The 288,358-nt window shown below is 38.7% G+C and overlaps 2 protein-coding genes, 1 non-coding gene and 2 pseudogenes across 5 annotated transcripts; 2 read left to right on the forward strand and 3 right to left on the reverse strand.

The window, feature by feature from the left end:
• Positions 1-11,152: 11,152 nt before the first annotated feature.
• On the forward strand, positions 11,153-221,497 carry SYN2 (synapsin II). 3 transcript variants are annotated; one of them, XM_013052398.2, is made up of 13 exons: positions 11,153-11,712; positions 171,610-171,667; positions 172,951-173,042; positions 175,298-175,454; positions 179,820-179,909; positions 190,764-190,826; positions 191,207-191,349; positions 195,310-195,384; positions 195,866-195,968; positions 197,963-198,112; positions 213,628-213,688; positions 217,753-217,972; positions 220,572-221,497. In XM_013052398.2, exons 1-13 carry the CDS (start codon positions 11,327-11,329, stop codon positions 220,705-220,707), a joined length of 1,734 nt encoding a protein of 577 aa, XP_012907852.2. In that variant the 5' UTR covers positions 11,153-11,326; the 3' UTR covers positions 220,708-221,497. The 3 variants fall into 3 exon arrangements, with proteins under 3 accessions (XP_012907852.2, XP_044919260.1, XP_044919259.1); XM_045063325.1 differs by lacking the exon at positions 217,753-217,972 and having other exon boundaries at positions 11,211-11,712; XM_045063324.1 differs by lacking the exon at positions 195,310-195,384 and having other exon boundaries at positions 11,211-11,712.
• On the reverse strand, positions 17,944-18,410 carry LOC123387227 (annotated as a pseudogene).
• LOC101688687 lies at positions 21,592-22,558 on the reverse strand (annotated as a pseudogene).
• Positions 179,586-188,180, reverse strand: TIMP4 (TIMP metallopeptidase inhibitor 4). Its single transcript, XM_004738547.3, has 5 exons — positions 187,508-188,180; positions 186,195-186,292; positions 185,671-185,785; positions 182,919-183,043; positions 179,586-182,304 (listed from the first exon to the last, which is right to left on the reverse strand). Exons 1-5 carry the CDS (start codon positions 187,644-187,646, stop codon positions 182,107-182,109), a joined length of 675 nt encoding a protein of 224 aa, XP_004738604.1. The 5' UTR covers positions 187,647-188,180; the 3' UTR covers positions 179,586-182,106.
• A 43,378-nt stretch (positions 221,498-264,875) lies between the features above and the next one.
• Positions 264,876-265,023, forward strand: LOC123387244. Its single transcript, XR_006601580.1, has one exon. It is a non-coding gene; the product is annotated as a U4 spliceosomal RNA (small nuclear RNA).
• Positions 265,024-288,358: the final 23,335 nt, after the last annotated feature.

A 288,358-nucleotide genomic window follows, 5' to 3' on the forward strand; every position in this document is an offset into this window, starting at 1 on the left:
CTCCTGGGAAACTAACCCAACAGAGCAAAGCATAGGCAGAGGACATTCCTGGACGAGGGAAGAACATCAGTAAAGGCACAGAAATATGACAGCATGCCTTCTTTTGGTCCCAGAAAGCAGTTGCAGATGATTGCAAATCTGTGCAAGGAAGGCTAGGAGATGAGCAATTTGAAGGAAGGATGGTGGGATTAGAATGGGATTTTTTTTTCTAAGTAGACTCCACACCCAGTGTGGAGCCCAATGTGGGCCTTGAACTCATGATCCTGAGATCAAGACCTGAGCCGAGATCAAGAGTCAGACGCTTTTTTATTTTTTTGAGTACTTGAATATTTTATTGCATATTACATTGAACATTTCAGTAAGAATCTTTCTAATACTTCTTCACTTCAAGGAGGATCAAGTTGGTTGATTTAACACTGAAAGTGTTTTCCAGAGTAGGGTTCACATTATGAAATAGGATCTTGTGTTATATGACATTGATTACAATTGCAGAAATAATCCCAAACAAGTCTCACACAACCAAACTATTCTTATATTCCTTCCCTTGCTCACCTCATTATTGTGTTATTCTAATTTGAGCACTGATTCTATCTTCTAATAGAAGTCATTTTTATATGCTCCTAGTCAAATATCAGAAGATGAAAGTATGCTCGTAGAAGTAACAATAGGAAGTCTAAATTCGTAAATGTAACACACCAAGAGTCGATGCTTAACAGACTGAGCCACCCCGGCGCCCCTAGAATGGGATTTTATAAAAGGCCCTCAGAAGATATGGTAGTGGGCAGGGGCATTGTTTGGGAGCAGGGAGAAAAAAGATCTTCATTTTCTCCTTCCTGGTATTTTTGTCCAAGGACTGGGGCTCCAAGCTCCAGCTCTGTAGAGCTGTAGGGCTCACGCCCTCACCTGGTCGATCCTCACGCCTTTCTCCTGATTCCGCAGCTGCCTTCATCACCTGCCAGACGAAGCCAAGCCGTTGCCGGGATGCAGCCGCGCTTGCTGGAGGTGGGCGGAGCTTGGTCAACAGCCGGCGCTGTTGCCAGGCCCTGGCGGCTGTCATCCCCAGCGGCTGTACAAACGGAATTTTCCTTCCTGCAGCTGCGCCTTAGCACTCACCACTTGCCTGTCTCCGCTCTCCATGCGGGGCTCATCTGAGGCTTTCTATTCAGACAGTCATTGATATTCCCATCCTGTTGTTGGCTCCTGTCAATGGCGGAATGGGGAGACTTTCGCAGAATAGGCTGGGGAAGGACCAGGTGCTTTTCCTGTTTGCCTGGATAGTGAGAGGTGGTATTTTTTAAAAGCAGGTTTCTTAAGCAGTCTCTGGCCTTTTTTTCTTTTGCTTCTGCCTTTTATTCTTCAATCTTCCTATCTTCTGCCGGTCCTCCCTCCTGCCAGACCCTGGATGAGGCATTCTGGATTCAGAGATGACTTAGTTGAGATCTCAGTTTAGTGAAGGAAACAGAACATGACCCAATAACTTCAATACTGTGTGCTGAGTGCTACAATTGACTTATTTATGTATATTAAGTATTTGTTAAATGAAAAAAAGAAAAGAATGAATGTTAGGGCGTAGAGGAGGGAGGCATAGTCAGGAAGGGCTTCACAGAAGTGGTGGTGCCTGAGCTGCATTAGGAAAGACTGGTTAAAGTCATGAGTACCTGCTAATAATCAAGTACCAGGATTGGCCCTTTTACTCGAATACTCATGACAATGTGATGAGGTAGATAGTCCCATGTTACAGAAGAAGAAGAAAAACCTCAGGGAGATTAGATAAATGATCAGACATCATAGATCTGCAAACGGGACCATCAGGATTCTAAACTAGCTCTGTGTGCTGCAAAGCTTGTTCCACTGCACGATGCTGCAAGGCATGGGGAAGGGTACCCCAAGTAGAGGGAATAGCTTGGCAAAGGCTTGGAGGCACACCAGAGATGACATATAGGTTAATTTTCTGGAGCTGTTGGCTGCCGTGTTCTCTAGTTTCTAGTACTTTCCAATGTGCTCACTGTGTCTTGTAGGAAAAGCAAGTGGCAAGTGAGTGTTCAAGTTTTTCCCCTAAATTGTCTAGCAGAGTTTGAATCTCAGCTCTTCTGGGACAGGCTGTAGAGCCTCTGTTTCCTCATTTCTTTAAGTGAGAGCATGATTCTTACCTTGTAGAGTTGTTGGAATTCAAAGCAATGTGTGAAACAATCATTACAATTGATTTGTTCAAGGTGACTTTAGGATACCCAGGACTAGCTCATGATGGAGGAGTTGGTTGAATCATCAGGCAAAGGGAATTTTAGATAATTGGTTGGGGGAATGCCTTCCATCCTTCAAGAAATGAGAACGCTGGCAGAAAGCCTACTGCTAGCCTGTTTCAAATTGGCCAGATGCTATTTTGGAGATGAGAAAAGACATTCTATTGACAGTGTAGGGAGAAGATAAAAACCAAGGAATAGGAAAACTGACCCCACTCCTGATCAGGAACAGGGGACAGGCAAGCCAGCCAGGTGTCTGCAGCTCTCCAGAGAGCCTCCAGCCCTGGCAGAGTCCTACAGATTCTGGGACTCAGGGGGGGGGATGGAGAGAAAGTGCTGATGGGCTTTCAGGCTGAATCACACTCATTAAAACAACAGTCAAGTGTTTGACCTTGGATTATGACTCTGTTTTTCTCAGGTCCCTGGAGCTGGCTGTTTTCAAGAGAAGAAATGGGGTCATCTGCTCAGAGTTGGTCCTGATATTAAGAAACCTTCCCCTGTGGACAGCTGTGCAGGAACTCATATAATGTGCTGTCAAGGGTGGGAGTGGGGGAAAGATTCTTCTCAATGTATAGATATATTAAGTAGTTATGCTATTGATTCCTTATGGCCTTTCAGCAATAAAGAAGTGGATGGCTTTTTCACAGAAATCCTCAGATATTATAAACATATCTTCAAAATAAATCTTCACTTAGAAATCATAGGTTTTGGCAAGCTCCTGATGCCCCACTCTGCTCTGCTAGCTCAGCCTGCCCACCTGCACCCACCATAGCCACCATTCAGCAGCTAGTAGGAAGATGGTGCTTTAGTGCTTAGTGGAGAGCAAAGGTTTTGATGAATATATGTAGGAAGTGGGAGTGAGATTGGCTCTGCAAAAAGTGGGTGCAATGGCCAAACCAGATTGTATCCTCTTTTCTGACAGCAAAACCTCACCATAAAAACTGAGAGCACTCTGGAAACAACAGAGTTTTCATGTAACCTGGGAGAGAAGTTTGAAGAAACTAAAGCTGATGGCAGAAAAACTCAGACTGTCTGCAACTTCACAGCGCATTGGTTCAACATCAGGAATGGGATGCGAAGGAAAGCACAATCACAAGAAAATTGGAAAATAGGAGACTGGTGGTGAAATGTGTCATGAATTCGAGTCTATGAAAAAGTAGAGTAAAAAATTCCATCACCATTTTAGACAGAAATTAGCTGTGAGGATGAACAAGCTCAGTTCAGTGAGCAAATCTCTATACTGCCTTTTTTTTTTCCTTCCGTTACTGTGTTCAATTATCTTTATCACATTTTACATCCAACTGTTTCAAGGTGTTGCTTTAATTAGGATCATCTCTTTGGTTAGTAAATAAATGTGTTTGTGTTAAAAAAAAAAGAAGAAGAAAGAAATCATAGGTTTTGAGCTTATGAATCTATAGAACCTCTTCATTTTACACCTGAGGAAACCGAGGCCCAAAATGAAATTGACTTGGGGTGCCTGGGTGGCTCAGTGGGTTAAAGCCTCTGCCTTCAGCTCACCTCATGATCCCAGTGTCCTGCTATTGAGCCCCACACTGGGCTCTCTGCTCTACAGGGAGCCTGCTTCCCCCTCTCTCTGTCTCTGCCTGCCTCTCTGCCCACTTGTGATCTGTCTGTCAAATAAATAAATAAAATCTTAAAAAAAAATGAAATTGACTTCAGGATATTGCATAGATAGGGGCGCCTGGGTGGCTTAGTCTGTTAAGCATCTGCCTTTGGCTTGGCTCATGATTCTGAGGTCCTGAGATCAGCCCCGCATAGGTGAAGGGGAGGTCCCTGCTCTCCCTGCTCAGCAAGGAGTCTGCTTCTCCCTCTCCCTCTGCCCCTCACTCCCTGCTCCTGCACTCTCTCTCTCTCTCAAGTAAATAAATAAAATCTTTTAAAAAATATTACATAGCTATGAAGATATTAAGTGGTGAACCAGGGGTTCAAATTATTTGTTTCTAAATCAGAACATCTGCTTAATTATATTTCTTTCTTTAAAATAATTGGTGTCATGAGAATGTTCCAGACATTGTATTGAGGACTGTTTATAAATGATCTCACTTAATTTTCTTCAAAAACTCTGCAAAGAATGATTAACCCCACTTTACTGATAAATAAACTGAGTCTCATTAAAGAAATTGCATGAGATTGTTTTGCTAAAAAGCAGCTGAGGCAGAAGATAAACCCTTATGGGTCTAAGAATCTAATTGGTTCACAATTTAAGCATAGCTGAGCACAGCACATTCACTAGCATCTTTTTAATATCTCTTCCTATCACCTGGCAGGAGGCTCCTTGAAGAGGAACTGTAACAGAATTAGAGGGAGGGGGTTGCCTTCTACACCCAATCAGTACAGAAAGCTCAGTGTTGTCCCTGGGGTGGGTTGAATGCTAAGTGGAAAGGATGCTCTTTCACTTATCCATGAAGTGGTGTGAGGAAGCATCAGAGGTTGCATCAGAAGCAATCTCTGATGAATCCTCTGAGTTTCCCAGGCGGGGGAGACCCACTCTGTGCTGCTCCTGTGTGTGTGTGACAGTAATGTTCCTCTATCACCATGGCAACAACCAATACACCCGCATCCCACAAGAGGCCAGAGCTGCTTTGTGGGGAGCTGTGGTCCAAGCTGGGTGGGAGGAGGTGTGGGGTGTATGGGGGAAGGGGTGTCTCATTGGCTTGATTCTTTTCGCTTCAAACTAGCTTGTTCCTGGGAGGCAGGAATGTTTATATAGGATGCCAAGCCTCCTAAGTCTGCAGGGTTTGGGGCAAAAGGAGATGATAGGGAAGCTGAGGAGAGGCCAGGGGGGCACATTATTTCTTGTATGGTTTCCAATGAAATGCATTTATTAGGCAAGCTGCTGCTGAATGGCATCTTTCTAAGGGGCCTGCCAATATACTCTAATGGGGAATCTCATGGGTTTTGTAAGCAACCAAACCTGCCTTATAGCTCTTCAATATTTCAGTTCTAAGATGTTAGTTAGTATAATGTCTTTGAAGTTCAATTGCTTTAATGGTAAAAAGGGGACATTTAACACCTCCCTTGGGGGAGATTTAATGAGATAACACACGGGCAGTTTCTGGCATGTGGTCGGCATCTCATCAGTTGTAGACATTATTATGTCCCTAATATTGCCAGAGAAATGGGGACTTGGCAAGGGGACCATCTCTGACTCCTTTAAGTCAGGGGAAGACTTGGAATTAGAATTCATTCCATCCATTTCTCCTGGGTGCCTCTGCTTCTCTCTCTTTATCTCTCTCTCTTCCTAAAGCCATGCTCAGTGTTGGCTCCCCAGACTCATCCCCTGTATTCCCTTGCTCAGCCTGGTGACATCAGGTGCTTATTTTCCTCTGTGGGTCTCCACTCACAGAATCTCACAACACTAGACCTTGGGGATCACTCGGCTCATTTTCCAGGCCAGGAAATGAAAGCTCGGAGAGAGAAGTGCATTGTTCAAGGTCACCCAGGAAGGTAGAAGCAATTAGCTGAAATGATTGTTGCATATATTTTAGCAGGTATGACTAAGCCTGGGAGTGACTGCAGAAGATCTACCTCATGCTTTCCATGAATTCTCCTGGGTGTGTAACTTTAGGATAAGTATGTGTGGGGAGAGTCCTTTTTTATATTTCACTTGTGGTGCTGGCGAGTTCTGTGATTCCCCTGGCGTCAGAAATATTAATAGCTAACATTTGCACAGGGCTTTACTGCTTATAAAATACACTCATAGACTTGATCTTATTTAGTCTTCACAATAGCCCTTCAAGGTCATTATGATCATCATGACTTTCTTTTACAGATGAGAAAACTGAGGCTAGAAGTGATTTGTTCAAAGTTACACAGTTACCATGAGGTTGATTTAGGAATTAAACTTATATTTGTGTGATTCCTAATCATAGCAAACCGGCCCAGCTGACATGGCCATCTTTGGAGAATTCAACATCAGGGACAAAGCTGTCCTCTATCCAGAGGCAAATGAGGAAGGTTATCCATAGGGCTGATTATCAAGAAGGGTCACCTGAATGGTGACAAACTCAACTCAATTGTATTCTCCGAATTGCTTTGTGGAAAGCAATATTGATGCTTTTTCTGGTTAACCTTTTCACTTTCAAAGTGTTCCCATATTATCTCCTGAGAGGCCCAAGGCACACCTGTCCCTCCCTGTTTACGTAAGAGGCCTAGAGAGCTGAGCAAATTTTTGAAAATCACAAAGCCAAGAAGAGATGGAACTTAACAGTTTCTGGAATTCCAAATTCCTTCTACATCTCTTTAGGGCAGGTGGGCCTGAATGGGGTCCCCCAATCCTGAGAAGTGAGCAAAGGCCAAAGGAGGCATGTTCTAGCATACTTCCTTGTTTGAGAGGACACCTGGGCAACAAGTGTTTGGTCAGGTGGCTTGGTATGCCAGCTTTTCCTTTAAGCTGTTTTTGATCTCTGCCTGCCTTTCTCCCTGTGAGCATTCTCTGCTGCATTGTTGTTCAGGGGAAGAGAGAAATCAGAGAGGTGATAAAGCATTTAAATTAGTTCCTGATTTTAGCAGGATTCTTTTATCTGTAGTCGCCAGATGTGTGCCTGTGTTTACAATTCAGTGGGAAGATAAAGATTATGCAAGGAAGGGGCTTACAGAATCCAGGGCTTCTAAAACTGGTAGAGACTCCTGAAATTCTGATATTTGGCTTAGTTGGACCCTGAGTGATTCAGAAAAGCGAGGGAGACCCTTCCACCAATTGCTTTGGGAGAAATGCCTTCTACCTAGAGATGGGAATGACTGGTTGGTCTCAGAGAAAGACAGAAAAGGCCTGAACAGTGCCAGAATTGTATATTTTATAGAATTTCCAAGCCCTGTTTCTCCTTCAATTCCAGAAAAAAGGCAGGACATAAGATAGAATGAAAGTGCTATATTCTTCCTGCATCTGGAACCTGGATTCGCAGGTAGGGATAAAGGAAAGATTTTCATTATGGCTCATTAAAAACACAAGCCCAGGGGCGCCTGGGTGGCTCAGTGGTTTGGGCTGCTGCCTTCGGCTCGGGTCATGATCTCAGGGTCTTGGGATTGAGCCCGGCATCGGGCTCCCTGCTCCGCGGGAAGCCTGCTTCCCTCTCTCTCTCTCTCTCTCTCTGCCTGCCTCTCTGCCTACTTGTGATCTCTGTCTGTCAAATAAATAAATAAAATCTTTAAAAAAAATAAAAATAAACAAAACAAAACAAAAAAAACACAAACCCACTTATAAGTGTGTCTTTGCATGCTGCACCGACACTTCTTGGCAAGAACTTAGCATATAGAAAATACTAGTTTAAGCAGTTGTGATTTACAGTTATGCCAACTAATCAAAATCTTCTGCTCATATACAACTGATTAATGACAATACATTCCCAATTATAAGAAAATGGTCTATTTTCCCATAAGAATAATATTCTTTTTAAAACCTACCAGAAAGTAACAATAAATCCATGGAGTATTTGATAGATATTTTTCAATGGTCTTGTAGGCTTCCATTGTATCAATGAGGGAATCTACACCAAAGGAGTTCTTTGGGCATATTTTGGTCTAGCACCCAAGACTGGGATACCAAGTGTGTGTTAGATGTTGTATCAGGCTTTGTAGAACATTTTGAGAGGAGAAGAAGAAGAATCCCTCACCTTGAGGTACTTGTTACCTAAAAAGAAACCTGGATAGACACTAGCAACATAAACAAACAAGTACAACCTGCAGAGCCTTCTTACAAATATGTAAGGGCATGCTTCAGACCCGGAACTCTTCTAAGGTTCAAAAACTATAGTGATAACACAGGTGAGGTCTTTGCCTTCAAGGAATAGATCAATACATTCTCACTACTTACCCAGTTTAGCTTCCCTGTCTTTGCTTTTCCTAGCCTTTCTGTCTTGATTGTTTTCTCCACCCTGTCCTGGGTATCCGAATTCCATCATTTCATAAGGACTGAGTCCTACCTCCCCTGTGAAATCCTCTCATCCCTCAGATCCTTTCTTCCTCTGACTCTCTCTCTCTCTCTTTTTTTAAAGATTTTATTTATTTATTTGACAGAGAGAGAAAGATCACAAGTACGCAGAACAGAAGGCAGACGTAGAGGGGGAAGCAGGTTCCCTGTGGAGCAGAGAGCCGGATGCGGGGCTCGATCCCAGGACCCTCAATCCCAGGACCCTGAGATCATGACCTGAACTGAAGGCAGAGTCTCAACCCACTGAGCCACCCAGGTGCCCCCTCCTCTGGCTCTTTTAACACTCACTGCCTGCTCCACTTTCTGGTCATTCACCAACTGCTCTGCTATTGCTGGTTATGTGTTCACATGTTTACAAGTTGTCTTCTTAAGGGTGTAACTTGGGTTTTATTTATTCTTGAGTATTCTTTATCCATGAGTGCTTAGCATAATAACCTGCATGTATTAGATACTCACAACATGTTTTTTAACTGGTTGATTTAAAAATACAATACATTCACTACTAGCTTCATGATTAAGGGGAATTACTTAGTGAAATATGAAAAAAAAAAGATAACCCAAACATCTGAAAAATTGAAGTGATAAAAGTATATGAAGTCCCATCAAGAGATTTATCCTTTGGAAAAGATTCATCTGATACTCTAAAAAATACTTATAGGAAGGGCAGTACATTAAACTAAGTTTATTTAGTTATTAGTGAAGTTATCAGTTTTATTCTCCAATAGACAGACACAAGAGCTGAGTTGGATAAGAGTACAGTTCGTCTCTCAAACAGCTGAGTCCTTAATGCAGGCCAAGGACCATGCTTCATGCTGAAGTCCAAGATGGCTCAAACATAATCCTCTCCTTGAAAAGCATATATTCAAGCCACCAGAATATTTTATTATAAATTTTTTAAGGGGCTATGACAAAACCAGACACAGGTTTTGTCTACTGTGAAGCACTTTGTCTATCTGAAACACTTAGTCTACCGTGGAGGATTGAGGGAAGGCTTCCTGGAGGAGTCATCAACTAGCATTCCTCAAGTCCTTCTCTGCCAGAGTGCCTTCCCTACTTCTCTGTTGGTAGTCTTTTAGCTGCTTTAAGACCCACTTCAAATGTCACCTTCTCTGAGAAGCCATTCCTAAACCTCATAGGCAGAATGCATCCCTCACTCCTTGGTGTCCCTAAACCACTTAGCCCAACAATATTACAGCATTTCTCACATATTATTGTAGTAAATCGTTCCTGTGCCTATCTTCCCTGCTCTCTGCTCTCATAGATTGTGAACTTCCCACAGACAGGATCTACTTTGCGTTTATATCAGTCTATCAAGCACTTACCACTGCCTGGCACGAGGTGGATGGGAAGACCACTGTATTATTATAGCTGGCTGGAGACCTCTTGAACATCACTGGGTCTCTGGCTCAGAGCCCAGTTGTGCATCTATAGGTCCCAAGTTTGTGCCAGCTGGGAGGCAGGACTCAAGAACTGCCTGTCAGTATTAGTGACAAGATGTTCACTGATTCTGTTTAGTCCAACAGATACATACTGAGAACTAGTTCACATAAGAATAAGAATCTAGCCACTGCTACTAGAATATCTACTGTGTGCCAGGTGCTTTATATACACAATCTCATTTATTCTGTGTAACAACTTTGAAAAGTTTTATCTCCGTATAGCATAATGTATAAACTCCTTGAATCACTATAATCACCTGAAATTAATGTAACATTGTGTGTCAATTATACTAAAATAAAAAAATTTTAAAAGCATTATCTCCTTTTATCAGATAGGGAAAAGAGGCTCAGAGGCTAATTTGCCTGAGGTCACACATCACCCAGAGTGGGCTGAATGTAAAGTACTATATCTGCTGTGTCCTCTTCCCATACAACACATGGATTAAGTATATATCTCATGAGAGGTGAAAACAAAGATCCAGAAGTCAAAACAGATTTAGGGAGTGCACATGGAAAGGTGATAATCAGGTCTTCATGGAGGTGGAAACAGATCTAGCCAATTAATGAACTGGAAAAAACATTTAGAAAGATTTTTGAAGAGATAAACTTCTTGATACAATAAAGGACGCATCACTGCCTATCAGGGAGGCAAGCACAGAAAGGGTGGGGGACCCTTAGATACCCCACTTGGGGGGAGGGGTCTCCAGCCTTACGCACGGTTTTGCCTCTCTGGTCCATGAGGATGGGAAGAGAAGGTGCTCGTAAGTGAGCCATCCCTAAAGGGCAGGCACCAAAAATGCGCCCACAGACCCAGTGGAAGATCTGTCAAATCTCTGTCACCAAAAGGATGAAGGGGTGGGGGTGGGGGTGGGGGGTGGGGGGTGAGGATGTCTTTCTCACCTAATATTGAGGAGGGAGTAGTTCTTCTTTTGTCTCATCATATGAGTGTGTGTTGTGTATGTGTGTGTGAACGCGCGCGCGCGCGCGAGTGTGTGGGCAGATTATTCTTTCCTCCATCACCTGGAGGTTGAGGAGATGGCACCTTTCTCCCAGCTTTGGGAAAAGAGGTGGTTCTTTACTTTCCCATTACAGGGAGTATGTGAGTGTGTGTGTGTGTGTGTGTGTGTGTGTGTGTATGAGTGCGCGCACCAGGGGAATGGGTCCATTCTCACCTCAGGCTGGGGAGGCTGACACCTCTCTTCCTTCGAAAGGCAGTGGGGACAGTTTTCTTCGCCTCCATCTCTGGGTGGGACAGTGCTATTTTATCCCCAACCAAAAAGGTTGTTGGTGTCTCGGCTCCTTTTTTCCTGTTCTCGGGGAGCAAGGCTGGCTCCCACACTCTCTCCACAGAACTCCGCTCAGGTTGCAGGAGACCTGGCAACCCCCCTGCCCCCAAATCTCCAGAGTAGGGACCCCACCGCTAAGTGCGGGGCGCTCAGGCAGCGAATAGGGGGCGGTGCCGGCTCTGCGGCGAGAGGCGGGGCGAAAAGTGGCTCCGCCTCCGGCCCCCGCCCGCTCCCTGGCGCGCTGCCCCGCCAGCCCGGCCCAGTGCACCGCGGCTGTCTGCTGGGATCGCGCGCCGCGAACCCGGTCGCAGCCGCCTCAGCTGCCTCAGTCCCCCAGCCACCGCCGCCTCAGTCTCGCCCTCCTCGCCGTCCGGCCCCGCCGCCCCGCGCGCCCCCAGCCCCTCAAGCCAGATGATGAACTTCCTGAGGCGCCGGCTGTCGGACAGCAGCTTCATCGCCAACCTGCCCAATGGCTACATGACCGACCTGCAGCGGCCCGAGCCCCAGCAGCCGCCGCCGCCGCCCCCCGGTCCGGGCGCGGCCTCGGCCTCCTCGGCGCCCCCGGCCGTCTCGCCGGGCCCCGAGCGGAGGCCGCCGCCGGCCCCGGCCCCGGCGCCCGCGTCGCATCCCGCGCCGCAGGCGACCGCGGCGCCATCGGTGGGCAGCAGTTTCTTCAGCTCGCTGTCCCAAGCCGTGAAGCAGACGGCAGCCTCGGCCGGCCTGGTGGACGCGCCCGCGCCCGCCGCCGCCAGGAAGGCCAAGGTGCTGCTGGTCGTCGACGAGCCGCACACCGACTGGTAGGTACCCGGCCGCCGCCGCCGCGCGGTGTTCCCGGGGCCTGCCGGGCAGCTGGAGGCCGCGGGGAAGGTGGTCCCGGGCGCCAAGGAATCGTTCCTGACACCTGAGAGGGAGGGTCTGCATGGTCCCCCTGTGGGGAGATGTTGTTGGTGGTGGGGGTTTCAACGTTGTGTCTGTTGAGGGGGGTGGTCTGGAAAGGTGATTCCTGAGGTGAAATATTGCCTCGATTCTCTCAAATCCCTCACGACACGTAAAAGAAGGAGCTACTTTATGCAACACGGAAGAATCCTAAAAAAAAAAAAAAATGAGTTTTGTTTGTTTGTTTGTTCTTGAAGGGAGGGGGCAGAAAGAACAGACTTTCAGCCTAGACACGTAGAAGCTCAGGTGAGACATTTAAAGCCAATACAAAAGATTGTACAATGTTAGGCACGGAGTGAATTTGCGGTGGAAATGAGTGTTTTGAGGGAGAGGGTGATGGGGGTAGTTTTCACCTGGCTGGATGAAGGCTTGTATCAGTATTGACATCTACGTTGGTCAAAGCACGGATATGAGAGCCCAGGTGTATGTACTTGAGCTTGCTGCAGAGGAGCATGGCTGAGGTCCGTTTAAGAATAATAAAATGCTTGTGTTTTTTGAAGCAGGAAGGGGATTTGTGGTTTTTAAAATTTGTTTTTGTTTTAGTGTAAAAAAAAAAAGTGTGTGTGTGTGTGTGTGTGTGTGTGTGGCGGTGGGGTGGGAGGACGGGGAGAGTTGTGAAAGTGAAGGTGGTTTTTTCCAGCTGGAAAGATGATGACTGAGGTAAAATATTCTGGATCATTAAAGGGGTACAAACAAATAAAAGGATCTACCTTAATGCAGTAGACAGCAACTTGGAGAATTTCTTTCTCTCTCTCTCTTTCTTTCTTCTTTCTTGGGATATTGCAACTTAGAATGGTGAGGGCTTCTGGAAAATGTTACCTCTAGTTAGTAAAAGCATGAATGGGGTTCATTCAAGACAGATCAGGTTAAAGAGGTTCTATGTCATGTAGCAGGAAGTTGGCCCAGGGGATGGTTGGGGTTGGTGGTGATGGAAGAATTGACTGGTGAAGGGCTTGAAGAAGTGAAGAGGCAAGAAGTCTGGGTTGCTTCTTCTTCAGGAATATGGGAAGGATTTTATTTTTTACTTTCTCAGAAAGGTTGAGGTAAAGAGCCTGGACCCAAGTGCTTCCTCCTGAGAGTGAGGCACAGAGGGACCACAGAATTGTTTTTCTCCATTTCCTCTTTTGGCTGCTTTACTGCTTTTTCTCTTTCATTTTCTCACAGGGAGACTTGGAGGGAGGGAGTACTGGCGTGGGTGTAATGGAAGTGAGATGTAGATACGGAGATGCACTCCTGCTGGCTCCTAATATGACCATTCTGAATAGTCATTTGGGTGACTTGTGTAGTTGCCTTTTCTCAGAAAAATGGAGTAGAAAATCTTAAGGGACCTTTGTTAGGAAATGACAGAGGCACTGGCAAGAGTGTATGAGGAAAATATAAGAGTATATGATGGTACCATTGGTAGTCCCATAGGAAGATTATTCTTAGTTTAAATTACAAGTGCTTATTAAATGGGAAAGGTAGGTAACTAAGTTTCATTGAGCAACTGTTATATGTCAGACCCTTACTAGGTGCTCTTATATATGTCTCATTAAATTCTAAACACAAAACTGAGGCTTACAAAAAGTGAGTAACGTGTTCCCAGTCATACAGCCAGCAAATAGTTGACCTAAGATATGAATTAGGCCCATTTGACTCCAGTATTGCCATTCCACTATGCTGTATTGCCTCACAGTATATATAATAATAATAATATATTATTATTATTGCCAATAATGTTTGCCTTATTATTATATTATTGGCAATATTAATAATAGGCTCCCTCTACAGGGTAGGCAGAGTAGGGGCCTTACCAAGAACTCACATTGAAATTTAGAGACAAAATGGAGACATGAACAGTTAAAAAAAATTATTCTACAATTATTATTTCAGACCAGTGTTTTAGGCATTCAGTAAATAGAGTGATTGTGAGAGCCAGAGTTATTGGAGAAAGCTTTATAAAAGATGAGTTTTTTTTTTTTTTAAGATTTTATTTATTTATTTGACACACAGAAATCACAAGTAGGCAGAGTGGCAGGGGGAAGCTGGCTTCCTGCTGAGCAGGGAGCCCAATGCAGGGCTCAATCCAAGGACCTTGAGATCATGATCTGAGCCGAAGACAGACACTTAACCAACTGAGCCACCTAGGTGCCCCTAAAAGATGAGTCTTGAAGAAAGGCCAGGAAAAGGAGGAGAGAAATGGGAATATTGGTGCTTCGTTTTTTATGCAAGAATCTGACACTCATGTACCTTGCTTGTCCTGATCTGTTCTGATGAAGACATTTGTTTTGGGTTTAATTACCAGTTAGGTACCAACAGGTAGGAAGATATTCATTTGTATGGGCATGATGTAGCTGCTGAGATTTGTGTTTAGCACTAACTGCTTCTTTTGCTTAGGATTCAAAACTCTTTTTGGATAGTGTTTTTCTCTAGGAAAACTGCCTGCCTGGCATGAACCAGAAAATTTGCCTTGCCCTGGGGACTAAACTTCTGATGGAAGTAATAGAAGCCATTTTCCTTTGGGCTGACTCCCAACTGTTTTCTGATTTTCTTTGTAGTAATAACATTGATTTATTAAAACTCATAAACCCAGTTTGAGTCTAGTGCTTGACGGCATTTGATGGCTTCTCTGTTTCTATGTTTAATAGCATCTCTCAGGATTGCAGATTTTGTTTTCTTTCTTGCCTGAATTTGCTAAAAGCATCTCAGATAAATATTTTTGAATGGTTTTATTGAAAGTTCTCTATAAGTTAAGGAGCAGGTGTCTGCTTATGACAAGCACAGTGACTTGAAAAGGTGCTTTTTCCTCTAATGGCAAATTTTAGCAAATTTGTCTCACTGTTTAAGCTATCTATCTAGATAGCATTCAGTGAACAGGTGTCATATATGCCCAATATTATTTTCCTGATGCTTGAATAGGAAGTCAGAGTGTAGCTTCCTGGTAGAATTTAAGAATATTGGTCCCATTTGAACTATAGATTGCTAAAATAAAGAGGGTTTTGAGAAGCATTTAAGTAATTGGAGATTTAAAAGAGGGGCTTAAAGTTGGCAGCTTCTCAGAGCAACCTTAATATATAGCAGATTCCTTCAAATTTTTATCAGTGTAATTGTGGACAATGGAATTTGGGGACTTTTCCACAGACTAAGTTGATGGGAAAATTGGAGGTTGTCTGTCTCTTGTTTAAAATGTGTTTTCATTGGTTGCTTGAGATCTTTAGATTAATTGCATGGTAAAGAATCATTGAAAAAATGTATCTGCTCCACTAAAAAATGAAATCCCTTATTAGTAATTGTTACTAGTATTTTAAATATATATACGTTTTGCCTGAAATGCGTGTCTTCTTTTAAGGTTCATACCTAAAGTGCAGTTAATATTGAACTCTAATTATCTTTGTGCTTAAACAAGGAACAAATGTCTATTTGTATGTTGTTTTTTTTCTGCATCTTACACTCTCACTGGTGAAGAGGTAAGTTTTCTCTCAGATTTTCCCCTGCCTCCATTTTCAGCAAATCAATTCCACTGACCAAGTGATCTTTTCCATCTCAATAGCATGTCTCAATGTTTGATTTGAAAATCAGCATAGCACAGACATTCTAGAGATTATCTGATGTTCTGGGGACTGTAGATATGGTAAGTCCACAGGTGTTTTATTGAGCACCTTCTTATTATGGGGTGTATATGCTAAGAAAAAGGAGTTGTAGTATGTCTTTGAAGATTTTTCTGTTCAAGTGGACAAATAAGATAACACACTTTTTTAAAAAAATTAACATATAATGTATTATTTGTTTCAGGGGTACAGGTCTGCGATTCATTAGTCATATTTATATAATACCCTTGCTCCTTATAACACATACCTTCTTCAATGTCTATCACCCAGTTACCCCATCCCTCCACCCTCCTCCCCCGAGCAATCCTCAGTTTGTTTCCTATGATTAAGAGTCTCTTGGGGTGCCTGGGTGGCTCAGTGTGTTAAAGTCTTTGCCTTTGGCTTGGGTCATGATCCCGGGGTCCTGGGATCGAGCCCCGCATCAGGCTCTCTGCTCAGTGGGGAGCCTGCTTCCTCCTCTCTCTCTCTCTCTCTCTCTGCCTGCCTCTCTGCCTACTTGTGATCTCTATCTGTCAAATAAATAAATAAAAAATCTTAAAAAAAAAAAAAGGAGTCTCTTATGGTTTGTCTTCCTCTCTGGGTTTCATCGTTTTTCATTTTTTCCTCTCTTCCTCTATGATCCTCTGCCTTGTTTCTTAAATTCCATATCACGTATCAGTGACATCATATAATTGTCTTTCTCTGTGACTTATTTTGCTTAGCATAATACCGTCTAGCTCCATCCACGTTGTTGTAAATGGCAAGATTTCATTTTTAATGGCTGCATAATATTGCATTGCATATATATATACACAACATCTTATTTATCCATTCATCTGTTGTTGGATATCTGGGCTCTTTACATAGTTTGGCTATTGTGGACATTGCTGCTATAAACATTGGGGTGCAGGTGCCCCTTTGGATCAGTACATTTGTTTCTTTGGGGTAAATACCCAGTAGTGCAATTGCTGAGTCTATTTTCAACTTTTTGAGGAATCTCCACACTGTTTTCCAGAGTGGCTGCACCAGTTTGCTTTCCCACCAACAGTGTAGAAGGGTTCCCTCATACTTTTTTTTTTTTTTAAGTTTACAAAAACTACCCCTTTTATTCAAAGAATATAGTCCTTGGATCAACAGTATTGGGATCAAACAGGAACTTTTCTTTTTTTTTTTTATGGATTTATTTATTTATTTTCGGTAGAGAGCATAAGTGGGAGGGGCAGAAGGACAGGGAGAGAGAATCTCAAGCAGACTGTACACTGATTGCTGAGCATAACCTGGGGCTTGATCCTGAGACCCTGAGATAACCACCTGAGGGGAAACCAAGAATGGGACACTCAACTACTCAACCCACTGTACCACCCAAGTGCCCCAGGCAGCTTTTTGAACTACAGCTTATCAGGTCGTCATACCTACTGAGTCAATTTGCATTTGAATAAAATGTCCAGGTGATTTACATGCACATTAAATTTCAGATGCACTGAACTAAAGGATATGTGATTAGTGCTAAAGGTGTGGCAACCACACTACTATGATTTATTGAGCCTTTGCTATAGGGGAAGCGTAATAAGCTCTTTACTAATATTGAATCTCTGCCACAGCACTGTAGTACTTTAGAAGTTCAAAAGAGTGAAAAATGGATGTGGGCTACAGTGAGAAGGGAGTGCTTCATGCAAGTATCAAGATTTGAATTGAACTTTGAAGATTTTGTATCAAAAGAGATAGGTTTGACTCAGTCCAGAGAGTGGATAGTAAAAGGAAAGTACAGTGGTAGAAAAGAGAGAGACCATGAAGAAACTGGACTGATGCATTATCTAGGCAGCACCTATTTTCCATGCTTTTATGGTCTGTCTTTGGACATATCATTAAGAATAGGGGATTTCAAAGTATAGTAGTCTGGACCAGTGCTTGTGAGAGACTCTAGAACAGTATTTGAATTAGAACTTGGGGGGAAAACTCAAGTGGAATTTGAGGCTTCTGTCTATTAAATATTTTATCTGTATGCCCTGTTTCTGACTTGTGAACACAAACATACTGATTCTACAAAATTGCATTGTTCTTAATAGCCATAGGCTATAGCTTAGAATTTTAGATTAGTAGAGCTGGAAGATCTGGGTGCTTTACAAATGGAAGAAATATAATCTGAAGAGGGAACATGACTTGTTCAGGGTTACTCAGCTAGTTAATGACAAAACCAGAACTACAATCTAGAACTTCAGTCTCTCTACTAAGCTTTTTACCCCAATTTACCCTCTATTTTACTATCTTTCTACCTTCCTTTTATCTTTCTCCATTTCAAGGATTGATAGGGACTTTTTACTTTTATAATTATAACATTTGAACTTGAAAGAACCTGAAAGAGCAGTAGTAGTGCAGAGAAATGGAATGATTTGGCCAAGCTCAAATAAGAAGTTGGAGAATGAGGACTAGAATTTATATCTTCTGACTCCAACTCAAGTTTCTTTCTATTCTCTCTCTCTTTTATTATTTTTTTTAAACAACTGATAATTTATTTAAAAGATTGATTTAGGCATCTGCAATGGTGACTTCAGCCTTGACTCCTGCCTCCATACTGATGGAAGTAATTTGCTTAACAATCTCAGAAGGACTGTGCAGATCAATGAGTTGCTTGTGGATCTTCATCTGAGAACAATCCCAAGTCTTAGAACCTTAACCACAAGCAATTTTTCTTGTAGTAGTGATTCTCAGAATCTTGGTAGGTATCAGAACTAGTCCTTTCACTTTGAGATTCTTTTCCTTTGCGCCTGTGATCAGGTTAGTATACACTGTTTCCTAAGATTTTAGGTTGCAGCTGAGTAGAGTATTTCTAAATTGGTGAATCGCCATCTCTGGTTCCAGGGTGTCTTCCCAGTGCCTTTAAAAAATATGACTGTGGAGCGGCTTCCTGACTGACTTGTTTCTGGAGGAGAGCAAACAAGGGTGAGTCGGGAGCAAGAGCAGGGCATCCAGGACTCCACTGCAGCTGCGACCATGTCTTTCTCAAAGATGTTTTTTTACTCTTAAGTCACTCTTTAGACAGGTCCCTCAAATATAAGCCTTTTCTCCTTAAAAATACTGTTTTTATCTATTTCTTTTAAAGATTCATTGTGGAATGCTTAATAAATATTTTAAAAAGAGCCACATGAACACCACACTAGAGTCACACGGACCATTGCCTTATCTTATATGTTACTGTTTCAGCCAAGGTCATTGTAAAATGGTTGAAGGAAAGACTGTTCGAGAGTCTGGTAATCAAAATCCAACAATATAATAAAGTTAGTAGGACAGTGGTACAATGATGACCTTCTTTCCAGGGGCACATTTTTACTGTAGTGTTCCTGTCTACCTGAGATTGCTTCCTGTCTTTCTATACCCAAGTTCAGATCTATAATTATGTTAGCAAAAAGTAGTGGAGGTCTAAACAGTAAGTGTTCCAGAATTATATACCTTCCCTCACATTGGTAAGACAGTTTTTTTTTTTTTTAAAAGATTTTATTTATTTATTTGTCAGAGAGTGAGCGAGTGAGAGCTAGCACAGGCAGACAGAGTGGAAGGCAGAGTCAGAGGAAGAAGCAGGCTCCCTGTGGAGCAAGGAGCCCGATGTGGGACTCGATCCCGGGACGCTGGGATCATGACCTGAGCCAAAGGCAGCTGCTTAACCAACTGAGCCACCCAGGTGTCCCTGGTAAGACAGTTTTAACTGGGACATGTTTAGTGCAGTTGAATATCTAACACAAGCCAAGTGCTGGGGATATAAGGATAAGTTTGGCATAGGCCTTGTTTACTAGAATCTTCCCACCCAGTAGGGGAGAGGACAGACATTTAAGTAAGATTTATTATAGGATGGTAATTAATGGGCATTAAGTACTATGGGAACAAAGAGGTGGGCTGTCCTAGGAAATGAAGATATGTTAGAAATGTTGTACTGTTAAAAATGAGCCATTGTATATCCTTAGGTAAACCACTTTGCCTCTTTGGATTTTGATTTTCTAAAATCTGTCAGTTGATAGGATTGAAAAAGACACTAAGATCCTTTACAGCACTACTTATTTCCATGTTACAGTTTATGTGCTATTTTCTTTAAAAAGCTTTATAATTTACTCTATGGCATAAGGCTTGTAAATCTTTGGAAAAAGAGGCCTACGTCAATAAATGACTAAACATGTTTTTGATGAAAAGCTCATCTTTGAGTACGCTCCATTTAGTACCTCTTTCTTACCTCCTCATGATGGGAACTGGGGACTTGTGGTTAAATTCCTGTCTTCCTGATAGATCTAAGAACTTTTGTAAACATATGTTGAAGTATTGGCTGACAGAGTTCATCTCTTGATCCCTGCCATGTACACTGTGCTGCTGATCAGTTTATACAACATATGTATACACATTGTCTCATTTTATCCTCACAGTGATCCTGAAAAGTAGAAATAATATTTCATAGACGAATAAACAAACTCATGAAAGTAATCATTTGCCCAGTAATTAATAGCTGTTAAGCTGAAATGTCAGGTTCTTAACCTAAATTGGTAGAGTCCTGCACACATAAGACAAATTTGCCAGCAGAAAAATTAGATTACTTTTTGTTATAAAAAAGGTTTCTTTTGCAAAAGGATTTACTGCATGATTCACTTAAATAGTAAGCACCCTACTGCTTTTGAAATTGCTCACTTTATAAAAATTTTATATATACACATGTATATATGTATATATATACATATAAATTTATGTATATATACACATAAAAATTTTATATATACATATGTATATACATATATATGTATATATACATATAAATTTATGTATATATACACATAAAAATTTTATATATACATGTATATATATGTATATACATATGTATATACATATATATACATGTATATATACATATGTATATACATATATATGTATATATACATGTATATATAAAATTTTTATGAAGTGAGCAATACATATATACATATGTATGTATATATACATATACATATATACATATATATATGAAAAATATATTTTTCAGGATCATATTCATTACAGGGAGTGACATAGTTAAACATGGTTAAACATAGTGGCCTCAGTATGGAGAGTTGCATCCTGTTTTTGGTTTTTAATGGTACTCACACTGTGTTTGCCCTTCTGAATCCTGTGAATAAGATCTTCTACATACTTCTTGGTGGCATTGTCATCCTTTGTTTTAGCTTTCTACGTAGAAGCAATTGAATACCAGAAGGCTACATATAGCTTTCTAGAGAGAAGAGAAGATGACGTAAAGGGCATTTCTGTCCTGCAGATACTACTTCTGTGCAGCAGAAGGAAGTAACTTATAATAGGGCAGGTGACCTTCGGAAAGAATAAAGTGTACAAATACCATAGATTTCTGAACTCAAAAGATGCCCATGCAACATAAATAAGAATTACAGAAAGTATACTGGCTTTGGTGTTTGTTGCTCAGTAGTAGGCATTTCTGAAGTTTAATCAGTTTACATAAAATTGTAAAGCAGATTATGATTATATTCAATCACTGCACCCTTTTCTTCTCTTTTCAGGACCATGAAACAATGTGAACATACAGGATTGAGGCCCAGCCCCACCCTTAACTATATGACCCTATCAGAGTTACAAAACCTCTCTGAGCCCCTTTTCCCTCTATTTGACACATTTTTCATTGGGGAATTACCATATGCCAGACACTGTTCTAGGTTCCAGAATAACACAGACAAAAATTAGTTCCCATATGTGTGAAATGGAAGTGAAAACATGTATATCCCATAGTGATGTTGTGAGAATTGAATAAAATAAGGTTTTGGAAAAGCACTTTGTAGAGGGTAAAGAGCCTTATCTTTGTTCCTTTTTTTGATTTCCCTTATGGTGTAATTTTATTGTCTATTTTGCACACTTCGAGGATGAAGAATATTTTTATTCTTTTTTAAATTGAAGGCTACTTCTTTAAAGCAAAATTTTTGAAGACTTTTTTTTTTTTAAGATTTTATTTATTTATTTGACAGAGAGAGACACAGTGAGAGAGGAACACAAGCAGGGGGTAGTGGGAGAGGGAGAAGTAGGCTTCAGTCTGAGCAGGGAATCTGATGCGGGGCTTGATGCTTAATGACGGAGCCAGCCAGATGCCCCTTCCTTTGGTATATTTTGAAGGGAAATATAATTTTAGCTTTTTTTTTTTTTTAAATAAATGTCTATTTTAATGTTTTTCACAATAGAATAAATGCTTCTCTTGATGACTGCAGATACATAAGGCTGTTTGGTAGTATCCAGAACCACCACAGGAATGGTTGTTTTCCTGATTGGTGTGTAGTCTTCAGTAATTATAAGGAATTACTTGTCTCGAACTGCTGTCAAACCAGCAGGACTGCATTTATGCATCCATCATTTTCAGGATTGTTGGTAACCTGGGCATATTTTCCCCAAATAACTTTGCCTCCTTGTGTCACAAGGCCCAACTCGCTCACGTTCACCTCAATTACAGTACCTTTGGTAATAACACCCAAAGTTGTATATAGTGGGGATGAAGGATTTTTTTTTACACCAAGTACTGGCAGGCAAAAGGTGGCTTTCAATTCAGGATGTGTTACATGGGCCTTTTGAAACGTAAGCCCATTGGTCTAATGAATCTTTCATATTTAGGTGGTTTTCAAGTAAAGCCATCTCCAACAAAGCAGACTTTAGTGACCATTCTTTTCCATGCTTTCTTCTTTCTCTTTCTTGTTCGAATAACTTTTAATACTTCTGTTTCTCCCTGGGCTCGAACTTTGGGTAAAGGAACTTCCCATTTTCCCGCTTTCTCTTTTCGTTTTTGTTTAATCATATTAGAAAGTACTTTAGCTCGAGACTGTCCCTCCCTGTCCAGTAGATATGCAGGTACTGCTCCTTGTGGAGTCTTTTCATCATTCTTTTGTTTGGTGTTTCTCTTTTCATGCATCTTGATAGTCTTTTTCATCTGTATTTTCTCAGCATGGTGCTGTTTATGGTAGAGCTTAGCTTTCAGACCAGTCATCTTTTTTGCCTTCTTTGAAGGTTCATGAGCCTCTCGACCTTCTTTCTTTCTCTTTTTCTCATGGTAATCCAAACGATAGCCATAGCACTTCCAGTGTAACTCAATATATTCATTTTGTGGCATGGTGATGGCTGCAGAGCTGTGGGGTGCAGCTGTTGGGGCTCAAAGAAGATCTCAGTTTTCGGATCTCCCAGACCCACGAACTAACTCCACGCAAACCACGATGGGAAAGAGAGATTTTTTTTTTTTTTAAATAAGAGAGATATTACCTATTAGACTCAGCTGATTAACAGTTATGGACAGGACCACATAAATCCTTATTTTGTTTAATAAATAAATTCTAAAATAGCAGTGCTTCAGTTTCACTTGTGACTAATTAGGGAAGGGGGAAATGAAGGAAGAGAGAATCAGAATGGCTTTAAAAGTTATGTTTGGGGATGCCTGAGTGGCTCAGTGGGTTAAGCAGCTGCCTTCGGCTCAGGTCATGATCCCAGCGTCCTGGGATCGAGTCCCACATCGGGCTCCTTGCTCAGCAGGGAGCCTGCTTCTCCCTCTGCCTCTGCCTGCCATTCTGTCTGCCTATGCTCGCTCTCTCCCCATCTCTCTCTCTAATAAATAAATAAAATCTTAAAAAAAAAAAAAGTTATGTTTGTGCAGGGCATCTGGGTGGCTCAGTTGGTCAAGCCATTGCCTTCGACTCAGGTCATGATCCCAGATTCCTGGGATCAAGTCCTGAATTGGGCTCTCTGCTCGGTAGGGAGCCTGCTTCCCCCCCTCTTTCTCTGTTTGCCTCTCTGCCTACTTGTGATCTCTCTGTCAAATAAATAAAATATTTTTCTTAAAAAAAAAGTTATGTCTGTGTTCTTTTCTCCTATTCAGTCTATCTTTCACATTGCATTCAAAGTATTAAACAAAAGCATCCACAAATCTTGTAATTTCTTTTAATGTTCTTCTCTAACACATTTTTGCTCATGAAGCTTATTTACAACATGCTCCAGTTTATCTTTTCAGACTCATTTGTCACTACTCTCTCTTTTTTAAAAAGATTTTTTTATTTATTTACATGACAGACAAAGATCACAAGTAGGCAGAGAGGCAGGCAGAGAGAGAGGGAGAAGCAGGCTCCCTGCTGAGCAGAGAGCCCAATGTGGGGCTGGATCCCAGGACCCTGGGATCATGAGGTGAGCTGAAGGCAGATGCTTTAACCCACTGAGCCACCCAGGTGCCCCTGTCACTACTCTCTTAATCCTAAACTTTTGCTATATCCTGGGTTACACTCTTCTAAACACATACTTAGCTTTTAGGATTCCATGTGATTATTTCACAGTTCCTTTAGAATGTTCCTATTGTTCTCTGTCTTACCTCAATGATCATTTTCTTTATTCCATTCTTGAGGATACTGTCTTGTTTTAAAAAAGACCCATTCCCTCCTCCATGTCTTTGCTCTAAATTCTACCTCTTCTTTTCCCTTCTGTTCATTCTTTCATTTTCTGCTGGTTGTTCTGTCACTGCAAATAAAGAAACAAGCAAAATCTGTTCTCCACCTTAGTCACTCTTCCAGATGTGAAATAGAAGTCTCACTCTTATCTCTACTCCCTTATCCTATATTTCCCCCTCTGCACTAATGGCTTCTACTCTATAATACTGATTGTTCTTGCTAAATCCAAAGGAAGGTGTCAGTCTATACTTTCATGGATTGGTTTGACACTTTATCCTCCATTTGGAAGTCCCTTCACTTCTGAATATGGCAATCTTTGTTCATATCTTTTTAAAGTTCCTTCTCACTCTTTTTGTTCTTTTTCTTTTCTTTTTTTAAAAGATTTATTTATTTATTTGTCAGAGGGAAAAAGAGAGAGAGAGAGAGAGATCACAAGCAGGCAAAGAGGCAAACAGAGGCAGAGAGAGAAGCAGGCTCCCCGCTGAGAAAGTTGCCTGATGCGGGACTCCATCCCAGGACCCTGGGATCATGACCTGAGCTGAAGGCAGCCGCTCAACCAACTTGAGCAACCCAGGTATCCCTGTTCTTTTTCTTTGATTACCTCATTAAATATAAGTGTTCCTAAGGGCCCCATCTTCTGCCCACTTCTTTGTTCACTCTACACACATTCCCTGATCCATCTCCTCTCAAGATGTCATTTATCTTCTAAATGCAATCAGTTCCCACACCTCAGCCTTCAGAGAAGAACATTGTCCTGATCTTTACGTACATGTTTAGTTGCCTGCTGTATTTCTCCATTTGGGTGGTTACAGGCAACTCAAGGTCATTTGTTCCAGTATTGAATTCCTTATCTCCTCTATTCTCTGTCTCAACTGAGGACACTGACTGTTGCCTATTTCAAGTTCTCATTAATTTCACCTAGAACTCTTATAAGTTTCATAATGATTTCTACTTAATAGCTTGAATGAACTATTTAAAATACAAGTCTGACTCATTCACTCCTTTGCTTAAAGCTTTTCATGTCTATCCCGTGTCTGATTAGTAAAGTTCATCACCTTCCCATGATTTGACCTGTGCTTTCTTCTTCAGTCTCCTAACCATTTCCATTCCTAAACTTCAATTTACAGCAATATTGAACTATTGAACTAACACACATTATGGCATTCCTTCCCCTTGTCTTTGTTTATGCTGTTCACTCCACATGCAATTGTTGTTCTCTTTTCTTCCTTTTCTTGACTGAACTCATATGTACCTTTTGAGACTGAGATGAATATTTCTCTTTCAGAAATTCTTCTATTACCCCTGGATATATTGGGCATTTCTGTCCCCTTCATGCCCTCCTTCAGTCATATGGCTATCTTTATCACCGGACTCAAAACAATGATCTATTTGTGTGATGAAGAATTCTTTGTGGCAGGCTTAATGTTTTATTCATTTTTATATCCTTAGCATCCAGCAATGTCTGACACATAGTTTAAGTTCAATAAATCTTTGCCAAATTGAGCTAAGGAGAGAGAGATCCAGAGAATGACAAAAGGGGTAGAAGGGAACAATGGTGAGAAAAAGTATTCGAGGATAAGAGGTATATGTTGGAAAACATCTTTATTCACTGCAAATACAAGCACTAGGATGCTTTTGCTCTTACTTATGCTCTATGAAATGCAAATTGACTTTATTAGTTTTCAACCAGTCCAAATCATAACTCTTTAGAGATTTAGCTCTGAATGAGATCCAATAGCAGCCTACAAATACCGGAAAGTATTATCTGGCTCATGGTAGCTTTGAGCAGAATAAAGGCAAATGGAATAAAATTATGGACCGAAGCTCTCCTTTGTGGCCTATATTGACACTCAGCTCTCCTGGAGCTCATTTTTCTGAAGTTAATCCTGCTTTTGTTTTTTTTTTTTTTTTCCCTGTCCAGCAAACACTCCAATCTTGGGCCACCCAAGCTGCCTTTTTTTTTTTTTTCTCCCCTCTTTCGTGAGAAATTCCTTTGGGTTAGCCTAAGGATAATTCTGGAGAACTAAACAGCATTGTGACTGATGGGAATGTGTTGAAAGGAGATACACAGTAAGCTTTTCATGATCTGACTCTGCCTACCTCTTCAGTTCTACCTTTGATTTCTCCATCCACTTTGATAACCATGACAAACTACTTAAGTTTAACTGAATTTGCCATGTCTCTATGTCTTTATACTACTCCTGCTACCTGAAAGTCTTCTTCTGTGTTTTTGCCTGGATCATCTTTAAGACTCAATTCAGTTGTTGATTATTTTAGAGTCAGGACTAGACTTACTCCTTTATTATCTTCTAGTTTGTGTTAGAATCTATAATATGTTTGTTTATCTCATAGTGATTAACTTATAATCAAATTTTATTTGTCTGTCTTCTCATCTCCTCATCTTCAACGCTGAGATCTCCTTGAGGCCAATGACTGTAACTTTTTTTTTTAAGATTTTTTTTATTTATTAGAGAGAGAGAGAGAGCCCACAAGTAGGCAGATTGACAGGGAGAGGAAGAGGGAGAAGGAGGATCCCTGCTGAGCAGAGAGCCTGAGACAGGGCCTGGGATTATTACCTGAGCTGAAGGCAGATGCCCCAATGACTATAACTTTAACCTTGATGTCCCCAGCATTTGGTATGAGAGAGAAGGTTTTCAGTAATTATTTATTGGATCATTCAATGACTTATGAAAAAAATTATGAAAATACAAATGATGAGGAAAAGCAACTATTCAGCTCCCTATAAATATAAACAAGAGTTATGTTAACAAAAGTGATTATTCATTAAGAAATGATATGCATATATATGCATGCCTGGGTGGCTCAGATGGTTAAGTGTCTGACTTCGGCTCAGGTCGTGATTTCTAGGTCCTGGGATCAAGCCTTGAGATGGGGCCCTGGCTTACCAGGGAGTCTGCTTTTCCCTCTGCCTCTGTCTCTCCCCCTGCTCATGTTCTCTTTCTGTATCCTTCTGTCTCAAATAAGTAAAATCTTTTAAAAAGTGATACATATAAAAATCTTTTTATAAGCTGTAAAATGCTATAAACGCATTAATTATTTTTACTGGCCTCCCTTATAAGAGGCTGATGATGTACCTGTTCTTCCCCTCTCTAACACCTCTTCTGATGGGCATAAACACTCCATGCTTGTTTTCTGGAGAAGAGCCATGTGCTCTCTCTTTCTTTCCCTGTTTCAGCTTAGGCACTAGGATGTCTTTGTTTACTTGAGCCTTTCTCAAATTTTAGAGTCTGTTCTTTCTTTTTCCTTCTGTCTAGGACCATTCTTCCATTCCAGTCCTCCTAAGTGCAGCTATAATACCTTTCTAGGATAAATACCTCTTATTTATTTGTTCAAGGGACCTAGCAACTTTATGCAGTAACTTTAGCCTGAGGTAATCCTGCAAAAAGAGACTTGGGCTTTATGGAAGGAAATTGAGGTCTCTTTTCTGTTATAGACTCAAATCTTTGAAGGGCCCTAATATTAATAATGAAAAAGTAACTGAAGATTGTTTCTTTTATACTTCCGGATTCCAGTAATAATCCAGAGAGGGAGCTGTGTGTGTTGAGGGGGGCGCAGGGGGACATGCTGGAGTGTGCTGTGCTCCAAGTCTCATGGTGCAGGGCTCCAAATTTGAGGGTGTGCAGTGGAATGTGATGGACCCTGTGATGCAAATGCAGGGATATGGATATGTTTCCCTCTTTGGCCCCTATCACTCCCTGATGGTGAGAATTTAAGTTCCATTGCATCCTGTGTTGCAGAGTGTTAACGTATTAACACTTCAACCATTGGACCAAAGGGCATCAGGAAAGATTGATCTGCTAGTTAATTGGCAAACGTTCACTAACTTCAGTGTGTTAGTTGCCATGAAGGCCACAAGACCAGTTAATACTTTGAATCAGATAATTATAGAATATAAGCTTCAAGGAAGATAGAAGTTAGGAGAGTAGAGTAGAAGGAGCTTTGCAAACATTTAAAATATCCAGATTTAGGTGTTTACTCTGCCAGTTAACTTTTTGTGTCACCATAGGCAATTTAGCTCTTTAAGCTTCAATTTCTATTTCAAAATTTAGGGATTTGGGTTAAATCACCTACAGAAGCCCTTAGAAATCAAGTGATTTCTTTTTTTTTTACTTATTTTTTTTATCATGTTATGATAGTCACCATACAGTACATTATTAGTTTTTGATGTAGTGTTCCATGATTCATTGTTTGCGTATAACACCCAGTGCTCCATGCTATCCATGCCCTCCTTAATACCCATCACCAGGCTCTCCTATCCCCCCATCCCCTCCTTTCTAAAATCCTCAGTTTGTTTCCCAGAGTCCAGTCTCTCATGGTTTGTCTCCCGCTCCAATTCCTCACCACCCCCCCCTTCGTTTTTCCCTTCCTTCTCCTAATGTCCTCCATGCTATTCCTTATGTTTCACAAATAAGTAAAACCATATGATAATTGACTTTCTCTGCTTGTCATATTTCACTTAGCATAATCTCTTCCAGTTCCATCCATGTTGATGCAAATGTTGGGTATTCATCCTTTTGGATGGCTAAGTAATATTCTATTGTATATATGGACCACATCTTCTTTATCCATTCATTTGTTGAAAAGCATCTCAGCTCTTTCCACAGTTTGGCTCTTTTGGACATTGCTGCTATGAACATTGGGGTGCATATGGCCCTTCTTTTCGCTACATATATTTCTTTGGGATAAATACCCAGTAATGCAATAGCTGGGTTAAAGGGTGGCTCTATTTTTAATTTATTGAGGAACCTCCGCACTCTTTTTTCCAAAGTGGCTGCACTAACATGCATTCCCACCCACTGAAATCAAGTGATTAAAAAAAAAAAAGAAAGAAAGAAAGAAAGAAAGAAAGAAAAAGAAAGAAAGAAACCAAGTGATTTCTACAGGTTAGATTGACATTATGAAGAGTTTTTCAGAGAAGGAAGAAATTACTGTGGGCTAATGAAATCAGAAAATGTTTCATATAAGGGGTAGATCTGAGCTAGCCTTTGAAGGCTGAGTGAGATTTAGATTAATGAGGAAAGAAAGAGGCATTTCACTTAAAAGGAAAAGAAAGAGCAAAAGCATAATAACAGTAATGAGTAATGTGTATGTAGAGGAGATTTAGGCTAGGTAGCATACAGGTTTCAGGGCAGTGAAAAGAGAGAAGTTTGGGTATGCAGTGTGGGAGAAATGATGATAATAATACCTAATGTATTGGATATACCATGTGACAAGTGGTGCTCTAAGTAGATGTTATTAACTTATTTATTAGGTTATGAAATAGGTTATTATTATTATGAACTTAATTTTACAAATGAGGAAGCTAAAGCTCATAGTGAATCCAGGTTTGAACCCAGGTTGTCCAACTTTGAGTCCATGCTCTTAACCAACATTCTGTGTGATCACTGAATAACAGTGTTTGTTTCAAATTTCTTGCCACTAAACACCTTGCTGTTTCTTATCCTCAATGACATAAACACACATTTGACTTTGGACAGTTTCTTGTTCTCTCTGAACTTCAGTTTCTTCAGCTATAAGGAGGAAATAAATATATATCTCAAAGGGTTCTTACGAGAATCAGTCAAACTGAAAATGTCTAATGCAGTGTCTGGGACATGGAGAGATTCAGTAAATGTTCCACCATGACGAGCAGATTTTCACAGCAGCTTTAAGACAACAGTTTACCATATGAGTATTTATAGAAGACTTCAAGTCAAGTAAAATAATTTGTAGACAGATTTCCATGACACCAAAAATAATTCTGAAAAATAGGACAAACTTAAATGAATATTTCTTCATTTTAGTTACAGTGGTTTGTTGCATATAGTTTAGAAAACACTGATTACTAGTGTTTTGAAACAGTCTCTCGGGAAGAAGTTTTTGAGATGGCTTATTAGTAGAAACTTTATTCTTTGAGTGCTGTCACATCCGTTGTCTCAGTCCTCCACACAGTAATATTTGTGGGGCATAATTAATGTTATTCTCATTTTATGTATAAAGGAATTAAGATGGAGAGGTTACTCAAGCTCGCATAGCCAGGAAGTGATAGAATCAAGACTAGAACTCAGGTCTTTGACTTTGGGTCTTGTATATTTTTCTATGGACTTACTATACTTTCTATGGAGATGCAGGAGCCATAGAACTAGGTGGATGGCTAATCTAGTTGGAAAATGGATAAAAATATCAGTTCTTCCAGCCATTTAACAAACTTCTTTGTTTTCAAGGATATTTATATTTAGCTTAATGATTTCCCTTTAATGCTGCCTCAAGTATCTCTTGCAGAAACTGCTGCGTTCTTACACAAAAAGCCAGTGAACATTGCCATGGAAAGTGATGACAGGAAGGTTGAGACTGGTATTCTTTGGAAAGAATGGAGCCAAAAGCCCTCAAGAAGCATCATGGTGTTCTGAAAAGCATAGATTTGGAATCAGATGGCCCAGGTGAATTCAGGCATGGCAAGTTTCTGAATCTTAATGTCCTTATCCTTAAAGCTGTAGTAATAATACCTGCCCTTTTTTCTTCATAGGATTGTTGTGAGGTCAAATTGCAAACTGTACCACACAGATTTAAATATATATGGATTGAAACGATTGTAACAAGTGGGATTGAGAGTTGATATGAGGAAGAATTTCCCACTTAATTTCCTCTTAAGTATTGTCATGCACAGTTTATCTAGTTATGAGAAGTAGGAATTTAGGGGAGCAAATATATTTTTTCTAGAATCAAGGCTGTTGATTATAATCAACTGTGGAGGTGGTGAATTTTTTCCCCCCACTTTTCTGTGCCTTCTCTCCTTGTCGATGCCTTTCCATGGACACATGTCCTATGAATGACCTAGGTCCCATTCCAGAGGTGAACAAATTTTCTGAAACAAAACTGGGACATGAGGTCTTATTTTTCAGTGCAGGAACTAGTCTGGATGATTTTTATGTGCTGAAATGTGGGAATTGGGAAATTTTGGTGGTTGGAGACATTGGGGGTTGGAACCTCCTTGAAGTCAGGTGGTTCTTGGCAATTGGAGGCCAAATTATTGTTGGCTTCCCTATTTCCTGGCCTTTAATATATTTTCAGCAGACTGAGTTAATCTTTGCTTAGCTAGGAGTTGTTAATGGTTATTGGCAATAACTTTTCATAGGTTTTTGCCTTTTTGTAAAAAGAGCTGGAAAATAGAAAAACATCTCTAATCCTACCTAATGAATAGTGGAATTTCAGCACCAATGTGGGGGGTGGGGAAAGAGAAGCATTCTTTATTACACTTGCCCTCATGAAAAGTCTACTCTTTGAAAGAATAAACTGTGAGTTAACTTGGTAAAGTGGGATAAGACTGATTTTCCTGTAGCTTTCAGATAGCATATGCATTCACATTTGGTTGAAAAAAATGCACTCAACTTAACTTTGACCCTGGAAAGAAATTGTAGCATTTAGGATTTTGTAATAAGGTCACACATTTAAGTAAATCTTGGTAATTTATTATATGCTTTGACTTGCGTGTGTCCCTTCACTTGTTATCTTAATCTTATAAGTTGGTATAACTTCCTGTTTTGATTAGGAAACCAAGGCTCAGGTAGATAGATGGTGATTCACTTATAGTTACAACGTGAAATAGGTAGAGCTACATCTAAAAATCTAGATTCTTCTTTGTGCTCTTTTCTCCTTACTCAGTGCCCCTTTTCTGAGCTCTGCATTAGTCAATTATGATGCTTTTGCCTGAAAGCACTAAGGATGGATAAAAAAATTGCTTAAGCTGGAAAGAGCCTGTATGGTCTATAACAGGTACCATGTAGGTTGGTTGAAAAACAACTTAAAGATTAGCTCCTTTCCCTATGTGTTTTTGTTAATGCTTATAATATTTTTATGATTTAGAATCCTTCTGGTTTCCTTGGTATATTTCAGACTGATTTTAAGTTGTTAGGAAAGGGGATTTTTCTCTCCAGAGCTCAATTCCTTTAAAGCTTCTTATTTTCCTTTATACCTGGGAATTTATTTCTTAGCCAAAATTCAGAGTGCTATCAGACTTAAGTTCCTACCAAAAAGACTGTTCCCTGCTGATCTGTTTTTTTTTCTGCCTGCTTTTTGCCTACATAACCTGTCCCTTTTGCTACATTCCACCCCTTAATTCCAGCTTTAATTATGTGCAAGTTTCTGAGAATTAAAGGACAGTGAATTTGGGGGTAGGAAAAGGATATGAAGCTCCTGTCCCTTTTGATTCCGTATGTCCCCCGACCCACCAAATCCTGGGAATACCTTGCTATTCTGTCTACTTCCCAGCATCCTGTGTCTTTCTCCAGACCTTTTAGGAGCATCTCTGCAGTGGTCTTGAAATAAAGACTTCCCAGAGATTTTTTAGTGGTTGGTTTGGTTTTCCCCATATTAAGAGCTTAAAAAAAAAGAGGCACATAGAGATCAACCTTTTGTTTACTTCTAGCGGTCCACTTCCTCTCCGCTCTTGAGGACATTTATTGTGAGGTTTCCCATGTATTTCATTAATTCTTTCATGAATTATTCTGTAGGAACTTGTGCTAGAATACTGAGCACAAGAGATGTTGACCCATCTTTGCAAAGCTTATAATTTTGGGGGGGGAAGATAGTCAATTAAACAAGCAGTGTAGTAAAGTGGGATTTATTATTCTATCAACATAATTAAAGAAAGTTTTAAATAAAACATATTTTTCTCATAATACCACCATAGTAATAGTGTAGCTGCTTCACATTTTTCCATATTCTCTTCCAGTATTTGTCCATATGCAAACATATTTTTTATATATTTGTGGTGGTTGTCTAGCTATAATTTTTTTTCTGCTTACAAATAATTTTTATATGTTGTTACTTACATATTTTTTCATAGCTATTGTACCATGATTTATCCAATCATATTTCCTTTTTTTAAAAAAAAGATTTTATTTATTTATTTGAGAGAGAGGCAGTGAGAGAGCATGAAAGGGGAGAAGTCAGAGGGAGAAGCAGACTACTTGAGCTGGGAGCCCGATGGGGGACTCGATCGCAGGACTTGATCCTGGGACTCCAGGATCATGACATGAGCCTAAGGCAGTTGCTTAACCAACTGAACCACCCAAGTGCCCCTATCCAATTATATTTCTATTAGAGAAGTGTGTTGACTTATGTTTTTCATGATTAGTACATAGTAAGGCTATAGGCATTCTCAATTTTTGGGAAAAGAACTATTTGATCAAAAATTACAATGTATTTGGGCTCCTGGGTGGCTCAGTGGGTTAAAGCCTCTGCCTTCGGCTCGGGGCATGGTCTCAAGGTCCTGGGATCAAGCCCCACATCAGGCTCTCCGCTCAGTGGGGAGCCTCCTTTCATCCTCACCCCCCCTCCCGCCTGCCTCTCTGCCTACTTGTGATTTCTGTCTGTCAAATAAATAAAATCTTTTAAAAAATTATAATATATTTAACATTGATAGAAGCTATACTGCTTCCTATAAAAAGTTTTTACAGTTTGTAGTCCATCAACCTTTTTACCACTCTTCAGGACATTTATTATTTTTTTAAGTGTTAATAGGTATAAAAGCTATATTTGAGTGTTTTAATATGTATTTCTATGAGTACAGGTAAGATTGAACGTTTTCCCTAATGTTTGTTTATAAATATGTGAAATGATTGCTCTGGACTTTAGCGGTTTACTTGTTGATTTTGCTTACTTGGTGGTTTGATTTTAAATGGGGCATTCATTGTTGATGTAGAGGAATGGATGACAGTGGCTAGAAGGTCTTTTTGGGTATTTGATCTAACTTAGCAAAAACTTCTGTGATTGTGGAGCCAAGAGTTAGATTCTTTGAGCTAAAGTCAGTACTCCAGGGCTGCCTGGGTGGCTTAGTTGGTTAAGTGTCTGCCTTCAGCTCAGGTCATGATCCCAGAGTCCTGGGATCAAGCCTCATATTGGGCTTGTTGCTCAGCGGGGAACCTGTTCTCTCTCTGCCTGCAGCTCCCCCTGCTTGTGCTCTTTTGCTCTCTCTCTCTCTAATAAATAAATAAAGTCTTTAAAAAAAAAATAAAGTCAGCATTACATGTAGGGCTGACACATATGGGGTCTATACTAGGTTGAGAGTTTTTTCAGAGCAAGGGCCTTGTTTCATTCTTTGCCTCAGCTTTTAGCACACTGGCCTATATAGGCCTCAAAAAATTGTTGCAGAAATACAAATTTCTTGGGGGTAGCAGATAAACTCCTCTAAATATTATTCTTACCTCTTCTTAAATTGCTTAAACTTTTCACATTTTAGATTTGTTCTTTGGATCTTAACAATTTTCTAATCTTGGAGGCCTCTGGGAATTTATTAATATCTATAAGAGGATGACTATGGTGCTCTCAGGCAGCATATTGAGGATTATAACCACACTATGAAAGCAATACTCTGTTGAGAAAGAATATAGAATAGACACCTGGTGGTGGAGGAGTAGAGATGGGGTGAGAGAGATGCTCAGAAGAATAGTAGGAAGTTGTCAGAAATAAATCTCATCTATTGCAGAGAATCCCAAGAGTATGAGAACTGGATAGTAATCTTAGTGTTCACCTGAGCCTTGGTGTCATTATGCATAAATGTCAGTGAGAATGCCTGCATTCTAGGGTTGTCGTGAGACTTCATTGAAATAAAGTAGATTATGAAAGTGCTATGTGAAAAGAAATAATTTTTGCCATTACTATCTCATGTAAGAAACCAAGAATAGAGAGATAAAGTTACTTTTATTTTTTTCCCAGAAGCTGGATTTATTCTTTATATTTTGCTGCCAATCTTTATCATTTGAAGATGAAATAGAACTTTCTTTCTTTCTTTTTTTTTTTTTTAAAGACTTTATTTATTTATGACAGATAGTGAGAGAGGGAACACAAAAAGCACAGGGGAGCTAGAGAGGGAGAATCAGACTCCCCACCAAGCAGGGAGCCCAATGTGGGGCTTGATCCTGGGATACTGGGACCATGACCTGAGCTGAAGAGAGATGCTTAACAACTGAGCCTCCCAGGTACCCTGAAATAGAACTTTCTAAAGTACTATTTTCCCCCAAGGAAATAGTGAGGAAGGATGGAGGATGGAATGGGGGTAACCTTGGGAAGTGAATAGACTTTGTTAGCTTTTTATCACTTTTGCAAATGGTGAGTTATCTTATAGTTAGTGGGAATAGTGAAGGTTTTGGTCCAAGGGAGTATTCGATCATGATAAGTGCCTTCCTAAGGGAGGTGTATCTGGAGACAGTATTGAAAATTGGGAGGAGGTAGAACTTGTGTCAGCCTGGAGACTTTAGGAGCATGTTTTGGTTGTTCATCTCTGAGATACTGGAGGCTTGGAATAGTGGGACCACGACAGTGAAGAAGGAATGGATACAAGGAAGTCAGAGGGTGTAGTCCTAGGCTAAAGGACCTCTGTGACCTTATGACCTTCAATCTGTTATCTCTTCCAGAGGTTTATTTTCCCTGAAAAATTTTTAAACATTGAAGTATAAAGGTGTATAGCCCAAAGAGTTTTTGCAAAGTACAAAGTACAACCCAAGTCAAGATATATAATATGACTAGTACCTGCTAAGCTTCTTTGGTACCCTCTCAGTCATTACGTCTCCTCCCCCAACAGGTTACAACTATTTTTACTACCTTCACCATATATTAATTTTGCCTGACTTGAGCTTATATAAATGGAACCATGCAATATAAACAGTATTGGGTCTAACTTCTTTTGTTTGACATTATGTTCATGAGAGTCATCTGTATTCTTTTTTTTTTATATTTTATTTATTTATTTGTCAGAGAGCAAGAGCGTGCACAAGCAAGTAGAGTGGCAGGCAGAGGCAAAGAGAGAAGTAGGCTCTGCACTGAGCAAGGAGCCTGATGCAGGACTCGATCCCAGGACCATAGGATCATGACCTGAGCCGAAGGCAGCAGCCCAACCCACTGAGCCACTCAGGCATCCCAAGAGTCATCTGTATTCTTATATGGAGCATTACTTCATTCTTTTTCATTGCTCACTTATATTCTATGGTTTGAATATATCATAATTTATTTATTTATTCTGCCGTTTGTAGATTCTTAAGTTATTTCCAGTTTGGGAATGTTATGAAAAATGCTGCTGTGAACAATTTTTGTATATGTCTTTTGGTGAATATAGTCTTTTTCCCTATCCAGGAGTGGAATTTACTGGGTAAGGGCATAATCACATTCTCATGAATGTCCTCTTCTTGGTTTATAGATGTTGCCTTCTTGCTATACCCTCATATGGTGGAGAGAGAGTTCTGGACTCTTCAAACTCTTAAAAGGGCACAAATCCCATTATGGGGGGCTTTACCCTTACAACCTCATTTAAATCTAATTGCTTCTCAAAGGCCCTACCTCTAAATACCATCACACTGGGGACTAGGGTTTCAGCATATGGATTTTGGGGGTTGAGGGCAGTCATAGCTTTCAGTTCATAATGAGTTGTATAATTACTCAGTATTGCAGTATTTTAAATATCAAAGGCTTTTATGTTTTAAGAAACTTGAACAGAAAGGGCTCTATTTAACATAGGCGGAGAAAAGAAATACTGGTTATTGAATGCCTGCTATATACCAGGTACTGCCTAAATGCTTTTACTTATATTATCTTGTTTAATCAAGATAATACTCATTTGAAATCAGTGTTTTTGTGTTGATTTTATAAGCCATAAAACTGATGATCACAGGTTAGTCAGGCAACTCATAATTGCCGACAAGAATTTAACCTAGATCTTGAATCCAAATCAGTCACATCACATAGAAATTACATTTTGTCAGTGAGGTGCCTTTTGCTTTTTTTTTTTTCTTTCCTCCTTTCTTTTTTGTGGGTGGAAGGGGGTCTTCTTGAAGACCCTGAAAGCTTGTAGTATAGGTGGCCCCCTTCTAAGAATTAGTTCTTAGCTGGCCCTGCAAACAGTAGCCTCCTAACCAGGCAACCCCCTCTCCCCACTCTCCACTCCCACCCAGTCCCTTAGGCCCTTTCTGCCTCCCCAATGAATCTCTTAGCAGCCAGTCATTAAGACTGTCTCAAGGTAGATATTATACTGGCATATCCTCTGCTCCAGCTGGCAGGCTAATGGAAGAAGCTCCCATAGAATTTTTAAGGCTAGTTAAGCCTCTTATTTCTCTCTCATACCACTTTTCTTCATGTAGCTTTTTACCCCCAAGAGTAGGAGATCAAGAATGACATGTAATAGAGGTAGAAGGCAGGAGACCTGGGTCGTGGCCCTAATACTAAATTGTTATATATTCTTAATCTTCTCTTTTTTTTTTTTTTTAAAGATTTTATTTATTTATTTGACTGACAGAGATCACAAGTAGGCAGAGAGGCAGGCAGAGAGAGAGAGGAGGAAGCAGGCTCCCTGCCGAGCAGAGAGCCCGATGCGGGACTCGATCCCAGGACCCTGAGATCGTGACCTGAGCCGAAGGCAGCGGCTTAACCCACTGAGCCACCCAGGTGCCCCTTAATCTTCTCTTGATCAAAGTTTTATAATTTATAAAAAGAGGGAGTTGGATTGGAGTTAGTGGTTCCATTGATCATCCTCAGGGCCTACTGTGGGAAGACCCAAGTAGGAGATACTTTGGATACTGTTTATTATTACAACCAGAACAGCTCTGGTTCTATTTGTTGTGTATGTATTGAGCTTCCACCTGAGATTTTAGTTAAAGCAAAGGATTATGTAACAAATATATGCTTGAAATCCATTAGACTTAGAAGATCTCTTATAAGTGTAAGTATTACTTTGTGAAAGATTATGAATGGCATAACTAGGATGAGCAAAATTTCACCTTTAATATTTTCTTTTGTTAAAGATTTATTTATTTACTTATTTGGGAGAGACAGCACGGGGAGAGGCAGAGGGAGAGAAAGAATCTCAAGCAGACTCCTCACTGAACATGGAGCCTGATGCAGGACTCGATCCCACGATCCTGAGATCATGACCTGAGCCGAGCTCAAGAGTCCAACGCTTAACCAATTGAGTCACACAGGCACCCCTCACCTTTAACATTTTCTTGGTGTATGCAAGGCCTTCACACTATCCTCTGACCACCATGAGGGAATGGAGGAAGTATAAATAATTTTGTCTAGAGTAGGAGAATGGGAAAGATTAATTAAAGAGGAGTCATCTGACCTAGAGTTATAGGAAGAATACAAATTCACTGGGTGGATTAGGAGATTGGAGGGGATAAGGCATTTCAGGTAGAGGAATGCGGCAGGAAAGCATGAAAAGACACTATTATTTTGGTAATACTATGTTCTTAGTTTAGATATTCTGTATGATGAAAACAGGAAGAAAGAGGAATGCTAGATGATATGAGTTGAGAGGTGAGGGCTCCTTTGTAAAGGGACTTGAACATCATATTTATAGTGATGAGGACTAATGAAGAATTATAAATATCACTTGGATTAGTACTGCTTAATGAATTTTGGGTTCCTCTAGACTCTGCATCCTTGACTGACACAGCAGTGTTTGGATGGTAGCTATGGCAATTGTGAAGCCCATACACTTAGAAGTAATTTTGTTTAGAGAGAGCCTTGGTGACACTATTTTTTTCTTTTTACTTGGCTTAGAGTATTGGATATATGTGTAATGCTTGTGTGAAACAAAAGGGTAAGGGAGTGGAAGAGGCCCTGTTGTTGGGCAGCAAGTCTCCACACTGTAATAAACTCAGTGGTGTCCTTACCATTAGAACTGTCATCACAGGTAGAAGTGGCAAGGTTGTAATTTTACCTCCTTTGTGAAAAATTAGAGTCAGACTTGTGGCTCATGCTTCTTCCTAGCTCTTCTCCATAACAGATCTCTTCAATTCTGTCACTGGAAACATATGTTTATTTGTAATGCATTGCATTCATGGTAATTGGAGCAGTGTGCCTTTTCATTCTTCTAACAACCATTTCCCTGCCTAGAGAGGCCCAGAGTATAATGTAATGAGCCTGTGAATTGCATTAGGTTGGGAATCAGTTTCCCAATTAAACACATATAAAGATGTCCCACCCATTTGCCCCCTTTTTAATCATCTATACCCTTGAAATGTCCCTAGATCCCATGAGTTCTATACTGGTTGAGGACAGCTTTTACATTGAGGCATAGTATCTGCCCAGTTGGGGCCAATGTCAGCTTCCATTTTACAAAACTGAGGAGTGAACTGACATTGAAAAGTTAAAATGACCAGGCACTTTACATACATTTTCTAATTGAATTCTTACACTTACAAAGAAGTGTTATTGCCATTTTACATATAAGCAGATGGTAAAGTAACTTCCCCAGAGTTGCGTACAGATAGAAAGTGGTAAGTGAGGATTTGAATGTTTGTCTAAATTGAAAATCTGTGGGTTTTTTTTTTCCTACTTCTTGACTCTGAAAGCAGAATAATTGTGCTATTAGAGTCATAGAAATTTCATCTCTGGTTGGGAAGAAGCTTAGGGGAAGAACTTTGGCATAAAGGTCAGGAAAGAGGTCATACAAAGTAATGAGTTATAAGCAGTTCTACTATTTATGCCATTTGGGAATTAAACAGGTTATGCTGGGACCAGTAGTGAGTTTAGATAATTTCCAGGTATGAGTCAGAATAGGGAGCAAGAGATTGATATGATATGTATTTAGCTGGGGCTTAAATTAAAATGTAATTTGCATACCTTAAAATTCACCTTTTTAATGTATACAATTCACTGGTTTTAGTATAGTTCCAAGGTTGTGTAACCATCAGCACTATTTAATTCCAGAACATCTTCATCATCATACCCAAATTCCCTTTCCGTAGCTCCAGGCTAATCTACTTTTTGTCTCTGTGGATTTGCCTATTTTAGACATTTTATATATATGGAATTATATAGTAACCCTTTCTTAAACAGCTTCTTTCACTCAATATAATATTTTCAAGGTTTATCTACATTGTAGGATGTTAGTACTTAGTTCTTTTTTATGGATTTTATTGATTTTTTCCTTTTTATACAATATTGTTGGATTTACATATTTATCCATTTCTCAGTTGATGGACATTTTGGGTTTTTAACACTTCTATGTCATTATGAGTAACATTGCTATGAGTATTTATGTGCAGGATTTACATATATATATATATATATATATATATATATATATATATATATTTCTTTTCAGCGTAACAGAATTCATTGTTTATGCACTACACCCAGTGCTCCATGCAATACGTGCCCTCCATAATACCCACCACCTGGCTCCCCCAACCTCCCACTCCCCGCCCCTTCAAAACCCTCAGATTGTTTTTCAGAGTCCATAGTCTCTCATGGTTCATCTCTCCTTCCAATTTACATTAATATATGTTTTGAGTTCTTTTGGGTATATACCCATGAGTGGAACTGCTGGATCATGTGGTAAGTCTGTGTTTAATTCTTTGAGGAACTGCCAAATAGTTTTCCAAAGTGGCTGTACCATTTTACATTCCCACCAGGACTGTATGATGATTTCCCTTTCTCTACATCATCAACAATGCTTTTTAAAAATTTTAAAAATTATTTTTATTTTATTTTTTTTAAAGATTTTATTTATTAATTTGAAAGAGAGAGACAGAGAGCACGAGCATTGGGGAGAGGCAGAGAGAGAGGGAGAAGCAGACTCCCTGCTAAGCAGGGAGGCCAATCTGGTGCTCGATCCCAGAACCTGGAGATTACAACCTGAGCCAAAGGCAGCCACTTAATTGACTGAGCCACCCAGGCAGGCATCCTTTTTTTGTTTTTTCAAAATGGCTATTTTAATGTGTGTGTGTGTGTGTGTGTGTGTGTTGTGTGTTTTGAGATTTATTTATTTGAGAGAAAGAGAAGGTGGGGGAGGGAAGAGCAGAGGGAAAAAGAGAATCTCAAGCCTCACTGAGCATGGAGCTTAGTGCGGGGCTCCATCTCACAACCCTGAGACCGTGACTTGAGCTGAAATCAAGAGTTGGTCGCTTAGCCAACTGAGCCATCAGGCATCGCTAGTATATGTGGTTTTGATTTACATTTCCCTACTGATAAATGATGCTGATCATCTTTTCATGTATTTATTGACTATTTGTATGCCTTCTTTGGAGAAATGTCTATCAAAATTTTTTCCCCATTTTTTTAATTGGGTTAGTTGGGTTGATTTAATTGGGTCTTCTGGTTGTTGTTAGAGTTCTTCATATGTTTTAGATGTAAGTACCTGATCAGAGATATGATTTGTTAATATTTTCTCCCAATCAGTGGGTTGTCTTCTACTTTGTTTTTTGGTCCTTTCATGTTTGGGTTTTTGATATTTTTTTTTAAAGGACAAAGGTTTTTAATTTTGATGAAGTCCACTTTATTTTTTCTATTATTTCTTGTTCAAAGTCACAAGTATTTATATGACCTGTGCTTTCTTTTAAGAGTTTTATAGTTTTATCTCTTAAATTTGGGGTTTTGAAAATCCTGGGAAATGCAAAAGATACATTTAGATTTTGGATTCCTGAAAAGCAGTTTGCAAAAGAACCCAGCAGTATATAACATAATAATAGTTTAACTATTTATAGTTTAAACTATTATTAATGATAGTTATACAAATTATAATCGAAGAATTGTATCTTTTGTTGATAATGTGTTTCTTCTCTCAAGTTACATATCTAGAACATAATTTCAATTTTTTTACTTATGAATTTCAAACTTTTTACTTATGAATTTATCTGTTGAGTTTTGGGAGCTTTTTTCATTAATTTTATGTAGAGCTCATTTTCAGTTATTCATTTGGTTTGTTTAGTTTGTGGAGTATACATTCCTTTTGTTTCTGAAGCTGTGTCTTTTTTTAACATTTGAATCACATATGTTTTTGTTAGCAATGATCTTAATAGATAATAAAAATCATTATTACCTCTTAAAAAATTTGGGGTTTTGAACCATTTTGCATTAATTTTTATATGCTGTGTTCTTAAACATGTGGATATCTGCTTTTCCCAACACCATTTGTTGGAGATGCTTTCCCTATTGAATTGTCTTGACATACTTGTTGAAAATCAATTCATGATAGAATTATGGGTTCATTTTTGGATTCTCAGTTCTATTCTATTGATCCAGTGAATTCCAGTGATTCATTATCTATCCTCATACCAGTACCACACTGTCTTCATCATTTACTTTTATAGTATGTTTGCCTAGTAATGTTGGAAAGTGTAAGAGGAAAGTGTAACTCCTCCCAACTTTGTTTTTTCCAAGATTTTGGTCTATTCTGGGTCCCTTCAATTTCCTTACGGATGTTAGGATCAGCTTGTTAATTTTTGCGACAAAGCTAGAATTTTGATACCTTAATCTATAGATTAATTTGAAGATTATTGACATCTAGTAAGTCTTACAATCCATGGACATAGTTGTTTTTCCACTTGTCTTAATTTTGTTTAATTTCTTTTAAAAATGTTTTGTGGTTTTCATTGTATGAATCTTGTACTTCCTTTTCAACATTTATTTCTGATAATTTTATTCTTTTTGATGCTATCCTTAATGGAGTTCTTTTCTTAATTGATTTTTATTTATTTAGTCTTTGTGTTATTCATTACTATATATAGTAATATACAATACAACCATTTTTGCATATTGATTGTGTCTCCTGCAACCTTGCTGAATTCTTTTATTATTAATTTAATTATCTAATTGTGTGTATGTATTCCTTAGAATTTTGTATGTATAAGATCATGTCTTCTGTAAATAGAGATAGTCTTATTTCTTCCTTTCCAATTTGGATGCTTTATATTTCTTTTTCTTGCCTGATTGTCCTGGCTAGAATCTCTAATACAATGCTAGGTAAAAGTAGAGAGAACAGACATCCTTGTCTTACTCCTGATCTTCAGGGAAAGCCTTCAGTCTTTTACCATTAGCATAATGTTAGTTGTGTTTTTGTTTTTCATAGATACCCTTTATAAGGTTGAGGAAGTCCCTTTGATTTTTTGATTGCTAAGTGTTTTTATGATGAAAGGGTGTAGGATTTTGTCAAATGTTTTTTCTATGTCTATTGAAGTGATCATGTGGTTTTTATCATTTATTAATATGGTGTACTGCATTGACTGATATTCATATGTTGAACCAACCTTGCATTCCTGGGATAAATCTCACTTAGTCGTGGTATATAATCCCTTTTATATATAGTTAGATTTGGTTTGCTAACAGTTTGTTTATAGCTACAATATATTTAGTAGATCTTCTGACATTATACAAAGAGAAATGTAAATTGCCTTATTCCACCAAGAGCTGTGTGCCACCACCTTGCTAAAGGCCTTACATAATGTTACCTTATTTAAACTTCTACCTTTGTGGTAGGTGGAGGTCATTTAATCTCCCATTGTATGCTAGGTAATGGTGTTCCTGTCTTGCAGATGAGGAGACAAAGGGGCAAAGATTTGTTTTTGTTTTGGTTGTTCAGCACTTATCCTCCCTTAAATAGGGATTGAAACTGCAAGGAAAAGAATTGAGACAGAACCAAATAAAGCAATGGATTTTTTAAAGGTGGGTCCTGAGTTGTTAAACTAGTTTTATGTATATAGTAACAGAACTGGACCTGGGTACAGTCATAGAGTAGAGATCTTATATAAGGTGAACGGTTGGGGGTAGAGAGAAAGAAATTAGTTTTTCTTAATTACATGGCCAGTCTTTTTTGAGATCAGTTCGGATCAGAACTTAGCCCCTAAATCAAAGCCATCTTTAAACCTCAGGCTTAAAGAAGACACGTTTCATGCCCTTAAGTAGTTAGTGGTCTACTTGTGGATGACATGCAAGCTGTACAGTGAGATTCTAGGCCTCTAGCAATGGCCCACATTAACCAGGTAGGCACTGGTGTTGGGGGAGCCTGGAATATTCACTGTATACTTAGTTGTTAATAAGAATAATGATAATAATAACATTAGTATGGAGTGATTTGGTATAGAGTATACTGGTTTGGAACACAAGTTGGTGATTTGGGAGATTTGTGCTTATGTTTGAGGAAGAGAGACTCCCTGAGTGTTCAACAGGTTGATTATCATGAATTAGGATTGTGTAGCCATTCAGCTTCCCAAAGGTGATTGGAATTTGATGAGAGATGGGCTGGCAAGTGTGTGGTTGTAAACAGAAATGGCCTTGAAAGTAGATTTTAGAGTGACAAATAGAAGGTCTTCAGATGGACAAATTAATCTAGCTTTGATGAATAGGAAAGAAGAATGGTGATTGGTTACTTCTGATGGAAGCCAGGGTGAGGCAGGAGGGTGTGGTAGAGAACTTTAAATGGAATTGGTAAGTTCTTTTCCTTAACGTGAATGGTAAGTCCATGAGAGTTCTTTTTATTAATAGGTTTTATAACTTCTGTGTATATTACAATTTTAAATATATCTCGTATTTCATTCAAAAAAAGAGGAGAAAGAAAAAAAGAGGAATAAGGGAAAATAATTCGGTCCCAGCAAGGAACTAATGTGTTAACAGTGGAAATGCCAGGTAGTCTTTGCTTAATGTGTGTTTTATTATCGCCATCTTGCCCATTTGGAGACATTAGGCGATTATGTGCTTCTCTATTCTCTTCTATAACCTATAACTGAAAAGGTAATTTCTTAGAGCTGGGCTTTGGGAAGAACAGAAAAGATGAAGGTTTGAAACAGATTTTGTTTCTGCTTCTCAGAGGAGAAAATGGTGGGTGTGGGAGTGGGAGCTCATGTGTTCAGGCATCAAACTTGGCAGACGACTCCCTCAGAGCAGATGGAGTGAGGATTTCATCGCCTGACAGACTGACTCAGACCTTCCTCCCTGCAGCCAGCCACTACTGGGTATGGTTTGAATCTTAGTCAAAAGCTGCAGGATCATGTTATTCCTCCTTCTATTCTAGTAGTGGCGAACTCTAACTTTCCTAGCAGCCCAGGACTCCGGAGGACCAAGTATTCCTTCAAGGAGCTGATGATGTATTCGACCTTGGTCATTGCAGAGAGCATGGCTTTGATGACATGGTCATTTCTTAGGCTGAAGTCTATAAGCAGAGGCTGTAACTCCTGTGGATATTACTTCCATCCATGTTGCTTTAGAGAGGATTTTACATTGGATTGGATTGCCTATGTGTCCTTTATGCTTCTTCTCTGCCCTAAGATGATGAGATATGAATTGGAAGATTTTAAAGATTTTTTTTTAATTTGACAGAGATCACAAGTAGTAGGCAGAGAGGCTGATAGAGAGAGAGGAGGAAGCAGGCTCCCCGTGGAGCAGAGAAACCGATGTGGGGCTCGATCCCAGGACCCTGGGATCATGACTTGAGCTGAAGGCAGAGGCTTTTACCCACTGAGCCACCCAGGCACCCCTGAATTGGAAGCTTTTATAGTCCAGTAAATTGGTTTAGTGAGGTCAGCAGAGGAAAAATCTCTGGGAAAGACTTGGGATTACCACCTGAGAAGTAAGTGGCTTTCCAGAAATTATAGATCTTGCTGCCAGTCACGATTTTAGCAACCAGTGAACATGAACATATTCTGGATTAGGGCCACAGCCTTTTAGTTGCTATCCTTGCCTTTAGTCTCTCTCCTGCCAATCTAGATGGTAAATGCTGCCAGCCTTTTCCCCTAAAACCCTGTTTCATCATGGCTCTCTTCATTCAGGTACCTGTGGAAGCTGCTGCTCTGCTTCAAGTCTAGCCATACTGTCTAGTTTTGAAATTTGTTATATCTGGCCTTAATGTCTTATCTTCTTCCCTAGCATTCATTTTCTTCTTTAGCTAAAACCTACCTAACCTGTAAGACTTCACTCAATTTCTTCCTCCTTCAGGGTACCTTAGTCATTCTATTCTTGGCTCTGTCAAACATATATGGTCATTTCCAAATAATTCAGTGGTAAATTATTTTGTAGTCTTTATGTGTATTAGTATTGGATTATGAGCTCTTTGAAGCCGTGAACCATGGTATTTAAGATGATGCCTAGCAATTATCAGTCTATTTTGTTAAATAATTAAACACTGAAAATTTTTAAAGAATAACTAATATTTGTATATTATTTTAGAATCCCCAAATGCCTTCACCTTTATTATCTTAACCCCCCCCCATTTTTTAAAATTTCCATTTAAAGATGAAGAAATTGAATCTTGAAGAGTTGATGTAATTTGCCCAAGGTCTCACAGTTGCTGCTGGTAGAGAGAGAACTGGAGCCTAGGTTTTTGGGTCCGTTGCAAATGCTGGCTTGCTTTGGGCTTCCTTAAAATCCCAGTTTTCCTTAAAGCATTCATTGAATAATATATTCAATTCCATGGAAATATTACAGGAGCAGTGAAAAAGTAATGTCTTCCTGTGACCTGGATAGTCACAAAAGATGTAGTGAATGTTTCAAACTCAAATGAATCAGAGGAAGAGAGGTTGGGTGGGTTGAATAGTGTCCCCCCCTCCCCCAAATTCATGTCTACCTAGCAGCACCTTAGAATGTGACCTTTTCTGGAAATAGAGTCTTTGCAGGTGTAGTTAGTTAAGGATATTGAGATGAAATCACAGATTTAGTGTGGGCTCTAAATCTGAAGACTGGTCATACTTACAAGGAGAAGAGAAGACACAGAGAGAAACAGAAGAGAAGGTCATGTGAAGATGGAGACAGAGATGGAAGCCACATAGCTACAAGCTAGGGAGCAAGGATTGCTGATAACCAGTAGAAGCTGGAAGAAGCAAGGAACCCATGGTTCCCTATAACCTTCAGAGGGAACATAGCCCTCCCAATACCTTGATTTCAGACTTTTAGGCCTCCAAACTGTGAGAGAATAAATTTTAGATTTAGTGACTACATTTATGGTGATTTGTTATGGCAGCCTTAGGAAATTGAAACAGAAGGGAAGAAAAATTAATATTTACTAAAAGGTCTGTTATATACCAGACATATTCTAGGCATTTTAATATATTATTTTCCTTTGTCTTCCACCAGCTTTATTTGAGTGGTAGAGGTTATTTATCCCTATTTCATAAGTCAGAAAAATAAGGCTAGGAAAGAAAGAATAAAAAGATTGTGTTTTCAGACTTTTTAAAAAAATGCGGGGTGGGAAAGGTCAGAAGGAGAGGGAGAGAGAGAATCCTAAGCAGACTCCCTGCTGAACACAGAGCTTGATTTGTGGGTTCATTGTCAAGGCCCTGAGATCATAACCTGAGCCTAAATCAAGAGTCAGATGCTCAACTGACTTAGCCACCCAGGTGCCCCTTAAGACTGTTCAAGACTGCTCTATGATGTGTTGTCTACTATGTGGTTTTTGTTTTGTTTTGTTTTTTAATCCTGATGATTGCCTGAGGAGCTTATTTTGTGGCCACTAGAGTGACTGGGTACTGAATTATGGTGGTCCATCCCTCCTAGATTGGTAAAAATGTGGAAGGTGGATTAGGCAAAAGAGGGCCAGAAATCTCATACAGCCTTTCTTCTGCGATTAACTTTCAGCATCTGTGTACCCTAGCGTTTTTACCTATTCTTCACCCTTGCATATTCACACTTCCTTCATGATACTTTCCTAGGTTCTGCTCTAATATTCTTCTATCTCTTCATCTCTTTCTCATCTGAAACTATAGCAATTTATCTGTTTCAACTTTATTGCACTTTCAACAGTCTATTTTTTTATTAGGTGATTTCTGCCTGTTTCTTATTTCCCCACATATATTGTAGGCTTCTTGAAGATGAGGATCTTCTTTGTCGTTTTATATCTTCCATATTACCTACCAGGAATCCTTACATGTAACATTTGTTAATTAATTGTTGGTTGAATTTCTGTTTTCCTTTTCTCCCTCTTCTCCACTTTCCAGTTATAGTGCCAACCTTTGGATGGAAGGCATAATTTATCTTTAGTCTCTTCCTATCTTCCTTCTCAGTGACATTATTATCCTTTGTGATGTACCTAACACCATCTCTAGACCTTCTTGCCTGCTGATTCTCATTTAATTCTTTTCTGAAGTGATTGTTGTGTTATGGCCCAAATCACTTTATAAGAGATTTATCATAGCTCATTCACAATGTGTTATAATTATACTAGATGTCTTTTTCCCAAACTGCAAACTCCTCAAAAGGAAGGGTTTTCCTCGCTCATTTTTTTTTTTAAGATTTTATTTATTTATTTATTTGACAGAGAGAGATCACAAGTAAGCAGGCAGGCAGAGAGAGAGGAAGGGAAGCAGGCTCCCCAGAGCCCGATGCGGGACTTGATCCCTGGACCCTGAGATCATGACCTGAGCCGAAGGCAGCGGCTTAACCCACTGAGCCACCCAGGTGCCCCTCCTCGCTCATTTTTATATCCTAAATGCCTCCTAGCTTTTTTCTTCACATTCTTTAATGTTGGTTGAGTGGACAAATTAAAGGTGTTTTTCTTGCTAGGATATCTGTATTTTTCTAGGAAAACTGGTAGCTCAATAGATGTTCCAAATCCTATTGAATTTGTGGTAGAATTTAAAAAATAGTAATAAGTAGTAATAAGTAATAGTAATAAGTAAAAAGCTCCCTGAATTGGGAACTTTTTGATTCCCTAACTATTCGACCGTATAGGTTACCCACTATTTTATATCGCTGATCCTGCCAGATATAGGTGGAAAGTAGATCATAAGGCCAAGATCATCTTGAAAAGTGATTCTGAAACTCTACAAATGGAGTAGAATTACTTCTTGGAGAGTTTTATGGTGCTGTCTTTTCATGAAAATAGCTTTTAAGAAGCAAAGCAGAAGATTTTAAGGTTTAGATAATTCAAAGCTTAGAGCTGATTGAGATCCTCTTTTACAATATTTTGTTCCTGGAAGAATAGTATAGTATAGTATGATAGCAATGTATAATAGAAAGAACACTGAATTGGGAGTCATAGTGCAAGTTCTGGCCCCAGATATGGCTCTAATTAGTTATATGATTGTAGTGCACTTCCGAGTTTTTTGTCTTACAGTGTCCATTTCCCCTTCTTTTAGCATCAGTACCCAGATTTTACTCTGGGGAACCATCTCCTCTCCAGAACTCAGGCTTTGGGCTTTGGACAGAGCCCACTGCACTCCTTGCTCAAAGGAAAGATATGTTATTCGTATTTTGCTAACAAAAGTATTATATTCTGATCAAGGAGATTGACTTAGGAATGGTACCAACCCCAGTTTGGATCTATGACTGTGATTTTTTATCACTTTTTTAGAGAAGATAAGTATTTTTTTAATACTGGACATGAACCTGGAAGGATATAAGACTGGGGTTCTCAGAAGTTTTTTTTTTTTAAAGGTTTTATTTATTTATTTGACAGAGAGAGAGAGAGAGAGATCACAAGTAGGCAGAGGCAGGCAGAGATTGGGGAGAAGCAGGCTCCCCGCTGAGCAGAGAGCCCAATGTGGGGCTCAATCCCAGGACCCCGAGACCATGACCTGAGCTGAAGGCAGCGGCTTAACCCACTGAGCCACGCAGGTGCCCCATGGTTCTCAGAAGTTTTGCTTGAGAGTAAAGCCAGAACAGATGAAGAGCAACCAGGTTCTTTGAAGTCCTAAAATCTGTTGAACTCAAAACCTGGACTTTTCAAATATGTGAATTAGAAAAATTATATTTTTGCCTGGTTTACACTTGTAAATGTAAGAGTCCTAACTGAAAATCAATATAAATAAGATTTTCTGAGTCTTTATTTTATTATTTTTAAAATGAGTACACTGGGCTCATTAAGAAGTAGATTTACTTCTGTCTTGATACCTGTTTGAAATAAACTGGATTTTTTTACCAGAATAATTCAAGAAAATAATTTTTGAATTATAATATAAAAAATAATTTTTGAATTATTTTGATATAATAAATTTTGAAAAATTTGAAATTTTGAAAAATTTCAAAAAATTTGTATCAAAATTTATTTGATATAATAAAAATAATTTTTTTCACCAGAATAATTGGTGGTGTAGATTTTCTTGGTGCTACTAAATTGTTAGTTTGTTTCCCTATAGTTAAATCTAACCACTGATGTTTCAGTGGATTTATAAAATCATAGTAATGGCCTTGATCAGCTTTGTATACTTGGCCAAATCTCAGCCTCTGAATTTTAGTTTCTTCTTTTAGGACACTGATGCTGATAGCTCTTTTGTTCAACTCTAACGTCAAAAGGTAGAATGAAATCAAAGGTTCAGAAGAAAAGTATAATTTGGGTCTTAAGGGATGGGTAGGATTCAGATGAGGAGTGTAAGGCATGAACATGAACAGTATGAGCAAAGGCAAAAAACAATGGGAATTCTGTAAGTCATACTTGTTTGTGCTCCGTAGAATATTATATTTCATTTTGTCTCCCATTACATAAATAATTAGGATATTAAAAGATTTGAAATTAGATCCTTGTGGAAAAATAAAGGGTTCCAGAAACATGACTTAGTAATTCTCTAAAATTTTTGACTCTGTGCTTAAAATAATTCTAAGCAACCATTTTCTATCCTTTCATAAGAAAGAAATAAGGAAATAGGTATGAGATATTTGGAATCTTATGAAGACATTTATTTAAACAATAGAACCCCCCAAAATAGGAGGAGGCTTTTTATCTTAGGTCATGATCATCTAGTTTTATGGAAGGGTATGGAGGCACTGAGATCTCTAGACAAACTGTTGGTATTCCTTTTAACTGTAAGTCTACCTGGTCATGATCTTTTGTTGTGAGCTATAACACATTCCTGCTAGCTGGGAATAAGAACAATATAAGATGAATTTTCTATATTATATTGTGCTCTGTGGCATTTGGTTTGTAGAATTCTTAGGACTTCAGAGCTGAAAGGGTAATAAAATAGTAACTATTTATTGAGTACTAGCTGTGTGCTATATACTATCCTAATATCTTTACATATTTAATTCTTAAAATTATTCTGTGAGATAGTGTTATTTCTATTTTATGAATGAAGAGATTGAAGATTATAGAAGTTGGAAATGTACTCCAGGTCATTTATCTAAGTGGTAGAAGTAGAATTATTAAAAATTAGAAATCTGTATGCCTTAACGATTATATGGTCCAGAGGTTCCCAGCCTGGGCTTTCCAAGTGGTCAGTGATCTTGAGTCTTAGTCCCCTAAAATTCAATCCATTCATTCCACTATACCACTACCAGGGGGCTGTATTTGTGGTGTGACCAAATCTGTGCTAAAAATGAATTTAAAAGGAGTTTACTACATTTAGTATTTTTTTTTTAAGATTTATTTATTTGTTTTAGAGGGAGGGGGCAGAGGGAAGGGAGAAAGAGGAAGAGAAAGAATCTCCAGCGTACTCAAGGTTGAGTACAGAGCTTGACTGGGGACTCCATCCTACAACCCTGAGATCCTGATCTGAGTGGAAACAAAGAGTCCAAAGCTTACCTAATGGAGCCACCCAGTGGCCCCTGCATTTAATATTTGTGTGTGTGTGTGTGTGTGTGTTTTAACTACGGTGACTCCTTAATGATTGAGATGTGATTATAAAATATTAGAAGTATCAGAACTTAAGATTTTTTTATGCAATAAAAGTAAGTAGATAAAAAAGTAAAATACATATATTTTTTTAAAGATTATTTATTTATTTATTTATTTGACAGAGAAAGATCACAGGCAGGCAGAGAGGCAGGCAGAGAAGAGAGAAGCAGGCTCCCTGCTGAGCAAAGAGCCCGATGTGGGGCTCGATCCCAGGACCCCGAGATCATGACCTGAGATGAAGGCAGCGGCTTAACCCACTGAGCCACCCAGGTGCCCCCAAATACACAATTTTTTTTTTAAAGATTTTATTTATTTATTTGACAGAGAGAAATCACAAGTAGGCAGAGAGGCAGGCAGAGAGAGAGAGAGGAGGAAGCAGGCTCCCTGCTGAGCAGAGAGCCTGATGCGGGACTCGATCCCAGGACCCTGAGATCATGACCCGAGCGGAAGGCAGCGGCTTAATCACTGAGCCACCCAGGCGCCCATACATAATTTTTTAAAAAAGATTTTATTTATGTGAGCGATAGTATGCACGTGAGAGCAAACATGTGTTGGGGGAAGGGCAGAGGGAGAGGAGTAGCAGGTTCGCTGCTAGAGGGGAGCCCAATATGCAGTTTGATCCCAGGACCCCAGGATCATGACCTGAGCCAAAAACAGACTCTTAACCAAATGAGCTACCCAGGTGCCCTTCAGGTACATAAATTTGTCATTGGCTGCAAATAAGAATTTTGTTTGTAAAATGTAAAATGAGTTAAAATGGGATACTAAGAGTGAAAGAAGAGAGATATATTTCACATTTTCTTTTCTGGGTTAAATAAGCAAATGGCCATACTGTTTTTTTATTTGGATAGATGGGTTTTGTTTTATTTTGTTTTGTTTTTGTCCTTGGAGGATTCTATTGCTTAGAGAGATCACTACCACAATTGCCAACACTAATAACAATCATTTGAGTAAACTTTTACATTTTACAGAGTACTTTCACTTACGTTATTGCCCCAGACAAAATTAATTTTTCCATCTTTTATGTTCCATAGCCCTCTGCACATAGCCCTGCACTGTATTTAAACTATTTTTTATATGCCATAAGCCCCTGCCCCAGTCCCTACCTAACTTATTCCCAGAACAGTATTCATAGTCAGCTGATTTGATGGTTTTGTGGAGCTGGAGAATTGAATGGTAGGGAGCTGAGTACTGCCTCCCAGAATCACAAGAGAGAATTTGAATCTGCTGGAATTAGGAAGAAAAAAGTTAAAATCAGTTATGGGTAGTAATGAAATGAAGCTTGAATTTATAGCATAGTGTAGTGGGAAAAGAAGTTTAGACTTTGGAGTCAGAAGACCTGGATTTGAATTCCTTCCTTTCCCCATTTACCAGACATTCATTCATTCTCAAAACACCCTGTACTTCTCCTTAATAGTGGTATTTATCATAATAAAAATTAAGTAATTATTTGTGTAATGATTATATTTTCCACTAGGATATTTATTCAGTCAGAAAAGAGACTGTTAGTTTGTTCATTTATATCCTCTGCACCTAGCACAACAACTGGTATAGTGTGGGTGCTCAATAAATATTTGTTGAATGAATAAATAACTGGTAAGTTAGGGGGGAGGGTTAAAATTGGCTTGACCAAATCTGAAGGTTTAGGAAAGATTTCACTGAGGATATTACATTTCAGCTGAGACTCTAAAGGTAGAAGTTTGCTAGGCAGATGAACGGAATCACATTCCAGGAGAAAGAACATTCATGAAGCTTCTGTATGGGAAAGAACATAATTTAGAGATACATATTTCCATATGACTGGAATGTAGATAGGGGACAGTGCTGTAAAATGAGATGAGAGTAAACAAAGTTTAGATCATGCAGAGGTTTATAGGCTTTGCTAAATATTTTGTACTTTATTCTCATAGAAATGGGAAATTATAATAGTTTTGATAAATAAGAGCCATGATTAGATGTTCCTTTTGAAATGACTGCTCTGGCTGCAATCTAGTGGACTCAGAGGTGGAGGAGGGGAAATGTGGATGCTGGGAAACCATTAAAAGTCTGTTGCCAGAAGCCCAGGTGACAGATGATGTTGACTTGGACAAAGATAGCGGCAGTGGAGATGGAGGGAGCTAGAATAACATAAGAAATATTTAATAGATAAGATTATGAGAACATGAAGATTGATTAGATAGGAGATGAATGAGAGGGTTGTAGCAAAGTATGTCAGCTAGATTTCTGGGTGGGCACTTAGATGGATGTGGGTGATGTTTCCTGAGATAAGGAGGATTAGAGAGCCTAAAGGAACAGATTTTAGGGAGAGGTGAGGAGAGTTATTTAATTTAATTTAATTTAATTTAATTTAATTTTTTTCAGTGTTCTAAGATTCATTGTTTATGCTCTAGAGGAGAGTTATTTTAGAACATGTTGAAGTGCCTCTGAGACATCCAACCAAAGGATGATTATGGGCAGTTAGGTATATGGGTTTGAATTTCGGGAAGGCATATCATATTCCATATGAGGACAGGAATAACTACCTTATTTTTTTCATGACTTTATTGGATTTCACTGTATATACTAAGGTACTGATCATGTGTCATAAGTAACTAAAGGAAAAGGTAAATAATATGGAGAGAGAAGAATTGATAATGTGATTTATTTAAGAGCAAGAGAGAATGAGGTCTAGCTCACAGGTGGTTTTGGTCTTAGATAAGAGGAGGGCCACTTGATTTATTTAACAGAAGGGATGGAGGAGAATATGGATGAAGATACAGCAAGTTGTGTAGATTGGATGGTGGGAAGTTGAGGATGTATCCATCTGGTGGATTCTATTTTCTCTGTTAAGTAGGAGGCTAGGTCATCTACTGAGAATGAGGAAGGAGGAAGAAGGAAGGAATGGGTGTTATTTGAAGGGAATGAATAGGATTTAAAATTACCATTGCCTTTGACCAAACACATGATTTATTGACAGTTGAAGGCCTTGTTGAGGTGATAGTATGCCCTATTTTTTTTTTTTTTCCATTTCTCAGCAACTTGGGGATACACTTGGAGAAGGTGGATAATTGAGCTTATCAGGGGTTTTTGAGGTTTTATCAAGTGGAGATGATGAAAGGGAAAGGAAATTTAGGTTTTTGAAATACTAGATCATGGAATCAAAGTTGAACAGAGAGGCAAAAGAAGATAGGGGAGTGGGGATTGGGACAGTGGTTCTCAAACTTTAGTGTGCATCAGAATCATCTGGAGAATTTCTAAGATGAAGATTGCTTTCATTTGTAGAACAGGAGGTAAAGTTCTGATGCCTTTCTCACTTGGTTGGTATAGATATTAAGGAGGCAGCATGTGGACTTTCTAATTTGAAGAGAGCTATTATTTTTTAAAGATTTTAATTATTTATCTGAGAGAGAGCAGAGAGGGAGAGAGAGAGCGCGAGCGAGTAAGGGTGAGGGATAGAGGGAGAGGGATAAGTAGACTACCCACTTAGCAGGGAGCCTGATGCGGGGGTTATCTCAGGACCCTGAGATCATGACCAGAGCAGAAGATAGCTGCTTAACCAGTTCCCTGAAGAGAGCTATTAACATACTTTTTGCTCTCAGCTGTTCAAATTTAAGGTGGTTTAATGAATTAGCAAATAACTAGTATGAAAGTACTTTAGTTTTTTGTTTTTGGTACCTGATGGTGATACCCTCTACAAGTTACATACTTTGTGTATTCCAGCCTTTTGCTTCTGACTTAAGGTAAAATGCCCATTACTTGTCTTTATTGGACTGAGCATTTTATTTGACCCCAAGTGAAAACTTTAGCCTGTCTCTGCCTTAAAAAAAAAAAAATTATTTATCTATTTGAAAGAGAATGAGAGTATATGAGAGAGAGAGAGAGAGAGAGAGAGTATGAGTGGGGAGCGGGTCAGAGGGAGAATCAGACTCTCCTCTGAGCAGGGAGCCCAATGCAGGACTCAGTCCTGGGACTCCAGGATCATGACCTGAGCTGAAGACAGTTGCTTAAGCAACTGAGCCACCCAGGCACCCTGTCTCTGCCTTTTTAAAATGAGGCAAACAATGTTTCCTATGTTTTACTTTCCTAAAGGGATGGTATAAGATTTCATTATGTTTTTTTAACTACAAAATTTTCTAAATTCTTTAGAGACTGTTTTTAACATATAAAGTCTCCATTTTAGTTATGAAGTCCAGTAATTTATTATAAAGCTGGTGGCAATAGCTAACATTTATTGAGCACAAATTGTGTACCATGCATTTTGCCAGTTACACAGTAAGGCAATCTAAGGAATGCTTACTTAGTAGGTGCCTTAATGCAATATTTAATTTGATCCTCTCAGCAGACCTATGAGGGTATATACTGTATTTCCCCATTTTACAAATAAATAAGTGTGCCTTAGGAAAGGTAAGTAATATGCCCAAGTCATGCAGCTAGTAAGTGATAGCTAGGGTTCAAATTCAAGTTGTCCAATCTCGAACTTCTGTTTATAATCACTGTACTGGAATTGCAGCAACCAACATAGTAATGTCTACTTTTAGTCACTGTATGAGCTGGTTTATTAATTTTGCAATCACACGCAGACCTAAGTTCTAGAAGCATTATATGTCAGTCTTTTTAATTCTGTGTAAGATGGCATTGTCAGGGTTTCGTGAATATGCAGTTGAGACATGGTGAAACTGGTGACACTTGCTGTTTAGAAATGCTTATGGTCCCCATCTTTATCATTCATTCAGCAAATATCTGTGAACACTTAGGATATGTATCAGGCCATTGTTCTAGGTGGATTATGAAACACTCTGAATTCTTCCTGGTTTAGTGTAACTTTGGAAATTTAACTTTGAGGTTCAAAAGAGAAGAGAGAGGAATTATAGAAAGAACATTAGATTGAAGGTGAAGAGACCTGGGTTTTAGTCTGGTACTGGAGTGCTATAAATGACTTGATTATATAGAAAATGGTATAGTGCTTCCTGTAAAGTGGCTAGTATGTGTTGAATGAAAACTGGTTTGGAACTCATTTTGTTCTGCAGTCCTGTGATGTTCCCTGTTAGGACATTCTTCTCTTTTGTTCACTCATATATCCACTGGGCAATGCATATATTTGTGTTAAACCTCTGCCTGGGTGGTTAATAGATTTGCAAACAACATGCTTATGTCCAGAGTAGAACAAATACCAGACAGAGATGAAATCAGTACCGTGGATAGCTCCGACTCACGCTGGACCTACACAACACAAACCAGTGCTAATGGTTCTTAGGCTGTAAATCATAATTCTTTGCAGCAATCTTTGCATGTTTGCAGATCCTTATGTTACTCACTTCATTTAGTGTAGATTCCTTGACAGTGATGGCTAGAGTTTGGAATGATTCCATAGTTTTGTAGACTTGAAAAGATATTTGGGATCCTCTCATTTAACTTTCTCATTTTAATGATAGAGAAAATAGAGACCCAGAAGAAGAAAAGCAAAGGTATAAGTGCCTTGTCAAACGGATTATAGCAAGTCATTAGAAAGGTCTGGACAAGAACATAAGTCTGCTGACTTGCAGGCCAATGCTTAGTATATGACAGTGGACCTACCTGTATGACTATTTAATTGTCCTCAGTAAAAGCACTTCAAATTATTAGACTACAGAATATGACTACCAAAATTTTTTTAACTTTCTGGATGAACAGGAATTTAAGATGACCTCCCTTGGGGGATTTCAGTGGAGAATATTTTTTATTGGAATGTAAGCAGAGGACACTGTGCTGAGAGATGAATTGCTACATTGTTCTGTATCTCTGACAGAGGCACGGAGACTGATAATTTCTTCTCCAGAATTACTGCTGATCTTCTAGTTTTGGGTAGTGGTGGTCTATTCCTCAAATTCTCCTGCCCCAATAAGTTTTCTTAGTGTAGACAAATCTCCAGTTTTTAAGAACTTAAATGTCATAGACTCCCATGGTCTACCTCCTTTATATTGTGGAATACTTTTGGTTTTGAGCTACTATTCAACATTAAGTGGATCCTAGGGCTCTGAAATAGAATACTCAGACTTATGTCACCCTACTTGAAGATGGTTTGCCAAAGATCTTCTCTGGACCAGAGGGAATATTTTTTAAATGTGTCAGTTGTAAAAAAAAAAAAAAATGTCTGTGGAACCATACTGTATAACAGCATCTGCTTCAAGGCTTGCCTGCACCTGAGGTTTTAGGATCTCACCTCTTCAGGGAAAAACTCAGGTATTCATTTCTCCAAGAGAGAAGCTTTTCAGAAGCCAAAAATCTTATTAAATACATCATATATTTCCCATGGGGCTACTGCTTTTGAGTTGGTTCCCTGCTGCGTTCCTCTTCCATTCTGTTTCTTTATGTTGTGCTTTCTAGTGATGATAATTCTTTGCCTTTGACGAGTGTTTTGGTTTTAAAGCACGTTGACACATCCTTACTTAATCTTCACACTAATCATATAAGATGAATATTATTCACATTTTAGTATCTATATTCAGCAAACATTTATGGAATGCTAGCTACATGCTAGACATTTTGCTAGACTCTCTCATATGTATGATTTTAAAAGTCCCATGGTATTTCGGTAAGGTATTGTCCACATTTTATATAAGAGAAACTAGAAGAATAAAGTGGTTAAGTAAGTAACTTCTATTCTATTCATTATTTCTTCCCCTTCCTCCTCCTCCTTTCTTCTCCTCCTTCTTCTAATACCTGCCACCTGGCTAGAATTGCTTAGAACTTAGGGAGAAATAAAAGTCATGTTTAATATTCTCAAATTCTGCAGTGTCTGAGGGAGTCGAGATTTGTAAAGATAAGGTAGACTGTAATCTAATATTAAAAATTAACTGTTGGGGTGCACCTTGGTAGCTTAGTCAGTTGAGTGTTGGACTTTTTTTTTTTTTTTAAGATTTTATTTATTTTTTTGACAGAGAGAGAGAGATCACAAGTAGGCAGAGAGGTAAGCAGAGAGGGAGGAGGAAGCAGGCTCCCTGCTGAGCAGAGAGCCTGATGTGGGGCTCAATCCCAGGACCCCGAGACCATGATCTGAGCTGAAGGCAGAGGCTTAACCCACTGAGCCATCCAGGCACCCCGAGTGTCTGACTCTTGATTTTGGCACAGGTCATGATCTTGGGGTCCTGAGACTGAAGCCCACGACAGGCTCCCCACTCTGAGGAGTCTGCTTGGGGAGTTTCTCTCTCTCCCTGTGCCCCTCCCTCTGCTTGCCCATGCTTGCTTGCGCACGCGCTCTCTCTCTCTCTCTCACAGATAAATAAATCTTAAAAAAAAAAAAAAGTTAACGATTGGTAAAACTTCCAAGAAAAAAAAAATTAAGTTGACTCTTGGAAGAGAGCAAGAAAAAACAAAATCTGAGTGGACCAGAGAAATTAATACAAGTTTATGGTGAGAAGACAGAACCTTAATTGAGGGATCTGAAGCTGTTATAGGTCCCTGATCTGTGGATAACAAGATAAAGAGTTAAGTTAGGAATGGTAAGGTAGATAGGGATATTGGTAGGAATAGAGATTAGAGGCAGGAAAACAAGTTGGGAGGTTGTTTTAATCAAAATTACCCATAGGAGCCAAGCATGGTCATATCTTCCTCCTTCCTAGGGAGAAGAGAACTTTTTTAAAATGCCAAAGAATCATAACATTATTGAATTTTTAGTTTTGCCCCATTCAGTTCAGCTTCCAAAGAAGTGATAGGTAGGGGATTGGTACACCTATCCCACTTCTCTACCTTTGATCCCTAAATGCTATTTTGACCTTACTGTGGTTCTTGTCCCTGTTTCTGTTTTTCAGTATGCTTCCCCACACATCTCATTTTACCTTTACAACAACCCTGCTGCAAAAGGCATGACAGGTATTGTTTACATTTGGCAAGTGAAAAGACTGAGACAAAAGTATTTTAGACAACTTGTGCAAGAACACACCAGATTGAATCACTTTAGAGCTGAGAATAGAATTCTGATTGTATGATCCTTCTTTCTCATTACCTGGTAGAGATAATTTTAGCTCTGGTAGAGATAATTTTCCTCTGCTTTCCATTCACCAAATTTAATTATTCCACAATTTGTACTTGTATCATTGATTACTGTTTACATTATTAAAACTGTGTAAATATTTTCTGCAGAGCTAGAGCATATATTGTACTATGATTACAGGGCTTACCTTACACCCCTCCTATCCCTTGGGAGTTAATAATATTCTGATGTTTTTCCTTGAATAATTTTTACAGAAGAATTAAAAATTTACTAGTTTCCTCAGAATCCATGTTCCTTAGACAACAGCTTGAGGCAAGCATTAAATGCTAATTGTTTATTGGGAGGTACAATCTTAAGGCAGCAAGAATGAAGGTGGGGGAAACAAGGCAGGAAGAATGGGAAGCAAATGCAAGGTGATGCATTAACTCATTGGCTACTGCTTTACAGCAAGCCATGAAAAACTAACAGCTGGTCATTTGGCAGTTTCATCTACTCTCCCACTCAGCACATTTCCATATGGGCTGTACTGAAATATGTTAGAATAGTCCACCAGAAAGAGGGAAAGGGATTTTATCTGTTACTTTCCCCATATTTTGTGTCTCCCACTGGTTAAAATTTGCCCTATGAGGAATAAACCCCCTCCCCACCTTCTTGTTTGCATCATCAAATGTGTGTTTGATATTTTTGGGGAAGGCAAGATTCTGCCTTCCCTAGTGTCATACTTCATCTGAATCTGGAAGTTGAGGGAGGAGCCAGAGACACCCTGAGTAGAACTTTTTGAGCCCACAGAGAATCACTGTGGTGGCAGTTGAAGATAAAGTGAGTAAAACAAAGAGAATCTGATGAGGAGGAAGAAATGTGTCTAATACAGTCAACCACTAACAATTATCTGAAAAATCTACCAGTACTCCCTTTTCCCATCCCCTCCCTGTCTGGAGAACTCACGTCCAGAAATCTCTGTTCTCTTGCAATCTGTACTATTTGCTACTTAGTCCTATTGTATTCTGGGACTTTTTTTTTTTTTTAATTTTTAAATTAAATTAAATTTTTTTTTACCACTGTCCTCGGGAGTAGCTAGCTACTGTTTCATGGATCCCGCTTTGTCCTTTTTGCTTTACCTTACTGTCTCATTCTTTCGAAGCTCAATTTCCAAGAGTTTTTCAAGAAAGGGTGCCTAACAGATGAATCTTCTGAGAAATTGTGTGTTAAAAAATGTTGTTATTCTACTCATATGTTTGTTTTACAATTTAGTAGCATATAGAATTGTAGGTTGAAAATAATTTTTCTCCAAAATTAAGAAAATTGTTGCTTCTTTTTTCTAATGTATTACTATTGGGAAGTTTAACACTGATAGGTCAAGAAGGCAGAATTAAAAATTTAAAAATTTGGGGAGCCTGGGTGGTTCAGTCTGTTAAAAGTCTGTCTTTGGCTCAGGTCATGATCCCAGGGTCCTGGGATCAAGCCCCTCATTGGGCTCCCTGCTCAGTGGGGAGTCTTCTTCTCCCTCTGCTTCCCCTACCCCCACTCATGCTCTCTCTCTCTCTCTCAAATAAATAAAATCTTTTTAAAAATATAGATTTTATATCTAACAGTTCAAGAACACACCTTTTCCTCAAATATACATGGAACATTTATAATAAATATGAACAAGTCACAGAGTCCATCAACAAATTTTAAAAATAGATATTATAAAAATGATCTTTGATTACAACACAATGAAATTAGAAGTTAATACAAAAAGATAAGTTAAAATTTTCCATATATTTTGAAAAATTAACACAGACTTAAGGGGGCATCTGGGTGGCTCAGTTGGTTAAGTGTTAGACTCTTGATTTGGGCTCAGGTCAAGATCTCAGGGTGGTGGGATCCAGCCCCCAGTCGGGCTCCACGCTGGGGTGGAGTCTGCTTGAGATTTTTTTCCCCTTCATTTTCCATCCCCCTCTGCTCCTACCCCCCCCCCCCAATAAACAAATAAATAAAATCTTTAAGAAACACACTCAGACTAAGTAGATAATGTAATTAAAAAATACTAAGGCTGAATGATAATGAAAATATTACATAACAGCATTGAGGCATAAAACAGGAGTGGAATACAGAAGAATATCTATCTTTTAAATACATATATTAGGGGCGCCTGGGTGGCTCAGTGAGTTAAGCCTCTAACTTCAGCTCAGGTCATGATCTCAAGGGTCCTGGGATCGAGCCCCATAGGGCTCTCTGCTCAGCAGGGAGCCTGCTTCCCTTCCTTTCTCTCTGCCTGCCTCTCTGCCTACTTGTGATCTCTCTCTGTCAAATAAATAAACAAAATTAAAAAAATAAATACATATATTCGATATGAAAACCTTAAAATGAATGAGCTAAGTATCCATTTTATGAAGTTAGAAAATGAAGAGAATGAACTAAAAGGAAAACAGAAATACATTAAAAAGAATGGATTTCCATATATACAAAAAATACTTGATGGGATTTTGTGATTACATTGACTCTGTGGATTAGTTTTGGGAGAAATTATATCTTTACATTTAAGTATCTTCTAGTTCACAGACATGATGTATTCCACCGTTTATTTAATGCTTCTGTAACTTCTCTCAGTTTCATTTTGTGGTTTTTCAGTGTGGAATTCTTTCACATATTTTGTTGTGTTTATCCCTGGGTGCTTGGTGGGGTTTTGCTTTGTTTTGTTTTGGTTTTGATGCTGTTATAAATGACATTACTCTTAGTATTTTATTTCTTTTTATTGCTTGACAAAAATTAGAGCATTAGCATTTGTAGCACCTAGTGAACTAATGTATCTAGGCATTGAATATCAGCCTCTGTTAACATTACAAAAAAAGGGACAAGCAGAAATCATGCACTCCTGATAAAAGAACATAAAGTGATCCAACATGAGTCTGATCAAGCCTGAGTCCAGCTGCCAATTTGTAGGAAATACAAAGGGCTGAGGAACATGTTGATTTTCCTTGTGGAAGATTCTACATATGGGTCAATGCCTCCAGGTTCTTCAATGCCTTCAGATGTACCATAGAGAAAGAAACAGATTAAAGAGGGAATCCTGTGACTTGAAAGGGATTTAGAAGACATGTACAGGTTTTTTTTTTTTTTTTTTTTAGTGGGCATCTCTAAACTATAAGTTCTAAAAGTGTACACTTGGGTATAAACTTAAGAATGTGATTATTATAAAGTCAAGATAAAGGTTACTTTGTGGGGATGGGAGTAGGTTAAGGTTATAATAGTGGACTGGGGAAGCTGCTGGGATAGGCAAAATTCTGTTTCTTAACCTGGATGGTGTATACATGGGTATTTACCTCATAACAACCCATCAAACTCATTAAGCAATATATTTTTTGGTGTGGCTTTCTGTATGTTTGTTTTATTGTGCAATATAAAGGTTAAAAAAAAACACCTCTGTGGTCTGAAATAATGAACAAGAGAATTAGTGGATAGAGAGGAGGAAAGAAGGGACCTGTGCTTGGCTTTCTGCTAGGGCCTTTCACAGATATTAATCTTAATATTCAAAACTGTCCCTATTTCATTGAAAGTCAGCCTTTGACCCACAGGTTTACCAAAACAAACAAACAAACAAACACAAACAAACAAAACACAAACTATCCTTGTTTTACCAAGTCTTTTAGAGGTTAAATAAATTGCTCATGGTAATGAATAGTAGAGCAGAAATTCAAGCCCAAACCTGTTCTAATTCCAAAGTAGAGTCCTTTTACTCCTCATTAGACTGATGTTGGCAAGTAGAAGTGTGGGTGGCATAGTAATTTCTTTCTAAATTAAATGGCAGTAGTATCTGTCCTCCAGTTAGTCACCCTTCTGAAAAGTTGTGTGCTTTGTGTATGTTAAAAATTCTATGGAAACATGTATATTAAATTCTAACTGAAGAAAATAATAGTTTTTAAGAAGATAATATCGGATAGGAAAATACAGCGATATCTTTAAATCTCCTGTTTCTTGGGCAATTTTTTTCTAGTGAAACATACGAGCAAAGATATTTGAAGTAAATTTCAAATACCCAGCAGCCAAGCAGTACCCAAACAATTTTAAAAATACAGAAATTGAGGGTGCAGGGAGGGCTTTTATTTCAGTATTTTATGGGGTATTGACTTTAGTCTTAAACAATATAAACTTGGATTAAACATGCCTGTAGGTTGAGTAAGAGTTAATTTGTTATTTCTTTGGTTACAGTTTGATTTCAGAAAGTTGGTTTTATATTTATATTTTTAATTTTGACTTGGATTCAGTTCTCTCAGCATCTTATCTGTCAATAATGTAATTTGTTCTCTTAATTTACAGGGAACCAACATTTCCTACACTCTCTGCTGTTTTGCTTTTCCACTCCCTTGGCTTTCTTTTCTTGTTACTGTGAGACAATCAGGGAAGATTTTTATGAAAAAGTGTAATGCAAATATTTAAGTATGTAAATTGAGTTGGTTCTATAATTTTAAAAGCATTTTAAAAATAATTATATAAATATACTTGAAAATATTTTTTGTTGTGACCATTTTAGAACATAGTTTCTCAAAGTGTGGTACTTCTACTGCCTACATCAAAATCATCAAGGATGCTTACTTTAAAGCATACTCCTTAGGTCCCACCCTATGAATCAGAACCTCTACATTTTTTAACAAGTGACTGTTCCTATAATTTGATCTTTATTTTTTTTTCAGTTTCCCTATTTATTTCTTCATTTGCTTAAATTTATTTTTTTCTTTCTTAGATATAATTTTTTTTCTGTTCTTTACTTCCAGTATAGTTAACTTATAGTGTTGCATTAGTTTTAGGTGTACAATACAGTGATTCAACAATTTTATACATTACTTAGTCCTTATCATGACAAATGCACTCTTAATCCCTTTTACCTATTTCACCCATCCTTCCACTCACTTCTCTTTTAGTAACTATTAGTTTGTTCTCTGTAGTTAGGAGTCGTTTTTTTGGTTTGTCTTTTTTTTTTTCTTTGTTCATTTGTTTTGTTTCTTAAATTCTACATGGAAGTGAAATATGTCTTTCATGTTTGTCTCTGTCTAGTGTTTTGTCTTTCTCTGACTTATTTCACTTAGCATTATACAATCTAGATCCATGTTGTTGCAAATGGTGAGATTTCATTCCTTTTATGGCTGAGTAATGTTCCATTATATATACATACACCACATCTTCTTTATCTATCTGTCTATTGATGGACACTTGGGTTGCTTCCATAATTTGGCTATTGTAAATAATGCTGCAGTAAACATAGGGGGTGCATATATCTTTTTGAATTGGTATTTTCATATTCTTTGGGTAAATACCCAGTAGAATTACTGGATGATATGGTAGTTGTTTTTAATTTTTTTAAATAATTTTTATTTATTTATTTGAGAGAGAACAGAGCGAGAGGGAGAGGGAGTAGAAGGTTCCCTGCTGAGCAGAGAGCCCAACATGGGGCTCCATCACAGGACCCTGAGGTCATGACCTGAGCCGAAGGCAGATGTTTAATTGACTGAGCCACCCAGGAGCCCCTGTTTTTAATTTTTTAAAGAAATTCCATACTGTTTGTCACAGCAGCTGCATCATTTTGCATTTGACTTAAATTTTCTTATCTATAATGTCTGTAAGGACATGTAGATGTCAGTAGGCTATCTGGAGTTGATTTGCTAGATCTTGCATGTTTTTGAGATAATAGGTTTGATGTAAGTGGGAGATCTTGACAGCATAAATACATTTTCTTTCTAACAGATTAAGGATCCCTTTAATGATAGGAAATGATTTTTGAATGATTCTCAGCTGCATTATTAAAGGCATGAATTAAGATATGCTTTTATGCTGTAGGTATATATAAGACTAAAAAAGGAATCAAGACTTAGGGTTTTTTTTTCAGAATGAGCATCAGTTATTCCAGTCATTAACCTTTGTATGTTTGTGTGGTGTAAGATAACAGTAATTTACTTCTTTTCCTGACAAGCAATTGTTTCTTCCTTGTTTAAATATGCCAGTGGCAGGAAATTCTCTCTTGGAGCAAACTGTTCCTTGCAATGATGGGTAGTTTGCCTCTATTATTTTCTCTTATTCTAGTATCAACCCTTCTGATAACATTTAAGCTTTAGTATTTAGAAGTGGGCCCAGTAAGTCAAGATAAAAGCATTGGGAGAGGGAATACAAAGGCAGTGCTGAAACAAGGAGAGAGGCCTGGGTAGAGGGAAACCGAGAAAGGAGACTGGGTACTAAAAAATCTATTTGACAATTTTGCTTTCCCCAACCTAGTCCAAAGATTCTGTTGTAGTGTCATAATAGTGAGAATTGTTTCTAAAAAGAACACCTTTATCATTCCCTCTCCCCCGTCACATGCCGTGTCCCAAGCGTACCTTCTCATTCCAGTTCTATACTAGTTTCAACTACTTTCTCATCTTAAAAGCTATCTCCTAATGATAGCACTTGGGGCCCACATCACCACTAGTTGGAATGAGAGAGCCTTAGTATTTGGCCAAGAGCTGAATTCCAACACAGAGGCATATCTAAATCTGCCTGCTAGGTTGTATGCATCCCACATAATATGTTGCTCAGGTGATTTCTCAAGAGAGCAACTGTTTAGGGGTACCTGGGTCGCTCAGTCATTAAGCATCTGCCTTCGTCTCAGGTCATGTTCCCAGGGTCCTGGGATTGAGCCCTGCATCAGCCTCCCTGCTCAGTGGGGAGTCTGCTTCTCCCTCTACCACTCCCCCTGCTTATGTTCCCTCTCTTGTTGTCTCTCTCTCTTTGTCAAATAAGTAAATAAAATATTTTTAAAAAGCAGTTGATTAAACCACAGGATGAAAATGCAAGCAGCAGGTATCAGCTCTGACTTGTAAAGAGCTTAAAAATGATCACTTCCATCCTTTCATAAGAAACAACTGAACAAAATGAAAATCAGTAATTTTTCTTCGACAGTAAAAAATATGTAATAAGTTTTATCAGTAAGTTATATCAGAGGACTGAGATTACTACCCTAAAATATGAAGAGACAGGTGAACCCAGAAAGTCACAGTTGAGATCTGCTTACCTGGAACAGAAGCTGCTGGAGTCATAAACTTGGTAGGAGCACTTAACTGATAATTTTGATGAATTGCTAGAAGCTGAGAGTAGACTAGTTTGAGAATGAAAAACTTCTGGGGTCCCAATCTTTGTGAAGACTAAGATTCTTCTTAGAGGAAAAAACCCCACACTTTCATGGGTTTTATATCCAGGAACCCCACCAGGTTCTCACTGTGAAGAGCCAAGAAGGATCTCATCTTGATTCTGGCAGAAAGAGACAAGGAACCATTATAAGATATAGATATAGGTATAGATATAGATATACATATACATATACATATACATATATAGCCTTCATAATAAGGGTCTCCTCTCCAAGGGAAACAAACTACTAGAGCCTTATCCTATCTGGGGAAGGGACATTTCTTTAACTCCACCCCTGTCCACTCTTAATATTTCGCTTACGTGAGGAGAGAGGAAAGAAGCTGAAAAACACTTGTGAAGGTCACAGCATAGAGACACAGCCCCACTAAAAGACTGAGATTTAATCCTAAGATTATAGAATGCTTTCCCCATTTTACTACCGCACCATTAGGGCTCTGATAAAGTAACTGGATTATAGCCAAAAGAGTTGCAATACATAGACTCTATCTGAGGTGGAATTCTCAGGGAAACCACAACAGGGGAGACACAAACAGGGATGCTAGGGGAATTTGAAGACTCTGGCACCTACTGCTACAGCAAATATTATACAGCCATGCTCTTAGCCAGAGTAGCATAAAACTTCACACTAAGGGTCTATTTACCCTAGTTCTGATTCCTGATAAATCATGTCTGTCTTTCAGCAAAAAATTACAAGTCATGCTAAGAGGGGTAAGAAAGCACAGTCTGAAGAGACAAAGCAAGCATCAGAAACACTCATATGGCACAAGTTTTGGAATCATATAGGAAATTTAAAGTAACTGATTAATATATTAAGGATTATATGGAAAATTAGACAAAATGAAGGAACAGGTAATATAGGAGAGATGAAAATCACAGGATTGAAAAATGTTACTAGTGACATCAGAATAGTTCCTTTTTTCTCTTTTATTTACAACTAATTGGATGTTTATAGCCTAAAAAATCAACCTTATACAGCATTCCAGGACATCCAACATATCCGCCCAACTGTGTATCTGGAAGTGGGTGGATTGAACCTTGGAGGAAGCTGTGGAGCAAGGCAAGTGGCAGTGGAACTTGTGGCAGCAGAGCTTGTGGTAGCAGAGAAAGCAGTGGCAGGTCCAGCAGCAGGACAGCAGGATCTTTATGGCATAGGAGGTGGAAAGTGAAGGTGCTTTTAAAAGGTGGTGTGCTCTCAATTTTAGTGGCCAATCAACGCTGGAAAGAGAAACTAAAAACTTGTGCTATGGCACCACCTTCTGGAAAACAAAAGAAAGGTGCCTAATTACCAATGTGTTGAACTGTTAGAATCAAAATAAACAAAGCCCTTCCTAAGTAAGAAAGGTGTTTGCTGCTTCAAATGCAGTGGCAGAGGCAGTTCTCATCAACACCTTGAAAGGTTATGGTAGTATAGTATCACAAAAAGAAAATGACAAGTTTTCCAGCGTTGAACCCAAAGATGTAGAATATAGTGATCTGATAAATAATTCAAAAGAGCTGTTATGAAGAAATTCAGCAAGTTACAAGATAAATTAGAAATGCAATGCAGTGATTTCAGGAGTAAAATTAATGGATGGAAGGAGTATTTTACCGAAGAGAATGAAATTCTAAAAAAGAACTAAACAAGTTCTGGAGCTGAAGAACTAAAAAGATAACCTGAAGAATGCATTAGCATGCATTGGAAATAGAACAGATCAGAGGAAAGAGAGAATTAGCATGCTAAGAGACAGGAATCCAGAAGTGATTCAGGTGGAAGAAGAAAAGTAATATTTTTTAAAAGTGAAGAAAGCCAATGAGAGCTATCAGTCTCCATAGAAAAGCCAACATAAGGCTAATGAGTATTCCAGAAGAAGAGAGAGTGAAGGGGGCAGAGAGAGGTGTGGTTTTGGTGCACAAGCAGGAGGTGCAAGGAGCCCCATGTGGGACTCAATCCCAGGACCATGGGATCATGACCTGAGCCAAAGGCAGCCACTTAACCAACTGAGCCACTCAGACATCCGAACAGAGAGTTTATTTAAGCAAATAATGGCTGAGAACTTCCCAGACTCGGGGAAGTAACCGAATATTCAAGTCCACAAAGCTAATAGAATACCTTATTATCTCAATGCAAAATAAGTGTCTCTAATACACATTATATTAAAACAGTTAAAAGTTTATGGTAAGGAATTTTAAAGACAGCCAGGGAAAAAAAGACAGTAATCTGCAAATGAACATCCATTAGGCTATCAGCAGATTTCTGTGCAGAAACTCTACAAGACAGTAGAGAGTGAAATGACATATTTAAAATACTGAAAGATAAAAATTCCCAACCAAAAAGGCAACCTAGTGAATGGGAGAAGATATTTGCAAATGAAATCCAATAAGGGGTTAATATCCAAAATATATAAAGAACTTATATAACTCAACACCCAAAAAACCCACAAAAAGACAATTCAATTAAAAACAGGGCAGAGACCTGAATAGCCATTTCCAAAGAAGATATATACATACGCAGCAGAAACTTGAAAAGATGCTTAACATCACTACTCATCAGTGAAATGCAAACCAAAGCCACATAAAAATATTATACCAGTCAGAATGGCTAGTATCAGAAAATAAGAGATAACAAGTGTTGGTGAGAAAATGGAGAAAAAGGAACCTATGTATACTGCTAGTGGGAATGTAGATTGGTCCAAACATTAAGAGAAAAAATGTGGGGATTCCTCCAAAAAAAAAAAAAAAATTAGAAATAGATCTACCATATGATCCTGCAATTTCACTTCTGGGTATATATTCAAAGGAAATGAAAACAGGATTTCAGTGAGATATATGCACTCCCATGCTTATCACAACATTCCCTATAATAGCCAGGATATGGAAATAACCTAAATACCCATCACTGGATGAATGGATAAAAAAAGAGGTGGTACATATATGTAATGGAATATTATTCAGCTATGAGAAAGGAGGATATTCCTCTGTTTGCAACAACGTGGATGGCCCTTGAGCATATTATGCTAAGCAAGATAAGAAAGAGAAAAACCAGAACTATATGATACCACTTATATTGAAATTTTAAAAAGTTAAATATGTAAAACACAGTAAAATGATTGTTATCTTGGAATGGGGGATTTGGGGTAAGAGTGATGGTTCTTAAGGGTACAGACTTATAACAAATAGGAAATAAGCCTTAGAATAAGATTTAGAGACTTAATGCACAATATAATGAATATAGACAATAATCTTGTGCTATTGATTATGTAACATAAAATCACTACATCACAACTAAATTATAGTATATAAATGTGTCAAAATAACATGCAGTATACTTTAAACTTATACAATGTTACATATAAATTTATTCAATTAAAAATGCTAGAAATAACACCATAACAAATGAAGAATGCTTTTGTAGGGTAAGCACTAGACTGGACACAGCCAAAGAAAGTATCAGCATGCTTGAAGATACAGCAATAGAAATTTCTCAGACATAAATGCAAAGAGAAGAATTAAAAAAGAAACCAGAACCGAACATCCAAGAATTGTGGAGCAATTTCAATAGATTTAACATATGTATGATTAGACTATCAGAAGGAAAAGAGAGCAGAATAAATATTTGAATAATGATAACCAGAAATTGGTGTTGAAAAAGCTTTTGACAAATTGCAACACCATTCATGATAAATATTCCCAGCAAACTAGGAATAGAAGTGAATTTTCTCAGCCAGATAAAGAAATCTTACCAAAACCAATAGCTAATATCATAGTTAATGATGAAAAACTGTATGCTTTCTCCCTAAGATTGGGAATAAGAGGACATGTCCTTTCTCATCGTTCTTATTCAACATTGTACTGGATTACCGAGCTACTATAATAAGATAAGAAAAGGAAATGAAAGATATATAAATTGAGAAAGAAGACATAAAACTCTTTGTTTACATAACATGATTGTCTGTGTAGAAAATTACTAAGAATTTACCAAAAAACTTCTAGAATTAATAAACATGTAGGGCAAGATTTCAGCATGCAGTTAATATATAAAAGTCAGTTGTTTTCCTGCATATCAGCAATGAACAATTGGAATTCGAAGTTGATAAAACTCTACCATTTTTAAGAGCATTACAGAAAAAAAACACCTTAGTATAAATGTAACAAAATATGTGCAGAATATTTATATAGAAAAAAATCCCCAAAACTCTGATGAAAGAAATAAAAGATCTAAATAAATGGAGAGATATTTTATGGTCGTGGATTGGAAGACTTAATATGGTTAGGATGTCAGTCCTTCCCAACTTGATTTTTGGTTCAATGGAATCCCAATAAAAATCCCAGCAAATTATTTTGTAGATACTAACAAACTGATTCTAAAGTTTATGTGGAGAGACAGAAGATATGAATAGTTAACATCAACATGAGGAATATCAAAGGTTGGAAGTTTCACATTACCTGATTCCAAGACTTACTATCAATCTGCAGTAATCAAGATAGTATACTCCTGGTTCAAGCAGAGGCAAATGGATCAATGGAACAGAATAGTCAATGGAACAGAATAGTCCAGAAATAGACCCACACAAATATAGTCAAGTGATAGCTGACAAAGGAGTCAAGACAGTTAAATAGAAAAAGGGTAGTCTTTTCAAAAAATAGTGCTAGAAAAAGTGGACATCCATATGCAAAAAAAAAAAAAAACCACAAAAACTAGATACAGACCTTATATCATTTACAAAATCAATTCAAAGTGAACCATTTTATTTATTTATTTATTTATTTTTAAGATTTCACTTATTTATTTGACAGAGATCACAAGTAGGCAGAGAAGCAGGCAGAGATAGAGGAGGAAGCAGGCTCTCTGCTCAGCAGGGATTGGTGCGGAGCTCAATCCCAGGACCTTGGGATCATGACCTGAGCTGAAGGCAGAGGCTTTAACGCACTGAGCCACCCCGGTGCCCCCAAAGTGAACCATTTTAGACCACAATCTAAAATGCAGAACTGTAGCCCTTCTAAAAGAAAACACAGGAGTAAATCTAGTGATCTTGGGTTTAGCAGAGTGTTTAGGCACAACACAAAAAGCACAATCCATAGATGCTAAAACTGAAATGTTGGACTATATTAAAATTAAAAACTTGCTCTATGAAAGACACTTAAGAGATTCATAAAAGCAAGCCACAGGCTAGAGGAAAATATTTGCAGAGCACATATCTGATAAAGGACTTATATCCAAATATACCAAGAACTCCAAGTCTCAGCAGTAAGAAATGTAGACTTTAGAAGTCCATTTGGCAGTTTCTTACAAAGCTAAACATAATCTTGTTATAAAATCTGGCATTCATACTCCTAGGTATTTACCCAAGTGATTTGAAAACATATGCCCGTGCAAAAACTGACAAGCACATATTTATAGCTATTTTATTTATAGTGGCCAGAAACTAGAAGGAATTACCATGTTCTCCAATAGGTGAAGGAATCCATACAATGAAAGTTATTTAATGTTAAGAAGAAATGAGCTACCAGTCACATGGATGAATCTTAAAAAAACAAAAAAAAAAACCCCAAAAAACCCTTATTTATTTATTTGACAGAGAAAGAGGTCACAAGCAGGCAGAGAGGCAGATAGAGAGAGAGAGGGGAAAGCAGGCTCCCTGCTGAGCAGAGGGCCTGATGTGGGCCTCATTCCCAGGACGTGACCTGATCTGAAGGCAGAGACTTAACCCACTGAGCCACCCAGACACCCAAGCATATTGCTAAGTGAAAGAAACCCATTTGAAAAGGCTACATGCTATATGATTCCAATTATACGACATTTTGGAAAAGGCAAAACTATAGTGACAGTAAAAAGATCAATGGTGACCCAGGGAAGCGAGGAGGAGGGAATTTGAATTAGGTGAAGCATAGGAGATTTGGATTTTTTTGCTGGGCAGTGAAACTATGCCATATGTTACTATGATTGTGGATACATGACACAATGCCTTTGTCAGAATCTTTGGAACTTAAAAGCTCAGAATGAACCATAATGTTTGGAAATTAAAAAAAAAAAAAAAAAGAAAAAAGGAGGTTGAGTGACCCCAAGGTGAATACAGAATGTAACAGAGTTACAAAATATGAAACAGTCTCACTGTGAATGTGGAGAAGTGAGGAAAATGTACTGACCTAATTGTGACATTGAATAGAGTTTTTAAGACTAAAGGCAAAGGAAACTGTACATAAGCACTATACTCTAGTTGATATTTTATCCCCTGGGGGTATGGGTTAACAATCTGATAATGCTATGGACATCTACTGAAACCGAACAATTAAGTAAATGGATGGCAGATAGTTGAAACCAGGTTTCTTACCATTGGAGTGTGAGCTTATGAAATAGCATGGGAAGGAGGCTAGAGTAATCCATATAGTAATGGATTAGAATTGGAGACATTAATGTGAACTCATGTTTAGCTTAATACAGGTAAAGATAGTAATATATGGAAATGTTTATAGGTGAAGATGTGTTTGAGGAGCACAGAAGTCAGTTGAGAGAGTTTCCAGTGGCTAAAGATAGAATAATTTGAGCAAAAATATAAATAAAGTTCTATTGGGTTATAACCTAAAATATGTAATAAATATACATGGGTCCATATTGATATAAATAAATGGTTGAATAAAAAATAAATGGGGAGAAGAAAAAAATTTCCTTATAGCATAATTACAAATAGTTTATGTAGATTGTTTGTCATCAAGGAGGTGGAGCATAACTCCCCACTTTTAAGTGTGAGCTGTGCGTAGTGACCTCTAGCCAAAGAGGACAGTATTGAAAGTGGGAAAAAGTAACTTTAATTTGGAGAAATTTGACAAACACTATCTCAGTTAGTTGATCAAGTTCATCATTCACAGTAATAAGTCATGCTGGCAGTATGTACCCCTGCCATGTTGTGACTAGAATAGCACATTCTTTCTCTGCCCTTTCTCCCCCAAACCCATAATCCTAGCATAATCATGAGAAAAACATTATATATATCCCAGTTGAGACATATTCCAAAATGCCTGGAAAGTATGTACTAAAATTGACAAGATTATGAAAAACAAAGCCTGAGAAACTATCACAGCCAAGAGGAGCTTAAGGAGACTCGACGACAACTAAATGTAATGTGGCATACTATATAGGAGCCTAAAACAGAAAAAGGTCAGTAAGTTAAAAACCAAGAAAATCTACATTTCCCTCAGCATAATCTCCTCCAGCCAGAGAAAGTCAATTATCATATGGTTTCACTTACTTGTGGAGCAGAAGGAGTAACATGGAGGACATTAGGAGAAGGAAAGGAAAAGTGAATTGGGGTAAATCGGAGGGGGAGATGAAGCATGAGAGACTGTGGACTCTGAAAGACAAACTGAGGGTTATAAAGGGGTGGGGGATGGGTGAACCTGGTGGTGAGTATTAAGGAGGGCACATATGGCATGGAGCACTGGGTGTGGTGTATAAACAATGAATCTTGGAACACTGAAAAAAAAAACAAGATTAAGATGTTAAAAAAAAAAAATCTACATTTAAAAACAGGCAGCCAAAAAACATAAATCATTTGAACATCAAAATTAAAAATTTACGTTTCAATAGAAACTATCAAGAAATTGAAGAGTCTGCAGTATGGAAAAAAAAAGTAAAGTATATAGCTGAGAAGGTTCTAGTATCCAGAATATATAAGGAACTCTTATAACTAACAATAAAATGACAATCCAGGGTTTTTTTGGTTTGTTTTTTTGTTTGTTATGTTTTTTTAAGCAGCCTGCACACTCAGCATGGAGCCCAGTGTGGGGCTTAAACTCACAATCTGAGATCAAGGCCTGAGCTGAGTTCAAGAGTCAGATGCCTACCAGACTAAAGTACCCAGGTGCCCCCAACAATCCAGTTTTTAAAAGGGCAAAAGATTTGAGTAGACATTTCTCCAAAGAGCATGTACAAATGGTCAGTAGCACATGAAAAGGTGCTCAACATCATTAGTCATTAGGGAAATTTAAGCCAAAGTCACAACAAGATAAAACTTCACACCCAATAAGATGCCTATGATAAAAAAGATAATAGCAAGTGGTAGGGAAGATGTGGGGAAATTGGAACACTTATACACTGCTGGTGTGAATTTAAGATGGTGAGCTTGGGGAAATATTTTGGCAGTTCCTCAAAACATTAAGCATAGGGCTACAATATGAGCTAGCAGTTCCATTTCTAGGCATACCTAACAGAATTTAAAACATGTTCATAAAACAACTTGTATGTGAATATTCATAGGTGCATTATTCATAATAGCCAAAATGGAAATAATCCAAATGTCTGTCAGATGATGAATGAATAAACAAAATGTGGTCCATCCATACAGTGGAATGCTATTCAAATATAAAATAGAATGAAGTATTGATATATGCTATAACATGGATGAACCTTGAAAACATGCTGAGTGAAAGAAGTCAAACAACCACATATTGTGTGATTCTGTTTATATGAAATGTTCAGAATAGACAAATCTGTAGACACAGAAAGTAGATTACTGGTTATTTGAGGATGAGAACGGAGGACTGTGGGTGATTGTTAATGGGCATGTGGTTTATGTTTGGGATGTTAAAAATGTTCTGCAATGAGATAGTTGATGGTTGCACAAACTTCTGCGATACTAAAAGCCCCTGAATTGTGTACTCTAAAGGGTAAATTTTGTGGTATGTGAATTATAGCTCAATAAAATCAGAGGAAATCTGAATAAAGTATGTATTTTAGTTAATAACAATGAATAAATAGTGATTCATTAGTTATAACAAATGTACCATACTAATGTAAGATGTTAATAGAGGAAACTTGGTTTTGAGAGTTGTGGGAACTCTCTACATTATTGTTTCAATTTTTCTGTAAATCTAAAGCTGTTCTAAAAAATAAAGTTAGTTTTAAAAAATGAAAACAGCTGTTTTAACATAAGAGGGGAAAAGAAACAAAATCTCACTTATGAAAACAGAGGAATAGTTAGAGCCATTTGTTTTATAAGAAAAAAAAGATTCAAAGAGAAAATCTCTAATCAAATTGCAAAGCATGAATTGAGTATGTTCACCAAAATTCTTGAAGGCATTGGAAGAAAATCTGACTCTTATGCAAACTGGATATCATATTTGCATAACTACTGACTTTCTCAGTCCAAATGATTCCCTTTTTCCTTCCCAACAATATTTGCATATTGATAAAAGAATGTTTGTAGAATGTAAGTTATGGAAATTTAAGTATGCTGGAGTCCTAACATCACAGAGGGTAGTATGGTAGTTATATTCAGAATATAGAGCATTACATTCTGTTCAAGAACTCCTTCACAGTCTTTACTAAATTCTGTTTCGTATCTCCCTAACAGAGAAAGGACAGAAGCAGATTTTTTTTTAAAGTAAGCTCTATGCGCAACATGGGGCTGGAACTCAGGACCCCAAGATCAAGAGTTCCGTGCTCTACTGACTGAGCCAGCCGTGCACCCCACAGATGGAGATTTTAAGGGAAAAGGAACAGAACATGACCATGTCAGAGTTTTAACCTAAGTTGTTGAGTGATATAAAGGGAAACTTACTCCTCTTACAGTTTCAACTCTGTCTGATCTTCTCTTATTGTAGTCTTTCTGTCCTCCAAGGCTGTTTCCTCTATGAAACCTGTTTCTCTCTAGTCCATATTATATTACTTTGTTGAATTGCTCTAACTATAATTGGCATCACTACTTTGTTTTTTATTTTTATTTTGTTTAAAGATTTATTTATTTATATAAGACGGAGAGAGAAAATCCTCAAGCAGAATCCGCACTGAAGGTGGAGACAATTTCGTTTTTTTAAATAAGAGTCTGTTAGAATTTATATTTTTTGATTATTTCCGATATCTACATATCATACATATATGTTTGCCCTTTTGTGAGAATCTAGGGGAGGAATTCCTTTTAGTTCTTCTTCTTTTTTTTTTTTCCATTTACACTCCCATCAGCAATGTAGGAAAGCTGGGTCTTTCTAGCATTTGGTGTTTTTTTTTTTCCCCATCTTTATTTTTTTATTTTTTAAATAAACATATAATGTATTTTTATCCCCAGGGATACAGTTCTATGAATCGCCAGATTTACACACTTCACACTTCACAGCACTCACCATAGCACATACCCTCCTCAATGTCCACCCCGCTCACCTGAGCCCCCTCCCCCCAGCAACCCTCAGTTTGTTTTGTGAGATTAAGAGTCACTTATGGTTTGTCTCCCTCCCAATCCCATCTTGTTTCATTTATTCTTCTCCTACCCTCCCAACCCCCCACGTTGCATCTCCACTTCCTCATATCAGGGAGATCATATGATAGTTGTCTTTCTCTGATTGACTTATTTCACTAAGCATGATACCCTCTAGTTCCATCCACGTCATCACAAATGGCAAGATTCCATTTCTTTTGATGGTTGCATAGTATTCCATTGTATATATATACCACATCTTCTTTATCCATTCATCTGTTGATGGACATCTGGTTTCTTTCCATAGTTTGGCTATTGTAGACATTGCTGCTATAAACATTTGGGTGGATGTGCCCCTTCGGATCACTACGTTTGTATCTTTAGGGTAAATACCCAGTAATGCAGTTGCTGGGTCATAGGGTAGTTCTATTTTCAACTTTTTGAGGAACCTCCATGCTGTTTTCCAGAGTAGTTGCACCAGCTTGCATTCCCATCCTTTTAGTTCTTATTATGAAGCATTGGTTAGGCCTCTCCCAAATAACTGGTTGGTTTTCATTTAATGATGTGCTACAGTTTTTATTGATTTCCCCGTGTTGCTTTGTTATACAGACACTTAATGCCAGATTTATAGTCCATCACTAGCAACTATATATTGGACCTTATGGCATATGCCTGAATTGTTCTTAGTCCTGGCTTCCCCATTTTCTGCTGCTGATATATTTCTCACCTTAACACCATAGATAATTTGTTTTTATTCTAATCCATCATATGTGTGTTAGGAAGTACTCTTAAATCCTTTGTGAAAAGATTTAAACATTAAAATTACTCATGGATGTGTGGTTATAACTATTATGGTAAGAACAGTAAGTAGGATGTCAGCTGACTTGGGTTCTCATGTGGGCTGGGTCACTAATTAGTCATTTGCTTTTCCCAGCCTTAATTTCCCCACTTGCAAAATGAAAGAATTACATAATTTCTAAGGCCATTTCCTGATATAATGTAGGTATGTGTGTCAGTCTCATCCCACTATCTTTGTGAATGTTCTGTGACAGCAGAAATTATTTCTTCTCTTTCTTACAGAGCATTCTCTTTCTTACATGGGACTAAATACCTCTTAGGATCTTAATAAATTTTTTTTTTGAATTGAACGTTTTTCTAGGCACTTTTTCCTGTATGTAGAGTCATTATTATTGGTATTTTCAAGTTGAAATCAGACTGTCATTTAAACTAAAATATGGGAAGGTACATTTATTTCACATTACTCTCAGGAATGCAGACTTTTCTATGCTGCAGGCACTGTTAGCTATTTGCACATACTCTAGGGCTTTCTGTAGGGCCTTGGAAAAGTGGCTACACTTATTCCAAAGTTTTGGTGCTCTCTTTGGCCCCACTTATCAACTCAGTTACTACAAACCTGTGTAGTGTACACTGAGATAGTAACATAGTACATAGTAAGATAGTAACATAGGATTGTCAGGCATTCAGGGAGGAGATGATAAATATGTATCATTGATGCATTATCATTGATGAAAGCAGGGTATGAAGAAATTTAAGAGAATTGAACTTGGAGTTCCAAGTTTTGCTTTTTGGCTCTGCCTCTGATTTTTATTTTTACTTTCTTTTGACATTTTAATTCTAGTATAGTTAACATGTAGTGTTATATTAGTTTCAGGTATATAATATAATGATTCAACAATTATATACATTACTCAGTGCTCATCATGATAAATGTACTCTTGTATTTTTACTTTTGAAACAATAAAGTTGTTGGCTTTTTAAAAATCTGATCCCAACTTTATTGATCCCAAATCATTTTACACATAATTTCTGATCTTTTAGCCTTTGGAAAATATCATATCTGTTATATTTTTCGATTCTTCATCTTCATACTGAGGAGTTGAGCAAAATCACTGCGGAGTCCTTTCCAGAACTAACATTTGAGACTTTATAGGGCTTAACTATTAAGTTGAAGATAACAGGCTTTGCTTGGAGCTCCTAATGTGTGATAAAGTACCAAGAATCACAACCAGATTCAAAGCTTGAACCCAGAGCGCTAAGAGAATCAATATTTTCTCCTAGATAATGACTCTGCAATGATTGCCTCTTAGCCCTTTAAGCACTATCAGCAGAATTACCTCCAAGATGGTTTCACTTCAGGTCCTTTGCACCTTTATTATGACAGCAAGGTTTAAATGAAGTCACACAAAGAATTTGATTGCATTGGTGCTGATGGTGTTCAGAAAAATGTCAAAGATTTAGTGGGTATCTACCCAGCACTTTAGGAAGATGTACGCTGCTATATAATGAAGCCTCATCAAGTTGATGGAGGGAGAATTCCAAGTAGCATCAGTTTCTCCCTCTGTCCTGAATCAGTCCCATCAATATATCACAAGCTTTGGGTCACTTAACTTTAACCAAAAAACAAAAGGTATCCTTGACTCCTATACTCCCAATTTCATTGTTCCTTCCCTGGGAAAATTTCTCCAACTTAATCCATCTCCATGTCTTCACTTCTCAAGCTTTCTTTAAATTTTTAAAAAGTGGACGAACTCAGTTGTAATAAAGTATTTGGTATGAACTTGCTATCTTTTTTTATGGGAAAATTTAAAGTTCCACCATTCATATCTGAAAATATATTTATACCACTCTTGCACTTAATTGATAGTTTATTGGCTTTGGAATTTTAGGTTGGAAGTCATTTTCCCATAAGAATGTTGAAGGCATTGCTTAGTTATCTTCTGACTCCAGTATTGTTCTCAGAAAGTTCAAGGTCACTTTCCAACCCTTTTTCCTAAAAGCTTTTAGAATTTTTCTCTTTGACTTGCTCTTCTGAAATTTTTAATGGTGAACCTTGGTGAGAATCTACTTCTGCCAAGCTCTATGGAGCAGTTCTTTCATTCTGGAAAATAAGTTCAATTCTGAGACACTTACTTAAATTTTTTCATTGTTGATTTTCTACTCATGTTTTTCTAGAACTACTATTATTTGGATGTTGATCTGAACCAATCAGGTAATTTTAATTTTTTTGTTTTCTATTTACATCTCTAAGTTTTTCTTATATGTTTAGGAACATTTCCTTAAGTTTTCTGCCAACATTACTGTTGAGTTTACTTTCAGTAATATTTTTTTCTCTTAAGAAATATTCCCATTTGAAGTGTATACTTTGATGATTTCTCTTATATCCAAGAGTTGTGTAATCATCACTATGGTATATTTTAGAACATTTTCTTCACTCCAAAAAGAAACAGTTCCAATTAGCAGTCATACTCCAAGGAAATTTCACATTATTTTCCCAAGTTGATGGACATTTCATCTGTTGATGGACATTTGGGTTTTGGCTGTTATAAACAATGCTGCTATGAACATTCATGTATAAATTTTTGTGTAATTTCATTTATTTAAGGCATATACCTAGTAGTGGAATTGCTGGGTCAAATTGTTACTCTATGTTTAACCATTTGAGGAATTGCCAAACTGTTTTCTACAGCAACTACACCATCTTACATTAGCTATGTATGAAGATTCTGATTTCTCCACATCCTTACCAGCACTTGTTCTTTTCTTTTTTATTGTAGTCAGTTTAGTGGGTAAGAATTGGTATCTCATTGTGGTTTTGATTTGTGTTTTCATGGATAATGATCTTGAACAGTTTTTCATGTGATATTGGCTATTTGTATATGTGCTTTGGAGAAATGTCTATTCAGTTTTTTGATCAATTTCTAACTGGGTTATTTGTCTTTTTATGATTGAGTTGTAAGAGTTCTTTATTACAGATACTAGACCTTATCAAATATATAATTTGTAAAAACTTTCTCCTTTACTGTAGATTGTACCTTTCCTTTATCAATACTGTCTTTTGAAGCATTTTTTTCATTTTAATGAGGTTTAATTTTTTCTTTTATTGGTTGTGTTTTTGAGGTCATACCTAAGAAACTTGTATCTAATCCAAGGCCACAAAGATTTATGGTTGTCTCCTTCTTAAGAGTTCTGTACATTTTGCTCTTACATTTAGGCCTTTTATCCATTTTAGGCTAATTTCTACATATGCTATGATATATTCATTCTTTTATACCTGGATATACAATTGTCCTACAACCATTTGTTAAAAACACTTTTCTTTATTGACTCTTCTTTGTACCCTTGTCAAAAATCAGTGGATCATAAATGTGAGGGTTTATTTCTGGGCTTCCTTTACATATATACTTTGAACTTTAAAGAACTCCTTGTTTTTTTCTGATTGTTCCGTTTTCATCCTATTTTTCTACCATGAGTCCATTATCTCTCTGAGGATACTAATGATAGCCTTTAAAGCTTTCACTTCTCTGATTCTATAGGTTGCTTTTTATCTGTTCTGGGCTTTAACTCTGTGTTTCATTTTGTAGTGTCTACAATAATGTGTATTATTCTTGATTGTCAGCTTAAGTCTAAAGAAGAACACTACAGGCTGATTGAAACTCTATGGATTTGGGTAGAACTTATCTACTGTGGGCCTCCGTAGAGTGATCCAGCTAGTGATCAATATGTCAGTATGTAAAGTATTTTTCTTTTACCTCCTTGGTTAGGTTTATTCCTAGGTATCTTATGGTTTTTGGTGCAATTATAAATGGGATTGGTTCCTTGATTTTTCTTTCTGCTACTTCATTAATGGAGTATAGAAATGCAACAGATTTCTCTACTTTTATTTTGTATCCTGCAACTTTACTGAATTCTTGTATCAGTTCTAGCGACTTTTTATGTGGAGTTTTTTGGGTTTTCTATATAGAGTATCATATCATATGCAAAGAGTGAAAGTTCAACTTCTTCCTTGACAGTTTGGATTCCTTTTATTTCTTTTTGTTCTCTCATTGCTGTGGCTAAGTCTTCTGGGACTATATTAAATAATAGTGGTGAGAGTGGACATCTTTGTCTTTTTCCTGACTGTAGAGGAATAATTCTCATTGAGGATGATATTAGCTGTGGGTTTTTTATAAATGGTCTTTATTGTATTGAGGTATGTTCTCTCTAACCTTACTTTGTTGAGGGGTTTTTATCATGAATGTATGTCTCTTGAGGCAAGGGAAACAAAAGCAAAAATGAACTATTGAGGGTGCCTGGGTGGCTCAATGGGTTAGGCCGCTGCCTTCGGCTCAGGTCATGGTCTCAGGGTCCTGGGATCAAGTCCCGCATCGGGCTCTCTGCTCGGCGGGGAGCCTGCTTCCTCCTCTCTCTCTCTCTCTGCCTGCCTCTCTGCCTACTTGTGATCTCTCTCTGTCAAATAAATAAATAAAATCTTAAAAAAAAATGAACTATTGAGAGTTCATCAAGATTCTGCACAGTGGGGGCGCCTGGGTGGTTCAGTTGTTAAGCATCCGCCTTTGGCTCCAGTCATGATCCCAGAGTCCTGGGATCGAGCCCCACATCAGGCTCCCTGCTCAGTGGGAAGCCTGCTTCTCCCTCTCCCACTTCCTCCTGCTTGTGTTCCTTCTCTCGCTGTGTCTCTCTCTGTCAAATAAATTAAAAAAACTTAAAAAAAAAAAAAAGATTCTGCACAGTGAAGGAAACAATCAACAAACCTAAAAGGCAACCTATGGAATGGGAGAAGATTTGCAAATGACATATCTTATAAAGGGTTAGTATGCAAAATCTACAAAGAACTTACCAAAGTCAACACCCAGAAAGCAAATAATCCAATTAATAAATGGGCACAAAACATGAATAGACATTTTTTTCAAAGAAAACATACAGATGGCTAACAGACACATGAAAAGATGCTCAACATCATCATCAAGGAAATAGAAATCAAAATTAGGATGATACCACCTCAAACCTGTCAGAATGGCTAAAATTAACAACACAGGAAACATTAGATGTTAGTGAGAATGTGGAGAAAAGGGAATCCTCTTTACACTGTTGGTGGGAATGCAAACTGGTGCAGCCACTCTGGAGAAGAGGATGGAGGTTCCTCAAAAATTAAAAATGAATTACCCTCTGCCCCCAAAAAAGTGATCCAGCAGTGGCACTGGTAGGTATTTACCCAAAGAATACAAAAATACTAGTTGGAAGGAATACATGCACACCGCTGTTTATAGCAGCATTATCTACAATAGCCAAATTATGGAAAGAGCCCAAATGTTCATCAACTGACTGATGAATGGATAATGTGGTATATGTGTATGTATATATATGTACACTCACGTGTGCGCACACACACACACATATAAACACACACATATATATACATACACGTGATGGAATATTTCTAAGCCACAAAAAATAATGACATCTTGCCATAAATGCTTTTCAAAATCATTTATAAAGGAAAGCATGTATAATGCCTGTTGTTTGTAACACTATGTCATGTGTGAGAATTTTGAAACAATTTTGGGTAAATACCTACTAGTGCCACTGCTGGATCACTTTTTTTTTAACTTTTGAGGAACCTCCATACTGTTCTCCAGATGCACCAGTTTGCATTCCCACCAACAGTGTAAGAGGATTCCCCTTTCTCCACATCCTTATCAACATCTAATGTTTCCTGTGTTGTTAATTTCAGCCATTCTGACAGGTGTGAGGTGGTATCATCCTAGTTTTGATTTCTATTTCCCTGATGATGAATGATGTTGAGCATCTTTTCACATGTCTGTTAGTCATCTGTATGTCTTCTTTGAAAAAAAAAAAGTCTGTTCATGTCTTGTACCCATTTCACAATTTTGAAACAATTTTGAAACAATTTTATGTAATTAGCACATGGTTGGTAATAATAGTCAATGCCCCTTAAGTATTTACTATTTGTCAGGCAGTATTCTAAACACTTTAGAACATGTATTAATGAATATAATCCTCAAAACAATCTTGTGAAGTAGGTATTATTAATATTTCCATTTCATAAATGAGGATACTGAGGAACAAGCTAAAGTCACAGAGCTAGTTATTTGTAGAGCCAGGATTAGAATGCATATTTGACTCACTCCAAAGTTCGTGCTTTTCTCATTATGGTATGCTGCCTTTAGAGGCAGGAAAAAGCAGGCTGGTAAGGAGGCTAATGGAGTAATGCTGGTGTGAGTTGATAAATGCCTGGACTAAGTACATTTGTATTACCATAGTGATTGGATTTTCTTAGTACTGATTTCAGATAATCTCCTTGTCCTCATGAACCATGAAAATGTTAGGCAAAATCCAGTGTTATGGCATGTAAAATATATTTCCCAGGTTGCTTGCAGTAATAATTTTTTTTATTAGACTGTGTGAACCAATTTTTTATTATGGTAACCTGATCACTGTGGGAAATGAGAACAAAGAAAAAAATTCAAAGGAGTAATGCTAATAGTAGTTACTCTTTAAAGATTTATTTGAGAGAGAGAACAGTGTGAGGGAAGAGGGAGCCAGATGCGAGACTTGATCTCAGGACCCTGGAATCATGACCTGAACAATTAACTGTCTGAGCCACTGAGGCACCCTTATAGTTACTTTTTAAATCAGTTGCCAGATACTATGCCAAGTTATTTACCTGTATTAATTAACCTTAATTAGTTAATGCCATGGCTAGGATAGGTTAAGTAGTTGTCTAATTTCATATGGCTCTTTAGTAGTAGATTTTTTTTAAGAGAGAAAGATGATAGGGGTAGGAGAGGGAGAAAGAGAATCTTTTTTAAAAATTATTTTTATTAATATAAATGTTATATATATTGTATATATTATATATATATTATTAACATAAATGTTATATAAATGTGAATCATTAGGCTTATACACTTCACAGCATTCACCATATCACATACCATCCCAATGTACATAACCCAACCACCCTCTCCACACCCCCACTCCCCCAATAAACCCTCAGTCTGTTTTGTAAGATAAGAACCTCTTATGGTTTGTCTCCCTCCAAATCCCACCTTGTTTCATTTTTTCCTTCCCTACCCTCCAAACCCCCCACTCTGCCTCTTAAATTCCTCATATCAGGGAGATCATATGATAATTGCCTTTCTCTGATTGACTTATTTAGCTCAGATAATACTCTCTAGTTCCATCCATGTTGTTGCAGATGACAAGATTTCATTTCTTTTGATGGCTGCATAGTATTCCATTGTATATATATACCACATCTTCTTTATCTATTCATCTGTTGATGGACATCTAGGTTCTTTCCATAGTTTGGCTATTGTGGACATTGCTGCTCTAAACATTTGGGTGCACGTGCCCCTTCGGATCCCTACATTTGTATCTTTAAGGTAAATACCCAATAGTGTGATTGCTGAGTCATAGGGTAGTTCTACTTTCAAATTGTTGAGGAGCCTCCATGCTGTTTTCCAGAGTGGCTGGACCAGCTTGCATTCCTACCAACACTGTAGGAGGGTTCCTGGGAGAAAGAGAATCTTAAGAGGTTTCACACACAGCATGGAGCCTGATGCAGGGCTTGATCTCACAACACTGAGATTATGACCTTAGCCAAAAAATCAAGAGTTGGATGCTTAACTGACTGAGCCACCTACACGCCCCAGTAGAACTGTTTTGAACAAACATCTTAATCATTAGAAGCCCTTGAACTTCCCATTGCACTGCTCTGGAAATAAACTGGGGTTACCCTTGTAGCTCACTGATGTTAAGATTACAACATGTCAAATGCCTCTGTAGTGTCAGATGGTTTGGAGGAACAAAGTTGATCAAAGTTAAGTTTGACATGGGAAATTGGGTGGTTTTAAACAGATATTAAGACAGAGGAAGAAAATGTGTTGAGGGAAAAAGCCGCTAACCAATGGATTAGAATTTGACAAAGGGAGAGGTATTGCAAAGTAGAGGTATGGTTTCCTCTCTGACTTTATTACTGGTTGATTTTACTACTCGCTGCAGGATTGCAAATGGGACAATCTTACTCTAGTGTCTCCTCCATAATCTGTTATCCACAAATAGTTAGATTAGTAGGTTAGATTAAGCCCCGAGCTTGATGTCAGTGGCTCAGTTGAGATTAACTCACTCTAAGGAAAACTCCTGTAAGAATAAGCCTGGCCACAGATTTCAGTTAAATTTTACATAAAATCTTTTGGGCTATTTGCTCTCTCATTGTGGTGGAAAAAAACAGCTTGCCTGACTAACTGGATTGATTTGTGATTTCTTTTCCAACCTATCTGTATGCCACCCTTTCTTCAAGGCCCAAGTCAAGTATTATTTCCTCTAATGAGCTTTTCTAAAACTCACATTGTTCTTTCTTTGTATGATTATCTGTTTGTCATTAACTTTAGCATTTGTTCTAAGATGTAGAACTGAAGGACCAATGGGCAGAAACTAAGAAAGACAGAATAAGGCTCTGTACGTGTGTCAAAACAGTGTGTGGACAGGTTCCTAAGATCATCCTTAGATTGGATGATTCACTTAGCTAAGAATATTCTCAGAACTCAGCATATAGTCATACTCACAGGTATGACTTATTACCATGAAAGCAAAATCAGCTAAGGGAAAAGCTGCATATGGTGAAGTCTGGAGGAAACAGGTGCAAGCTTTTAAGAGTCCTCTTTGGTGGAGTTGGACAAGATGTGTTTAATTCCTGCAGCAGTTAAGTATTGTGACAAGTGTCTACCAAGAAAGCTTTATTAGACACTTAGTACCTAAAGTTTTTACTGGGGACTGGTTGTGTAGGAACCCTCTTCTTACCACATACCATCCGGACCCCCTAGAAAGAAAGCAGGTATTCATCATAAACCACATTGTTTTTATATATAGTTTAGACACAGTGAGCCATTCTTACGAGTTCTGACAATGGTGGCACCTTCCTGAAATCTAAGTTCCTAGATACTAACCAAGGGCCAACCTTGAAAGCAGGACTTTCTAAGGAGAGCATTCTCAAGCCTGGTATGTTAACTTTTTATGGTATTAGGAAGACCTGTCCAAAGTGCAGACAGAAGGTGAAATAGGCTAATGTAGGAAGTAAACATTACCTTGCTAGTAAAAGGCATTTACAAATAAGTTGGATAAAAACTTGTATGAAAGGGGTGCCTCAGTGGCTCATTCAGTTATGCATTTGACTTTTTATTTTGACTCTGGTCATGATCCCAGGGTCATGGGATTGAGCCCCATGTTAGGCACCATGCTCAGTGTGGAGTCTGCTTGAGATTTTCTCTCTCTCCCTCAGCCCCTGCCCCTGCTCATGTACTCTCTTTCTCTCTCTCTCAAATAAATAGATAAAATCTTTCAAAATAACTTATATGAAAAGCTTTAGAGAAATAAAAAGTTTCAGAGGTGATCTATCCATTGCTGCTATTCTAGGACTTTTTAAAATCCCATGAAATATATTATTTTGCAGATTCTTTTTTCTTTTGTTAGTCCTTTAATACACAGCACTATATTAGAAGTCAAGAGACTTGAGTCTCTTACTTAGTGCTGTCATTCTTCACTTGTCTCCTTCATTTTTTTCTTATCTGTTTATAAGGGACTTAAACTTTTTGATCTCAGATGCTCTGCCTACCTCTGATATCTCTGCCCCTTGAGAGAGTCCACTGAATTACTTTGGTTATTAAAAAGCTCTTGGTGGGGGCGACTGGGTGGCTCAGTGGGTTAAGCTGCTGCCTTCGGCTCAGGTCATGATCTCAGGGTCCTGGGATCGAGTCCCGCTTCCCTCTCTCTCTCTGCCTGCCTCTCCATCTACTTGTGATTTCTCTCTGTCAAATAAATACATAAAATCTTTTTTAAAAAATGATGATACTGAGGTTAAAAATATACTTACTTTAATGTCTAACCATCCCTATTGTTCTTAATTATGTCCTGGACAGATCTATTCCATTTCTCACCTACAGTGCCTGTGTATGAGTTCCACCACTCTTGGTGTTGGTGCTAATGAATTTTCCAGATTGAAGTTTGAGTTTAGCTTCTTACTCTAGGTTAGTGGAACTGGAGCAATAAGAAATGGGGGAAACTCCATGGATAGCTAAAGACAAGGGGAATGTTTGTTCCTTCCTCCTATAGTTCCCCTTCAACTTAGAAACGCTTTGGGTTTAGGAAAACACTCAGAAAATGCTGAAAGTGCTTTAATGTTCCTAAAACTCCAGGGTCCCAATAATTTATTTTTTCGTGGACTGTAGTGATTCTCCCTGAGCATAAAGAACCTAGGTGTAGACTGCTGCTGGCCCTTTATCATCTGTTCTGCCAGTTGTCTTTCCTGAGGATGGTGCAGAGCCCAACCATTTGCTAGTTTTAATCTGTCTGGAGACAGGAGCCCATTGGAGTTAAAAAAGACCTAACCTCCTCATCTACGTAGCAGAATTAAAATGACATCTAAATTTAACCCCCATAAGCTGTCAATACTCTACCAAGCAGAAAATGATGGAAGTTAGGGAGTAAGAAATCTTTAGAGGCCAAAGAATGTTTTTCATGGGTTGAAGTGGGAAGAGGAGAATGCTAAGACAAGTCTTTTGTCCAAACATGTTTCTTCCCATTCAAGTAATTCAGAAATCTATTTCAATATCTCTGTTAGGTAATCATTCACATTTGAATTAAAACCATTTATTGATCAAGAGTTTATTTCTGTGACTTGAGATAATTCATTTAGTCACTTTGAATATTCTTTATAATGCCAAGGTGAAAGCTGCTTTCCTATAACATCTAACCACTTTTAATTTTCCTAAGTATATTTCTTAGTGTCATTCAGATTGTCCTGTTTTCCTCTGAGGAAGCCCTTCAAAATATTGTCGTACCCTGCAGATGCCTCTGGAAAATGTAATTCATTAAATTCATATGAAAATTAGTTAATCAGATTCTTTCCTCCAGGATGGTGGATTAGATAAGTACCTAGAAGGAATAATTAATTTTAGAGCAATCCTGGCTGAATAGTGTTACAGCAGCCTTTAGCGAACCTAAGGGCATTAGGTGTCTTTGGGGAGTCAGGGGAAGATGGAGAGTTGACAGATGATGCAGAAAGGTAGACAAGGTATGACAGCAGTTACATGTTACCTAAGAATTAATAGAATATAGGGGGAATTCTTGGGCTGGGTTCAAGGGTCCTGGGTTTTAGTTTTGCCTTTATTCTTGATGAGCTCTATAATTCTGAGCAGTCACTCCTGGTGCCTGGTTTTTGTATCTGTAATGTGAGGTAGTTAGATTAGAAAATTAATAGGCCCTGGGTAGCCCTTAAAGCACTATAGGCTATGATTACCAGGAAATAGACCAAATGCATTTTAAAATTTCTGCCCTAGATATCTAACTTGGCCTCTAGGGGACACACATATCTTCAAGATGAGCAAATTTAATTCTAAACATTCTTTTTTCTTTTAATCGTTTCCTTGGTCCCTATGAATTATAAAATCAGTAGCTTTGGAAGAGATCTACATTCAGAGCTGATGAAGCGAGTCAGTCTCTGGCTATGGCCTTTAGAAATGCTTAAGCCATTTGCCTGCAAATGTGTTACCTATTTTATTTTTATTTTTTCTCTGCTTTTAATATTCTTTTATTATTTTTTCTTACCAATAGTTTACTTTTTAAGTATTTACTTAAATTCCAGTTAGTTAACATACAGTATAATATTAGTTTCAGGTGTACAAGATAGTAATTCAACACTTCCCTAAAATGTGTTGTTATTTTTAAATGAACATGAGGAAGGGGATCCAACATGGTGGGGTAGGAAGATACTGAACTCATGGATTATTTCCCTCTGAAAAACATATGAAAACTAGGTGAACTGCTTTCTACAACAAAGGATAAAAGGATCATATTGAGATGAGTAGGAGAGGCAGAGGTAAGGTCTTACACACAATCCCACCCCTGGCCTAGGGACCACAATAAGGAGGATCTCACCAGATAAGCTCTTCTTCTGGAGGAAGGAGAGATCAGTGCCCCACTTTGGGCACCTCAGCCCCTGGGATCTGAACTGAAAAGATGAACCTTCAGAACCTCTGGCTGGAAAACCAAGAAGGCCAATGTCTGGGAGTCCTAAAGTCCTACAGAAATTGAGAATCTCCTCTTGGAGGGCTCACATGTGGTCTCACTCACCTGGAGACCCAGTGAAAAATAGCAGTTTGAAAAGTCCCTAGACGATGTATGAGGGAGATTCACTTGCTGATCTAGAGGCATCAACTGGAGAGGCAGGGAACAGCTGAAACACTCCCCAGAGATGGAGACATTGGCAGATACCATTGTTGTACTCTCCAGATAGCCTGCCAGCACAGGCAGGTGAGCTTGGATGTGGCACCCTCCCACCACCCTGTTGCGACCTATGGGAATAATCAGTCACAGTGCTTACTGAAGCTGGAGAGCATGGACAATTGCAGCACTCCCCCACTTCCTAGCTGGGGTGGGTGAGCACAAATGGTTGTAGAGTTCTCCTGCTCCCTAGTTAAAGTCTGTGAGCATAGATAGTTGTGACACTGTCCTTACCCCTGGCTAGAGCGGGCAAGTGCAAGCATTCTCCACTCCCAGCCTGAAGCCTGTGTCTGTGTTCAGACAGGGCATGCTCAGTGAATTGCTGAAGCCCACAGGTACATGCAGTCAATACATTCCTTCCCCAAACAATGCCCCTCCTGCCCTGCCCTGCTGCTTTTCTGAAGCTGGCAGTTGTGCGCCACCCACTGCGATCCATAGCAGCTTTACTAGAGCCTCCTGGCCCATACACTGTACAAAGGAGATACCCCTTGATTGCCTGGCCCTGGTGCCCCAGAGGGCTGGTGTTCCAGAATTCCATGGGACTCGAAAAAATCAGGAAGACAGTTCTTGGCACTATACCACTCAGGGCACTGCACAGACAGCAGACACAACCCTAATCTTCCTATGAAAAAGGCCTCTTTACTTGGCCTGGAGCTTTAGCATGAGGGATAGGCTTCAGGTTTCCCATACTTTGAGAGGCTAAGGAGGCACTCCCTGGGAGATACCATCCTTTTACACACATTTGGCCTCATTTTAGCTCTATGATACTTCCCAGGAAGGAGCTAATATATTTGTCTGGAGCTGCAATTTTTGCAGCTGTGGCCCAGGGAACAGCTTTAGATCTCCTAGCTTCCAATTAGCCTGAAACTAGGTACTAAATAACATTCCTCTGCTTGGAATACTAACAGGTCTTGGCACACCTTCAACAATGGGTACATATCAAGGATAATTCAGGCAGTTTAGACAATCAAAAGGTTTGAGAAACTGCCAAGAGATAGGGCAAGGTTGAACAAGAAGGATCATCATCTATGCAAGGCCACTCCTTCAAGACGGAAGAGAGGTAGCTATTCCATCTAACACAGAGAAACAAACATAGGGTCAAGCAAAATGAGGAAACAGAAATACGTTCCAAACAAAAGAACAAGGTAAAACCTCACAAAAAGACCTTAATTATGTGGAGATAATTTACCTGATAAAGAATTCAAAATAATGGTCATAAAGATGTTTGCCAAAATCAGGAGAAGAATGGTTGAAAACATTGAGAACTTCAACAAAGAGAAAACAAGAAAGTACCAAACAGAAGTCACAGAGCTGAAGAATACAGTAACTAAACTGAAAAATACATAATATGGGCTACACTCATATTGGATGAAGTAGAAGAATGGATCCACAAACTGGAAGATAAAGCAATGGAACTCAACCAGAGTTGAACTCAACCAGAGCAGCACAAAGAAAATAAAAAATTTTAAAACAATGAAGATAACCTAAGGAATCTCTGGGACAATGTTAAGTTGGTTAACATTTGCTTTACAAGGGTCCTAGAAGGAGAAGAGAGAGAAAAGGGGGCAGAAAACTTATTTGAGGAAATAATGGGTGCAAACTTTCCTAACCTAAGGGAGAAAATAGTCAGGTCTAGGAAGCCCAGAAAGCTTCAGATAAGATGAGCCCAAAGAGAGCTACACCAAGACACATTATAATTAAAATGTCAAAAGTTGAAAAGAGAATCACAAAAATAGCAAGAGAAAAACACATTGTTACATACAAGGGGAACTTCATAAGGCTATCAGAAGATTTCTTAGTAGAAACTTTGCAAACCAGAAGGGAGTGGCCTGACATATTCAAAGTCCTGAAAGAAAGGGGGAAAAAACAATCAACAAAAAACAACCCAACAAACTTACAACTAAGAATATTCTGCCTGGCGAGATTATCATTCAGATTTAAAGAAGAGATAAAGAGTTTTCCAGACCAGCAAAAACTGAAAGAAATCATCACTACTAAACTGGCCTTAGAAGAAATAGTAAAGGGACTTATTTAAGCTGAAAAGAGATGGCACTAATTAATAACAAGAAATATCATGGGGCACCTAGGTGGCTCAGTGGGTTAAAGCCTCTGCCTTCTGCTTAGGTCATGATCTCAGGGTCCTGGGATCGAGCCCCACATTGGGCTCTCTGCTCAGAGGGGAGTCTGCTTCCCCCCCACCCCGCCCTGCCTGCCTCTCTGCCTACTTGTGATCTCTCTCTCCCTGTCAAATAAATAAATCTTAAAAATATATATCCAAAAGTAAAAGTCTCACTGGAAAATATAAATATATAGTAAATGTAGTAGATTAATCACTCCAAAAGCTACTAAGAAGTTTAAAAAACAAAAATAGTAAAATGAATGAAAATTATGATAGTTAGCAAAATGATACATAAAATAGAAAGATGCAAAAAGTGACATAAAAAACAAAATGCTGGGGGAGGAGTACAAATTTGGAGTTTTGAAATATGTTCAAATTTAAGTTGGCATCAACATAAAATAGATTGTTATATATATATATATATATATATATTAATATTATGATACATGTGAGCCTCATAGTAACCACAAAACAAAAACTTATGGTAACTATGCAAAAGAAAATGAGAAAGGAATCTAAATAACACTAAGGAATCATCAAATGACAAAGGAAGAGAAAAAGAGAAGATAGGAACAGAGAGAACTATGAAAACAGCCAAACAGTTAACAAAATGGCAGTAAGTAGTGGTGCCTGGGTGGCTTAGTTGGATAGGTTTCTGACTTGTGATTTTTGGCTCAGGTCATGATCTCATGGGTCATGAGATTGAGCCCTGCATCAGGCTCTACACTTGGTGCTCAGCAGGCAGTCTGCTTGTGATTCTCTCTCCCCTACTGGCCCTTCCCTCACTCACTCACTCACTCTCTCTAAAATAAATAAATAATCTTTTTTAAAAAATGGCAATAAGTACATGCCTATCAGTAATTACTTTGGTAAGTACATACCTATCAGTAATTACTGGGTGGCTCAGTCAGTTAAGTGTCTTCAGCTCAAGTCATGATCCCAGGGTCCTGGGATTGAGCCCCATGCTGGGCAACCTTGTTAGTGGGGAGTCTGCTTGTCTCTGTCCCTTCCTCCTCACCCTCCCCCCCAACTTTGTACTTTCTCTGGCTCTCTTTCTCAAATAGATAAAATCTTTTTTAAAAAATTAATTAATTTAACATGGAACATTCTTCAGAGTAGATCACATCCTTGGTCCTAAATCAGGTCTCAACCAGTATCAAAAGATTGGGATCATTCCCTGCATATTTTCAGACCACAATGCTCTGAAGCTAGAGCTCAATCACAAGAGGAAATTTGGAAAGAGCCCAAATACATGGAGACTAAACAGCATCCTACTAAAGAATGAATGGGTCAACCAGGAAATTAAAGAAGAATTGAAAAAATTCATGGAAACAAATGATAAAACACAATGGTTCAAAATCTGTGGGACACAACAAAGGCAGTCCTGAGAGGAAAATATATAGCGGTACAAGCCTTTCTCAAGAAACAAGAAAGGTCTCAGGTACACAACCTAACCCTACACCTAAAGGAGCTGGAGAAAGAACAAGAAAGAAAGCCTAAACCCAGCAAGAAAAGAGAAATCATAAAGATCAGAGCAGAAATCAATGAAATAGAAGCAACAACAACAACAACAACAAAACCCAATAGAACAAATCAACAAAACTAAGAGCTAGTTCTGTGAAAGAATTAATAAGATTGATAAACCCCTGGCCAGAATTATCAAAAAGAAAAGAGAAAGGACCCAAATAAATAAAATCATGAATGAAAGAGCAGAGATCACAACTAACACTAAAGAAATACAGACAATTATAAGAACATACTATGAGCAACTCTACACCAACAAATTTGACAATCTGGAAGAAATGAATGCATTCCTAGAGACATATAAATTACCACAACTGAACCAGGAAGAAATAGAAAACTTGAACAGACTCATAACCAGTAAGGAGATTGAAACAGTCATCAAAAATCTCCAAAAAAACAAAAAAACAAACAAAAGTCCCCGGCTTCCCAGGGAATTCTACCAAACATTTAAAGAACTAATTTTTATTTTCCTGAAACTGTTCCAAAAAATAGAAATGGAAGGAAAACTTCCAAACTCATTTTATGAGGCCAGCATCACCTTGATCCCAAAACCAGACAAGGATCCCATCAAAAAAGAGAACTACAGACCAATAATCTCGATGAACACAAATGCGAAAATTCTCACCAAAATACTAGCCAATAGGATCCAACAGTACATTAAAAGAATTATTCACCACGACCAAGTGGGATTTATTCCAGGGCAGCAAGGTTGGTTCAACATCCGCAAATCAATCAATGTGATACAACACATTAATAAAAGAAAGAACAAGAAACATATGATACTCTCAATAGATGCTGAAAAAGCATTTGACAAAGTACAGCATCCCTTCCTGATCAAACCTCTTAAAAGTTCAGAGAGGGCACATACCTCAATATCATCAAAGCCATCTATGAAAAACCCACCGCAAATATCATTATCAATGGAGAAAAACTGAAAGCTTTTCCGCTAAGGTCGGGATTTTTCCATGGCAGGGATGTCCATTATCACCACTGCTATTCAACATAGTACTAGAAGTCCTAGCCTCAGCAATCAGACAACAAAAGGAAATTAAGGGCATCCAAATTGGCAAAGAAGAAGTCAAACTACCACTCTTCACAGATGACATATACTATATGTGGAAAACCCAAAAGACTCCACTCCAAAACTGCTAGAACTTGTACAGGAATTCAGTAAAGTGTCAGGATATAAAATCAATGCACATAAATCAGTTGCATTTCTCTACATCAACAAGACAGAAGAAAGAGAAATTAAGGAGTCAATCTCATTTACAATTGCACCCAAAACTATAAGATACCTAGGAATAAACCTAACCAAAGAAGCCAAGAATCTATACTCAGAAAACTATAAAGTACTCATGAAAGAAATTGAGGAAGACACAAAGAAATGGAAAAATGTTCCATGCTTCTGGATTGGAAGAATAAATATTGTGAAAATGTCTATGCTACCTAAAGCAATCTACACATTTAATGCAATTCATATCAAAATACCATCCATTTTTTTCAAAGAAATGGAACAAATAATCCTAAAATTTATATGGAACCAGAAAAGACCTCGAATAGCCAAAGGAATATTGAAAAAGAAAGCCAAAGTTGGTGGCATCACAATTCTGGACTTCAAGCTCTATTACAAAGCTGTTATCATCAAGATAGCATGGTACCGGCACAAAAACAGACACATAGATCAATGGAACAGAATAGAGAGCCCAGAAATAGACCCTCAACTCTATGGTCAACTAATCTTTGACAAAGCAGGAAAGAATGTCCAATGGAAAAAAGACAGCCTCTTCAATAAATGGTGTTGGGAAAATTGGACAGCCACATGCAGAAAAATGAAATTGGACCATTTCCTTACACCACACACAAAAACAGACTGAAAATGGATGAAGGACCTGAATGTGAGAAAGGAATCCATCAAAATCCTTGAGGAGAACACAGGCAGCAACCTCTTCTACCTCAGCCGCAGCAACATCTTCCTAGGAACAAAGCCAAAGGCAAGGGAAGCAAGGGGAAAAATGACTATTGGGATTTTATCAAGATCAGAAGCTTTTGCACAGCAAAGGAAACAGTTAACAAAACCAAAAGATAACTGACAGAATGGGAGAAGATATTTGCAAACAACATATCAGATAAAGGACTAGTGTCCAAAATCTATAAAGAACTTAGCAAACCCAAGACCCAAAGAACAAATAATCCAATCAAGAAATGGGCAGAAGACATGAACAGACATTTCTGCAAAGAAGACATCCAGATGGCCAACAGACACATGAAAAATTGCTCCATATCACTCGGCATTGGGGAAATACAAATCAAAACCACAATGAGATATCACCTCACACCAGTCAGAATGGCTAAAATTAACAACTCAGGAAAGGACAGATGCTGGTGAGGATGCGGAGAAAGGGGAACCCTCCTCCACTGTTGGTGGGAATGCAAGCTGGTGCAACCACTCTGGAAAACAGCATGGAGGTTCCTCAAAATGTTGAAAATAAAACTACCCTATGACCCAGCAATTGCACTACTGGGTATTTACCCTAAAGATACAAACGTAGTGATCTGAAGGGCACATGCACCCGAATGTTTATAGCAGCAATGTCTACAATAGCCAAACTATGGAAAGAAACCAGATGTCCATCAACAGATGAATGGATAAAGAAGATGTCGTATATATATATACAATGGAATACTATGCAACCATCAAAAGAAATGGAATCTTGCCATTTGCGATGACGTGGATGGAACTAGAGGGTATCATGCTTAGTGAAATAAGTCAATCGGAGAAAGACAACTATCAGATGATCTCCCTGATATGAGGAAGTTGAGATGCAACATGGGGGGTTAAAGGGGTAGGAGAAGAATAAATGAAACAAGATGGGATTGGGAGGCAGACAAACCATAAGTGACTCTTAATCTCACAAAACAAACTTAGGGTTGCTGGGGGGAGGGGTGTTGGGAGAAGGCGGTGGGGTTATGGACATTGGGGAGGGTATGTGCTGTGGTGAGTGCTGTGAAGTGTGTAAACCTGGTAATTCACAGACCTGTACCCCTGGGGATAAAAATATGTGTTTATAAAAAAAAATAAAATAAATCATAAAGAATATATTTAGTTTAGAGGAACATCATTGTTCCTCTGTAGTATGCAGTGATATTCTCTCTCTTTTTTTTATGATTCTTTAAACTTTTAATTTTGAAATAGTTACAGAGTCATAGTAATTTGCAAAGATAGTACAGAGAGCACCTGCTCACCCAGTTTTCCCCAATGCTTACATCTCATATAATTATAGTACAATATCAAAACGTGATTGATCTTTTTTTTTTTAAAAAAGATTTTATTCATTTATTAGACAGACAGAGATCACAAGTAGGCAGAGAGGCAGGCAGTGAGAGGAAGGGAAGCAGGTTCCCTGCTGAGCAGAGAGCCCGATGTGGGGCTTGATCCCAGGGCCCTGGGATCATGACCTGAGCCGAAGGCAGATGCTTAACCCACTGAGCCACCCAGGCGCCCCTGATTGATCTTTTTTTAAGTTCATCATTGTTCCCTTCCTTTTTTTTTTTTTTAAGATTTTATTTATTTAGATAGAGCACAGGTGTGGGGAGGAGCAGAGGGAGGGAGGAAGAACGAGTCAAGCAGACTCCATGCTGATCATAGAGACCAATGTGGGGTTTGATCCCATGTTTGATCATGACCTGAGCTGAAATCAAGAGTTAGACGTTCAATGGACTGAGCCACTCAGGTGTCCTGATATTCTTCTTTTTTACTTTCATCATCATCTTCTTCATGGCATTCAAACCTTTTGCAACTGTAAATGAAATGTAAACACCTAGATACAACCAGGAAATATATCACTCTGTAGCTTTCCTTGATGAGAGTCATCATTCATCCAAAGGATTTTTTAAGTAGATATCCAATCAATTATCACTCATCAAAAGCAAGCATGTTGTTGTTGGTATTTTACATAATAAAGTATGTAAAATATGTAATAAAAATTTCTGTCTTTTCAAATTTGAATGGAATATTCAGGTAATGCAACAAGATAAAGTTTTTTGTTGCTGTTTGAGTTGGTGAAATTCAATAATAAAAGGACAACAGCAGAAGTGAGAACTGACCTAGAATTAGATATTGTGCTGTGCTGCCCCTTTTATCATACAAGTGAAGAAACTCCAGATGATTAAGTGATGCCCAGAGTCACATACCACAAGTGTCAGAACCAAGATCAAAAACCAGTTCACTGAAACCTGGTGATCTACCCCATCATGCTGATTGTTTTTCATTATATATTTTCAAATTTGAATACCATCTGGAAAGTTCTTGTCATATTTCCATGAATTGCTACAATTTTATAGCTGAGTTTATGGGGAATAGTTCCCTCTGTTAGATTAACTACCTCTTATTTTGTTTTCTTTTACATTGTATTTTATTGCATATAATCAACTTCTCAATTTGTAATTTAGTTGTACTTCAAGGCAAATGAAGAATGAATAGTGTTAAAACTTAATCCTCATCACAGTTTTTTATTAGAAAGATTTGGATTTATTTATACAACCTGAAGATAGAAAAAAAATCAGTCAACTTCTGTCACTTGTCCTATCAAATGTCATATTTTCATAGGTAAGGACATTGGGAATAAAGTTTGGTCATGCTATTAAAAAGCTTTTGTTCCTATAACTAAATAACATTTGAAATTATTCTATTCTCACATAGGTCAGTACCTTTGCAGCCCAAGGAAGGTGTTATAAAGTTACAAAGGAAAAGAATTATCAGTATACTTAGAATGAGAAAAAAAAATATGTGACATTCCTAGTATGATGTAGTATATTTTTGTGACCTACAATTTCATGTTGTTTTGATTTATGTCTGAGTCACAGGACAACTTTTGGAATTTACAACAGAAGTTTCCATTATTGATTTGTAAAGACTATTATTTATTCCAAGTGAAAACGGGTTTTCTTTACTACCCATTATCATAGTATTATTTAACATTTAACATTTTTTAACATAGTATTTATTTAACATGTATTTTGAAGGAAACTTCCTAAGAGTGAAAAGAAAAAAATAATCTACTTTGGGTCCAGCAACTGAACATAAAACAATACTTCTACAAAGAAATATATAGTCTTCATTTTTTAATGGACATTTTCATTTTAATAATTTTTCACTTAGAAAAAAAAACCAAGACAAACATTTTTTCTTTGTATTTTATACTATTTTAGTATCGATATTTTGCTGCTCATTAACGGTAAATTGGTCTTGTATAAAGCTATCACATTTTATCCTTGAAGCTATTTTTATTTCTTATTTGACTATTGAGGTTTTTCATTTTTGTTTTTTAGTGCTCTATCTCAGGTGGACACATCTCTTTCAAATCCAAATGAACAAAAACTAGCCATTAATCACTCTCACATGATGTGGCTAAGTTTTATGGACAAAAGGTGATATCCTTAATCCTGAGTTATTTATGGTTACATGTATTTGAAAGGACTTATTTAGAATGAAAAATTCAGCTTATCAACTATTTCTAGTTTAGGATGAGAAATAATGAAATAATATTTGGATAAAAGAAACTTGGGATATGTTGGGTTATGACATATGAAACCACATTTTGGTTTTAAAATGGTAGTTTGCTAAGGTGGAGTCAGAGAGTTGCACTGGTTGTTGTAGCCATGATAGCTACTCTCAGTTTACTTATAATTTCTTCATTAGTTCTATAAGCAGTGTTTATTTTCCTACTCGCTGTTTAGGATTAAAACATCTGAGGAGATTTACTTTTGTTAAAATAATTGAGAATCTCATAAAAACTCAACTGTATATTCAGAATCATGTAAGTTAAGGGGCTCCTGGATGGCTCAATTGGTTGAGTGGCCTACTCTTGATTTTGGCTCAGGTTATGATCTCAGGGTCCTGGGATTGAGCCCTGGGTCAGGCTCCACACTCTGTGGAGAACCTGCTAGGAGATTCTCTCTCTCTCCCATTGCTGAAGATAGTTTTTAAAGCCAAAAATATTATAAAGGTTATTATAATTAAAATGCTAAAAATCAACATGTATCTTCTTCTTAAAAATATTTTCTGAACAGAGGCACTTTCTTCAGTCTTCATCTTGATAAACAAATTTCCTTTTTGAAAAATATTGATTTAACAGCTGTAAATTGAACAAATATCTGTGAATTTAGCTGGAGATGGAATTATTCACTTGGGAGATGACAGAAAGGAGAAAATTTTTAATTATAAAAGGAATGTCATCAAATCTAAATGATGTAATATACCTGGTAATAAGAAATTCAATTTAGGGTTTGGAATGTACTAAATTTAAATTTAATTTTCTTCCCATAAAAGCTAAATAATAGATTCAAGGACATTCTAAATAAGAAGCTAAGTAAACCGAGGTATTTTAATGGGAATGAGGGCCTCTCCCTGTGTTAAGAGACAGAAGAATAATGAGTTAACAACATTACAGGTAATATGCAGCATGACACAAAGGAAAAGTATACATGTGATTTATTGTACGTTCTGCTCAGGGTATATAAGCATCTCTCTACCCATGTTGACATTCACACTCAGGACCTGGACTCGAACAACAAACCAAACTCCTCACCCCTGACACCATGAGCTACTACTGAAACTACTTTGGAGGCCTGGGCTATGGCTATGGAGGTTTTGGTGGTCTGGGCTGTGGCCGTGGCTGGGGATGTGGCAGCTTCCACAGATGGGGTTGTGGCTGAGGCTGCAGATGCAACAGATATGGCTGCTGCCTCCCATCTTGCTCTGGATTCTACTTAAATCCTGCTCCAGAAACCCAACATGTGAGGCCACAAAAGGATCATCCAAATTTGACTACAATAACCAAACCAAAAAAGATCATCCAGAGCCAAGCCAAGATCAAAAACATTTGGTATCTAAGACTTTAGAAATATTTATCATTTTATAATGGTCTCTTTCATGTTTCCTGGTGTCCTTTATTTCTGCTTTTATAACTGTGGGATTTCTCTATTTCTTTTGCAATAAAGTTGAAAATGAAATAGAAAAAAAAATAATTACTTTAAATGTAAATGGGCTAAATTCTCCAATCAAAGACATGGAGTGGCTGGATGGATATAAAAAAAGATACATTGATATATTGCCTTTAAGAGACTCCCTTCAGAAATAAGGACAATGTAGGGCATCTGGATGGCTCAGTCAAGTAACCACCTGTCTCTGGTTTGAGTCATGATCCCAGGGTCCTGGGGTTAAGCCCCACATCAGGCTCCTTGTTCAGTGGGGAGCCTGCTTCTTCATCTCCCTCTGCTGTTCCTCCTGCTTGTGCTTGCTTGCTCTCTATGTCAAATAAATAAAATCTTAAAAAAAAAAAAAAAAGGGTAAGGACACACAGAGACTGAAAGTAAAAGAATAGAAAGAGATATTCCACACAAATGGTAATAAAAAGGAAGCTGGTGTAGCTAAACTCATATTAGACAAAACAGACTTTAAAACAAAGACTGTAATAAAAAACAAAAAGGAGCACTGCATAATGTAAAGGGGTCAATACAGCAAGATGATATAATGTTTATAAATATATGTGTACATAACATAGGAGCACTGAAATATGGAATAAGTATTAACAGATCTAAAGAAAAATTAACAGCAATATGATAATAATAGGGGATTTTGAGGGGCGCCTGGGTGGCTCAGTGGGTTAAGCCTCTGCCTTCGGCTCAGGTCATGATCCCAGGGTCCTGGAATCGAGCCCCGCATCGGGCTCCCTGCTCAGCAGGGAGCCTGCTTCCCCTCCTCTCTCTCTCTCTCTGCCTACTTGTGATCTCTCTCTCTCTCTGTCAAATAAATAAATAAAATCTTTAAAAAATATAAAAATAGGGGATTTCTAAATCCAACTTCCATGAATGGATAGATTATCCATATAGAAAATCAAAAAGGAAGTATCAATTTTAAATAACACATTAGACCAGATGGACATAATAGATATATACAGAACATTCCATCCAAAAAGCAGTAGAATACACATTCTTTTCAAGTACACATGTAACATTCTCTGGGTAGATCATGTGTTCAGGCATAAAACAAGTTTCAGTAAATTCAAGAAGATTGAAGTCATACCAAGCATCTTTTCTTACCACAGTGATATGAAACTATAAATAAGTTATAAAAAGAAAACTAGAAAAAAATCCAAATTCACAGAAATTAAACATGTTACTGAAAAATTACTCAGTCATAGAAGAAATAAAAGAAATAAAATATTAGAGACAAATAAAATGTACCAAAATTTATAGGAGGCAGTAAAGCAAAGAGAGGAGTTTATAGCAAAATTGGCCTACCTCAAGAAATAAATCTCAAATAAACTACTTAATTTTACACCTAAGTAACTAGAAAAAGAACAATTTAAAGAAAAGGAGAAAAAAATCCCAGCTTTAGTAGAAGGTGAAAAATAAGGATCAGAGTGGAAATACATGAAATAGGAACTAAAAAGACAATAGAAAAAAATCAATGAAAGTAAGAGCTGATATTTAAAAATTTTTTTTAAAAAGTTGACATTTAGCTAGACTCAACACATGAAAAAAGAGAAGGCTCAAATAAATGAAGTCATAAATTAATGAGGAGTGTCTGGGTGGCTCAGTCATTAAGCATCTGCCTTTGGCTCAAGTCATGATCCCAGGGTCCTGTGATCGAGCACTGCACTGGGCTCCCTGCTCCACAGCAAAGCCTGCTTCTCCTTCTCCCACTCCCCCTGCCTGTGTTCCCTCTCTCTGTGTCAAATAAATAAATAAACTCTAAAAAAAAAAAAAAAGCGAGAAATGAATGAGAAGTTACAATTGATACCACAAAAATACAAAAGATCCTAAGAAACTGCCATGGACAAATTATACACCAACAAATTGGACAACCTAAAAAATTAGATAAATTCCTAAAAACTTACAATCTTTCAAGACTGAACCATGAAGAAATAGAACATCTGAATAGACTGATTATTAGCAAAGAAATTGAATCAGTACTCAAAAACCTACCAACAAACAAGGGTCCAGGACCAAATGTCTTCACTGGTAAATTCTACAAAACATTTAAAGATTTAATACTATTCTTCTCAAACTCTTCCCAAAAAAAAACCTGAAGAAGAGCAAATGCTTCCAAACTCATTTCAGGAGGCCAGAATACCCTGATACCAAAATCAGAAAAGAACACCACAAAAAAAGAAATTTATAGGCCAGTATCTTCAGTGAACATAGATACAAAAATCCTTAAGAAAATATTAGCAAACTGAATTCAACAATATGTTAAAATGACTATAAACCATGATTAAGTGAAATTTATTCCATGGATGCAAGGATGGTTCAATATTAGTAAATCAATCATGTGATACATCATATTAACAAAATGAAAGACAAAATAATAGGAATATCATAATAGATGCAGAAAAATAATTGACCAAATTTAACATTCATTTATGACAAAGACTTTCAACAAAGTGGGAACATACTTCAATATAATAAAGATTATAATAATATCATACTGAGTATTGAAGCTAATATCATACTGCAGCTAATACCATACTCAATATTGAAATGCTGAAAGCTTTTTCTCTAAGATTATAAATAAGACAAGGATACCCACTATCCTTACTTTTATTCAACATAGTATTGGAAGTCCTAGCCCCAGCAATTAGGCAAGAAAAAGAAATAAAAGACATACAAATTGGAAAGGAAGAAGTAAAGCTCACTATTTTCAGATGACATGACACTATATAGAGAAAACCTTAAAGACTCCACCTAAACCCTGCTAGAATTAATAAATGAATTCAGTAAAATTGCCAGATATAAGATTAATATATACAAATCTGTTGCATTTCTGTATATTAACAATGAACTATTAGAGCAATCATGAAAATAATCCCATTTATAATTGCAACATAAATAATAAAACCTGGAAGAATAAATTTCTTTTTTAAAATTTTTATTTAAATTTAATTTGATTACCATATAGTGTATTATTAATTTCAGAGGTAGAATTTTGTGATTCGTCTGTTTCATATAACACCCAGTGCTTATTCTATTAAGTGCCCTCCTTAATACCCACCATCCACTTACCCCATTTCCTGACCCCCCCTCCCCTCCAGCAACCCTCAGTTTGTTTCCTCTAGTTAAGAGTCTCTTGTGGTTTGTTTCCCTCTCTGTTTTTGTCTTATTTTTCCTTCCTTTCCCCTATGTTCATCTTACCCCTGTCAGAATGACTATTATCAACAAGATAAAAAATGGGAAATGTTGGCAAGGATGTGGAGAAAAGAGAACCCTCATGAACTATTGGTGGGAATATAAGTTGGTGTAGCTACTATGGAATGAAATATGGAGGGTTTTTTAAAAATTAAAGTTAGAGCTATTATGATCTAACAATTTCACTACTGGGTACCTATCTGAAGAAAATGAAAACGTTATTTTGAAAAGATATATGCATCCATATATTCACTGAAGCGTTATTTACAATAGCCAAGATATGGAAACAACCAAAGTATCCATCAGTGGATGAATGGATGAAGAAGATGTGGTGTGTGTGTATGTATGAAATCTTGTCATTTGCAGCAACATGGTTGGAACTTGAGGGTATTTTATATACACACACACACACACACATATTTGTATATGTCATTTGCATTGTATATATATTTATATATATACAATATATATATTGTATTGTGTATATATATACACACACACACACATACATAGATTTTATATATATATATATATATATATATATAAAATACCCTCTAGTTCCAACCATGTTGCTGCAGATGACAAGATATATATATATATATATATATATATATATATATATACATACATAAGATACATATACACACACATATATATATACTCACATATATATATTATATATATACACACATATACATATATTATATATATATGAAATCTTTTTGCAGCTACATGGTTGGAACTTGAGGGTATTATGGTAAGTGAGTAAGTCAGCCAGAGAGAGAAAAATACTACATGATTTCACTTATATGTGAAATCTAAAAACAAAGCAAGCAAACAAACAAAGCCCAGACTTATAGATACAGAGAACTATACTGGTGATTGCCAGAAGGGAAAAGGTGAAATGGGTGAAGGAGATTAAGAAGTACATACTTCCACTTATAAAATAAGTAAGTCATGGGGATATAATGTACAGCATAAAGAATATAGTCATAACTTTATATTAAATGTTGAATCACTATATTGTACACCTGAAATTAAAATGTCCAAAAAGAGAGATGACACAGTAGAGTTGAAAGAATACTAAATAGTCTGAAGACTCAAGTTGAAGGACTGGCTCTGTCACTTCCTTGCCAGTAAACCTTGAGCTAGTAAGTTAACTTCTCCGTGTCTTAGAATCTTTAGCTGTAAGGTAAGAGAGTTGGACTAAACTTTCAAGTAACTGAGACTTGGCAACTCAGAAGTAAGGTAATGGAGCTAGAAGCCCCTGGACCGAAAGTCATCTGGGTTGACAGCAGGGCTAGGAATATGTTTCTGACCAGGAGCCTGATAACGAAGCATTACTTCTTGTTGTACCTTGGCCTAATTGAAGTTGTGGTGTTTTATCCTGATTGTGCCTCTGAAAGACTGGTTAGGTAGTGCTTTTCTAACTTTCCTCCCACATATCCCTTATGACAGGAAGATAAACTCAAGGTTTTTGTGGGAGAGGGGAACAGTACAGCATTAAACAGTCTACTTCAAGTTGAGCAATAGATACATTTAAAATGTTATATTAAGACAATCTCATGTAAATTTAAAAATTCTATTCTGTAACATTTTTGTTTTACTCTCAACATTGAGTTTTAAATTATTTTTAGGGAAAAGAATATTCAAAACCATTTCCTTTGTCTCTTCCCCTCATAATCTGAGTGGACAGAAGGCCTAAGCCTGGGATAATGATAAACACTAACCTGTTTATAGTAGTTTATTTTCAGAGGAGAGATAGAAGAGGACTTTCAGTTTATATTTTTATATTGAACTTATTGCAAGTATATATTTAGAAAAAGTGGAATTTTTTTTAAAAAAGATTTTATTTATTTATTTGACAGACAGAGATCACACGTAGGCAGAGAGGCAGGCAGAGAGAGAGGGAGAAGCAGGCTCCCCACTTGAGCAGGGAGCCTGATGCGGGGCTCAATCCCAGGATCCTGGGACCATGACCTGAGCAGAAAGCAGAGGCTTTAACCCACTGAGCCACCCAGTCCCCCCAGAAAAAGTAGAATTTTTAAAAACACCTACCTTTTCTCCAAAATATCATTGCATGAAATTGGTATTACAGGAAGAGTCTTTCTGTGTGTTCTGTGGAGATACGTACTTTTTGACACATTTTTCCAATTTAAGGAGCATGGGGCAATAGGAGAAGATGATAACCTTGCTCTAATCTTTTCTCAGAAACATTTTGACATTGTATAGCCTAAGTTATAGTTTTTAATATTAGTGTTTCCCAGACTGTTTGCTTTGACCTGTATGGGTAGATTTGATCATCCCAACAATGGACAGGAGAGGTGTGATTGTTACAGTCATTTTGTGAGGTAGCATGATGTAATAGGGAAAGGATTGGGCTTTGGAATAAAAAAAGTATCTGTTATTTATGTTTCTATATCTTATCTGTGCAAAAACCCAATAATGCCAAAAAACTTGAGTTCTCTCTATGAGTTAGATGTCTTGGCAAGACATCTAAATTCTCTAAACTTTCATGACTTTATTCAGAAGTGATCCCTGCATCCTTTGAGGGTTGTTATGAAAATTAAGTAAGATAATATATGCATAAATGCTCAACATAACACTTGGCACATACTAAATACTTAACAACTTACTTCTTTTTTCTTGTTGAGGAAGTACTTTATTCCTTTCAAAAAGCTTTTATATTCAAGGTCCGTTTTGATCCTCAGCTCAATAGATAATTATTCTTATTTAAAATAAGGGAAGGTGAGGGATGTCCACTCACACCACTGTTATTTTTTTTTAAAGATTTTATTTATTTATTTGACAGAGAGAAATCACAAGTAGATGGAGAGGCAGGCAGAGAGAGAGAGAGGGAAGCAGGCTCCCCGCTGAGCAGAGAGCCCGATGCGGGACTCGATCCCAGGACCCTGAGATCATGACCCGAGCCTAAGGCAGCGGCTTAACCCACTGAGCCACTCAGGCGCCCAACCACTGTTATTTAACATAGTACTGGAAGTCCTAGCCTCAGCAATCAAACAACAAAAAGAAATAAAGGCAACCAAATTGGCAAGGAAGAAGACAAACTTTCACTATTTACAGATAACACAATATTCCATATAGAAAGCCCCAAAGATCCTGGATATCAACCTTTTGTCTGTACTGTCATTTGCAAATATCTTCTCCCATTTCGTGGGTTCCCTCTTTGTTTTTTTGACTGTTTCCTTTGCTGTGCAGAATCTTTTGATTTTGATGAAGTCCCAAAAGTTTATTTTCGCTTTTGTTTCCTTTGCCTTTGAAGACATATCTTGAAAGAAGTTCCTGTGGCTGATATCGAAGAGATTACTGCCTATGTTCTCCTCTAGGCATCTGATGGATTCCTGTCTCATGTTGAAGTCTTTTATCCATTTTGAGTTTATCTTTGTGTACAGTGTAAGAGAATGGTCAAGTTTCATTCTTCTACATATAGCTGTCCAGTTTCCCCAGCACCATTTATTGAAGAGACTGTCTTTTTTCCACTGTATATTTTTTCCTGTTTTGTAGAAGATTAATTGACCATAGAGTTGAGGGTCCATATCTGGGCTCTCTACTCTGTTCCACTGGTCTTTGTGTCTGTTTTTATGCCAGTACCATGCTGTCTTGGTGATCACAGCTTTGTAATAAAGCTTGAAATCAGGTAATGTGATACCCCCAGTTTTATTTTTGTTTTCAACATTTCCTTAGCGATTCGGGGTCTCTTCTGATTCCATACAAATTTTTGGATTATTTGCTCCAGCTCTTTGAAGAATACCGGTGGGATTTTGATTGGAATGGCATTAAAAGTATAGATTGCTCTAGACAGTATAGACATTTTAACAATGTTTATTCTTCAGATCCAAGAGCATGGAATGTTTTCCATCTTTTTGTGTCTTCTTCAATTTCTTTCATGAGTGTTCTGTAGTTCCTCAAGTACGGATCTATAATGAACTCCTCAAACTCAACACACACGAAACAGGCAAACATATCAAAAAATGGGCAGAAGGTATGAACAGACATTTTTCCAATCAAGACATACAAATGGCTATCAGACACATGAAAAAATTTTCATCATCACTAGCCCTCGGGGAGATTCAAATTAAAACTACATTGAGATATCACCTTACCCCAGTTAGAATGGCCAAAATTAACAAAACAGGAAACAACATGTGTTGGAGAGGATGTGGAAAAAGGGGAACCCTCTTACCCTGTTGGTGGGAATGCAAGTTGGTGCAGCCTCTTTGGAGAACAGTGTGGAGATTCCTCAAGAAATTAAAAATAGGACTTCCCTATGACCTTGCAATTGCACTCCTGGGTATTTACCCCAAAGATACAGATGTTGTGAAAAGAAGGGCCATCTGTACCTCAAATGTTTATAGCAGCAATGGCCACGGTCGCCAAACTATGGAAAGAACCAAAATGCCCTTCAATGGACGAATGGATAAGGAAGATGTGGTCCATATACACTATAGAGTATTATGCCTCCATCAGAAAGGATGAATACCCAACTTTTGTAGCAACATGGACGGGACTGGAAGAGATTATGCTGAGTGAAATAAGTCAAGCAGAGAGAGTCGATTATCATATGGTTCACTTATTTGTGGAGCATAACAAATATCATGAAGGACAAGGGGTGTTAGAGAGAAGGGAGTTGGGGTAAATTGGAAGGGGAGGTGAATCATGAGAGACTATGGACTCTGAAAAACAATCTGAGGGGTTTAAGTGGCGGGGGGGTGGGAGGTTGGAGTACCAGGTGGTGGGTATTATAGAGGGCACGGATTGCATGGAGCAGTGGGTGTGGTGAAAAAATAATGAATACTGTTTTTCTGAAAATAAATAAATCAATTTAAAAAAAATCTTTGGGAAAAAAAGAAAGTCCGAAAGACTCTACCAAAAAACAAAACAAAACAAAAACCCAAAAGACAAACAAACAAACAAAATTAGAACTGATACAAAAATTCAGTGAGGTTATAGGATACAAAATCAACCTTCAGAAATCTGTTGCGTCTCTATACACCATTAATGAAGAAGCAGAAAGAGAAATCAAGGAATCAATCACACTTATAATTACATCTAAAACCGTAAGATACCTAGAAATAAATCTAACCGAAGAGATAAGAGATCTGTACTCTGAAAACTATAAACAATTATGAAAGAAACTGAAAATGACACAAAGAAATAGAAAAATATTTCATGCTCATGGATTGGGAAGAACAAATATTGTTAAAATGTCTATACTGTCCAAAACAATGTGTACATTTATTGCAATCCCTATCAAAATATCAACAGCATTTTTCACAGAGCTAGAACAAACAATCCTAAAATTTGTATGGAACCATAGAAGACCTGAATAGCCAAAGCAATCTTGAAAAAGAAAAGCAAAGCTGAAGGCATCACAATTCCAGAATTCAAGTTCTATTACAAAGCTCTAGTGATCAAGACACTGTAGTACTGGCACAATAACAGACACATAGGACAATGGAACAAAAAAGAAACCCCAGAAATGGGCCCACTGCTATATGGTCAGCTAATCTTCAACAAAGCAGTAAAGAATATCCAATGGAAAAAAGACAGTCTCCAACAAATGGATTGGGAAAACTGGACAACAACATGCAAAAGACTAAAACTAGCCCACTTTCTTACACTATACACAAAAATGAATTCAAAATGGATGAAAGACATAAATGTGAGATAGGTAATCATCAAAATCCTAGAGGAGAACACAGGCAGTAATCTCTTTGACTCAGCTGTAGCAACTTCTTACTAGATATGTGTCCAGAGGCAAGGGAAACAAAAGCAAAAATGAACTTCTGGGACTTCATCAAGATTAAAACCTTCTGTACATTGAAGGAAACAATGAAACTAAAAGGAAACCTACAGAATGGGAGAAGGCATTTGCAAATGACATATCTTATGAAGGGTTAGTATACAAAATCTATTAAGAACTTACCAAAGTCAACACCCAGAAAGCAAATAATCCAGTTAAGAAATGGGCAGAAGACATGACTAGACTTTTTTTTTCAAAGAAGACATACAGATGGCTAATAGACACATGAAAAGATGCTCAGCATCATTCATCATCAGGGAAATAGAAATCAAAACTATGATGATACCACCTCACACCTGTCAGAATGGCTAAAATTAACAACACAGGAAACAACAGATGTTGATGAGGGTGTGGAGAAAGGGGAGCCCTCTTACCCTGTTGGTGGAAATACAAACTGGTGCAGCCACTCTGGAGAACAGTATGGAGGTTCCTCAAAAAGTTAAAAATATAACTACTCTACAGTTCAGCCAATGAAACTACTAGGTATTTACCCAAAGGATACAAAAATACTGATTCTGAGGGACACCTGCACCCTGAAGTTTTATAGCAATATTATCAATAATTGCCAAATAATGAAAAGAGCCCAAATGTCCATCGACAGGTGAATAGATAAGAAGTATTGGTATATGCACACAATAGAATATTACTCAGCCATAAAAAAGAATGAAATCTTGTCATTGACAATGACTTGGATGGAGCTAGAGTATTATGCTAAGTGAAACAAGTCAGTCAGAGAAGGACAGATAGCACATGATTCCACTCATATGTGGAATTTAAGGAAGAAAACAGGTGAACATAGAGGGGGAAACAAAGGAGAGGTAAACCAGAAAATAGACTCTTTAACTATAGAGAACAAACTGAGGGTTGCTGTAGGGGATGGGGGATGAGGGGGGATGGGTTAATGGATGATGGGTATTAAGGAGAGTTCTTGTTTAGATGAATAGTGAATGTTGTAAATGATGAATCACTAAATTCTACACCTGAAGCTAATGTTACACTTTATGTTAACTAACTGGAATTAAAATAAAAACTTGAGGGGGCACCTGGGTGGCTCAGTGGGTTGAGCCTCTGCCTTCGGCTCGGGTCGTGATCTCGGGGTCCTGGGATCGAGTCCCGCATCGGGCTCTCTGCTCAGCGGGAAGCCTGCTTCCTCCTCTCTCTCTCTCTCTCTGCCTGCTTGTGATCTCTCTCTGTGTCAAATAAATAAATAAATCTTAAAAATAAATAAATAAATAAAAAATAAAAACTTGAAAGAAAGGCATGTGTTGCATGAGCACTGGGTAAGTTATATGCAAACAATGGATCATGGGACGCTATATCAAAAACTAATGAAGTACTATACGGTGACTAACATAATTAAAGAATTTAAAAAGTGAGTTTCAAATGATATGTAAAAAACAAACAAAAACCCTCATTGTTATTATTGGAGTAAATGAGGGAACCACCTCATTATTTTGAAAGCTGGCAAATAAAATAAGCAAGAATCTATAAAATAAATAAATAACTTGAAAAAGAAAAAAAATAAGGGTGGGTGATGGGACAGGGAAGGTAACTTATTTGAGATCACTTTCAATATAAGCAGAAGAGCTAGAACTTGAAGCCAGATCTTATGATTTACTATAGGGCTTTTATTCTGTACTTAATTTAGTGGAATTTCTGTTGTATTTAAATTGGATTGTGGGTATTATTTATGGCATTTAGTTCTGTCAAAATAATAAAATCTCAAAACTTAGTGGAGACTTAACAGCAGTCTAGCCTCTGTATTTTGCCCCTTACTCAACAGAGGAATTGACCATCAAATAAATATAAGCAGCCTAGGTAGAAGTGTTTAAAGCATTATTTGGAGTTTTGAGACATAGGGGTTTGGCACAATGAACATCAAGCCTTCTAATAAGAACTTCTGGGTTTGAGTTTCATAACTACTTTGGCCAAGACACAGAATAATTGTACAGAATGGGTATTAACTATCAATAGAAGGAGATATCACAGTAAAGATAATTAAAGCAAACTACAGATTGGTCATTTTTTAACAAGGAGAATTCTTTTTTTTATATTTATATATATATTTTTTAGATTTTATTTATTTATTTGACAGAGAGAGATCACAAGTAGGCAGAGAGGCAGGCAGAGAGAGAGAGGAGGAGGAGGAAGCAGGCTCCCTGCCAAGCAGAGAGGCCGATGCGGGACTCGATCCCAGTACCCTGAGATCATGACTGAGCTGAAGGCAGAGGCTTAACCCACTGAGCCACGCAGGTGTCCTAAGAATTCTTTTTTTTTTAAGGTGAGTTTTTTTTCCCCCTTAAATATGTTATCTTTAAGCCTTATATATCTAAGATCATTTTTCAGTAGCTTCTTGGAATTTGAGATTTTTAGGGTCACCTATGAGGAATTAGAAAAAATTTGAACAGTTATCACTGCTAAACAGAGCACCAGTGTTCAGACTTTCTTCACTGTGCTTTAAAATGTGATTAGATAATAAGCTTAAAGATAATGAGGACTCATACCTACATATGAAAAAAACTACGTGATCTCTGTTTTTCAAGAGATAGTTGAGATACAATCTCTTGCTTTCCAAAAACTAAATCTAGTAGGGACTGCAGATATGAATGTAATTAGCCAAAATAAGTGAAAGAAAGGCTTAGAGAAAGACCAGGGACACAGAGGAAGAAGTAAGTAATTTACCAGGAGGGAGCATATCAAATTATTTTGAAGGATGAGTAAGATTTTTTGAGATAGAGGGACTCTAGTGGGGATGGGTTGATTATTCTGGTAGAGAAAATAATTACATAAAAATGCAGAAACACTAAAGTGCATATTTTTAAAAGTTAGATCTTATGCTATGACCTGCTACATGGGTTGGAGTTGGCAAAGGATGACTTCAGAAATGCAGGTTGGATCAAGGTTGTAAAAAATCCTTGAAAACCAGGCAGAGCTTGACTTGACATTTTTTAAAAATTCAAAAAGTGACATGATCAAATAGAGCTTTTGGAAGAGCATATTAGTGTGGCTGACTGGGCCTTGATTTTCTGAATCTTTGAATGTTGGGAAGGATAGTACTTCAGGCCTTTAAAGATTTTATTTGTCAGAGAGAGAGAGAGAGAGCAAGCACAAGCAGGGGGAGCAGTAGGCAAAGGGAGGAGCAGGCTCCCTGCTGAGCAAGGAGCTTGACTGAAGATTCAGTTCCAGGACCATGACCTGAGCCAAAGGCCTGTGCTTAGCCATCTGAGCCACCCAGGCATCCCTACTTCAGGCCTTTAGAATTCACTGCTTGGTTGGAATCAGAGATTCTTCGAATTGGAGAGGATCTTAAGTGTTATTTAAGATCTGAATAGGATCTTAAGTGTTACTTAGCAGTTACCTGTCTTCTTATGTATCAGAAATTCATGCAGAACTTTAAAAAAAAAATTAAGACTCCCAGTTTCCATCTTAGATCTCTTTAATCAGACCCACCATGTTGGGATCTTTGATTTTTCTTTTAATACATTTTCCACATGATTTTCATAACTAGTCAGAACTGTGGAACAATGTTTGAGAACCACAGCTCTAGACCAATCCTGTTTCTCACCCAATTCCCACCATTTCATGAGTGAAAAATTTATTCCCAGCTCTCCTGTTTCTTAATTCATGTCCAGAACTTAATTCAATTCATCTTCACTTCTTCAACATTTTCTTGACCTGATATTTCCCTTTATATACCTGTTCTCAAACAAAAACCAAAGCAGAATGAACAGCAACAAAAATACCCAACCACTTATTGTTTACCTGTTACACCCCTAGGTGCTTATCCATGTTTACTTTATAATTCCTAAAATAACTCTGTGTGAAGGATATTGTTATTCTGAGTTCTAAAGAGGTTACATAACACTCAAGGCACATAACTTTGAGGTGACAGAACTGAATCTTCAAACCAAGATTAATTCTGTGCTTTATTTAATTTTTTCGGCTACCTTCATTGTCACCTTTTATTGTGATTCCGCTGAGTAGATCTCTTCTTCAATGATGAGATCTACAAATTTGGGTTCTCAGATTCAGTGTAGCCTGAAGGTATTCCACCATGTTCTCTTCTAGCCAGATCCTGTCCTCATGATGTCCTCGTTCCTTCTTGAAGTCTTCTTACTATATTTCCATTTTTGAGCTCTTTCCAAGCCCATGTGAATTCAGAACACTTATTAGCAATACCACTTATTAGCAATACCACACTTATTAGCAATCTCTTCATCACTCAGATTAGTTCATCTCTCATATTACTTCTCATGTCCCTAACCAGATAGTAGGCTTCTTGGGATAAGGAATTTTATTTCATGTATCATTGAATTTTATACCCTAGGTGTTTCAAAATGTTTTACCTAGTTGCTACACAATAAATGTTTATTGATTGACCACCTGGAATATTTTGGGAGATGAGAGAAGGGACTTTTGAATCAGAGTTTGAGGTGACTTTTGAGATCATCTTTTAGGTTTCTTGACCAATACCAAAGAGTTTTTGGAGCTCTGAAAGTAGCTTATAATATTTTTCCTTTTCCTACATTTTCAGCACTTTTCTCAGCGGAAGACCTGATGACTGTCCTTCTCTAGGGTCTGTTGACCATACTTATTAACCATTCCTCTCCCGGTCCACCTTTGACCTTGAACTTACCAATTCCCTGCTTCCCTGCTTCCCTACTAATTAAGGCATCTGTGCCTTAATTAGTATAAGATCAAAGTAACCATTAAGTTTCTTTCTAGCTCTAATATTCTATGGTGCCATAATCCAGAACCTCTGCTGAATGATGAAGTAAATTATTTATCACATTTCCTTGTCATCATAGAAGCCAAATTGGTTTGATGAACAGGTTCTGTAGAATAAAAACTTCTTCATCTAAGCCCCAGACTTAATGGGCATATTAGTGTTTGTGGTCTCTATAGGTTTATTTTTGTTTTGTTTTGATCAAAGGGAACTTCAGACATAGGAATAGTGGCATCTGTCAGTGTTAGCTATAACTGAGAGATGTAAGCTAAGAAAATGTGATTGACATCATTAGACCTATTTTGACAGTGTGATAATATTCTCAAAGCACACCCCAGCATTTTAATTATTTTGATCTCATGTAGGTCAGAATCTGGGTTTTATTTCCCTTCCCTGGGAAGTTGGGTAGACAGTTTAATGATGGTTTTGCCTACCAGGACATTTGGTTTTAATGATGAGCTCAAATGTTTCTTTGTTCCAGTGAGAACTTAAGCCATAATAAGGAAACTTAGTAGTAGTAAAATAAAATAAATTAAATAAATAAATAAATAAAATAAAACTTAGGAGTAAAAATATTTTGATGTGGGAAAATATAAGCATGTTTTGCTGAAATGAGGTTGCTTACATCACTGACCCTGAGCACGTTATTCTTCTTTCCACATCAATATTCTTTTTTTCTGAGTGTCCTGCCCCTCTTTGCTGGGAGCAAATATCCCCTCACTGAGTATCGCACTCCCATCTCCATCTCTCCAATAGCCCTTTATCCTTTCTCTGTAATTCTAATATAAGAAGCCTCTGTGTGCAATTTACTGCTTAGTTCTCTGTTGTCTTCCTGTATTATTATTTTACTGTTTTGTGTCTATTCATTTGTCTCTGTAAATTATTTGCTTTTTGAAGGCAAGGAGCAATCTTTGTTCATCTCTATAATCCTAATATCACTGAGATGGCCCCAAAACAGTACAGAGGAAGGAGTGAAGGGAGTGTTTTTTGAATTTATACCTTGAACTAGGGTTATTTACCTTATTGTTTATTTTTCAATCTTTATGACAGCCTAAAGTTAGGAAATATTAGGTTCATTTTACTTAAGAAAACTTGACCTCAGGACGCCTGGGTGGCTCAGTTGGTTGAGCGGCTGCCTTCGGCTCAGGTCATGATCCCAGCATCCTGGGATCGAGTCCCACATCGGGCTTCTTGCTCAGCAGGGAGCCTGCTTCTCCCTCTGCCTCTGCCTGCCATTCTGTCTGCCTGTGCTCGCTCTCTCCCCCTCTCTCTCTCTGATAAAAAAAAAGAAAGAAAACTTGACCTCAGAGAGGTTAAGTTGTGGGGAAGAGAGGTCCAAGGCAGTGTGGAATCAGGCATATTTAGTATTAGATTCCTTCCTTTCTGCCATTTACTTTTTGTCTTAACCACAGTAAGTTATTTAACCTCTCTGAGTTTCAGTTTCAAGATGGAGATAAAACTACCTTATTGGGTACTTGTGAACCTAAATGAAAATATAATATAAATAAGGAACATTTGGATACTTGGCCAATATGCAGTTAATAAATGAGACATAAGCAGTTAATAAAGGTTCATAGCAGTTAATAAATGAGACATTTGAAAGTAAAATGTACAGGACTTGCTATTGGATTGGTTATAGTTCACAAGAGGAAAAAAAATGAAGCATGACTCCTGGTGTTTGTCTTGAACAGCTGAGAAAATAATGATATAATTTACAGAGAATCTGGGGCACTAGAAGCAAAACAGTTGTGAAAGGGAAGTGACTAATTTTGAGATTTGATTGGGTAATTGAATATGCAACTCAACAGCTCAAAGGAGTGATCTGAAACAAAGATACATGTAAAATTTGGGAGTTCTTGGCTTATATGTGGTAACTAAACCCCTCAGGTAGAAGAGAAAGATAAAGAGCAGAGTTAGAGTATCTATATTCTGTAGAACTTCAGTGTTTAAAAGTGAGTAGAGAGTAACCTAACATAGGCAACTTTAAAAAGGCAGCCATATGGGTTGGAAGACCAGGAAAGTATAGTGTCACAGTATCCAAGAGAAGAAAACATTTCAAGAAAGAATTGTCACACATGATATCATTCTTTTTCACCTTCTATTTACTCTTCAACCCAGCACAGTCTGGCTTCTGCACCATCCCCTCAACTGCACTGAAATGGCTCTTTTCAAAGGACTGTTATCCACAGTTGGACACATCTAGTGGGCATTTCTCCATACTCATTGAACAGCATTTAGCACAGTAGACCATTCCCTCTTTCTTTCCCTTACTTCTGTGGCTCCTCTTTTTTGTACCTTTCAGAGTTATTCTTCCTTTACCTGATCCCTAAATGTTGGGATTCCTCAGGGCTCAGAACCAAGCCCTTATCTTTCTGAAAATTCTTTTCTACGCTGATCTCAACCATTGCTATAGATTTGTAATGATCTTGATCTAATAACTTCCAAATTTTTATTTCCAGTAAGAGTTCTCCAGTGAGCTTCAATTTTCTGCATGACATCTCCATTTGGAGATATAGATAGATAGATAGATAGATAGATAGATATAGATATAGGTATATCTATTATCTCCCAAACAGAACTATTGAATATTTTCCCCTTCAAACCTGTGTCTTCCTTAACACTTCTTTTCATCCTAATAAATAGTACCACTGTCTAAACCAGTTAAGCTCAAACATTGGGTTCAGCTTCACTCCCTCTGCCTCATTCTTGACATCTAACACCAAATCAAATGGGTTCTATTTTCAGAATATCTCAAATTATCACATTTCTGTCTGGTCTAGGTCCTATTACTTTTCACCTAAACTCTTAAAGTAGCCTCCTGTCTACATTTTCTGCGTTCAGTCTTGTCTTCCTATAATTCTTTCTCCATACTTCAAGGAAAGAGATCTCTTAAAAATGTAAATTTGGGGGGCACCTGGGTGGCTCAGTGGGCTAAGCCTCTGTCTTTGGCTCAGGTCATGATCTCAGGGTCCTGGGATCGAGCCCCCACATCAGGCTCTCTGCTCAGCAGGGAGTCTGCTTCCTCCTCTCTCTCTCTCTCACTCTCTGCCTGCTTCTCTGCCTGCTTGTGATCTCTGTCTGTCAAATAAATAAATAAAATCTTTAAAAAAATGTAAATTTGGTATGGCATGTATTAATTAAAGATGATATTAATCAGTTTCACATTAAAATATATTCTTGTTGGTTCCTTCAGAATCCTACAGCAGGTTAGGGGGTGGCTTGGAAGAGGACCCAGGTGTCTAGAGAACCAGTCCAGAACTCCAGAAGGACACTTACTAATAGGATTCCAAGTGACATTTTCTCAAAGTTAAATAAAAAGAAAGCACATGGGTTTTCTGTTTATTCTGTTAATTATAAGACTTCTGCTATTTCATTTATATTATAAAATTCATTTGTGATCATCAGCTTTTGCTTATGCCTGAGGGCTCAATGCCTTTGATGAGATTGGTTCTTACTATCAGCAGAGTGATAACTTCTTTATTGAGAATTAATTCAAAAAACATTTTCTCAGTTCCTTCTCTGTGTTAAATTTTAGGTCTACAAAGAGGACTAAGTTATATACCTTATATCTGTCCTCAAAATTCACAGTCTAGTAAAGCAAACAGGATAGATTAAGTATCAGCTATTATAAATGCATATAAAGAGGGCTATAGGAGAAGACGCAGGAGTGACTGATTTGGTTCTTGGGTAGATGGAGTGAAGAAGACTTACCAGAGGAGTTAATACTTACACAAGATAATAAAGGATAAATCAGCATTTTCCATAAAGGGAGAGGGCATTTTGGAAGAAAACATGATCACAGGTATAAAAATATATCAGATAACAATAGGGAGGTATTTTATAAAATTACACCATGACTCTAAATCCTGGAGGAAAGGAATTGTGCACCAGAAGAATATAAAGAGTCTGAGGAAACATAAATAAAGAAAAGTGAATAGTGGATCAAGTTCAGAAGAATTCTCTAACTCAAGAAGGAAACAGGTCAGTGAGAATGATGGAGTGTAGATCTGTTAAAGTGATGTAATCAACTTTATGAATCAGTAGGAGAAAAAAGCAATGAGCACTTTGGGCAAAACTTGCCAAATCTACTATGTTGTCAGAACCGTGGAAATTAAGTATAGGTCTACAGCAATCCAAAGAGCATCTTCAAGAAAAATGGCTGAATCTCCATGAAAATGAGAATGGAGCTCCTGCAAAGCCCCATACCCAAAGAATTGACATCATTTGACTTGTTTGATGGTTCCCTGGAAGACTCCATTTGTAAGGCTTGTCTTTATTGGCCTGACTGGAAACTTGTCCAGTGGGAAAAAAGTCTTTTCTCTGGGGGCATTTTCTAAAAATGGTCAGTGGCAATTGCTTAACATTATGACTGCCTGAGATGGTAGAAATTTAAAAGGAAAAGTTGAGGAATGAGATGTCCATAGAGGACTTTAAAACCTCTGGAATATAACTTGCAATTTAGAAGGCCATGCACATGTACAGGGCTGAGTGCCTGTGCAGGATTTGTAGACTATAGCAGAGTTGTAAGGTGCCTGGCTGAGTAATGAAGTCTTATCCCAACACACATAGATCCTTCAGGAAAGAACTAGACTTCCTGGTCCCAGTCATTTAAGAACATCTCTGTTCAATTATTAACAGACCACTAAGCTAACCGAGCAGAGACTTCACTGGCTACACACAAAGAATAGAAACTTTTCCCATCAAAGTCACTAAACAAACAAATAGTAACAGTGGCTCTTTGATTTATTCCCATGTGATCTCATTTATATGTGTAATCTAAAAAACAAAAAGCAAAACCAAAACAAAACAAACCAAGGTCATAGATATAGAGAGCAGATTGGGGGTTGCCAGAGTTGAGGGATGGGGGTAGGAGAAACGGTTGAAGGGGCTAGAAAGTTACAAACTTCTCATTATAAATAACTTATGGGGATATAATGTACATCATGTTGAGTAAAATTAATAATACTATATTATATATTTGAAAGCTGCTAAGAGGGTAGATCTTAAAAGTTTCCATCACAAGAAAAAAAATTATAACTATGTAAAGTGATATATGTTAATTAGACTTATTGATGGTGGTCATTTCACAATGTATACAAATATTGAATCATGTTGTATACCTGAAACCAATATAATGTTATATGTCAATTATACTTTGATTTTAAGAAAATAATTAAAGAAAAATATGAGAATTTTGTATACCCAAATGGAAAATAACAATGAACAGAAAATATATAAGGATATAGAAAATAGATATAAAAGATATATAGATATATACAAATATATAGATATATAAAGGTATATAAAATAGATATTCCATAGTTTAAAAATACACTAACTGAAATGAAAAATTCACTAGAGAGGTTCAACAGCAGATTTAAGCCAGGCAGAGAAAAAGAATCCATGAATTTGAAGATTGTTCTATTGATATTATATAGTAGGAAGAAATAAAAAAGAAAATAAAATGAACAGAGCCTCTGAAACCTGTGGAATATCATCAAACAGACCAATATAAACATAATGAGAGTACCAAAAGGAGAAAGAAAAAGCAGAAAGAATATTTGATAAGATAATGCTAGAAAACTTCTCAAATTTGATGAAATTACCCCAGAAGATCAATAAGCCTCAAGTAGTATGAAGTCAACAGAGTTGGGGGAAATCAGAAGGGGAGATGAACCATGAGACTGTGGACTCTGAGAAACAAACTGAGGGTTTTGGAGAGGAGGAGGTTGGCGGGTTGGGTGAGCCTGATGGTGGGTATTAAGGAGAGCACATACTGCATGGAGCACTGGGTGTGGTGCATAAACAATGAATCCTGGAACACTGAAAAAAAATTAAATTAAAAAAAAAAAAAGAAAGAAAGTAGAATGTTGGTTGCCAGAGGTGAGAATGGGAGAGCAAACACAATGGGGAGTTATTGTTTAATGCATAGAGTTTCAGGTTTGAGAGATGAGAAGAGTTCTGGAAATGGGTGGTGTTAATGGTTGCACAGTAATGAGAGCATACTTAATGGCACTGAAATATACATTTAAAAATTATTAAAATGGTAAATGTTAAAAAAAGGTATACACCTAAATCATCATCATCAAATTATCAAAGCCAGACGCAAAGATACTCTTGATAGCATAAAAGAAAAGTGACTCATCATGTATGGGGAGGGTGGGAAATCCTCAAAAAGATTAACAGCTTATTTTTCATCAGAAATGAAGGAGGTCAGAAGGCAGTGGGATGACACATTGAAAATGCCAAAAGAAAAAGACTGTCAGGGGCGCCTGAGTGGCTCAGTTGTTAATCGTCTGCCTTTGGCTCAGGTCGTGATCCCAGGGTTCTGCGATTGAGCCCTACATCAGGCTCCCTGCTTGGTGGGGAGCCTGCTTCTTCTTCTCCCTCTCCCTCTGCTGTTCCCTCTGCTTGTGTTCCCTCTCTTGCTCTCTCTCTCTTTGTCAAGTAAATAATAAACAAAATCTTAAAAAAAAAAAGACTATCAATGAAGAATTCTGTATCCAACAATATCATCTTTCAAAAAGGTACGAGAAATTAAGACATTCTCACATTAACTGAGAGAGATAGAATGAGCAAGAGAGTGAGAGAGAGCAAGGGGAGAAAGAATGAATTCATTGTTGGCAATGAATAGATTTAAAATAGATTTAAAGTCATAGGTAGGTGGGGGAGGGGGTAACTGGGTGATGGGCATTAGGGATATGATATGATGAGTACTGGGTGTTATATGTAACTGATGAATTACTGAACTCTGTATCTGAAACTAATGATACACTATGTTATATATTCCATAGAAATAGTAACCAAAAGAGTGGGAGTGGCTATACTAATATTAGGCAAAACAGACTAGACAAAAATTATTATTAGAAACCAAAAAGGATATTATATATTGATAAAAGTTCAATCTATCAGGAATATATAACAGGTATAAACATACATCTAAATATACAAAACCTTAAATTAAAAAATAAAACAAAACCTGACTGAATTGAAGGAAGAAATTGACCGTTCAATAATAATAGTTGAAAACTTGAGTACTTCACTTTGATTGATGGACATATTACCTAAACAGAAGATCAGTAAGGAAACAGAGGACTTGAGCAACACTAAAAACCTATTTGATCTAACAGGTGTTTATATCATTTCAGCCAACAATGGAGGAATGCCTGTTCTTCTCTAAGCATATGGAGCATTCTTCAAAATAGACCAGACATTAATCTATAAAACAAATCTCAATAAATTTTTAAAAGAATTTAAATAATCCAAAGTATGTTCTCCAACTGCAATGAAATGCAATTGTAAAGCAATAACAGAGGGAAATTTAAGAAATTCACAAATATGTGGAAGCTAAATACATTCTTTTTTATTATTTTTTTATTTTTTAAAGATTTTTACTTATTTATTTAACAGACAGGGATCACAAGTAGGCAGAGAAGCAGGCAGAGAGAGAGGAGGAAGCAGGCTCCCAGCTGAGCAGAGAGCCCGATGCGGGCCTCAATCCCAGGACCCTGGGATTATGACCTGAGCCGAAGGCAGAGGCTTTAACCCACTGAGCCACCCAGGCACCCAACACATTCTTTTTTAAATTTATTTTTTTAAAGACTTTATTTATTTATTTATTTATTTATTTATTTATTTATTAGAATGAGAGAGAGAAAGCCAAGCAAGGGGAGTGGCAGAAGGAGAGGAAGAGACAGGCTCCCTATTAAGCTGTGAGCCCAGTGTGGGGCTAGATCTCTGGATCCTGTGATCATGCCTTCTGTGGCCTACTCACTGAGCCACCCAGGCACCCCAACTACACACATTGTTAAACAACCAATGAGATAAAGCAGAAATCACAAGGGAAATTAGAAAATACTTAAGGGAAATTAGAAAGTGCAAAAACACAACATAAAAATTGGTGGTGTGTGATTAAAACAGTGCTTAAAGGGAAATTTATAGGTATACATAGCTATATTAAGAAAAAAGAATGATTTTAAATGAATAGTTATTTATTTACCTTAAGGGAAAAAAAACTAGGAATAAAAGAGCAAACTAAATCCAAAGCAAGCAGAAAGAAGAAAATAAAAACTAGAGTGGAAGGAAAGGAAATAGAGAATAGGGAAACAACAGAGAAAAATCAATGAAACCAAAAATTCATTCTTTAAAAAGATCAACAAAAATTGACAAATCTTTTGCTAGACTAAGAAAGATACAATATTCAAATTACTAAAATCAAGAATGCAAGAGGGTACATTGCTATTGGTCTTGGAGAAATAAAAAGAATTTTATGGGAACACTATGATCTCTTATGCCAATAAAGTAATCTAGTTAAAACTGCAAATTCCTAGAAAGACACAGAGTACTGAAACTGACTCAAGAAAAATAGAAAATCCAAAGGGACCTATAAAATTAAAGAGATTGAATTAATAATATTTTTTAAAATTATCCCATAAAGAAAAGCTTAAAACCAGGGATGGCATCACTGGTAATTTCTAGCAGAGATTTAAAGAAGAATTAGCACAGATCCTTCACAAACTCTTGCAAAAGAAAGAAAAAGGAAAAGAAGGGAGCATTTTCTAACTTACTCTATGAGGCAGTATTACCCTGATACTGAAACCAGGTAACACATTATAAGAAAAGAAAACTACAGAACAATTCATAAACATATATACAAACATCCTCAACAATAACAGAGAATTGAATTTGGTACCATATAAAAAGGATTATATATCACAGCCAAGTGTGACATATCCCAGGAATGGAAAGTTGGTTCAGGGCGCCTGGGTGGCTCAGTGGGTTAAGCCACTGCCTTCGGCTCAGGTCATGATCTCAGGGTCCTGGGATCGAGTCACGCATCGGGCTCTCTGCTCGGCAGGGAGCCTGCTTCCCTCTCTCTCTCTCTCTGCCTGCCTCTCCATCTACTTGTGATTTCTCTCTGTCAAATAAATAAATAAAATCTTTAAAAAAAAAAAAAAAGAAAGTTGGTTCAACATATGAAAATCAGTCAATGTAATACACCATACTAATATAATAAAAGCCCATGTGATCATTTTAATAGACACTGAAAAAGCATTTGACAAAATCCAACACCTTTTTCTAATATAAACATTCAATAACTAAGAATCAAAGGGAACTTCCTCATCCTGATAAAAGACATCTATAAAAAATCCACAAGAAATATAATACAAATGGTGAATCAAGGCTGTCCCCCTAAGATCAGGAACGTGACAAGGATGTCCACTTTAACAATTTTTTAAAAAGATTATTTATTTATTTATTTCACCCCACTCCCAACTCCTTAAAGCATGCTTATTTTCTGGACAATCAATTTTTTTAAAAGATTTTATTTATTTATTTGACAGAGATCGCAAATAGGCAGAGAGGCAAGCAGAGAGAGAGAGAGGAGGAAGCAGGTTCTCTGCTGAGCAGAGATCCTGATGTGGGGCTCAGTCCTAGGACCCTGGGATCATGACCAGAGCCGAAGGCAGAGGCCTCAACCCACTGAGCCACCCAGGCGGCTCCCTACTTTCACAATTTCTATTCAACTAGAGATTCTAACCCGGATAAGAAAGGATAAGAAAAAGAAATAAAAGTCTTCTAGTTTGGAAAGGGAAAATTCAGTTACATTTCTATGTACTAGCAGCTAATCATCTGAAAAAGAAATTTAGAGAACTATTCCATTATAATAACATCAAAAGTAATAAAATACTCAGAAATAAATTTAACAAAAGCACAAGACTTGTACACTGAAAAACTATAAAACACCTTTGAAAGAAATTAAAGAAGATCTAAATAAATGGAAATAAGTTTATGGGTCAGAAAACATTATTAAAATATGGCATTACTCTCTAAATTGATCTACAGATTCAGTCCAGTCCATGCCCAAATTATACATCAGGAATTAACAAGTGGATTTAAAAATCATATGGAAATTCCAGAATAACCAAAACAATTGGAGGACTCGCACTTGCAGTTTTCAAAAGTTACTACAGAACATGATTACGAAGTTGTTTTATCAAAACAGTATGGTACTGGCATATGGGCCAAACATAAACATATAGGTGAATTAAATAGAATTGATTGTCCAGGGGCACCTGGGTGGCTCAGTGGGTTAAGCCTCTGCCTTCGGCTCAGGTCATGATCCCAGGGTCCTGGAATCGAGCCCCGCATCAGGCTCTCTGCCCATTGGGGAGCCTGCTCCCTCCTCTCTCTGTCTGCCTGCCTCTCTGCCTACTTGTAATCTCTGTCAAATAAATAAATAAAATCTTTTAAAAAATTGATTGTCCAGGAAATAAGCCCACATATCTATGGTCAATGATTTTCAACAAGGATGACAAGACCATTCAATGGTGAAAGAAATCTTTTCAATAAATGGTGCTGGAGCAACTGAATATCTACATGCAAAAGAATTAGATTGGACTCCTTTCTCACAGTATATCAAAAACTAACTCAGTGTAGATTATAGACTGAAGTAGAAGAGCTGAAACTATAAGATGCCTAGAAGAGACTATGGGTGTTAGTCTTTTTGACCTTGGATTAGAAAATGTTTTCTTAGATATGACACCAAAAGCTTAAGCAATACAAATAAATGATAAATGTCACCAAGGTTAAAAATGTTCATGCTTCACAGATACTGTTTATTAGAAAATAAAAGAAAAGATAAAATAATAGCAATAAATTTCTTTCTCCTTTTCAGGCTGCCCCAAATTCAAACAAATATTTGTTTCTGTCATTCATTACTGAATTTTAGCCCCCAACCTATATTCCTTTTCCAGATTAAGCCCTAAATGGTTGCTTTACTATATCTTAATGCAAAGTCTTGGAAATAATCAGATATAATTAGGTCTTATTCCTTAGACTTGTTATTTCTTCTTCCTTGAGTAGATAGCTGAGAATTGTTGTCTTTGAGATTTTTTTTTTAATGAATAAGTCCTAGAACTCAGACGAATTTACACTTAACTGTGCTATTGTGAGAAATTGAAGTGGAAGCTAGAGTATAATGTTCATGCCATTAAACTCAGGATATGGAATGAGAACAATATTAGAAGCTAGGCAGAAACAGAGGCTACACTGAACTACAACGGATAGGAAAAGAGAAAAAAGTATTAAAAAGACATAGTCCTGTAGCATTGAGGGATCAGGTAACATTTCAAATAGCCCATAAAATGGAATAAAATGAAGCCATAAAGAATATAAGGAAGCTCTTTATGTACTGATAAGCAACAATTTCTAAGATACCTTTTTAAATTAAAAAAGAGAAGGAAGTACAAAGTATATACAGTATGCTATCCTTTGCATTAAAAAAGGAAAACTATATATTTTATTACTTATATAAGCATAGAATATCTCTGAAAAGAGGAAAAGAAGTTGAAGACATTTTCTCCTTTGGTGATGGGAACTAGATGGATTTTACTGTAATAAACTGTCAGCATGGTGGCAGAGCTATTTTGAAAATTCTTCCCATTATAACTACATCTTTGATAACTTACAGTAAAAATAATATTTTTAACCATTGTTAGACCCTCAAAAACATAAGGAAAATCTCCAAATTCCCCTACCCTCATCCCTCTATGAATTTTAAAAAAGGATAAGGAAAAAAGTGAGTGCAAACTGAACTGAGAACTCTAAGCAATAAACAACCCAAAGGCTGCATTAGCCTTGAGGAGAAAGGCTGACTGATGTCAACACTGGATCTACAGACTAAGCATTGTATCTTCTGCAAGGTGGTTCCTGACCCTGAAACTTTATTGCTGACCGCATTAAGATAGTTTCTCAGAGAAGTCTAAAATGATAAAATTGGTAATGTGATACTACACCCCACTCCCAACTCCGTAAAGCATGTATATATGCAAAACTTTTATGGAGGAAAACATTCTTAACTTAGGTGTTGAGGATTCCCAAAGATCAGATTCAACCAAATGTGAGCTCATAAGCAAAGATCACGAAACTTGTGAGGAGATAAGTCACCATGATTGAGATAAATCAGAAATAAGACTTGCAAGACTTCTGATATTAGAGCTTTCAAGTAGAGAAAGTAAAATCCTTATGAAAGACATGTTTGAGGAAATATAATATGAAATTACTATGAAGAATTGAAAAAACAAAATAGAACTTTTTGTATTATAATTTTATTATTTCTTTGTGAGAGAGAAAGAGACTGAGCAAGCAGGGGGAATAGCAGGCAGAGGGAGAAGTAGCCTCTCCAGTGAGAAAGGAGCCCAATGCCAGACTCGATCTCAGGATCATGGGATCATGACCTGAGCTGAAGGGAGTTGCCTAATCGACTGTGCCACCCAGGTATCCCAAAATAGAACTTTTAGAAATAAAAATTATAGCTAAAAAAGAAACTCAGTAGATTAGATTGAGTAGCAGCTTTAATACAGGTGCAGAGAAAATTAATAAATTTGAATATTGACCTAAAGAAATTGCTTAGAATATAGCAAACAGAGAGATAAGTAGATGGAAAATATGGAAGTGAAGTTATGTGATATGGTCAATAGAATTAAAAGGTCTGAAATCCATCTATGTTGTCCCAGAGATGAGGGGGGAAAAGAGAGGCATTATCCAAAAAAATAATTTGAGCTGATAAATCTCATCTATGAAGAAAACACAAAACAAGATATTTTTAAATACGGAGAGAAAAAACAACCACCTTACACTATGCACATTGTAGTGAAACTAAAATACCTAAAAAAAAGAGAATATCTTGAAAATAATCAGAATAAAATGATCACCTATAGAAGAACTGTAGTAAGACATAGTAGTCAGCAGTGCTGTTACAAATTAATATCATTTTCTTTCTTTCTGCCTATAGTAGGATTGCTTTCCTTTTCTGTGAAGTTGAGTGTGGCATGTAACTTTCTTTGGCCAATGAACTGTGAAAAAAATTAAGCTCATTCCTGAAACACCAGTATGTGCTTCATCATTTCTCTTTTTCATGTCTAAGCTATTATGGAAGTAGGTGTCAAGAGAGAGCTCTGAAAACATGAGTCCCTGAATGATTGAATAACAGAAACTTATGCAATTTGTGTAGAGAATGTAGTGTGAGCAAGAAATAAACTTTCTGTTGTGTTAAGCCACAAAGACTTGGGGGATTATTTATTACTGAAGCATAATCTAGTCTATTTGATTGATAGAGATTACAGATCCTCACTAGTGATAATAGGAACAAGAGGAATGAAAATTCTATTTCCAAAGTGATAAGAGAAAATAAGTGACAACTTAGAATTATATAACTGTAATTACTAACACTTATTTAGAATTTACAATGTGCCAAATTCACTTGTAAGTTATTATCCTCATTTTATGGATGAGGAAACTGAGGACCAGAGAAAAGATGTGAAGTTCCTAAAGCCTATGGTTAGTAACCAACAGAGCAGGGATTCAAAACCAGGTATCTGCTATAGTCCACTAATTTATGGTCTCTCAAGAATGAATGTGAACCATTTAGCAGAGCTTTGTTTAAAGAATGTTAGGAATAGTGCTCTCTTTGGCAGCACATATACTAAAGAATGTTAGGAATAAGGAAAATAATCCCAGAGGTAAAGTCTTAGATGTAAGAAAGAAAGGTGAGCAAAGAAATGAAGAAACTTTTCTCTGTAAGTCTAAATGAACATTGTATAAAATAATAATGATAAGTATATTTGGAATGGAATTTTAAAAGACAGAATTAAAATCCCAGACAACAATAACATGCCAGTCTAAAGAGGGATGATTAAAGTATTCTAAGGCATTGCTTCTCAGTAGCAGTGAGTCATTTGGGAGCTTAGAAATGTGAGGCTCACCTCACAATACTGAATTGGAATTGCTTTTTTAACACTCCCCAAGTGATTCATATGGATAGTAAAGCTTGAGAAGTACTCTCCCAAAGTCCTTGAATTGTTTAGGAAGGGGGATTATGATATCAATTAACTTCAAATGTAATGAGAAGAAACAATATAATTTTAAGAATAACTAATGAAAGAAAAGAAATAATGTGTATATAATTTCCGAATAGCACAGGACTCAGAAAATTAACAAATTAAGAAAGAAGGGGTCAGGAAAAGGGAAAAAATATGTACAGGGCAAATGAAAATCACTGTTAAGTGTAACAGTCATTCCATTCAATGTAAGTGGCCGAAATATACCAGTTAGAGAAAAATAAAATAATAGATTATCAAATGACATTTTAAGATAACCCAGCTGTACATTTTTAAAGAGAAACACACCAAAACATAAGGTCATGAAAGTGAAAATATCAAAAAGTATATACTAGGCAAACACTAAACATGAGAATGCTGAGGTAGCAATAACACCTCTACAAAACTACTTAGAAAGAAAAAAAAAGTTTGGGTAACCAGATTAATACCAGACAAAGTACATTTTAGGGGAAGGGCTTCAACTCAGAAGATTTATTAATTCTAAAATATTCTTGAAATATATAGAGCAAAACTGATAGAACCACAGGAGAAATTTACAAAGGCAGTATATCACTAGTTTTCAATACATCTTTCCTAATTTTTTTAAGGTCAAACTTCAAAAAAGCAGGAAAGATATGAACATTTGAACAATATAATTAATATTCATGATCTAATAGGCATTTTTACAGATTTTCCTATCAAGAATTAGAGAATATATATACAATTCCTATGGTTATGTTTTGTTGGGTTAGTTTTTAATTGCTGCTTAACAACACCTATTTATTAGCTCACAGTTTTGTAGGTCAGTAGTCTGACGTGGTGTGGCTGTGTTCTCTGCTGAGAGTGTGTTAGTTGTGTTGCTGGAGGTACAGGGGAATAATTGCTTCCAATCTCATTCTTTTTTTTTTTTTATGTTCAATTAGCCAACATATAATACATCATTAGTTTTTGAAGTTCAACGACTCATTAATTTCAACCTCATTTTTTATGTTGGCAAAATTAAGTTCCTTGTAATTATAGATCTGAGATCCTGTTTTCTTACTAGCTGTCAGCCAGGGGTCACTTGCAGCATCTAGAGACTGCCTGAATTCCTTACTGTGTGGCCTTTTTGATCTTTAACCTCGCAATGGCACCTCAAATGTTTCTTGTGCTTCACATCTCTGACTTCCCCTTCAGCCGTCAGCTGGAGAAGTCTCAGCTTCTAAAAAGCTTCTGCAATTTAACCTGCTTTAGGGTCACCTAAATAATCTCCCTATATTAAAGTCCATTGCGCCATATAATAACCTATCCATAGGAGTAAAATTCATCCTATTTAACAATCCTGGGATTAGACTGGGAAATCTGGGGCCACCTTGAAATTCTGCCTCTTGCATTTGTGTAAATGTTTTATCTAATTTACTAGATGGGAAGAGTCTTTAGGGCAGATAGCAAATTCTGATATTTACATTATCACTGACTAATAATTAATGTGTTAGAAGTATGAGATTTCAATATTATTCATGTTTGATCCCTAATATCTAGAACAGAGTATGATTTATAGTATAGTTTTAGCAAATGCTTTTATGAACAAATGAAAGAATGAATAATTATGTACTTCACAGCAATGGTCACTATTCAGATGGTTATATAACAAGATATATTTTTGTAAAATAATGTAAAATTTAGTTTACAATTTCTTTGTAGTTTTAATAAAATTATTTCTTCTGGTTTTTTTAATTGAGCTTTAAAAGCAAAATTCTGCAAATTATTCCCATAAATATCTTTTATATTTTTTCCTGATGTAAAGAAATGAGCACTGGAATAGGAAATAAAAGATAGATTCAGATCTTGACCCAGCCACTAACTAACTAGAAGTGTGTGTGTGTGTGTGTGTCTGTTTTCGGGGTGAAGACTACTTGGATTAGATAATCTTTTTTTTTTTTCCTAGTGATTTAAAGAAACATTTATTACTGCTCATGCATCTGCCATTTTTGCTGAGATTTTAGATGAGGCATGGCTAGAACAATTCTGCTCCACCTATCCCTCATTCTCCCTGGACCAATGGTCTAGTCCTCAAGTCCTCAAGACACGTTCTTCTCATGAAATGACCAAGGCACAAAAGGGGCTACAGAAATGCACAGCCCAGGTTTGGAACTGGCACACTATCATTTCTATGCACAGGTCCCTGGCAAGAACAAATCACAAAGTTGGGCCCAAATTTAAGGGCAAGGAGATACAGTTCAGCCTCTATGAGGCACCAGTAAGGGTGCAGAAGCAAGGGGTGATGGGAAATTGGGTACAATAAAGCATCTACCAGAGGTCCTTGTCAAAGGTCATTGTCAGCTTACAATAAAATTGAGTGTAATCTCTAAGTTTCATTGCCAACAACCTTGAGAAATTCTGCCCTACTTTGTAAGGCACTGCATCTTGTCAGCTAAGAAAGCTGATCCACATCAGAGGCCCATGGCAACAGTGCTGTCATCTAAAGACATCAATTTGTTTCCTGTATTCAGTGCTATTTATGAAGGAAGTTAATACATTTAAATTTGTGATGTTGACAGTCTCAGGAAACAAATATAGCCTGATGGTAATAGTAAGTCCTGGAACGTATGCGGTGTTATTGGATAATCTTTTAATTCCAATGTACGTTGCTACTATTTCATACACCACTCAACTGTTCAGACATACTATTTCACATAACAATGTGACTTATACATTCCAGGTACCCAGCAAAAGTATTCCAACTAAAGGAAAGAATACTTGAAGCTAGGTACCAGAGAGATTAATGGATGCCAACAATAGCTTCCAAGACAAATTTATCTTTGGAATTGAAAGTTTATTACCCTGAGACTATCTAATGTTAATGTTTTCCTTCCTGCTTGAGTAGCTTTTTAACCTGCAGTTTTGAATGATGGTTATTGTTGCAATTTAATGACATTTGCTCAGCCCTTATTGACTATCTGCTCAAATAATAGATTAGCAGATACTAATCTCATCAGAGGGCTTGTCTGTATAATGATGTCACTGTAATCAGGCTGGGTAATTTAATTCTCCACTTAGTTCAGTTGCCAATGGTCATCCAGAAAGGTCTTTCCCATTTGAGATGACTCAAGTGGAGGCTTTGGCATATGGTACTGTATTTTCAGGGATACTACATAAAGAGGAGCAATATGACTTATTCATCATATCCATCTTTCAGTGCAGGATGGTTTTTAACCCAATATTCCCTAAAATCATTTGGCAACAGAAGCCCTGCCACAGAACACTCAATAAATCTCATAGAACACAGTTTGGGGGGGCACATGGGTGGTTCAGTGGGTTAAGCCTTTGCCTTCCACTCAGGTCATGGTCTCAGGGTCCTGGGATCGAGCCCCACGTTGGGCTCTCTGTTCAGCAAGGAGCCTGCTTCCCCCTCACCCTCTGCCTACCTCTCTGCCTAGTTGTGATCTCTATCTGTCAAATAAATAAATAAAATCTTAAAAAAAAATACAGGTTGGGAAAGGCTGATTTTTTTTTCTAATCTAAGAAACAAGACCAACTCATAGGAACATTATAGTATACTTTTATTAGAGGTAGCTTTAGATATTATCTGGTTGAACTCTTAAAGATAGTTGGTGACAGTATTTGGAGCAAAGTAATCCAGGTATCTTGTCTCTCACTTCTGTGCTTTTCTCACTATATTGCAGTTCTTAATAAAAAGATAAAATCACCTAGGTACTATGGTCCATAAGCCCTTTTTTGCTGAAAATGACCATACCTTGAACATTGACTGGGCTTCAGTTTGGGGATAGGAGCCAAAAGAGGGCTTTGACTTAAAGTATATACTGGCTTTTGTTTAAAGAATGTTTTCAGCTCCAGTTCAGATTTTTGTTTTGTTTTGTTTTGTATATAAAGTCCTTTTAAGTAAAGACTTTTTTTTATTATTAAATTGATTTATTTATTTTCAGAAAAACAGTATTCATTATTTTTTCACCACACCCACTGCTCCATGCAATCCGTGCCCTCTATAATACCCACCACCTGGTACCCCAACCTCTCACCCCCCTGCCACTTCAAACCCCTCAGATTGTTTTTCAGAGTCCATAGTCTCTCATGATTCACCTCCCCTTCCAATTTACCCCAACTCCCTTCTCCTCTCTAACACCCCTTGTCCTCCATGATATTGGTTATGCTCCACAAATAAGTGAAACCATATGATAATTGACTCTCTTTGCTTGACTTATTTCACTCAGCGTAATCTCTTCCAGTCCCGTCCATGTTGCTACAAAAGTTGGGTATTCATCCTTTCTGATGGAGGCATAATACTCCATCGTGTATATGGACCACATCTTCCGTCTTCATTTCTAGCATCTGTACTATTAGAATGTGTGTTCCAAGTGAGGACCTGCATCCTTCATAAATTATTTAATGAGTTTTTTTGGTTTGTCTTTTATGTGCTTTTGTTTGTTTGGTTGGTTGTTTGTTAATCAGTCTGGCAACAAGTTTTCCCAGAGCTTTTCTTGGCCCTCTACTTAAGGGAGAGGGGGTAAAATGGATGAAAAGTTTTGGGGAGGGAAATTGTATGGAGAAAACTCAAATACCTATTCTTAATACTGAGCTGTCTGATTAAAAAGAAAATGTGGCCATAAAGACTCAACGAGGTTTGCAGGTTGCCCCTACTTACAGTTTGTTATTCCATCTCTAAATACCTATTTATTTACATGTTGAAGATTTTTTTTTTAAGTTTATTTCTTTTTAGTGCTATCATGCTCAAACTCATGACCCTGAGGTCAAGAGTCATGTGCTCTTCTGACTGAGCCAGTCAGGGTCCTCCATGTTGAAGATTTTTTGTTCTTGCTTTCTCTTGCCAGAAAATGCCATTGTCAGAAAGCATTTTAAGGGAATATTTTCTAGGAAATTAAAAGAAGTTGGACTCAAGGTAGGAACACAGTTGGGGGCCTGGAGACATGAAGAAGTATCAGGCAAAAACAGAAAGAAAAGCACAGGAGACACAGCTACCAAAGGCACCGTAGTGGAAAGTACTTGGACTCTGAAATCACTAGACTTTCGGATTTTGAGCTATGTCATTTTGGATAAGGTATTTAATCTCTCTGGGCTCATTATCTATTCTCTAAAATGAGTATAATACCCCTTATCTTCAGAATTATGAACACTACATAAATCGAAGTATGAGTGTTTATTATCATATTCATCGAACAATTAGAGTTTGCCTATGAAAAGTGAGATTGAAAAACGTTTTTAATTTCTCCTTTTTTGGAAATATTTATAATTATGTAGTATCAGAAAACCAATAAAGATATTTTTGCTTTAATATAAAAATGAACTCTGTGAAGTGCCTGACGTTTATTAAGTTCTCAATTGGTTCTTTTTTCCTCCCTCCTTTCCTTCTTTCTCCAACACACACCCCACCACCAAAGTTCCTTGACTTATCACTTACTATCACCTGTTTCCTCTGTAAGGAAGAGAATAAGACCCAATTATACAGACACATCTTCTCCTGGGTTTGGGGTAGATACAGGATGAGAGGAGGAAACTCTGCCTGTCTAGGCTCTCTGACAGAGGCAATAAAGCATAAAGATTCAGGACTCAAGCTCAGGAGAAATTCATGAATTTGTATTCATGAATACAAATTGGCTGAATAACCAAGACAAATTATTATCTTTTTTAATTTTTAATTTTTAAATTTTTTTAGAGGGGGAGAAAAGGGAGGGGCAGAGGGAGAAATAATCTTTTTTAAAAATGATTATTTATTTGAGAGAGGGGGGAGAGAAAGAAGGATGGAAAGAGAGAATCTAAGCAGACTCCATGCTGAGCATGAGCCTGATGGGGAGCTCTATCTCACAAACCTGAGATCACTACCTGAGCTGAAAGCAAGAGTCGGTCACTCAACTGACTGTGCCACCTAGGCATTCTGAGAGAGAGAATTTTAATCTAAGCTAATGCTTAGCACAGAGCCCAATTTCATGGCTCAGGGCTCAATTTCATGACCCTGAGATCACAAACTGAGCCTTAACAGACTGAGTCACCTGGATGCCCCTCACCAAGACAAGTTATTTTGATGAAACTTCTGTTTTTTCCCTTTTATATATTTTTAAAGATTTTATTTATTCATTTGAGAGAGAGAGCATGAGTGGGAGGGTCAGAGGGAGAGAGAGAATGCCAAGAAGACACTGTGCTGATCATGGAGCCCAACTTGGGGCTGCATCTCACAACCCTGAGATCATGCCCTGAACTGAAACCGAGAGTCCAATGCTCAACTGACTGTACAACCCAGGCACGTCTGTTTGTTTCCCTTTTAAAATGTCAATAATTATAATACTCACTTGGTAGAGTTGTGGTTTGTATATATTTACCATAGTATCTGGCACATTGTAACACTCAATGAATGTTAGTTGCCATTATTATTATTATTATTATTATCATCAGTAATACCAACATCTCATCCAACCGAGATCCCCTTTAGGTCCTTAGACAAACCTAAGTGAACTTTTAAAGAATTGGCAATTCCTAAGCAGTTTGATAAGGTGGCTCAGAGAAAATGGTCTTCATTTTTTAGCAGGTCTTCTTTTGTAAATCTTTCTCTTCTTTATCTTAAATAGGACTTCTGACTCAAAAGCTTTGAATTGGCTTTTGGTGTGAATATATTGCCCACTCTACCAGCCTTCCAAATAGTTCTAGTTAGTGGGGTGTTACTTAAGGAAGAGAAATATGGAATTTCTTAGCCATCAGTTCACTGCATTAGGTTGTTTATCTCTGGCGTATATTGACTACTTATCCATGTTGAAATATCAGAGAATCCTTGGTCAGTGTAGTATGATGAATCATAGTGAGATCCCTAGGCAATTAAGTGGCTGGGAAAAGGGCTCTCAGTGCCTGAAAAAATGAAATGGAATTTGGGACATGGCATTATTGTTGTGTCAGCCAGCCTTCTGGGAAGGCAAATCTTTAGAAACTACTTAAGACATTGGGAAAAACTCCTAGATAAGACCCCTGGGTGATGGTTGGTATAGTTTATCTCCTTAGAATCTCTAAAACAGTGTAGAGGCTCCTCAAAAAAGTTAAAAATAGAGCTACCCTATTACCCAGAAATTGCACTACTGGATATTTACCCCAAAGATAAAAATGTAGTGAAAAGAAGGGCCATATGCACCCCAATGTTCATAGCAGCAATGTCCACAATAGCCAAACTGGAAGGAGCCAAGATGCCCTTCAACAGACAAACGGATAAAGTAGATGTGGTCCATATATACAATGGAATACTACTTAGTCATCAGAAAGGGTGAATACCCACCATTTGCATTGACATGAATGGCACTGGAGGAGATTATGCTAAGTGAAATAAGTCAAGCAGAGAAAGACAATTATCATATGGTTTCGCTTACATGTGGAACATAAGAAATAGCATGGAGGGCATTAGGAGAAGGAAGGGAAAAATGAAGGGGGGGAAATCAGAGGAGGAGATGAACCGTGAGAGACTGGAATCTGGGAAACAAACTGAGGGTTTCAGAGCGAGAGGTATGGGAGGAGGGGTTAACCTGATGATTGGTATTAAGGAGGGCATGTATTGCATGGAGCACTGGGTGTTATACACAAACAATGAATCACGGAACACTACATCAAAACTAATGATGTACTGTATGGTGACTAACATACCATTAAAAAAAAGAAGAAGAATCTCTGAATGCTGAAAAGCACGAGAATGGTGTAACTTAGAGATAGCTTGACAGAGGTGCTTTGAGTCTAGATGAGAAGTCCAGCATTCTCCTTGGAATCCAAAAGCACAGTACCTGTGTGCAAGTAAAATACCATGCTTCAAGTTGACCATCTGCCATCCTCCTACCCATTGTTCAATTTCTTGGATCAACTCTACTGTCTTTGAGGGCATTCCTGGAAGCTTCACAGTCAGGTTCAATTAATTCATTTTATTTCTATATTTAGATTTAACTACCTCTGTCAATTGAATTGTGACATAGGCTTCTTAGGTCATTTTTTTTTTTAATTTTCGGCATAACAGTATTCATTATTTTTTCACCACACCCAGTGCTCCATGCAATCCGTGCCCTCTATAATACCCACCACCTGGTACCCCAACCTCCCTCCCACCCGCCAATTCAAACCCCTCAGATTGTTTTTTAGAGTCTGTGGACTCTTGGGTTTTTTTTTTTTAATTCATTTCACTATTTGGGGGTCTCTATCTTGTGCTCAGACATAGCTTGCAGCTATGGAGGACCTAGACATATAGACTGTACCTTCAAATTTTTTACAGTGAAGTTGTAGGGCTGTTAACTGATTGAAATGTGAGTACTAAGAATCCCTCATATTTGCATAATATTTGACAGTTTGCAAAATGTATATAATTCTCTTTCAGTTATCATGGAGAGCTGTATAGTCTTTTTTAATTACTATGTGGATTTTGTAGATGAAGACTCTAAAGCTTGAAATGGAGAAATGTGTCCACCAGGGTCATAGCACACCTTTGTTAAAGAGCAGTCTAAAACATGAATGCATTTTTTTTCTGCCTCCAAGTGAAAGCTCATTCAGTTATGCCTCAGGTACCTTCATGGATATCTTGTAAGTACTTAAAAAACAAATATAGTACTTTAAGAATTAAGTCATATCAAGTTAGTGTATGGTATGTACCTATGTTATAAACAGTAGGTTCCCTGGTAGTCTGGAATGATCATGGATTGTAATGATCAGGGAAGACTTGGTAGAATAGATAAGATTTGAGTTGGGCCTTAAATGAATGGAGGGACTATGAGGGGGATTTTTGGTGTCTGTTCTTCTGAGTTACAGGGTTTTCTTGTACAGAGGTCTTTGTGCAAGTTCTAAACTCAGTGGTGGTATCTTTGTTTGTCATCCTTAAAAAGCATTTCACCCTTCTCTCTATTCCACTCTTTAGAAATAATTGTGGCCCAGATCAGCATCCTAGTTCTGTGTGTTGATATCTTCATGCAATATTCTTTCCCCAAAGTATTCCTGTGGAAAAGAGAGTACATTAACGCAAATAGCTGCTGGCATTAGCTTGAAGTGTTTTAAGCCTTGTGTTTTGATTTTTAAGTATATGTAAAATTTACATTCTACTCCATAATATTTGTAATTGTTTGAGGTAAAAACCTTTGAAGGAAAAAAGGAAAAAATTAAGTACAAATGACGTTTCAAGAAGAAAGGCCATATTTACCTTCCCTCATTTTTATTTTTATTTTTTCAAATTTTTTATTTATTATTTGAGAGAGAGAGAGAGAGTACAACCAGAGGGGGAGGGGCAGAGGAAAAGGGAGAAGGAGACTCCCACTGAGCAGGGAGCCTGACTCAGGACTCAATCTCAGGACCCTGGGATCAGGGCCTGAGCCAAAGGCAGATACTTAACCGAATGAGCCACGCAGGTGCCTCTACCTTCCCTCTTTTTTTTAAAATTGTGGTATAATGAATAAGATATAAAGTTCGAAGGCAGACACTTAACTGACTGCACCACCCAGGTGCCTGTACCTTCCCTCTTTTTTAAAAAATTATGGTATAATGAACAAAATGTAAAGTTTGAAGGCAGACACTTAACTGACTGAGCACCCAGGTGCCTCTACCTTCCCTCTTTTTTGAAAAATTGTGGTATAATGAACAAAATGTAAAGAACAAAATGTAAAGTACCTATTCTGAGGTATACAGTTCTATTCCTGGTATGCTAAGTGGCGTTTAGTACATTCACAATATTTTGCAACCATCACCACTATCTAATTCCAAAACATTTTCATCACCCCAAAAGGAAAGCCTGTACGTACTAAGCACTCACTCCCATCCCACATCCTGGACTACTATTCAGTATTCTGTTCCTATGGATTTGCTTATTCTGGGTATTTAGTTATTTAGTGTAAATGAAATCGTATGATGTGGTCTTTTGTGCCTGACTTCTTTCACTTAGCATGTTTTTAAGGTTCTTTCATGTTGTATGTACTTCGTTTCTTTTTATGGTTGAATTTCTTTAATTCCTCAGTTGATAGGCATTTAGGTTGTTTCTGTTTTTTCCCCTATTAGAAATAGTTCTGCTGGGAACATTCTTGTAAAATTTTGTTTGAATATTTGTTTTCAATTTGGAGTTATCTCCCAAGGGGTGGAATTGTTGATTCATGTTAACTCTATGTTTAACTTTTTGAGGAACTACCATATTGTTTTCTACAGAGCTGCACTAATTGATATTACCCCAAGCAATGTATGAGAATTTCTATTTCTCCACAAGCTCACCAACGCTTATTGTCCATTTGTTTTATTACAGTCATCCTAGTGGGTATGAAGTAATATCTTACTGTGGTTTTGATTTGCATCCCCCTAATGACTAATGATGTTGAGCATCTTTTCATGTGCTTGTTGGCTGTTTTTATGTATTCTTAGAAAAGTGCATTCAGGGGCGCCTGGGTGGCTCAGTGGGTTAAAGCCTCTGCCTTCGGCTCAGGTCATGATCCTGGGGTCCTGGGATCGAGCCCCACATCTGACTCTCTGCTCAGCAGGGAGCCTGCTTCCCTTCCTCTCTCTCTCTCTCTGCCTGCCTCTCTGCCTACTTGTGATCTCTGTCTGTCAAATAAATAAATAAAATCTTTAAAAAAAAAAAAGTGCATTCAGGTTCTTGCCCATTTAAGAAACTGGGCCGTTCGTCTTTTTTGTTGTTAAATTGTAAGGGTTCATTATATATTCTGGATACTAGACCCTTATCAGAAATATGATTTACAAATATTTTCTTCCATTCTGGGGGTTGTTTTTTCATTTCCTGATGGTATCCTATGATGCACAAAAGTTCTTTATGAAGTCTAATTTTTTATGTATATCTAAAAAAACATTGCCTAATTCGAAGTCATGAAGATTTAGTCCTATGTTTTCTTTTAACACTTTTATCATTTCATATCTTACACTTAAAGCTATGTTGTCCCAGCACCATTTATTGAAAAGACTGTTTTTACCCATAGTTTTGGCAACATTGTCAAAAATCAGTTAGCCAGGGATGCCTGGGTAGCTTAGTCGTTGGGCATCTACCTTCAGCTGGGGTCATAATCCTGGGGTTCTGGGATCTAGCTTTGCCTCGGGCTCCCTGCTAGGCAGGGAGCCTGCTTCTCCCTCTCTCCTGGCTCATGCTGTCTCTCTTACTATCTCTCTCTCAAATAAATAAATAAAATCCCTTAAAAAATCAGTTAGCCATAGATACATGGTTTTATTTCTGGACTCTCCATTCTAGCCCATTGATCTATATGGCGATGCTTATGCCAGTACCACATTGTCTTGATTTCTGTGACTTTGTAGTAGGTTGGAGTGTGATTGAGTCCTCCAACTCTGTTCTTTTTTGATACTGTTTTAGCTAATCTCAGTCCCTTGAAATTCCAGGTAAATATTTGGATTAATGTTTTCACTTCTGCAAAAAGGCCGTTAAGTTTTTGGTACAAATTACACTAAAACTATAGAGCCTTTGGGGAATATGGCCATCTTAACAATATTATGTCTTTCCTTTTGTTTAAGTCACCTTTAATTTATTTTAGCAATGTTTTACAGTTTTTATTGTTAAGACCGTTCACTCCCTTATTTAAATTTATTCCTAAGTATTTTATTATCTTAGTTGCTATTAAAAATAGAGTTGTTTTCTTAATTTTCTTGTCAAATTGTTAACTGCTAGTGTGTAGAATATAGCTGATTGTTGTATGTTGATCATATATTCTTCAATTTTGCTGAATTCATTTATTGGCTCTAGTTGTTGTGTGTGTGTGTGTATTCTTTAGTTTCATGTATAATGTGTGAATTAACTTCCTTCCCCATTTTAAAAGATATATTACCCATTGCATACAACTTCATTTCACTGTGAGTACACATTACCCCAGTGTGAGAAAATATTCTGGCATACTTCTTTTGTTTTCATTTTACAGTTTGCTTTACATCTAATTTTATTCTTTTAATAACAAGATGACCAATAATATTTCCTTTTACTGATAAGGAAAGAGGCTCTCAGAGTTTAATGATTGATTGTAAGCTCACATGGCTTCAAAAAGAGCTGAGGTCTTCTCACGATAGCTCCAGCATGCTTTTGATTGAACTCGAATTCCTTTGTATATTTGTTGCAATGAGTAGAACTTGGGCCACAGTAGTTTTTTTATGAACTTGAGAAGCTAGTTCTGTAGCTAGGATCAGTACGCAGTAAAATGAAAAATGAAAGCAACATTTGTTCTCAAGAAGATTCACAGAAGAATGTTCATAGCTCTTTATTTATAATAGCTCCAAACTAGAAACATCCCAGGAGTCCATCGTGGAGACTAAACAAACAAATTCTCATATTCATATCCTGGAATACTACTCAGCAATAAAGGGGACAAGTTACTGAGCATAGAGCACATGAATAATTTTTAAAAGATTATGCTGAGTGAAAAAAAGCCTTACTGGGTGCCTGGGTGGCTCATTGGTTAAATATCTACACTTGGCTCAGGACCATCCTGGGATCAAGTACTGTATTCAGGGAGCCTGTTTCTCCCTCTCCTTCCCGTTCATGCTCTCTGTCCACTATCTCTGTCTCTCTTAAATAAATGAATAAATAAAATCTTTTTTAAAAAAAAGAAAAAAAGGCTTACTGTATGGTTTCATTTATATGAACTTCTAGAAGAGACAAAACTAATCTCTCGTGGAAAAAGTTGTATCAGCAATGACTTCTAGAAGTGTTGGAGAGGAGATTGATAGGAAAGAGGTATGAGGAAGTTTTCTGGGTTGATAGTAATATTCTATACACTTAAAGGGGTTTGGGTTACATAGGGCGTGCTCTTGTCAAAACATAGCAAATGCACTTAATATTTGGGCATTTCATTGTATATGTTATCTTAGAAGAAGAAAAGAAGTATTAAACTTAGTTATGATATGCATGCTTAAGTATTTAGGGGGAAGTGTATTGATGTTTGCAGTTTGCTTTGGCATTGATCAAAAAAAATAAGATAAAAAAATAAGATGTATTAATGGATGGTTGGAAGTATAGACAATTGGACAGATATGTCATAAAACAAATATGGTACAGTAGTCCTCTCTTAATTACACTTTAGGTTACCTGTGGTCAGCCACAGTCTGCAAACAGATTGATCCTCCTGACATTAATAAGGTTTAAAAGGTCAGTAGTAGCCTAACACTACATCACTATGCCTATGTCATTCACCTCACCTCATCTCATCACATAGGCATTTTATCATCTCACATCATCACGAGAAGAAGGGTGAATACAGCACAATAAGATATTTTGAGAGAGAGAGATCACATTCACATAACTTTTATAACAGTATATCATTATAATTGTTCTATTTTATTATTAGTTGTTGTTAATCCCTTATTGTGCCTAACTTAAAAATTAATCTTTATCATAGGTATGTATGTATAGGAAAAAATAGTATATAGGCCTTTGGTACTATCCACAGTTTAAGGCATCCACTGGGGGGTTTTAGAATTTATCCGCCTCAAATAAGTGGGGACCTACTGTATGATAATGCTAATGGTAAAATCTAGGTAGTGGATTCTCTATAAAATTCTTTCAACTCTCAACTTTGCTCTTTGTTTGAAATTCTCCATAATAAAATATTGAGGGAGGAAAGGAAACCGAATTTGGAAACATAGTTCCTTTTCAAGCACCCTCTCCTACCCACCTTCTCCTCAGCTTCATAAGATGGGCCTAATATTACATAAATGCTGGGCAAGATGAGAGTAGCAGGAGTTCACTCACCAGGCAGGCTCCAAGCTGGCATGACAACTTTCTATTATCGCTAACTCCCTTCTTAGCCTGGGACTCTTTTCAATGTTGTTACCCAGATTCTGTCCATTAGCACATACGTTCCCAAGAAACTTGCCTATCAGTCTTTAATTTTATCCCTAATAATAAAACCTCTTTCTTTTGGAGAAATATCTTACTACCTTGAAAAGATTTTACTATTGTCATTCCAAAGAATCAGCTAATTTTCATCTGAACAAAGGTATTCTTTTGTGTGGAAAGAATAGTCAATTGGGAAGCAGATTTGTGTCTAGAGTAGACTCAGATAAATGACTTGTGCAAGGTCAAACACTGATATCGAGTAGAGCCAGATTTTGGATCCAGGAGTCCCTAATTCCAATATGTCATTCTGTTCCTCTTTAGGACCTAAAGAAATGTGTGGTGGAGTTTCATAAGGCAGACATTTTTTACTCTTTAAATTCTGCTATATAGACAGCTACTACTTTAGAACCTAGCCCTGGAAGTAAATCAACTTTTGGGGGGAAGAAAGCTTATAGCCAGCTCTTAGTAGCAGCATAAAAACAGTTTCAATCTTCATATCCTTAAATTATTTTCCTACTTTACTTACAAAAAGCTCTCCTAGAAAATTGGCTGTGGAAAACACGAGTTTTTGTGCCATATGTCATATGAAACACTTCAGGGTTCAGGAATTCCTAGTGTTTAAGGTCTCTTTAATTCTTTTTCATTCTGTATTTGTAATAACCTGTTCAAGGTCTTTCTTAAACAACCAGTTCCTGGGAAAAGGTATACAAGAGACTCAGAGTTCTAATTTACATAGAAACTTAAATCCCAAGAGCTTCTGAGTAAGAGTCTTTGCTGTTTACCTCCTTAATTTTACATTATGGCAAGAGATTATGTTTGGGGGATATTATTTTGCTCCCCAGAATACCATTCATTTTCCTTAGTACTTATTACAGGAAACAGTACATAGTAGGCATTCTGTGAACTTGTGATGAACTGGGGTAACTATTGGTTTCCTTGGAGCAAGGTCTGAACTTGTACATCTCCTAGTATAGTTCTTCCTAGCACAAAATGGATATTCAAGATTTTTTAAAGAATTAATTGAATTGAGATTTTACTTCTCTTTGAGGGGAGTGCCTATTATTTTAACTAGACATTTCTCAACCAAGAGTGTCAGGTTCCTGAATGAATCATCAGTCAGGATCAGAGGGTTAACCAAGCCTGGAGAAGATGGACTGAGCTTATAAGCTGATTCATGGAACTGTATGTCAGCTCTTTTTAGAGAGCTGGCTTTTTGGATTGGCCTAGATTAATTGAACACTAACAATAATAAACCCTTAGCCTCCAGTTAGAAAAACTGGGGATCTTCCTGAGTTCCTGGGAAAAGGAAATGACAAACTCCTCCTTAATCAGATTTCTGGGCTTGGAACTAGGGATTTTTTTGTGAGGATGCTGTGTGTCTGATTGCCAGTATGGAAAGGGGGAGCAGAGACAAAGTTTGGGAGAAGAGGGGAAGAGAATGGGGACACAGCTGAGAGAGGGAACGGTAACTAGTAATACAGAGAGAAAAATAAGATGACCTGAGAGAATAGTGGCTATGACCTCACCCTGGTTTTGTGATTGGTCAGTGATGGGTCGTAAATGTATTTTTGCTGGACAACTGTTTCCCCACAGTAGCAGAATATCCCCTGCATTGGGTTTGACTTTAGTAGTCACCATCCTCAAAACCCTTTTCTAGTCTTGTGGGACCTGTGATTCAGAGTGAGCTTTACATGTTTTATGGACCAAGAGGGGAAGAGGCTTTAAAGAGCAGCTCTCCTCCACAATCAAGTCTCAGACATCCTAGAGAGGTTCCTTCTTGTGATTACCGATGATGCTGTAAGCTTTAGAATCTAGGGCATTCTTGATTAGAGTTTAACTTCAGGAGGAAGCAAAGGTCATTGCAATTTCACCCAGGAATTTTCTATAGGATAAATATATTTGATGAAAGCTACATAAAAGTAGTTTCCCAGGGCGCCTGGGTGGCTCAGTGGGTTAAAGCCTCTGCCTTCGGCTCAGGTCATGATCCCAGGATCCTGGGATGGAACCCTGCATCGGGCTCTCTGCTCAGCAGGGAGCCTGCTTCCTCCTCTCCCTCTGCCTGCCTCTTTGCCTACTTGTGATCTGTCTGTAAAATAAATAAATAAAATCTTTAAAAAAAAATACTTAAAAGAAAGGTAGTTTCCCTACCTTCATAGATATGTAAAAAGACTCACTTAAGATGTACTATCATTGTAATTTCTCCTTGATTACAAAAGCTTCCAAATATAAGATCAATGGATCTATCCTGTATTCCTAGAGAAAACTGCAAAGCAATTTCTTCTAATTATTTAGCATATATTTTTTGAGTTACAACTTTGCTAGGTGCTTTAGTTTTAATGTTGTTGAGATAGAGGAATTTAGTCCCCAAATTGTGCCTCACCAAGTTATAATCTTTAGAAAAAGGAATATCATATTTTGTTTGAATCTGGTTTCAAAATCTACAAAGAAATGCTGGAAATTATTTAGACATACTGCCCTGAATTTTGTACCAATCAGTGCTATTTCATATAATATCTCATCATTCATTGTTTTTAAAGGCCCTAGGGACCGAGAACTAACTATATCCTGGCCCACCCTCCCAAATAACATTGGGAACTGAAACTAACAGCACTCTGGATGATCTGAGTGGGTAGTGCCAGAGAATGTTATATAATCTGCTAAAAATTCTGCTTTGAGGTTGCAGTTAGAGTTGTCAAGTTTTAAATCCTTTCCCCTATGTTTTCTACCTTTGCCCTTCTGGAAAAAGATAGAACTTCCCAACCAGAAGTTAGTGACATCTTCCCTAGAGGAAAAGAGTCAGCCTTTCTGGAGGGAATTGGAAAATGGGGATTCCTGGGTCTTCCTGGGTACTCTATCCTGGTCCTCTGTGCCACATTCTGTTTAGTCTTAATTCTGAGCTGCTACTACATGAAGAGTGTTAGAAGATGTGTTGTTTATGGAGATGAATGTGGCATAGATATTGCATTTAAAAAATGTAATCTGGTTAGGGAGATAGGATATATACAGGAGGAGGTAAATGAAAGCAAGAGCAGCAACTCTCAGATGAGTGACATTTGTACAGCAAAACATAGCACAGGAAAATGGAAAGAGCAGTGACCTTAACAGTTGGAAGACCTAGATTGAAAGACTCAGTCTTATGTTCATAAGCAAATAAACCTTTTTTGCCTTAACTGTAAAATGAGGATAATGATCTTCACCCTGCCTAACTCTCAAGGATGTAAGTGAGATATTATAGTATATGAAACTTTGGAAAACACAATTTAAAATACAAACACAGATGGACAAGTGGAGAGTGATTTCATCCATTTTACAGATCAGGAAACATGCATAGAAAGATGAAAAACTTATTGAAAGTCCTGTGTGCTTGTGATGAAACGGCCACGTGTAGTTTAGACACAAAACAAAATGACTTTTTCCATTTTTCCCCTCCTTTATAGACCTTGTCTGCTTGCAAGACTATTAGGTAGCTAGTACACTGTTGCCCCCGTATAAAATATGTTTAAGGGTACATATTTTATCCTAAGGATATCTGTTATAGGGATATACTGTCACCTTACTCATTTGGCTTGGCAAAGTTTTAACACAGCACTTACCAAAAAATAGTGCAAATTGCATGTGTAAGCCTTTGTGAAATAAATTTTTTGGTAGCCACAGTAAAAAAAAAAAGGAAACAGGTAAAAATAATATGTTTTGTTTAGTTTATTATAGTATATATGAAATTTTCTCATTTCAACATGTGATCGATATATAAAACAAATCATTAAAGAGATGTTTACATTCTTTTTTTTTTTTCCATAATAGTCTTTGAAGCTGGAATGTGTATTTTGCCTCCCAGCACATCTCAGCTTGTATTAGCCACATTTCAGGTGCTCAGTAGTTACCTATGACTGGTGGCTTCTCTGTTGGACTGTATAGCCATGTACAGTCTCCTCTTTTCCCACCTTTTAGTTCTGGCTTTCTAACCTTCAATGTGATCTTTGCTACTTTCTTTAATGGATCTTTTTATTTTCCCCTTCTTTGGTCCCTAGAGAACCAGACTTCTTTTCTTTCTAAGTGCCAGGTATTCTTTTTTGGTTAGGTAGGCAATTATCTTCTCTACTAGCTACTATTTGAAATCAGCTACTGTTCCTTATACCATGCCTTTCTTTCTCTGTGAATATTCAGCTCTTTTGAACTGAGATTTCCATCTCATGTTACTTATGTGTCTGTCTCTTCTAGTAAATTCTGTACTCCTTATGGACAAACATAGCATTTTATTCATTTCTCTGATCCCAGCCACTTAACACAGTTACTGGCCCCTAGCAGAAATTTGATAACTTTTTAGTAATTGAACAAACAAATCAGCCTTTCCTGGATACCTCCCCATCTCCTTCTTGTTCCTTGACAGTGATAGTTTTAATGGTAACGGTAGTTTTTGTTACAGAGCTATACTTTTTGCACATAAAGACCACCCTTGTTATTTGTGGTTTTAATTATTTACAGGAAAACAAATAGCCAGAATTTTATTTTTATTTTTTTAAATAGCCAGAATTTTAAACCATATTCTACAGTTTCTTTCCAGAAGCTCTTTTTTTTTTTAAAGTTTATTTATTTATTTATTTGACAGAGAGATCACAAGTGGGCAGAGAGGCAGGCAGAGAGAGAGGGAGAAGCAGGCTCCCCGCTGAGCAGAGAGCCCGATGTGGGGCTCGATCCCAGGACCCTGAGACCATGACCTAAGCCGAAGGCAGAGGCTTAACCCACTGAGCCACCCAGGCTCCCCGAAGCCCTTTCTTTAGTAACTTTTTAAGTTGTCTGATTTTACCTATGTTGGGAAAGCCTTCAGAGTGTATTAGACTTGGCTCTTTAACTGCCTACTCAATTCCTAAAGTTTCTCCCAGGTTAATTTCCCTGTTCTTTTTGCCTTCATACCTGCCCTTACACTCTGTCCAGACTTTTCCTTCACTAGGAGTTTCTTATTCACTCTCAGCCACAGTTGACCTTAAGGAGGGAACTTCCTAACAGCAACTTAATGTGAAACCACAAAGTCATAGAATTCTGAAGTTAGACGGCTCAGGTCATGATCCTGGAGTCCCCGGATCGAGTCCCACATCAGGCTCCCAGCTCCACAGGGAGTCTGCTTCTCTCTCTGACCTTCTCCTTGCTCATGCTCTCTCTCAAATAAATAAATAAATAATCTTTAAAAAAAAAGAAAAGAAAAGAAAGTAAGAAATGATCGTAGAGATTCACATCCAAGGGTCTTCATACTTTCTAAAGTAGCTGAATTTTTTTTTTAAACAAAGCTTTAGTTACAACTCTGTATATAAAATGGAGCTGCTTCAGTGAAATAGGGCTAGAGGTTCCTAGAGTTAGTTTGGGTTCCACAAAAATGGTTTGTGAACACTAATAGGGTTCAACTCCTTCACAATATAAATGGGTAAACAGAGACCTAGAGAAGTGAAACAACTTGTCTAATCCATACAACAAGCTAGTGACAGGATCTGGACTAGAACCCAGATTTTCTTCCAGGTCAGTGTGCTTTGAACCATAATTTACTGTTTGGAGCCTCATTTCCCAAGGGGAGAAAACAGTAACAATGAGTCTTTTATTTTACTTTCCTTGATGAGATCTGACAGGGTCCACCTCTTCTTCTCCTCTAGTAAGTCATGTTGGCCCCCTCCTGTTATTGTTTTTCTCTAGAACCCAGGCTGGGGCTTGCCTTAGCCTTTGTTCTGTTCCCAGTTTTTGTAGTGCCAAGAAGAATAGGGAGAGAGCGGATTCAGGCAGGTCATGGTGGCACAGATGTTTCCTGTCCCTTGGCTAGTCTGGCTGTGTCTTTCAGAGGCAGCTGAATGCCACAGCCAGGTGTGTCTTTCAGGGCCTTCCAAGCCCTTGGAGGTGGTAGGTGTTTATAACCGCAATTTCCTCACTAGCTTCTGTTTTTCACAGGCCTCTAGCCACTACCTGAGGGAATACATCTATCTATCTATCTATCTATCTATCTATCTATTTTAAGATTTTATTTATTTATATGTGTGAAAGAGAGGGAGAAAGCACAAGCAAGGGGAGCTGCAGGCAGAGGGAGAAGCCCTCTAGGGCTCAACCCTAGGACCCTGGGATCATGACCTGAGCTGAATGCAGATGCTTAACCAACTGAGCCACCCAGATGTCTCTACAACCATATATATATATATGAGATATATATCATATATATATATACCATATATATATATTTGGGAGATGTGACTAATTTTATAAAACTATACACACACACACACACACACACACATACACATAGAAAGAGAGAGAGCACATGGGTAGAGGGGTAAGGAGTAGAAGCAAAGGGAGAAGCTTAGGGCTTGATCCCAGGACCCCAGGGATGGTGACCTGAGCTGAAGGGAGATGCTTAACTGACTGAGCCATCCAGGTGGTACCTCCCCCCACTTTTTTTTTCAAAGATGGAGGGAACACATCCAAACCTCTACTTCAGGAGTCATCAGTCATTCAAAGCTCTCTGTTGTCTGGCCATGGTTTACCTCTGTGGTATTATTTTCCAGTGTCCCCTTCATGCATCCTATGTTTTCTCCCAGAGTATTCTGTTTTCTTCCCTTCCTCCTCACCTTCACCTGTTAAAATATTATTTGCCCTTCCAGATGAAACTTAAAGGCCACCTTCTTTAAGAAAATTTTTCTCAACGGGTACCTGGGTGGCTCAGTCTGTTAATGCATCTGCTTTTGGCTCAAGTCGTGATCCCAGAGTCCCTGCTCAGCGGGAAATCTGCTTCTCCCTCTACCTCTACTCCTCTGTTCATACTCCCTCTCTCTTGCTCACTCTCTCTCTCTCAAATAAATAAATAAAATCTTTAGAAAAAGAAACAAGTCTTTCTCAATTTCCAACCTTATGCCGCCTCCCTCTATTGTAGTTTTATAAAGTTAGCCACATCTCCCATCATTCCCTGCCTCATATTTTATGTACAGCAACTTTGTACATACCATTTGTTTCTCACTTTCGTAGCTTCGGTTATGATGTTAATTTACCCACAATTCCCTACCCAAATTTTTACTTTACTTTTGCCTGGCTAACTCCCATTTAAATTTAGGACAGGCATAGGCAACACTTTTTTCAGGATGGCTCTCTTGACCCTTCCAAGCTGAGTTAGGCTACTCCCATAATAGAATATACCTATCTCTCTCATTGTACTTATGCACTGTATTTTATCTATCTGTATCTGACTCCCACACCAGAGAGTGTTCCAAGAAAGCTATGACTTACATTTTCTATTTCCAGCATTTAACAAAGTCTTATTAAAATCAGATGCTTAATAAATATTTGTAGGATAGATGAATAAATGATTTTTGTATTATTTTAATACTTCTATACTATTACATTAAAAAAACTGTCTACCACTAAACTACAAGTTGTGTGAAAGCAGGGATAGGGTTTGAGTCTTAGATTTTTGTCCTTCACAGGGCTTAATTCATAATAGATATATCAGCTAGTGTTTTCCAGAGAAACAGAACCAATAGGAATTATATAGATACATAGATTTATTTTAAGGAATTGGATCAAATGTAATTTAATGAATTTTAAGGAACTCAGGCAAGAATTGCTATTGTAGACTTGAGTGAAATCTGTAAGGTAGGCCCTCAGGCTGGAAACTCAGGCAGGATTTCTGTGTTTGTCTTGAGGCAGAATTCCTTCTCTGAGAAACCTCAGGTTTTGCTTTTAAGTTTTTATACTGATAGGATGAGGCCCACACACAATTATGAAGGATAACCTCCTTTACCTAAAGTCAACTGGTTGTGGATATTAATTGCATCTACAAATTACCTTCACAGCAACATCTAGGCAAGCATTTGACCAAATAATGGGGCACTACAACCTAACCAAGCTGACATGTAAAATTTAATAATCACAGTAAGTGATCAATAAATGTTTGCTGAATTGAAGTTGCTTTGAGCTTCCTATCTGAAGCTCAGAAAAAGAGGATAATCTTATTTCTGTTTCCAGCAATAATTTGAGCTCAGTAATCTGAAAATTTTCCACCCACTAAACCCCTAACAGCTCTGAATAAAAAAGAAAAAAACCTGTAACATTCTTTAAAATACACGACTAAATTTGCAAGAAAGTAAGGGACTCTTCAGAGGCTAAAAAAGGAGATAGACTGAGTAGTAAGTCTATACATGATGTCCTATCAGGCGTCTTGGGTTATCTGTTTTGGTAACCTTGGGACTTGGATTTTATTTTATTTTATTTTATTTTTTTATTTATTTGCCAGAGATAGAGAGAGAGAGAGTACACACAAGCAGGCAGAGAGGCAGGCAGAGGCAGCGACGAGAGAAGCAGGCTCCCCGCCGAGCAAGGAGCCTGATGCGGGACTCGATCCCAGGACCTTGGAATCATGACCTGAGCCGAAGGCAGCGGCTTAACCGACTGAGCCACCCAGGCGTCCCGGGACTTGGATTTTAATACCAACACAAGAACAGGAGATGTGGATCTTCATGAGACACTGAGACCTACAAGTGAGCCTTGGACTTAAGTAAAATGATGGTTAGAAAAAAATCTCATTAACACATGGACACAAGAAAGTTGTCTATCTCAGCCTATGCTCTAGATACAACAACAACAAAAAAGAGGCTCTCTGTGAGAATTCAAAACCATAGGTCTATCTTAAATTGGGTTTGGAGTTTAGATTTATACTGCTTGGGTAGTCTGAGGTTCTCCAAGTTGATAACAAAAGAGTATGCCCAACCAACAATACCCTGGGATGTTTAGCAGAAGAAAACACGAACTTTCTTAAGACGACATGATATCTATAAGATGATAAAAAGATCTATAAAATTAATATATTTAAAATTATTAAGGGGAGGCCTGGGTGACACAGTTGGTTGAGCATGTGCCTTCAACTTGGGTCATGATCCTGGGCCCACGTCGGGCTCCCTGCTCAGGCGAGCCTGTTCTCTTTTCCCTCTCCCTCTGCCTGCTGCTTCTCCTGCTTGTGCTTTCTCTCTCTTTCTCTCTCTCTCTGTCTGTCAAATAATTAAGTAAAATCTTTAAAAAATAAAATTATTAAGGACAAAACATAATTTAAAATATGCTATGAGACATATGTGACAAATAGAGTTTCTAAAAATAAAAAAGACGTAAACATAGTCATTAAAATTAAAAACATAAGGGACACCTCGGTGGCTCAGTTGGCTAAGTACCTGCCTTTGGCTCAGGTCATGATCCCAAGGTCCTGGGATCGAGCCCCACATTGGGCTCCTTGCTCAGCAGAGAGCCTGCTTCTCCCTCTCCCTCCACTGCTGCTCTGCCTACTTGTGCTCATCTCTCTGTCAAATAAATAAATTAAAAAATAAATAATACACTGTTTAAACAGGAGATTAGATACTGCTGAAGGAAAAAAATGATGAATTGGAAGTTAAGGCAGAAATTATATATAATAACCTTCACAGAGACAAAGAGAAGAAAAATATGAAAACAAAGTTAAGAGACAAGGAAGATAGAATGTGAAGATCCAATATATGTTTAATAATAGTTTTAGAAGGAGAAAATGGAAAGAGGCAATGTTCAGAAGTAATGGTTGATATTTTTCCAAAATTGATGAAAGATCTCAATTAGGTCTTTGAATTCCAAAGGATAAATTACAATAAAGCCACTTCTAAACATTCTTTAGTGAAACTGCATAACTACAAAGACAAAAGGTAGATCTTCAGGGCATCCAAAGATAGAAGAGATAACCTACTAGAAATTGCAAACTGAGAATAGTAACAAAATAAACAAAGGAGTGATGTCCTCAAAAGCTTAGAGGGAGTAAAAAACCCACACAATCTAGAATTTTCCACCTACTTAAACCTTAATTCAAGAGTAAGGGTAAAATGGAAATAAATTTAGACAGATAAAGACATCAAGTTTACAACTCAGAGACCATTTCTGAAAGGAGTACTCAAAATGAATATTGTTCAGGAAGGAGAAAATTAGAAGGAAGTAGTAACATGAGAAAAGCAACAGTGAGCAGAGAAATTGACAAACAAATGAGTAAATCAAAAAACAATAGAACAACTTTACAGTATGAAATAACAACAAAAATAATGACTAATTTAGGGAATATGAAAATAAAGTGAAATTGAAATATTGGGCAATAGTGATAAGTGACATGGGAGGGGAGTAAAGAGAAAAGAGGAGTGATCAGGGTTAAAGCACACTAAAATTTGGAAGGATAGGAGAGCTACTGATTAAATTCATACTTTAAAAGTAAAGTATGCATGTTAAAAGAAGAGTTGAGGGTAACCACACAATAGAAATAAAATGTGCAATTGCCGGACTATTAAAGGGATAATTAATTAAAGGGATAATTGCCAGACTTGCACCAGGGACCCCATACAAGAAAGATGAATTCTGCATACTTTGTAATAGCAAACATTCAGAATAACCCAGTTGTCCATCATTGGGGAAAAAGTTAAAATAAATTTGATATATTCAAACAATGAAAGTAAATGAACCAGCATTTTTTATGTATTACCATGAGTATACGTAAAAATTGCAACATTGAGTGGAAAAATGCTGCTCGAAGGCAGGTAGATAGAAAATAGTACCACTTATATAAAGCCCCCAAACAGGCAAAAGAGTACTATGTATAGTATATACATGTAGTAAAACTGTATAAATATGTATATGGAATTAATACAAATGAATTCAGAATAGTTGTTCCTGGGGAGGTAGGGGAATGAAACTGAGGAGGAAGGTGCAAGAAATTTCAACAGCAAATCTTGTATTTCTTTTTTTTTTTTTTTTAATCTGAGAAAAACAGAAAAATATTAAGATTGACAAAGCTTGGAAGTGAGATAAACAGATATTTGTCATAGCAGTTTTAAAATATTTCTGTGTGCTGAAATCTTTCTTCATTTAGGCAAATAGTGAACTTAAATTTGCAGAAATGTGTATAACCTTAGAAGAGTGTGTAATTATGTGTATAACTAATTCTAGTTAAGTTTATTTTTCTCACTGTAAGGCATGAGATAAAATGATGGCAGAAATTTAGACAGATACCACTGTGACCGATTAAAATGTGTAACTTTAAAGAAATACACTGACTTGGCATTTTTCCAAAATCATTTTTTCTTTAAGTGGTAATTTGCCAAGAGAAAACAGCATTGAACAAAATCTCAGATTTGTCTAACTTCCAATATTTGTTGTTTAGCTCAGGTTTGATCTGACCAATCCAGAAGATTTCATTATGTTCTAGTCATCATGCCCTTATAACATAAACTGGAGCATCAAAGAGGAGGCTTCAGGGTGACGCTGTTTGAGAGAAAATAGTGGCAGTGTAGCTTGAAGATATGAAGACTCAAGAAGGCCTTTTCACTGTCCCCAACAAGGCAGACATGTACAAAAAAGGAACAGACTGGTTTTATGTGGGCAGAGCCAAAACCACACAGCAAACCCCAATATTTGGTTCAGTTTAAAAATCAACTGACTGAAAATGAAAACAAAAACAAAACCCCTGAAAAATGGTAATTTTTCTGAGTTCCCTTGTTATGAACATTGTAGAATCCATCCTTACATTGGGGTGGGAAGTGGAATTTGTTGATCTAGTTTTAAGCTTCCTACACATGGGAAGTGTAGGAAAATTTGGGAAAATCCCCAAAATACAGAAACTGGAATCTGGGATATAAACAATATTCAGGGAGAAACCTCCCTTCAAGACAGTACTATCAAGGTGTCTGTTTCATCATTACCCAAATTCCAAATTATTTGATTCACAGTCTTCAGAGGCCGCTCTCCTGACCATTGGCAAACCAGGAAGTAAGGAACTGGCTCCATCCTTCCTTTCAGTCTATCCCTATGCCCTGTCACTTCCTCTCTGACATATGCATATCCTATATTATATCATAACCACACGACCACTTAGCAGGTTTTGTGAATTACACTTTCATGCTATAATACTTTTGTTTAAGCCAATTCTCTACTTGAAATGCCCTTTCTTTTTTTTTTTTTTTTAAGATTTTATTTATTTATTTGACAGAGAGAGATTACAAGTAGGCAGAGAGGCAGGCAGAGAGAGAGAGGAGGAAGCATATGTAAATATGTTTCTATATATGTAAATATGCCATATTTACATATAAAGAAAGTGTAATTTAGATGAATTTCTAACTATACAAAATTTCTCCCATTCACACTATAGTCAGAATTTATCACTCTTTTCTCTATTATAGGACAAACAGAAAATCATACAGAATGTTTAGGACTTTATCTGTTCTAAATTAACAATATCTTTAAAGGTTAAATATCTTAGCTCCAAAAGAGCACAAGGAATTTTTATTTTTAATTGTCATAAAATACACATAACATAAAATTTACTATCTAAACCATTTTTAAGTGTGCAGTTCAGGAGTGTTAAGTATATTCACATTGTTGTATAACCAATCTCCAGAACAATTTTATCTTGTAAAATTGAATATCTATATCCATCAAAAAACAAATCCCCAATGAGCACAAGGAATTTTAAAGAGATATTTTATCATGTAAGGTGTGATGAAAGAAATAAAGGATTTTTTAAAGTGTATATGTCATAACTAAAAAGAAACTGAAAAAAAAAGTAATGAGAAAAATAAAAAGAAACTGAAATATTTCATTTCAAGAATTGTAGAATTATGTAGAAGCCTGATGAAGACAAGTTTTTCCTTTGAAATCTGCCAGGGAAAGAAAGAATTAATATTTATAATGGTTGATTATTAGTGAGAAAGTTACCAAATTGTATCTAAAGGTGTTGGTTGTCTTTACTGTTCTGTATAAGTATCTATTTTTAAAGCTGTGTTTTTATTACAAAAGTCATACTTCTTAGGAAAAGATTTTAAAATAATAGAAATTCTTATGTTCAATTGTTTTTATTGCAAAATTTTATTTAGTCAAAAGTACAAGTTTTAAAAGGATGCATAAAAGTGAGTATCTTAGGGGCACCTGCATGGCTCATTCAATTAAATGTCTGCCTTCAGCTTGAGATTGAGCCCCACATGGAGCCTCATGTTAAACCCCATGTTGTGCCCCTTGTCAATTTCCTGCTCAGCAGGGGGTCTGCTTCTCCCTCTGCCCCTCCCTCCAGCTTGTGCTTGCTCTCTCAAAAAATCCTTTTTTAAAAAGTGAATATCTTAGAAAATTATTAGTAAATTGTGAAATTTTCAGAAGTGACTACTCTTTAAAATTCTTTTTGAATAATTTCATATTTTAGAAGTCCTGTGAAGTAGTTAATAAGATCTGCTCTGCAATCATAGTCATATACCCTGAATCCACCACTCAGTAGTTGTATGACTTAAACAAGTTAATCTCTCTGTGCCTTAGTTATCTGTTAAGATTGGGAGATAATGTTATCTACCTTAAATGATTGATATGAGCATTTATTCATAGAGTATATAAAGTCAGCACAGTAACTACTGCTTACTAAGTACTTAATAAATATTAGCTATTATTAATTTTACTCTAGTTAATATAATTCTGGTGCTTGGGCTCTGTGGTAAATAATCTACTCTACTGCTGTTAACAGTAATTTTTATTCTTTGTGCCAGAGCTGAGTGAGGTCTATAGTCTTTCCTTTCCCTGCACCCTACCCAGTGCTTTGCATATTGTTGGACGAATAGTAGATACCTAATCTAATAAATCTTTGTTGAATGAATGATGAGAATATTTTTAAGGGTTTATAGAATATATTTCATTATAATAGCCCTGAATAATAAACTCCTTTTCAAAGGAATGTATCTAGTGCTAAGTAAAAATGAACTGGGTTTTTAATCAGTTTGAGTTGATTTTTAAAACTACTCCTTTGGACTTGTTAAATGTGAGGAGCATTTCAATGAATCATGAGAGGTGGCTGAAAGTATGGACAAATTCATTGAGGAGAAGAGAGCCAGAACAATACCCTATATCTTTCCACTGCTATACCAAGGCATAAGCGTCTATCCAGGTCCATTCTGGACAAAACTTGGTATAACAAGAAGAGCATTGAATTGAGAAGTGATGACCATTCCCACAGGGTTCTTTTGTACACTGGTGATATAGTAGTGAGCATAATTACCTTCCATGGGTTTCCTACCACATGACCTTGGTCACTGTTCCTCTTTAAGCCTCAGTTTCTTTCCCTATATAAATGAGAGGATACCATTTAAAATTTAACGTCCATTTTTCCATTCAGACTATGTGTGGTTCCATGTTGCTAAACTTGGGTGCATCTGGAAACCTATGGCATATCTCTTCTAGGACAGTGCCAGTTATTCTCACAAACCTGCCAAAATTCAGTTGTTAATAACTATTCTGGTGAGTAATATCTCCCCCTGAATTGGTGCCAGTTGGAAAATTGTAGAATGGAATGTGCCACCTGGGTTTGGATTTGGAAATCTAAAGTATTGTTGCCTTGAGGTACAGGGATGTTTCTACTGAGCCATTGTGGTGAGTAGGCTGAAAATACCAGCCATGGCAGTTTTTACTTGGACCAGGAAATGAGGGTCAAACCTCCTTTGCTAATGATAACAGAATGAAGAGAGCTCTTTTCTTATTTCCTTCCGGCAATTTGCTGTATCAACTGTTATGCAGTATCACAAACAGAATCAATGTATCAGTAAAGTGAGAAAAATAAGTAAAACTTACGCTTCTGTAATGCATAGCTGTTGATATTCTATATCATAATTTCACAAATTATGAATGGACTCAAGTCCTTAGTTTCACATCTTATAATGTCACTTAGGGATCTCTGTTCAATTCCAGTGTTCCTTGATTTTGGGAAGAGTTGCCTTTCTTGCTGTAAGGGGGCAGCATGGTGGAATGGAAAGGGAATGCAGTCTACCTCAAACTCAGTGTATGACCTTGAATTAGTCAAGTGTTTCCCCTCTCTGGGCCTCTGTTTCCTCCTAAATAAAAGGCCTCTAAACAAAATTTTCCCTTTTGGAAGGCTGAGTTATTAAGTTATTAAAGTCTCATATGAGAGTAAAGTCTTATAAACACTAGTATATTGTCTTAGTAATATAATATAATATTAATACCAATATTAATATTAATATTAATAAGTTTTATTAAATTTATTAAAGTTTTATTAAATAACTAGTGTGTTGATTTGTACCTAAATTAGATCATTAAGACAGAGGATGGTCTCATCAAACAGACTAATGACCATATTTCTGTCAATAATTATAAATGCCTGATCAACATTCAAACAAAGGATCCATTTTGTTGAAATGCTCTCCATTTCAAAGGACTCACGCAAGTACATTGTTTAACCCAGTGATTTTTATATAGAAAGGGGGAAGAAAAGTACCTACAATGTGTGAATGGGTGCTTTACATACTTATAGTCATTTGACAAATATTATCTGGCACCTAGCATGTACCAGATATTATAAGAGAGCTGGACATAGGATTGACACAGTGGTACCATGACAGCAAGGTCACTGTTGTCATGTAACTTACATTTTGATTGCAGAGGTATATAATAAATAAATAGTCAAGGAAATTATTTTTTAAAAAGATTTATTTATTTATTGGAAAGAGTTGGGGGAGGGGCAAAGGGAGAGAATCCTTAAGCAGGCTTCCCACTGAGCACAGAGCCTAACTCTGGGCTCCATCCCACAACCCATGAGATCATGATCTGACCCACAACCCAACACTGGACTCTCAACTGACTGAGCCACCCAGGCACCCCTCAAGGAAATTTTTAAATAAAAATAATGTCTTTGAAGATAATGAAGACAGAATAACTGGGAGGGAAGGAGACTACTTTAGCTCAGGTAATCTAGAAAAACATAACTGAGGAGGTGATGCATAAACTGAGATTCAGATAGTAAGAAGCAACAGAATGTGCAAAGATCTAGGGGAAGGAAATATCCTGCAACAGGTGCAAAAGCCCAAAAGAGATGATAAATTTAGCATGTTTGAGGAACACATTAAAGGCAGGGTCATTTAAATCTAACAAACTTTAGAAATAGGTATTATCTTTATCCAATAGGTAAAGATACAGAGAAATAAAGAGCCCAAATTCGGGTAGTAAATTGAGGATCTGACTTAAACGCAGGTTACTCTGGCTTTAAAATCCATGCTTTTTCCACTGAGCCGTACCACTTGGCAACTGACTGAAATGCAAAATTTCTGAGTTGGCATGAATAACTCGTTTCTTTGTAACACAGTGGAAAAGGTACTCTTTCTTCTTTGTGATTCAGGAAGTATATATTTCAGCTGAAAGCTGTAAATGGCTATTTGCTTTTGACATTGATGAACATATAGTATTGTGTATTCCTTTTTTTTTTTTTTTTTGACAGACAGAGATCACAAGTAGGCAGAGAGGCAAGCAGAGAGAGAAGGGAAAGTAGGCTCCCTGCTGAGCAGAGAGCAGATATGGGACTCGATCCCAGGACCCTGAGATCATGACCTGAGCCGAAGGCAGAGGCTTAACCCACTGAGCCACCTAGACACCCAGTACTGTGTATTCTTATATGATACTATTTTATGTATTGTGGTTCCACATTCCCTCAAGTTTCAGATGGGTGGATGTCTTCTGCCAGGAATCAAGCAACAGGTCTTTATTAAAGATTTTGTTATAGGATGGAATGTGTGTGTGTGTCCCATGTCCCCCACCCATCCACCCCCTTCCAAATTCATACGATGAAGTTCTAACTTCCAGTGTGATGGTATTTGGAGATGGGGCCTTTGGGGGGTAGTTAGGTTTGGATGAGGTCTTGAAGATGAAGCCCCCGTGCTAGGATTAATGTCTTTATAAGAAGAAAACAGGGATGCCCGGTGGCTCAGTCAGTTAAGCATCTGCCTTTCACTCATGGCATGATCCCTGGGTCCTGGAATCAAGCCTGGTGTGGGCTCCCCGCTCAGCAGGGAGTCTGCTTCTCCTTCTCCCTTTGGTTCTCCCTCTGCCTTTCCTTCTCCCTCTCCCCCACCCCGCACCTCCTCCTGCTCTTGCTCTCTCTCTCTAATAAATAAATAAAATCTTTTAAAAAACAAAAACAAGAACAGAGTGTACTCTCTCTCTACCATATGAGAACACCACTATAAGAACACAGCTAGAAGGTGGGTCTCGGCAAACTAGGAAGAGGGTCTTACTGAATAGGCTATGCCTTGATCTAGACTTCTCAGCAAAAATGTCTATTGTTTAAGCACCCAGTCTATGGAATTTTGCTTCAGCAGTCCAAGGAGATAGATATCTCTGTCTATGTAACTATATCTACATATAGATAACATAAATAGGAAATAACTACATAGACAATAGATAATATATATTTCTATACATTATTTCTATATATATTTATCTGTAGATCAGTAGAGTGAGTATATAGAGGGATACGTAGGTGGGTAAGTAGATAAAGAGATTTATTATAAAGAGTTCACTCACACATTGATGGAAACTGAGAAGTCCCAAGATCTGTCAACAAACTGGATACCCTGGAGAGTTCCAGTCCAAGTCTGAAGGCCCAAGCACGAAGAAAACTGATGGTATAAGTTTCAGTCTGAGTCCAAAGGCAGAAGACTGATGCCCTAGCTCGAAGACAGGCAGAGACAGTGAATTCTTCCTTACTCCATCTCCATCTATCTATCTTTCATTCCTACCTTCCTTCCTTTCTTTCTAGATTTTATTTATTTGACACAGAGAGAGAGTGTGTGTGTGTGTGTGCACAAGCAGGGGGAGCAGCAGGCAGAGGAAGAGGGAGAAGCAGGACCCTTGCTGAGCAAGGAGCCCAATGTGGGGCTTGATCCCAGGGCCACGGGATCGTGACCTGAGCTGATGGCAGATGCTTAACCTACTGAGCCATCCAGGCATCCCCACCATCTTTTATTCTATTCAGGTGTTCAGTGGATCAGATTAGGTGCACTTACATTGGGGAGAGCAATCTACTTTACTCAGTTCTGACTCAAATGTTAATATCATCCAGGAACACCTTCACAGACATACCCAGAATAATGTTTAGCCAAATATCTGGACACCTGTGGTCCTATCAAATTGACAGATGAAATTAACTATCCCAACCAGGCTTTGGTTAAGGCTGATGTGAGTGTGAGAGAGAGTGGTTGGGGAGTAGGAAAGAAATATAAACAGTATGCACCTTTAGAAGATACAGTAGATCAGAAGATACTGATACAGTAGGAAAAGGCATACTTAAATGAAAAATCAGTGGATTATACAAAGCTGTGTCTTTCTAATGTGACAAGTGAATGGGTTTCAGACAGAGCTTTCAGAGGGAAGAAAAACCACCATTGGAGAGGAAGACAGGGAAGATTCATAAGGGAGGCAGAACTTGTTTTGGACTTTGAAGAATGAGGAGAGGGGATTTCTTTCTCTTTTTTTAACATTATTTTTCAAGTGGTCCTTAATAGGATACCTGCAAAGATAATTCATAAAATTTGTACCCAAAAAGTAAACAGGAGACTGCCCATCCAGTTTGGTTGAGGCTAAAATAAACTTAACAATAATTTGGCTAAGAGCAAAGAGAAAATTATTTGTCTCATTCCACTTACAAATTTAGATGCAGTCATTCTTTGTAACATATTAATAGAATCTAATTAGGTATGAAAAAGGACATTATATAATAAAGTAACTTATTCTTAGATCTAAAGGCTGGAAAAAAGTAGAAATAGACTTCACAGGTGAATTCTCCTAAAATTTTTGGTAGAGATAATACAAATTCAACAAACACTCTTACTCCCCAACTCATTCTGTGAAGTCATCATTATTACTCTGACACCAAACCAAAGTCACAAACCAAAGTCCCCAGTAAACATAGATTCAACAATACTTAACAACATTTTAGTGAATTGGATCCAATGATATATAAAAAGGATCATGCATGATGACCCAATGGGGTTCATCCCGGGAACTCAAAGTTCATGTAACATTTGAGTATCTGTCACTGTAACTCACCACAGCAGCAAGTGTAATAAGAAAAACATTATGATCCCAATAGATGCATAAATATCCTTTGAGATTACTGTGTGTGTGTGTGTGTGTGTGTGTGTGTGTGTGTGTGTGTGTGTGTGTGTTAAGAACTCTCAGCAGATTTTGGGCACCTGGGTGGCTCAGTTGGTTAAGCATCTCCTTCGGTTCACATGATTCCAGGGTCCTGGGATTGAGCCCTGAGAGTGGCTCCCCCTGCTCACTTGGGGAGTCTGCTTCTCCTTCTCCCTCTGCCTCTCTCCCCAATACTTGTGCTCTCGCTCGCTTGCTTACTCTCTCAAATAAATAAATAAAATCTTAAAAAAGTGAATTCTCCACAGGCTTCAAGTATATAATAAAGCGTTGTTACCATAATGAGTTTTAGAACTCCAAAACTCATTTATCTTACCTACTGAAACTTTGGAGTTTTTGACCAACATCTCATTTTTCCCTCTCAAGCCCCTGGCAGCCACCATTCTACTCTTGGCTTCTGAGTTTGACAATTTTATATTCCACATGTAAGTGAGATCATGCAGTTTTTACCTGTGTGTGGCTTATTTTACTTAGCATAATGTCCTCTAGGTTCATCCATGTTGCAAATGGCAGAATTCCCTTTTTAAAGGCCGAATAACTATTCCATTTTATGTATACATTACATTTCCTTTATCCATTTGCCCATCAGTGGACATTTAGGTTGTTTCCATATCTTAGCTATTGTGAGAAAAGGGTGATTTCTTTTTTTTTTTTTTTTTGAAGATTCTATTTCTTTATTTCAGAGAGAGAGCACAGAAGTGAGGGGAGGAGAAGTGGGGGAGGAAGAGAATCCCAAGCAGAATCCAAGCTGCCTGCAGAGCCCAACACAGCTTGATCTCACAACCCTGAGACCACAGCCCTGAGCAGAAACCAAGAGTTGGACATTCAGCCAACTGAGCCACCCAGGCACCCCGAAAGGGGTGATTTCTAAGCGGACCAAAGCACAGAGGCAGCAGTTTGATTAGAGGTAGTTGGGAAACAATGTCTTAATGGCAGATTGATGTTGTAGTACCATTCAGTGTCTGAATGGTGGTTGGACAGTGCTCCTACATATGCTTGTGCAGGCTTTTCACCAGACAAGGGCATTTGAATGAGGAAACTAGTGGGGAATGAAACTCAGCTCCATGTTCTTTTTGTCAAGTTAAGTACCGCAGTACAGGAGTGTATCCATCTGGAGGAAGGAGACTTTGTATGACTTTGTATGACTTTTTCTAAGTCATACAAAAACTTTGCAGCTATCTTGGATGAGGGAAATAATAGGAGATAAATTAGAAATAGAAGGGTGGGACCAGATTATAAAGAACATTCTTCTGTATCTAGTCTGCTAAAAATGGATGGGAATGTGCGTCTTTGATGGTAGTCATGATTGTGGGTATGATTTGTGACCCTACACTGGAGTTAAATTTAGAGATCTGTCAATGCTAGAAATCGTGTTTATCTAGCATAAAATAAATCCGTATATTTTAAAAATTATATTTGCTTAATGTTTCTCTAAAGCAAACTTCATAACTGACCCATTTTGCTCCAAAATCAAATCAGCCTGATTTAATTTTATAAGCCAGTCATGGAAAGAGAATCTGTCCCATGACTCCAAAGCATTCTGCTTTGGAGCTCTGCTATAATTACAGACAAATGCATCTAATCTTCCCATCATGTGTTCTGAGTTACAGGATTCCTTTTTTTTTTTTCTGCACTTGATAATCTTGTTATCTGGCTATACTGGATCATTTAATTATTCCCCAAAATAGAGATCTTCAGAAAAATCTCAGAAAAAGTGATTTGGTGTTTCCAAATCAAGTCACAACTGGGGTGTTTACTCAGAAATTAGTCATTTTCAGAGCTTTGAGATTGCTGTTTTTCTTAAGGGGTCTCATCTGCCTCCTAAGGCTATTAAAGTCTTCCCACAAATAACCTGAGGGAGTAACATAAACTCCGGAGAAATGGACTATGTAGGTATCCTCAGAAACCTACAAGCCCAGGACTCCTTCACAATGAGCATGGCTGAACTCTCCGATATTAACTTCCAAATGTCTAGCTATATTCAATTCATTAACTCCATAAACATTGCCTGGGCATCCACCATGTGTCAAATAATATGACAAGTATTGGGAATACAAAAATGAATAGTGCACAGTCCCGATCTGAGAAAGTAAACAGTCTCTAAATTTGATCATCAGAAGCCCTGAAATTTAATTTTACTAGCTCTGCCACCTATTAACTGCTACCTTTAAGCAAGTCACTTAGTTTAGCTAAGCCTTATTTTACTATAAACCAGTAGCATTAAGATGACTTCCCTATAAGGCATGAAATTTCGTAAGATTAATAGGTTATTTGGGATGAATGACATATGTGGTCATTCAGTGTTCTCTTTCCCTCCCTTATTCATGTCTGTCCCCTTTGAATCTTTACCTTTAAAGGCTGAAGAAGACACAATTTCTTAGTTGAAATAGTGTCTTCTTCAGCCTTTCCCAAAATCCGAGCATGCACATTTTGTTCCATTTTTCCCTGGGCCATTTTTACTTTCACTGTATCATTTGTTTTTAGGTAAGTGGACATAACACGCTCGGTCAGAAATATGAAAAGTCCTACAGCTTGTACAAGACTAGGTCAGAGTGTAAGAAAGCCTTTATGTTGGGTTTCTAATAAACTTTCTGATGATACCCAACATTTTTTAACCTTTCACAATCTTTTTAGGTTTTGTCTATGACGACATACAGAACTGGTGTCTTTTTTTCCTTTCATTTTTCTTTACTGGGTGATCCTGTGATAAAATCATTTCCCTTGGATGTGTTTTCTTACACTTAGTCACATTAAAACTCCTCTGCCACTTTTCTGCCCACGTCCATATCTTCTTTCAGCTTACCCCTAATCAGCTTGGCATTTTAATCCCTGAAAGAGCTGAATGCCATCTGCAAACTTGGCAGTTTCCCCTGTACTCTCTTCCATATCATTTGTATGAATGTTAACTAAGACACCATGCAGCTTGCTTTCTACCTAAGAAGTGCCTCACTTGTAGGGCATTTGATTGAACAGCTTAATCACTGAATTAATGATATTAAGGAGTAGCCACAGAACTCTTTATCCAGAAAAGTGTTCACTTATTCCTGTTGGTTGCTTCTTATTCCTAAACCAGTTATTCATAACAGACATTTCTCCACACATTGAAAGAAAGTTTTATGGTTCATGAATTAGAAAGCAAGTCTAGATTAAAGTTAAGAACCCCTTTACCAATGTCGAGGCCCTACCTGACTAATATAGATCTCATTTATGTCTCTGTTCCAGAACATCTTTAGTAAAAGTCTTATACCACTTTCTATGACTTCATTAAATCCTTTTTGCTAATATCTTTTAAAATAACTGTCATTTTCCAGCCAGCTACAAAGTTCTGAGGCCTAATCAATCAAAGGATCAATTGAGTTGTCAGATGATTGCTGTGTAGTAGCTATCAGTTTGTTATGTACCAGTAAAACCAAATCCTGAAATCTGGTTACTGCACCAGCTTCCCAAATGATCTCAAATGATCTCTAGTTTAATCCTTCCAATCTTTCCCACATTCCAGCTAAGATGGTCTCTCAGATTTTAGGCACAACTGATCATGTCACCCTCTACTTAATATTTTTTATGGTATTCTGGAGACAGTTGGGGAAATTTTAATATAGACTCAGTAAAGATGTTTAAAATTACTATTAATTATTAAATAATAAGTATTATAAAGTCATTACTCTAAGATAGGCAGATTCATAGATGGAAAGTAGATTAGAGGTTACCAGGGACTGGACCAGGGGTAAGATGGGTGCTTATTGCATAATGGCTACAGAGTTTCTGTTTTGGAGGATGAAAAAGTTTTGGAAGTAGTGGTGATGATTGCACAACAATGTGAATGTATCTAATGCCATTGAATTTTAGACTTAAAATGGTAAATTTTTTTATATATATTATGTTAGATTAAAAAAATAAACTGGGCGCCTGGGTGGCTCAGTGGGTTAAACTGCTGCCTTCGGCTCAGGTCATGATCTCAGGGTCCTGGGATCGAGTCCCGCATCAGGCTCTTTGCTCAGCGGGGAGTCTGCTTCCTCCTCTCTCTCTCTCTGCCTGCCTCTCTGCCTACTTGTGATCTCTCTCTGTCAAATAAATAAATAAAATCTTTAAAAAAAAAATAAACCAACAGCAGTTAGAGATAGTACTTAAAATTTTATAGAAGAATAACATAATATTTGGGGTTTGTTTTAAAATGCTCAGACAATAGTCTCAACAACAGTGATGGCGATAGATGAAAAATATTGGCAAAATGTTGGTAACTATCGCAGGTAGTTTTTTCACAATAAAAAGTGTTTAAAAAAATCTCTTGGAAGCTAGATATTAAGTCCCAACTATTCACCCTGACATCTGAACCCTTTGCCAGTTCAATGCTTCCCTTTCTTGGGACCTGCAGCTCCCACTGCCCAGCCTGTTGTGTCCTTCCCTGCAGTGTTCTGTGCTCAAGTAGCCTCTGTTGCTTTACACTCAGCCATTCAATTCTGCTTCTTCTTCTCATGTGGCAAATTCCTATTCATTCTTTAAGACCCAGCTCCTTAAGCAAGAGAACTTCCTCCTTTGAGCTCCTAAAGTTCCTGATTTATAATCCTGCTACAGTTTATTCCCTGTATTTACACATACACCTTTTATTCATGCTTCTGTTCTCCACTAACCTTATGAGCTTCTTGAAGGTACAGGAAACTTATTTTTCACTGTACATGTTTCTGATCTACATGAAACTTGTGTTGTTTTAGTTGTGTGCTTTAAATATTTTTTAAAGAAAAATTGAAAGGTGGGACTGTGAATATTAGTTATAAATCTTAAGAGTTGCAAGGGACCTTAGTAATAACCCGTATTGGTAGTGAATAGCATTCTCCTTTTCTAGAATGTGCTTTCTCTACTTGGCAACTGTAATGAGTTTCTACAGTTCTAGCACTTACCATTGGATACTCAGTAAATTGTTGCTGAATTTACTGACAAGTCACAACGTTTCTTTCTAGATATTGCAAAAAGCTAAGTATCGAGCTTGGGGTGTATGAGCACACACTTTCTAGGAGAAACAATGGATTTTCAGGCATCTTTGTCAAAGTGGCAAATAAGCCCCTGGAGGGATATTCCTGGGCCGGTGGGGTTGGTGCCTCTTCAGAGGGCTAAGCGGTGAGCTGGGACCACAGCATGTACGTAGTATACATCTTGCCAGTGGGTGGCGGCAGGCCCTCACAAACTCGCCTCAAGACCAGCAGGCCTAATTTTACCATTGGGTGGGAAATAGGAATCCTCTAGTATTCCTAGCTTACTTTCTAACTTCTTGATGCCTAAAGATGCTTGATTGAAGGAACGAGGCCAGTAAGACAGTGAGTGCCAGAAACAGCACCATCTTAAAGATAAGTATCCAGACCAGTGCCAGGCATTTACTAGGTGCTAGACTGGTTCCAGAGCTCTAAGAATGCTTGTTAGTGCCTTCATATTCTACCTTGAGTTTTGATTTTTATACAAACTTCAGGCACCTAGAGAGGATTTACAGTGTAAGCTGTTTTTAGGTTCTTTAGTTCCAGTGTGGATGGAGACTGAGAACCAGTTATCACATGACATCCTCGGATGTCCACATGTGAGAAGAGAGGTTAGGCCTGCAGAGACAGGCTCAGTCTGCTCAGTCCTGAAGGTGGCTCTTCTGATTTTCTACATTTGTTCAGCCAAAACCATCACTCCTAACATCTCCAGTCAATAAGCAAGCCCTGATTGTGAATCTAGGAAAGTAAATAGCTCAGTGACAGAGTTGGAAATTTATAGATACAATTTTGTATAGGCATTAGCTCAGATCACATAACCTGACAACAGGACAAAATTGTTATTTAAAATCTAAAATGTTCTGGAAAATCCAGGGCTCACATATGGGTGGTCTTTACTCCAAGCATTATTACATATTTCAGTTGTGTGAGGCTGAGAGTGGGAGAGGGGCGTCCCAGATTATTGGACAACTGAGTCTGAAAGTTGGTATCAGATGATGATGCTATGAGCATCATGAGTGAACAATATCATGAGTGGACAATAAATGGGATTAAAGTTCAGAAGGGGAGAGGCTATGTTGGCTGTGATAATCATAAAACAGTAATAATACCTGGTACATAAATGTTTGTTGCATTTTCCTAATAGTACTTCATATTTGCATAGCATCTCAGAGTTTCCAGAACACTTTCATGTCAGTTATTTTCATCTGGCTTTATTAAGTATTCGCAACAACCTGTGACTAAGGTATTTATAAATGAGCTAAAATACATAAAATACTTAGAATAGTGGCTAGTGCATAGTGAATGCTTGCTATTAGTATTACAATTATTATTAACCTTATTTTATACAGAGGAAACGAAGGCTGAGAGAGGTAATTACTTGCCCAAAGTCACACAGTTGAAAAGTGACAGAACTATGCCTGAACCCAACTCCACTGGCTCCTATTTCTAGACCTTTCTCCATTATCCATTATCTCCATTATCCCGTGTCCCATTATTCTAACACGATGCCTCCAAATAGTGCTCTCTTAGTGTCAGGAGGTACTTTGGTCACTTGCTTATAAAACAGGAAGATTTCAAGTTGGGCTTGCCCAAGTTTTGCGGGAGCCTTAGAAGAGAAGTGTTTGAAATTGTGGTGCTCAGCCTCACAAGCCCTAGTTGGATAGGAATTGGTGAGTATATTCGTTGCCTTGAGTAAGAAGAGTTAAATCTAGAAGCCTCTACTCATTTTAGCAATAAGGTGAGATGGTTCATTGCCTGGCCCATCAAGGAAGCTGTAAGCCATTAAACTCACATAGATCCTCAGCTGCTAGGCTTGTTAAGAAAATGTTACAATAGGGGGAAATTGACAACACAGGCACCATAGATATTTTTAGTCTGTGCTTTAAGGATGTACATCTTGGGTTCTGTTTAGGATTGAGCAAAGAAGGTGAATTGGGGCTGATTTGACAAGACCGCCAGTCAGAATGTCCTTCTCTGTGTCCAGTTTATGCAAGAAACTGTGGGGATTGGGGCAAGGGAGAAGGGAACTAAGGGAGAGGAAGTCATTTTCCCAAACTTTCAAACACTGAGAAAGAGTGCTGTATTTTCCTTACTGGGGGGGAGTGGAGGTGGGCAGTGTGGCAATATAAGTAAGAACTGTAACTGTGTCTGTTCCTTGAACCAGCAATTCTCCAATAAATTGTTTATCTTTCTAATATACAACATTGTGACTATAGTTAATAATACTATATTGTATACTTGAAATTTTCTAAGAAAATAGATCTTCTGTGTTCTCACCACACACACATAAAATATAACTATGCAAGTTGATAGATGTGTTAACTAACTTGAGTGTGGTAATCCCATTTCACAAAATACAGGTATATTAAGTAATCATGATGCACACTTTAAATATATACAGTTTTGTCAATTATATCTCAGTATATTTGGAAAAGGTAAGTTATTTATCCCATGGATGTATTCTTTTTTTCCTATGGAGATATATATACATTTATTTATTTCTTTATTTATTTTTAAAGATTTTATTTCTTTATTTGAGAGAGAGAGAGCACAAGCAGGGGGAGCAGCCAAGGGAGAGGGAGAAACAAGATCCCTCCTGAGCAGGGAGCCCGATATGGGACTCCATCCCAGGACCTCATTATCTAACCCAAAGGCAGATGCTTAACCAGCTGAGCCACCTAGGCACCCCGGATATATATATTTTTAAGATTTATTTGTTTGTTTTAGAGAAGAGAGGAAGGGGCAGAGGGAGAGAGAAAGAGGACTCCATACTCACCATGGAGCCCAGTGTGGGTCTCGATCTCAGGACCCCAAGATCGTGACCTGAGCCGAAACCAAGAATCAAATACTTAACTGACTGTACCACTCAGGATTCCCTCCTATGGATATGTTCTTAAATGTTAGCCATTATTGCGCTGTTTATAATGGTAAAAACAACCCAAAAACTGGAAATCTAAGTACTTACCAATATATATGATGAAATTACTGTATGACGTTCAAATGCAATTTTATGCAACTATTAAAAAGAAAGAAGTCCATCAGTATATGCTGAAAGCATATTACTAAGATGTATTTTTGAGTGCAATAAAAATCAAGATTCAAAAAGAAGAGTTTATGTAGCATGATGCTACATGTATGTGTGAAGCATATATGTGTGCAGACATTTTCCCCACACTGGAAGGATAGGCCTGCAACTGATAATGGGGATTATATGTGATGAAAAAGAAATGGGAAAAGAGAAACTTATTTTTTATCTTATTCTTTTGTATACTTTTGAAGGTAGATTGATTGATTTCACCATATGACATACTTTTTTTTTTTTTTTTTTTTTAAATTTAAGCCACTTGCCTAAGATCACAGAGCCAGGGACAGATACTTCTAGGATCCCAGACTATGATTTCAGAGCCCTGTGATTCACAGCTCTCCTGGATTCTAACACGATGCCTCCAAATAGTGCTCTCTTAGTGTCAGGAGGTACTTTGGTCACTTGCTTATAAGTCACACAATTTTTCATGAAAATACCTGGAACCTAAATTTCTAAGGGCTAGAGCTAGGAAAATATGCTCATTCTCCAGAAGAAGGCTCTGTGCCCCATCTGCCTGCCATCTTCAGCTCGTTTTCCATAAGATTGTGCTCAGCCAACAGAGGTCAGTGACCTGGAGTCAGGAAACACAGACTAAGATATTCAACAGGACAAATTACCTTAAGGAAAAGGCATTAAGATCATTGGAGAGGTGGGGGCAGGGAGAAGGCATGCAAACAGTATCATTAGCCAACTTGGTCAATGGGCAGGTGCAGGAAGTGGCAGATAAATCCAGCCAGAATCTATAAATATACCTTAATATCAGTGTTGTAAACTCACAAAATAAGTGAGTGAATTAAAATACTTGGCAAAACATAAGCATCTAGTTGTAAACTTTTAGTTCTAAGCTTAGCTCCTATGAACTTTTCTGTGGCTTGGGCATATTATTTCCCTGCTCAGGCTTTCAGTTCCCCCATTGGTCAAACGAACATTGCTGTCCGCCCTGGCTGCTTCAGTAAGGCAAGGAATGTGCTTTGAAAGTGCAAGGTATCATATAGAATGAGAGGTTATTGTTAATGTCTCTGAGATTTACCTCATAGAACAAAAGCTATTTTGACAGGAAGATAGGAGGAGGCATCAGAATAGCATTGCTGGTGGTAAGGTAGACACACCTCATCAATTCAAGAAAAGAACCTCCAGGGTCATTTACTCCATTTCTCCTTTTTATTGTCCTGGATAAAGGCCTTCAGAGTTTAAGATCTGCAGAGCAGTGATAGTGGCATGTGTAGATTATCATTTAAGTCCATAAGTCAGTTAGAACAGTAGCCAAAGGGATGGGATACAGTACAGGTGGAGGGGTTTGCTGAGCTATAAATGTTGAACACAGTTCTGGAAGCAAGCTGATGAAGCTTAGCGAGTTATTGGGGCAAAGGTTGGGGACTAGGCTTCAGTGATCCAGCTCCAGGATGGCTGAATGCCTCTGAGGAACAATTTGAGGGTGGCCAGGGACTTGGATAGGACAAATGACAACTTCCTAGAACGGACTGTTCCAGCAGAGAGGAAAGGAAATAGCCTGGCCTCGTCCTGGGTAATTCACAGGAACCAGGATAGGAAGTATTTGTAGTAGAACTAGTGCTCACAACATCAAGTCCCTTTTGAGCAGAAGAAGGAAAATGGGGGAAAAAACATGCAATGCAGCACACATGACAAGTCAGTTTTCGTAATGGTGGGAGTGAAGATGGAGAGAATGAATCAGCAGAGAGGGATGACTGTACAGCCCCAGGATCACTGGATTCAGACTTGGGTGTGAATACTGTCTCTGCCACTAAGTTATCATTTGACTGTGAATTACACTATTTTTCTCCTCTGAGTCTTGGTTTCCTCATCTCAAAAATGAAGACCTTTCTCCCTATATCATAAATTGTTATTAGGATTAAATAAGATGTTCTTGAAAGCAACTTGCACACAATTCCTAGAGTATTATGCCCAATAAATGTTAGTTTATCCCTTTATTTTGAGAGGGTCTTTTGGAAACCTCCAGTGTAGCATACTAATTTGAAATTTCAAGCTCTGGGAAGGAACAACCTCGCTAACAGGTATAGCGTAGAAAGGCCCTTTATTCACATGGAGAACTAGCCTAAGTGGATAGGTAAGAAAATCTTTTGGGGGGGTAGGGTGGGGAGGGGGATATTAAGGGAAGGTAGGAATGAATATCAATATAAGTATAAGCACATCCACTTACAAGGAACTCTGAAGTCCCTGATGCTTTGTGAGACTCCTTTAGATCCATGAGAAGATAGGAAGATAATAAGTACTCTGTAACCTGGCCTGACTAGTTTTCTTGACTGAAATTCAGAAATACAGAATAGGTTTTGTGTTCAATTATAGTAGCTTTCCTCAGCCTCCTACCTTTTAAAATTTCTTTTCTGGTATAATTAATGCTCTGTCATTCACTGTCCTTTAATCCTTACTTTGTTGGTTATACCTGCCTTTTAAACTATTAATTGCCTCAAATACTTTTTGGAGGTATAGATATGAAGAGGTAAAACGATAACAGTTTCTTTAAAAACTAAAATTCCAAGGGTAGAACCCACCTAGAAAATCAGAGTGATCGGGAAGATAAGGAAAGTATAAAGATGTATGGTACTAACTTGGTCTTTACCAGAAATCATATTGGGAAAATTCCTACTTCTGGACTTCTTTTGTAGCCCAATGACAAAGTAGGATATTATAGAATCCCAAAACCTAGGAGTGAAAAAGTGCATTGGGTTATTTTATGGATGGGTAAACTGAGTAAAGGAGAGACCATGGTTTGCTTGAGGCTCTCTCACAATAATCTATTAGTTGAGTTTAGAGTCCAACCCTATCCCAGGTCTCTTGACTCTCATTCTGGGGTTCTTTCTGCTGTAGTCCTCTTTTTTATAATAGTAAATTTCCGATCTCAGACACATCTACAATACTAATTTGTGCGTTTTTTGTTTTGTTTTGGTTTGGTGTGGTTTGGTTTGGTTTGGTTTCTGTTTTGTTTTTGTTTTTGTTTTCGTTTTCCAGGGCCAAGTGCTTCCGGGGTAAAAAAGTCCTTGGAGATTATGACATCAAAGTGGAACAGGTAATTACCCTGAAGCCCAGAGTTACATCTGCGTCATCATTATTCTCTCTTGACATCCCAAAGTGAATCATCTAATCTTCAGAGTGGAGTACAGTGTTTGTCAGTGGATTCCAGGCCCTCTCTCCCCTCTCCCCACCTGTTCCCTGGGGCTTTTCTCTTTTTGAGGTATGACCATGAAGGCTGCCTTTCAACTTCCCTGACTTCTTTTCGTGGTGCTGGTGTCTATAAAGTAGTGAACTCTGGTAGTGTGTTCTCAGGCTGAGGAAAACCTTAGGAGAATATCTTCCTGGGACAGTGACCACACCTCCATATTGTTGATGGCATGATATTTCTGGGTTGGCACATGTCTGCCCTTCAGTTGTGCAGCCTCCCATGCTCCCTACTTTGGGTGTGAAGCTACACTTCTGAGAGAATTAAAACACACACACACACACACACACACAGACACACACACACACACACACACGCCCCTGTTTTTAATGTAATGAAGTCCTGAAAGCCCCCTTTCCCTTTTTTAAAATCTTCCTCTACCCTTTGCTTCATGATAGAGATTAAGTCCATTTGGGTGGAGAGGGGGATGTCCAGTTTAAACAATGCATATGCTTTCTATGTAATTATAGAAGTTAATCATCATTCTTTACAGAGTACTTTCTTACCCATTATTGTATTCAGTTCTTAGAACAGCTTGTTGGATAGTCAAGGTTGATTAAAAATTATTCCTATTTTATAGATGAAAGAAATTGTCCCCACACCCCCCACCCCAACCCCAGGAGGACAAGTGATTTGCCTAAAGTCCATGGAGCTAACTGGGGGCAGAGCAGAAGTAAGACCCAGTTGCCTAAACTAAAATCTAGTGTTTTTATGTTGAAACTGACAGAGGGCATGCTGCTCCAGTTTGCATTCCTACTCTATAGAAAGGCAGCCCAGAGTTGTCAGAAGACCTGAGCTTTGCTCCTGTCTCTGCCAAGAATAAATTTGTTTTTGTCCAGAAAGTCACTTAACTGCTTCTTTTGTAAATGGGGAGAATTATCTCTGTCCTTCCTGCCCCACAGAGTTGCTATGAAAGTGAGATGAAATCAGATTGTGAAAATGCTTTGGGAAACTGAATAAATGTTTGGTGGGAGGGCTGCTACTATTCTGTGGAGAACTTGGCAAAGCCAGGACTATGGACTTATTTCCCTAAAGTTATTTTTATTTATTTTTAATTTTTTTTTTTTTTTACAATTGAGTAAAAACACATAACATGAACTCTACCCTCTTAATCCCCTACTATTATTTTCCAGGCAGAATTTTCAGAGCTTAACCTGGTGGCCCATGCAGATGGGACCTATGCTGTGGATATGCAGGTCCTTCGGAATGGCACAAAAGTTGTCCGGTAAGGTCCTTTCTGTCCTCAGGGTCACTGTCACTGTCTTCAGAGTTATTTTCTGGTTTGCATAGGTGGTTTCAAAGTCAAGTGTTAGAGTGGAATGGCAGTGCCATGTATATAGTATAGAAGTTAATGATGTATGCTATGTAGCAGTGGTAGAGGAAGGCAGAGAATATCAGCTCCTGCTCTCAGGGGTCTCTTAGTCCAATGGTAGACAAAGGACTCAGGACTCATTTAGAGGTAACTGGATTACTATCAGAGGGGTTCTAGGATTCCAGCTCCACTTCTACCAGTGTTATTTTTGTGCTTTTATCTCTGCATATATTTTCCCAGGAAAAGAGGATTCCGTTGCTTAAAAAGAAAGTTTGAAAACCTCTGATCTAGTTCAACCTCCTACTTTACATTCATTTGCTTAGATTCACTCAGTGAGTTGGTCACAGAGCCTTGTTTTTGTTTATTTATTTTTTTTAGTGTTAATATTAATATTAATTTTTTTCAGAGCCTTGTGTTTCTATGTGAATTCTCTTAACTCCCAACCCTGTACTCTTCTATGTTCCTCAGTCCTGGGAATTCATAAGTCTGATAGGAAAGTCTAGGTTGGAAGGGACATAAGATAGAAGAAAATTTGCAGTTACAGGGCACAAACATGCCAGGTGGTATGCTGGGTAACTTACAGATGTGGCCAAATTTAATAAAACAGTTCTGTGAGGGAGGTAACAAGAATTCCAGATGAGGGAAAATGGCTTCCACAGTGTCAATTTTCCCATGGGCTCAGCATGGTGTCAGGTTTTCAAATACAGAATCTTGTGCCAGGAAGAATCTTTACTTCAACCTCTTTCCTATGTTAACCTACAGCATCCTGACACTGAGGTCTCCGACATCTGGTAAGAACTGGCTCAGTGACAAGGAAGGCAAAGCTCAGATGTCTGGAACCTAACAATAGGAAACGTAAACTCATTCATCCTAGAGATGAGGAGGACAGAAAAATAGAAATCCGGCCAGTGGGGAGAGAGCTCAAGAGAGAATAATGGGCCCCTCCAACTGCAGGTAGAGTGAGTCATAGGGATGCGTACACACAAGGATGTGGTGAGAGAAAGGTCCATAGCAGGGTGCCAGGAGGGATCTGGCAAAACTAAGGCAGGTCCTTCCAAGTATGCATGTAGGAACTTAAGAGCTGGCCAGTGTAGGAAATCTAGGGTTCAGTTCCTATAACTGGCATTTAAGGTTTGATCTCAAGAATACAGCTGGAGTCAGTTTCCCAGAACTGGGGCACAGGGAGATCAGAGCAGCTCCAGCACATGCCATAATGACTTGATGCTACATTCCTTGAGTTACTGAGAAGGGCTTCTTCCACCCCCACTTCAAAAGACTGATCTCTGAGCCCAGGTGGTACTGGAGCTGTAGATGGGGGGGGGGGGGGGGGGTTTAATGTGTGCCTGGGCAGAGAACCAGGTGGGTCATTGCATATGGTGTGAAACTGGCAGGCTCCAGAGCCTTGAGGGAGAATGCTGCTACAGAACTGACTCTTTGGGAAGGTGGGGTTCCCTTGGAGTCAGGGCATGAAGATAGAGCAGCTGAGGAGCTTTGCTGGCTAGAGGGGAAACACAGGGAGCCTTCCCATGCATGGGAACATTCTGTACTCCCAGTGCTTCCTGTAGCCATTGCTCAACCTCAGTTCTTCAAAAAATATTTGCACCCCTCCCTAGTGTACACTTTGGAAGAATAACACTGAAGTTTGGCATGTGTTCTCAGCCAGCCAGGACCCTTGCTCTTCTGGGGGCCTGAAGAGGGCATTGCCTATTTTAAGGAGCAAGTTTAAGGAATCAGAATAGGACACTGAGTTCAGGGATCTCTGTGGCAGGGTGGTGAAGTCAGGCAAATATGTCTTCAAAGTCTACTCGGGCACTCTTTGTTGGAGCATAAACGCTGAAGCCACAAGGAGCTTCTCTTTTATTGCCCCATAGGGACCAGGTAAATTCTTGTTCATTTAAGTTGTAAGGGTATGAAAGTGTTTCTTTTTCCCCTCCTGAGGGAATTTGTACCTTAGAAAAAGACAATGCTCAATCCAGAGGAATAAGGGAACTTCAGACATCTCTTTAAATCTCCTTTAAGAGCTGCCATAACTTCCTATTCCATAGAATATTAAAACGAGGGGCTTACATCAGGTGACCCTTAATATCCCTTCTCTGTCTAGGGCTTTGGAAATAGGAGACAAGATGAGGGGCTGGTTTATGGGAAACTTGCCTCTACATTTTTACCAGGTCCTTCCGGCCAGACTTTGTGCTTATCCGGCAGCATGCATTCGGCATGGCAGAGAATGAGGACTTCCGTCACCTTGTCATTGGCATGCAGTACGCAGGCCTCCCCAGCATCAACTCGCTGGAATCCATTTACAACTTCTGTGACAAGCCATGGGTGGTGAGTGAGGCTCCCTTCCCCCCAGGTAAAAAGGTGGGATCCAGGTCCTGTATCTCCCAGTCCCACAGGAGGGACCACTGGCAATCAAGTTGCACTAGGCACAACTGAGAGGATGTGAGAGGAGCTTCAGATGGGACCTGGGGAAGGGTGGGCTCTCGCAATAAAACATTATCTTCAAGGGCTGGGCTGCCTTTGATGTAGAGTGGACCTTTGACTCACAACAAAGTCACACAAAGATTCTCTAAAGAAGTCCTTATAGATCTGCAAGCTGTGCCCTCAAGCCATAGATGTAAGAATAAAAATACCTGATTCTTGCCTCTCAGTGGTCTATTGGAAACGCCTGAGGCAGGTGGGGACCCAGCTCCTATAACGGCTCTCCAGGCAGCCCTCTTAGAAGGAAATACCTGCTCCCAATCACATCCTCTTCCTCTTGTTTTTCAAAAATCACTTCAGCTATCACACTGGCTTGCCAAGGGCCACTGTGAAGTTCTCAAACCCAAGCCTCTATACCACCCAGGGAGTTGGAGGGGAGGCTTTTTAACCAGATGGACCCATCACCTTTGCTCTTGGTCTCTTCCTCACACCTGAACTCACAGTTTTCCCGTTCCCTTGGAAACCAGGGAGATCTGAGAGTGTAAGAGAAAGACCAGTGAATGAGGAGTCAGGGGGAGCTGCTGTGGTTGAGGAGGGAGGGTTGGGTTCCTGATCACCACTCATGCAGATACCTCTGGCCTGAGGCACGTAAGAATCCTAGGGTTTTGCAGAAACAAGCTAAAAGAGTTGTATGATTTAAATGTGAAGGCATTATTTGAGGCCTTTACCAAGTTTCTTTTCCCCCTAGTTTCACAACTTTCCCTACTGCACATAAGCCCTAGCCCTTTTCTTCCCTTTCCTTCCCTGCCCTTTCAATACCTGATAGAATTTGTCTGCCTCATAGCCACACAGGATGATTCTGCTATTGCTAATTTATTTCTTCTAAGTAAATTTTTCTGTGTCTGGTTTCTTTGTCAACTAGGGATGGATAATAGTAGTACCTGTCACCAGTTTGCCAGCCTGGTTGTTATAGTCCCCTAGTATTTAGGATCTCTTAAAGAAAATAGTCCCCTCCTTTATGTTCCAAAACTATGCCAGAAGCCAGGGTGGGAGGATCAGAGAGCCTATGCCTAGGGCTTTGCCCCTCCTGGGATCTGGGATCTGGTGAGGGTTCACATTCTCACCCATTCACAATCCAGCACATTGCCTTTGGCATCACATGAGAACAGCAAGGCTCCCTGGCCAGACACCAAGTTCTCCCTTCATTTTCATTAAGCAGCTGCTACACTAATGACATTTTATATATTGTTCTCTACTTGTTAATGGAAGTGAACAAATTTGGTGACCATGAAGGGAGGGTTCCTCTGAAATGATGACTTTTGTTCATATTCTCTTTCTTTATTGTGACTGTTCTTGGTGTGAGGAGAGACCTCAGTTGGGTGGTTAAGGTTCTATCTACCTTGTGTCTCTGAGCACATCTGCTATTATATATTGGTCAGGGCAGGCTGTGCCCTGGGATTTTGGAAGCAGAAGTGGCCCTATCAATGAAGGTAATATTCTAGAGAAAGTAAGAATGCCACCATTCCATATTGCTGCAAATTTATCTAAAAATCCTATCACTCCATCTGGGTATTTTAGAGACAGAGGCACAGGAGTTGAATTAAAGCATTTATTTCCAGGAGGGCCAAGGATAACATATTAAACTCAAGACTGATTCTGAAATCTCATTTCTTCCAAGAAGTCTTTCCTGATTCAATGAAGAAATGGTGATAATGAACATTATCTTCCTATTCATTGCCAACACCACCCCCAGCTCCTAAATCCATTCTTTTGTCTATGCATAGAGGAAATAACCCTTATCAGATATTACATTTGTTTAATTGGTAACTGTGTACTTGTGACTTAATCTAAGTTTCCAAGGAGGCAGGGGTTAGATGCCAAGCCCAGTACCTTGAGCAGACAGGGACTGCTGGAGATAAAGTGGAGTAGGGTAGGGTGAGCTCCCAGGGACCTAACTAGTGTCTGGGAACTGGCTGCCATTTTAGTCTTGCTGTCCCAGGACTCTGGGATTTTGCCGTGGGCCTTCCTGGCATCGCTGTGGTGTCTGTGTAACTCTCCCACATGCTGGAAAGATAAGGCCCCACATGCCTTGGTGCCATGCCAGGGCGTGGGTTGCAGCAGGACAGAGGTTGTTAGGCAGAGCTGGCATCAGCTTGCTGGTGATGCTGGAGAGCCTTGGGAGCTCAGGCAGATATCCAGAGGCAGAACAGGAATCCAAGGTGGCCAAGGTGGGCAGGCAGGACTTAAAGGTCAGATGGGGTGATGGAGAGAATCAGAGAAGGCAAAAAAGGTCTGAGGGGTTTGTCTTGACAGTCAAAGCAAGTTGAAAAACTAAAGAATGGCAAGGACAGCAAGGTACAGTGAAACATGCAATGGGGCAAGACGTGACCTACCTGGTTGCTGTCCTAGTGCAGTCCCAATTCCAGGCATGATCTGGTAACCTATGCTGTCCTTTGCTTTTCTAGCCTCTGTATCCTCATATGTAAAATGAGATGTCTGGTCTAGAGACTCTCTAAAGTCTCTCAATAATAAAATCTTCAGGGTTCAAGAGTCTCTGAATCATACTTTTCTGTTTTATAGGAGGCTCTCAAGATCTATAGTCACCAGCTGTGTCACAAATGGGAGTGACTCAGAAATTCCAACATTTTCCAGCATTTCAAAAATAATGAAATTCTGTCCCTGACAACAAAAGGATCACAATATATGATCACTTAAAGTGCAGTTTGATAATGGAGTTTGGGAGGATATATAATAAAATGATATTCCTTTATGGTAAAAATTTTGAGGAACTGATCAAACTTACTCCTTTCATTTTATTTATGAAGAAAATGAGGCCTGGAGAGGAGAAATCATTTGCTCAAGGACACCTAGCGAGTTCAAGGCAGAACAAGAACCCAAAGACTCTAACCCAGTTTTCTAACAACCCAGTTCTAAGTTTCTGCTCCTCCCCCCACACTCCCCTGTCCCCACCGGCTCTTGTACCAACATCCCTTATTGAGAATAGGAGCTAGGCTTTTGAAAAATGTTCTAGCTTTCCTTTCTCTGATAAATAGAAGGCAAGTTTGATCTGGCAACTTTTCCTTCTAGCAGTTCCAGATATCAGTGGTTTCAAGTGTAAACTAACCTAAGTAGCACTACAGGGAAGATGCTGGATTACCCCTGCTGCCAGTGCACTGGAGGTGTGTGGGTGGGTGTGTGTTTGAATGGATTGAGCAGAAAAGTCCTATGTGTTTCCTACAGGAAGAGCATGGTCTCTGCAGAGTCTGAAAGGCAGCAGGAAGAGTTATAGGTTGGAAAAAAAGGGGCCTGACTATGATCCCACCTCAACTATTATGTGACGTTGGGCAAGTGATCTCTCTGGGTTTCAGTTTCTTCACTTATAAAATGTGGGGACAGGGAACTCCAGGGGGTGCTAGATGTTTGCCTGAGGCTTTTCAACCCTCAGACTGTAAGTATGTGTATCTCACCTCTTCATAGAGTTGTTCTGGATTCTCCTAGGTAAAGGATCCAGAATTCAGTTCTTAGATGAGTAATAAGTCCTAGAGTGTCTAGGTCTGTCTATCCTGCATACCATGAGCATCAATATTTTCCTAAAGAACAGCTTTATTCATGACCCCTGCTCCAATTCTTATGACTCCATACTGTCTGCAGAAAACAGCTACCATTCCTTTCTTAGAATTGGAACTTTCAAGACTTGTCCCCATGTTACCTATCTAGCTTTATCAATTGTCATCTCTAGAGATCATGTATTTAAAGTTAGAGATCTAAATTTCAATCCCAGCTTCACCTTTTTGTAGTTCTGTGACTTCAGGCAACTATTCTACCATCTCTGAGCTTCATATGTAAAATAAAGATGATAAAATACCTAGTTCATCAATTTGATATGGGGAATGAATGAAATACTGTAAAATTGTATAGATAATGAATGAATGTTAATGCATTCTCCCTTCCCCAACTAATGCATATGTTCTTTTTTTTTGCTGCTTTATTTTTTTAATTTAATTTTATTAAATTTTTAAAATAATGATTAAAAATCAATTTATTTTTTAAAATTTAATTTAATTTTATTTGCAGTGTTTTCAAAATTCATTGTTTATGTACCACACCCAGTGCATATGTTCTTTAAAAACAAGAATTGTACATTTTTTATATCCTCAGTGTTTTGTTCAAAGTCCCCAACAGATCAAATGCTCAGTAAATATTTGTTTGATAGATTGATGTTTGTCTAAAGCAGTGTCTAGATAAGCTGAATCATTTGCTTCTCTTTTGCAGTTTGCCCAGCTGGTGGCCATCTACAAGACATTGGGAGGAGAAAAGTTCCCACTCATTGAGCAGACATACTACCCCAACCATAAAGAGATGGTAGGTGATTGAGTGGGGACTTTAGTTCCTCTGCTGTTTACATTCTGAGCCACATGGGGATTATGGGGCCCTAAAGAGGGCCTCAGCATTTCAACCCCAGACACTCTGTTGGGATTAAACTATGGGGCTAGAGCAGCTGAATTTTAATTGATAACCCCTTGTTTCCAAAGTCTGGAGACCAAATCGCTAAGAGTAGAAATTTGGGCATTTTATCAAGTTGAGAAACTAATAAATCTGTGTATCAACAATCAGAGGATCCTCCTGTTTGGGGTTCTAGCCCTGGCCCTGCCACATATCACTGGACTAGTTAGATTCCCTGTGTGTGAGTTTCTCAATAGGAAAGTTCAATGGCATAATTATTCCTGACCAGGATATCTAATATGGTACTTATAAAAAGTAAGTGAGATTAGGTGATAGCCTTCTGGAAAAGTGTGAAGTACAACTCAGATGTAAGATGTTGTTCCTATAATTATTCACCAGCCCCTTCCATTCCTCTGGCTTCCTCAAGATTGACTGGGTTAACACTATGCCTTCTCTGAGGCCATGCTAGGATGTCAGAAGGAACAGAGAGATGGCATGGTTGGTGGTGAGGAGGCTACAACTAATGTTTTTTCTTTATGACCACCTCTTGCTCAACTCCCTTCTTCCTCTCTGTCCCTACATTCTCTGCCCCAGGCCTGCGTGGTCAGTTGGTGATCCTGCTTAACCCACCAATGGAGACTTTCTGCCATAGCATTCCAGTGTCATACTGTGGGACAGAGAGCCCTGCTCCAAAAAGGATCTCCATTGGAACCATTTCTGTGAATCAAGAACCTTCATTTGACATATTGGTCATAACCCTGCTTATTAGCAAACTACACACAAAAGATGAATAGTAAACTTGAGCCTTGAAAAGAACTACCTTATTCATCTTTGCCAGGGAGAGGCTCTGGAAATTTAAGCCCTCATCCTTCATAAATCCTTGAGATAAACATATGAGCTTTCTCTTTCAGGGCAAGCCAGGAAGCCTTGCAGAATCTAAGGAACCCTAAGGGCTCAGTACTTAGAGTTCTAAGTACTCTAATACACAGTGGTGGAGGGGAGTGAACTTTAGGGCAGACAGGGAGCAAAGCTGGCTTTTTTCCTGCCATAAAGTCTAGCAGGGCTGACCAGTGAGAACAGTTGTAACAGTTGCAAAATATGTTCCCCACCTACCATTTTTCTCCCCCAAGTGTCTTTGTGTTATTTCTCTCATGTCCTCTGTCCTAAAATTGGCCCTTGAGAAAGAACCTCCTAAGATCTCTCTGAGGTGTCAAAAGCTAAAGGGGAATTTCATCTCTACAAGAGAAAGGCTTTTTTGGCTTAAAAAAAAATTCTGAATTAGGAATAAAGACCTTAGTAATCTAGTAGAGAAGACTTTAAGAAATTGAGGAGAAGCTTTATGGACATCAGTTGAGGACATTAAAGATAGTTGACCTGGAGAGACAATACCTAAGTCTATTCTTGTCCAAAGAGTTATGTTAACTGGACCAGATTCTCTGCTAGGAATGGTATAGAGGAGATTATAGCATGTAGAATGAGGTTAAGCCATTGCAGGTCTCACAGTGAGTGACTGTATTCCCCCAAGTGTCTCCCCAAACAGAAAAAAGTATATGAGAGGATTAGGATGCGTAGGGACATGAGTAAAGGACATAAAGCCATAGTGGGTTGTTCATTTCATTCCTCCAAATCAGCTTGTTTCTGATTCTGTCAGCCCACCTTCTGGAATTGTACATCACAGTGCTACATTATCTCATATGTATAATAATCACCATTTCTCCCCTATCAGATCAGTTAAGAGAATAGTTCTGGCTTTCTCCTGGGGAGAAAAGGGAACAGTTCTGGCTTTCAAAAACAAACTAAGCCAAAATCAAAACTTTCAGTAACAGGTTTCTGTTACTAGCTAGCCTAAAAGGGTTTGGGACACAGGGGAGATGGGCTGAAGGCTGGCTAGAAAAGTGATGTTATTTTCTGTGGCCCTTGACAGGTGCTGGGCTGTCATTTGGACCCAAGCTGTAATATGCCCCATCCCTATCCTAGCACTAGCCAGACCATCCACTTGGTACTTTCCATTGGCTGGCAGTGATGAGGCAGATGGTGATAGCCAGAGCTCCACAGGGAAGGAGAAATGGCTTGGGCTTCAGGATGCTTGAAGGAGTGTGATGGTCACTGGCCCCTATTAGGGCTGTATGATGTCAACAAACTCCTTCCTGAGGGGCAGGCGGCCCTGGTACCAGCTGCAGGTGCCATCAGCATGCTTCATGCAGACATAATGCTGGGCCTGGTACCCATAGAGCTTCCGTTCCAACAGCCAGTCTGTCCAGAGGCACTCGTTGGGAGCTGAGATGGTACAGGGCACTGTATAGCAGGTGGTAATCTAGAGTCATAGCCACACAACATCAACGTGAGTATGGTGTCCTTTTTCCATTATTGCCTTTCAGACTCCTACATATCATTACAACCCAGCTCAAATGCCCCTGACTCCTGAAGCCTTTCCTAGTCCCTAAACTTCCTTCTGAGTTCCCTTTCCCCATCTCCTAATATACAGTATTGCCTCTCAAATGATATCTCTTGAGTCAGACAGGCCTGAGGTCATTGGTCCATCACTGACCTTGAGCAGATCACTTCTTACAGCATTGATTTCTTCACCTTAAAATGGAAATCTTAACTCTTCATAAATTTGTTATAAAGACTAAATTAAATATTTTAAGGAAATACATCATTACAGGGCCTGGCAAAAAGTAGACTCTCTAAACAGTAGCTATGTTATCTCGTTCTTTATATGATAGCCAAAATGTAAGTACTTTGAGATCATGAACTATGGGCCATGTTGCTTTTCCATCCCCAACTTAATACAGTGCCTGATCCATGGCAGATTTCAAATATAGTACAATAAGTGAATAAATGCATCCACAAAGGAAGGAATATGGCTGCAAGTCTCAAGACCCTTCCCTCAGCCCCAAAAGACCTTGCAAATGGATATTCCCTTACTTGGCAGCCACAGTTCAGATGGTAGTGGTGATTCAGACTTTCTCTCTGCAAAAGGGACAGGTTCTCCCAAGGTTCGATGTAGTTGCACAGATGGATGAAGACTTTTCCATCACTGAGGACCTGACCTTCAGGGGTAATGGAGGAAAACCTAGCATGAGGAATTTGCTCATGGAGCTCCAGGAGCCCAGGTCCGCAAAGAGACCAGAACTACAATTTCTTCAATGGCTTCTTGGTGGCAGTGGTGACATGGGGCTCAATGAAAGAACCAGGAAAACCTTTACAATTTTTATATCAAAGATATTAACAGATTATGTTTGTATGAGAGAATTGTGGGATGAAGGTCTTTTCCTTTAGTGGTGTAGAGAGAAAAACATGGACTTTAAAGTCAGACTGTGGACACAACTGCCTTCTTTTCTCTCATTTACAGCCATGTGACCTTAAGAAGGTCACATAACTTCTCAGCTCAAAGTATGAAAGTAGTAAGTTGTTGTCAGGATTAAATGAAAGAATGTCTGTAAAGTTCCCAGCACAGCTTGGGCCCACAGAAGGTTCCATAAATAATAGGTCCCTTACTTTTTCCAACCCTTCCCAGTATCTACATAGCCTGGTATCCTGCCCCATTGATACCTATCTTGGTGAGTCTCTCCTCTTCCCCATAGGAAAGTGTCCCCTCTTTACTTATCAAAGTCTTTCCTAACTTCCAAAGGCCCTTTTCAGTACCACAGTGTCCTCAGAGCCATCTCTGACCCCCTAGCCCACACTTCTCTTAGAACCTTAGTCACTCAATTATTCACTGAGCAACTACTACGACTTGGTACCCAGAAATTCAGAAATAAATATGACAGAATCTCTTCCCCCAAGGAGCTTAATAACCAGTAGGGCAGATAGGTAAGTAGGCAAAAATTATACTGTTGTGTGATTATGTATAAGATGCAGTATAAGAATGAACAAGGCACAATTATCTACATCTGTGGAAGGGGTGTGGGGCAAGGAAGGTGTCTCAGAGGAGCTGATGCTTGTATTGGTCTTTGAAAGGGTGGATAGGAGTTCCCCTGTGAGACAAATGAGGGAAAGGACTTCTGAACATAGGGACTACCCTGTGCAGGGTGGAGGGGCACAGCCCAGCAGAACACTTTCTGCAACTGCAAGTAGTTTAGTTCAGCGCTGGGGGATATGAAGAGTTGGGAGCTGTTACCCACACTTGGCTGAAGATAAAGCTGGCGAGGTCAGCAGTGTTCTGGTTACAGGGGCTTTCAACATTAGACAAAAGAGCTTGTGTCTTCTCCTAGAGAGCATGGGCACCACTGATGACTTCTCAGTAGACTTGTGTTTTTTTTTGTTTATCCCCACTCACAGTTAAGACTTGATGTTTTTGAGGGCAAAGAACATATCTCCTCCTCCCCTGATGCACCACGGTGCTGGCAGAGGGCTAGGCATACAGAGTGAATGAGGTAGCCTTGTCTGCTAATCCTGGGACATGAAGGGCTCAGTGACATGCTCTGCCTCTGTCTCTCCCAACCATAGGCTCCCAGATCAACATAATTCTACATCCTTAGGTCTGGCAAGCCCCTACCAGTGTGACTTCTAATAGCTATGATTTCTCAAGAGCCAAGCTTGGACCTTGAGCTCTTTGAGGACTGTGACTTGTCACTGAGTCTCCATCCTCCTGCCCAAGGCCTGGCAGTGAGTAGGTGGTCTTTATTGCTGAATGGATGGACAGATGGTGGAAATTCCTTCTGTTATCCCCACCTGCTGTGTTGTTGTTGTTGTTGTTTTTCCTTGCCTTCTTTCCAAATATTTTTCTTCTTTTAGGGGCAATTTAGGTCGCACTTACAGAGTGAAGCTTCCCTAATTGTTTACAATCACACACTTACCCCTTTCCCCTGAACTTCAAAATAATTTAATATTGCATTCATTCACTTATGTAGTCATAATCTTGTGTGGTTTCTTAACTGTCCTGTCCCAACCAATGGAGTATGAAGGCCTGCCTGGGCCCAAGTTCATAGAGACTTGTTAGACTTGTTAGACTGAAGGCTCCTGTTAGGGCCTGTGCTTTACTATACCCCCAGTATATGACCTGTGATGTGATTTAGCAGAGTCTCATTATTAGCCAATATCATGACCTAATGTAGCTATCTAAAATTAATGCCACTGTGACTATAATATGTGTGTTGGGGGGCAAGGTTGACATGCACAATCCTCATTTACTCTGTGAATCAAGACATCACCTGTAGTGTAGGGAGTTTAGGGACCTGTGCTAGGGGAGAGACAGGCTCTATCCCATTTGATAAGGTGGTCAGGCTAGGAAGGGGTCTGGGAACCATGGGCAGCAGACCTAGAGCTAGAGTGCCCATGTTTATGGTCCTTGGGCCTCTGAAGGATCATCATGGGCAGAGGGCAAAACTGAACCCACAAGGGGCAGTTTCAGAGGAGTGGATTTTTGGTTCAAGATATCAAACTTACATCAATTAAAACTGTTTAAAAATGGGACCAGCTGCCTGAGCCTGGAAGAGCAGCCTGTCCTTAAAGTAGTGAAGCAGTGGCCAAGATCACTGTAACGAAGACTCTAGCATTGAAAGGAAGGTTACCACAGCTCCTCCCAACTCAGAGGCTGGCTCTTAGGAACGCAGCTATGTTTTCTGCCCAAGAAAATGCCACCTAGCTCAGCTTGCTGCCCAAGGACAGCCCTGGCTCCTTCTCTGTCCTAAGGAGGACAGAGACTATTAGGGTTGCTTGTTGGTCTTCAACTTACCAGTCAAAAGATATTGCTTCTGACTGTTAGCTTCTAGTTTCACACCACAGAGGGAGGAATCAAAAGGTGTATAGATATACTGAACATCCTTGAGTTTCTCAAATCCTTTAAACATCTGAAAGGCAATAACAAAAGAAAAAGCAGTATGTTGGGTCAGTGAGTATACTTTATATCTTAACAGGGAAAAAAATCATTTCTCAATCTAAAAGAAATTAAGCAAAAATCTAGTAGGATTTGGTACACACAGATGGCCCAACTGGGTCATTTCTATCTTTAGAAAAATCTAAACCTTAGTTTAATTGGGTGGAATACCTCTAGTAGCCCCACGCACAGGCAGCTGTAGGAATGGATGGACACTAAGGCCTGTGGGCCCTGCTTGCAAACGTCAGCGACTTCCACTTCAGCGTCAATACCCCATGATCAATGAGCCAGGTTACCTGCCAACCAGCCCCCCTCCCAGTACACAGACCCCACTCCTCCCAACAGCCCAAGGAATTCGAAGCCCTGTCCTGTTCCCCATGTACCTTTATCTGTTTGATTTCATACCGGATCATTTTTTGAGTGTCAGCAGGGTCTGTGCTAGCAGGAACTACCTTCTCACTGGAGATTTTGGCCCGAATGGCTGCATAAGAAGAGAAAAGAGGGGACCTTCAGCAACCTGTGGGAGGAGTTCATCTGGGATCTGGATGACCTGGACCCCTGGAGAATTTTATAGGGGAATTCTGGGTTTAGGTCTTGCTGGATTGTGAGGGGAAACATGTGTAAAAGTGTGGACCTGGAAACTCATCCTCCACAATTGCTTGAAGTTTCAAACTCCTCAGGTGTACTGGATCCTATGATCTCTATACTTTACCTGCTCGATTTGAGAGTCTAATTCTCCATAGCTAGACTGCAGTGGGTTGGAGGTGGGCATCAGGGTAGAGGAAGGAGGGAGGAACCCCTTGAGGACAGTCAGTTTGCAGTCATCTACCTGTATAGCCTGAGGCCTCAAGAGAGCCTACCCAAAGCTGATATTGGTAAATGGTTATTGAATTAATACCTATATTCTGACCCTATACAGAGGTAGTTTGTCTCTTGCCATTTTGGATGTTAATCAAAAACTGGTTATAAAATTCTTTCTATGTGCTTGGCCCAACAGTAGGTACTAGGTCCATAAACATAATTAAGATAAGGTCCCCCGTCCTGCAGAACTCTTGGTCTAGTAGAGAATACACTTACAAAGAATAACAGCACAGTATGCTGGGAGTACAAAAATTTTTGTTAGAGATACCATGGAAGCACCAAGAAGTCAGGAAATGTTCAAAGAAGAAAAGATACCTGAATAAGACCTTGAAGGATGAATAGGAGTCTGCAAGGAATTTAAGGAGAAGGGGAAGGTGCATTTCAGGCCGAGAAAAGATCAAGAACAAAAGGTTTTTGGTGGGGAGGGCAGTGCATGGAGTAAACATCAGTTATAGGCTTGGACACAGTGGGATGTTTATAATGAAAGCCCAGTCCTCTGGCTCCTGTCTCCCCCTCCCTGCATCCAGTAGTTCAGAATATCCAGCCCCTGGATAGCTCCCCGTGACTTCTTGTTTAAGTCCGGTAATTGCAGTAGGCAGAGGTGAGGGGGTCGCTAAGGGGGTCCCTTTCATTTCCTTGCAAGTCAGCCAGGCTTTGCGCTTGCAAGGTTGCTATGGCACCAGCCCTGCCCGACCCATCAGCCCCAGTGGGAGGTAACTGGTGCAGCATTTGATCTCCCTTTCCCTCCAGACTCCAGGTCTATAGCTCACCTCAGCCCCATAGCAAACCCACACAACCACCCCCTGCTGTGGTCCTCTCCAGCCTCTGGACTCACCAAGCGCCGAGTGGCAGACGTGCTGCTGGGGGTGTGCAGGGGCACAGCTGCATGCCTCAACCATACCCGGTGGCCGCAGCAGTGCCAGCAGCCGCAGCAACAGCGCCCAGCTTGGCGCGGTCCGGGGGCTCCAGGGCATGACACTGCAAAGCCCTGACTGTGCCTGTGGGGACTGTCTGACCAAACCGGCCCTCCGGGGCTCATCCAGAACGTGTCGTGCCCCTGGCCCCAGGCTTTTTGAGGTGGACCTAGGGCCAATCCCGCCCAGATGGGCTCCTCCCTCCTTTGGCTATAGGCCACCCACGGCTGTAGGACCCACAGCCCTCCTGACTGGCAGGCTCAGTAAAAGGAAGAGGGAAGCCAGGAGAGAGGCCCCTAGTCTGTTTCCCTGCCTAAGCAATCCAGCCTTATAGAAGCAGAGTAAAAAACACTGGGAAAGAGAATGGTGTCAAGGCAGAAAGACAAGTGCAACAAAGATAAAGGCATGAGGGCAGAAAGATCGATAGGCTGTGATTCACACTGAAAGAACAAGAGTGAGGAGAGGCACAAACAGAAAGTGAGACAGGCAGAGTCAGAGAGAGGCAGACAGAATTACAACAGGCAAAAGAGACAGTGACAGAGAGGACCGACCCCTTGCTGAGCTCCACACTGGGAATGAGACAAGCTACTCAGGGCTTCTTTCAGCTGCAGGAAGTGTTTTCAATGCCCTATTTATGAGGCTCCAAAGCAACAGCAAACAGTAATGGAATAGGACAGAGAAAGTTGGGGTGTGTGTGTGTGTCTTGGCGCTGTCAGCTGGGGGGTGGGGAGAGATGTCAGAGAAAGCAGCCTGTGCTTTAGAAACTCTTTCCCATATCCAGAGCCTCAGACTCTGCAGATGGCTGAAGACAGTGCTCTTCGTGGGGGCTCAAAGCACAGGATATCGCATCACTTAGGGCAAACCTTCAAACACTGGTTCCTATCTCATATCATTAGTCACTGGACTGACTATACCTTGTCATAGAAGGTGGGACAGCTCAGAAAATAAAGAAGCAAGGCACATGGGGGTCACTGCAGCCAGAGCCTTGTCTGCTCTGTTTGACAGAGCATAGTGCTCCAAGTCTCCAAATACAAAGAAACCCAGGAGATTATTGTAGGATATTTCCACACAGTGCTGGACTAGAAGGTAGAAGGCTGGGTCCTGATTCTGTCACAAGGTAGCTTTGCAATTTTTGCCTCTCTGGGCCTCACTTTCTTCTCCATTAAATAGGCTTGAACGTGTTTCCAAGGCCCTTTGATGCTCTTTGTCCCAGCTTCAACTGGCCTCAGCCAGGAATATTGAATTCCTCCGGTCAGGTATTCCCAGCATCTGGTCACACCTCGGATTCCCACGGGAATCTGCCTTTTTATCAGAGTTAACTTCAGTTTTTTCAAAAGACATCTCATTTTGTTGTGGTAGTGATGTTTGAAAAGAAGGAAATTGAAAGAGAGCTGAGTCTGAGTTAGAAAGATGAGATTTGATGACCAAGTTGATTCTTCATATAACACCCGAACCAAAATAGAGCCTGATGTATTTATTATTGGACAGACCCCCAAAAGCATCCAGTCCAGTCTCTTCATTTGGCAAATGTGAAGACAAAGCCTCAGTGAGGTTAAGTGACTTACAAAAAGCTAATGGCTAAGACTAGAATGCAAGTCTGCTGACATAACAGTGTAGTGCTTCTTCCACTCCACCATAGTACTTCCTTCATCACCACTTTGTAACCAGTTGAAATGCTGCCTTTGGAAGGTAGTTCTTCTTTTAAGTTTCTATTGTCCCTCTGTTAAAATATGGCTACCTCAGGATAGAGTTTACACTCTTAATGGTGCCTTTACATGTTGAATTCTTAAGTCAGATCTCTTCCAAACCCCAAACTGGGCAGAAAGAGGCCTTAGCATCCTAAGCTGTGTTTGGTGTTGAGTTTGAGGTGTTGGTGAGCAGTGACAGCATTGTGAAAGTGAGGGAGAAAACCCAGGTTCAGTGTAGGAAGCTGTATGTTTGAAGGGGAAGGGGAGGGTACTAAAAGGTACATGACAAAGGGGACATTAAGATTCCAAAGATACATTTCTTTTTAAATTGAGGTTTACTAAGATACAATTTTCTTACAACAAAATTCACCCTTTCAAAGATGCTTTTTTTTCTTTTTTCCTTTTCCCTTACCCTTCCCTTTCCCTTTCTCCCCTCCTCTCCTCTCCTCTCCTTTCCTCTCCTTTCCTTATCTTTCCTTTCCTTTCCTTTTCTTTGGCTAAGGACTGGTCCTGCCTAGGATTTGTATAATGCAGAGAATATTGAAGCAATGAATGTTAAAGGTATAGAAAGTACTGAGTGGCAGAGCAGGTTTCTTGCAGTTCTGGTAATTGTATGCTGTGACCTCAGGCAAGTCACTCTCACTCTATGGGCCTCAGGGTTTTTTGTTTGTTTGTTTGTTTTCTGCATTTCCCACAGAATATTTATTTATTTATTTATTTATTTATTTATATTAACATATAATGTATTATTTGCCCCCCGGGGTACAGGTCTGTGAATCATCAGGTTTACACATTTCACAACCCTCACCATAGCACATAGCCTCCCAATGTCCATAACCCAGCCGCCCTATCCCTACTCCCCTATCCCCCCAACAACCCTCAGTTTGTTTTATGAGATTAAGAGTCTCTTATGATTTGTCTCTCTCCTGATCCCATCTTGTTTCACTTTTCCCTCCCTACACCCCATGGTCCCCAGTCGTGCCTCTCAAATTCCTCACATCAGAGAGATCATTTAATTGCCTTTCTCTGGTTGACTTATTTCACTCAGCATAATACCCTCTAGTTCCATCCACGTCATTGCAAATGGTAAGATTTTGTTTCTTTTGATAGCTGCATAGTATGCCTGGGTGTGTGTGTGTGTATCACATCTTCTTTATCCATTCATCTGTTGATAGACATCTAAATTCTTTCCATAGTTTGAGTATTGTGGACATTATTGCTGTAAACGTTTGGGTGCACGTGCCCCTTCGGATCCCTACATTTGTATCTTTGGGGTAAATACCCAGTAGTGCACTTGCTGGGTCATAGGGTAGCTCTATTTTCAACTTTTTGAGGCAACTCCATACTGTTTTTTAATCTGTAAAAACAAGTAGGTTGGACTAGTTCTTTAAAGGACCCTTCCAAGGGTATTACCAAGAAAATATTTGTATGATGCCATAGAGAGTGAGGCACACTCTGACCAGTTCATTCCTTTCTCCTCTGCTTTCAGCTGACACTGCCCACATTCCCTGTGGTGGTGAAGATTGGCCATGCTCACTCAGGCATGGGCAAGGTAAGGCCATGGTAAAGGTTTGTTGTGCTTTGGGGTTGAGGCCAAGGAGGGCACTTTTTAGAGAGCCTGCTTATGGACTATTTTGCCTCATTTCTCCATGAATTCTTTCCAAGGAGTTGATTTGGCCCCTCTGAATTATGAGTGTTACCCAAACAGACCTCTTCCAACCTGCTTGTAAGGCCACTTGCTTGGGCCCTTGGGCCCTTTCCCCTCTTTGAGGGGAAGCTAGAAAGAAAGTGTATCCTAGGGAGATGTGGCATCCAGGTTTACATCTGGATGAATAACATCTTGATGGGTATGGAGGCTCAGAGCTCTTGTGACTCTCAGTATATGTGTTTGTATGTCTCCTTTTCTCCTTCTCTGCCTTGCTCCAATGTTAGGTCAAAGTGGAAAACCACTACGACTTCCAGGACATTGCTAGTGTGGTGGCCCTCACCCAGACATATGCCACAGCAGAGCCTTTTATTGACGCCAAGTATGACATCCGGGTCCAGAAGATAGGCAACAACTACAAGGCTTATATGTGAGTGGGGCCGGAGTGCCAGCAGATACTCTTCACTTTCTCCTCAGCCCAATGGAAAATCTGAGCCTCCAGGTAGCAGCCAATTCTCATTTAACCTCATCTGGCCCAAAAGGCAGAGACCAGAGAGAGGGTGCCTTTCAAGTCAGGGGCTCCCAGTCTGAGTTCCTTTCAAGTCAGAAGAGGACCAATGAACTAAGATGAGAAATAAAATTAATATTTATTTTCACTAGCCTCTAAGTGAAATTTGACATCTCCACGGTTATAAACCATGGCAACAGGCTACAGTAGTAGCAACAGCACATGTGACTTAAGCTAAAGGTAATCACAGACATTTTTGATTCATATTGCAGTTATGACTGATATCTCTAAATACCAATTATTTTTATCACTACTCAAGAATCACGGTAGTTGTTGCTACTCAACTACATGGTAGTTGTTAGACCTGTCACTGCAAATAGTTTTGTTATTTACAAAAAGATGTATTTTTTTTACTAATCACAGATCTGTTTAAGATTTTGATAACTATTTTTATAATTATTTTAAAAATTGGTTTCTTTGTTATCTTATGTACTTTATTTTAAACCTTTACGACTCTTACGTATTTTTGTACATTGAAAGGAATCCATAGAATTCACCGTTATCAGAATTCAGAAAAGATTAAGAAACTCCTAATGAAAATGTATCACCCTAAAAACATGCCAGAGCATAAAAAACCCAGTGGTTATAAGAATAGGTAACTTCGGGGAGCCTGGGTGCCTCAATGGGTTAAGCCTCTACCTTTGGCCTGGGTTATGGTCTCAGGGTCCTGGGATTGAGCCCTGCATCGGGCTCTCTGCTCAGCGGGGAGCCTGCTTACCCCTCTCTCTCTGCCTGCCTCTCTGCCTACTTGTGAACTCTCTCTCTGTCAAATAAATAAATAAGTCTTTAAAAGAAAAGAAAAGAATAGGTGACTTTGACTTCTCCACATGACTGTGTCCATCTGCCAGAATACAAAGTTAAAAGTTTCCTCCATCTGACTTGAAAGAACAAAAAGATTTCTGGATGACCAGAAATCTATATAAATCTTCTATAATATACATGCAAATAGCTTACAATTCCAATTTTGAAAAGATGAACTTCTCACTTTTTAAAATCTGCAGGGTAGTATTTCCTATAAAAACAAGAACATTCTAATATATGAATTTGGTCTTGGCCACTCGGCATTTGAGTAGACTTTAAGACTGAGTGGATTCCCTTTCCCTTGCTCGTTCATTTCCATTGTTCTTCTGTCTCCCTCTTCAGTGTTTGTACTCCCCCACCTCTGGAATTAGTTAGGAGCTCTGCCCCCCTTTACAAACCTCTGGGTTAGCCTCTGCACAAATGGGAATTTCTGTCACCTTCCTCTGAGCTCCCTGGGCAGGAACAGTGAAATCACCCCTAAAAGCATGCGCAGCAGCAGGCACAGAGTAAGCACTCATTAAGTATTCAGGGAAGAACCCTTGATTAAAACCGAAGAATAGAATCTTTTTTACTTTTTTACTAGATTACTACTTTTTTTTCAAGTTTATTAGTTTTAATTTAAAGTCTTGCTGCTTCAAAAAGGAATTTAGGGTTGTTTTAAAATTGTACGCAATGTAAGACAAGATAATTTAAAAGACCATTATAAAAAGCAGCTAAAAGAAGCAGAAAATTCAGTATGTGTAAGCACCTAGGAAAGCAGATTTCCCATCCTTTACTTTTAAAATCCCCTAAGTTAAAATAATAATGATAATAACAAAATAAAAGACAAAATCCCCTAAATGAACACAAAATGTTTATGACAGTAGAGCAAGAGTGTCTTGATCCTTAAAAGGAGATATCTCATTTTTAAAGGTTAGGATTTCTAAAAGTAATTTCAAAGAAGCATAAGAAAAGAGAATCCTCTAATACTGATTAAGGGTGGGCTACTGAAGAAACTTTAAAAAACATTTACTTTCTTTAATTTGCAAGGGACAGTTATTCAGGTCCTCTTGGCTCCTCTTCCCCAAACTTTGAGCTATCCCCTTGCTTTCAGAAGGAATTGACCTGGTAATAGCCAAGATATGGTTTGAGAGTCTTCCCTACTCCCTTAGCTCTCACTCTGGAGTTTCAGACCAGCCATATTTGGTAGACAGAGGGTATTTTTCCTGCTCTACTCTCAGTAGGTAATAATGTGCATCCCTCTGTGGAGGTCAGATGACCTCCAAGTCCTGAAAGGTAGTTGAGCTGTTCCTGAGTGGCTTCTAGGTGCCCGATTCTCCCCCTGCTCCAGTGGCCTATATGGATCTGTGCCCTGCATCTCATTGTTAGAGAAAGGTGTGAAGTGTGAAGGACATTATTACTATTCACTCAAAGTTTCCAAAACCCTATTATATACCAATGCCCTGTGCTGGGGACCTAGAAGTGAATGACTCTGTCCCTGCTCTTGAAGAGCCCAACCTGGTCACAGGAACACACTCATAAATCATCAGTGTTAGAAGGACAGTGTTATTTTTATTATGATCTATTTTTGTGTCTCTACTCAGATTTTGCAAGCCACTCATCTGTTAATTGTTTTTTTTGTTTTTGTTTTTGTTTTTGTTTTTTTTTATAAAGTAGGCAGTGTGGTATAGGGGGAGCACAGCGCAATGAGGGAACAGAGAGTCTTGGAATTTTTTTTTTTATCTAATGTCTAATTTGACTGGATATACAACTTTGGGCAAGTCATTTAACCTTTCTGAGTCTTAATCTCCTTGTCTATAAAGTTGGGGTGAGAATGTCAGCCTGCTCTGAACAGGGGTTTGCACTCTGGTGAGGGGTTTATGGGGGAAGAACACTGGCAAGCAGTCACTACTGTACAAGAGTGAGGGGTTGTTAATACCTATCAGTTGACTCACTGGGTCACCTCAGGGCTCTGAAAACTAGCTGTATATCTAGGTTTATCAGTGTCTGAGATCAGACCTCTGGGGTAGGTACTCCTGGGAACTGCTGAGTAGAGACTACTACATGCATCCAGTCTCCACATGGTAGCAAGTGACAAGGATAGCACGTGAACAGCTCTGTCAGTAGTGTGAACAGTGCTTTTCTATCCCCTAGGCTATCCTCTTCCTCTTGACTGTGTCTGAGTGAAGACTCATAATTAGGAAGTCCTATTTTTGGTGTTTTACAATTTATTTAAATCTGTATCAATTGATCTTTATAACAACCTTGTGTTTACACAGGGATAAGAGGCTCAGAGAGGTAAAGTGATTCACCCATGGTCACCCACCCAGTCAAGAGAAAATCCAGAACTAGAAGCAAGGTCAGCTACCTCCTATTTAGTCTAAGACTAGTTGACCCTAACACCTGCTCACAGTTGGAGAGGGTGCAGAGGGCATAGCAGAGAGGAGGTTGATGACTTGATTCAACAGAATTTGATGGACAAGGCAACTTAAGCCTGAAGAAGTTAACTGACTTGTCCAGAGTCACATTGTTAATACTGTAGGCTCTTAGAAATTAACTGTTGAATGAACAAATAAATGAGCTAGTAAGGAAGCCATGAGGAGATATTCACAAGAGTCCTGAGAGTGTCCCTAGGATCAACAGAATTCAGTTTGTATATACCCAGTCAGCCCAGATAAGTGGGTAGGCTGCTAGTAGTTTATGACTTGTGGACCTAAGACTTAGCTCAAATAACTAATATTAAAAAATAGATATAGGACTGGAAGTGAGGTTCAGGAGAGCAAGTGTTCATCTGGTTGAAAAGATTAGGGAAGGCTCCATAGAGCCACAGCAGTCTGGGCTGGACTACAAAGAGAAGAAGGACATTGAGGGTAGGGGTTGGCAGGGCAGCCAGGTTCTCAGTTCAGCAGACAGGTGCCTGGGCTACTTCTGCAAGAAGCAGGTGAGGAAAGCAGCAGTTAGCTCAAATTCTGGGAAGTTTCATGCCCCCCTCTTGCTCGTGTGGCTCACTGCCTATCCTATCCTTGTGGGACCTTGTTGCAGGAGGACATCGATCTCAGGCAACTGGAAGACAAACACTGGCTCTGCAATGCTGGAGCAGATAGCCATGTCAGACAGGTGAGTGAGAGAAGGAGTCCACTCCCCAGCCCAGCTTCCATGGCTAAAGAGGTATAAAAAATGAGCCCTGCCCAAAGGAAGCCTCTAATCAGGACAGAACACAAAGAGCCAAGCCAAGCCAACACAAAGAACACAAAGAGCCTTGTTACACCAGGTAACAAGATCAGGCAGGACTGGGTTATATGCTAAATTATGAAGATAAAGACTGGACATGATGTAGAAGCTCCAAGAAAGGAGCAGTTACTCTGCACTGGAAAAGCCAACGAAGGCCACCTAGAGTATGTGAGACCTGCTTTAAGCCTGGAAACATAGGTTCAATCTGGAGTTCAAGTGAGAGAGCACTGTAGAGAGGGTAATATGCTTGACAGGGAGAGGAAGGGGTGGGATGGTAGAGATGGAGGCACCAAGGAGATCATGAGTAGCAGGTAGGCTTGATATGAGCTAACACCCCAGCCTCAGAACACCTTCCCATCCCTTCCAGGTACAAGCTGTGGGTAGACACCTGCTCTGAGATGTTTGGTGGCCTGGACATCTGTGCTGTCAAAGCTGTACATGGCAAAGATGGGAAAGACTACATTTTTGAGGTAAGTCTGGCCCAAGGAATATCTCAGTAAGAGACAACACCCAAGGCTAGAAGCCAAGCTCTTAGCTTGAGAGCTATGTGGGTGACCCAAACTATGTTTAGATCAGAGTCTTTCAGGCCGGGGGATGGTTCCCAGACAACACAACCAATGGATGTGCATAGTGAAATACCTCCACCAGCAGGGAGCTGTTTCCAACCAGCTAGGCTGACCCATGCTGGGTAAGAGTTGGCACATTTGGGTTCCTGGGGTCCTAGCCTAATGCTATTCCCCTGGGAAGACTGTAGTGATTTACCATTTTGGGTCTCAGAAATTTGGACTTGGGAATCATTCGGTTCAATCTGCTCATTTTGCAGATGAGAAAACTAAGGCCTAATGCCATAAGCATGTGTTCAAGGCCATGGAGTGAATCAGTGTCTCAGCCTGGGCTAGATAGAGCTCAAGTTTCCTAGTTACAGGAGATTTTTTTTTTTAAGATTTTATTTTAATTCCAGTTAGTTAATGTACAGTGTTAATAGTAGTTTCAGGTATACAATGTAGTGGTTCAACACTTGCATGCAACATTTGGGGTTCACTACAAGTGCATTCCTTAATCCCATACCCTTTTTAAACCATCCCCACACCCTGCCCTCTGGTGACCATCAAATTATTCTTTAGAGTTAAGGGTCTGTTGATTGATTTGCTTCTCTCCTTTTTTCCCCTTTGTTCCTACGTTTCTTAAATTTACACAGGAGTGACATCATATAGTATTTTTCTCTGAATGACTTATTTTACTTCTGTAATACTTCGTAGCTTCATTTATAACCTTGCAAATGGTAAGATACCATTCCATTTTTATGGCTGAGTAATATTAATATACATATGTATACTATACATATAATCTATATATATGCCCACACACCACTTTGTCTTTAATATAAATGTGAATCTATTTCAGGGTTTTCTATACTGTTCTACTGATTTATGTATCTATTTTTATGACAGTACCATACTATGTTGATCACTACACCCTGGTTTTGTTTTATTTCTTTTCAGTGTTCCAGAATTCATTGTTTATGCACCACACCCAGTGCTCCATGCAGTACGTGTCCTCCATAATACCCACCACCAGGCACAGGGGATTCTTAGCATCTCTCTGAGCCTTGGAGATACTTTACTCAGCCTGGTCCTCTAACACAATTTGCTGACTCCCTTTTCCCCAGATTAAAGGGAAAGTCGGTAATAATATGAATCCTTCACTCATATTCCTGCCCAGTCTTACTGGGAGCAGGAAAGGCTCCTTGCCAGGAGTTGGTGGTGTTGGCAAAAGATTAGTGTCAGGAACCCAAAGTGGGCTTCAGAATCTACTCCATGATCTACTTGGCACATAGCATTCTAAATAATCACACCCCCTCTCTCAGTGGGGCTCAGTTTTCTCATCCATAAATGAGAGTTGGATTACAGAGTCTGTTATCCTAGTTAGCCAGCTATCCACTTCCTAACGCAGGAAAACAGTTACCTGGACTTTGAGGTATGGGAAGAATCAGGATGGTGGTGAAAAGGGAAGGCATCCCAGGTCATGAGCAAAAGCAGAAATCTAGTTGTTTAAAGGGCAGACTGTGTGGAGATAAAAACTGCATGGGTGAAAAGTCCCAGAGATGAAAACTGGCTACTCCTAACTAGAGAGTTAAGGGAATGACCTCCATGTATTCCTGCTTTCCCTGCCTACAAATCTCTAAACCTTGCTGTCTCCCTTTCCCTACCACCTTCAGCCATGAATCTTGTATACTCTACTGAGCCCTGGCCTAGGTGAAGTCTTGGGGGGAAGAGCCAAAGCAAAAGTTTGCTGGAGGGGGAGACTAAGGTCCTAATTCTGCACAGGAACATGCTTCTAACTGAAGATAGGAACACCAGTTTCATCCCCAATCTGTCCCAGATGCCTTAAGTTCTATTCATTCTGAAAGTAGGCCTTTGATTTTTCCAGCCCCTTTCCTAACCTGGGCTACATCTTCTACCAGGTCATGGACTGCAGTATGCCACTGATTGGTGAACACCAGGTGGAGGACAGACAACTTATCACTGAACTAGTCATTAGCAAGATGAACCAGCTGCTGTCCAGGACCCCTGTTCTGTCCCCTCAGAGACCCCTAACCACCCAGCAGCCACAGGTAAGCAGGAGGAAGAGACTGGAGACCCAAGAACCATTCCCAAGCCCACTGCTGTAGACTGTGGTGGCTCCAGGATAGAGGAGCCTTCTCTTTAGCAGTCTGCAATATCAGCTATAGAACTGACCAGTTCTATAGATCCAGTACTTACTGGTTCTCTTCTCTCTGAACTTGAAGTCTCTGGGGAACCAGAGCCCATTTCTCTTGGGATACTCCCACTTTTAAATGGGAAGTCTCTGAGGAAGGGCTGGGTCAGACCTCTTACCAACTGTTCACTGTCTATGAGGGGTCTGCTGCATTTGTGGAGAAAAAAGGGTGTTTATCAGAAATCTGCTGGCTTAGAGAGAAGAAAGGGTCAGTTCCCTCATTCTGGAAGAGAATGATGAGGTAAAACTCAAATTAGAAATCTGCTTTCCTTCCTAAGGGAGAGGAGGAAGTTTTCTTCAGTTGACTATGGTGTGTGACTCAAGGCCAGTCACATTCACAGTGGCAGTATCCCAGATGCCAAGTCTGGTAGGAAATCCACACTGAAGTTTTTGTGGCTCAGGCCCTGTGGCTCTAGAAGAGGCCAAAGAAAAGCAGGGGTCCAACGTCTTAAGTCCCATCTAGGAGATATCTCACTTTGCAAAAATGTCCCCCAGCTTTCTTCTCACTGAACTTTTGCATAATGAAGTGGTAAGAGCTTGGGACAAAGAATCCAAGAACTGAGTCCTAGTCTAGCTGTTCTCCCCTAAACAGCTGTGTGACTTTGGGGGGAAATTACTACCTTTTCTAGGCCTCAAGTTTAATTACTTAACATAAAAATCTCTCAAATCTTTCTTTCAAAATCACACTTCAAACAGTTAAGGAGATAGAATAGAATGGTGATTTCAGAGTGTGGACTTTGAAAAGAAAACTATTGAAGTTTGAATCCTGGACACTCCATTTTATTGGCTTTGTGACCTTGGATAAAGTACTTATATGTGGCTCAGCAGAGATGACAATGGCACCCCTCTCCTAGGGTTATTGTGAGAATTAAATGAAGAACCTAAAATATAGTGTATATATATATAGTGTATCATAAATGCTCAAAAAGGTTGCCTATTGTTATTAAGTAACTAAGCAGCCTCAGGGCTTAGGTTCCCTACAACCTCTGGCTTCAAGATCATCACTCCCTTTTCTGAAGATCAGTGCCTTGCTGCGATTATACTACAACCTCAGAAGCCAAGTAATTGGAGTCTGGAAATCCTTTAGTAAGAAAGAAGAAAAGGAGTGGGGAGGGGAAAAGAGTATAAGCCAGCCTGGATTATGGCATAGAAGCAAATTAGTTCTTATCATTTGAATGTCACAGAACCATAGCATAGGAGCATAGTTGATATTCATAATAATGGACCTGAACCATAAAGAACAGCTTTAAAAAAAAGAAAAAGATTTTACTTATTTATTTGACACAGAATGAGAGAGAGAGAGAGATCACAAGTAGGCAGAGAGAGAGGGGGTAAGCAGGCTCCCCGCTGAGCAGAGAGCCCGATGTGGAGCTCAATCCCAGGACCCTGAGACCATGACCTGAGCCAAAGGCAGAGGCTTTAGCCCACTGAGCCACCCAGGCACCCCAAGAAACAGCTTATTTTAAGTCAGTATTCCACATGTTGTTTAAGAAAACTAGTAATATAATGTATAAGAACTATTTCTGTAGAAATGACTAAAATAGGGGTGCCTGGATGGATCAGTTAGTTTAGTGTCTGACTCTTGATTTCTTTTTTTTTTTTAAGATTTTATTTGAGATTTTATTTAAGATTTTATTTGACAGAGATCACAAGTAGACAGAGAGGCAGGCAGGGGTAGGGTGGGGGGTAAGCAGGCTCCCCGCCAAGCAGAGAACCCAATGTGGGGCTGGATCCCAGAACCCTGGGATCATGACCTGAGCCGAAGGCAGAGGCTTTAACCCACCAAGCCACCTGGGCGCCCTCTGACTCTTGATTTCGGCTCAGTTATGACCCTTGGGTCTTGGGGAATCTGCTTTAGGATTCTCTTCCTCCATCTGTCTTTCTTCCCTCTTCCACCCCGAAATCAATAAATAAATCTTTTTTCTTTTCTTTTCTTTTTCTTTTTCTTTTAAGAAATGACTAAAATAAGACAGTGTGACAATTGGTAAGTCATTTCTTTCTCTGGATCTCAGTTTCTTCACCTATGATATAAAATGGATCTAAATACCTTTTCAGCTCTGAAAATTTCTTTGAGTAGAATACTTCCATCCCTACTCATGCTAGATAAATGGGAGCTCCTGGGCTAGTAGACTTACTTTGGGCATCCAAGTTGAGAGTAGCCCCCTGCTATGGGATGCTATCATACATTAGCTCGTATGGGTGTTTTGTACCTTCTGTAGCTGGCTCATATGTGTCAAACCTCCAGGCAAGTACAAGAATCTGTTTCTGTACATCAGGAATGTTAGTCACCAGAGAATTATAGTAGGGTAGTTAAGAGAACAAAAATTAATTGTTTGTTAGAGATATAAGCCCATTATTTAAATGTTGTACTTCACAAGAGGTGCTAAAAAAAGATTTTCCTGGTTAAAAAAATATCAGACCTGTGGTTAGATTTCATGATTTTGTAAAGCTTAGGGATTAGCAGATTGTTGCTTGTCCCTGCCCTAGAGGAAGAGTGATAGCCCTTTTCTTCCCTTTAACCCTGAGAAATACAGAGAACATCTGGTTGCCCCTTAATGAATTTATGACAGAGTAAGACAGCCCAATGCTACCCAGGCGAAATAAACAAAAATAGGTTGTTCTGGGATTCTGTGAGGATCCCTTAAGTACTTTTATAAATAGAAGTGTGCACAAAACTTTCTTGGCCTTCTACAGGGAAGTCATTTTGAACTAGAATGCAGAGGAGACCTGAATTCAGCCTTGTCCTTACCATCCACCAAATGACGTTGGGTAGATATCTTCCTGTTTCTGTGTCTCAGTGTTTTCATATGTAAAATGAAGGACTGAACAAAAAAACTAAAAACAAAAAAACTAATGTCTTTTTTGAACAAAAAAAAAATGTCTTCTAGCAATGAAATTTAAATTATACAGAAATGATATCTGTAACATAAAAGTTCAGTGACAAATCACCAAAAAAACTGCCCCCCCCGAAAGCGTTAGCTTTTCTTTGGGACAGTCCCCTTACTTTGCAAGCATTACATAGTGCAACTTAAATATTCTCAAGAAAAGTCTAGAATGTATCCAAATCAGGTCAAGAAACATAGTAAGGAATGAGCTTTTCTAAATATAGGAGCTCGTGCAACAATCCCTTGTAGTAAAGTCAGACTGACTGAAGGATAAGCTTTTCCCTGCTCAGGATCACATTCAAAACTACAACATGATATTGTGGAAAGCACACTGTACCGGGAGTCAGAATACTCATCGGTTATTCTTACTCAGTGATAACGTTATGTGACCTCGGGTAAGTCATTCCCTATCTCTAGACCTCTGGTTCCTTACTTAAAGAATTAAATTGAATCAGATGATATCTAGATCCCTTTTATTTCTAAGGTCACATGAAACCTGGTCTGCCCAATTGCAGTCTGAGAGTACAGTCCTCTACAAGACTGCCCTCATTCCTGACATGAACAGGAAGTTCAGAGAGTTCTTAAGAAATCTCTGGAAAGTCTCACATAATTTACCTCAAGCTATTATACTCACAGTTACATTTTAGGAAAGGATACAGATCAAAAATAAAGGAAGATGCACAGGTCAGAGTCTGGGAGTGTTCCATACATGAAGATTCCATTGTCCCAACCTCCCAGCATCCATATGTAATAGTACACATGGTGCCAATCAGGGAAGCTCATCTGAGATTCAGTGTTCACAGTTTTTATTGGCTTTCATGTCATAGGCATGCTTGATTGATCACCTCCTTGAAATTGGTCTCTAGTACCCCCATCCATGAAAGTCAGGTTAATACCATGTGGCCCCAGGGACCACTGTGAGTCACCTCATCAGCTTATATTATGTAGTGTGGTCTGAGGGCCTCTCACCCACAAAGAAAAGACACTCCTATTACTCAGGAAATTCTAAGAATTTAGACTTATCTCCCAGGAGTTGGGGAGAAAAGGCCAGATTTCTCTTTGGGCAAGGCCAGAGTCTTTACTATACACATGATTAAATTAATTTTAGCAAATGTCTCTTAAATACTCTTAGCCCTTGGTACACAAGGGTGATGCCCTTTTTCGACTGTGTTTCTGCTGACTAGCACAGGCTAGCTCAATGTATGTGCTTAAAATTGGTTTAATAGACTTAGGGCTACAGTGATGAATGAGATACTGTCTCTGTCCAAAAATTGTTTATATTCTAAATTGAAATCGTGGCTGAATTCACAGAGTCATCACCATTCATCAGACAATACCTTCTTGTATTCTCTGTTAGTTTCCTCCTGAACCTTGTGCTTTGACTTTAGGCCATCCTAAAGACAGGAAGTATACCACAGTCTGTCACATTTGGCAGAACACTGCAACTTGGGCTTGAGGTCATGACTGTACTGATTGTATTTCTACCTCCCATTTCTCCCTGATGATAGCCCATTTCCACTAGTTATGATTGAGGAGACATTTGAGTCATGCTGGCTCCAGGGCCATAGAGCTGTCAGACTCGATTACTTCCATATTTCCAATATTACATCTGCCAGTTTATCTGGATCTTAAGCCACATGAATCTCTTCTAAGCCCCACCCTCCACAGGTGATCTGGGTCCCACCTTTTTTTTTTGCTCTCACATTATCCCTCTCTTCTCCATCACTGATTTCTTCTTTTTGAGAGGATCACATCCATCCATAAACATCTCCCATTTAGAATAATAAAGTAAAAGCCAATCCCACTGAAATTGCTCTTGTCAAAGTGACTCCATGTCTAGTTCTCATCTTCATTTTCCCATGTTCTTATCTTGCATGATTTCTCAGTAGCTTTGATGCAGTTCCCCCCCCCCCCCCCCGCCCTACTCTCCTTCTTGAAACATTTTCCTTTCTATGCCTCAGTGATTCTGTTCTTGCCTGGTTTTCATTCCGCCTCATTGGTTTCTTCTCACCTCCTTTGCTGGCTCCTCCACTTCTGCTAAATCTCCACATATCAGTGCCTTAGAACTTGGTCTATGTACTTTCCTTGGTGATCTCAATTAACCCACACCTATCTGCTGCCCTGACCACTCCTTGAACTCCAGATTCACATTTCTAACTCTTGCTTGACATCTTTATTTACATGTCTAGAGGCATCCTAATATAAGATAGCCAAAGCAGAACCCTGTAAATTTTTGACCTCCTTTCAGTTTTCCCCAAGCAATTCATGTAGGACCCTACCTGCCTCTTTCCCTTCCTACCATCCTAGCTCTTTCTCACTGGTAAGGGCCTTCATATGTGCCGTATCCTCTGTCTGAGATGCTCTTCCCCTTGTTTTTGCATGGCTGGCTCCTTCATGACAGTATAACTGAAATTTCCTCAAGCATCTAATCCAAAATTTCCATCTAATAACTGACTACCGCCCCTGCTTCTTTAATTTTCTGCATAGCACTTACTAACAGCTTAAGTCATTCCCATCTATTTCTTTCTTTGGCTCTTCCAGTAGAACGTAAGCATCTTCCAGTAGAACGTAAGAGAACAGGGTCTCTTCACTGCTATATCTCTAGTGTCTGCAGAGTAGCTAGCACCTAGTAGCCATTGAATACATCACGGATGTACTAAAGAGGGTGCAGTCAGTCATCAGGAGGAGAGTTAAACAGCAATAACAAAACTATGTCTTCCTGCTTTTTATTATGATCATGTGATAGCAATTCTATGCAAATGACAGTGATTAAAATACTCCTTCTACACAGACAAACTATTGCCCTTCTCCTCCCCTAGATATGGCATTGCAGTACATATTTATTGAATGAGTTACTAGATGGAATAATTGTCTTTAACAGCCCTTGCAGCATATTGGAGTTGGTGTTGAGATCCAATGAGCAATTTTGGTAGTGTACAAATGGAAGGGATACAAACCAAAGGGTATTACCTGGGTCCCAGCCAGAACTCTGCATGGTGCGCTGAGCCCTTAGCTGCTGTCACTAAGTCACATTCCATTCCTCACAATCAAGCCCCTCTTGCTGGCTCCTTTCTTCTGTGGCTTTGGCAGCTCAGACTGAAAGAGCTTCTGGCCGAGTCACAAGCCCTAAGAGCTATTCCTTGCCCAGTATTCTCAGTCAAGACCAGGATAGACGATGACTAGTTATTTATCTACCTTTCTCTTTCTCCCTCTCTCTCCTTGCCTGCAGCTCCACCCTTACAGCTTTCATTTCTCTCACTCTAGAAGAGGCCCTTAGTGTTGGTTGAGGGGGAGATTAGTAGAGGGCACACCTTGCCTTATTGTCAGCCAGTCCCCTAGCCAGAGATGGATTAATTATAGAAAACAAAGAGCAAAGTCATTGAGATGGGCCCAGGCTAGCTGCTTGCCCAATTCAAAGGGGTAGGGATGGGGGCTGTAAGAAGCACTGGCTATGTAGCTGAAAGTAGGAAGGTGAGTCGCAAAGCCTTATCTGGCTAATGACAACTTAGTCTCAGCCTAGCTGGACTGCCCCCTTTGGAGCTGCCCTAAGAGTTGGTCAGGACAAGTGACTCCATCAGCTCTGAAGTGCTTCAAGGGAAACTGTTCTCAAGGTGGCAGTGACACCTGGTGGCCAGTGATGGCCAAAGCCTCCAGGCTATATACCTTTGAAACCTCCCTACAGGCTCTGCTCTCCCATCCCCCACACACCTTGGGGGTCTGTCTTCTGGGATCTGAGCTGGGCTTTATAACCCAGGGCTCTAGAGTGGTGTATGCTGCTCCTGAGACTCTCGGGAATCAGGGAGAGAACTTCAGGTAGAAAAGCTTTTAAGTCATGCCCGTAGAGGTGGCATCCTGGTGCTCTCCTTTGTGTGGCTAATCTTTTTTCATTTCCCATTACACTGTTTCCATTTTTGTTATTTTCCTATAAAGTCTTCCAGAGTCAAAGGGCTGAATTGCTAATGCAGGGATTTCAGACACTAACACACTTTCTATTTGGCTTGTGGGTTATACCCATGAGGAGTGATTCTAACTAATTCCAAGTATTACACATCTGATGTCCAGGAGGAAGACAAGCCTCTTCCCCTACCTTGAGCAGGTCAGATCACACCTGCAATATTATTTCCAGCCTGAGGGTCACAGGACAAGGACAAGGACAACCTCTAACTCTAATTGCAATGTGCTCAGAGGAAAGAACCAGGAGGCTGAGGCATTTGGCAAATCTTTGAGTAAAAGTTAAAGGAGCTCCAGTTGAATAGCAATAGTTTCAAGAAACCCATGACTTATTATCTTTAGCTCTCTCGTGGCTGTCCTGAGAGAAGACTGATGCCAAAAGGCAAACCTGCTAGAAGACAGGAGTAAACTCTAAAACTAGGAAAGGAAATGGCTGAGAATGGCTACTCTGAGAAGTAGTGTGTGGCTGCCACATCATTGCTGATGTTCATTCAGGTGCAAGATAAGCCCCTAGTCAGGGATATGACCAAAAGGTGGGCTGGGGGCTAGGGCTAATGGAGCAGGTAACTTAAAATATCCTTCCAGATCTAAGATGCTGTGTGCTAGCCACTGGCCTGGAAAGGGCAGTGATATGACCAGAATTGAAGGATTGAGGTCCATAAACTGGTAACCTCTGACCTCTGGTGGGACATTCTACCAGTCCTTTTAACTGGTTCTCTGAACTGAAGAGATACTCAAAACATTTCCAGATAGATCTTTGCAGATGCAGAGGCTTGAAAAGATGAAGTCTCTTGAGTACAGGACACCAAGATTGAGAAGGGATTTCACTGGGGTCTAAAGTGCCATGTAGTTAAGGAAGGGACACAACTCAGATCCCAAACATGGGACTAAGAAGGACTTACATAGCTTAGAAGAAGTAAATTTAGGACAAATGAAAGGCCTTCCTGCTTCCCACAGCAGGACTGGCTTTAGGGAATTTGTTCCCCAGTGAGTGTAAGCTGAAAATGTGAGGAGATTTGAGGCAGGTTCAGATAAAGTCACTAGTGGCCAGATCCCTTAACAGACTATTAAGGGAAACTGACTATTTTGGGGATGTCTTAACTTTTAAGGGACATCTTTAATCACTCGAAGCTGACATTCTGACCTCGGGTGACCTGGCCTTTAGTGCCCCCATAGGTCTCATGGACTGCCCCCATGGGACATTTCTTATGTCCTTAGGAAATCACTGATTATGGGAGGGCCTCAATCCAGAAGATGAGCTCTGCCCTCAGAGTAGCAATTGCCCTCATGAAAGGAGGAGGAGGAACTCATCCCTGGGAACATTTTTTAACCTTTCAGAGGAAGAAAGGTGGGCACTGGTAACTGCTGGAATGATCTCAGAAAAATCCCGAGGTGCCAGAAAACATACTGTCCCCTTTGCTCTGACTGAACCTACAACCTCCCGACCACATTCCTTCCTGCTGCCTCATTCCCCTTGGGGTCCTAGACCGAGGGAGTGAAGCCTGGGGGAGCTGATCAGAATAGCTGTATGGCGTGTCCAGCAAGGAGCTTGGCCTGGCCTCTTTCTTGGGGCCAGACCCTGAGACCCTTTCCCAATTTCCTGTCTCAGATATGCTGAGCAAGCACAGGCCTTCCTCCTTGGTGGGGGCAGCTGGACTCAAGCCAACAACTCTCAAAAGTTGAGTCACTTAGTGTCTTTCCTTCCTCAGCTTTCCATCCTGCTGGGACCTCAGATAGGAGCTCCTGTCTCCCAGTTTGTCTGCTGAAAACCACAGGATAGCAAATTAAAGGTGCCTTTGACAAAACCCCACAAACCCTCATCCACGGGCTTGGTGTCTCCTAGACAAGTGATTTCCTGTCCATTCACCTCAAGAGCTAATATTTATTGCTCCAAAATGACTCTTCTGCATCTTCAAGGTCCTCGCTGGAACAAGTCAGTGACATACAGAGAGCATGGTATAACCCAGCCCAGAATCCCCTACATACTGAGCTACTATGTACCAGATGACAGGAAGCCACCCAACAATACTTTCTACATTAATGCATTAAATTCTAGAACTTCATTAAAGCTGCATTCCTTTGGTTTGATATGTATTATTATCGAAATAATAACAATGATGTTCACTTATATCGTTGCTTTGCCTAGCACTGTACAGTTTACAAAGCACAGACATTACTTTGAGCCTCACCATCCTTACATAATATGGTTTGGGTTCGTATATCTATCTCCATTTCATACTTCAGCAAAGAGAATGCAGATGACTTGTCCGAAGTCATACAATGTATAAGCAAGAGAGCGGCATCTTCTGTGATCTACAATACTATGCACTATGCCTTTTTCATGTCCCCATCAGAGCACTGGGGAAGGTAAAAATGGAGAAAGCTGGGCCTTTGTGACCTTGTGTAAGGTCAAACCCAACTGCTAAACCTGCCAACCTAGAGGAGTTTCTGAGCTACACCTACCTTTTCTGCCTCCCTGACTTTTCAGATTGCTAAAACCCAGTGGGTTCAGCAAAGTGGGATACCAGCCCAACCAGCTTTGATAGAAAGCAGTAGCATATTCTACTTGCCAAGCCTTTGCCTACAGACACCTCTGCTCAGGCCCAATAGCCCTGGGTCTTGCTGGACTCAAGACTCTGCAGCTAAGAAGGGCTTGTCTCTTCTCCTCTCCTCTCCTCTCCTCTCCTGCTTTAGATAGACATGTAAAGAACTGAAAAGTGCATGGAAGAATTAATGGAAACCCAGAACCAGAGGGCCTGTAGAAGTCCTCTGCCTGTAAATTCGTGACCTCCTCCATAGCATCTCTGACCAGAGTTTGTCATGGCCCTCCTTAAATACCTCTAAGGCCAGGAAACCAAGAACCTCACTACTACCCAAGTCAGTCCTTGACCTTAATCAGATCTACATTTGACTAACTTTGACCTTCTACTTGGTCCCAGCTTCCATAATTACCTCACTTAATCATTCCAATTGGTGTGCTTGAGGAACTGAGAATCATAAATTAAGTAACTTTCCCAAAGTCACATGAGGAAAGGTGTCATTTCCATACTTCTCACCATCCTATCTGTTCCAGGTACCCATTTTTTCCCCATGTACCCATTTTAATTCCACCAGTGTCCTCCTTAAAGAAACACCCAGAACTGGTTGCAGTGCTCTCTTGTGAGGCTTATCAGCTGAAAGAGCATAGGACCTGAGCACTCCCCTCCTTGAGACACTAAGCCCCTCTAGCTGCATCAAATTTTTGGCAGCAGCATTGTCATTCTGTAAAGCCACAGTTGATTGGTTTTTTCCCCTTGTGCTACTGTAAAGTCCGTTTCTTCCCCCCTTCTTTTTTGGGTTCAGCTGAGCACAAACATTGGACTACATATTACTACCTGTTTGAGTCAACTCAACTTCCTGAGGAAAACTGCAGCTCAGTCTGGCCGTGGGCTCTTGCTGTGGGTTGGCTATAGGCCAGACTTTGGCAGTGACGCCAGAGTGGCCAGACTTCCGTGGAATTCAGCATCTCAGGCAGTTCTTGGTGACCGGAGACAGATCCCATGGTATCCAAACCCCACGGGAATAGCCCTCAGTCCCAACAGATGGAGGGCTTGTGGGTGGAGCTAGAGAGTCTCAGTCTAGCAACGGACAGTCCTAAGGGACTATTTCCCTACCCCTCATAGTCCCTGGGAAGTCTTCAGTCCACAACCTCTGTGTAGCCAGGAAAGGGTGAAGCTCCCTAGGCGCCAGACAAGGGTGGCCAAGGCATATTCCCAGGATCCAGCTCAAACGACTGCCTCTGGGAGCTCTTCCTCTGAAGCTTTAGGAAGGAAACTTTTGGGCTCAGTTCATCCATATCTTATTTATATATTTCTGAGGCTGAGGAGAGCCAGAGCCAGCCTTCCTTGGTATGATTACCCCTGTCAGCTCATCCAATGAGTATCTGGAGTTCTACTGTTAGAATTTAATCTATGAGGGGCGCCTGGGTGGCTCAGTGGGTTAAAGCCTCTGCCTTCGGCTCAGGTCATGATCCCAGGGTCATGGGATCGAGCCCCGCATCGGGCTCTCTGCTCAGCGGGTAGCCTGCTTCCTCATCTCTCTCTTCCTGCTTCTCTGCCTACTTGTGATCTCTGTCTGTCAAATAAATAAATAAAATCTTTAAAAAAAAAAAAAAGAATTTAATCTATGAGATTGTAAAGGGTTTCCCCCACCCTCAGAATCATAAATTGTCAGGATAGAAGGAACCATAGTGCTCACCTAATCTATCTCATATTTAGTGTAGGAATATTCTCTACAATATCTTTGTCCTAATTCTCTAGCCTCTGCATGGACACACTCATCTCCCAAGATAGCCTCTTCCACTGATTTTACTATAGAAAGTTCTTCCCATAACTAAAATTCTGCCTTTCTGGAGCTTTTGCCCATTGGCCCAGGTTCTACTCTCTTGTTATGTGGTCTTCTATAATCCTATCTAAAAAATAACAATTCTTTTGGAGGAGTACATCTTAAGTTGTTCCTGACCAATGTCTGAGGTAATTGGCAGCCATCAGTGGTATGGGGAGAGGCCCCAGGAAAGGAGACTGTCAAGAGCCAGTCTAATGACTCCACAAACTGTATGAATTTTGTTATCTTTCATCTGAGTATCCTTCTCAGGCATGAAAAAACATAACACTGATAGCTTGTCGGGGAGACCAGAGGAGGCTTTACTATCACAACTAAATAAAGTTCTCTGAAGCCTAGGAATAGAACACTTTAGGGGGTATTCCATCAGGGGAGTAAGACTTGGGTAGCAACAGAGTTTCAGAGGAAATTCCTCATCAGTATCACCATCATCTGTTGCATTTTACTTAGCACCTACTGGGGCCAGATGCTTATAGATATCTAGATAGATATATACTTAGCCCCGTGCTTGATGGTGTTGGTAAAATGATGATGCATCCTGAATTTTCCAAAATATTCCTAATTCCAACTGTTTTAACTTTTTAAATAAATTCCTGTTCCAGGCCATGTATCTCTATTTTTCTTTGAGAACAAGTTTGTTAGGAATTCGTGAGAAGATGAAGACACATAGTCTCTTCCCTGAAGGATCTGGCAGTCTTCTTGGGAGCTTCATCCCAGTCTTTAAGATAACAACACAGCACTATGAAGACTCTCTTCAGTAGTATGAGTCTTTTAAGTGCTGTTTCAGGTTTTCAGAGAAGAGATCACAGTCAAAAGGGGCAGTCAAAAGGAAAGATTTCATGGATGAGGTAGAAAGTGACTTAGACGTCTGGGATGTGTTGGAAGGGATTGGTAAAACAGGTGAAATGTATTCCTGGAGGGTAACATGGTGTTGCCTCACCTAGATAATAAAGAGTGAGGGGTTGGGCCTGTAGGGAGCAGGTGTGTTTAGGACATGAGTGAGAGAGAAGGCTAGGAAGGTCAATTTCAACCATGCTGAAGCAAGTTTTAGGGTTTTTTTTGCGGGGGGGGGTTGTTTGTTTGTTTGTTTGTTTTAATTTGACAGACAGAGATCACAAGTAGGCAGAGAGGCAGGCAGAGACAGAGGAAGTAGGAAGCAGGCGCCCCGCTGAGCAGAGAGCCCGATGGCTCGATCCCAGGACCCTGGGATCATGACCTGAGCCGAAGGCAGAGGCTTTAACCCACTGAGCCACCCAGGCGCCCCTGAAGCAAGTTTTAGATGTCAGCTTGAGGGATATGGCTGTCATCCTGTTGGCAATGGAAAGAACATGGGAGCATAAGGTTGCCTAACCTCACAGTCCAGCTGCATCAGCCTCCACTGTGTAACCCTGGGCAAATTACCTTAGTTGGGGCTCAGTTTCTTTGTCTAAAGATTAGGGATATTGATAATATCATCTACCTCATAGAGGTCTTATGAGGTTTGCAATACTTCATCAAAGTGTCGATCATGTTACCTGGCACATATGTAGTGTTAGCTATAAGTTATTAGGGCACTAAAGTGACACAGTTAGGGAAGGAATGTAGGAGGACACTAAGTAGCACAGAGAGGATAGATTGGAGAGAGAGGAGACTAAAGCATGAGGAGACTATTCTGGTAGTAGTATAGTATAGTACTGTAGTATACTATAATAGTACTAGTAGTAATATAAGCAGAATAGTAATAATACTATAATACTATTACTATAGTAATAATACTATAGTAATATAAGTAGTAGTCTAAGCAGTATATAGTACAGGCTTGACCAGCAATGGTCAGGAGAAGGTAATGAATCATTCATTCATTCATGAATCATTCTCAATTTAGATGTTGAGAGGGAAAAACTGACGGGTCTTTCTGCTAACTGGGTAGTATGGTCTCTAGCTGGTGTGTTGGGTGTGGGTCTTTCGGTGTCAGAGCTCAGACCAAGCACCGTTGTTAGGGTCCGTGATCAAAGGAACGAGAATGACACAAAGCAAAAATCAAGCAAAGCTTTATTTCGCACCAAGCATCGAAAATCAAACTGACAGGTAGGAGCCATCTCTTGCAAAGAGACAACAACGATGACCCCGACAAGGTCACTCCCAAGAAGGCCGCTCCGGATGAGGCTGCTCTGGACAAGGCCACTCTGGAGGAGGCCGCTCTGCAGACGAGGCCGCTCCCAGGACGAGGCCACTCCTGACAAGGTCGCTCCCCGGACAGGGCCGCTCCCAAGAAGAGGCCACGCTGGACGAAGCCGTTCCCAGGACAAGGCCGCTGCTGACGAGGTCACTCCCCAGATGGGGCTGCTCCCCAGAATGATGCCACTCCAAGGAGGCCACTTGCAGCGGTGCCGCGACCTGGGGCAGTGAGGCCACCCGTGTCGGGGCCGCGGGTCGGTGGTGGCGAGGCCACATGCTGTGGTGAGGCTGCTGGCGGCGAGGCCGTTTGCCGTAGCGCCACTGCCTAGGACTACGATGACCAGGACCACCATGATGGCCACGATGCTCTGACTGTCCCGAAGACTACCCTGACAGCTATCCCAACGGCTATTCTAACCGCTATCCTAACAGCTATTCTAAAGCTATTCTGACTCCTCCTACTACTCCCCCCAACCCCAGCCTCACAGACTAACATTTATAGAGGTGGTTGAGACCAGCCCACACAGGTGGCCAGTGGGATTTCAACTCACCACAGTAAATATATGTGCACCCCACTGATTGGATGTCTCCATCTGGCCTGGCCCACCCCTATATCTGGGGTTTGCAACTAAGTTCCTCTGGCTAACCAGGCCCTTACACCGTGACATTGCTTGGAAGAAAGAGAGGGGAAGTGTTGGTGTGCTTGCTGTGATCCTTGAGAGGGTGGGGATTGTAGGTAGAACAGCGCCCTCTGATGTGGTGGCACTTGGGACATTTCAAAGGTCCCCTGCCTCCTACTGCCCTAATTCCTTTTAGTAGGAAAGTTTTAGGCAATGTTGTTAAAGACCTGGGCACTGGAGAGGGTAACACTTCAGCTTTCCTTGAGTGAGCTGAAAACAGGCCTTTCTAGGCCGGAGAGGAGATTGATGGTCAGAATAGAAGGCCCATAGGAAATGGGGAACTGGAGAAAGAGGATTCATGTGGGAGTAGGGCTGAGGGGTACGTCACGAGGGAGAGAAGCACTGAAAGAGGAAGTGTGAGAATGCTGAAGACATGCTTAGCCCATTTCACAGCCTTGCCCCTGCAACTCCCTCTGTGACATCACCATTGACACACTTGGCAACCCTTGGGCTTTACAGAGCATTTCCCTTGTACTGAATTTAAGCTCCAAATGTTCACTGCCTTTATTTCAAATGTTAGACAAACTGAAGTCACATGAATCTTTGATCCTGTCAGGGCATAATCAGATGATAGCTGGGAGGAGAGGAAGCATGGGAGTGGAACCATGTTGTTGGATAAAATGTAATTATGCTATTTGAGAAGGAAAAACAGCTTGGCCTTGAACACTTTTATAAGCATTAACATCTTACTCTTTCCCTCTTGGGAAGGGGGCTTTGGGGGAAACAAGTGCCCCTCTCCCTCAAGTCCTTCCCTATGGGAGTTCCAGCCCAAAGAGTGGATCTGACTCCCGAGCCAGCCCCAGAGCTAATCCTACCCCAGAGTTAACTCCCTAAGAGAAGTGAGGCAAGTCTGGACTTACCACCTGGTCTAGCCCCTGCTCTTGGGGACCCTGGAGTCACCTAAAGCCCAACCCACCCTCTGGAGTTGGGTGTTGATCTTCTCTTTGCTTCAGGAAGCCAGGTCTGTGAATATGATGGGGAACTAGACACCAGGTAGCCACCAGAGAAGAAACCAGTTGCTCTTAGGAAACTCAAAGCTTCTAGACAGACTGTTAGAGGGAGGAAATGAAAAGGGGGATTATGGGGTCTCAGACGCTGCCTGTCAGTGTGGGACTAAGCCCGGATAGCCGAGACCTGTGCTCCAGCAACATTTCAGAGGTTGAGAACACCTCTGAAGTGTTTCTCGAACAGCAGAAGCCTCTAGGCCAGATCCCATGGTCCCCATCAGTTCCCACTGCACACTTGCCACAAGCCACAGGGTTTCTCTTTGGAATCTGTTCGGAGTTTTGTTTTTATCTCTTTTGCATTTTGTTTTCCAGAGTGGAACACTTAAGGATCCGGACTTGAGCAAGACCCCACCTCAGCGGCCAGCCCCCCAAGGTTGTTTACAGTATATTCTCGACTGTAATGGCATTGCAGTAGGGCCAAAACAAGTCCAAGCTTCTTAAAGTGATTGGTAGTTCATTTTTCAAAGCAGAAATTTTAAGCCAAAAACAAACAAGGGAAGAAAGGAAAGCGGGGAGGGGAGCAACAGACCCTCCCCTTGGTGCCGTTTCTGCGTTATTTCAATGCTGACTGGACTGTGTTTTCCTATGCAGTGTCAGCTCCTCTGTCTGGTTGTTTACCTGTTCCTGTTCGTGCTTGTAATGCTCACTTATGTTTCTCTGTATAACTTGTGATTCCAGGGCTGTTTGTCAACAGTGTACAAAAGAATTGTGCCTCTCCCAAGTCCAGTGTGACTCTATCTTCTGGGTGGTTTGATAGTATTTTTTAAAGTATTACATAATGTGGGGTGAAATAGGACTGGGGGGCTAGACAGGGAGAAACAAAGACCACAAAAATAAAACCCAACTCCTCTCCTTCTCCCCCTACCCCCAGGCTCCGATTAAGTCACCCCCCCACCCCCTGCTTACCTCCATGAGTGTGCTTGGGATCTTCAGTGAATTGTGCTTTTTGCTTCCTTTCTGCATGACTAGGGTAAATAGATAGAAGTTTAAGAGATTTTTCAAGGTCTAATTTCCTAGCTTCATCCGTTGAATCTGAAGGCATCCACCTTTTTTCCCTTTGCTAAAATTTGGTGCAGTTTGAGTTTATGTGATAGGCTGGCTGTGCCTGTAGAGCTCTTGTGTTTTTAGTGATGACATGAAATATAAAGAAAAAGCTATTTCCAGGAATGTGTTCTGTATTTGACATCCCAGTGTACCTTATTTTTTATTATTAACTAATTAGCTATGAGATTAGACAAAAAAAAAAATGGGGCCGCTGATGTGCAATATCAAAGTGAACATGTGAGTATTTTCTGTGCGTTGATCTCAGTCCCCCAAGTTGTTTCTTTGTTGCTGTTTCTGAATTGGCCATATTATGCGCTTCTGTGGAACTGAGGCTGCTTTGTATTCCCCAAAGCCTGACAGAGATGATTCTTGTACAGAGATGATTCTTTAGCAATTTTGGACATAGGATGCAGGAAACTACTGAAAGTCTAAGAAGGAGTTGACCATTCTGCTCTTGGCCTCTCCCTAGGCAATCATGAGACCAAATCAGAAATGTCCCATTTCACAGAGGGGTATACTGCCTACAGAACTCTGAGGTGGACTCCTGCTTTCATTTTCAGCTGTTACAAGAGCCCTCTGGAGGCCAGAGAATGAGAGGCTTTATCTTTCCTCGGAAGAACTGTCTCTGGTTTTAGCTTGTGTGTGTTTGGGACAGAGTCTCCACAGCCATGTGGCTATTGAAGAAACCTCACCAGTTTGTCCTCTTTCCTCTGACATGCAGTTACTGGGCAGTGATGAGACAGTTAATTAAAGCCTCGGCTTCAGTGCCTCATCTTGCCATCTCCTAGCCATAACTGGGATGGGCACTGAGTGGTCTCCTCTAGCACTGTGGTCGATGGGAGTTCATGCCAGCAGTTTGGATTTTAAAGAAGCTCTACTGTTACATTCCTCTCACTTCCATTCTGATATGTTACCGTTCTGGATTCCAGGTCTGAGGAATAAATAATGTTGATAGTATGGTGTATGTGTCAAGGGCATGTGCCCTAGTTTCTCTGTTGGCTGCTGGCAAATTCTGAGGCTACAGGGAAATGCACTGAGTGTGAGTGTTCTCATCTGTGATCCCTCCCTTAGATGGTGATGGTGGTCGGTCTGTTGTAAATATATACATATATGCATTTATGCACTTCCAGGTGGGTTGCATAAGAATCAGGTCCTTAAATACCTCCCAATCTGATGAAATGGTAGAAAGGAATAGAGCAACATTTCCCAGAATGGAGGAATACATTTTCATTTTTTATTTTTATTTTTTTGTCCAAGTGGTGAGCTGATGGTGGTGTTGCTTCTCTGCATGTTATCAGTGTGAACATCCAGGTGCTTTTCATGTGACATTTGTGAGCCACAATACAAAGTTGCCATTTGAATTCAGTCAGGCTCCAGGGTGGTGTTAGCCAGTTTCTCAGGTTGGGGAGAAACTGATTAGGGCTCCTACTGCCAAATGCAAGCAGGCAGTGTGACCTGACTATCATGTGCCCTCAGGCAGCATGCTAAGGGCCAATTCTGTGGCCTGGGGGACATCCATGTCACAGTATAGGATTGCTGTTCAGGTGTTTTGTATCCATTTCTTTTCTGATGTTGTCCCCTTTTTTTGTACCAATCCAGCTGGGAAAACCTCAGCCAATGCTGGAAGTGTGATTTAAGTACCTCTCTTTTGTGACTCTCTTGTACAGCTTAATGTGCAATAAAGGAAAAGTTATATCTGTCTTCAGTGTTAAGTTGTAAAGTTTCTGGCTATTCAAGCATCTCTGTCCAAGTGGGAAAGAACTCAGGTTCCTGGTCTAAGAGGCTGAGCCATCAACCTGCTGTACTTTACAAGAAAAGGCTGATACAGATGAAGCCAGACTTTGGAAGAGGCAAAAACTGGCTAACGTGAAAGATGCTGATCTGTCGTCTTCATCTTTACTGGTTATCTGATTTGAACTTGGAACTTCAAGTTTTCAATCCAAAATTCCATTTATGTATTTATGTAAAACTAACTCTGGTATTCATTGGTAACTGATACAGTGGAGCCCATGCCATGTAGCAGGGAGATGGGCTGATAATCTTGGGTGCATAGTGGTGTAGATGGATAATTCTGCCTCTGCAGAGGGTATAGGTATTCTGGTGTTTCTAGGATATTAAGTTACAACACAACTCCTAGCTGCTCTTGGGTTTCTATAAGCCTACTCCTTCCAGCTGGCTCATGAATGTGGACACTGAGAGTGAGACATGAGAAATTGGATCTCTCAGGCTAATTATGCATCATTTCCACTAGTCAGTATGCACTGACGAGGACATCTTTTGAATTTTACTATGTCAAAAGATGACTAAGGAACCACCGCCCCCCCATCTTAGCAAAATCTGGGCAATCAGGTATCATGCTTACTGCCTGGCATCTCCCAGAGGAAGGATGGCCTTTTCCCCCTCCAGACCACTGGATGGTTTTCTGTCTCCCGCTGAGAGAATGGTATCCTGGTCCTTTGGGGGGTGGGGGTGGAGGTGAGGGGCTGCTTCTTTCTTTCTGCTGTCTTTTGCACCCACAACATCTCCAGGGGAGAATAGGACTTGGATTTCTGGAGTTCACCACACATACCAGAGAGGGAGTAGAGCCCCCTGAGGATGGTACTACGAGACAAAAGAGCACATGGAAACAGAAGATTGCCCCTAGTCATGTGCTTGAGTTAATGTTAAAATGAAGCCCTGGGGGGTGGGGGTGGGGCATGGCAATCAGGCATGTGCTGGTCAGGAGCCAGACACAGCCCAAGTTCTGTAAAAACAATGCAAGTCTATGATCATTAATGATCATAGTTTTTAAAGTTTTTAAAGAACTTTCTTGTCCATTAACATCTTTGAAACACTACTTCTTGAAAGACAACTAAGACTTGGGATTACCCTTTCATAGTTTTATGGTTAGAATCACCAAGTCCCAGAGAAGTGTGCTGACTTGCTTGGAGTCACTGAATGACTGTCTTGACTTTGTGACTCCCAGACCTGTGCTCTTTCCACTGCCTTGTACTGCGTCTATAGTGTGGAACTTGAGACCTCCTAGTAAACTATGAGGCAGGTTACCCTCTACCTGAGAAACCTCTGGGGAAGTAGGGTGGGGTCCCTCTGGTCTAAGGGGCCTTCTGTAAAAGAGCTTGCTTCTGATCAGGGGCACTCATCCCATGGTTTCTTCCTTGTCCTCCTGACTTCTGATGTGCCTGAGGTGCTGTGTCTCTGAGGAGGAGCAAGTAGTGGCAGATGTATGAGGGAAACCAGGGGCTGGCTCTGGAGCCTGACAGAGCCTCGGGTGGCTTCTTGTAACAGAGCTTATCCTTTTTGTGATTAACTAACCTCACCCTTTAAGACATAGATTCTAATAAGGAAACCCTTTGATACGGTTAAATTATGAAGTTTTTCTTGTACTGAACCTAGGGGGCCCTGGGCAACCCCAAGGAATGCAGCCCCCAGGCAAGGTGATGCCTCTACGCCGGCCTCCCCCTGGACCATCACTGCCACCTTCCTCCTCTTCCTCCTCCTCCTCTTCTTCCTCCACCACCCACGGAGATGCACCCTCCAGCAGCAGCTCCCTGGCAGAGGCCCAGCCACCCCCGGCTGCTCCACCACAGAAGCCCCAGCCTCACCCACAGCTCAAGTAAGAGACAACTCAGCAGCTCCTTCCCCTCCCTTCTTCCTGCCCCTCCTCACAGGCCTTAGGCTCCAGAGCTGCTAGAAAGCACCTTCAATCAGGCTTTCTTCTACAGATATTTTTGTGGAGCTTTTTTGGATTTTGGTTTTGGGTTTTTTGGTTTTGTTTTTTTTGTTTTTTGGTCTGTTTTTTTTTTGTTGTTGTTGTTTGTTTTGCTTTGTCTTGTTTTGTTTTGTTTTGGTTGGGGACGTGGTTGGGGGTTGATTAAGGAGGGTAGAAAAGAAGGAAGTGAAAGTCCAAGGTCTAGCTAGAAGCTCAAACCCTTTCTTCCTGGGGAATGCCAATAAGGCAGAGTCACTGCCCCTTTCCTATTCTTACGTTAGCTAAGGGTTCTTTCTTCCTTCCTTCCTTCCTTTCTTTTAATCCTATCTCCTATTCTTTTTTCCATTCCTTTTCTGTGTGTGCGTGTGTGTGCGTGTGTGTTTGTGTGTGTGTTTCTCCCTCTCAAAATTAAAAAAAAAAACAAAAACCCTCTTTCCTGCCTCTGACTCACAATTTAGAGTGTGCAATCAGCAAGGCTGCCCAGAAGGGAAAGTAGGGGAAGGCGTTAAATCCATTTCAACTTGTTACCTTCTGCTTTGTCAGAAGGAGGTCGGTTTCTGGTATGGTCATCAGAGGAGGGTCCCAGATAGATGCCTGGAGGAACTCCCATTTTCTTGGGCTTCCTCACTCCCTAGAAGCCCCCACCACACTGGATCCTGCTTCATAGGAAGAACTGAGGGCCACTGGAAAACAGTAAAGCTGTACTAGGGATGGACAGCAACTGGATGTGGATGGCGATCAGTTCTACCCTCTCCCCTAGATCTAGAGATGCCTCCTTCCACCAAACAGAGACAGCTATAGCCTTTCAGGGGTGGGAATGACCCATGAGTGCTTCTCAGAGTGAGAGGTGATGGGCATCTTTAGGGAGGGAGAAAAGGAGGCCACTTAGACATGGTCTAGTCATTGTTTAGATGAGTAAACTGCTCAAAGAGATTTGATTAATTTTCTTTCCCCAAACCACTCTGCTAGTTAGTGGCAGAGCCAGGATTCAGGCTCAGGTAGTCCAGATGACCACTTTCTCTGGGTCTTCCAGCCCTTGTGGCTGGAGGGACATCACCCACTCCTGCTCCCCAGCTCTGGCCAGTGGCACATTTCACATCTCACCTGACTTATAACTTCCCCTCAATCCAAATGTTTTCTGCTGCTGACTTAAAATCTCTCCCGCCTTCTCATTAGCCGCCACTGGCCCCAGTCTGAGAGCAGATCTTTGGGTTACCATTGCCTTTGGGCTAAAGTTGTTGAATAGAGCCGTCACCTGGCAACAATCAGGAGGCTTATATCCAGTGCCCCTGGCTGTGCTTGCAGAGGGGGCCCTCCCTCCCAAAGGCCAGCATGTTGGGGCCCATTGCCAACCCTAATGGAAGGCAGGGTTTCTGTTCACAGTCACTGCAGGAGAGAAACTGCTCACACTCCTGTAGAGGGGAGTTTTGGGGGCTGCATCCCGAATGTAGGGAAGGGTTGGGAGCCCTAAGACATCAGGTGAAGATTTCTACAGCCAGAAACTATCAGGAAAAAGACACAGTGAAAGTCAAGGAGACATAGCAGACTACTGGAGATGCCAGACCTTATTCTCTTCTCAAGTACTTGGCTTGGCCTCCCCTCAACCTTCTTGACCAGTTTTTTTCCTCTGAATCCCTAGTCTTTCAGGGGGAAATCCAGTTCCTAGAATATGTGTGATTTGGGTTTTTAATTAGAAAACTGCTTAATGTCCTTATGTGTACCAGATATGTATCTCGTTTGCCCCTGGATACCCCGAACTGCACAGACCTCATATTAGAGATCCTTTGAGGAAGGCTACAAAGAATGGTCATGTCCATTTTAAGAGGAAGTAACTTGAGGCCTTGGTTTATTCCAAGTTTATTTGGAATCAGAGAAAATAAGCGGAGTATAAAGACCTGAAAAGGCTTGAGGAGAGTATTTTACCAAACATCTGCACATCACAAATGAGAAACCAAGACCCAAAGAAGCACAAAAACGAGTGAAGGGCAGATCCAAGACTTTACCTAGGTTTTCTGATGCTGGCACTACCACTTGACAATTAATGGAAAAGAGAGTACAAAGAGCCTATGGTCCCCTGGCTGCTATATTCCATCAGAAGGGAAGGGTGTGAGAGTCCTAGATTCTTACTTACTAAGTTGGGACCTCTGAAATGTAGCCTGTGGGCCATTTAGTTTAGCTTAAGTATAAGAAACAGTCTTTGAGTCACTCCTCCTTCTTTCCCTTTTCTCTTTTTCCCCTTTTCCCTCTTTCTCTTCTCTTTTCCCCCTTCTCCTTCTCTCCCACACTGCCCCCATCCTTTCCTATCTTAACAGCACTGAAGGTGAGGATAATAGCACAGGGGCCTCCCGGGCCCTGGCAGTACTCCATTGCTGACTTTCTCCTCCATCACCCTGGTCTCCCTGGGGGGGGAGTGGGGGTTCGGTTGTGTATCCTCATGTCACCGTCTTTCCCTGCCTCACTGGGAACACCCCCTCTCACGTTCTTTCTGGTTTTTATCTTCAAGCAAGTCGCAGTCCCTGACAAATGCCTTCAGCTTCTCTGAGTCCTCCTTCTTCCGGTCTTCAGCCAATGAGGATGAAGCCAAAGCGGAGACCATCCGGAGCTTGAGGAAGTCCTTTGCCAGCCTCTTTTCAGATTAGCTCTCCAGCTACTCGGGGGCGGGGGGCACCTAGCCCAACTGGGAAAGTTATCTGAGACATTTACCAATAGTCAGCCACGCTTGGTGATATCCCAAGACCTTGATGTGTGTGGTCCCTTCCTTTGCTCTGTTGTGCTAAGTGATATTGTGCAGCTCAGAAAAGACCATGTGAAAGTCTCAGGGCAGGTGCCTAACCAGCAAGGAACCCCTGACATCAGAGAGAATAGAGCTGCTTTCCTGTAGTCCTGAGAGTTTCCTCTGAGGTCATTGTTAGCTGTGAGTATAGTGGCCTTATTGTGATAGTGCCCTCATGTCTTATTCTTCTTCATAAAACCAGGATTCCCTTCACTGAGGACTCTGAGCTTACCCTAGCTCAGAGGCAGTGCTAAGCATGCCCCCGCTTTAGTCAGTGCTGCCTGTTTGGGGACCATATACTTACTCCAAAATGCTCTTGGCTCTAAGTGTTAGGAACCTACCCACACTTGGATCCCTTGTCATACCTGTTTAGCTGTTTAAAAGACACCTGTGCAGCACAAGAGATTCCTCTACTATCATGGTAAAGCACCTTTAGTCTGTCGATATTGGAGAGAACAAGGATCTGCAGTCCCCCCGCTCCACGTTTTCTCTTCTCTGGAGAGCAGTTCTTAAGTGCGTGCAGCAGTGATCTCGAGCTCTGAAGCTGCACTGTAGAGAATGCATGCCACTGTAATAGCAGTATGCCAAGTTTTGTGTTCATCTCCAAATAAATGTTAAGACCTTTGGTGCAATAAAAGCAGCAGCATTAACCAGCATTTGATTCAGCCATGAGGTCTCCCCTAGGCCACCCTTTTGGCTGAGAGAGTATATGTGAAGCATATGTGTGTGCTTGCAAGTGTAGGGAAGGGAAATGTCTAGGAGAGTGACGCTGTTTGTGCCAGTATGCTTGGGAATGTGTTTATGTGTGAGTGGCTATTTGCAAGTGGTTGAGAGTACGGCTATCCTTTAGATGTCACTTATGTTGGGCCTCTTGACATCTCCTGGTGAATGCTTCCTGCAGGACAACTGAACTTCCTTTGGTGACTCAGCATTTCTACCAATTTTACTGAATTTGTAGACTTTCTAATAAGCATAACACCCTTGATCCTGTGGCAGCCAATTTAGACCTACTTGTCTGGTCCATCAGTCTCCTCAGCTAAAGCCATATGAGGGTGCCAATGAAGCTGGACCCACCTGCTCTGATGAGACGTGTCTCACAAGCCGGCCTCAGGCCTCCTAAAAAGGTCTGCAATTGAGGGTGGGCTCCAAGAGACTTTTCTGTGGCTTCTTCACAGCTCACACAAGAGTAGGTTCCCAAAGACCACAAAGTCCTGTGAAGATAAGCACCACATCTGCACTAATAAATGGAAACCAGTGTATTTTTTTTTAAAGAGTTTATTTATTCATTAGACAGAGACAGCAAGAGAGGGAACACAAGCAGGGGTGGTGGGAGAGGGGGAAGCGGGCCTCCTGCCAAGCAGGAAGCCCAATGCAGGGCTCAATCCCAGGACCCTGGGATCATGACCCTAGCCAAAGGCAGATGTCCAAAGACTGAGCCACCCAGGAAACCAGTGTATTAACATTATATCTATATAGTTTCCAACACATACCATCCTAACCCAACAAAATAACACTCAGCCAAATGCCACTATCTTGCTAACCCTCGTCACAAGCAATAGATGCTGAGAGGCCAGAGAATGAAGTTCTCTGACATCAGAGTCTCCTTTCTAAGTCAGCCCATGATTTCAAGGTTCAAGGATCTAGAACTCTACCTTCTTCTGCCACTTGTAGTCACTTCTGCCCCCTACCCCAATTCTAGAAATGTTTAGTAGAATGCATTAATTTCACTGAAAAACATTGAATGCTTACTATGAGCATAAACATTGTGATGGAGTAAAAAAGTGTTTACTAATACTTCTGTAGTGCCTACTAAGTTTCAGGCACCATTCTAAGCATTTAACCAATACCAGTTTATTTATTCTCTCCAGAATCCTGTATCATAGGTATTAGTACTGTTTTATAAATGAAGAAATGGAGGCACATCAAGATTCAATAACTTGCTAAAAATTCATTCAGCTGGAATGCAGTGGAACTGGGGTTTGAACCCAAGCAATATAGCAGCATAAGTCATGGCTTTGACAATTTTGCTATATTATTTTTTATTTAATCTAGCAAAGGAAACAAGATATAATTTTATTAAATTATACATAATGTGAAAGCAAAATAAGAAATAAACATAAAAATTCTTCACACCCATACCTTCCTCCTTCCTTTACCTCCTCTATACCTATTGATCCCAGGAAAGGGGCAGTGGAAGAAGGTCAGAGAATGTGTATCAGTGTTGACCCCTTGTCCTAGAACCATGAGTAACATACACAATGTATCTTATTCTGATTGAATATAGTTCTGGTTCTTAAAAAATTACTCATTCTTCCACATGTGATGTCAGACCAAAAACCACAAGTGGCTTATTTAGAAAATGAGTCAGCCAGGAATTGCTAGGGTGACAAAAAGGGGAGGCATTTACCATAGGTCATATAGCACCCTGGTCCAAAGAACACATGGATTCTATTCAACCCTTAATAATGGAGTGGGGCCAGAAGTGGGGGGAGTCCCATTTAGAGACACCTCTCTTGGTATGTAATAAAGCTGGCCCCAGAAACTGGGAAATTTGCCACTCAACAATCAATAAATATTTGATGAATATCATGATTAAAAAAATGATCTAAACCTGGAAACTCCCTGGGTTGGTGATAGTCCACTACAGATATTGAAACCTTCAGTCTGTATCTGTTAGGCCAGTTGTGACCCCTCTGTAGTCCTCTAGGCAGCTGATGGAGATTCTCTACCCATATCTTTACCCTAGATTAATAGAGATAGAACACCTCATCCCTGCCCTCACAGAACTCTCCATTTCCTTGGGTCAAGATTAATTAATTCTACTTTTTTTTGTTGTTCACAACTTTTTATTGTATACTTACAATATTATTAAGCTCGATAAATTTTGTGGGAAGAAAATAAAAATGAGTTAAGCAAAGATTCTGCCCTCATAAAGTTTACCATCCAGTAGGGATGCTATATGCTATATATGTATATATGTATATATACATATATACAAATAAAAGGAAGGAAGTGGTCAGTGCTGTGAGACATATGCAATCAAAATGTTAGTTTGGAAAAAAATTAAGCTTGATAAGTATTGGTGAGGATATGGGAAATAGAACACTTACATTTTGCAAGTGGAAACATGTTGGTATTACACTTTGGGGAACAACTTGGCAATATCTAATGCACAAACCCTATGACTCAGTAATTCCATTTCTAGACATTCACTCTAGAGAATCTCTTTCACATGTACTTAAGAAGGCAAGTAAAATAATATTAGTCACAGGACCATTTGCAAAAAATGGAAAAAACCAACTGTCTCTCATGGGGGAATTATAACATAAATTGTGATTTACTCTATTCCAGTTTTACCAATTTACCAAATTCCAGTTTTACCAATACCATTTACTGTATTGGAATTGGAATTCTGTATTGGAATTGGAATACTGTATAGAAGTTAAAGAAAAATTGGAATACTGTATAGAAGTTAAAGAAAAAAACAAAAATCAGGGCACCTGGGTGGCTCAGTCTGTTAAGTGTATTCCTTTGGCTCAGGTCATGACCCCAGGGTCCTGGTATCAAGCCCCACATCTGGCTATCTGCTCAGTGGGGAGTTTGCTTCTCCTTCTGCCCCTCCCCCTGTTCATGTGCTCCTTCTCTCCTCTCTCTCCCTCTCTCAAATATATAAAATCTTAAAAAAAAAAAAAAAGAAAAAGAAAAAAATATTTGAAGAAGTTAGTTAAATTCAGGTAAGATATGGGAAGAGAATGAAAAAGATGAGCCAAAACCAGAGTAAAAGCAGTAGGTGTTGTGGGAATGTAGCATACTTCTAGCTTGGATGGTCAGAGAAGGGGGAACCCTACTAGTGAGTTGTGAGCAGCCCACAGGATGAGGAGACATACCCACTGGGGAAATGGGGTGAACACATAGAATGCAGTCACCGAATTTTACAGCTGGAGGTTTCATCTAGTTCTATCCTCTCATTTTACAGTTGAGAAAATTGAGGTCCCGGCAACTTAAGGAGCTGGCCAAGGTCATGAAGGAAGTTAATAATAACAGTAAATGAGTCTCAGTACTAGGTATCTGATGGGCCATTCAAGACACTGTCCTTCATGAGATAAGTGAATGGATGTCACTTCCAAGAGCCCTCCAGGGAGGGAGAGGCTTTTGGGCATTTCAGAAGCCAGAAAAGAAATGGGAAGAGACAGTGTTGGGCCACAGGAAGAGCCTGGAATCAAATCTGAGTTTAAATCCTGATTTGGCTAATTATTAGTTAGTGACTTTGATTATAGTTTTCTGTGTCTCAGTTTTCTCATCTATGAAATGAGAATAGTACCTTGCTGAGGAGATTATTTTAAGAATTAAATGAGCTAAGCTTCTTCAGTAAATGATGTTGGTAAAACTGGACAGCTACCTGCAAAAGAATGAAACTACACCACTTTTTTTTTTTTTAAGATTTTATTTGTTTATTTGACAGAGATTACAAGTAGGCAGAGAGGCAGGCGGTGGGGAGTGGGGAGGGAAGCAGACTCCCTGCTGAGTAGAGAGCCTGATGTGGGGCTTGATCCCAGGACTCTGGGATCATGACCTGAGCCGAAGGCAGAGACTTTAACCCATTGAGCCACCCAGGTGCCCCATTACACCACTTTCTTATACATAAAGGTAAACTCAAAAATGGATTAAAAGCTTAAACATAAGAGCTGAAACCATAACATTCCTAGAAGAAAACAGGCAGTAATTTCTTTGACATTGGCTATTGCAACATTTTTCTAGATATGTCTCCTGTAGCAAGGGAAATGAAACAAAAGCAAAATTAAACAAGTGGGACTACACGGAAATAAAAGCCTTCTGTACAACAAAGGAAACCATCAACAAAACAAAAAGGCAACCTATTGAATGGGAGAAGATATTTGCAAATGATATATCCCATAGGGGGTTAATATCCAGAATATATAAAGAACTTAACACACACACACACACACAGGCAAGTAGTCCAATTAAAAAATGAGCAGAGGATCTGAATAGACATTTTTCCAAAGAAGACGTGCAAATGACAGTATGGAGTTTCCACAAAAAGTTGAAAATAGAGCTACCCTATGACCCAGCAATTGCATTGCTGGGTATTTACCCTAAAAATACAAATGTAGTGATCCAAAGGGGCACATGCACCCAAATGTTTATAGCAGCAATGTCCACAATAGCCAAACTATGGAAAGATGCCCATCACCAGATGAATGGATAAAGAAGATGTGGTGTGTATGTGTATGTATATATGTATATGTATGTGTGTGTGTATATAGTATATGTATATGTATGTGTGTGTGTGTATGTGTGTATATATATATATATGTATGTGTATATATATATATACAGGAATATAATGCAGCCATCAAAACCCCGCCGAAATCTTGCAACTTGCAGTGACGTGGATGGAATTAGAGGCTATTATGCTAAGCACAGTAAGTCAATCAGAGAAACTGTCTTGTTTCTCAAATTCCTCATATGATCTCATATGAGATCATATCATATGAGATCATATGAGGAATTTGAGAAACAAGACAGTGGATCACAGGGGAAGGAAGGGATAAATGAAACAAGACAAAATCAGAGAAGGTGACAAACCATAAGAGACTCTTAATCTCTGGAAACAAACTGGGAGTTGCTGGAGGGGAGTGGAAGGGAAGGGATGGCTAGGTAATGGACATTGGGGAGGGTATGTGCTATGGTGAGTGCTGTGAATTGTATAAGACTGATGGATCATAGACCTGTACCCCTGAAACAATACATTATATGTTAATAAAAAAAGACATGCAAATGGCCAAAACACATAAGATGCTCAATATCACTAGTCATCAGAAGATTGCAGATTAAAACACAATGAAATATCACTTCACACCTGTCAGAATTGCTAAAATCAAAAACACAAGAAATAACAAGCTTCTTTAAAAATTAAAAATAGAACTACCGTATGATCCAGTAATCCTGCTACTGGGTATTTACCCAAAGAATGAAAACACTAATAAAAAGATATATGCACCCCTATGTTTATTGCAGCAGTGTTTACAATAGCCAAGATAAGAAACAACCCAAGCATCCATTGATAGATGAATGGATAAAGAAGACAGAAAGGATGTGGGAGATCTGACTGGCAGGTTCCTGGCTTGTTACTAAGTCCTAGTGGTCTGTACCAAGCATGACCTCTGCAGGTCTCTGTCCTCTGCCTCAGGCCATAGTGAGAACATGTGAATAGAGAACGAAAATTTCTTCTCGCCTCAGTTCTTGCTCTCCAGAATTTTCCTTCATGTTAAAAGTGCTTCTCTTGGGTAATCCTGATCTCCAAAAGCTAGATCAACATTCAACTATTTTGAACAACAAGGAAGACAATCTGAAGATTAAGAAAATGATCTGCACAGTTGGAGGGAGAGAATTCAGCAGATGCAAGGCTTATTTTGACAAATGAAAGCACACCTACTTAAAGTTCCAAACACTCTGCACTACAAACAAGGAGGTCTGTAGAGGAAGGTCCAGTGGGAGAGAGTAGCCAAAACACAAAACACAGCAAAGTGCATAACATACATCAGAAACACTACTTAAAATTTTTGTCATTGTTGCTGTTGCTGTTTTTCCTGGGGTTTTCTCTTTTTTTCCCCTTTACTGTTTCTTTTCTGGACAAAATGACTAGTTTAGATGGAAATGTTCACCCCAAAAGAAAGAACAGGAGGTAGTAATCCCTGCCAGGAATTTAACCAATCTGAATATAAGTAAAATATCTGAATTAGAATTTATAAAAAACAATTATGAAGATAATAGCTGGGTTTGAAAAAAGCATAGAAGACACTAGAGAATCCCTTACTGTAAAAATAAGACAACTAAAATTTAATCAGGCTGAAATTAAAATGCTATTACTGAGATGCAGTCACAAATGGAGACTTTAACAGTGAGGTTGAATGAGGGAGAAGAGAGAGTCAGTGATTAATTGATAGAAAATAAGGAAGCTAAAAAGAAAAGATAAAGACAGCTAATGGATCATGAAGGGAGACTTTGAGAACTCATTGATTCCATAAAATGAAATAATATCCAGATAATAGGGGTCATGGAAGATGAATAGTGGGAGAGAGGGACAGAAGGTTTATTTGAACAAATTATAGTTGAGAACTGCCCTAATCTGGAGAATGAAATGGGCATTCAAGACCAGGAGGCACAGAGAACCACTACCTCAAAATTAATAAAAATAGGTCAACCCCTCTACACATAATGAAACTTGCAAATTTCAAACATAAAGAGAAATTCCTGAAAGCAGATCAGGACAAGAAGTCCTTAACCTACAACATAAGGCTGGCAGCAAACCTGACCACAGAGACCTGGCATGATATGTTCAACATGTTGAATGGGAAAAATATGCAGCTAAGAATAGTTTATCCAGCAAGACGTTCATTCAGAATGGAAGGAGAAATAAAGAGTTTCCAGGACAAACAAAAACTAAAATAATTTGATAATAGTAAACTAGCCCGGCCAGAAATATTAAAGGGGGTGCTTTGAGCAAAGAGAGAGCTCAAAAGGAAGAAAGACCAGAAAGGAACAGAGATAATCTACAGGAACAGCAACTTTACAAAAGTAATACAATGGCACTAACTTAATATCTTTCAATAATTATTCTGAATGTAAATGGACTAAATGCTCCAAAGAAAACACATAGGGTAGGGGCACCTGATTGGCTGGGTCATTAAGCAATGGCCTTTGGCTCAGGTCATGATTCCAGGGTCCTGGGATTCAGACCCACATTGGGCTCCCTGATCATCAGGAAGCTTGCTTCTCTCTCTCCCACTCCCTCTGTTTGTATTTCCTCTCTTTCTGTGTCTTCCTCTATCAAATAAATAAATAAAATCTTTGAAAAAAATACATAGGGTATCAGAATGGATAAAAAGACAAGACCCATTGATATGTTGCTTATAAGAGACTCGTTTTAGAACCAAAGACATGTCCAGGTTGACACTGAGGGAGTGGAGAACAATTTATCATTATAATGGACACCAAAAGAAAGCTAAAGTAGCCATCCTTATATCAGACAAACTTGATTTTAAACCAAAGAATGTTATAAAAGATGAAGAGGGACTCTATATCATAATAAAAAGTGTCTATCCAACAGAAAGATCTAACAATTGTAAATATTTATACCTTTAACTTGGGAACAGACAAATATATAAGCCAATTAATACCAAAATTAAAGAAACACATTGATAATAATGCAATAATAATAGGGGATTTTAATACCCCACTCACAGCAACGGACAGATCATCTAGCAGAAGATCTGCAAGGAAACAAGGGCTTTGAATGACAAACTGGGCCAGATGGACTTCACAGATATATTCAGAACATTCCATCCTAAAGCAACAGAATATACATTCCTCTCAAAAGCACATGGAACATACTCCACAATAGATCATATACTGGGTCACAAATCAGGTCTCAAATGATACAAAAAGATTGAGATTATTCCCAGCATATTTTCAGACCACAATGCTTTAAAACTTGAAGTCAACCACAAGAAAAAAATTAGAATGACCACAGATACATGGAGGTTAAAGAGCATCCTACTAAAGAATGAATGGATCAACTGGGAAATTAAAGAATTTAAAAGATAAATAGAAGCAAATGAAAATGAAAACACAACTGTTCAGAATTTTGGGGATGCAACAAAGGTGGTCCTAAGAGGGCAGAATACAGCAATACAGACCTTTCTCAAGAAAGAAGAAGTCTCATATACACAATCTAATCTTACACCTAAAGAAGCTAGAAAAAGAACAGCAAAGAAAGCCTAAATCCAGCAGGAGAAGAGGCCCAATAAAGATCAGAGTAGAAATCAATGATATAGAAATCAAAATAACAACAGATCAACGAAACTAGGAGCTGGTTCTTTGAAAGAATAAGATCAATAAACCCTTAGCCAGACTTACCAAAAGGAAAAAGAGAAAGGATCCAAATAAATAAAATTTAAAAAAGGATCCAAGTAAATAAAATAAAAAATAAAAAGAGGAGCAATCACAACCAATATTGAAGAAATAGAAACAATTATAAAAATATTATGAGCAGTCACATGCCAACAAATTAGACAATCTGGAAGAAATGGATGCATTCCTAGAAACATATAAACTACCAAAACTGAAACCACAAGAAGAAATAAAAGACCTGAACAGACCCATAACCAGCAAGGAAATTGAATCAATAATAAAAAATCTCCCAACAGGGCCACCTGGGTGGTTCAGTCAAATAAGCATCTGCCTTCAGCTCCGGAGATGATCTCAGGGTCCTGATTATCAAGCCCCATGTTGGGCTCCTTGTTCAGCGGCAGTCTGCTTCTTCCCCTCTACCTGTGTGCACACACACTCTCTCTCTCTTTCTATCTTGCTTTCTCTCACTCTCACTTTCAATAAATAAATTAAATCTTTTTTAACTCTCCTAATAAATAAGAGTCCAGGGCCAGATGGCTTCCCAGCAGAATTCTACCAAACATTTAAAGAAGAATTAATACCATTCTTCTGAAGCTGTTTCAAAAAATAGAAATGGAAGGAAAACCTGCAAATTCATTCTATAAGGCAACATTACCTTAATCCCAAAACCAGATGAAGATCCCATCAAAAGGAGAATTACAGACCAATATCCCTGATGAACATGGATGCAAAAATTCTCACCAAGATACTAACCAATAGGATCCAACATTATATTACAAGGATTATTAACCACGACCAAGTGGGATTTTTTTCCTGGGCTGCATGGGTGGTTCAATATCTGCAAATCAAGCAGTACCATAAACTACATTAATAAAAGAAAGAAAGAGAACCATTTCATCCTCTCAATAGATGCAGGAAAAAGCACTTGACAAAGTACAGCATCCTTTCTTGATTAAAACTCTTCACAGTGTAGGGATAGAGGGAACAGACCTCAATATCATAAAAGCCATAAATGAAAGACTCATAGTGAATATCATTCTCAATGGGGAAAAACTTAGCACTTTTCCCCTAAGGTCAGGAACATGACAAGGATGTCCACTATCACCACTGTTGTTCAACATAGTACTGGAAGTCCTAGCCTCAGCAATCAGACCACAAAAAGAAAGAAAAGGCATCCAGATTGGCAAAAAAGAAGTCAAATGCTCACTCTTCATAGATGACATGATGCTCTATGTGGAAAACTCAAAAGACTCCACCCCAAAATTGCTAGAACTCGTACAGGAGTTCAGCAAAGTGACAGGATATCAAATCAATGCCCAGAAATCAGTGCATTTCTATACACTAACAATGAGACAGATGAAAGAGAAATTAAGGAGTTGATCCTATTTACAGTTGCACCAAAAACCATAGGATACCCAAGATACCTAAGATACCTAACCAAAGAGGTAAAGGATCTATACTCTGAAAACTATAGAAAACTTACGAAAGAAATTGAGGAAGACACAAAGAAATGGAAAAACATTCCATGCTCATGGATTGGAAGAGCAAATAGTGTTAAAATGTCTATGCTACCCAAAGCAATCTACACATTCAATGCAATCCCTATCAAAATACCACCAACATTTTTCACAGAGCTGGAACAAACAATCCTAAAACTTGTATGGAACCACAAAAGATTCCTGAATAGCCAAAGGAATGCCGACAAAGAAAATCAAAGCTGGAAGCATCACAATTCTGGACTTCAAGCTGTACTGCAAAGCTGTAATCATCAAGACAGTATAATACTGGCACAAAAAAGACACACAGATCAAGGGAACAAAACAGAGAACCCAGAAATGGACTCAACTCTATGGTCAACCAATCTTTGACAAAGCAGGAAAGAATATTCAATGGGAAAAAAACAGTGTCTTCAACAAATGGTATTGGGAAAATTTGACAGCCACACACAGAGGAGTGAAACTGGTCTGTTTTCTTACACCATATACAAAAGTAAACTCAAAATGGATGAAAGACCTAAATGTGAGACAGGAACCCATCACAATCTTAGATGAGAACACAGGCAGCAACCTCTTTGATCTTGGCCACAGCAACTTCTTGCTAGACACGTCTCCAAAAGGCCAGAGAAACAAAAGCGAAAGTGAGCTATTGGAACTTCATCAAGATAAAAAACTTCTGCACAGGAGAAGAAACAATCAACAAAACTAAAAGGCAACCCACAGAATGGGAGAAAATATTTGCAAATGTCTTATCAGATAAAGGGTTAGTATCCAAAATCTATAAAGAACTTATAAACTCAACACCCAAAAAACAAAAATCCCAGCCAAGAAATGGGCAGAAAACATGAACAGACATTTCACCAAAATAGACATATTAAATGGCCAATAGACATATGAAAAAAATATTCAACATATAAATCAAATAAATAAATAAATAAAAATATAATAAATATAAATCAAAATAAATATAAATCAAAATCTCACAATGAGATACTACCTCACACCTGTCAGAATGGCTAAAATTAACAACTCAAGAAACAACAAATGTTGGTGAGGATGTAGAGAAAGATGAACCCTCACCTCTTACACTGTTGGTAGGAATGGAAACTGGTTGTGGCCACTTTAGAAAATAATATGAATGTTCCTCCAAAAATTAAAAACAGAGCTACCTACCCTATGACCCAGCAATTGCACTACTTGTTGTTTATCCAAAGGATACAAATGTAGTTATTAAAAGGGATACATGCACTCCAATGTTTATAGCAGGGATGTCCACAATTGCCAAACTATGGAAAGAGCCCAGATGTCCATCAACAGATGAGTGGATAAAGAAGATGTGGTATATATGTAGAATGGATTGCATATACCACAGCCAACAAAAAGAAATCTTGCTAATTGCAGGGATATGGATGGAACTAGAGGATATGATGCTAAGCAAAATAAGTCTGTCAGAGAAAGATAAATACCATGTGATTTTGCTCATATGTGAACATAGGGGAAAGGAAGGAAAACAGAAAGGGAGACAAACCATAAGAGACTTCTAACTCCGGGAACAAACTGAGGGTTGCTGGGGGCGGGGCGGGGGGGTTGGTGGGGGGATGGGATAACTGGGTGATGGGCATTAAGGAGGGCCCTTGAAGTAATGAACACGGGGTGTTGTATGCAACTGATGAATCACTAAATTATACCTCTGAAACTAATAATACAGTATATGTTAATAAAATTAAATTTAAATTTTTAAATTTTTAAAATTTTTTTCAAAAAGAATATTATTCAGCCATAAAAAAGATTGAAATCTTGCCATTTGCAGCAACATGAATGGACCTACAGAGTACAGTGCTAGGTGAAACAAAAGTCAGAGAAAGATAAATACCATATGATTTCACATATGTGGAATTTAAGAAAAAAACAAATAAAAAACAAAACAACAACAAAAAAAGGAATAAACAAAAAACCACAATCTTAAATACAAAGAGGTTGTCAAAGGGGTGGTGGCTGGGAAGATAGATGAAATAGATAAAGGGAATTAAGAGTACACTTACCTTTTTTTTTTTAAGATTCTTTCTTTCTTTCTTTCTTTGACCGAAAGAGACAGCAAGAGAGGGAACACAAACAGGCAGAGTGGGAGAGGGAGAAGCAGCCTTTCTGCTCAGCAGGGAGCCCAATGTGAGGCTTGATCCCAGGACCCTGGGATCATGACCTGAGCTGAAGGCAGAAGCTTAATGACTAAGCCACCAGGCACCCTAAGAGTACACTTATTTTGATGGGCAGTGAAAAATGTATAGAATCTTTGCATTGTTATATTGTACATCTGAAACTAACTTAACATTGTTATGTTAAGTATACTTTAATAAAAAAATAGTTAAATGAATTCGTTCATCTAAAATCTGTTCCTAACAGTGGTTGGCGTGTGAGAGGATCACAAGAAATCCTCTCTGTTTCATAAAGAGAACATCAGTGGAAGCCCCAAATCCCCCCTTGGCCAGGAGTCCTCCAGGAGCCGCTGAACAAATGCCAGTCATGTCTTTCTTCTTCTCCTGTAACCAGGTGGGTCTTTAGGGCAATTTCAGCCCATTAGTTGCTTTTTCCTAGGGCTATGACTCTTTTAGATTAAGTTGATTAAATTGAGGTGAGGGTAGACACCTAGGGATGCAAATGCTGCTGCCTACTAGCAAAGAGCATATATGTGCGTGTGCGCGTGTGCACACACACACATACATACACACACACATGCACACGCATAGCAAAAGCCACTGCAACTATGGAAATGACAACACAAATCCTGTATGACTCTAAAGGGTTAATTTTTAGATACTCATACCATGTGATCATTCCTACAGTGGTGTGGTTTCCTTCAGATAATTCCCTTGGGAGCCTGAACATTTATTCCAACAACAACCTGCTGCTCATGCCCAGAAAAGGATTGTTCTTAGATCTGTAACCCTCAAATTTGAATATCTTTAACTTGTGGAAGACTGGGAGTTCTTTACCTAGGAACACACAGATTCCCATGCAAACTGTTCCGTGTATCATGCATTTTGACAGGTCCTCAACACAAAAAAATGTGGTTAAGAATTATTGTTTGAAGGAGTGAATTTTGATTAAAAAAAAAAACATGTAAAGTTCTTTTGGAGTCAACTCTTATGATTAAGCTAGATAATATGTAAGCCTCAAAACAAAATGTGACTATAAATTAATGAGATGGGTATTGATACAGTCATACATGTGCACAGATGCACACACATACACATTTGTGTTGGTCCACTGGTCTATATTTTCAGGAATCTTTTCTTCTCTTGTTTCACCCTCCATAATCCCCAGCCTTTCATCTTTGTCAGGGAAATAACTTGAGAGAAAGAAAGGGGAAGAAGGAACAACAGAGAACTGTTTCAGGGATCTCACACCATGTGTAAATTAAATGTTCCCCCGGGAACACCTCCCATCTCATTTTCATCCACCTCCATATCCATATATTTTTCTTCTGATAAGAATTTCCACCCTTCAGCTAACTCCTTCAGGAATTTTGCAACGGAAAGCCGCAGCCATCCCAGTGGATCAGGTTAAGTTTAGTGACTGCCTAAAAAACCCTGGTTGTTCTAGATCCAATTCTTGGGGAAGGGGATTAGCTCTGCTGGATTACTGATGGGATGATGCAGGTTTGGATTCTTGAAGCTAGAGCTAATGGGTAGTGATAGGGAATTGAAAGACTAGGTCCAAAGGAGTGCTGTAGACGGCGCAACCAATCCTGACCTATCAAGACTCTAAAGACTTTGTAGGGGTGCCTGGGTGGCTCAGTTCTTAAAAGTCTGACTTTGTCTCAGATCATGATCTTAGGGTCTTGGGACTGAGCCCCACATCAGGATCCCTGCTCAGTGGAGGATCTGCTTCTCCCTCTCCCTTAGCCCCTCCCCCAGTCATGCTCTCTCTCTCCCTCTCTCTCTCTCTCAAATAAATAAATAAATAAAATATTTTTTAAAATGCTCTAAAGATTCTCAAACCAGACCTGAGACCTAAGTAACTTGGTGTGTGGACTGGAATGACATCTGGGATGCTCATTTGTCTTTCAAGTTTCACTGAGCTAACATAATACAACTCCTAAAGACATTTTTTTTTTTAAGATTTTATTTATTTATTTGACAGACAGAGACCACAAGTAGGCAGAGAGGCAGGCAGAGAGAGGAAGGGAAGCAGGCTCCCTGCCGAGCAGAGAGCCTGATGCGGGGCTAGATCCCAGGATCCTGGGGTCACGACTCAAGCCGAAGGCAGAGGCCTTAACCCACTGAGCCACCCAGGCGCCCCCCCAAAGTCATTTTTATTTGAATATTTAATGCTAAAGCAGTGAATTTCTCAATATAATATTAGGAAGAGTTTAATAGATTATTTCTTCTTAAAGACTATTCCTTTATTCTGTCTTCATAGATATTATTCTGGGGTAAAACCTTTATTCACACTTTTATTGTGACAATGTCCTAACTGTGCTTCCTGGCTTGAATCTCTTCCTTCTTTCTGTAAGGTACACTTCTTTTAAAATCTGTGATCATAAAATCTTTCAGTGGATCTCCAGTTGGAAAGTAGAGTCCAAACTTCTTATCTTGTTTGTTAAACCCTACTGAGTTTGGCCTCAATTTATCTGGGAGGCATTATGTCTAATGGTTAAATATTTGGGCTTTGGGTTTAGACAAACCTGGTTTCATACTAGCTCTACCACTTACTAGCTGTGTGATAGTGGGCAAATGACTACACTTCTATAAACCTCAGTTTCCTCACTCATATGATTGTAGTTGTAACATCTCATATGACTGTTTTGAGGATTAAATGAGATAATGTGCGGAAAGTGCGATGCACAGGTACCTCACACATATAAGGAAGATTCTTATATTTTATTTATCATTATTATTGCTTTTCCACCCTATCTCCCCTTTTTAGTTACAGCTAAACTGATGTAAATTTCACTGTCCTTGTTTTTGCATTCTTTTTTTTTTTTAAGATTTTATTTATTTATTTGTCAGAGACAGAGGGAGAGAGAGCAAGTGAGAGCAAGTGAGCACAGGCAGACAGAGAGGCAGGCAGAGGCAGAGGGAGAAGCAGGCTCCCTGCCGAGCAAGGATCATGATGCGGGGACTCCATCCCAGGACCCTGGGATCATGACCTGAGCCAAAGGCAGCTGCTTAACCAACTGAGCCACCCAGGTGTCCCTTGTTTTTGCATTCTTGCTCTACACATATATTCACTTTATCTTTTTTTTTACCTATCCTAATTCTTAAAAATTACTTTTCTTATCTTCATTACCCATCCAAATCATGTACATCCTTCAATACCCAGCTGAAATATCACCTACTCCATGAAGCACTTTTTCTTCACCCAATAGTCTGCTGTGATTGTTGTTTCTCCTCTAAAGTCTTAACAATACAGTAAGTCTCTTACAATACAGTAGTCTCTTACTTACTTACTATTGTAAATACTACTTACAATACAGTAGTTTCCTGTGATTGTTGTCTCTCCTTTAAAGTCTTAGAATACACTTATTGTTTCTTTAACAAGTTCACAAAATTTTATTAAAATGTATACATTTAATCTCTTAGTTCTATTCATAATCTTGAACTCTTCTTGATTCTTTTTATATTGAATTATTTTCTTCAGCTTTTTTTTCCCTATCAAAGTCTATATTTTAGGCTATTCTAAACTACACATTTTTCCCAACACTGTATTTTTTTTTTATTTCTTTTCAGTGTAACAGTAATCATTGTTTTTGCACCACACCTCGTGCTCCATGCAATACGTACCCTCCTTAATACCCATCACCTGGCTCCCCCAATCTCCCACTCCCTGCCCCTTCAAAACCCTCAGGTTGTTTTTCAGAGTCCACAGTCTCTCATGGTTCACCTCCCCTTCCAGTTTCCCTCAGCTCCCTTTTCCTCTCCATCTCCCCATGTCCTCCATGTTATTTGTTATGCTCCACAAATAAGTGAAATCATATGATAATTGACTCTCTCTGCTTGACTGATTTCACTCAGCATGATCTCTTCCAGTCCCATCCATGTTGCTACAAAAGCCCAACACTGTATTTTGAAAAACTTAAGATACACAGAAAGTTGAACTGTAAAATAAATATCCTTATACTCACTACTTGTATTCCACAATTAACATTGTAATATGTTTGCTTTGTCCCATATCTGTCCACCCCACTATGCATCCAACAACCCATCTTACATTTTTAATGCATCTCATAGTAAGTTGCAGATATCAGAATACTTCGCAAATCATGACACAATTTAGTACCATCTGGTAAGAGTTGTGAAGATGATCTGCTTTATCCCCTGGTTTTATAGACAAAAAAACTAAAGACCTAAGATATTATAAGATATAATTTAACATTGATCAGTTTATCTCCAAGTATATACTGATCACCCATTATGTCCCTGGTATTTTGCCAGTTCCCAGAAATATAGTAATGAGCAAAACACATAAAGGTTCTGTCATCGTGGAGTTTACAGCTTACTGGGGAAGAAAGATATTGAACAGATCATTACAAATAGTTAAATAATAAAGTACATGAATATCCAACCAAGTCTGGTAGTTTAGAAAAAGGATCCTGAGAGGAGTCACTACTTACTGCTCTGATCTCCTGACCCTTACTACTGGTGATATCCAAACACTTTCATGAATAATAATAGTCTCTTTTTTGTGCATGAATAAATGACTGTAGTATAGAATTATTCTTGTTGTACATATAAGAGAAACCTCACAAATTCCTCCAGAGGAGACCAAATACTGTGAAACAGAGTTGAAAGTGTAGCCTCTATGGAGGAAAAGATTCTCAGGAACATGGCAGTCTTAGCCTGAGCCCAAGAGTTAAAGTTGTGAACCAGAAACAGCAATCTCTCAGGAGCTAGGGCAGAGATGCTCAGGTCAGACTTCAGGAAGCATATGAATTCAGGCAAAAGGAACCCTAGACCTGCAGGAAGCTCAATTTAGGATGGACCAAAGAATTACAGATACAAGGATTTCATTAAGAGTGACCTCCTGAGCTGGACTTTGTACCTATTTTTAGAGTTGTAGTTTCCTAGTAGACTGAGTACATGTGAGTAAAACATAACTTTTCCTTAGGAAATTTCTTGAGTTTCTCTCCTATTGAGTGATCTGAGGATTTCACAGTATCTCTTCTAAGTTTGTACTATTGGGATCTGTTTTCCTGTTTTAAAGTAAAGAAATGGGTCCATGGCTCATCTCTGTTAAAAGACAAGGGAATATTTTAGAGATTTATCAAGGTTTTAGATCTGATTTTTAGAATTCCGTAGCCAGAATTTGGCCCCCAAGCTAAGTTCATGCATTGACTGAGCACATTTCCCCCAAGACTTCCCTTTCAGAGAACATTGTTATAGGTGGAGAGACCAGCTGTCTGTCTCTCTTTCTTTCTTTCTTTCTTTCTTTCTTTCTTCCTTCCTTCCTTCCTTCCTTCCTTTCTTTCTAAACATTCTTTTTAATACTTTTTTGGTTAAGGTATAACTGACTTACAACGTTATATTAGTTTCAGGTGGACAACAGGATGATTTTGAATTTTTATATATTGCAAAATGACCACCAACTTAAGTCTAGTTAACATCCATCACCACATAATTACAAGATTTTTTTTTCTTGTGATGAGAAAGATCTACTTTCCACTTTTCACGATCTACTTTCTTAGCAACTTTCAAATATGTAATATGGTATTATTTATTGACTATAGGTTACTGCCTGTGTTCTCCTCTAGGATTTTTATGGTTTCATGTTTCACATTTAGGTCTCTCATTCATTTTGAACTTATTTTTGTGTATGGTGTAAGAAAGCAGTCCAATTTCATTCTTCTGTGTGAAGCAGGCCAGTTTTCCCAACACCATTTGTTGCACATACTGTCCTTTTTATTTTTTTCCTTTGGATATTCTTTCCTGTATTATTGAAGATCAGTTGACCATATAGTTGTAAGTCCACTTCTAGGTTTTTATTCTGTTCCATTGATCTATGCATCTGTTTTTGTGCTAGTACCATACTGTCTTGATGATTACAGTTTTGAAATATAGCTTGAAGCCCTGAATTGTGATGCCTCCAGCTTTGCTTTTCTTTTTCAAGATTGCTTTGGCTATTCAGGTCTTTTGGGGTTCCATATAAATTTTAGGATTGTTTGTTCTAGCTCTGTTAAAAAATGCTGATGGTATTTTGATAGGGATTGCATTAAATATATAGATTGCTTTGAGTAGTATAGACATTTTAACAATATTTGTTCTTCCAATCATGGAGAGCAAGTCTTAAAAGGCTGGGGGATTTATGCATTCTCTAGAAAATTTATAAACCATAAGTATTATTTTTAACCCATTAGTTTTGAAGCCTAATTTTTTTTTATAATAGAACACATTTTACTTTCAAAAAAGTTTTGTACATGGAATCTGGATGTATAAAACATATCAAATTTATTCTGATTAAAGCCAAACAGTAGGTCAGGCACACCACTCAGTTGACCTATTGTACCTTTACCCCAAGATGATCCTGCTTCCCTTCCATGAAATGCCAAGTGTACTGGTCTAGTCCAGTTCTACTATACGGTCTATAGCATCTCTAATGATCGTTCATTCAGACTTTTTTTTTTTTTTAAGATTTTTCCTTTTTTAAAAAAAAATTATTTATTTGAGAGAGAGCACATGCAAGAGAGAGCTCAAGTGGGAGGAGGGGCGGAGAGAGAGGCAGAAGCAAGCTTCTTTCTCCCTGAGTAAGAAGCCTGATGATGTGGGGCTTGATATGGGGCTTGATCCCAAGACACTGGGTTCATGACCTGAACCAAAGGCAGACACTTAAGCAACTGAGCCACTCAGGCACCCCCATCCAGCCTGTCTTTAAATCTAAGATCTTAGACTTTATGTTTAGCTAAATCTGAGCTATAAGCTAATAATATTATAACCATTATCAAAATGGAGAAGTAACAGCTGCTCAAATCAAAATCCACCTGGGATGAACAGGTCAGGAACTTTCAACAGAGAGCAGCATGTGCTGTGCATGCCAAAGTACTCAGAGAGCAACGAGAGAAGGGACTCAGTGTCAACTTCTGGATCAGAGCCAACCGCCTCCAGCCCAATGAAGACAGCAGGAGGAGTTCTACAGAGTGTACCTTGGAAAATGTGATTGCACTCCTTGGCACTATATTTATTCCTTACAATTGCTTCAAGCCTTAGGGCTGCTGGCTATTTGAAATATCATTTTAATTAAAACATTTACTCTAAGTGACAAGATCAATCTAATGAAAGGTTACAAGGACCAAGACTGGAGAACATTAAAAATGTACATCATGTTGCCATCTTTTTCTTTCACACCCATCCCAGGTCTCTCTCTTTTATAATGAAGTCCAAGACCAATAGATGGGATCTTCCAGGTTCTCAAAACACATGTATTTTTCCTTTCATGAAAAAAGGAGCCTCTCAAAAACCAATAGACATTTAAATGGCATTGTGGGAAGGATTCCTCATGCCAGGTTCCACATCCAAATGAACTGAGGAAAAGTACTATGTGGCAGATAATCATGGATAAACACAAGTAGGAAGCTTAACTTCCTCCTGGTGGCTGTCCAGAGCCTCTTGGGGCTAAGCCAGTGTTCCCATTCCCATTCCTGAGTTAGGTGTTACTGCCTTCCAACAAACCTGCAAAAGTGCCATGGTTGTAAGATAGAAAGAAGAGAGGAAGACAGTACTCTGTATGAAAGGAAGTGATTCATTTTAAAATATACTGTATTTAAATACAATATTAAAATGAGTATAAGATTCTTCACTCTACTGTGAGTAAGGGTATGTCTATTGGGAACCCAACTGGGAAAAAACAAAACAATCCAAAGTTGGATTTTGGTAGATGTGCACCAGCCCATGGGTGAAATGTCAGCCAGCTGCCTACTGGGAGAATGTATATTGAAGAGCACAAAAGAAAAGGGTGTTTCTGAGAAAACACCTGGCAAACCCTCAGAACATAGAATTCAGGCAATCAAACAGAACCATGAAACAAACACAACATAAAACCTTCCAATCAGCCACTTTGCTTCTTCTGAATTATGCTGAGAGTGGTAACATACTTCCAAATATAGATGGTATGTTATTTAATGGGTAGTAACAAGCTGCTGGCATAGGGGTTTCATGTTGTCAGTGTATAAATAGGAGTCATTTGGGCTCCTTGCTGCACAATTGCCCTTGCTGGAGATAAATAGAGTGTGCAATTTCTGCTGTCAACAGTACACAGTGTAATAGGCCTTTAGTGCAATGAAGTAACACTGGGCAGTGGCCCTGAGAACAGGGGGCCCTGTTGGTTGGTAATGACCAGAATTGTATTGTCTCCTGCACTTTCGCCATCTCCATTTTATTCTAAATTTACCTCCTATAAGAAATACTCTACTTGGCTGCAGTCAGTCTAGGTATGAGGCACAGAATGAAGACATTTGCATTTTCTCTGAGAGCCATAAAATCTTTCTGAGGAGAGGAACAACTATTTTTTAAAATATAATTTTAAATTATATTTAGGTGATAAATTAAATTAAATATATTTAATTATATTTAGGTAGTATAGTTTAAAATTATACTAGGTGGCTCAGTTGATTGGGTGACTGCCTTTGGCTAGGGTCGTGATCCTGGAGTCCCAGGAGAGAGTCCCGCATCTGGCTCCCTGCTCGGCAGAGAGTCTGCTTCTCCCTCTGACCCTCCCCCTTCTCGTGCTCGCTCTCTCTTCCTCTGTCTCTCAAACAAAAAAATAAAATCTAAAATAATAATAAGAAGAATAATGATTTTAAAGAGACGCCTGGGTGGTTCAGTTGGTCAAGCATCTGCCTTAGGCTCAGGCCATGATCCTAGGGCTCTGGGATGAGCCCTGGGTTGGGCTCCTGATCAGTAGGGAGTCTGCTTCTCCCTTTCTCTCTCCCCTCTCGTCCCCTCCGTCCCAGCTTGTGTGTCCTCTCTCTTTTTCTCAAATAAGTAAATAAAATCTTTTAAAAAAAGAATTTAAAAATCTGATATCTATACATACATTTAGAAAAATTTAATCTTAGTATTGGAAGGAATTTCAAAGGGGATTTAGCCTAAACTCATCTATCATAAACCTGACATGGAGTGGTGCATGAGGTTTGCAAAGTATCAACAGATAAACAGTAAAACTTCATGCTTTCAAGTACTATTGTTTCAAATTTTGCAATAGTCCATAAGGATAAAAAGATAAAAAGGAAAGTAAAAAAGAACCATGTTAATTATGATATTTGAAACATATATAATCAAAGAGCCCTAGGGTCAAAGGCGAAATGCAACAAGATATTATAGAATTTCTAGAAAGTGCTGATATTGAGAACAGACATGTCAGAATCTCACCAATATAGGTAAGCAGCGCTCAAAGAAAATTAATAGTATTAAGTATCTATGTTTATAAATATTAAAATAAATGAATTAAATATGCAACTAAAAATAGGAAAATAATAAAAATGGAAAAAAGAGCAGAAGAAATTGATAAGAATAAAAGCAGAAATTAATGAGACTTAACAACTGACTCTATTACATCAAAAAGCTTGTTCATTAAAAAATTAACAAAAATAAATGATCCAATAGCCAACCTAATTTTGAAAAAGGAGAGGAAGACTAAAGACACAAAATAAGAAATGACAAGGGGACAGTAACCATCAAAAGAGAAGGAATTTTGGGGTCTCCTAAAAATTACAGAAGACCCAAAAGAACTTTCATTCATGTGGGTTGTATCTATTACTATTTACCATAGTTGATATTAAATTTGACAATTTAAACAATATTTATGTATTAATTAAAATGTTAAATAACTAAAACCCCATTGCTGTTAACATAAATAAAAATTTTAGGGAAAAAATTCTGTTCTCCTTTAGAAATTACTGAGAAGAATGGCTGGTTTACAATTTTGCAGATTTCTTTAATATCCAGCTTGATGGAAAACAGCTGGATTCTCACCCACTTCTGCTGTCAGTTTTTTGTGATGTCACATGCTATAGCCTCTGGATACAGCTACCATGTGTTAGAGACAATGAGGGAAAGATCTGAAGAGTTGATGTCCTAGGAAAATGTAACTTACAATAAATATATGTAATTTACCAACAACAAAAAACTACAGACCAATCTTGCTTATGAATATTGACGCAGAAATCTTAAATAGAATATTTGAAAATAGAACCCAACAGCATACTAAACAAATGTCATTATCAAGCAATGTCATTATCAATGTCATTATCAGGACTTGTTCCAGAATGTAAGAATGTTTTAATATTAGGAAATCATTAGTTGTTATAAGTTAATAAAACACATAAGTCATCATATTAGCAGATCAAAGCATTTGACAAAATCAAAAGCCCATTCCTGATAGAAGCACTCAATAAAACAGGAACCAGTGGTTCCAATGGTTCTTAAAATTACAAAGTACAAAAATTATCATGTTATTTCATTAACATGAATTTATGTACACACTGCTTTTATGCTTTTAATATATGATGTAGATGTAGATATGAAGATGGAGATAGAAATAGAGATAGACACAGCAATATCTTAGCTCCCAGACCAGCATCTCATTTCATGGGAAATCCTAAAGGCAGTCTCACTAAAGTCAGATTTAAGACAAGGGTGACCATAGTCACCATTTTAATAACCTGATGTTGGAGGTGTTAATCCATGCTGTTCAATAAGTGAAAGCAATTAGAGGCATATGAATTGGAAAAGATGGATAAAATTATCTTTTGGAGGAAATCCAAGAGAACTGATGGAAAACTACAAATAATTAAAGAGTTTAGTTAAGAAGCAGGAAATTAGGTCTCCCCTCCACCATCACCACTTATTTAATATGCCACATTCCTGTTTACTCTCTGTTCTGTTCCATTAGTTTGTTTTTTCTATTTGTAGACCAGGATTATGCAATTTTAATTACTGTAACTTTACCATGTGTTTTTATTGTTAGGAAAATTCTAGCCTTTTCTCCCTTTCCAAAGTTGGCTTGATTATTTAATTGAGAAGGCATTGCATTTACATATTTATTTACCAGGAGAATTGACATCACTACAATGTAAGATTTCGCATCTTGGTAGCATATGCTGTCCCTCTAAACAAGGCTTTCCCTACCACCCTATTTTAAATTGCAGCTCCCCCCAATACTACCTATTCTTCTTTTCTGCCTTATTTTTCTCTCTGTTTCTCTGCCTTATTTTTCTCCATAGTACTTGTCTCCATTTAACATACTTTATATTTTATTATTTTATTATCTATCTTCCCTTACTAGAATGGAAGCTTCATGAGGACAAGGACCTTTGTTTTCTCTACTGCTATAACTAGCCCCCATGCCTAGGATGGTCCCTTACACTTAACAGGTGCTCAACAAATATTTGCTGATAAATTAATACAATTGAGTCTTCTCTTATCCTTAAATAACAATTTACAGTTTCCTTCATATATGATTTGCTAATTTCTTGAAAATTAGTTCCAGTTATGTAGTTGTTGCTATTGTGGAAAGAACTTTATTCTGTTTAACTTTCTGATAGGTTGAAAATTAGAAAATTCTAATAGTTTCTTACTTGACTGTCTTTGACTTTCTAGATCAACAATCATATAATTTGCAAATGTTGTTTTTTCTTTTCCACTATTATTACCTGAAATATTTGCCTGTTTTGTATTTTCATTGGTTGGGACCTCCAATAAAATGTTGAAAATTATGGGTAAGAAGCATCCTTGTTTTGTTTCTTAATTTTAGGAAATGCTCATTATAATAAATTATTAAATGTGATTAAATATGATATATGAACTTTGTCAGATTAAGAAGCTTTCCTTTTATTCCTAGGAAATAGGAAGCATGAAAGTTTTAAATTTTAATATACTCAAATTATTAATATTTTTTTCCTATGGTTTGTATTGTCTGCCTCTTATTTGAGAAATCCTTCTTTATCTCGAGGTCATAAGGATACTTTCCTATACCTCCTTCTATAAATCTGCCACTACCATTTAAGTCTTTGTTGTACCTGAAATTAATATTTGTGGTATTGTGATGTAGGAATACAGTTCCATTTTTCTCCTGTATAGATATCCATGATCCCAGAATCACTTCTTAAATAATCCTTATCTACTTGCAGTGATATTTCTATCATGTATCAATGTGTGGGTCTCTTTGGGCTCCTCAGATTTGTTCCATTAATTTATTCATCTGTCTGTACACAAATACTGTACTATATTCCTGTAATTAATAAATATTAATATTTGATAGGAAAAGCCCCTTATCACATTCTCCTTCAAAATTACTTTTGTGGTTCTTGACTCTCTGCCTTTCCATAAAGATTTAGGATTAGTTTGTTAGGTTGACAAATTGACCCTGTTGAGATTTTTGTTGTAATTTTATTAAATATATAGATGAATTTTTACATCTTTTTACACTTTATACATGAACTGCCATTTTTACAAACTGAGTCTTCTAGCCCATAAATGCGATATATTTCTCCATTTATTTAGGACTTTTTAAATTTTTTCAGTAGTGCTTTTAAGTTATTTTCACATAATTATCTTGCATAAGCTTTCTTAGATTTATTTCTGGATAGCTTATAGTTTTTGTTATGATAGACATCCTTTATTCTGTTGTATTTTCTAAATGACTTATTATACTGGTGTATAGGAGTGCTATTGGTTTTTCTAAATGTCACTTTCTTCAGGAATCTTGCTGCATTCTCTCATTAGCCATATGTTTAGAAATTTTGAGATTTTCTATGCAGACATTTCTATGCAGACATTCTGTCTACCAAGAAGGACTATTTTCAATCTTCATTTACAATCGTTTAGCCTTTAATTTACTTTTCCTACTTCTTGAAAAACAGAAGTTCTTAATTTTAATTAGGTCTTAAATATCAAGATTTCCCTTCATTTTATTGCTTTCTGTTCCTATTTAAGAAATTCTTCTGTATTCTCCTATATTCTAAAATCTTTATTGTTTTTCCTTTTTATATTTAGATCTACAAATCTTCTGGAATTGATTGGTGTATGGTAGAAGATGAGAGTCAAGATTTATTTATTTTTCCTATAGATATCAAATCAATTCAGCACCATTAAATGTAAAGACAACCTATGACCTACTAAATTATAATGACTACTTTGTCATAAATCTCTGGAGGTCTGTTTTAGAACTCCCTATTATGTTTTAGTGGTCTATACTTTTGTAAATAGCATTGTTTGAATTACTGTATTTTTATGGTAAACCTTGTTATCAAGTAGATCTAACATGAGATTTCATCATGATTATCTTTGTATTCTTCAGCTTGTCATTTTCCACAAAAAGCCTTCTGAAATTTTTTGTTTTCTTTTGTATCCAGTTGGAAGACTTGAAATGTTTACAATATTGAGCCTACCAATTCATGAATATGGTATGTCCTTCGAGTTATTTAGGTCTTTTTTAATTCCTCTAAGTAAGGTTTTGTAGTTTTCTCTTTAGAGTCTTCCACATCTTTTGCTGTTTAGAGTCTTCCACATTTTTCACATTTTTGCTTGATTTTTTTTCCTGGATACTTGATTTTTTTCCTATTATAAATGCATATGTATCATGTATTATATTTATAAATATATATAAATAATCATTTAAAATTTGTGTTTTCTAATTGTTTATTTCTGGTGTATGGAAATACCACTGATATTTTTGTATGTGGATCTGATAACTAGCAATTTTGCTCAATTTACTTAATTGTAATAGTTTGTAGACTTTTTTTGGATCTATTTTGCAATCATGTCATCTGTGGATGATGATTGTTTATTTCTTTTCCAATCCTTTTATCTTTTTTCTTTGTGACCTACTATACTGGCTAGGACTTCCAATATAATGTTGACTGAAGTGGTGATAGCATATATTCTTGTCTTGTCTCTAATTTCAGGAGGAAAGCTTTTAATATTTCTCCACTAAATATATTTACTAGATTTTTTTCTGATGTTTATTTGGTTAGGTAATTTTTAACATACCCTTTATCAGAGTAAGGAAGTTCTGTTATGTTCTTAGCTTATTAAGAGTTTCTTTTTTAATCAATAGTGAATGTTGAATTTTATCAAATGCTTTTTCTCCATCTATTAAGATGATCTTATGTGGTTTCTTCTTGATTCTGTTAATGTGTAAATTATATCATTCAACTTTCAAATTTTAAGTCAACATTGTATTTCTGGAATAAACCAGACTTGATCACAATGTATTACCCTTCTTATATATCAATAGATCTGATTTACTAACATTTTGTTTAGGGTTTTTTTTCTATATTTATGAGAAAGTTTGATCTATAATTTTATTTACTTATTTAAATATTTTAGGGTTTTTTTTTTTTTTAAGATCTTATTTACTTGTCAGAGAGAGAGAGCACAAGCAAAAGAAGAAGAGCTGCAGGCAGAAGGAGAAGAAGACTCGCCGCTGAACAGGGTGCCTGGTGCAGGACTCCATCCCAGGACCCCAGGATCATGACCTGAGTCAAAGGCAGATGCCCCACTGATAGGGCCACCCAGGTGCTCCATACTCTCCTCTTCTTATAAGAGAGACCAATCAGATTGGATTAGGGCCAATCCCAATGCCAGCATTTTTAACTTAATTATATCTTATAAGGCTCTATCTTCAAATATAGACACATTTTGAGGTAGTAGGGTTAGAACTTCACCATATGAATTCAAGGTGACATAGTTCAATCAATAACAGTTAACATGGCCCATTTTACCTGCTATCTTTCTGTGTCCTTATAATGAATGTGGATATCTTACAGACAATATATATTTAGATTATTTTAGAAAACCTCTGACCTTGAAATGGAGATATTGGCTCATTTTCTGTTAATGTCATTGCAGTATACTTGGCTCAAATCTACCATCTTATTTTTTTGCAATTTGTCTAATATGTCCTTTTTTAACTCCTTTCATGTTTTCTTTTGGATCAACTAAGAAATTTTTATTATTTCATTTTATCCCTTCTCTTAGCTTGTATTTGTTCAATTATTAGCCTTTCTTTTATTGTTACTCTAGAGATTATAGTGTGCATTCCCTGAAAGCTTTATTTTAAGAGATTTAATTCACACACTCAGCAATTCACCCACTTGAAGGGTCCAATTCAATGTTATTTAGTATATGCATAGGTTTGTCCAACCATCACTACAATCTGTTTGGAACATTCTTACCATCCCCAGAAGAAATCAACAGTCACTTCTTACCTCTCCCTCAGCCCTACACAACAACTAATCTATTTTTTGTCTTTATAGATTTGTCAATGCTAGACATTTCATATAAATGGACTCATATAAGATAGAGTCTTTTGCGACTGACTTCTTTCACTGAGCATGGTGTTCATATATTTTGTAGCATGTATCAATACTTCATTTCTTTTAATTGCTAAATAATATTCCATTATATGAATATACAACATTTTATTTACCCATTCATTAGTGATGGACATTTACGTTGTCTCCATCTTTGGGCTATTATAAATACAAATATTTGTGTCTCAGTTTTTGCATGCACATGCATTTTAAATTCTCTTAGGTGTGTACTTCAAAGTGAAATTGTTGGTTCTTATGGTAACTGTTTAGTTTTTTGTTTTGTTTTGTTTTGTTTTGCTTTTTTTGAGAAACTTCCTTTTCCAAAGAGGCTGCACAATTTTACATTCCTACCAACAGCGTATGAGGGTTTGTTTCTTGACATCTTTGCTAATGCTGGTAATAATCTGTCTTTTGTATTATGGCCGACCCAGTGAGCGAGAAGTAATATTTCATTGAGGTTTTACTTTGCATTTTCCTAATGGCTAGTCATCTTCAACATCTTTTCATATGTTTTTTGGCAATTTATATATCTTCTTTGGAAAATCTGTCCATTTAGATTCCTTGTTTATTTTTAAATTGGGTGATTTAACTTTTTATTGTTGAATTGTAAGAGTTCTCTATATATTTCGGATACTAGGCCATTAAAATATACAAAATTTCTATCCCATTCTGTCACTTGTCTTTTCACTTTCTTGATAATGTCCTTTGAAGCACAAAAGTTTTAATTTTGATAAAGTCCAACCTATCTATTTTTTTCTATGGTTGCTTGTGTTTAGGTGTTACATAGATTTATATCAATTTTTTTCTAAGGGTTTTTATAGTTTTTGTTCCTAAAATTAGCTCCTTGATCTATTTCTTTTAAAGGTTTTATTTATTTATTTGACAGAGAAAGAGAGAGAGAGATCACAAGTAGGCAGAGAGGCAAGCAGAAAGAGGGGGGGAAGCAGGCTCCCACCTGAGCAGAGAGCAGAATCCAGGGCTCAATCCCAGGACTCTGGGATCATGACCCAAGCTGAAGGCAAAGGTTTTAACCCACTGAGCCGCACAGCACCCCTCCTTGATCTATTTTTAATTAGTTTTGTGTGTGGTATGAGGTAAGAGTCCAACTTCATTCTTTCACATGTGTGTATCCAATTGTCTCAATTGTCCCAACACCATTTGCTGAGAAAACTACTTTCTTCCATTGAATTGTTTTGGCACTCTTTTTTGAAAATCAATTGACCATAAATGTAAGGTCCTTTTGCAGTTTTGCTTTTTATATTTTGCAGACATTTCTATGTTTGAAGCAGATAAGGTATGTGAAAATGTGAACTTATTGCTGTATATTAATGAAAGTCACTAAATTTATTTCACACTCTTCTTCCGTTTGCTTGGGAATTAATGTCTTCATTGAGTTTAATGCTTAGGTTTTCAAGCTGTTGATTTTCTTCAAATATTAGGTGATTCTTTTTTGTATGCTTATCTTGTGTGTGAGATCCTTATGTGAATGCTTTTTCTGTTTGTCATTGTCTATTGTCTAATTTAGATGCTAAATTAAGGTGGACAGACTTCCTCTAAATGTGATATTATAGTGGCTTGTTTTTTGACTGTGGAGTTTCCCTGTCTCTCATGGTGGGTTTTACTGGTTCACTGGCCTACTTCTCATTATTCCAATGCCCAAATTCAATGCATTCAATGGATTAAAGACCTAAATATAAGACACGAAACCATAAAAATCTTAGAGGAGAACACAGGCAGCAACCTCTTTGACCTTGGCTGCAGCAACCTCTTACTAGATATATCTCCTGATATATCTAGCAATTAAGCAAATTAAACCATAGGGACTTCACCAAAATAAAATGCTTCTGCGCAGTGAAGGAGACAGTCAACACAACTAAAAGGCAACCTACGGAATCAGGGAAGATATTTGCAAATGACATATCTGATAAAGAGTTAGTATCCAAAATATATAAAGAACTTATCAAACTCAAAACCCAAAAAACTGAACAACTTTTTGAAGAACCTCCATACTGTTCTCCAGAGTGGCCACACAAGTTTGCATGCCCACAATAGTGCAACAGTGTTCCCCCTTCTCCACATCCTCAACAAAACCTGTTGTTTCCTGTGCTGTTTATTTTAACCATTCTGACAGGTGTGAGGAGATAATTCATTGTGGTTTTGATTTCTATTTCCCTGATGCTGAGTGATGTTGAGCATCTTTTCATGTATTTATTAACCATCTGTATCTCTTCTTTGGAAAAATGTCTTTTCAAGTCTTCTGCCTATTTTTGATTGGATTATCAAATTCTTTGGGTATTGAGTTTGATTAAGGTCTTTATAGATTTTAGATACTAGTCTTTTATCTGGTAAAGACATTTGCAAATATCTTCTCCCATTATGTGTGTTGCCTTTCAGTTTTGTTGATTGTTTCTTTCATGTGCAGAAGTTTTTTATCTTGATGAAGTTCCAATAGCTCACTTTTGTTTTTGTTTCTCTGGCCTTTTGGAGACTTGTTTAGCAAGAAGTTGTTGTGGCTGAGGTCAAAAGTTGTTTTCTGTGTTCTCCTCTAAGATTTTGATGGGATCCTGTCTCACAATCAGGTCTTTCATCCATTTTGAGTTTACTTTTGTATATGGTGTAAGAAAACAGACCAGTTTCACTCCTCTGTGTGTGGCTGTCAAATTTTCCCAATACCATTTGTTGAAAACACTGTTTTTTTCCCATTGAATATTCTTTCCTGCTTTGTCAAAGATTGGTTGACCATAGAGTTGAGTGTCCATTTCTGGGTTCTCTGTTTTGTTCCCTTGATCTATGTGTCTTTTTTGTGCCAGTACCATACTGTCTTGATGATTACAGCTTTGCAGTACAGCTTGAAGTCCAGAATTGTGATGCCTCCAGCTTTGATTTTCTTTGTCAGCATTCCTTTGGCTATTCAGGAATCTTTTGTGGTTCCATACAAGCTTTAGGATTGTTTGTTCCAGCTCTGTGAGAAATGTTGATGGTATTTTGATAAGGATTGCATTGAATGTGTAGATTGCTTTGGGTAGCATAGACATTTTAACACTATTTGCTCTTCTAATCCATGAGCATGGAATGTTTTTCCATTTCTTTGTGTCTTCCTCAATTTCTTTCATAAGTTTTCTTCTTATTTATTTATTTATTTTAAAAGATTTTATTTATTTGACAGACAGAGATCACAAGTAGGCAAAGAGAGAGAGGAGGAAGCAGGCTCCCTGCTGAGCAGAGAGCCTGATGTGGGGCTTGATCTGATGCAGGGCTTCATCCGATGCGGGGTTTGATCCCAGGACTCTGGGATCATGACCTGAACTGAAGGCAGAGGCTTTAACCCACTGAGCCACCCAGGCACCCCTCTTTCATAAGTTTTCTATGGTTTTCAGAGTACAGATCCTTTACCTCTTTGGTTAGGTATCTTAGGTATCTTGGGTATCCTATGGTTTTTGGTGCAACTGTAAATAGGTTCAACTCCTTAATTTCTCTTTCTTCTGTCTCATTGTTAGTGTATAGAAATGCACTGATTTCTGGGCATTGATTTTATATCCTGTAGGTGTAGACATTGGAACTCTCAAATAATGCTGGTGGGAATAGTGTGGCCCTTGTGGAAACACTTTATCAGTTCCTCAAAAAGCTAAACAGAGAATTGCCATATGACCTAGCAATACCACTCCTAGATATACCCCCAAATAATTGAAAACAGGGGCTCAGATACTTGAACACTAATGGTCATAGCAGTATTATTCACATCACCAAAAGGTGGAACAACCCAAGTTTCCATCAACAGATGAATGGATAAACAAATTGTAGTATTACACACAACGGAATATGATTCAGCTATAAGAAGGAATGGAGTTCTGATACATGCTACCACATGGATAAAATCTGAAAACAGGAAATAAGCCAGATACAATGGGACAAATACGGTATCATCCCACTTATATGAAATAAGTGGAATAGGCGAATTCATAATTGTATAGTTAAATCATAAAAATGGTTATAAAGACAAATTTTATGTTACATATATTTTACTACAATAAAAAAATGCAAAAAAACCTCCAAAAACTAAACAAAAATGCAAAAAATGTCCATCCTTCCCTCTGCTTTTGTGTTATTATTGTATATATCCTAAATTCTATATATGTTATAAACACTCTGTACATTGAACACAATACCCTCAATACAATAAAAAAAGAAAAAATATTCTATATTTACCCACATATTTATTATGTGTTTTATCATTTGTTTTTTATTTATTTTATCATATTATTATGAGTTTTATCATTTCTTTGAGTAAATCCAAACTTTGATATCATTGTTCTTTATCCTGAATAACTTTTTAAACATTTCTTGCAGTACTTGTAAGCTGCTGACCAATTCTCCAAGGGTTTGTTTGTCTAATAATGTCATTATTTTACCTCTACTTTTTAGAGTTATTTTAACTGTGTATTTTTTTTTCTTTCATTTAAAAATCATCTTGTTTGCATGGTTTTTGAGGAGAAGTCAGAAGTCATTCTCATCTCCAATTCCTCTGTATTATAGTGTGCCTTTTTTTTTCTGGGTGCTTTAAAATTTTCTCTTTATAACTTGTTTTCAGCAATTTGATTATGATTTGTCTTGATATAGTTTCCTTCATATTAGTTTTGCTTGGGATTCATCTTAAACCTCTTTGATTTGTGGGTTTATAGGTTATTTGTTTTTTTTAATTTAAGGAAAATTGGTCTTCACTTCATTTTTTTTTCTGCCTCTTTTCCTTCTTGGAATTTAATTATATTCGTGTTTGACCACTTAATGTTGTCACACAAGTCACAAGGCTCTGTCCATTTTTTCTGAATGGTTTTCTTCCATATTTAGTCCACATAGTTTCTATAGCTATGGCTTCAATTTCCCTGGTCTTCTTTTATATTTCCTAAAGTACCATTAGTCTCATCCAGTGTATTTTTATTAATTCAAATATTATCTTTTTCAGCTCTAGAATGTCCACCCAGTCCTTTTACATATCAATAATTTCACTCTTCATTGTGTTCATATTTTTCTTCAAACCCTTGAATGTGTTTACAATAGCATTTAAAGTACTTTCTGATAATTGCATCATCTCTGTCATTTTTATAACTGTCCTTATTGACTAATTTTTATTATAGGTATGGCTCAATTTCCTGCTTCTTCACAAGTCTAACAACTTTTTATTTGTGATTGTGATTTTTTGTGTTGATTGTTTGGATTTTGTTATCTCCCTTCAAAGAGTATTGTGGAATTTTGGCAGGCAGTTAAAATACTTGGAGATAAATTTGTCCTTTCAAGGCTTAGTTTTTAAGTGTTGTTATTTAGGTGTAGAGTAGCCTTACTCAATGGTTAGTTTAGCCCTACTTTTTTTTCTATTTTCTTTTCTTTTCTTTTCAGAGAGAATGCAGTAGTGGGAATGGCAGGAGGAGAGAGAATCTTGAGCAGGCTCCATGCTCAGTGTGGAGCCCCACCTGGAGCTCAGTCTCACAGCCTTGAGATCATAACCTGAACTGAAATCAAGAATCAGACACTCAATTGAGTAAGCCACCCAGGAACCCATAATTTTGCTTCTAAGGCATGGTCTTCCTGAGGTCTTTATTGAATGTGCCAGGTGTTTTAAGAGGTCTATATTTGAATGTCTCTCAGCATTGTGTGAGCTGTATGAATTGTGCTCCATGAATTAGGGTATAAGCTTATAGTTCCCTGATAATTATGTTTTCCCCAGTAATTGTTATAGTTTTTACTATCCCTGTCTGTGTAGTCCCATTCTATGCATGTTCAGCTTAGTATTTAGGCACAGACTAAAGAGTAACTCATGCAGACCTCTAGAGCTTTTCTCTCCTTACTGTTACTCTACACCATGGACTCCAGCCTCCCCAGTCTCCCAGAATTCTGATCTCTTACTCCTCACTTAGCATGACCTACCTGTTCTGTTGGGATTCCCCATTCCTACACTGAAGTCCAGGAAGTGCCTTGGCAAAAAAAACTCTGGTGGTCATAAGACTTGCTTCTTTTGTTTCTCTTAAGGATCACAGTCCTGTGCTCTCTATTGTCTAATGTCTGAAAACAGCTGTTTCATAAACTTTGTACCATTTTCTAGTAATTTACAGTGGGAGGACAAGTCTTGATCCTGCTCTTTTGCCATGGCTAGAAGTAGAACTATAATCTTTTTTTCAACTCATGGAACAATGATAGTTTATAGAGCTGTGTTTCCACTTAAGGTAAAGGAAGAATGCGTGAATGAATACAATGAAGTATAGTAAAATAAATTTCCAATGCTGTAATCAGACCTCCTATAGCTTTGAGAAACTGTAACTTCTCACTTTAAATAAGAATTCTTTATGTTCTCAGGGTCCTGGGATCAAGCCCCGCATGGGGCTTCTTGCTTAGCAGGGAGCCTGCTTCCCTCTCTCTCCCTCTCTCTCTCTCTCTCGCTCAGCCCCTCCCCAATGCTCATTCTCTCTCTCTCTCAAATAAATGAAAAAAAATCTTAAAAAAAAATATATGTTCAAAACAAATTGAGAAAAAGCTTGTTCTTTGCTGTAAGTAATTTGAGATGTACTGAGCTAGGAAGTCTTGGATATTCTTCCAATGCTGAGGGTAAGAGAACATGACTGGACTAATACCTTTTACCAAAAAAAGAGCTGAAAAAAAAATATGTGATCTATCTTTTCTCATTTTCTTTCTTAAAAGTGTGCCATGTACTGCTAGGTACAGCAAAGGAAATGTAGTCAATGATATTGTCACAATGTTGTAGGATAACAGATAGTGGCCACATTTGTGGTGAACGTGGCATAGCAGAAAGTCTTCTCCAACCACTATGTGTACACCTGAAACCAATATAACATTGTGTCAACTACACTTCAATAAAAAATTTTAAGTGCACTTCTAAAAAAAAAAAAAAAAAAAGAATTCTTTATGTTGTGTTGCCAGTTTGATTTAAGGTTCTTTCTTTCTCTCAGGTCAGGCATATTTTAGAAATTACCCTTTCACAATGGGTCTTTAATTGACCATTAACACCAATGGAATGCTACCTCAAGTAATATTCGCTATCTTCTGTGATATCCTCTAATGTGAAGTTAGGAACACAGTATGTTCCAAATGTCCCTTATTTCACTGAGGGATAAATGACAAGCTCCGGTTTGCTTCAGTGGTATTGGTATTAAGTCAGCCAACTATGTTTTTAAAATCAGGTATGCTAATTTTGTTTAGGATTTCATAGGAAAAAAAAGTCTTTCTTTGTAGGATCTAAAAGTGTAAGATTCTGCTTTTGAGATTATGGCCAATTTCTTCATTCACTTTGAGTGTTGGGATTTTTGTTAACCATGCATGATTAATGGTTTGAATGAGTCTTACATATTTTCATGTGTACTTTCAGATAGATGCCTCCACTTCAAGTCTTACATCATGCTAGATATTTTATCTGAGTAGAAAATTAACAATTGGGATAAATGGAAAGGTGAGTCTCTTTCTTAAGTATAAAAATCTCTAATTTGAGTTAGCTTGTGTTATGTGTGGTGAGGACTGCAGGAGATGTTAAGCAACTTCAAACAAAAGGGTAAGTAAAGGAGACATAATTATTTTTGCTTATTAATATTAATTTGAGTGCCAACAGCACTGAAGATACAATGCAAGCAGAACTGTTACCTATAAAATGGGTGGATTTAGTTTGTTATGCCAGGATACAGAATAATGTGTCATGCTTTTCTATGGAAACACAGTGATCAAGGTGAATATCCGAAATGCTGTATAAGTCAGGAGGCTTGGCTGAGAACAAAGAAAGATGAAGGGAGGAGAAAGACAGAGGTTGAATATGATTTGTATGTATTTAAGATGAGAGGATTTCCAGAATTTCAAAGACATATCTTCCATGTTCATCACAGCACTCAATGTTCACAGTAGCCAAGGTATGGGAAGAGCCTCTGTGATGAATGGAAGATGAATGGATAAAGGAAATATGGCTTATACATATAATGGAAAATTATTGAGCCTCAAAGATGAAGGAAATTCTGCAGTATGTGAACAACGTGGGTTGACCTTGAGGAAGTTATGCTTAGTGAAATAAGCCAGACACAGAAAGACAGACTGTGCATGATGGTTTTCAAGGGGAAGGGGGAGGGGAAAACAGGGAGTTACCACTCAAGGGGCATAGTTTCAGTTAAACAAGATGAATGAGCTCTAGACTTCTGCTGCACAATATTGTACCTATAGTCAACAACATTGTATTGTACAGTTAAAAACTTGTCAAGAGGGTAGAGTTCATGTTAAGTGTTCTTATTACAATCTGAAAAAAAAGAGTAGAGGATTCCTACTTGTATTCATGGTATGGAGATCTTATAGGAATGTTAAAAAGTCTTCAAAACAAAACCAAAAAAAATTGTTTTGAAGTCCAGTCCTGTTAAGAGTTTCAGGTTTTCAGCACATGCCTCTTTCTTTGACTTTATGAATGGAAAAATGTGGCATGTATCCACTGGCTTAATCTAAGGTGTCAACAACCCCTCTCTGAAGTGATTGAAATAAGAGGAGTGCCTACAATTACTAAAGATCTTCCGGTGATAAAAGAGAAACTGCATAAACTTCTGGCTAATGTATCAGAATGATTCAGCGTTTTACAAAAAATTTACTTCCATCGACTTTCCAGTTAGGTAAATTTTCAGGAACACTTTCTCCTCATACGTAGCTGAGTCTGTGGAAAAGCAAACCACTCACTCCCAAAGCAGTCATGGCTTCTGAAGGCTGGTTGGAGCCCTGCTTTTACTGTCTTCTTTATATCCATTTTCCCCTCTGAAAGAAATAGGAAATAGACTGAATGGATGACAAGCCAGAGCAGAATTCTACCTCTGGCAGGCAGTTTTTCTAAGCTAGGTTACCAAGGGTGAGAATACCGGTGAAGCAGAGAACATGCTCTAAACTCCTTGCAGTTGAATTGTCTAATTCACCTGAAAGAATCTGCACCTAGCGTCTTGCTTATCAAGTGTGCTCCCTAGGGGACCTGATTAAGGAAGGAAAGAAATAGGATATTGGAACCACTGCCACAGATGTGCTGTGTGAACATTTACCTAATAAAACATTGTTGAAGCCATGCCTATTAACCTTTAACTTCCAAGTCTATGCATAGTAAATATTGGCTCTATGGATCCTTTTAAAAGCTGACTGGAATCTGGACAGCCAAGGTTTTCTGGATAGCTATGAATAAGCATCGAGCTTTTTAAAAATTAACTATTTTAAAAGGAAATAGTTCTGAAATTTTTTTTCTTTTATAAGCAAAATGTATAGAATACAATTTTCTTGAATACCTACTTAATCATTAAAAATTGCAGTCACAGTAATGAGCTGTAATGTGGTGATACCTTTAAGTAGAGTGAAATGCTAGGACACATTTTTCCCTATGACACTAACTGGTTCCAGACTCCTGTCCCTTTTAAGTTGTTGGATATTTTTCCCTCGTGTCATTTTGTTTGGCTCTTCCCTCACAGACACAGTATTAGTGGATAGTACTTCCTGTTATTAAGAAATTTTTAAATACTTCTCCTAATTTGTTATTAGTGGATATGGGCATAGATGATATATTGCCAGATTTCCTGTGCAGAGACTCTCCAATGAATCAAGTTCACTTGCTTTGATGCATAGACTTGGTGGTATCTGTTTCATCTGTTCAAAGGCATTTGTTATCACCATCTTCTTTTGCAAAAGATAGGTGAGTTTGCTTAGCGCTGAGTTCTTGTTTGTTGATGTTTTGCTACTATTTTATTTAGTTTTTTTACACAGTAAAGAGTTAGTTTTCTTACTGTCAAGATGAGTAGTGGATGCTGTGGTGCAGGACCCCAAATGGACTTTCAGGATTGGGGTGTTCTCTCCCCCAGCAGTTGACAGCTTTAGCTACTTAAATCTCACAGGCGAGTTTCTCTCTGGACACTGCCCTCAGCCATGGGGGACTGCTTTGCCACAGGCTGTGCTTCCTCCCCAGGTGCAGCTCATATCCAATGACCAATTTGTGTGAGTGTCATAGGTCTAACTTCCCACCTTGACTGAAGACAACTTTGAAAGGCCATCCCAGTTCCAGAACTTTCTGTGGGATTGGCTAAAGCCATTGTTGCAATTGTATCACAGCTCAGCTTCTCCTGCCCAGCCCTGCTCCCCTCACTCCCTTCCAGGTATTGGTCTAAAGAGAATTCCTTTTGAAACTCCTTCAGGCAAATCTCTGTCCCAGAGTCTCCATCTCAGGCAAACCACCCTAAGAGAGGCAGTAATGAGTTCCTCTGCCAATGGAAACCAGGTTAGGGTTGCCCTTCACAGTTCTGTGACATCAACATTTATGCATGAGGATAGCACTTCTATCTTGTTCATCTTCTGCTCCAACTTCTAGATTTCCATACTTTCTACAGAATTCCTTCTTTGAGTGGAGACTTTGAAGTTTACTAGTTGAGGTCATAAAAATTGTACTTCAAAATATAGCTTAGAACCTAACATTTTCTCAGATAACCACTTTTACCGAAGAAGTTTTATTTAGATCTTTGCTTACAGCCTATGAAGTATCAAGGACTTTTTCATGTTATATTATTTTATTTCTTTAACGTTACAAATGCTCATTTTGATTATTCTCTATTTCTTTTATTCTTTTAAACCAAAATTCATGCTCCAGAATAAAGAAATATTTATGAACATCTATTTTCCAACCATGGCCTTCTTCAAATTCTCTTGTTCTCATGTTCTGTCTGCCAAAACTTGGACAAGTGTTAAGTATCTTCATCCTTGTCTTTGATATAAGATCTCCATGCTATTATTGTGACAGCTTGCTCTGATAATCTCCATGCCCCATTCATTCATTTTTTGTTGTTTTATTGAGGTGTAGTTAACAATCCCACCCTATCAATTTTACCTGGTAATTTCTAGTCTTAAACTATTTAAATAGCCTGGTTAACCACCTTCAATGCAGGAATTAAAAAAACTTTTTTTGAAAAGATCTCAAGCATCCTAATATAGTACAAATTTTAATTTAATTTAAATGTATATAAACAACAAAAAAAAATATCACTGATCAAAACCAGCATACCCTAAACTACAGTCACCTATTTCACAGAGTAATAGACTTGGGGGGGCCTCAGAGAAATCATCTAATCCAAGCACCTATTCTACAGCTGAAATCCAGAGAGAAGTGAATTCCCCAGTGTGTGGCAACAAAAGCTGGAATCTGAAGCTAGATCTTTTGACTACTGGTTCAGAGATCTTACTACCTTACCACATAACCACTGGATTCCTTTTGCTTTCTCTCCAAATCACTCGGTGAACTCAGAGTATTTTCTTGACTCAATACTTTGGAGACCACAGTTATTTCAACTTCATTGCTCTTTAAACCTCAAGTGGGTTTCTGGTATTCCCGCTTCCTAATTCAGTTATGCAACCCATCAGCATAATTTAACCAACACACGTTTGCTCGGGTGAGAAAATATTGATGTACTTTCATCAATATCCGGGTTTTTCTTAAAAAAAAAAAAAGGTAAAATAATTGTGCTAAAATAGTTGTCAGAATGTGCTAAAATAATTGTGAATGTGCTAAAATAATTGTCAGAAAATGTACATGTTCCTTTCGAAAGTGCTTCACATAATATGCTTCTTTGTGTGAAATTTAGCTTCACATGTGGTAGAATGAACTGTTACTCCGACCAAAAGTACATGCAACTTTGTTCACTTCCATATACTTAGGTTTCATCTGAAATAAATTGGTTAACTAAATAAAGAACAAATGAACAACCAGTTACACAAATATTCATCATGGAAAGACAGCAGAGTGAGTTTCAACTTGAATAGGAGTCTTAGAATTACTCTAGAAAGATAAGAATGATGCCAAGTGGAGGGAGCAAGGACTCTGATTCTATTTTACAAATATTTTCCTTTCATATCTCTGGTCTTTGTCAATCTCTTCAGAGTCACCAAGGCAGACAGGCAATTGACAGTTTCTTGCAGTAAATCATTTTGCTTAGAAATCCTGCATAGCAGGTATTGCCTGACTCAGCTGGAAATGATAAACTAGCAATGTTGTTATTCAAGTTAGGAGGACCTAAAGGAGCATAAAGCTACCTGCTGTGTTGTCATGGTATCTGCTTAAGAGAGTGATAAAGAACTTCAGTTTGGGGAAGTGGGAGGCTTCAGCATGCATGAAGAACCTAATTCTCCAAAGTTTCCATTTAGGTTAAACTACTCAGAGAGGAAGTCAGATCCATTCTTGACCTCACATGTAACTCCATTCTCTAGCAACATCTCCAGAGATACCACGGATCTACAAAGGTTTCAGTTAAAGAAATGTTTCTCAGTTCCCTGGCGTCTTAGGAAGTTTTCTCATATGGCTGGTGTGGGTGAATCTGGCCTTGCTTCTTATTCTTGCTTCTTATTTTTGTGAAGAGACCACACCAGAATGAACCACGTCCCTACGATGGGTTTAGTAGGGGCTGAGAGCAATGGCACTGTGAGCCTTTCAAAATCTTGCTGCTTCTCCGGAGCTAGGCAGTCTCATTTACAAATCTTGACCCACCTTCTGTACCAATCCCCCCCTACTCCCCATTCCCCACCCCCCCACCACCCCCTCACCCGCCCCAACAACAAACTCCTGGCATTCTTTACCAGGCACTGACATTCAGGCTGAGACCTGCTTCCTTACAAAGGACTTGTTTCCTTCCTATCTGGCATATCCCAGGTAGAAATCACGTTTCATAATGTTTTTCTCCTTTTGTTCTCAAATGTTCTAAGTCGGCACCCTGTAGCGCATGTCAACATTAGAACACCTGGGGCAGAGCTGGCTCCCAGAACAACAGCAGAGACTTGCCAATAAGCTTGCTACGGATTTCTCTGTAGTGGAAATTTTGGGACTGGGGCCTGTTTAGAAATATCAGAGATAACTTGGGGAGGGGGTAGTGGCAATGCTTCCTTTTAGAACAAGAAAGAAAACCACACAGATCATTTTAAAGAAGCCACACTTTGGACTGGATGTGAGAGGGAATGGTTTAGAGGTCACAGGTCACTGCCCCCTTGATGTCGAGCAGACTCTAGTTTTATTTCCTCTGTCATGATTGGAAAAGGATTTGTTGCTAACCTTCTATCAAGCTGTTCTCATATAACTTGGGGTCCAGCATCAACTCTTATGGGGAATGAAAAAGCTACAGAATATATGTGGAGCATGAAGCCCCTCCATCACTCTCTCTTTTCTTCCCCATCACTACATGTGTTTGATCCATTAAAGCCCAAACTTTTGCTGGCACCACCTTGGTCTCTCACGGTCACCTCCACGAAGTCTCCAAGTGAGTCAGCTGAAATAGGAAAGAGTAAAGAGGTGTGTTTCTGACTCCTCCACTCAAGACTCTGAGCAATGAACAACTGCAAACAAAGTCTCTCAACCTGAAACTCTCAAGGGCAGGGTGTGGGGAGGTGTGCGGCATGGTGTACGCTCAGCAGGTTGGGCATGTGTGCTTTCCTTCTGTTTAATAACTAACTCTCCCCACTGGGCTGCAGCCCAGCTTATGATGCTCTTCATGGAAAATACCACCACCACACCAACCTTCAACACCTTTGTGTTCTGGCCAGGCATAAAAAGTTCCCTCCTTCCCTGCAGTGAACCCCCTTATCCCCCCACCAATTGCTCATGTTCTAAAATGTTTATTAATTAAATTTGGCTTCTCTGGTTGATTTTGTAGGAAAAGCTTTTCACACATTGAAGTCACGCATCTGCACACATATTGGCTGACGCTCGTTGATAGCTAAGGACACAGATGGAAAGGCCCTTGGCTGGCAAGCTGTCTCATGTGACTGCAGAGCCCTACCTTTCATATGATTCTTCAAGTTCTGTATAACTAGAAGAGCTATATGCTGGCTAACAGAGAAGACAACATCACTCCTCTCATACCTCTGTGGAATGTTGCTAGGTAAGAAATAAGAATTGTTCATCTAAAGCCTGTAGAGTCCAGTAGTCTACTTCTCATGAAGGACCAGCAGATATTTTGTAAGAATTCAGGATTGTTTTCCCTGATGTGAGGCTTAAAAATCTAAAAAAACATTATGAAATGTGATTTCTATCTACTTGGCAGGGAGGGATGATGTGGTATTAGATTTACACACACACACACACACACTGTGTGGAGACAAGTTTTAACCTGTATCTTGGAACCTCTGGTTAAATCCCAGGAGACAAAGGACAACAGACCTTGTAGAGAGGGGTTTCAGCATGTGGACTTGAATCAGACTGCCCATGTTTAGATACTGGCTCCTTTACTTATCATATTAGCCAAGTTAGTTAATGTCTTTGTGCTTTAGTTACCCAATCTTTAAAATGGGGACAATAGCATTTCGCACTTCGTAGGGTTGTTATGATAATTAAATTAAAATTTGTGAAGTGCTAAGGTGCCTGGCTGGCTCAGTCAGTAGAGCATGAGATACTTGAACTCAGGGTTGTGAGTTTAAGCCCCAAGTTGGGTGTAGTAGAAATTCCTTAAAAATAAAATGTTTAAAAAGTGAAACAAAAGAAAAATTATAAAGTGCTTAGAAGTATGTCTGGCACATAGCAAGCTCTATATAGGTGTTTACTAAATAAATAAAATAAAAGTGTGTTACAACCGTATTTGTTTTCTAGGGTTGCCATAATACCAGGGACTGGGTGGCTTGAACAATAGAAAAATTTTTTAAAGATTTTATTTATCTATTTGAGAGAGAGAATGAGCATGATTGGAGGAGGTGCAGCAGAGGGAGGAGAGAGAAGGAGGCTCCCCACTGAATGGAGAGCCCCATGTGTACTCGATTCTAGGACTCTGAGACCATGACCTGAGCCAAAGGCAGATGGTTAATTGACTGAGCCACCCAGGCACCCTTAAACAACAGAAATTCATTTTCTTAAACTTTCGGAGGCTGAAAGTCCTAAACCAAGGTTTTGGCAAGATTGTTTCCTTCTGAGGGTTATGAAGGAAGAATCTGTCCCAGGCCTTCATCCTTGGATTATAGATGGCGGCCTTCTCCCTATGTCTTCACACCATCTTCCTTCCATACATGTATGTGTCCAAATGTTCTCTTCTTATAAGTACACCAGTGATTTTGCATTAAGGCCCACCCTAATGACCTCATTGCAACTTAATCACAATAATAAAGGCTCTATCTCTAAACACAGTCAAAGTCTAAAGTACTGGAGATTAGGACTTCAACATATGAATTTGAGGGGGGTGGGCACAGAAGATGATACACAATTCAATCCATAATAGCAATTTTAACATAAGCTCCTCTATCTCCAGATGGACACGTACAGTTAAAATAGCAACATGTAAGAGCAGCTACCAAACCATGGGCAAGAGGGCTCTTTTATCTGCATAATTTCTCCTTTAAACGTGTTGTATTCATTTATCAAACTCTATTAAAACCATGCTTACAGCCTGTACCTCTCCTGGGAACTTGATGAGTTCAGTAAGCCCAGACTCTTTCTTCAGAGCAGCACATTTAAGTGTCAAGTTTTGGCTTATTTAATCAGTCCAGACTTTATTTTTTGAGTTCAGTTGGGTTCTCCCTAATTCCAGCATCCTTTCATCCAAATCTATCAATATTTGTGAGACTGCAACGGTGTCACTCATAAGCCTTCATCTTTCCAGAACAGGAGTCCTTTAAGACAGCTTGCATACTATATACTCAACATGCTTTTTGAATAATGTAAAATTTTTGTTTCTAATTCTTTTTGGGGACATGCCCTCTTGGGTGAAATACAGAACTCTCTGTACTATGCCATATTTGCAAGGGCTTTAGCTTGTGAATGCCTGGATACATGTGAGTGTCACCCAGACCAAAAAAAAAAAAAAAAAAAAAACCACAAAAAACCATAATGTTCTGAATAGGGAAAGAAAACCAGGGAAATATCACAGGATTAATCAATTTTAAAAATAGTAATGATGATAAAATCTGAGTATAAGTTAGAAGAAGTTGAAAGATAATGTTAAGAATCAATAATCCCCCCAAACCTAGGACACAGTTGATATAGGTTGGGGACTTCTTTTGAAAGAAACCATTGTTTTATACTACGCTCTCTCTCTTTTCTAATTTCCCACGAGGACTAACATAATTATGGACATATATAAGTGCTCAGTGAATGTTTGTAAATTAAATGTTTGTATATTAAAACATTATAATTGAAGCTGAGGTTTAAGAGAGATAACCTTAGGGTTTATTTAAAGAAAACTGATGAAACTCATTACATATCAAAGGCAGTGTAAATTGAAAATACTAATAGACTCATAAAAGGTGCTTAGAAGTAGAGAATTTTTCTCTTAAAAAATCATTTGTTCAAGCTTTGCGCAGTGGCAGTATCGTAGCCAATGAGGTTTATCCGAGGCGCGATTATTGCTAATTGAAAAAATCATTTGTTCAAAGGGAAGAAAATCTAAAATAGTTTGATATAAGTGGGGAACAATCTTTTTGATTTGAGATAAGTGTTTAGCCTTCTTGCTTTAAACAGAAGGAGCAAGAAGAAGAAATCATAGACCTTAGAAGGACATCCATCTAGACCCTACCCCTCATTTTACAGATGTCGCAACAGAGACCCAGCCATAGTAACTGTTCAAGATCCCACAGTTAACTGTTAACTGGATACCAAGCTGTTAACCTATTTCCATATGCTTCTTCTCTTCCTCCTGACGGATTTATTTAGTGAAGAAATGATTTAAAATATACTTCAGCTTCCTGACATGTACAACTAAGAAGAGGGAAAGGGACTGCTAGACATGGAGATCTTACACAGTACCCAAGAGATGGAAGCATCCCCCACCCCCATGTCCTCAGATGGATGGATGGATAGACCAAGTGTGGTCAGTACCACAGAGGAACTTAATCAGCCCAGAAAAGGAGTGAGATTCCCATGCAGGCTACAACACGGAGCTTATGTTGAATGAAAGAGGCCAGTCACAAAAGAATAAATACAGTAAGATTCCATTCCTATGAGGTACTTAGATTCATAGAAACAGAAAGTAGAATGGTGGTTTCTGGAGGCTGAGAAGAGGGTGGAGGAAATGAGGAATTGTAATTTAATGGATGCCGTTTCAGTTGTGCAAGGTGGAAACATTCTGGAAGTTGGTTGCCTATCAGTGTGAATATACTTAACCACTACTGAACTGTGCACTTAGCAATGGTTAAAAGGGTACATTTTATGTTATGTTTTTTTTTTACCCTAATTAAAACAAACAAAAAGGAAAGAAGAGACAAACATTAAATAGTAAGAGAGAAAAAGACAAAGAAGGCACAATGCCAAGGAAAGCAAGGATCAGCATAGTTCCTCCCAGTCATGGAGCTCCCCACCACCTGCACCTGCACCCCCAAATCCAGGCTTCCATTCTGATTCTTAGATCCATTTACTGTACTTGTCCATCTGCTTACCAAGACTACTCTGCTGTTCATGTCAGAACTCTCTGCTGTCAAATTTCTGATCCCCATTTCTACACCCACACCCACACCCACCCACACATATGCACATACATGCACACCATGGTAAGCCAGAATCTCCCCCCCATTCTGCAATCCTCTCCTCCCCAGGGTTGACCTGTCCCCAAAGCCAAAATTGTTGTCATCCCTTCACTCTATCGGTGGTCAAGGATCAGAACTAAACCAAACCGTAAGGGTAAGATCTATCTCAGGACCCCCTTTCCTCCTTCCTCTCCTGGGCTCTGGCTGCCCAGCACCCTCATACAGCTCCCAGGCAGACAGGAGGCACTCACTGTGCTCAACCCAGAGACGTTTGGGTCTGTGCCCTTGCTTTGCACTACTTTATCTCTGTGGTTTCTGCACGTGGTTCTTGCTCGTGGTTCTCCTTCCTCTCTCTGTGCCATCCCACTCCCACTGGTGTCACTGTCACTCCTACACACTATCCACATTTGTTCTCCAGCAACTGTTATGCTAAAAATAGAATCAGACTACAGAAATCACACTGTGGCAGCATGGAGAGGTACCAGTTTATTTATATGTGTTGATCTCTCAGGGAATATTTGCTTTACAGTGGGTAACAATTCAAATGGCCATCTCTTTAGTGGTGACGTTTTAGCCATCTGAGACAGGCCTCTGGAAACATGAATTTAGAGTAGCAAGGCCTTTAAGGTACGTGTCCAAAGGACATCAAGCTCTGTCTCTTCCTTCTTTCCTGCTTTCCCACCCCAAGATAGCGGCCCTATCTCTGGAGCGTGTCACCTTGGAGGGAAATATTTGCACTGTTTTGGTGCTTGGCTTCATAGAGAGATAACATGACAAAAGCCTACTTTTGAGTAGTTTATAATCTATTGTTAATGACTTGCCTAGCTCAAAATTGCTGTTTATTCAGGTGGTCAATTCTGAAAAATTCTCATTGGGAGACTTCAAAAGAATGGCCAGATGAAACACAATTCTTAAGTTCTTGGTAAAGTTTCAGTCTCTTCCTCATAGAATTTCCCTCCCAAACCTGTTCTTTTGCCTAAGATGCAAATTCTTGTTTGAACTTCATCTTTAAATTTTCCTCCATGTTTGCTGGAGAAGCTGGTGAGCTGTGATCTATGGTCAAAAATTGCTAAGGAAGGTGGTAAAGAAATGGAGAGCACAAGTCATATGGAGTTATCAGCTCCTTATCTTACTGGGGGCTAACTTGGCCAACATGATCTTTTTTTAATTATGTGTTTCTGATATGACTGGATACACATATATTATAGAGATGAGCCCCATATAAAATGAATTCTTCACTGAAAAGCATCTCAAGACATGGCACATATATTCTTCTGAAGATTTTTTATTTATTTATTTGACAGAGATCTCAGGTAGGCAGAGAGACAGGCAGAGAGAGAGGAGGAAGCAGGCTCCCTGCTGAGCAGAGAGCCTGATGCAGGACTCAATCCCAGGACCCTGGAATCTTGACCTCAGCTGAAGGCAGAGGCTTTAACCCACTGAGCCACCCAGGCGCCCCCACATATATCCTTCTAAATTACCCAAAGACAGCCATGCTCAATTCATAGCTGGCATTATGGTTGATGAGGAGACTTGCTAGGCATTCTGAACGTGGTAAATATAAAGACGTACAGCTTCCTTATGTCTTTTTAACAATACCTCATCTTTTGTTCTCTAGTGAGAAACCCAAATATCTGAATGTCAGTCTTTGTACTAATAAATGGATTTTCTGTTCTCACTCACCTTGAGTTGTAAGAATGAAAGATCAGCTAATATTCACTGCTTTTCATTGCACTTGGCTTAAGAGATCCCTTCCTCCATTTTTCCTTGTATTGCTCTTTCCTTGGAGTGTCATGCCAACTAAAGCAAGAATTTCTCCTATAGCTTATTTAAAGCCATCCCTGTGTTCCTAGAAGCAGCATAAAGCAGGAGAAATCTCAAAATGAACATTTGTTTTCTAAGGAAGAATCGTACCAATAAACCATCTCTCTAACACAAACTGCCTTCCAACAAGCAAAAAAAAAAAAAAAAAGTAGTTGCCAATAAATCAATGAAGCTACACAGCCATGCTAGTGATGATGGTGCCTGACAGCTAGAACAGCTTCAAAAGGTAAATCCAATTCTGTAAGAACAGGAGTTGAGCTAACACTCCTGGGTAATCCAATAAAGCTTCCAGTAATTCTGCTTTTTTTTTTCCCCTATTCTTGATTATTTTATTTGTGTCTTTTGCTTATCATTTGGAATGGTGACTCATATTTGCTACTGGGCAGTTACCTTTGGCTACTCAACTTTCATTTTAGACTGAAGGCATGCTGCACCCTTTTCAATACTTTGGAATTCCATTTCTAGGAGGAAACATGTTATGGCAAATCCTAGAGACCATAAACCTCCATAAGTCTTATTTATAAACAGGTTACTTCCTTTCATCTCCTAAAAAGGTTTTTTTTTTTTCCTTTTAAATATACATAACAAGAAAGAAATACCAGTCTTCCCAAGAGCTAAAATCTTATTGAGCCTGTATTTCAACTTTTTAAAAATCTACTTGAATTCCAATATTTTTTTAATGGATTAGATAAAGCCTGGCAATCAGGGGCTAGGAAAGAAATATGCCTCTCCTAGGATTTCCTCAAACTTAATTAGCTAACATTTGGCTTGGGGTAGACCCTAAAGGAATTTAATCAATTTATTTCTGCCAAAACCAGTGTTTTGTTGTTGGTCTTTGATAGGAAGAGTAAAACAGAAATAACAAAGAGGTTTCTGTAAAGATTAAATTTTTAAAACATCCGGGATAGGAATGTCTACATTTGCACCACATTATATAATTGTTGTCATCATCACATTGAAAAATACTTATTAAGCCTTTGAGCCTGCATGGCGCTGTGGTAAGCAATGTATAAGGAGAACTAACTATACAGAAACAATTCCCATTTTGCCACGTGGAAAGGGGAAGCTAAGGCTGAGGCATAGCGTGAAGGATATAGATTTGTTTCAGTGGGTGAAGAATTATGAAGATTAAAAAAGTAATAGGTGGGTTTTTCTTGTTTTGTTTTCACAGTTAAATTTGTTAAAAAGCAAAATAATCATACAACTTAGAAGTAGAAGCAACCTTAAGGATCACCTGGACCAATGGTTTTATTTTATAGATTAGGAAAGTGCACACGAGAAACTCAAAATGATTTGCCCAAAGTTAAAGAAAATGAGAGACATCCTCGGGATTACGACCCAAGAATCCTAATTCCAAGTTTCATATGCTTATCATGCCACTATTTAGCCACAACATTTTCAAAAACACATTAATAAGTTATGAGAGATGCGATCTCAGCAAAGATTCAAGAATTTGAAGGTTAGACCGGGTGACAGGCTCCCTGGGCTCTGCTTCTCATTAACTCCAGAACTGTGGATCAGTTCCTTCATATCCCTGCATCTTTGTTCCTTCATGGATAAAACAAAAGAGTTGAACTGAATTCCCTCAAAGGTGCCCTTTCCTGCTCTCATGTGCTACAATTCTGTTATTCGATGGGCACCGAAACACAGGTGGTTCTGGAAAAAGAATCCTATATGTTTATGGAAGAACATGTAAGCTTCCCACAGGGCCAACGGTGAAAAGGTAGTAGGCCTGAGCCAAGAAGAATGATCTCTTTTATTAAAACCTCAGACACTCAGAATATCAGGAAGTATTTTCTTTTTTCCATCTCAGTTACTTCTTTACCACACTAGAGGATTTGATTTGGGTCATTATTCACTTCTGTATTAGAATTGTGGGAGCCTGATTGTTTGTTGTTGGCTCTATGTCCATATCTATGTGTGTAAACATATATACTAATAACTTTAGAAGTTATTAGTAAGGGAAGCATTTCTTTCTCTCTCTCTCTCTCTCTCTCTTTCTCTTTCTCTTTCTTCCTTTCTTTCTTTCTTTTTGGTTAAACTGTCCCCTTATCTCTCAAGTTCCAAATCTGGAGTAGTGAATTTAGGGTAATGTTCCTCTGGTAGAGTGAATGCTCCTCACTCTTGACTCTCTCCAGGGGGATGCTATTGTTAGAAAAGATACTCATTCTTGCACTGTCCTCAGTTCAAGAAAAAAGACAACTGAGTCATACGTGGGTGGTGCTTTCTGTGATGTTTAAAAATGCAGCTACGAGGCTATCCACTTGAGATCCAGCAGAGCACTAAAATAAATTTAACAAACTCTTGATCCCAGGTTGTACCCCAAGGTACAAATCTTTCTTTTTTTCATTTTTGCTTGATGTGCTAAGTAAAATGGCCAAACTTACGTGTATGGTTATTAAAGCAAAGAGTTGTAATCATATCTCATTTCAGCAAAAACTCCAGCTAGCTTAAATCAGATTTAAACAAAGTGATGCACTTTGCACAGCCCATTTCCTGAGGCCTCAGATAAGAACAACAAGCATCCAACTCTACCATCCCAAATGTCTAGACGCAACCTGTAAAATTCTGGAGATGTCTTTGTGTTTAGGCTATTTGTATGTTTTGTTTACATGGCACTGAATAGCTAGGTGCTAGGGAACATCCAGATGATGGGCTTAAAAATTCTTCTGTGTATGATTTTTAAAAGACTTTATTTATTTATTTATTTATTTAGGAACGAGAGTGAACAAAAGAGAGAGCACAAGCAGGGAACGGCAGACTCCCCGCAGAGCCAGAAGCCTGGATGCTCTCTCCATCCCATGACCCTGAGATCATGACCTGAAGGCAGACACTTAACTAACTGAGCCACCCAGGTGCCCCTTAAAAATTCTTGTTTTGATGAGATTTTGGCTTTATAGCCAAGAAGCAATCCCAATCAATATTGACATCACCAGCCTTTGAAAAAGCATATGCTTTATTTTATTTTAGATTGTCACAAGAGTAAAAACAAAAAAATGCCATAACCATAACATTTTAACTCAGTTTTGCATATTGACTCCCATTTGCAAAAATTATAGTATGAAACATCATAAATTGTAAAGCAATAACAATGCCTCTAAAGTTTTAGAAGTTTCTCATTCACGGTTTACATCTCTGTTTTTCCTTTTTTACATTAAAAATTTGATCTTTGCCTTATTGGAACTATGAAGAAATCTAAATCTGAATAGCCCTTTTTATAATAGACAGTATTGTTTGTACTTGCAAAATTGGATTAAGAAATCACTGGTATTATTAACACATGTTTTTTGCCAAAGAAAATTCAGCATATTTCTGCTTAGCCTTGAAATTTCCACCAACCAGACTGAGTGATTGGGTACCACCCACACTCTTCTCTTCGGCGTCCCTACTTCCCTAGGGAAATCTCAGCTTGAAACCCATATAACATGTATAAACTCCTCTTGTACCTTGTTCTGTTACACCTGTCCTGCAGGTGAAATGATTCCCCAGTTGTACCACATTATGCGATCGAGCACTTAGTTTATAAAAATCAAGTAAACATCTTTTCTATGTTTCCCTCTTTCCGTTCTGTGCTGTATCTAAAATTATAGACTATACCCTTCTTTTTGATAGGAGCACCTCTCTTTGTGATTCCTTTTCTTATTTTTTTTTAAAGATTTTATTTATTTAAGAGAGAAAGAAAAAGCACAAGCTGGCAGGGGAGCAAGAGGGCAAAGCAGACTCCCTGCAAGCAAGGAGCTCAATGCAGGACTCAATCCCTGGACCCTGGGATTTTGACCTGAGCCCAAATGCAGATGCTCAATTGAATGAGCCACACAGGCTCCCCTTCCTTTTCTTATTTTTAAGCATTAAACTCCCCTTGGATCATGATTATTTCTTGAGCTTGAGAAGATTATAGCACATGTAGTAAATACAGGTTCCTTCTTTCCTTCCATAAATACCTGAGTTGTTGATAACCCACTCTTCTTTTTCCTCTCCCCTTCCAAACCAACACACATCACATACAAAGACACACACATACACAGCTTTAAAAAAATTAACATAAACTAAATTTTATCATGAATATAACAACCAAACCTTTCTAATGGGCAGCTCCCCTTTGCTTTAATTCTGCTTTCCTAGTGCAATCGAAAAAAATACATTGTTAGTCATCATAATAAGCAGTTGTTTGGAATTTTAAAATGTTCTCATTTATTCAAACAGTACATGCAATAAGTGAACTAACAGTATTACACAGCTTATTACAAACAAAAAAAGAATGCCCTTCCCCCCAAAAACTACAATACACTTCCTAACACCAAAATTTCTAAGTTCTTTTTCTCAGATACAATGTCTTTTACCAATTTCTTCTGCTCTTCTGTTTCTTCTGAGAGTTCTCTCCCTATTTCTAAATGATTTGCAAATGTTGCTTTTTCTTTATTAGTCACCTTGTGTATTATCTAAAATGCACCTATGGAAGCTGTGAGTTTACCATTCTTCCCTATCCGCCCCCCCACCCCTTGTCCTTTCTTTCCTTCTTTCCTTTCCCAACGTAAATGAACATTCTGTGTTTACATTATTATTACCATATACATATTATTCATGAGTGAGCCAATAGCATAGTATTTACATTTCTTTTCCTGTATGTTTATTTTCCCCTAGCGTTAATAATTGCCCCGCCCCCTTTTTTTTACTACTGCAAATTTTTATCAAACCCTTCAAAAGAATTATAAAACTCTTTTTAACACAGCCACATCAGGTGATCTATTGGTTTTGTTCGGGGGGAATCTGGGAGACATCTTTCTGGAATTTCTCCATCCTCCCACTCCAGGTGGGATTAATTGTTCTTTTCCGCCTCCTGCAAAGCTGTCAATCTCACCTTTACCACCATCTTGTTCTTCCTTTCTGCAGTGTGGGTTCCCCAGTCTCCTGGATTTTTGTCTTCCTTGTGCTTGATCTGTTCTGCACCCTTCTTAGAGTTACATTTTCTAGTAACTTCCAAAGGAAAAGGGAGAAGGAAGCAGTTTTAATTTAACTTTTTATTTGTGAATAGCTTCAAGATTACATGGGTGTAATCATATATTATAATTTTCCCTGGATTCTCCTATTCTTAATATTTTGCCCCATTTGTGCACAGACATACACAAGATGTATATGTGTGTTCTATCAACAACTTTGATAAATTTAACATTGACACAACAATCTACCATCCATATTCCAACAGATCAATTTTGTCAGTTGATCCAGAAATGTTTTTAATATTGCTTTTTCCCCTCTGTTATAGGATCCAATCTAAGATCAGGTATTACATTTAGATATAATTGATCTTCTTTAATCTGGAATATTTCCACAGCCTATCTTTGTCTTTTACAATGCCCCAAGGTGCCTGAGTGGCTCAAGTGGGTTAAGAGGCCTACTCTTGGTTTCAGCTCAGGTAATGATCGCAGGGTCATGAGATTGAGCCCCATGTTAGTCTTTGAGCTGGGCTGGGTACAGTGCCTGTTAAGATTCTCTCTCTCCCCCTTCCTCTGCCCTCCCCCTCTCTATGAAAAAAAAAAAAAAAGAATAAAATAAAATAAATAAAGCCCCCCTCCCTTCTATTTAAATAGGATGTTCCTCATTTTGGTTTCCTGTTGTTTCTTCCTGGTTAGATTCAAGTTATGCATTCCTAGTCAGAATTTCTGGTCTTATGTCCTTTTTAGGGCATCCATTTGGAAGCATCCAGTGTCCATCCGCCCCTTATTGGTGATGTTAATTTTGGTCTTTCGGTTGAGGTGCTAGTTAATTTTTTCCCCATTAGATAGTTTGTTTTACCCCTTCCAGTAGGAACTCTGTGGGAAGACACTTTAAGACCATGCTAATGTTCTCTTCACTGCAATTTTCCCCTAGGTTTTGCAACCATTGATGATTCTTGCCTAAGCCAATCTTTACTTTGATCGTTACAAATGATGACTTACCTCCAGCACTCCCTTCACATTTGTCAGTAAGCATTCAGCATTCTACAAAAAAATTCTTCCTTTCCCTTCCCATCTATCTATCCACCTCCCCAGCCATCTCTCCATCCTTCTGTCATCTCTCAATCTATCCTCTCTATTCTTGGTTTGGACTAGTCTTGGATTTCTTTTTTTAAATAATGGTTTATAATTCATTACTGCCCCTACTCTCTTTTTCTAGAATTCCTATTTTTCAAATTCTGACATGATCCTCTAGTTTTCCTACCTTTTCTCTTTTGTTTTTCTCCTTTTGGTTTTTGTTTTGTTTTGTTTTGTTTTCCTTTTGGTTCTTTAATTCTACTTTCTGGGACAGTTTTTCAACTTTGTCTCCTGATCCTTATATTGACTATTTTTATTTTTAGATATTACATTTTTAATTTTTGAGAGCTCTTTCTTATTTCTGATTGTTTTTATTTCTTAAATGTAGTATATACTCTTCTGCCTTTCAGAACATTACTGAACCTATTTTCTGCTCCCTGCATTGTTTCTGTTTCTTTTCTCTAAGATTTTTTTTTCAGCTTATCGAAATCAGATTTTTTTTTATCATTACTCAAAACAAATTATTTTTTAAGATTATTATTTGTGTGCTGTCATGGTGGAGGTGTTCCTCAAATGTTTAGTGATCTTTGACAGATTCTCTTTAAGAGTGAGGCATTGTGGGGTGGGGGTGTGGGAGGTGCGCCTGGGTGGCTCAGTAGGTTAAAAGCCTCTGCCTTCAGCTCAGGTCATGACCCCAGGGTCCTGGGATCAAGCCCTCACTGGGCTCCCTGCTCAGTGGGAGGCCTGCTTCTCCCTCTCCCACGCCCCCTACTTGTGTTCTCTCTCGCTCTATCTCTCTCTGTCAAATAAATCAATAAAATCTTAAAAGAAAAAAAAGAGTGAGGCATGGATAGGGTTTGTTGACTGGTGGGCTTCACTGTGATGTGATTCAGTACGACCCATTTGTTTCACTGAGATGTCTCCAAATGTCAGGGTCTAGATTTGTTTTCTCTTGAGGCAGTTTCTCCAGGGGAGAATCGTTCAGTCTCTGGTTGGGGAAAATTGTGGTTGTAGGAAAAGGGAGGGAGTTGGAAGACTTGTTGGGGGCAAGAGGAAGATACAGGCTTGAATGCTGGAGCATAAGGAGGAACTCTTGCACAGTGTTCACCCACACCCTCCATTATGCCTCTCTCTCTTTCAGTTTCTTCAAGGAATAAATTTCTATTCTTATACAGGGTAAGAGAGGAGTAATCACCTAACTGGGTGGAGTAATGGAGAAGATGGGGGGAAATAAATGCTCTTGGTACAGATTCTCAACCAGTGCTCAATCCTCTCCATCCCAAGGGTCACCTGATGTCTCCAATTCCTGAAATTTTTACTGTTCTGTAGAATGAATTAACTCTCTTCTCATTGCATTCTGCCTTTTGTAGACTTAGGTTTTAGTTTCTCCACTCCATTAAGTCAGTTATGATAGGTCCTTCTACTTTCCATCTCTTTGAAATTTGTGGAATCTTCCATCCATTGTCATCTCCTGTCTCTAGTGAGTTTATGCCATTTAAAATTCCTGTTCTGTCATTTTGATGATGTTACATAGAGCAACAGAGGTAAAGATATGATTTGATCCACCTTGTTAACTAGAATATAGACAAAAATTTGAAATAGGATGAGAAAAGCAAAGCCCAAGATTAGAATTAGCACTCTGGTCACCTGTACCTAATCCTTTCCAATTTAAGTGGAAATGGATGTTGGGTATGAGTTCTGTACATTTAAGCTTGTTTTGTGATCAAGGGGAAAGACAGGATCCTAAAGGATTAGTGTGGGGGAGGATGTGATGTAGCTGCTCAGGGAAGGGTATTAAGAGAAGCCATTTACATCATATTTCTTTATATAATATGTAAAATTTATCTCATCCGTACTGACCCACATACTTTTGCAAGATTAGCCTAGAAAAATGGAACAATTTTAAGATGACCCAGTACTGAAGATCATAACATGGATATGATACAAATGTCTATATTTCACCATTTAAAATGACAGTTCAAATATAACATGGGATGCAGGGATGGATTAATAGGAAATTGAATCATAAAACAGATCTTAAAGAGGGACAATATTCCAGTTATTAAAAAAAAATAAATCCCAGAGATGAAAAGTATAGCATAGGGAATATAGTCAATAATATTGTAATAACATTGTCTGGTGAATAAACTATACTTATCATAGCAAGCCTTGAGTAATGTATAGAATTGTCAAATCAATATGTTGTACACTTGAAAATATAACATTATGTTTTAATTATACATCAATTTAAAAAGGGGGGGTGCCTTGGTGTCTGAGTTATTAAGTGTCTAACTCTTGATTCAGCTAAGGTCACAATCTTAGGGTTGTGAGATCAAGCCCTGCTTCGGGCTCTGTACTTGGGATGGAGCCCGCGTGGGATTCTCCCTTTTGCTCCCTCTGCTTCTCCCCACCCTCTTTCTCTCTAAAAAAAAAAAAAAATGAAAGAACAGAACTTAATTGTCACATGTTCAACAACTAATGTTAGAAGCCCCATATGTGCCAGGCCCATACCAGGTGCTTATTCCCTAGATGTTCATGCTAGGTTATCATTAAGACCCTCAGCAGGAGAAAATGTGTTATTGACAGAAATGCAGACAAACTCAAGTTACAATGATGAACTAAGGAAACTGGTTAACTCTATATGGTAATAAAACTGGAGAGTTACTATAAAATATAATCTGCCTATGGTGCAGTTTGACTTATCTCAGAGGGATCTGTCCAATAAAACATTACTTATGTATCTAAGGAAACTCTATTCTTTTATTCCATTAACTAGAAATTAAGCAATTGGGTGGAATCAATAGTTTATTTATAAATATTCATGTTTTTGTGAAACCACAGTCAGTTTTGGTGTAATATGTCTATCAAACAGGGACATAATATAGGAAAAAAGAAGCTCCGTTGGATGGTCCGCTATATCAAGGGGAAGAAAATTCTAGGATTGTCAACTTGATACTCCATTAAACCTTTGCTGACTTTAGATAAATGATGTGACAGAAGAAGGTACAGTTTTCCTACACAATTCCTTCACAGATTCTGTGACTGATAAGGGGTAGATGGAAGGAGGATTGTGGAAACCTCCGCAATACATTGCTGAAAGAACACAGAAGGTCATGGTATGTATTATAACATGAAATCTGTATGAGAGGGCCTAGCAGTATTTACACAAATGGTTAAAGGAGGTAATATCAAATTTGCAGGCTATATTAGGCCAAATGATGACATCCTTGTTCCCATGTGTCAAGTTTGGGCAAAGATGTGGAGCAAAATAAAGGCTAATATATTGTTAATGGGAATGAAAGTTGGTATAGCTACTTTGAAGAGCAATCAAGTTTCACACCAGAAAAATGCAAAACAAAACAGTAACAAGATACCATTCTGTGCATATCAGATTGGAAACAATTTTAAAATCTTACAATACTAAGTGTTGGCAAGCAGGTGGGAAAGTTCATACTGTGTATGCTTGCTACATTGCAAATCCAAAGGACCACTTTGAAGAGCATTTTAGCAATCGCCAGTAAAGCTGAAAATAGGCATACTCTGTGACTCAGCATTGCAGGTTTTCGTTTTATTTCAGTTCTTTGTTGATTGAATTGTATCATCAAGTAGACTTCAAGAAATGGTCTATCTCCAGAATCCTTGCTTATCTGATACACCTGTTGTTTGTACATTGCCTGTACGTATCTGTTGCCTAAATGACACTAGATACAGAATTTTTCAGTCACGTCCCTTATCTCGCAAAACATTTAGATGTTGCTTCAGTTTTCAGATAAATATTCCAGAAAAAGTCTCAAGTCAGTTTAACTCCTTTCCCCTGTGTGGGCAGTTTAATCCCTTTTCTGGGAAGCCTATAAGAATTTTCCCTCAGCTGTTTCACCAGCAGCATTTGTGTTAAATATTTTCTGTTATTTTTTCCCCTGAAACCTTTAATATGTAAATTGAACTAATCATTTCAGAAATTTTTCTGCTCCTGAATATATCTTTTTTTTTTTAAGATTTTATGTATTTATTTGACAGAGAGAGAGAGAGAGATCACAAGTAGGCAGAGAGAGGGGGAAGCAGGCTTCCAGCTGAGCCAAGAGCCCCATGTGGGGCTCGATCCAAGACTCTGAGATCATGACCTGAGCCGAAGGCAGAGGCTTAACCCACTGAGCCACCCAGGCGCCCCTGCTCCTGAATATATCTTTGACTTGATTTTCCACATGCTCGTTCTGTGCCTTTTTATTTCTAACATATTTCTTTGTTCTGGGACTGCATTGTTTTCTTCTCAGTTCCTTTTGTTGACATTTCCAGCTCCTTCTATTTTATTTATTTATTTATGTTTATTTTTTTAATTTGAGAGGGAGAGAGAGAATCTTAAGCAGGCTTCATGCCCAGCAGGAAGCCCAACACGGAGCTCGATCTCACGGCCCTGAGATCATGACCTGAGTGAACAGCAGTAGTCAGACGCCCAACTGACTGAGCCACCCAGGTGCCCCGCCATGTCCAGCAAAATGACAGAATAAGTTCTGTCAGAACTTATTCTGTCATTTTGCTATTTCACATTCTCCTTAATTTCCTCAAGAGTGTGAAGAATATAGTATCTAAACATTTATTCTCCTTCCACTGCAACACCTCTTCCAATTTGGATTTTTCACCACATTTCTTCCCTTTGAGGGGACCTACAGAAGGAAGCCTAACAAGTTTTTGCACAGGTCCCATTTCAGCTTGTTTTGCAAACTCATCTTTGGCTTGGCAATCCTATCCTGTCCTTTGGCCCCCCCAAAATGTGGTAAGTTATCCTTGACTCCAGATCTTGTTCATCTGGGTAATATTTGAGTCCTCCCCTCGAGCAGGAGTTTAAGGCCTCATGTTAATGGGCTGTCATTTTCTTCCATCCTTTACTTGCTTGTCGGAGCAGGAAGGGGCTGGGGAGTTTGTGACTTGGGGAGACAGAGATCATGGAACTTTATCATCTCTCTTTAATGAACCCTGCCTGCATAACAAGTCCATTCTCCTGAGTTGGGGGATGAGAGTCTATTCTTGCAGACAAATAGTTGGGGCACTGAGGTTCTCTTGAGTTTCACTATGTTCCCCTGTTTCAGGGTCATTGAGCTGGTGTATTGAAAGTACAAGCATTGGGTGTTTCAATTTTCAAGTTTTGTGTGACATGTTCTCCTTCCCACCCATCCAGGGACTTTATTTGCTACTTAAAAACAAAAACAAACAAACAAACAAAATCTTCTTTCACTTTAGCCAAAAGGAAAAGAGGTAAATTCTACGTGTTTTTCTAAATTAGATGCAAACTATTTATCTGAGGTTAGAGGGTGGGGCTTCAAGTTAGAAGTTCTCTACCTTTTATTTACATCCCCACTCATATCACCAAACCTCAGTGACGTCTTCCAGAATTTTATCGGTCTACTGATTGCCTCACTGTGTTTCTCTCTTGAGAGAGAAAGTCAGGAGCCTATTTCCTGCATCACCCTATAATTTGATAAAATTTGTGTTATAAAAGGTTGATATTCTTGAAGTTTGTAGAGTAAGGTGGACACCCTTGTGTGGTTGCAGCATCAATTATATATCCTTTGCTCTTTTCACTTCATTTTTTGTATTTGGCTTAATTTAGAGGAGGAAAGTTCTATGGTGGTCCTATATTTTGACTATCATTTAAAGATCTTTCCAAGTTCATATTGTACATATCCTCTCAGTTGTGAATGCATTGGGTTAAGTACAGAAGGTTATTTGCATTGAAGTTTTCTAATAGTAAATTGTGCCCTCAAATTATTATTTGAATGTTTTAACCCGGTCTTCTTTAAAAAAAATCTTTTTGGGCCATCATTGCTACTTCTATATACTTACTCCTAAAAGCAGCCCACAGCCCAGAGAAAGATGGAAGATAGGATCTTTTAAACAAAATACATATGATTATTTTCAGTCCTTGAGGAAAGAGGCATAACTACAATAACAACATAATTAGAGCAGACAATTCTATTTAGGTTAGTGAGTGGCATTTTCCTAAAGGTTATCTGTCCATTTTTAGCTTACCTTTGATATAAGAGTGTTACCTTTGATATAAGAATATCTTTGATATAAGTTATCTTTGACATAAGAGTATGAAGAAATATAATTATTTCCAAGATTCTTTTTTTTAATTTACTTTTTTAGCTAGGCTCCACATCTACTGTGGAGTCCAATATGGGGTTGAACTCATGACCCTGAGATCAAGACTCAGACACTCAACCAATTGAGCCACTGAACCTCCCCTAAGTTATTTCTAAATTAAGTTTCCAGAGAGTGACGTTTTTGTTGTTGTTGTTTTACAATATCTTCTACTTAAATATACCCAACTTATGTCCATACACAGAAAGGTCACTTGTGGGTTTATATTAATAGTCTTACACTAACATTTCAATAGGAAAATCAGAAAATAACATTGACAAATCACTTAAGGAAAAAAAATACAAATGACCATTAAAAATAACATTCACAGGGCACCTGGGTGGCTCAGTGGGTTAAAACCTCTGCTTTAGGTTAAAGCCTCTTCCGCTCAGGTCATGATCCCAGGGCCCTGGCATTGAGCCGCGCATTGGGCTCTCTGCTTAGCAGGGAGCCTGCTTCCTCCTCTCTCTCTCTCTGTCTGCCTCTGTGCCTACTTGTGATCTCCGTCGGTCAAATAAATAAATAAAAATCTTAAAAAAAAAAAACCATTCACCTCATTAGTTACCAAATGCATTCAAAGAAAAAGAAAATATCATTATTTGCTTATCAAATTCATAAAGGTAAAAAATAATTTTATTCTAAGTTTTGTGAAGAGTATAATGAGATACACTGATATAAATAAAAATGAACACAACCTTGGTAGAATGTAATTTGAAAATACTTAGGCAGAAAAATTTGAAGTTTTTGCTCTGACCTAGACATTCTACTGACAGGAAACCATCCCAAGGAAATGACCAGAGAAGAATATAAGTATTTATATACAAGAATATTTATTGGACTATTACTTAAAGAAGAAAAAAAAAATCAAAAGCAACCTAATGTCAAGTTTAGAGGAATGCCTAAATAAATTGTATGACTTAAGATGAAATAGTCAGCAATCATTAAAATTGCATTTTGGAAGAATTTTAGCAGCATGGGAAAAGTACAAAATATAACATTAATTGAAAGAAGCAGACTATTCTACTTGTGCTAAATAGCAATGTATCATACACATAAAATAAGCCTGGAAAGAAATATACCAAAATATCATCAGTGACTATCTGGGTTATGAGATAATAGGTAATCTTTATCTTGTTCTTTAAATTTTGTTATCTTTTCCAAATGTTCTTTAATGAGCATGCATTCTTTTATAACCTAGTAGATTTAAAAAATATATTGACATATGCCATACATAATGTCTCTATAACTACATTATGTCCTCAGTAGGAGAGGATCATATTTTATACCCCTACAATGACATACAAGGTTTTTAATGATATGTTCCCTACTTACCTCATTTTATTTTTTACTCTTCTCAAATCTTTCCACTTCTTTTTAGTCATGCTGAACTACTTGAAATCTCTGCGATTGTGTTTATCTACAGATGCTGGGGGGTTTTGTTCTTGTTGTTGGGTTTTTTTTGTTTTGTTTTGTTTTTTTCCTGGAATGCTGTGATCTTGATTTCAGGAGCAAAGACATTCATTCTTTTGGAGGAGAGACTTGTAAGAACAAGACAAGGCCTAAAATCTGGGAGGTCCTGGGATATCAGGCAAAACACCAAGTCACAAACTCAAGCAGAGAAATAAGGTGGAACCCCAGTCACCAGAATCTAAACACCAAGAATCGCACTATCTTAGTAAACCATAAATACACTGGAGCTTTCTGAGTCCTGGCTAGAGCTACTTCATGCTGAGTTTGTAATGCCTGCTAGAACACTTCGGTCCTGCTCCCTAAGAAGTAGCCATATTTTCATTTAAAGACAAAGTCTAAATAAATAAGCAAACAATCAAATAAATGAATAAATACAAACTCAAATTCTAAAGCTAAATTTAAAAAATGACTGGCAATTATTACATCATTGTTTATCTTCATGAGAAGGAATGTTGAAGAATTATATCTTTAATCCTTACTGAATAATCATGTAGGTCAACCTCTGGCAAGCTTCACTTAAATATGGGCTTCTCAACCTTTTTCACATTTTGGAGCACGTAGAAAATGGCATTTATATGGCAGTCAAGGGTATATCCATGAGGACGCTTGTGGACAAAGATGACCCGTCTTGGGTCTCTGCAGGCCCCAAGCCCTGCCCAGCTTCCCTTACGGCTGAGATGATCATTATCTCTGCTCTCCTGAGACACATTCCCTGCACAGCAGCTCTGATCTACATCATTCCAAGTGGAGGCACATCTAGTCTGTTTGGGAATGTCCCCAGGAGAAGAGTTTCTACCATTCTTCCCCAGGTAAACTTTTCCCTCAGATTTCACCGCATGAATACTAGCCAAAGATTCCTTATTTTAAACCACATGCTAATCTAGCTTATTTTAAGGACTTTATTTTAGATTTATGGCCATGATCACATACTTTAAAAAAGCAATCTTCTGTCACTTTCTTTTGTATAACACCTTCATCTAATGCATACCTGACATATGGGGACCAGACTATTACTTGCATTTTCACAGATTGCTTAATAAGTATCTTTTCAATCAGGAGTCAGCAAAATTCTAGAATAGATACAGAAGTACATCAGTTAGAATCAGCCAACAGTTATTTTCCTCCATTTGTGTGGGACGCTATCATATATCCTTGGGGAGGGAACAAAGAACAAAAGAAAAAGAAGACATGACAAGTTTGTGTGGACCACTGTCTTCTGGTGTTCTATTTTTCATTAAAAACAGACTTGTTTCCCCCTTTCTTATCCTCTGCTAAAGGACTAGCCCTAAGTCTCCAGCGTAATTTTGGTGACTGTATTTCAAAGGATTAATGAATATGGTCAAAGGCATTTATTTGGAAGCACTGATAGGCTGCTTATTTTTTTTTTAAGATTTTATTTATTTATTTGACAGAGAGAGAGAGAGAAGTGAGAGAAGGAACACAAACAGGTGGAGTGGGAGAGGGAGAAGCAGGCTTCTCGCCGAGCAGTTAGCCAGATGTGGGGCTCAATCCCCGGTCTGTGATCATGACCTGAGCCAAAGGCAGACGCTTAATGACTGAGCCACCCAGGTGCCCCTAGGCTGCTTATTTTTAAGGGAATAATATAATGCTATCTGTTACAAATTTCTTGGGTTTCATTTCTTTCCACCAAGGATAGGCATATGATCAAGTATCTTTTGACTTTTTGAAATTGCTGTTTACCTGAATTAGTTCCTTCCATGAGCGGCTAATGGGAAGGAGTGGCAGTCTAGACTTTAGGCTTGCTGGTTTTTTCTGCTCCTCTTCTCTCCCCCACCCCCATTCTCCACTGTAGAAGTATCTGTGCTTAAAGCTGTGTAAGCATGTATTTTTTTTTCCTGCCACCAAATACTTCCTTAAAATGATACATATGTCCCTTATACTAGAAAGTACTGGCTACTGCTCCTTGCTTAGTACCTGTTTTCTTGATAAGTAATACTTAGTCCTAACAATGACAGTGACAGCAATATATAAGAATTTCAAAAGTGGATTTAGATAAATTACCTACTCCATGCATCCTAAAGGACATTTAGACAGAGGAGAAGAAGAGCTTTCTCATCATAACTTTTTAACAGTAACTAGTGATTATATGGGATTTTTTTTTCAGTGCATATAAACTGTGTTATTTGCCATAGGTTTATAGAGTGGGATGTGTGGGCAGGATTTTATGAAGCTGTTTTCTTTCATCTTAGTCAACAGGCTTACTGTTTGGTTACCTGCCAATGGATCAGAGGTGGGGCCTTGTATTATGGCTTTATAGGGCAATCAGCTTGGTTTTTTTAGCCCGTGTAGATAACTGAAAGCAAGGCCAGCCCACAGCCTGTCAGCCATGTTTTTCTTATTTTAAAAATAGCTAAATTATACCCAGCGACTTTTCTCCTAGGTATTTAGCCAAGAAAAATGAAAACACATATCCACACAAAAACTTGTGCACAAATGTGAATACTAACATTATTTGTAGTAGGCAAAAAAGGAAAGCAACCCAAATGTCCATCAGCTAATGGTATATCCATACAATAGAATATTATTCAGCAATAAAGAGCAATGACGTATATACTACAACATAGATGTATCTCAAAACCATTTTGGTAAGTGAAAGAAGCTAGTCACAAAACACTGTGGCTCCATTAATATGAAATGTTCAGAATAGGCAAATCTATAAAGACAGAAGTAGAATAGGTTGCCACAGCCAGGGGGTTGGGGGTGGGGAGGTTAGGAAAAAGGGGAAATGACTATTAATAGGTATGAGGTTTCTTTTGAGAGAGATAAGAATGTTTTAAAATTGGTTGTGGTGATGTTTGCACAACTCTGACAATAACATTGAGAACCACTGAATTGTACACTTTAAATAGATTAATTGTAAGGTATGTGAATTATATTCCAATAAAGCTGTTATTATAATAATAGCTCAATTATAACTCTCTACCCAGTAAGAGAGGGTGGGGAATGGTGATTTCCTTCCAAAGAGTGTACTATAGAAAGGGGCGGGGGGAGTCACTGTAGGGTGGAGAAAGCTGACAAACACGGCTGACATTGTATGTTGAGAATGCCACTTTACCTCATGTTCTGTTTCCCCAAAACCCTTATCTAGTCTAAAGATGAGTAAAACATCAGACAAATCCCAGCTGAGCCACATTCTACAAACTATCTGAGTAGTGCTCTTCAGAACTGTCAAGGTCATCAAAAACGAAGAAAGTCTATTAGAGCCAAGGAGACCTGAGGACTGAATGTAATGTGATATCCTGGGCAAAATCCTAGAATAGAAAAGGGACATTAGGTAAAAAACTAAGGAAATATGAATGATGTATAGTCTTTAATAATAATAGATCAATAGTCACCCATTAATCGTGGCAAATTTACCACATGACAAAGTTACCATACTAATGTAACTGAGCCTCAGTTTCTCATCTCTACAGTGAGGATAATAATCCTGCCTACCTCCTTGGTTTGGGGGATTTAAAGATTGAAGCCATTTGTTATATAATGTTTCAACAGTGCCTGACAAATGGTTAAGTGCTCAAAAATTGCTAGCTACCCACATTTTTTTCCAGGTATTTTATTTTAAAATAAGACAGTGACTAAGAAAAAAGTCTACCAAGTGCAAATGTAATTCTGTAGGAAATTCAGAAATGCTGCCCTTTTTACAGTGTTTATTAAGTAAATAAGTGCCTGTTTCAGGAGGAGGTGATATGGAATTGAATATGTAGGTAAATTTTCTCTTTAAACCATCTACATTTTAGATGGACTGGAAAGGAAATGAAAGAAGATACATACCCAAGAGGGAAAAGACAAAGTCAATACATTATTTTGAATTCAGAATTAGTGGGGGACAAATAAATAAGAAATGTACTGTTCCCTCCCATAGAACCTCATGACAGAGCAAGTAAATAGCAAAATTGGTTTTAATTACAGTTTTTTTTTTCACTATTACTCACCTTTATCTGATGGCCATCCTTGGGGGCACTAACATCTCCTTGGGAAACTGCAAAAGAAGTTCTAAAAATGACTAGTCCCCAAACAAAAAACACCTGGCTACAAATATTACATACATATAAAAGATCAATCCTAAATACTAAACGCCCAAAAAAATGACAAACAAGTAAGATTTTTTTAGTATACATATGTCTCAAATATTGCATGAGAATACTTCATACTAGACAAGTATTCATTTTTTATCTGAAATTTATATGTAACCAGTGTCCTGTATTTTTATTTACTAAACCTTGCAATTCTACCCAAGGGTAAGTATGCTTTTCAATGTTTATGATATTTTCTTTCTAAAATTATCATAAGAAACTTAGGAAGATGAACAGCAGCCCCTTTGCCTCCCTCGTACATGTTCTAAGCAACAATCACAGAAGGCATAGTAAGAATGTTTTCTTTTTTTTTTTTTTAAGATTTTATTTATTATTTATTTGACAGAGAGATCACAAGTAGGCAGAGAGGCAGGCAGAGAGAGAGAGAGGAGGAAGCCGACTCCCTGCTGAGCAGAGAGCCTGACGCGGGACTCAATCCCAGGACCCTGAGATCATGACCTGAGCCGAAGGCAGCGGCTTAACCCACTGAGCCACCCAGGTGCCCAGTAAGAATGTTTTCTATCAAAGGTCACTGACTCATAGGAAAAAAAAATTAGAAGTTATAGCAATTCTATCTTTAAAGACATAGAAATTTAATAAATCACCAGCTCCCTCAAATAAATTCAAGAAAGAAAATGGAGAAAATGTGAATACATGCAAGAGAACAGAGAGGGAGAAGAACAGACATAGAGACAGAGAGAGGCAGACAGACAGACACGGAAAGACCAGGGCAACAGGCAGAGGAGGGAAAAGGGGCTGGAGAAGACATTGCAGCTGGGAGATGCGTCAGTGGAGACACAGGGTTTATGGAGGCTGCGGGCTTCAGTGGGCAGAGGGGCTGAGAGGTGAGGTCACAACAGCCTGACCACCATCCCACTGAGGACCAGATGCATGTACACCGAGGAGTGGACGGGAAGGGATCCTGCGTAGGCTGCTGCCAAAGAATCGCTTGCTTTCAGCCCAGAGGAGACTGCTGGCCATGAAGAAAGGAAGGAGGGAAAGCAGTGGGAGACGAAAGGAAGGAGAAGAGGAGGGAGGGAGGAAGAGCTTTCTCTTAGTTATATGTAATGTTTTATCTAACCGGGCAAAAGAGACACTTTCTTTTCCCTAAAAAATGGGTGATCTCAAGTTTGGCTTGGAAATTAAATCTGTCTCTGTCTCTGTCTTTCTCTTTCTCTCCTACAACCCTCCCACCACACACACAGGCACACACATGCATGCACACCCCTGATTAGACAGTGCATGTCTGACCCTGACTCAGTTCAGCTTCATGTTCAGCATCCTTGAACTTGGCCAAGTGGCAAAGGTGAGGAAGAACTGAGTCACCAGAGATAAAGTATAATTTAAGTAATCCATCTATAAATCATAAAAATTTAGTTGTACATTAAATTGTTACCAGGCCTAAAGAGTCAGACTTTGAGAAAAGATTTTGAGCTGCTAAATTTTGGAACCTTCAAAAAAATGAAAAAGTATATAATAGCATTTACTACTGAGGATGGGGAAATTAATTTCTCTCCTGTGTACCTTTTTAAAAGCACATGGATATGGACATTTTAGAGAAAAGTTTCCATACATATTACCACAAGAATACATAAATATGATCTTGGTTAAAACATGGATATATCAAAACTTTTATATGTGCCCCAATTGTCTGGAGAGAAAAATGCCTAAAATCAAGAAATGAGGATGGTAAGAGGAGTATTTGGGGTTGTTTAATTTAGAAGGAAGCTTGGATAATAGCCAATAAATTTCTTGGCTTTAAATAAGACCTTGGTGACATGTTTCATTTTGATTTCTGAGATTAATTAATTATGGGAAAAACCTTAGAATTTATTTAAAGGGTCACATGGGAAAAGTCATACACCAGTTAGAAGGGTTTGGTATGAGATTGAGGAGTTCCAAGATAGGATGACTGGCATGTGGAAAATTACTAAGAAACAAATAATGGCTAATGTTCTTGCTTTCCAAATTAGAAAGGAGGAATTATTTTTGATACTGCTGTAGAGATCATTAGAACCTTTACAAACTATTTTGGGAAAGAACTTGGTGTACAGCAAGCCCGGGAAACTTTCCTGAATTTTCAGTGTTGTATCTCCGGCATCTAGTACAATGCTGAGTGTATATATATCTATCATATATGATATGTGTGTGTATGTCTCTGTGTGTGTATCACAATAGATCGTATCACCAAACCCTTAAATGGAAGACAGAAAATTTAAGAGCAGCTTTGAATTCTGATAAATGGAGAAACTGGAAAGTTAATTAAACGGTAAATGAAGAAAGAAATACAGATAATTCTACTAGTTTGGAAATGGTTTTGTCGATTTAGGTTTGCTGCAAAAAAATACTATGAAAATGAGTGCAGCCAAACATCAGACTTAAAGTCTGATACAGAAACCTACTGCAGCTCAGTTGAAATTCAAAATGCAAAGGTGAAGATTTAATTTTGGTTTGTCTTTATCTGTGCCTGACAACAGTTTCACATGCTTCATTTGCTTTTCAATTTTTGTTGTAAGCTATAGAATATTCAAGAGATTTTTCTACCATGAAATGCACCCAGAAGACAAACACATACACACACACAGACACTTCTTTTTAAAGGAAAAATATAAGACATGAGCAAAAGCTCTCGTCTAGAAGCTAAATTTTAGCTCATCTTCTCAGTCCTCTCTCCTGGTTAGTCTGAGGTTTTCTGCAAAATAATAAAAATAATGGCAATGTCACATGTCTGGTCACATACTCATTCTTCTTTTTCTACTTCCCTCTTTATCTTATG

Source organism: Mustela putorius, unplaced genomic scaffold (genome assembly GCF_011764305.1).
Source record: "Mustela putorius furo isolate JIRA1106 unplaced genomic scaffold, ASM1176430v1.1 tig00003850_pilon_pilon_pilon, whole genome shotgun sequence".
NCBI classification, from domain to species: Eukaryota; Metazoa; Chordata; class Mammalia; order Carnivora; family Mustelidae; genus Mustela; species Mustela putorius.

Bases quoted from the DNA above. Each gene is read 5' to 3' on its own strand.
- TIMP4 (XM_004738547.3), bottom strand. From the start codon at position 187,646: ATGCCCTGGAGCCCCCGGACCGCGCCAAGCTGGGCGCTGTTGCTGCGG. The intron at 186,293-187,507 runs GTGAGTCCAGAG...CTTCTTATGCAG, and splicing joins CGTCTGCCACTCGGCGCTTG to CCATTCGGGCCAAAATCTCC. The intron at 183,044-185,670 runs GTAAGTTGAAGA...TTACCCCTGAAG, and splicing joins GAAGCAATATCTTTTGACTG to GTCAGGTCCTCAGTGATGGA.
- SYN2 (XM_013052398.2), top strand. From the start codon at position 11,327: ATGATGAACTTCCTGAGGCGCCGGCTGTCGGACAGCAGCTTCATCGCC. The intron at 175,455-179,819 runs GTGAGTGAGGCT...TCTCTTTTGCAG, and splicing joins TCTGTGACAAGCCATGGGTG to TTTGCCCAGCTGGTGGCCAT. The intron at 195,385-195,865 runs GTGAGTGAGAGA...CATCCCTTCCAG, and splicing joins CAGATAGCCATGTCAGACAG to GTACAAGCTGTGGGTAGACA.